The sequence below is a fragment of the Bos taurus genome, chromosome 9, assembly GCF_002263795.3.
Source record: "Bos taurus isolate L1 Dominette 01449 registration number 42190680 breed Hereford chromosome 9, ARS-UCD2.0, whole genome shotgun sequence".
Taxonomy (NCBI): Eukaryota; Metazoa; Chordata; class Mammalia; order Artiodactyla; family Bovidae; genus Bos; species Bos taurus.
In genome coordinates this window covers 103,840,261-104,059,614 of record NC_037336.1, presented here as the reverse complement: position 1 = coordinate 104,059,614, position 219,354 = coordinate 103,840,261, and the positions used below count along the sequence as shown (strand labels likewise).

Sequence of the window (219,354 nt, the reverse complement as noted above, 5' to 3'; positions counted from 1 at the left end):
TAATAGCCAGCCATGAGTCAGTCATCCACAGTCTATGTAAAGCCTTTGTAAACCTATTTGTATTTGTTTGTGCCACTCTGAAGAGCAATTAAATTCAAAGAATTACCTGATTATTCTCTCTTATTTTCCTTAAACTGAAACCATCTTTAAGTTTCGAGAGTGTCCTCTAGTCTCTCTGGAGTTGGGTGGCAGGGGACATGTCACATCCACTTGTGAATGTGCCTCAGGGAGGCTCAGTGACACCAGCTCACTGTCACCCTCACCCTCGGATGGAGCCCTCTGGGGGATTGCATGTTGCCCAAGTGACATCAGTTTCTGGGCAGAAACAAGTGTCTTGCCTTCTGGAGTCATTCCATCACTTCTCAGCCATGTGGCCCAGACGTCCTTACCTGTGAAATGTGTGAAATGTTAGCGCTTCCTCCCAAGGAGGAGCAGGTGACGTAAGTACTTAGCCTGCTAAGTAAGTACTTAGTAAGTACTTAGCCCAGAGGCTGCTGCACAGCAAGTCCTCAGTGAATGCAGTTGTGACTAAGCCTCAGGCTGTCCCGTTCTCCAGAGGGCCCACAGCCCTACCCCATCTATCTGCCTAGAAACTCTTACGTGTCCCCCTTCAAACCCTTCGAATTCCAGCTCAGGGTGCCTCTGGGAAGCCACCCGGCCTTGCTCCAGCCTCCTCGCTCCCCTCATCTCACTGCATCTCCCCCTGCAGAGCAGCAGCTCTGCTCTGTGAAAGGTACCTGCTCACTCACTGTGCAGTGACCTCCGGCTGCGGCCCTGGAGGGCAGAGACCTCACCTCTTCGCACTGGCTCTCCATCCATGTCTATCACTACTGCTGAATACATACTTGTTAAAATAATTAATTAAACTCACTCAGGGCTTTCTTGCATAAAACTTTCACTGGAAGCTATAAATGTCTTTGATTCTTGAAGAATTCTTTGTTACTAAATGCAATTTTGTAAGAAAAAACCTTCCCAACATAGGGTGTTGGGGGAATGGGGGTCAATGGGGGGATGGGGGTGGAAAAGATAAATAGAATTCTTGGTGGTAGGAAGTCTGAGGAGCTGCTGCACTGGCGTCTCCTCCCATCCCACTGGGAGCTTGACTCCAAACTAAGCACTTGTTTCTAAGCTTAGGCGACAGCAGCTGCTGAGCAAGGTTAGTGTGCAGGGCTTTGCAGCCGACCAGGGCCTTCTGTCGAGCCCGTCCTCTCTGCCAGGTGTGTGCCCCTGCTGGCCTCCTGAGGACTAGCCTGCTGTCCCCGGACACTCTCCAAGGTACCTTGGGGTCAATTTGCTGTAAACGGCCCTCAGATTTGGGACCAGCTTCTCTCGCTTCTGCTGCTTGGCAGTTCATACTCTATGCAAAATTTTATAAATGACCTGGCATGATATGGTAACTATATTTTCAGACCCTCAAACGGAGTTTGTCAACCTAAGATTGATTTCAGATTTGTGAACTGTTTTATACAAGAAGTCTTATAAAGTTACAAATATTAAATCATATTTTATGATTTAATGATTTATGTGGGCTATCTGAAGAAGACTCTTAAGAGTCCCTTGGAGAACAAGGAGATCAAACCAGTCAATCTTGAAGGAAATCAATCCTGACAATTCACTAGAAGGACTGGACAAGAGCTGACTCACTGGAAAACAGCCCGATGGTGGGAAAGATGGAAGGCAGGAAGAGAAGGGGGCGACAGAGGATGGGGTGGTTAGATAGCATCACTGACTCAATGGACGTGAGTTTCAGCAAGCTCTGGGAAATGGTGCAGGACAGGGAAGCCTGGCGTGCTACAGTCCATGGGGTCACGAAGAACTGGACACGACCGAGCGACTGAACAATAACAGCAGCAAAAAGGAAGGAAAAAAATCCACTATCAACACCAACTTTCAATATTTTTATTTGCTTCTTTTCAGGTTTATGTATGTATATTGTTTGCCTGTATGTTTTATATTTTTACAAAACTCAAACCAAACTTGCCATCTTCACCTCAAGTTTAAAATTTAATAGTGATTATGAGGCAGCATGTCGGAAGAGTTCCCACTTATAATAGGAGTTTGTGTGGGAATCCCTGGCAATCCAGTGGTTAGGACTCAGGGCTCTCACAGCTGGGGCCCAGGTTCCCAGATTCAATCACTGGTCAGGGAACTGAGATCCCCCCAAAAAAGGATATAGTGTGAATTTGTGACTCGGAGTTCTGAAGCTTGAATACCTACAGGTCTGGTTTTATCTGTGGCCTGTATCGTGCATGTTCTGTAATTGGTTCTACATTTGTATCGTTGTTGTTGCTTAGTCATGTCCAACTCTTTGCGACCCCATGGACTGTAGCACGCCAGGCTTCCCTGTCCTGCGCCATTTCCCAGAGCTTGCTCAAATTCATGTCTATTGAGTCGGTGAGGCCATCCAACCATCCCATTCTCTGTCATCACCTTCTCCTCCTGCTTTCAATCTTTCCCAGCATCTGTGTCTTTTGCAATGAGTCAGCTCTTCCCATCAGGTGGCCAAAGTATTGGAGCTTCAGCTTCACCATCAGTCCTTCCAATGATTATTCAGGACTGATTTCCTTTAGGATTGACTGGTTTAATCTCCTTGCTGCCCAAGGGATTCTCAAGAGTCTTCTCTAGCACCATAGTTTGAAGGCATCAGTTCTTTGGCGCTCAGACTTTTTTATTGCCCAGCACTCACATCTGTAAATGACTACTGGAAAAACCATAGCTTTGACTATATGGACCTTTGTCAGCAAAGAAATGTCTCTGCTTTTCACTACCCTCTCCAGGCTTGTCATTGCTTTCTTTGCAAGGAGCAAGAGTCTTTTAATTTCATGGCTACAGTTACTGTCTGCAGGTATTTGGGAGCCCAAGAAAATAAAGTCTGTCACTGTTTCCATTGTTTCCCCATCTATTTGGCATGAAGTGATGGGACCAGATGCTATGATCTCCGTTTTTTGAATGTTGAGTTTTAAGCCAGCTTTTTCACTCCCCTCTTTCCCTTTCACCAAGGGGCTATTTACCTCCTCTTCAGTTTCTGCCAATAGGCTGTTATCATCTGTATATCTGAGGTTATTGATATTTCTCTTGGCAACTTTGAGTCCAGCTTATGCTTCACCCAGCCTGGCATCTCACATGATGTACTCTGCATAAAATTTAAGTACTCCTTTCCCAAGTTTGAACCAGTCTGTTGTTCCATGTCTGGTTCTAACTGTTGCTTCTTGACCTGAATACAGGTTTATCAGGAGGCAGGTCAAGTGGTCTGGTATTCCCATCTCTTGAAGAATTTTCCACAGTTTGTTGTGGTCTACATAGTCAAAGGCTTTAACATAGTCAATGAAGCAGATGTTTTTCTGGAACTCTCTTGCTTTTTCAATGATCCAACAGATGTTGGCAATTTGACCTCTGGTTCCTCTGCCTTTTCTAAATCCAGCTTGAACATCTGGAAGTTTCAGTTCACATACTGTTGAAGCCTTGCTGGGAGAATTTTGAGCATTACTTTGCTAGTGTGCGAGATGAGTACAACTGTGCGATAGTCTGAACATTCTTTGGCATTGCTTTTCTTTGGGATCGGAATGAAAACTGACCTTTTCCAGTCCTGTGGCCACTGCTGAGTTTTCCAAAGGTGTTGGCATATTGATTGCAGCACTTTAACAGCATCATCTTTTAAGATTTGGAATAACTCAGCTGGAATTCCATCACCTCCACTAGTTTTGTTTGTAGTAATGCTTCCTAAGGCTCATTTGACTTCATATACCAGGATGTCAGGCTCTAGGTGAGTGATCACACCATCATGGTTATCCAGGTCATTAAGATCTTTTCTATATAGTTCTCCTGTGTGTTCTTGCCACCTTTTCTTAATATCTTCTGTTTCTGTTAGGTCCATACCATTTCTGTCCTTTATTGTGCCCATCTTTGCATGAAATGTTCCCTTGATATCTCTAATTTTCTTGATGAGATCTCTAGTCTTTCCTGTTCTATTCTTTTCCCCTCTTTCTTTGCATTGTTCACTTCAAAAGGCTTTCTTATCTCACCTTGCTGTTGTCTGGAACTCTGAATTCAGATGGATGTATCTTTTCTTTTCTCCTTTGCCTTTTGCTTCTCTTCTTTTCTCAGCTATTTGTAAGGACTCCTCAGACAACCATTTTGTCTTTTTGCATTTCTTTTTCTTGGGGAAGGTTTTGATCACCACCTCTTGTACAATGTTACAAGCCTCCATCTATAGTTCTTCAGGCATCTGTCTATCACATCTGATCCCTTGAATCTATTTGTCACTGTCACTGTATAATCATAAGGGAATCAAGTTAGGTCATACCTGAGTGGTCTAGTGGTTTTCCATACATTCTTCAATTTAAGTCTAAATTTTGCAATATTAATTTCATGATCTGAGCCACAGTCAGCTCCCAATCTTGTTTTTGCTGACTATATAGAGCTTCTCCATCTTTGGCTACAAAGAATATAATCAATCTGATCTCAGTATTGACCATCTAGTGACATCCATGTGCAGAGTCATCTCTTGTGTGGTTGGAAGAGGGCGTTTGCTATGACCAACATGTTCTCTTGGCAAAACTCTGTTAGCCTTTGCCCTGCTTCATTTTGTACTCCAAGACCAAACTTGCCCATTACTCCAGTTATCTCTTAACTTCCTACTTTTGCATTCCAGGCCCCTATGGTGAAAAGGACATCTTTTGGGGGTGTTAGTTCTAGAAGGTCTTGTAGGTCTTCATAGAACCATTGAACTTCAGCTTCTTTGGCATTACTGGTCAGGGCATAGACTTGGATTACTGTGATATTGAATGGTTTGCCTTGGAAACTAACAGAGATCATTCAGTTGTCTTTAAGAGTGCACCCAAGAACTGCATTTTGGAGTCTTTGGTTGACTATGAGGGCTACTCCATTTCTTCTAAGGGATTCTTGCCCACAGTAGTAGATATAATGGTCATCTGAATTAAATTTGCCCATTCCTCTCCATTTTAGTTCACTGATTCCTAAAATGTTGATGTTCATTCTTGCCATCTCCTGTTTGACCACTTCCAATTTACCTTGATTCATGGACCTAACATTCCAGGTTCCTATGCAATATTATTCTTTACAGCCTTGGACTTATACTTTCATAACCAAACACATCCACAACTGGGTCTTGTTTCCACTTTAGCTCAGCCTCTTCATTCTTTCTGGAGCTATTTCTCTGCTCTTCTCCAGTAGCATTTTGGACACCTACTGACCTGAGAGGGTTCATCTTTCAGTGTCATATCTTTTTGCCTTTTCATACTGTTCATGGGATTCTCAAGGCAAGAATGATGAAGAGGTTTAACATTCCCTTCTCTAGTGTAGCACATTTTGTCTGCACTCTCCAGCATGACCTGTCTATCTTGGGTGGCCCTACGCAGCATGACTCATAGTTTCACTGAGTTGGGCAAAGCTGTGATCCATATGATCAGTTTAGTTAGTTTTCTGTGACTGTGGTTTTCATTCTGTCTGTCCTCTGATGGATGAGGATAAGGGTCTTGTGCAAACTTCCTGATGGGAGGTACTAGCTGTGGGTAAAACTGGGTCTTATTCTGGTGGGCAAGGCCATGCTCAGTGAGTCTTTGATCCAGTTTTATGTTGACGGGTGGGGCTTTGTTCCCGCCAGTAATTTGGCCTGTGTTCAGTCTTAGTGGTAGCAGCACAGGTTAATTGCTCCCTGGCATGTAAAATCATAGCTCCCTGACCAGGGATCGAACCTGTGTTGCTTGCATTGTAAGGTAGATTCTTACCCACTGGACCACTAGGGAAGTCCCTCCTTTTTGCTAATCTGTACTAAGTTATAAGTAAGCAAAGACATTAAGAAAAATTAATAGATGCTATTAAACAGTGTCTGCGGCATAAGTTCTGGATGATACTAGGACCTGCAGCCACATTGCAAAGCACTGGTGTCTTTTCAGTTGTTTGCCTCTTGACTCTTCTCCATGTCTTTTCTCAGAGCCCTTGTGATGTTCTCTGTGCAAAATGCACAGCGCTAGCTGGTCTTGCCCGAGTGCTCAGATTCCCAAGTCCACTGGGACAGCGAGTGGCCCCGTCCTCCCATGAGTCCTTCATGGGCCCTCCTGAGAGTCAGCCGAGACTTGTTGTGTGTGAAGACTGTGCAGCATTTTCACCCTGAAAAGGAGCTTGCCTCTGTGAAGGGCCCTACCCTCCTCGGAAGGTGCTTGGGCAATGCTGCTGTGTGGCCCTGCTAACTCATCGTGCCTTCCTCCAAGTTGCAGATGGGGGCTCTGGCTTCAGGACAGCTCAGGGGAAGTCCTGGCTCTTAGACCCAATTCCAAAGTGGATAAAACATTTCTAGCAAAGTTTTCGCAAAGATGGAGGGCTGGAAGGCATAGTATAATAATCTTAGTGGTTGAGTCCCTCCCATATTCCACATCTTTCTATTATTTCTTACCCATTTCAAGTTCCCCACCAGTTAACTTGTAATTAAATATTTTAATGAAAAAATTTTCATTGGTGTTTAATATCCTTGAATTTAAATTATAAAATCCTATTCTGCATCTCATAAAATCAATTTTTTCCCAAGCACATGGCTTTTTATATTCCGATTGGCTGGATGGGAGAATTCACACCACACACACACACACACTTCTATGGAAAAAAATCTATTTTCTTGGAAAGACCACGTCTATCTCTCTATTCTCAGTCCTAAAATAATCATAAGACTTATTGAAACTGCTTTTTCTTCCCTAGATCCATTGAAACTTAATTCCTAGTTCCTGCTTGTCTTGAACCTGGATGACTCCTGGGGTCTCCACGCCAATCTCTGGGCCCCCACGTCCTTCCTGGTCCTTTGCACCCTCCACAGACAACAGACGTAATCTTCCTATAATGCAGTTCTGACCATGCCAGTTCCGTCCTTAAAATTATTTATTGCTTTTTGCTTTTTATTCACTTTAAGAATATTTATTTTCAATAAATAAAAGTAACTCTTGTGGGATATAAATTAGAAGATAAATTTGGGATTAACAGATACACACTATTATATATAAAATAGGTGAAGAACTAGGAACTACTGTGTAGCACAGGGAGCTATAATCAATATATTGTAATAACCTAAAAGGGAAAAGAATCTGAAAAAGAGTACATACATACATATATATATTTATGTATAACTCAATCACTTTGCTATATACCTGAAACTAACACAACATTGTAAATCAACTATGCTTCAAGAACAAAACAAGACAAACAAAAAAATCATATCTTTTAGGCGCAAGTCTATGTATTTTGACAAGCGTGCACAGCTGGTAACTGCCACCACCACACTCAAGGCGTAGACTAGCGTTTCAGCTCCCCGCCCCCCAAATCCCCTGTGCATTTGGCAATCAGTGATCTGCTTTCGGTTCAATTTTGCTTTTCCCAGAATACCATATAAATGGAGGCGACTTCCCAGGTGGCTCAGACGGTAAAGCGTCTGCCTACAATGAGGGAGACCTGGGTTCAATCCCTGGGTCAGGAAGATCTCCTGGAGAAGGGAATGGCAACCCACTCCAGTATTCTTGCCCCTCTCCCCACAAAAAAGGGGCTCAAATAAGTATTTTAAGGGCTTCCCTGCTGGCTCAGGGGTTAAAGCATCTGCCTGTAATGTGGGAGACTCAGGTTTGATCCCTGGGTTTAGAAGATCCCCTGGAGAAGGAAATGGCAACCCACTCCAGTATTCTTGCCTGGAGAATCCCATGGAGAACGGGAGCCTCGTAGGCTACAGTCCACGGGGTCGCAAAGAGTTGGACACGACTGAGTGACTTCACTTTCACTTTCACTTTCACAGTATAGTAGCCTCATTTTATAATTAAGCTTTTTACTCTGAGGTAATCATAGACTCAACGCAGTTGAAGGGAATGACACAGAGGTCTCTGGACACTGGCCCTGCTTGTTTCCAGCCCCACCTTCCCTGTGGGCGCTGCCTGCTGGCTTCATGCACACTGGAATGGAAGTGACTGTCCATCTTCCCAGGTCTGTGCTTCCGTCTGGACCTTTCTCTCTTCACTGCATCCAGATAGAGCTGGAGAAGGTCTTCCCTCCTAACAAAGGCCAGTTATTTCACAGGCGTTTCCACCATCGCCTCTCACTGTCCAGGCTTCTCTCCTCCCATCACATCTCTTTCATCCTGAACTACTGATTGCACTTGGTTGTCCTTACGGCTGAACAGCTGTGCTGCAGGGTCCCCACGTAAAGAAACGGGAGAAGCTCCCTGGCCTCCTCCTCCTCCTGTCCAGCTGCTGTTCCATTATCCTGGGTCTCTTTGCAGCCAACTCACCCCAAACACACTCTGTAAATACTGCTTGAGCCTTCCCTCCACGCGCCCTCCTGCACGCTGACACGCCGGAGTGCTCCTGTCACGGCACCACGAATGCTCTTCGGCCAAATCTAAGAGAGATCCCTTGCTTGGAACATTTCCTTTTGCCTGTCTATGCTTTGTGATGCTGAGTTCTCCAGCGTTTTCTCCTATTTCATTACTTGCTTGTTGGCTCTTGGATCCCTGGGTCCTTTCTCATTCTCTATCCAAGTTCTGGCTGTGGGTGTTTCTTAGGGCTCTTGGAAGCCACTTGAAGACAGTTGTATGTGCTTTTCTTATTTAAGATGTTTGTGATTATACTGTGCTACATGAATATATCTTTGAATTTAAAATCCACCATTACATAAAGAGTCAAAATTCCATTGAGTACTCACACCAGCCCCATTCTCCTCTATAACTAACCCACATCCCAGCCCTGGGGCTCCGCCAGCCCCTCCAGCCTTCCCCCTCCCCAGACAGATGTCTTCAAGCTGTTAGGAAGAGCTTCCTTCAGCTCTTTGGGAGTTGGCTGTCATCTCTGTCATCTACCCTGTCTAAGTATTTATTCTTTTTCAGAGCAAACTGATTTGTTCCTAGTAACTAGCGTAGTCTGCGATTATCTATTGACTTCTCTAAGAGGGCAATCTTACTCAGTCTTTGCTGTGAGAACAAACCCTCTGGAAGCAGCAACTGTGAGCCTTCCAGTGTTTCAGTCCCAGTGCTTGGAGTGCACAGGGCACACGGAAGCAGCATAAAACATACTGACAACTTCAGTGAAGCCTGTGTTTGATTCCCATCTCACACATACATCCCCAGACTACAGGTATGTGTACATATGTGTACACTCATTACCCATGGATTTCGTACTTGTGAATTTGTCCACTTGCTAAAAAGTTCCCAGGGAGGAGAAGACCGGAGACGCACAACCTCCCAGAGACAAAGGCAAGTGAGAAAAGCAACACAGCACAGCACAACAAACCCGCACAGCTGCCGTCAACGGCTGAAGTGTCTGAGCACGAGCACCGCTGTGCTCCATTCCCATGGTTGCTGTTGTTGTTCAGTCGTCCAGTCATGTCCAACTCTGCAACCATGTGGACTGCAGCACGCCAGGCCTCCCTGTCTTCACCATCTCCCAGAGCTTGCTCAAACTCATGTCCATTGAGTCAGTGATACCATCCAACCATCTCATCCTCTGTAGTCCCCTTCTCCTCCTGCCTTCAAGCTTTCCCAGCATCAGGGGATTTTCTAATGAGTTGGCTCTTTGCATCAGATGGCCAAAGTATTGGAGCTTCAACTTCAGGATCAGTCCTTCCAATGAATATACAGGATTGATTTCCTTTAGGATTGACTGGTTTGATCTCCTTTCAGTCCAAGGGACTCTCAAGAGTCTTCTCTAACACCACAGTTCAATAGCATCAATTCTTTGATGCTCAGTCCAACTCTCACATTCATACATGACTATGGAAAAACCATAGCTTTGGCTAGATGGTCTTTGTTGGCAAAGTAATGTCTCTAATTTTTACTATGCTGTCTAGGTTGGTCATAGCTTTTCTTCCAAGGAGCAAATATCTTTTAATTTCATGGCTGCAGTCACCATCTGCAGTGATTTTGAAGCCAAATAAAATGAAGACTGTCACTGTTTCCATTGTTTCCCCATCTATTTGCCATGAAGTGATAGGACCAGATCCCATGATCTTCGTTTTATGAATGTTGAGTTTTAAGCCAGCTTTTTCATTCTCATCTTTCGCTTTCATCAAGAGGCGCTTTAGTTTCTTTTTGCTTTCTGCCATAAGGGTGGTGTCATCTGCATGTCTGAGTTTACTGATATTTCTCACAGCAATCTTGATTCAAGCTTACACTTCATCTAGCCCAGCATTTTGTATGATGTACTCTGCATATAATTAAGCAGGGTGACAATATACAGCCTTGACATACTCCTTTCCCAAGTTTAAATCAGTCCGTTGTTCCATGTCCAGTTCTAACTGTTGCTTCTTGACCTGCATACAGGTTTCTCAGGAGGTAGGTAAAGTGATCTGGTATTCCCATCTCCTGAAGAATTTTCCAGTTTGTTGTGGTTTACACAATCAGAGATTTTAACGTAGTCAATGAAGCAGATGTTTTTCTGGAACTCTCTTGCTGTTTCTATGATCCAATGGATGTTGCCAATTTGACCTCTGGCTCCTCTGCCTTTTCTAAATCCAGCTTGAACATCTGGACATTCTCAGTTCACATACGGTTGAAACCTAGGTTGGAGAATTTTGAGCACTACTTTGCTAACATGTTAGATGAGTAATTGTGTGGTAGTTTGAGCATTCTTTGGCATTGCCTTTCTTTGGGATTAGAATGAAAACACCTTTTCCAGTCCTGTGGCCAGTGCTGGGTTTTCCAAATTTGCTATCATGTTGAGTGCAGCACTTTAACAGCATCATCTTTTAGGGTTTGAAATAGCCTAGTTAGAATTCCATCACCTCCACTAGGTTTTTTTGCAGTGATGCTTCCTAAGGCCCACCTGACTTTGCACTCCAAGATGTCGGGCTCTAGGTGAGTGATCACACCATCGTGGGTCATTAAGATTTCCCACGGTGGAGAGCCCCAAAGCCTTTCCACATGAAGAAACCTTCATTTCTTTTAGCTTCAACAGGTCATGTGTCCAGAATTTTTTGTCTTTTATATTCTTTAACAGTCTTATTTTTATTTGTTTAGTTTTGGCTGTGCTGGGTTTTTGTTGCTGTTCAAGGTTTTCTCGAGTTGCGGTGAGGGGGACTACACTTTGCTGGGGTGCACAGGCTCTGGAGCACTCAGAGCTCGGGGGTTGTCACACATGGGCCTAGTTGGCCCATTCCCCGAGGCATGTGGAATATTCCCAGACCAGGTCTCAAACCAGTGTCCTCTGCATTGCAAGGTGGCTTCTTATCCATTGGACCACCAGAGAAGCCCTAGACTTACCTCTTTTAGATGGAAAAAAAAAAAAATTGTGCCTAAGAACCTAGCTAAGAGAGATCTAAGCCAGTGACATGTTTTCTGGAATCTAGATATTCACAAATGTGGCAATGATAGTGACGAAAGGCACAAAAAAACTTGAAGATAAGGGGGATTACTACCCTCTCCCTTCCTGGGGGCCCCTATGTCTCCCCAGGGGCAATGGGAAGCTCTCAGAAGATACTTCTGGAAACTGACACACTTACTCTCTATGGCCTGCAGATTAGAGGATTGTTCCAGATACCATCTTTCCCACTGAACGTTCTGTCCAGAGCACCTGCCAGGCTCCAGGCCCCTGTCCCACTTCCGGGAGGAGCCCGGTCCGTTTCCTGCTCTATTGTAAACAGCAGGCACTCAGAGAGCCTGGGCTAGAAATACAGGGTAGGCTTCACACTCGGCAAGCTGGGGGAGTGCGGCACCCGCTTCCTGCAAACAGGCTGGAAACTGTGATGCCCTATGTGTGCTGCTGGCTTGCAAAAGAGGGTCCCCTGTCTCTTTCCAGAGGACCAGCCCTCTGCCCTTGTTTCCTGCTGCAGCGCCTTTGCAGTGTCTGTGGGTTATGCTCTTGTCCCCTTACTGACTGCAGCCAAAAGGTAAAACCTCACCTGTCTTGCTTGCTTAGGTGGGTGCCTGGCACTCAGGGTGCTCAGCAAGTACTTTTGGTGAACGAGTGGGTCCAGACCCTGGATGGTGTGGAGGCAGGAGGGTGGCATCCAAGGGGACAAGGGCCCCCAGAGGGTTAGGGTCCTCACAGTCCCTCGTCAACTCCTCTTAGCCTGGAGCCTCGGCACTGATTGGAGGGCCTGTCTTCTGTGAAGATTCACTCCATTTATCCTGAAGGCAGCCCGTGCTTTGTCACACAGAGAAGCCTGGGACTCAGAGGACTTAAATCCTTCTCCAGAATCACAGCAGCTGGTAATGGAAAGAGGTCCGAGCTGAGTTCTAAGCCTAAAAGGTTACAGATCTCTTAGTGCCAGACGGTTTCCTGGAAACCACAAAGGACAACGGTGCTTGGGAGCTCTGACTCTGGGGTGAGGACGCAGGGCAGACGCCTGTCTGTGCCTCAGTTTCCACGTCTGTGAAATGATGGGGATGGTGATAGCATCTGTGCATGGGGCCATGGGAATTAAACTGAAAACCACCTCATATGTAACCAGGGACCAAGAAGCATCAGCTAGCACTACTGTTACCACATTCACAGAGCTATTATCAATCAGATCAGATCAGTCGCTCAGTCATGTCTGACTCTTTGCAACCCCATGAATTGCAGCACGCCAGGCCTCCCTGTCCATCACCAACTCCCGGAGTTCACTCAGACTCACCTCCATCGAGTCGGTGATGCCATCCAGCCATCTCATCCTCTGTCGTCCCCTTCTCCTCCTGCCCCCAATCCCTCCCAGCATCAGATTCTTTTCCAACGAGTCAACTCTTCACATGAGGTGGCCAAAGTACTGGAGTTTCAGCTTTAGCATCATCCCTTCCAAAGAAATCCCAGGGCTGATCTCCTTCAGAATGGACCTGTTGGATCTCCTTGCAGTCCAAGGGACTCTCAAGAGTCTTCTCCAACACCACAGTTCAAAAGCATCAATTCTTCAGCACTCAGCCTTCTTCACAGTCCAACTCTCACATCCATACATGACCACAGGAAAAACCATAGCCTTGACTAGACGAACCTTTGTTGGCAAAGTAATGTCTCTGCTTTTGAATATGCCATCTAGGTTGGTCATAACTTTCCTTCCAAGGAATAAGTGTCTTTTAATTTCATGGCTGCAGTCACCATCTGTAGTGATTTTGGAGCCCAGAAAAATAAAGCCTGACACTGTTTCCACTGTTTCCCCATCTATTTCCCATGAAGTGGTGGGACCAGATGCTATTATCAATACCAACAGGATAAAACTTGCTTTTCCCGGGTCTCCTCAGACTCTGTTCCAGATGAAAAATCAGTGTGGGCAAGGTGCTTAGCGGTCAGTGCCTGATGCCTGTGCCAGTCCAGGGTCTCTGCTTATCAGCCTCTGGGCGGAGGAGAGCAAGGCAGCAGCAGGGTCATACCCATCACTACTTCCAGCAGCACCTCGTTTCTCTCAAGTTTGGGGATTAACTCATCAAGCTAATTTGTGCAGCCACTTTGAAGGAGTGAAAAGGACCAGGGGGTCCTTTCCCAGGACTCCCCAGGAAAGCCAAGGACCAGGGCGGGGGGTGCTGCTGAGGGGTGGAGACTCAGCAGGTAGCCTGAAGCTGAGCACCTCAAAGGCCTGGAAGAGGCTCACCTGACGCTCACCTAGGTGCCAGGGCTCCTGCGGATGAGGGTCTGGGTGGCTTTCAGACCCTGGGAGTTTGGAGGAGGGACAGTCCCCAAGGACACGGCTCCTCAGGAGGGCAGGCGGGGACCTGTGGCCCCTCACCTGGTCCCCGCACCCCTCCGAGCCCCCCTCCTCCAGTCCATTTCTCCACTCTGGTCTCAGCTGCTCACCTCTGGCCGCCTGTCCATCTCCAGCTCCTGCAGAGAAGCTGGCCGTGCCCTTGGTTCCCTTCCAGCCCCACGCACCTTCTGCCTCGGGCCAGAGGCAGATTCAAACACGGTCCTTGAGCTAGGGATGACTTAGGAAGGGCGGTGAGCATTGCTGGGGCTCCAGTCTGTGTCTCCTGGATGGCCAGCACCAAGCAGTGAGGCCAGGTAGCCGGAGAGTGACTGTTGTGGGGGAGCAGAGACAGAGATCAAGAGAAAGAGAAGAGGGACAGACAGACAGAAAGACAGACACACAGAGGGAGACAGAGGGACAGAGGGAGGCAGAGAGAGAGACAGACACAGGAGGGGCGCAGAGGCAGAGATGCACAGAGGGGGAGGTGGGAGGAGAGGCGTTGGCACCTGCTGGTGTCCCTCTGATCCCACACAGCCTCCTGGAAGGGATGCCCCCCAGTTTATGATGAGGAAACTGGGGTGCAGGGAGATTCAGGGGCAGCTGGATTTACTCAGCTTGTCTGGCCCCAGCCCTCTGAGTCTCCTTATTCTCTGGGAAGTGATGGAGGAAATTCAAAAGTAGGAAATTGCGAGCACAAGCTTACTACGTTTGTGTTGGGCCTGAGTGCAGTGTGCAGAGGTGAAGGGAAGCGCCCGCTGTCTGAGGGGCTGTGTGTCCCCAGGTCAGTCAGCAGTGGAGGCGCCCATGAGGCCACGATGGGGAGTTGCCCACGGGGGCCCGGGCCGGGGAGGTAGTGGTGTCTGTGTGATTAAATCCCACAGCGTGGGTCTGGTGCAAGGGGCACCATGGGAGATTCCGAGCGCATTTCATGGGGCCTGGCTGGGAACGCAGCTGCAGAGCTGAGCAGACACACAGGGCCCGCCGAGGTGCAGCTGCGGAGAAGGGCGCAGACGGTGGCCCAGGAAGGCTTCCTGGGGCTCTGGGATCCCCTTCAATCCGGGGCCACATCCTGGGGGTACCCCACCCCACCAGAGGGCAGGGAGCAATGCTAGGGAATAGACCAAGGAGCACAACACCGAGACAGGTCTGAGACAGGTGGAGGGCAGAGAGGAACCCACAGGAGGGAGCTCCCAGCAAACAGCCCAGAAGACGGGGGGCGGGGTGGGGAGGAGACGGCCAGGCAACAGCGAAAGTGTCTGATCTCTTGTTCTGTTCTCAAAACCAGCCTTAGATGTAGTAAGCAGCTCCTGCCATGACAACACTGTGCACCATCACTCAGCACCGGCTGGCTTGGACAGTAAGTGCCCTTCTTCACACAGAGTGTGCAGGCTGCAAAGGCAGCCCTGCTCTGGGCTGCGGGAAGAAGGCTGCAGTCTCCCTGGGGAGCTCTCAAGGCCTGGTCCAGGGTGCCAGGTCCACACTGTTGGGGGTGAGGACTTGCTGAGCAATGACTCAGTTGACCAGCTTGTTTCATAGCTAAGACAAAACAAGGCCCAAGCGTGGACTTGTTCACCTTCACCTTCAGCGAGATTGGGCCAATAGCCCAGTCAGTCAGTTCAGTTGCTCAGTCGTGTCTGACTCCTTGTGACACCATGGACTGCAGCACACCAGGCCTCCCTGTCCTTCACCAACTCCCAGAGCTTGCTCAAACTCATGTCCATTGAGTCGGTGAGGCCATCCAACCATCTCATCCTCTGTTGTCCCCTTTTATTCCTGCCTTCAATCTTTTCCAGCATCAGGGTCTTTTCCAATGAGTCAGTTCTTCACATCAGGTGGCCAAAGGATTGGAGTTTCAGCTTCAGCATCAATCCTTCCAATAAATATTCAGGACTGGTTTCCTTTAGGATGGACTGGTTTGATCTCCTTGCAGTCCAAGGGACTCTCAAGAGTCTTCTCCAACACCACAGTTCAAAAGCATCAATTCTTTGGTGCTTAGCTTTCTTTATAGTCCAACTCTCACATCCATACATGACTACTGGAAAGACCATAGCTTTGACCAGACGGACCTTTCTTGGCAAAGCAATGTCTCTGCTTTTTAATATGCTGTCTAGGTTGGTCATAGCTTTTCTTCCAAGGAGTAGGCATCTTTTAATTTCATGTCTGCAATCACCATCTGCAGTGATTTGGGAGCACCAAAAAATAAAGTCTGTCACTGTTTCCATTGTATCCCCATCTATTTGTCATGAAGTGATGGGACCAAATGCCATGATTCTAGTTTTCTGAATGTTGAGTTTTAAGACAACTTTTTCACTCTCCTCTTTCACTTCATCAAGAGGCTCTTTAGTTCTTCACTTTGTGCCATAAAGATGGTGTTTTCTACAAATCTGAGGTTATGGATATTTCTCCAGGCAATCTTGATTCCAGCTTGTGTTTCATCAGCCCAGCATTTTGCATGAAGAACTCTGAATATAAGTTAAATATGCAGGGTGACAATATACAGCCTTGATGTCCTCCTTTTCCTATTTGGAACCAGTCTGTTGTTCCACATTCAGTTCTAACTGTTGCTTCTTGACCTGCACACAGATTTCTCAGGAGTCAGGTCAGGTGGTCTGGTATTCTCATCTCTTGAAGAATTTTCCACAGTTTGTTGTGTTCCACACAGTCAAAGGCTTTTGGTGTACTCAATAAAGCAGAAGTAGATGTTTTTCTGGAACTCTCTTGCTGTTTATATGATCCAATGGATATTGGCAATTTGATCTCTGGTTCTTCTGCCTTTTCTAAACCCAGCTTGAACATCTGGATATTCACAATTTACGTACTATTGAAGCCTGGTTTGGAGAATTTTAAGGAATTTTAAGCATTACTTTGCTAGCATGTGAGATGAGTGCATTTGTGCGATAGTTTGAACACTCTTTGGCATTGCCTTTCTTTGGGATTGGAATGGAAACTGACCTTTTCCAGTCCTGTGGCCACTGCTGAGTTTTCCAAATTCGCTGGCATTTTAAGCACAGCACTTTAACAGCATCATCTTTTAGGACCTGAAATAGCTCAACTGGAATTCCACCACCTCCACTAGCTTTGTTTGTAGTGATGCTTCCTAAGGCCCACTTGACTTCACATTCCAGGATGTCTGGCTGTAGATGAGTGATCACATCGTCGTGGTTATCTGGGTCATACAGATCTTTTTGTATAGTTCTTCTGTGTATTCTTGCCACTTCTTATTAATATCTTCTGTTAGATACATACCATTTCTGTCCTTTAGCCCATCTTTGCATGAAATGTTCCCTTGGTATCTCTAATTTTCTTGATGAGATCTCTGGTCTTTCCCATTATATTGTTTTCCTCTATTTTTTTGCATTGATCACTGAGGAAGGCTTTCACATCTCTCCTTGCTACTCTTTGGAACTCTGCATTTAAATAGGTATATATTTCCTTTTCTCCTTTGCCTTTAGATTCTCTTCTTTTCTCAGACAACCACTTTGCCTTTTTGCATTTCTTTTTCCCAACCGAGGGAGTTTGGGAATTTTTGTGCCGGAGTTCAGCTACAGATACCTGGATCTATTTGAGCCAGCTTAAGAAGAAGACTTAACTCAGGGGATGGTACTTCCAGAATAGTAGACACAAGCAGAGAGCAGGCTCCAAGCTGCGTTTCCAGAACAGCCCCTACCTCCCGCTTCAGGACGGGCCTGGTGAGACAGCTGGTGCTTCTGCTTCCAGCAGTGGCCCAGCCATGCCCGGCTTCAGGGTTAGAATCCAGGAGCATCACATGACAGCGGGCACACAGACCTCAGGAGAGGGCGCTGGTAGTTCTGGGCTTCTGGACAAGGCCTGCCTCCAGGGCTCTCCAGGCCCCACCCTCCCTGTTCTTTAAACAAAGAAGAGTGACTCTGGGACTCAGGGCTCCTCTGCTAAGTGACAGCAGCAGAGTCTGCACGATGGGACCAGAAATCCCAAATCTGACCCTGGACACTCGCTCTGTGGTCACTGTGCCTACGTGAAGGTCTTCGTGCCTGGGCAGCCTTTTGAGCTGCCCTCAGCCATGAGCACATGCATGGTGTGTGCACACTTGAACACAGACCTGGGTTTGGATGATGGCTTGGAACTGTAACCCACCACTTGTTAGCCGTGTCATTTTCGTCAAAGGGCCAGCTTCTCAGATCTCAGTCTACTCACTTGGGAAGCAGTGTCTGCCAGTTCACCATGGCACCAGGCCCCCTGAACAGGAGTCTTGGAATTTCCCAGGGACTGGGAGATGCTGTTGGGGTCTCCAGAAGGCCCCTGATGAGGAGCCCTCTTCTGCATCTGGTTCAACCAGGATGCAACACCCCCCTGGGTCCTGGGCCATCATGGGCTGTGTACAGCTCCAGCCACACCAGTGCCACCCTCTGTGAAAAGACAAACCACATCTTGTGGAGAACCATGCTTGGGCTCACAGATCCAGGGCTCTGCCACAGGGCTCCTGTGAATGCAAAGGACATGGTAAACTCAAAGGCCAAACGGGCGTGACTTGTGTAGGACTCACTGACTTTTCCAGTGGGACTTGGGAGGACCTTTCACTGGGGAGGAACTGACTACAGTACCACACCAAGGGGGTGTAGACGCCCCACGCTTTGCTGAGTCTGTCAAGCAGACTCATGGGGAGGGAGACCTCCCTCCCCATGGTTTCCTGAGTGCCGGGGTCATCTCTTCCAAGCGCATCCCTGGGACACACCCCGCCAGGTGGCCAAGGCAAGCTCTCATTCAGCCTTTCTTCCGATGCAGCACTGACTGTGTTTCAAACTTCAGCTGAAGTTCAGGGCTGAGCAGTGAGGCCTCACCTGCCAGCAGGGTGGGTGGGGGTGAGTCTGCGAGTCCCGACTTCCCTTCCTCACTCTCTGGGGTCGCCTGGAACGCCTCACCTTGTCGGATCACCACGCAGCCTCCTCTGATGTTTCTGAGTGGGATGAGAGGCCAGAGCAAATGGTCCTCTTCCTTTTTTGCTGCCCCAGCAACTGGTCACTGACCAGCAGGACAGCTGCACCCCGGGCGGGCCTGGCTGGCTGGGGAGATGAGAGAGGCATTGACATCCCTGAAACTTGCCCGCAGCTCCCATTACTGAAGATCACAGTGCATATTCAGCCATGGTCACTTGAGAGAAGAAAAGAAAAACAAAACAAGACAAAATGAATAACCTAAAACAATTAAAAGGTAAAAGAAAAACACCAGAGTCAATTATCTACTTTTCTTTCCCTCAGGTTGTCAAATAAAGGTCATTCCCCTACCACGTTTTGAAAAACCAAGACAAAGAGTTCTCTGAGTTATGAGCACTTGTGGCAAATTATTTAATATAGGAAGTGCCACACTGAGCGAGTCGCCATGGTGAGTGTGTCGTTACCATTACTAAAGTCTATGTCCTGTTTAATCCGTTCAAGGACTTTCACATACCTTTCCATTTGATTCCATGGTAATGTTTGTAGCAAAGGTTGCTGAATGTACCATTCAGCTTTTTAAAATGAGGAAACTGAGGGGATTCATAGTTTATCAGGGTCTCTTTAAAGAACTTCAGCACATCTGTGGAGCCCATGAACCCTTACAGAAATACGGTGCAGACAGTGAAGAGAGGTGGGGACGTGGCTGGGGGTGCGGGTGCGAGGTGAACCCCAGGGTGAGAGCTGGGGTGTCAGCCGTGGCACTGGCAGGGGCTCCCTGAGAGAGGAGCCATGTCCCCGTGTTGGAAGAGGGCTCCAAGGGGCAGAAAGGCTAAGGAGTTTGTCCAAGAGCACACAGCCAGCGCCAGCTCACGCCAAGCCTGGTGCACTCCTCTGCCCTCCCCTCGCCCCTGCCCCAGGAAGGGCCGGAGTGCGAGTGGGATCACGAGCCCAAGAAGGTGGTAGAACATCAGGGACAAGGGCCTCTGGGGTCACCCGACCCCTTGTCTCAGTCCTTTCTCCTGCCTGGTGGGCCGTGAAGGGAATCCCTGAGCCCCTGCCCAATCTTGGCCTAAATCACCAAGGAACCCTGGTGTCCAGTTGGGCAGCTCGGACTAACCTCCACTGGCAGGAGGGGGCCTTGGCCCCACGGGCTCCGGCCCACTCACGCAGTCTGCGGTCCTCCTGGATGGGAGGGAAGGACAGAAGACGCACCTTCAGATCCAAGTTTCTACTCATAACCAGGTTCTCACAGAAGAAGGAAGAGGGAATCAGGTAGCACTGGGAACCATAACAGGACAGGGAGCTTTGAACCTGTACAGAACACCTGTTGGAATCTGGCCAGCCAACACCGACAGCTGCTTGCTGAGGGGTGGTCTCACTTGGGGTGGAGGGGCAGCAGTGTCTGGTGCCCACTGTTGGCTGGTACCTCTGCTGAGAAGCAGCCGAGGGCCGGGGTGCAGGCTGCCAGCCCACGTGCGTCAGTTCTGTTCCTGAGTCAGAGGAACAGCTAGTGAGCACCGGCCAGAGCAAAGCTGCCTCCCCGGAGCAGAGGTGAGAGCGTGCGGCCTGTGGCCTGTCTGGAGGGGGACCCGGCCCGGGATGCAGGCGGGGGCCCTGAGGGAACGGCACAGATGCACAGTCGCTCTGTCCACGGCTAAAGGAGGGCTTGTTTGGAAGTCTGTCCACTTGGCCTTCAAATCACTAAGACCGCCTTTGACAAACAAAGATCAATTGTAAACGGTGTAGCTGTGAGTCAGGCTTTAGAAAAAGTGTCAGAAACAAGTAATCTTGTGTAGGTATTTTTCAGGTTGGCAAATTTTGAATAGAAAATTGTCTGTTCTAGGAAGGGTGTTTTTGTTGACAACTATCTCACTAGTTCATGGTGTGTAGCAGCCAATGTTGAGACACTTCTCATAGACAAAAATCAAGTTCTTTCTGAAACAGTATTTTTGCAGGATTTGGGCCACAGGGCTCAGGTGAACTACAGTTGCCTGCTGTTTGCTGGTTCTGGGAAAACTGCTCGAACATCTGTGGGGGCAAAGAACCCAGCTACTCAGGTGACACTGCAAAAGAGTGATGGAAATGAGCAGAAAAAACTAACACACATCATTTGGGGAGTTTCTGGTAAATTACTATTCCATGACAGAGGCTAATCCCCAGGAAGGTCAAGCATCAAATCGTGCATTCAAAGAACATTTATTGAGCACTGAGTGTGTGCAAGTGATCCTAAGAGGGCAGTTGCCCTACAGGAAGAGGCACCCCCAGCCCCACGCTCTGGGCACTGAGAGGCGGTTTTGAGTGACTGTGTTCATGTCTCCAGGGCTGCAGCGACACACTCCTTGGCCAGTTCTTGGTTTCCCAACTGAATGGGAAACATTCAGGAAGCCTGGCCACATAAACAAGTCCAGGTGCATCCACTCCAGCTACTAGATTAAGTTTTCACACATCCATGCAGCCGGGGCATCCACAGCTCTCCCTCCCAATGTGTCCTCCTCTCTCTCTTTATCCTTCAAGTCCTGGCTCCTTCTGGCAGTCTCATCAGTCAGCCCTCTTGCCTGGCTGGGGAGGGTGGCCAGGGGGCACAGTGTGTGAAAAGGATTAGAAGCCTCAAGCCGAGCACCTGTGAGGCAGGCCCGCTGCAGGGCAGACCCCACAAAAACCTTCTGTGCAGGAAGGCCCCTTTCATCTCGTCCTGGAGTGGCTCCTGGAGGCCACTTTTGAACGCTCGAACTCATGCACCTTTTCGGTGCTGCCTCCCTGCCACGGGGCCAGCCCCAGGCAGCTGTGAATTCCCGTCTGGAGGTGGCTCCTCTGATCTGACCCTCTTTAGGGTCATTTGTGCACTGAGATGGGGCCGCCTCACTTCTCAGCCTGCTGTTGATGGCTTAGTTCTCAGAGGTGCGGCGGAGCAGCCCCAGAGGCCGAGAGCAGCCCAGCCCCGGTGTTGGCCCTCACAGCGGGAGGGGGGAGAAGGCTGAAGCTTCCGTTTGACACCTTCATCCCCAGAGCTGCCTCCTGTTTTGAACCTTTCTCTGGCTCCAGGGCACAGACTTTAGGGGCTTGTGAGGGAAGGAACCTCAAAAGCTCATTCGATCCAGCCCTCTGCTTCAGGAGGGACCACACGTGGGAGCATCGGGGACAGGCTGTGGAGGGCCAGCCCCGCTTGGTGGCCAGCCCTGCTGTGCCGGGTTGGGTGGCGGCTTTAGGCTCCTGCTGGCCCCTCTGTGCAGACCTGTGCTGGTGACAAACACGCACAGGCTTTGGGCCCTGGTGACAACTTTGGGCCTATAAGCAAAGCCATCGGAGAACATCTGCTCGCCTCTTGCAGTTTAAAAAGAAAGCATGCACAGTGGCGAGGGCCCCTTCCCTCCTGCCCTGCAGCCTTGTCCCCAGAGGCCTGCTGAGGGTCCTCTGCAGCACGGACACCGCTGTCTACCCTCAGCTCCCTCTGTGAGCACGTTGCCTGCAAAGGCAGCCCCCTGGCTGATCTTGGTTTTGCTTTTAATACAAGTTTCACCTACAGAGCAATATAATTTGACATCTGTACACACTACGGCGTGCTCACCATCTCAAGTACCGTCATGATACAGATGAGAACCTATGAGCTTGTTTTTGTTTTGTTTACTTTTCAGATTCCACAGGAGTGAAATTACACAATAGGTCTTTCCCCTCCGACTTGTCTCACAGCATATTTCACCGTCCATCCAAGTCACAAATGGCAAGTTTCTTTCTGTTTATGGCTGCGTGATATTATTCCACCTTATGTGCATGCCATGCCATCTTTATCCACTCATCTATTGATGGACACTTAGGTTGCTTCCATGTCTTGTCTATAAAGACAGAAATAGAGCTCTACCAAAATAGAGCTGTGATGAACACAGGGGTACATATAAATTTTTTAATTACTGTTTCTGTTTTCTTCAGACAAATGCCCAGGACCAGAATTTCTAGAATATATGGTAGCTCTGTTCTTAGTTTCCTGAGGAACTTTCATACTGTTTTCCACAGTAGTTGTGCCAATTCACATTCTCACCAACAGTGCAGGAGGCTCCCTTCTCTCCATACCCTCTCCAACACTCGCTATCTCTTGCTGTTTTGATAGTAGCTCCCAGGCTGATTCCTGACTCCATTCCTGTAAGAATGTGGGGCACGGGGGAGGTAACTACCCCAGCTCCTTATCCCTGAGTCCTCCTCCCAGTCCGGCTATGACACCAGCGTCTGCCCCTCTTCAGGGCACATTGAGGGGACTCGTGGGCACAGGCACTGCAATATTGTCCCCATGGGGCCAGGGAAGCCACTGTGAACCCAAGTGACATTTCTAGGGGCTGGTCTCTTTCTCCCACACCTTTCCTCTTCAGCCCTTCTCTTAAGAGGCCCTGGCCAACTGGCTTGGGGACCACCTCTGTTTATGGGCAGGATACCCCCACCTCCTATGTCAGGCCCCAAGGTCGACTCCAACAGCTCCCAGCTGCAGGCAGCCAGGGGACAGTATAGCAGTAGAGAGAGAGGAGATTCCATTACTGGTGGTGACATTTTGCATGTCATATTGTGTGTGGTTTTTCTTAGAAAATAATGCAGCATTTCTCAGGGGCTGCTGCAGGTACTGCTCTGTGCCAGGGCCGTGGGAGCATACACACACAGCCAGCCAGCCACCGGGCTGCCTACGACATAAATGAGGAGGAGACATGGACACATCCGTGACCGTTCTCAGTGACCACCCAGCTGGCTCAGCCCCTGTGGATGGGGCCCCCTGAGCCCAGACTGCCCCGGGCCCAGGTCAGGTCTCCAGGACAGTGAGGGGGCCGATGTGAGGTGCAGGGTCTCTGGAGGGAAAGGCCCTCCCGGATGGCCTATGACCAGAGGCTCTGGGCCCATGACGGGGGCTCACAGAACCACTGAGCATTCTGGGGTCACAGCCGCCCCAAGCCAGCCCCTCACACCTGTATCCACGGATCTGAGTCTCAGGTGCAGACTCTGGTGGCCACGACGCTGGACTCCGTGATCCACTCGGCAGGACTGTTTGGTGGGCAGGTGACCGCACCCGTATCTGTGAGTGAGGGTGGCCCCATGGGCAGCACAGCCAAAGCAGCCACTCTGTGTGGCTGAACCTGTGGACACACCCACAGAAGTAGGATTCTGAAGGACACGACCAAATTTTCTTCCATCAGAAGGGATGGATTTTGCATTGGTACCAAAGGTACAGGCGAGCCCCCTGCCCTTAGCATGACCAAGGGGAATATGGTCACTCAGGAAGTTTTATGAGAAAAGCTGGGCATTTTCTCATGTGTTTAAGGGCAACACACATCTCCACCTCAGGTGACCTCTTTGCCTCCTTTTCCTTATTGACCTACTTTTACAGCTTACCATTATCTTCTGCTTGGCTTATGGTGATGATTTTGATTAATGCAGCATCTTTTTTTATCCTTACATAGTATTTTTTCCCCTAACATTATGGCTTTTGGGTTTTGTGTTATATTTAGGCCTTCCACTGTTGTTCAGTTGCTAAGTGGTGTCCAATTCTTTGCGACTACATGGACTGCAGCATGCCAGGCTCCTCTGTCCTCCACTATTTCCCAGAGTTTGCTCAAATTCATGTCTATTGAGTAGGTGATGCTATCCAACCATCTCATCCTCTGTTGCATTTGCCTTCAATCTTTCCCAGCATCAGGGTCTTTTCCAATGAGTCAGCTCTTCACGTCACATGGCCAAAGTATTGGCACTTCAGCTTCAGTCCTTCCAATGAATATTCAGGATTGATTTTCTTTAGGACTGACTGGTTTAATCTTGCAGTCCAAGGGATTCTCAAGAGTCTTGTCCAACACCACAGTTCAAAAGCATCAATTCTTTGGTGCTCAGCCTTCTTTATGGTCCAAATCCCACATCCATATTTGACTACTGGAAAAACCATAGCTTTGACTATATAGATCTTTGTTGGCAAAGTGACGTCTCTGCTTTTTAATATTCTGTCTAGGCTTGTCAAAGCTTTTCTTCCAAGGAGCAAGTGTCTTTTTCATTTCATGGTTGCAGTCATCATCTGCAGTGATTTCGGAGCCCAAGAAAAGAAAATATATTACTGCTTCTACTATCCCCCTTCTCTTTGCCGTGAAGTGAGGGGACCTGATGCCACAATCTTAGCTTTTTGAATATTGAGTTTCAAGTCAGTTTTTTCACTCTCCTCTTTCACCCTCATCAAGAGGGTCTTGATTTCCTCTTCACTCTCTGACATTAGGGTGTTATCATTTGCATACAAGAGGTTGCTGATATTTCTCCTGGCAGTCTTAAGTTTGGGATTCATCCAGCCTGGGATTTCATATGATGTACTCTGCATAGAAGTTAAATAAGCAGGGTGATGAACAGAGTGACAAGTACAGCCTTGTCGTACTCCTTTCCCAAATATGAACCAGTCCATTGTTCCATGGCCAGTTCTAACTGTTGCTTCTTGACCTGCATACAGGTTTCTCAGGAGGCAGGTAAGGTGGTCTGGTATTCCCATCTCTTTAAGAATTTTCCAGTTTGTTGTGCTCACACTGTCAAAGGCTTTAGTGTAGTCAGTGAAGAAATAAACATTTTCCTGAAATTCCCTTGCTTTTCTATGATCCAACTGATGTTGGCAATTCAATCTCTGGTTTCCTCTGCCTCTTCAAAGTCCAGTTTGTACATCTGGAAGTTCTCAGTTCATGTACTGCTGAAACCTAGCTTGAAGGGTTTTGAGCATAACCTTGCTAGCATGTGGAATGAGTACAATTGTATAGTAGCTGGAGCATTCCTTGGCATTGCCCTTCTTTGGGATTGGAATGAAAACTGACTTTTTCCAGTCCTATGGCTACTGCTGAGTTTTCTAAATTTGATGACATACTGAGTGCACCACTTTAACAGCATCATCTTTTAGGATTTGAAATAGCTCAGCTGGAATTCTATTACCTCCACTAGCTTTGTTCACAGTGATGTTTCCTAAGGCCCACTTGACTTCACACTCCAGGATGTCTGACTCTAGGTGAGTGATCACACCATCATGGTCACCATGTCAGTAAGACCTTTTTTGTATAGTTCTGTATATTCTTGCCACCTCTTCTTAATATCTTCTATTTCTGTTAGGTCCATACCATTTCTGTCCTTTATCATGCCCATCTTTGCATGAAATGCTCCCTTGATATCTCCAATTTTCTTGAACAGATCTCTAGTCTTTCCCATTCTATTGTTTTCCTCTATTCCTTTTCATTGTACCCTTAAGAAGGCTTTCTTATCTTTCCTTCCTGTTTTTGGAACTCCGCATTCAGTTGAGCATATCTTTCCCTTTCTCCCTTGCCTTTCACTTCTCTTCTTTTCTCAGCTATTTGTAAAGCTTCCTCAGACAACCACTTTGTCTGCTGGCATTTCTTTTCTTTGGGATGGTTTTGGTCACCACCTCCTATACAGTGTTATCAACCTCCACCCATAGTTCTTCAGGCACTCTTGTCTTCCAGATCTAATCCCTTAAATTGATTAATCACCTCCACTGTATAATCATTAGAAAGGAAAGGAAAGTTGATCAGTCATGTATGACTCTTTGCAACCCCATGGGCTGTAGCCTACCAGGCTCCTCCATCCATGGAATTTCCCAGGCAAGAGTACTAGAGTGGATTGCCATTTCCTTCTCCAGGGGATCTTCCTGACCCAGGGATTGAATCCAGGTCTCCTGCATTGCAGGCAGATGCTTTACTATCTGAGCCACCAGGGAAGCCCTGGTATAATCACTAGGGATTTGATTTAATCATATCTGAATGGTCTAGTGGTTTTCCCTATGTTCTTCAATTTAAGCCTGAATTTTGCAATAAGGAGCTCATGATCTGAACCACAGTCAGCTCCCAGTCTTGTTTTTGCTAATTGTATAGAGCTTCTCCATCTTCAGCTGCAAAGAACATAATAAATCTGATCTCAGTGTTGACCATCTAGTGACATCATGTGTAGAGTTGTCTCTTGAGTTTGGAAAAGGGTGTTTGCTATGACTAGCATGTTCTCTTGACAAAACTCTGTTAGCCTTTGCCTTGCTTTATTTTGCACGCCAAGGTCAAACTTGCCTGTTTTGGGGGGTATCTCCTAACTTCCTATTTTTGTATTTCAATCCCTTATGAAGAAAGGGGCATCTTTGTGTGTGCGTCAATTCTAGGTGTTATAGGTCTTCATAGAACCATTCAACTTCACATTCTTTAGCATCAGCAATTGGGGCATAGACTTGGATTACTGTGATGTTGAATGGTTTGCCCTGGAAATTGTCTGAGAGGACCATTCTGTTGTTTTTGAGATTGCACCTGAGTACTGCATTTCAGACTCTTTTGTTGACTATGAGGTCTACTCCATTTCTTCTAAGGAATTCTTATCCACAGTAGTAGATATAATGGTATCTGAATTAAATCTGCCCATTCCCGTCCATTTAGTTCACTGATTCCTAAAATGTCAATGTTCAGTCTGGCCATCTTCTGCTTGCTGCTGCTAAGTCACTTCAGTCGTGTCCAACTCTGTGCAACCCCATAGACAGCAGCCCACCAGGCTCCTCTGTCCCTGGGATTCTTCAGGCAAGAATACTGGAGTGGGTTGCCATTTCCTTCTCCAATGCATGCATGCATGCTAAGTTGCTTCAGTCGTGTCCGACTCTGTGCGACCCTACGGACAGCAGTCCGCCAGGCTCCTCTGTCCATGGGATTCTCTAGGCAAGAATACTGGAGTGGTTTGCCATTTCCTTCTCTGCCATCTTCTGCTTCATCACATCCAATTTACCTTGATTCATGCACCTAACATTCCAGGTTCCTATTCAATATTGTTCTTTACAGAAACAGACTTTCCTTTCACCACCAGACACATCCAAAACTAAGCATTCTTTCCATTTTGGTCCAGCCACTTCATTCTTTCTGGAGCTGTTAATAAGCGCCCTCTGCTCTTCCCCAGTAGCGTACTGGACCTTTCCCAACCCAGGGGGCTCATCTCCCAGTCTCATGCCTTTTTGCCTTTTCATATTGTGCACAGGGTTCTCAAGGCAAGAACCCTGGAGTGCGCTGCCATTTCCTCCTCCAGTGGATCACGTTTTGTCAGAACTCTTCACTAGGACCTATCTGTCTTGAGTGGCCCTGCAAGGCAGGCTCAGAGTTTCATTGAGTTAGATAAGCCCCTTTGCCACAAGGCTGTGATCCATGAAGGGGAGGCCTTCCATATGTCAACAGAAAAAAATCCTCCTGTGGTTTCTTTCTGTACATGTCTGTTTCTCTTTTGCATTTAGACTGTTGATCTTTCTGGAATTTACTTTGATGAGGTACAGACCTAACTTTTTAGTTTTCCATGATGTTTGCCCACATGACATCAGTACAGGAAAATCATGTTGCCCAATGATTCAAACACTTTTATCATAAATTACATGTATTTGGATCTGTTTTCTGGACTTCCTAATTATCCATTTGCCAGTAACAGAAGTTTAAGATGTAACTTTGTAATGTGTTTTAACATCGGATGGGGCTAATCCCATCATTATTTTATTTTAGGTCTTGCCTACTTCTATTTTTTCATACAAATTTATATTTAACCTGTCTAGTTAAAAAGAGTCAACACTTCAGTTGGGAGTGCACGACGTGTACAGATTAACTTGCAACTGGCCTCTCCACGACATGTGCTCTCGCCCTCGCGCACAGGCGCTGCTCCCTCTGTCCCTGCTTCTCATCTCTTCCTAACCACAGCATCAGATAGTTTATCTTTTTTTTTTTTTTTGATGCTGTGATAAAAGCAACCTTTTTTTTTTTTTTTTTTTCCTATCATAGCTCCTAGTGGTTTCCAAACAGGAAGGCTGCTAACTAATTACTTTGTCAAATTCTCTTTTATTTTGTACATTTTTTCCCCAGCTGCTTCTCTATGGTTTTCCAAATATACAATGAAATAATATATAAGAAATCACTTTATCTCATCCTTTCCCATTGTGGTACTTTGTTTCTGTCTTTTGACTAAACTGCACGAGCTGGCCAGAACAGTGTGATATCAGAAACAATATCTTCTTTCTGATATTGGGGGGGGGGTGCTGTTTCCAGGGTCCCCAGGGTGCGAGCTTTCAGGCTGAGACAGCATTGATGACACTAAAGGCATACTCATCAACCTCTATTTTATTAGGAGCATTTTAAAAGCAGAGTGTATGTGAATTTCATTCGTTTGTCAGCATCTACAGAGACTATTTTTATCTTTTGCTCCACTAAATGGCGATTTATATCTACAGGCCTAGTATTGACCCATTCCTACTTCATTGGGAAAAAATGCTTAGTACTCACTAGTATATGATCCTCTTAACACACTGCTGGATTCTGTTCTCTGATTATTTATTTAGGATTTTCACACTGCTACTTATGCATTAGATTAGTTGACAGCCTTCCTTTTGTCGATCTCTTGGTGTCAATGCTGTCTGCTTTCTTCCTATGTCTGCGACGGCTTAAACACAGTTGGAACCGACGGGCAAGCGGCACGGTGGGAGTTAGCCTTTCCCACCCTGTACCCAAGTGATCTGGAAGTGGGTCTTCTACGTGCAGCTTTTAGACATTAGAAGGTATACAAGCTATGACAAAGAAACTTCTATTTTTAAAAGCAGGTGAGATAATAAAGTCTAAATAGCAGTTTTGCTTTTGGTAAAATACCACGTTTGACTTGCTCATAAGGCCATTTGGTATCTAGTAATACTTGTTAGTTAATTTGGAAGCTGAAGGCCAGGTTTTAATTTTTTTTTAAATAACACTATGCTCTCAAGCTGCAATGGTGAATGGCCAAGAAAACGTAATTTATAAGCAGCCAAGCACCTGCTTTCCTGTGTCCAGAAAGCGGCAGGACTTGCCTGCTGTCACACACTGGGTAGTTGCTGCAGGCTTCGGGGAAGTCGGGTGACCGGAGGCTGAAGGGAGGCAGCTGGGGGCCGGGTCAGAGCGTGGCCAGTGAGCCCTGGGCAGTGTGATGGGGAGGCCAGGCTGATGAAGCGACCGGGTACTGAGACCTCGCAGTGACACCAAGCCCCTGGGTCTCAGAGGATGCCACGTCCTAGAGCCACAAGTGAACCTTTACAGCAGATTCTGTGCAACTCTGGGGCCCTGCCCCCAGCTACCGGTGCACACAAGGCAGCCCAGGGCTCGGTGCTGGGCAGGCGCCTCGGGAGGGGCTCGGGGATGAGGCCGGCCATGAGACCACTCATCCCACAGGCGGCTTCTCCTTAGCCCGTGTGGACTCTCTCGGGGGCCCTGACTTCCCAGTGACTCACGAGACGCCCCAGGTCCTGCCTGGGCATCCACTCCTGCCCACACCAGATCCGGCCACACAAAGCACGGAAGGGCCCCAGAAATCCCAGCGTGGACCTTGTGCGGCCCTTCTGCCTGGTCCTGGCTCTGAGTGGTTCCACCAACACAGAGAATATGAGGGAGGGGCTGCCACGCTCTGCCCTTTTCTGATAAGCCTGGGGGGTGGGCTCCACGTGCAGGTCTGGGCAGGGCTGGTGGCAACACCTTGGCCACACATGCTCGCCCTGAGGACACGAGCAGCTGGAGGCCAGAGCTGGTCCCTGAAGAGAGCCAGGGGGAAAAACAATTGACTCGGTGTTCCTCAGTTCTAAGGGCTCAAAAATTAAAGTAACTGTAGGCAGACGGGGGGGCTTCCCAGGTGGCACTGCTGGTAAAGAACCCTCTTGCTAATGCAGGCAGATGGGAGATGCGGGTTCAATCCATGGGTCGGGAGGATTCCCTGGAGAAGTAAATGGCAATCCACTCCGTATTCTTGCCTGGAGAAGCAGAGGAGCCTGGTGGGCTACAGTCCATGGGGTCACTAAAAGTCAGACATGACTGAAGTGACTTAGCACGCACACATGCACGCACAAGCAGAAAAGGCAGGGATCCCAGGAGAAAGAACCAGGCATGGCTTTCTCAGATAAGAAGCCATTTTTGGCCCAAATCTTTTGTGATCTGAGCCTGGACACAGTGCCTGCCTTCAAACAGGTCTCAGTATTTAATGATCTTCATGACGGTGGGGAACGTAGGAATGAAGGGAAAGCAGCCAAGAAGCAACAGTCCAGCGATAAAACAGTCCATTCCTCCTGCGAGATGTAAGGGACAACCTGATGCAGGCTTTGAACTGCTCTGCAGAGACTGAGGCCCCAGCCTGGAGCACTGAGGGATGATGCTGACCCTCCCGACTCCAGTCGGCTGAAGCCCGGCCTCTGTCCACCTTCGTCCCAGTGCTGTGCTGGACTCTCCTCTGCTCCAGCCGCATCACAAAGGTACATGGGCACTTAGCTTAAAGCTCCCCGATTCTGCTGCTTTGGGAAGGGTCCCTGGTGTTCTCCTGAGTTGCTGCAAGTAAGAAATCCTTCCTTCTCTTCTGGCACAACGCTCACCAGGAAAGGAACCCAGTTTGGGGGACTTAACAGAGGTCTGGTTTTGCCTCAGACCCCTCCTTCCCACTGGGGGCTCTCGTCCCAGCACTGACACCTGGGTAGAGGAGGGCCGAGCCTCCTGTGGGGGCTGGGACCCCCGCACTCCCTTCAGCAGGGTCTCAGTCCCACCTGAAAGCACCAACTCTCTCGGAAGCACCGCAGCTGTGCCCCCAGGGAACCTCCCCTGGCAGGACGTGGCCCCCACGACAGGGTCTATGAAGTGGTCCTGCTAATGGCTGACAAAGCCCACTCATTTGTTCCATTAAACCAGCTCCCCCAACTGCACGGGTGGCAGACATTCCCTGGCCGAGGGGCAGTGTCCCGGCAGCTGGCGCTCTCCCTGCGGGCAGAGACGCACCCTCAGACAACAGCCTGAAATCTGGGGAACGTCCACCCTGGAGTCACCTGCCAGGTGCCAGGGGAACAGAAACTCACCGCCATCCAGCTCTCAGGTTCGTTAACTCCCAACCGTAGCTGCTCCGCAGGGGATAGGGGGTGGGGGGTGGGGCAGGCCAGAGGCGGGGGGAGCACTGAGGGAGGGGGCCGAAGGCCAGGAGGCAGCCTGACCCCTCCCAGCCCCATTCCAGAGCACAGATAAAAGTGAAACCTGAGCCGGGAGTGTTTGTGTTGCCACCGCCAATCAAGGCCTCTGTCGTCATGGTAACAGGGACACTTCGGCAGCTCGAGCAGATGGTCAGTGAGCAACAGGCAACATATGCTCCGCAAGCCCGGCCACGGCACAGATGGAGGCTGGGGGGGCGCCCCTCGGTAACCGGACGTTTCCTCCTCTGCTCCCCGTCACGGGGATTAGCGCCGTGTGTGCAGTTGGGCCTCAGTTAGCAGAGCCGGCCGTAGGACGGCCAGGGCCCAGAGCCTCGTTAATAGTCCTGCCCCTCCCAGGCTGGTTCCTGCGACCTTTACAGGAGCAACGCACTTCCCTTCGGGATGGGGTGGGGGGATGGATTAAACACCTTTTGAAGCATTTCCAGGGCAGTGATGGGGCAGAGACAGGTCCTTGTGGGGACGTTTTAAACTCAAGGTTGGGAAGCACGTGGTCAGCCACTTGGCCACTAGCTAGTGTGTGACCCTGAGATTCTGTGTCTCCTGCTGTTTGGAAACATTCACTGCATTTGGTCATTAAACTTCCTTTCTGGGAGGTTTAAGTATCAGCCTCCACCCTGGCCTATAGAATACCCCTGTGCCGGGGAGAAGGGGCCTCAGAATGGCTGCTGATGACCAACAGTGTTACAGCAATTGCCCTTCCTTCAGGGTGCACTGGCCACACCCAGACTCTGGAGATGCCTTGGGCCACCTGAGGCAGAGGTGAAGCTGGGATGGCCATGTGGGCCCCAGGGCTTAGGGTTATGGGGCACGTCCTCCCGGACAGCCCCCGGGGCCTCCTCCACCAAGCCCAGCAGCGGTCACACTGTCACCAAGCTGGGCAGCGATCACACGTCACCTGGCCCGGCAGCAGTCACACTGTCACCAAGCCGGGCAGCGGTCACACTGTCACCTGGCCTGGGTCGCGTCTAGGGTTATGGGGCACGTCCTCCTGGACAGCCCCCGGGGCCCCCTGCATGAAGCCCAGCAGCGGTCACACTGTCACCTGGCCCGGCAGCGGTCACACTGTCACCTGGCCTGGGTCGCGTCTAGGGTTATGGGGCACGTCCTCCCGGACAGCCCCCGGGGGCCCCTCTCCACCAAGCCGGGTAGCAGTCACACTGTCACCAAGCCCGGCAGCGTCACACGTCACCTGCCCTGGGTCGCGTCTCCAGCAGCCCCTGCACGGGGCACACAGTAGTTGCTCATCTGTTGCTGTTTAAGTCTGACCCTGTGACCCCACGGACTGCAGCCTGTCAGGTCCCTTGTCCATGGGATTCTCCCAGCAAGAACACTGGAGCGGGCTGCCATTTCCTTCTCCAGGGATCAAACCCACATCTCCTACAGTGGCAGGCATTGTGAGTCAATGAACAAGTGACCACTCTCAGGGTTCCTAGAGCTAAGCTTCAGGTAAAATTTGTGCAGATGATACTGAATTGGAAACGACCATCACTGAGAGACATTCTGTGACTGAAGTAAAAGTTTTAGAAAGCAGACATAACTCAGGCATCCTGGCCACCACGGTGAACCCACCGGGACTGGAACCCTGCGTGGGCCAGAGGCAGGGGAAGAGCAGCCATCAGAAGGCCTGAGCACCACCGGCTAGAAAAATAAACGATAACATTTATTCCAGGTAAAGAGGAGGCTTGTGTGGTCCCCGCGGAGAGGGAGACTCAAACAGAGAGACAAGAGACAGGAGGCAGGAGGGAGCTGAACATCCACCAGGCAGTCAGGGAGAGCCCATCAACGCGTGCTTGTAGTACGCCAGTGTCAGTGATCTCAGCAAACTCCACCACACCCACTAAAGCTTGACTTTAGAAGCGTGCTATACGCTACTACATACTGGACGATAAACAGCAAGACCCTACTGTATAGAACAGTGAACTATATTCAATATCCTGTGGTAAAGCATAATGGAGAATGTGAAAACAAATGCATATAAACATGTAAGTCACTCTGCTGTACACCAGAAACTAACAACATTGTAAACATCAACTACACTTAAATTAAAAAAGAAAAAAAAAAAAAGCATGTGTTGCTTTCTTACTGGTTTGTTTTAAATAGTTATTGCTGCTGCTGCTGCTAAGTCGCTTCAGTCGTGTCTGACTCTGTGCAACCCCATAGACGGCAGCCCACCAGGCTCCCTCGTCCCTGGGATTCTCCAGGCAAGAACACTGGAGTGGGTTGCCATTTCCTTCTCCAACGCATGAAAGTGAAAAGTGAAAGTTGCTCAGTCGTGTCCGACTCTTTGCGACCCCATGGACTGCAGCCTACCAGGCTCCTCCCTCCATGGGATTTTCCAGGCAAGAGTACTGGAGTGGGGTGCCATTGCCTTCTCCGAAATAGTTATTAGGCTTTGCAAAAAAAAAAAAAAGAACCCACAAAAGTTTACTAATATTCATCCCTAGTAAAAATGATGCAAATAAAATGCTTTGAACTCAGCAGCATGTGGGAGGAAGCAGTCTTGGTGTGGCCACACTGGGGCGGGAGGGGCCCGTGTGGAGGGGTGCAGGGCCCTCCACAACCAGACAGAATACCTGCCCGAGGGTGAGCTCTCCAAGCAGAAGCGAGGCCCATGCAGGGCAGCAAAACCAGACGGATCTAAGGGCTGGCAGTCATGGTTGATCTGCTTTTTTAGCAACAAACTTACCTGCATAAAAGTCTGAAGTCAGAGGTGGTTCTGAATCAGTTGCCCTGGATCTCTCATGTAACCTGACCCATTTCACAGCCCATCAAAGGTCCCTGAGCTTGGGCTGCATTTGCTCCAACGTGACGTGACCATGAGACAGAGGAAACCGAGGCACAGGACAGTCACCTTCTGAGAACAGACCAGAGTTCACGTCCCACATCCTTCCTTGGCTCCTGTGGTTGAGGTCGCTGCTGGCAAGGTTTCAGGATGCCTTCTGTCTCCTCCGCAGTGAACTGCTTGCTCCTCCCTTGCCCTCAGTTCTGATGCTTTCTGTCCACAGAAGTCAGGCCGTGGGGGTCTGACCACAGGCCACAGAATGGACTCACGCAGTGTGGGCATGTCAGGGCCGAAGGGAAAGAGCCAACCCCACACAGCGGCCCCGTGACAGCACATGGCCTCTGGGGACACGGCCCCTGGCAGAGTCATCGACTCCTACAGGCCCTGACAAGTCTGCCCTGCGGCTGACGAGCCTTGAGTGCAGGGGGGATGCACGGCCCAGGCCAGGCTCAGAGGCAAGTCCCCTGGAAACTCCTGGTGGCCCCAGCACCTGCAGGGCAAGTGGAGATAAAACCTGACCCCAGCAGCCCCACCTCAAGGGGCTCCGACACCTTTGCTTCTCAGACAGTGTTTCTAAGATTCAGCTCTCCTGAGAAACTCTAGACAGCTGGGGAGCCCAGGTCTCAAGTGTCAGGGCTCCAAGGGCAGGTGTCAGCAGCCACCCTTCCCAAAGGTGCCCTGGAAGCAGAACACACCACACGTTCCTCTGTTCCAGTTACTCTGAACATGTCCTGAGCCCCAAGTCGGACACTCCCTTCCCTTGGGCTACCTGGCTAAGAAGCAGCTTTGCACAGACAGGAGGAGAGTCAAGTCTTACCTGGACCCAGGGGACAGAGTCTCCCACACAAGTGTCATGTCAGCGTGTCTGCCCACAGAACAGCTGCACCACGCACGTGGCACCCGCCCCCCACCCCGTGGTCCTGCACCCTGGGGCTCTGACCCCTCCATCCAGCCTCCTCCAGGCTTCCCTGCATGAGCTTTTGGCCCTTTTGTTACAATTTATACCCTACAACTCTTCCCACATTTCATCTCTAGAGGTGCTAAAGTTGTCATTTCAGGAAAGCAATACAAAAACAGTTTTGTTGCCAATGATGAAATTTGAGACTTCAAGCAAAAATCAGAATTCAGAGTCCTTGTGAGAGCCACAGCTGCCGGAGGTTGTCTACACAGAAGAGACCTCTGATGGGGCTGCCGACAACGTGGCCGCTGTCTCTCGTGAGGGAGTGCGCTGGCGCTCAGAGCCGCAGGCCTCAGCGAGCCGTGTTTCCCACATGACCAAGCAGGTCACACACCTGCGCACCCAGAGGGCAGGGCAGACGGGCGGCTATCACACGCACTCACCGAGGTCACTGAGGGGGTTTGGGTTCCACGGCAGCTGCCTTCAGAGAACTCCCGCCTGCAGAGTTTGGGGTCGTTTCCAGGAAGACTGTCCACACATCTCTGAAGAGGCCACGAGGGCCACCTGCCCTTGAACCACAAGCCTGTGGCTGGCCCACCCCTCAGAGAGCAGCGCACTCCTGCAGACAGGTGGCTGTCTTTCCTAAACCCGGACACTGAGTGCGTCTGCAAAAGAGCAACTGCTGCTCTTCTAACTCTGGGGCAATGCAGGGCTTCCACTGGGAATAAGAAATGTCCTCGTGTAGTTGGTGTATTTTTACTTTTAAATGAATTAATAAATACGCATTTAAACTTTTTATCATTTTAAATTTCTAATACAGTAACTGAGAGTCCTCCACAGCTTCCAGATGTAAAGGGGCCTAAGACCAGCAAGAAGAACTGTCCCTAAGGGGATGAGAGGCATGTTTTCCATGATCTCCATGCACTTGCTGGAGTCCAGCAAACCTGGGAGCCCACCACGACAACAGCTGCTACTCCGTGAATGAGGAAGCTCTCAGTATCCGAACATAAGGCCACTCTCCTGACACCTGTCCACACAAGCTCAGAAATACTGACAGCCAGCTCTTTATAATGTGCTATGAGCACGTTCATGAGAGTCAAAGACTGAACCTCACTACACACCAGCCTGGATAAAAACAACTCTAAATCAGCCTTAAGATTTGGAAAGGTCCAATTTTCAGAAGGAAGTATGCTGAAACCTAGAATATCAGAAAAGAGCAAAGAAGAAAAGGATTTCTGAGGGGGAAAAAAGGGTATGACTCTTTGGGGAAGACTTTTCAGAATGAAATAAAATTCTGTAACCTTAAGTTGGCGATTGTCCTCTAGGACGTAAAAAATACTGCCGAGTCACAGCCCCTTCAGCACTTCAGCACTGTCTTCTCAGAGGCAGCTTGTTTCGGGGCTAACGCCAAAGCTTCTAAAGAATTCCCTTCTTGGGAGGCAAATATGCACTCCCCTCGCCTGAGCACACGTGACCTGTCACCACGCTGCTCTGGGGACAGGAAGGTTGGGGTCACACCAGACGCAGGTCAGTGGCTCAGACTGTCTCAATATCTCTTCACAATGGAAAGGCTTTTATCTTCATTTGGATCTGAAGTTAAGGGCTGTGGCTTGACTCAATAGACAGATTGGTGGCCTAAATTAATCAAATTATCTGCTCTTCCTGTATTTTAACAACTACACAGATCAGAATAGGAGAGTATATCTCATGCCATTTTACACACTTCAGTCAGCTGCTAACACAGAGGGCTGACAGGATGAATCAAACCAAGAAACAGGTCTTGGACAGTGTTTCACTCTCAGTGCTGGATGTGCCTCAAAGAACACAGGCTGAGAAGACAAGACTGTAGCCACAGCCAGTGAGAAAGCCTATAGCCCATCAAACCTTGCTGGGCTATGCTGCTGCTGCTGTTGCTTCAGTCGTGTCCAACTCTGTGCGACCCCACAGACAGCAGTCCACTAGGCTTCTCTGTCCCTGGGATTCTCCAGGCAAGAACACTGGAGTGGGAGTTTTACTAAATTCAGTGCATCTAGTGGAGACCAGGGCCTGCGTGTGAGGCTGCAGCCTGGGGCCCACCCCTTCCCCTCACGCCCCCTTGCCTCCAGCTCCCATCTCTAGGCAGAGGTGGGCTCTGAGCTGCTGTCCGCGGAGGTTGGTAGTCAGCACCGGCACGTGGACCCCTCGTGACCACCCTGTGTCTGGTGGGCCTGTGACCTAGATCTCCAGGAGAGCAGCTTTCCAGGAACCATGGACATGGAGCCTAATCTGGTTTGCAGAGGTGGCTGCTTCTCTTTCTTTTTAGAATAGATGACTTGCCCAACAGAGAAGGCTCAAGGTAACTTTTTCATCTAACCTCTAATAAAGCTGGTCTTCGCTATCTGCTTTTTCACTGAGAACTATACATGTCCTGCAGACCAGGACTGTTTCCACAGGAGGCAGGCTTAGGGGGAGGCTGCTTGGCCTGGCCTGGGCCCTGGGGACAGTGAGGGTCCTGCGGACAAGGCACAACTCACCGTCTGGAGTGTCACCAGATTGAGAGTCACTTTTCTAACAGGACCTCCTGTGCAGGTGGCTCATGTGAGGGAACGTGTGCCAACTGCAGGCTACATCACCTTCGTGTGATGGGACCAACCCTGCAGAGCCAGCCTCCAGCCCTTAATGCTTCCCAAAGGGCTCCTGGAACGCTTGGGAGACGAAGCCATGGAAGAAAAAACATGAGTCAGCTTTTGCCAGAGTAACAGGGAGGCAGCCAGCTCAGCTGTGGGTCATGCTGGCATCAAACAGGAGGAGGTTACTGCCGGGCCCCCGAACACACCTGGCAGGCAGGCCGGGTCCCCTCTGCCCACATGGAGCTGCAGCTTTCCCAGGGATGCAGTTCCTCGTCTGACATCACAGTCTGCACGGCCTTGAGCCTGCTCATCCCCAAGCCAGCGGGATGGGTCGGGCGAGGAATCCACTGGGCACCAAGCCACACTGACACTGAAGACCTGGTGAGGATGTCTGGCCACCTGCGTGTTGCCTGCTGAAGCTTCAGCATCACAGACAAAACACAGACTCACCTCACATGTCCTTTGTTTTCCTTTTGCAGTTTTCTTTTTTTTTCTTTTTGTGAACCAGGAAATATTGGTTCCTACTTATTTTTCTTCTTAAGCAGCAACAGAGGCCTGGAAGAGCTTTAAACAAGAAATTCAAAGAATGGGGGAAAAAATGAACATAACCAAGTTTGGGTTCTGAAACCTGAAATCAGATGTATTAAACCCAAATAATGAGTACTTTGGGTTTCTCTGGTGGCTCAGCAGTGAAAGAATCCACCTGCAATGCAGGAGGTAAAGAGATGTGGTTGGATTCTGGGGTCAGGAAGATCCCCTGGAAGAGGAAGTGGCAACCCGCTCCAGTCTTCTTGCCTGGAGAATCCCATGGACACGGAAGCCTAGCGGGCTACACAGGGTCATGAAGAATAGACACGACTGAGGGACGCCACCACGATGAGTGCTTTAGAAATACCCACTTGAACTGAGACAGACACAGCCTCCCCGCCCCTCAGGTTCCACATGCACCTTCCACAGAGGCTTTTGCTGCACGGCTCCGGCAGGAGCCCTTCTGAAACCCAGGCCCCAAGCGCTCCAGTTCAAGGAAGCAGTGGCGAGGCCGCAGCCCGGGTGGTGAGGGGACGAAGTGAGGACAGCCCCGCACCCCAGCCGCAGGGTGCGCAGCCTCTGGGCAGGGTCAGCCCAGCCCCCGTCCAGGCACCATGGCCAAGCCTTGCTCCCTGCAAGGCCCTGATGCCCCAGTGCTGCCCCTGCATGGGGCTGACCATGCCACCCCATCAAAGCCCTCCTCTGAGCACGGCCACAGGGAGCTGCTGAGGTTGTGACACTGTCTGCTTTGTAGTTTCCTTCCACACACAGGACGCCTTACACAGAAAGCTGTATGAAGGAAGAGCTGCTGAGCTTAAGGAGTCTAATGTGTGTCTGCAAGTATTCAAATACCGTTAGAACAATAAATTGGCACAGGAAATCACCTTTTTCCACTTAAGGAAGAACACGTGACTTACAATTCTCTCCAACAGTGACAGAAGAGGCAGGTGTTGACTGGACTGTCTGGATCATAAGCCAAGTGAGCCTCCCTGGCACCTGCATCTTCTGGGGCTGCTGGTCCTTCCTGCCAGTACCTGATGGCTTCCTAAGTGGGAGGGCCTGGGCGTGCAGGGGGTGGGCAGGACAGGAGTGGGGGAGCATCACACCTGAAGGTGCGAGCCGCATGTCTGCTGCACGTGTCTGCATGTGCTGCATGTGTGCTTCACATGTCTGTGCATGTGTTGTGCATGTGTCTGCATGTGCTGCACATGTCACTGTGTGCCGTGTGTGTATCTGTGTGTGTGCTAAATGTATGCATGTGCCGTGCACGTCTCCATGTGTGCTGCATGTGTGGGTACTGCACATGTCTGTGCATGTGCTGGGCACGTGTCTGTGTTCAGGTGGACAGACGCATGCCCACACCCTCCTACTCCACATCTTCCCTGACATCACTCTCCTCCTGTGAATTGTGGAATGTAGTACTTTCATCATTTCTAAAAGTCATTTTATTTCCTCAATAAAAATGTACTTGCCCTTCAAAGAGGGAGTGTGTGTACAGAATGTACAGCAAGCAGAGCTGTCACCTGTGCCTGGGATCAGGAAGCATGGGAAGCTAAGCAGAGAGGCCTGGGAGACCATGCGGCTGGTGGGGCCTGGGGCCAAATTCCTTGAGGCCGGTGAGCACTGAGTGCACAGCAGGGCTGGCGAAGGCTACAGAAAGGGAGCACGAGGGACCAACATCAGGCTGCTGGAGGGACTATTGAGTCAAGGCTGTTCAAATCATCCCAAGAGTCATGCTGGGAAGACTGAGCCAGGAGCCCACATCTGGAGAATCTGAAGGGCAGCAGAAAGCATGGTGGTGGGGTAGATGACACAAGAGCTGAAGTTCATGGTTTTTACGGGGGGCGGGGCGGAATGCTCCGTTCAGGAGAGCATTTCCACAAATGGTCACAGCAATACTGTCTCCTATGCTCTTCCAGAACCCCACTCCTTTCCCACTGAGAGGAAAGTCTATTTCATCTCCACCTGAAGCTAGACGCCTTTCTGGCTACCTTATGACAGAATATGGCAGAAGAGCATGACTTACTAGGTTATAAAAGGTGACATGGCTTCTGCCTGGTTCTTTAGCTTGAGGGGCACTTACCTTGGTATCCAGTTGCCATGATGGGAAGAAGCCCCAAAAAGCCCCTGCTTGTGCATGTGTCTGCGTGTGCTCTATTTATCTGCACGTGTGCTGTGCATGTGTCTGCGTGTCTTCATGTGTGCTGTGCATGCGTCTGCATGTCTTCATGTGTGCTGTGCATGTGTCTGTGTCTGCACGTGTGCTGTGCATGTGTCTGCGTGTCTGCATGTGTGCTGTGCATGCATCTGCGTGTCTTCATGTGTGTTGTGCATGCGTCTGCATGTCTTCATGTGTGCTGTGCATGCGTCTGCGTGTCTTCATGTGCTGTGCATGCGTCTGCGTGTCTGCATGTGTGCCGTGCATGCGTCTGCGTGTCTGCGTGTCTGCCGTGCATGCGTCTGCGTGTCATGTGTGCCGTGCATGCATCTGCGTGTCTTCATGTGTGCCGTGCATGCGTCTGCGTGTCTGCACGTGTGCTGTGCATGCGTCTGCGTGTCTGCACGTGTGCTGTGCATGCGTCTGCGTGTCTTCACGTGTGCTGTGCATGCGTCTGCGTGTCTGCACGTGTGCTGTGCATGCGTCTGCGTGTCTGCACGTGTGCTGTGCATGCGTCTGCGTGTCTGCACGTGTGCTGTGCATGTGTCTGCGTGCCTTCATATGTGCTGTGCATGCATCTGCGTGTCTGCACGTGTGCTGTGCATGTGTCTGCGTGTGCTCTATGTATCTGCATGTGTGCTGTGCATGTGTCTGTGTGCTGCACGTGTCTGTGCCTGTGCTGAACCATCACTTCACACAGTTATCATTTGTGTGTGTGTGTAGGGGGAGTGAGAACATTCTATTAGCAAATTTCAAGTATATATTATATTATTACCAACACGGCTGCCGTGCTACACATCAAATCCCAGGAACTCATTCATCTCATAACTGAAAGGTTGTTCATTTTGACACATATTTTCCCATTTCTCCAACCTTCCAGCCCCTGGCAAACACTATTCTATTCTCTTTACAAGTTCAACTTTTTTAGATTCTACATGTAAGTGGTATCATGTAGTACTTGTCTTTTTGTGTTTGGCTTACTTCACTTAGCATAATGACCTACAAGTTTATCAACACTGCCACAAATAACAAATTTTTTTTTTTTTTTCAAAAAACTGGATATTCCTTTCATATATATACACCGTAATTTCTTTATTCATTCATCAAATGAGTGAATAAAGGATGATTAGGTTATTTATATAGCTTGGCTCTTGTGAACAGTGTGGAAATGACACTGGAATGCAGGTGTCTCTGCGATACTGATTTGCTTTCCTTTGGATATATCCAGCAGAATTGGGATCGCTGGATCATATGGTAGTGCTATTTTTAATTTTTTGAGGAAACGTCTATACTGTTTTCTATAGTAGCTGTACTATTTTACATTCACAAGTGTACAAGGATTCCTTTCTCTCTACATCTTCACTGACATTTGTTGTCTCGTCTTGATGAGAGCCATTCTGACAGTTGTAAGGTGATATCTCCTTGTGGATTTGATCTGCATTTTCCTGATATCAATAATACTGAACATCTTTTCATATACCTGCTGTCCATTTGTATGTCTTCTTTTGATAATAGTCTATTCCTTTGTCCATTTTTCCAATTATCTGCTTTCTTGCTAATGAGTTATATGAGTTCCTTATATATTTTGGATATTACCTCCTTATTAGGTATGGTTTGCAAATACTCTAAACCGTTCTGGAGGCTGGCTGTTCATTTTCTTCATTATTCCTTCTGCTTTTGTTTGATGTACTTCCACTTGTTTATTTTTACTTTTGCTGCCTGTGCTTTTTGATGTCACATCCAAAAGGAAAAAAAATACTACCAAGATGAATGTCAAGGTTATTACCTACATTTTCTTCTAAGAATTTCAAAAATTTAGGTTATTTAAGTCTTGAACACATTTCAAATTGATTTTTATGTATGCTGTAAAGGTTCAACTTCATTGTTATGTGACTATCCAGTTTTCCCAACATCATTTATTGATGAGACTTCTTAGAGACCTTGTGGAAGATTAGTTGATTAATGTATAAGGGTTTATTTGGGGGCTTTTTATTCTGTTCTACTGATGTATATGTCAGCTTTTATACCAAAACTGTAGTTTTGGTTACTTTACTGTGTAATATAGTTTGAAATCAGGAAATGTGACCCTCCAAGCTCTTTTCTCATTTCTCAATATTGCTTTGGCTATGTGGGGTATTTTGTGGTTCCATGCAAATTTTAGGATTGTTTGTTCTACTTCTGTAAAATGCCACTGGAATTTTGGTAGAGACTGTATTGAGTCTGTAAATCACTCAGGGAAGAATGGACATTTTAACAATATTAATTCTTCTAACCCATGAACACGGGGTATCTTTCCATTTGTTTGTGTCCTCTTCAATTTCTTTCATCACTGTTTTGTAAGTTTCAGTAAGCAGATCTGCTACCTCTTAGTTAAACTTACTTCTAAGTACGTCATTCTTTTTGATGCTCTTATAAATAGAATTGTTCTCTTCTTTTTTTGATACTCTGCTGTTGTTGTTCAGTTGATAAGTTGTGTCCAACTCTTTGCAACCCCATGGACTGCAGCACACCAGGCTCCTCTGTCCTCCTCCACTATCTCCCAGGGTTTGGGCAAATTTGCCCATTGAGTCACTGATGTCATCAACCATTTCATTCTCTGCTGCCCCCTTCTCCTTTTGTCTTCAATCTTTCCAATCGTGAGGGTCTTTTCCAATGAGTCAGTTCTTCACATCAGGTGGCCAAAGTATTGGAGCTTCAGCTCCAGCATTAGTCCTTCCAATGAATATTCAGGGCTGATTTCCTTTAGGATTGACTGGTTTGATCTCCATGCAGTCCAAAAGACTCTTTCGAGTCTTCTCCAGCACCACAATTTGAAAGCATCAACTACCTGGCACTCAACGTTCTTTATGGTCCAACTCTGTTGTCAGTGTACAGAAATCCAGCTGCTTTTTTGTATGCTGACTTTATATCCTACAATCATTTACTTATTCTAACACTTCTCTGGTGGAGTCTTTAAGGTTTTCTATATATGAGATCATGACACCTGCAAACAGGTTTTACTTCTTCCTTTCCAATGTAGATGTCTTTTATTTCTTTTTCTTGCCTAACTACTCCGGCTAGAAAGTATTATGTTGCATAGAAATAGTGACAGTGGGCACCCTTGTCACATTGCTGGTCTTAGAGGAAAAGCCTTCAATCATTCGCCATCATGTATGATGTCAGCTGTGGATTTGTCATATACGGCCTTTATTATGTTGAGGTACATTCTTTTTATACTTAATTTGTTGAAAGTTTTTATCATGAAAGGATGTTAAAATGGACATATATAAATAAATGTAAACGTACAAATGTAAATATATAAGGAAAATATTAAAACTAAAATAAATTAAAACTAAAGAGAGAGACAGATAGCAATGTAATAATATCATAATATTAGTACTGACAATAATTGCTTTTAACAATGGGTAGTAGAATCATCCTAAAAGAGAATCAATAAACACTGAACTTGAACTGGTTTATATCAAGTGGGCTTAACAGACTTATGTAGAACATTTCCAACCAATAGCAGAATATACAGTCTTCTTAGGTAAAAACAACATAATATTCTCTAGGACTGATATGTTAGTCCACAAAACAAATCTTAAAAATTTAAGGCTAATGTTACATCAAGTGTATTTTCCAATAACAACTGTTGTTATTGCTCAGTCACTAAGTCATGTCCGACTCTTTGTAATTCCATGGATTGCAGCACACCAGGCTTCCCTATCCCTCACCATCTCCTGGAATTTGCCCAAGGGTAACAATGCTATGAAACTAGAAATCAATAAGAGGAGGAAAACTGGAAAATTCACAAATCTGTGGAAACTAACACATTCTTGACCAAGCAATAAGTCAAGGAAGAAATCAAAAGGAAAATCAAAATGTATCTTCAGGCAAGCAAAAATGGAAACACAACATAAAAAAACTTAACGCAATAAAAGCAGTTCTAAGAGTGAAGTTTATAGCAATAAAGCCGTATATTAAAAAAGAAAGATCTCAAACCATGTAACGTTGCACTTGAAAGAACTAGGAAAAGAACATACTAAGTCCAAACACGGCAGAGAGTGTGTGTGTGCATTGTTTCAGTCTTGTCTGACTCTGTGCAGCCCCATGGACTAGCCCGCCAGGCTCCTCTGTCCATGGGGTTCTCTAGGACAATACCAGAGTGGGTTGCCATGCCCTCCTCCAGGGGATCTTCCGGACCCAGGGATCAAACCCACGTCTCTTATGTCTCCTGCACTGGCAGGCCTGCTCTTTAACATTAGCACCACCTGGGAAGCCTGAACTTACCAAGACTGAATTACAATGAGACAGACATCAGAACAGACCAATGAGCCAGGAACTAAAAGCATTCCAACAAAAGCTCAGGACCAAATGGCCTCACTGGTGAGTTCTATTAAACATTCAAGGAAGAATTAATGCTAACCCTTCTTAGACTCTTTCAAAAAACTGAAGGGAAAGGAATACTGCCAATCTCATTTTACAAGGATAGCGTCACCCTGATACTGAAAACAGCCAAGGACACCAGAAGAAAAGAAAATCACAGGCCAATATCCCTAATGACTACTGATGCAAAAATCCTCAACAAAGCATGTGTGTGGGCTCAGTCGCACGATCGTGTCCAACTCTTTGCAACTCTATGGATTGGACAGTGCAGTGGTGGTGCAAGAAGTTGTGCAAAGGAGACGGGAGCCCTGAAGATGAGGAGCGCAAGGGCCGGCCATTGGGAGTTGACCATGACCAGCTGAAAGCCACCACTGAAGGTGACCTTCTTACGACCTTCTTACAACTACATAAGCAGTTGCTGAAGAACTCAACATCGACCATTCTACAGTCATTTGGCATTAAGCAAATTGGGATGGTGAAAAACACGATAAATGGGTGCCTCGTGAGCTGACCAAAGATTAAAAAATCGTCACTTTGAAGTGTCATCTTCTCTTATTCTGCACAACAACGAACCATTTCTTGGTTGGATTGTGACATGCAACGAAGAGTAGATTTTATACAACTGGTGATGTGCTTCCCAAAGCCAAACTTGCACCAAAACAAGGTCATGGTAACTGTGGTCCCCATTCACCATGGTGGTCTGCTGCTGGGCTGATCCACTACAGTTTTCTGAATCCCGCTAAAACCATTATATCTGAGAAGCACACTCAGCAAATCGATGAGATGCACCAAAAACTGCAACGCCTGCAGCCCACACTGGTCAACACAAGGGCCCAATTCTCCACGACAACACCAGGCTGCACATTGCACAACCACCGCTTCAAAGTTGGAAGGACCGGGTTATGAAGCTTTGCGGGTGCACCATGGTCACAGCAGGCGAGTGCCAGCCAACAACCACTTCCTCACACATCTCAACCACGCCTTGCAGGGGAAACACTTCCACAGCCAGGAGGAGGCAGAAAACGCTTTCCAAGAATTCGTCAAATCCCAAAGCATGGATTTTTATGCTACAGAAATAAGCTTATTTCTCACTGGTAGAAATGTATTGATTGCAATGGCTCCTATTTTGATTAATAAAGAAGTGTTTGAGCCTAGTTATAATGATTTAAAATTCACGGTCCAAAACTTTTCCATCAACTTAATATCAGCAAACTGAATTCAATAGTACACTAAAAAGACTGTACACCTTGAGCACCTGGAACTTATCTCAGGAATGCAAGGATGGTTCAACATTCCCAAATCAATCAATGTGATATACCACAATAACAAAATGAAAATGAAAAATTATATGATTATCTCAATAGATGCAGAAAAGGCATCTGACAAAATTTAACATCCTTTTTCTTCACAAAGATCCCAATATGTTGGATTGTAAAATGTCTTCTAAATAACTTTTAAAAAGTGAAATTACATTTCATTATGAATAATAATACTTTTATTTTCATTTTAAAACTGATATATGGAACCTTCATCAGAAGACTTAACTGCAGAGATAATATACCACCACCAAAATTAGAAAAAAAAATAACTGCACTGGTTTTCCAAATGTAGTAAAGATTTTATCAACTCAATGGCTTTACTTAAGCATGCTAAATGAACATAAAATATTTTACTGACAAGTTAGAATTTACTTATGAAGGGGGGAAATGATATTCATGGAAGTCTACTCTTCTAGTCTAAGGAATGAGAGATTTACTTCAAAGTTATACAAATAAGCAACAAAGAAGTGAAATTTCTAGAAGCAGTAGTGGTATCAAATTAGCAAAAACAAAACGAATAGAATGTTAAACATTTAGACAGGAAACCTACATATAAAAAAATTCTATTTCTAAGACTGGGAAATAAGGCTATAGGTTCCAAATGACTGCATGAGAAGTGACTAGACATGCAGATGTCCTGAGGAAGGACCTGTAGGAAGTGAATGGGAGCCCATACTTCTTTTTGGTACATAATAGCAAATGAAATTCTAAAGCAAAGCAAGGAGCCTGCACACAGATCTGTCAGTCAGGCTAAAGCATCAAGTGCAAAGATACAAACTGCACTGTGATTTGCTTAGGGTTTATTTTGTTTTAATGACATCAGCTGAAAGACATGTCTTGTGAGTGCCGGCAAGCACAGACTGAGAGGCTCTCCTGGGTGCGGGTGCAGCCTGGAAGGTGGATTGGCAGTCACAGCAGCTCCAGGCCAAAGGGAGACAGCTGCTAACCTAATCCCTAATCTAGATTATTTTCAATTATCAAAATACCCAGGGGCCAGGACAATTTGGGGCTTAAAATTTCAATTCTTACATTATGTGAAAATTCTTTCATGAACAGAATGTCTCTGAACTTGGATTCATTTAGAATATTTTTTAACAACAAGAGCCCTCAGGGCTCACAGATAAAGAGCAACAGATGTCCTACTTATTAGCAGTATCATAAATTAGGCTTCCTGACACTCAACTACTGCTTCTCTCTACATGGTTTGCAGGCTTCCTGTCTGATGCCTAATGTGTGCTGAATCCAGGTGTCTTCACAGGCACAGGCTCTGGGCTGCAGCAAATTCTAAATGAAAGGGTACAACAACTGAAACAGACCCATGCGTCACAGGCAGTGTCAAGACCATGCAGTCACCTCTCCCACCAAAAAGGCGAGAAGGAAGCTGGTACATCTTTCTCTGTGAAGGTACAGTTGGAAACTTTACTTCTGGTTACAATTTATGATTAATAATTTCTGGAAAATGATACAGCTTATTAGACATCATGTCTTAAAAGATTAGATCATCTGGGAAATATCCTCACAGTCTAGTATTAAAGTTAAAAAAAGTGGGATATAATAAGATTTCAATTCATTAAAAGAATCAACAGATGCAGACCGGCATGAAGACGTTAACCATAGCTGTTTGGGGACATGGAGTCAGGACGACGTCTACAGGTAAGCCCACAAAGGCGTTTTAAAGTCGAATGAGGAAGAAGGCTGAAATAGATGCTTTTCCTCTTGAAGTGACTCTGGGTCTGGAACCCCCGGCGAGCCTCTCCTCAGATGACTTCACTCTGAAGGAGGGTCCAGAGGGTCCAGAGGCTTCACTCTGGTTTGATAGCCAGACTCTGCGGCTTCTTCTGTGCACACTTTTTCTAGAGAAAGCAAACTTACCTTGAAACCAAGTTGGGAGGTTTTAACATCTGAATTCTTTTAAAAGTTTGGTACTTGCTATGAAAGATTTATGGTATAAAGACAGATGTTTTACTCCAATCTTTGATAGAACTGATTTATTCTGAAGATGTTAAGTGGTGGACTTACCCAGAAGATGATTAATATCTTCTCCACTGGTCAGGCTCATACTGTCTACTTCCTGTACCAAACAGATAACAAAACAAAAAATAAGAATTAAATTTCTCTAAAAATCAAACAGAAAAAAATGACACATTTCTAAATATGTACAAAAACAACATCTGAGTTGTATTTGGGCCAGAACTTTATTCTCTTTTTAGCTGTGGCCACCTGTCATTAAAATTTTGTTCCATAATTATTCATTAAAGTAGGAAGCAATTAATTAAGAGGCAGTCCTGTTGGTGGAAGGAAGCACTGTCAGAATTGCTCCCCTCAACTCCAGGGCCACCGTCTGCACGGCGTCTACATGGCCACTGCTGCCAGGGATGTTTGCAAATGGCCCTTCCCGTGCAGATGGCGCCTGGGATGTTCTGCCAAGAGCAGGAAAGTGCCAGGGTGGCTCCCTCTGCAGCAGAGCCCAAGGCTTCCCCATCCCTGCCCTCGGGGCTGCTGCCCACTTTCTGGCATCCCTAGGGTCAGAAAAGAACCATTCTACAAGTAAAACAGGTGATGGCTTTCCACATTTACAACGTAACACTTTTCCAGCAAAAGTGATGGGCAGCCTCCCCGTCACCTGCACCCCCCAGGAGGGTGACAAGAAGGGGTCACAGCAGTGGCCAGAATGAGGTTTCCAGGCAGCGTCCTTGTTATCACAGATGATCAGAGGCAGCTTTACAACAGCTCAGGCCTCCTAGGAATCACCACTGAGAAGTGAAAATCCGAAGAAATCACAGGCAAATTTGTAGCTACCAGCTGTGGAATTTAACACATCATTTCTCACCAACTGCATGAAGAGGTTAAACGTTCTCACTTTAGCTCCTGGCCAGCATTTTAAAAGTTCCGAAAGCTTTGATGTTCACCCCTTGGTGAATAGAGGTTCACACCTCTGCTGGTCCCAGGTCCCCACCCTTGTCTCATTGGCTCCCAGCCCAGAAAGGCTCCCAGCCCTCAGTTCTCACCTCTCTGCCCGGCCCAAATGGAGCGGCTCACCTCTCATCAGGTCAGGGGGCCTAGGAGCAGCCATGGGAAACCTGCTTGTTAACTCTGTCCTGAAAATAGTGACAACTTTCTGCTTGGACTGCTTGAGTATCTCCAAAAAATACTATAAAAGGGGCTGAAAAGTAGATAGAACACAGCAAAAAAAGTGCTGGCTAAGTAAAGACGACATCATTCAACCACATTAAGAAGGTGAAAAAATGGATTACCTGACCTGAAAAAACATGTTCCTGTTCTAATAAAAGACTTAATGTACACAAGCGTGTGTGTATAAAACATGTTGTGTGTAGAAACATACGTGCACTGCAAACATTTTCTGAGCACCTTCCGTATCGGGCAACACCAAGGACACATGCTCTGCTTGCTTGCATGTGTCTTGTCAGACCTTCCAGTTTCTCCCCCATCCCAACTCCTGAATTCCCACGTCTGATACCAAAGCAGCACTCACCACCTCCCTCTGCCTCCACCCTGAGGCCCCCAGAGGAGTGTTTCAGCCCCAAACCCTCTGGCACTGGCACCCCTGGACTTTGGTGGGACTCCTGCAGCCCCCACAGAGCAGGGGTTTCCTCAGAGGCCACCTGGCAACTGTCTGCCCTGAGCCTAAAGGGAAAGCACCCCAGGGTGGCAGACCAGCGCGGGAACCACTGGCACCTGACCTCCGGCCTCGCTTGCAGAGCTGATGGTCCCTTAGGTCCACAAGTCGACCTGGATCCTGCGATCTACAGGAGGTTCGGCAGTGGGACCCGCCGGGCCCAGAGCTCAGGTCACCAGCGGAGCAGAAGGACTGGGGAGACAGCACATTCCCCCCAGGGCCTCTGCTCTACCAATGTGCTTGATGCCCGCGAGCGGGCTGGACAACTCACCAGACACACAGGCCTTGCTGGCATGCGTCCTCGAACCCTCTCGTCAGCCCGAAGTGGTGGCGGCCCTGGCCTTGTGCTCTGGCAGGTGACACCTCCTTCCCTGGCCTCCCAGACCTACCCTTTCCCAGAACCTCAGACCCTGCCAAACCGATGGGGAGATCGCCAGGCACCAGCTGCCTGCCTGTCCTCTAGTCCAGGCCCAGGGGGACACAAGGCCCTCAGCACGATCTGCTCACTCTCTGACTTGCATCATCAACAGCATTCAGTCTGACCTCAGCCTCCACGGAGCCCCGTCCATACAAGCAGGACATGGTACATGGGCAGCCCCTGGAGCTGCTCCCCAAGGAGCCTGCCGTCCAGTTAACGAGGGCACCGAGAGAAGACCCCTGCGGTCCAGTTACGAGGGCACCGAGAGAAGACCCCTGCCGTTCAGTTACGAGGGCTCCTAGAGAAGACCACTGCCGTCCAGTTACGAGGGCTCCTAGAGAAGACCGCTGCCGTCCAGTTACGAGGGCTCCTGGAGAAGACCCCAGCCGTCCAGTTACGAGGGCTCCTGGAGAAGACCCCTGCCATCCAGTTACGAGGGCTCCTGGAGAAGACCCCTGCCACCTAGTTACGAGGGCTCCAAGAGAAGACCCGGGTGGTCTAGTTGCGAGGGCTCTTAGAGAAGACCCCTGCCGTCTAGTTATGAAGGCTCTCAGGAGAAGACCCCTGCCCAGGGAGCCAGGGCTGACGTGAGTGAGGGTCTGCTCTTCCACCCTAAGGAAGTCTCTGTTTCCTAATTTGCATGAGGAGAGATTCCTAGACACCACTGTCTGCCAACAGAATCTGAAGATCTGTTTACTGTAGATCCAAGGAAAACAGTTCCTCCTTCGATGTTAACATGCCCCTGACAGCTCTGCCATCACAGGGAAGTAAGGAGGAAGCCAATATTCACACCTTTGCTTCCCTGGCCGGTGACCAGAGGAAATACTGACCAGGCCGAGGGCAAGGGCCTGGGAAGGGCTTGGTGTTTAAGCGATGGCTTCTGGGCACACGCTCAATGATGGCTGAAACCACAGAGGCCAAACCTGCAGTCAGCGTGCTTTGTTTCCTTGCTTTACTTCATGATTAAAAAACAGCTTTGCTGCTGCTGCTGCTAAGTCGCTTCAGTCGTGTCTGACTCTGTGCGACCCCACAGACAGCAGCCCACCAGGCTCCCCTGTCCCTGGGACTCTCCAGGCAAGAACACCGGAGTGGGTTGCCATTTCCCTCTCCAATGCATGAAAGTGAAAAGCGAAAAGCTTTAACTGAGGTATGGTAGACTTTGCTTTTTAACAGGAAAAAACTCTAATAGGACAGGTCAATGTAAAAACATTAAGAGAAACTGTAGATTCAATGCAGGAGAAGAGCAAGATCAAGAAGAGACCATTGTGACCCATGGAGGCCCAGGATATCAGTCTCTTCCCTCCAGGTCAGAGGTCAGGGAGAGCCCTGGGGGTGCTGCCTTTGTAGAACTCCAGGCAGCCTCTACTTGTCTGGACCCGAGTGAAGTAAGAAAAGAAAGGCTGTAGTGTGTACTGTTCTACAGACTTCAAATTCAAGGCCCACCAGGTCCAAGTCCCCCGGCGCAGGCAGTGCAAGGCCTGCTCCTGACGGCGTGTCCCCAGGACACGGCCCGTCCCCTGCACTCACCCCGCAGGCTTGCTGTCCCGCCGCAAAACAGCAGCAGCAGAGACCTTGGGGCTTGGAGCAGAAGGGCCCCAGGGCACCAGGCTGACGCCCGTGAGGAGGCCCAGGGAGGCGCAGGAGTGGGCTGAGGGGAGGCCTGTCAGTGGGCTGCTGGGGTCGGCCACATGCGCCCCCAGGCACTGCTGGTCCCAGGGTGTGTGCCCCCTGCGGTCATGGCCTTGCCCACCTGTGCCCGGCTCGGCCTGCCGCCTCCCCACGGGGCTCTCCCGAAGCCCGAGCCAAGGAGCAAGGAAGGCGGCTGTTCTCACCTACTCGATGGGAGCTCGACCGGGAGATGGCCAGGCAGGCGCTCTGGGTGGCTTTCCCTCCGCGTGCGAAGCTGGGGCGCGGGCTCTGGAGGAGGGCCAAGCTGGCCGGGTCGGGTCGGGTCGGGCAGCGGAACGACCGTGGCCCCTCCACGCTCCGCTGGGCCTGGCTCTGGGCATCAGCATCTCACTGGTACAGGGATGGGGCTCGGCACCGCCACTGCTCCCAGCCCACGGCACACCCCGAGGCCCCCGGGCCAGCACAGAGGCCAGGTCCAGTGAGGACCGCATCGCCTCCCCGCACTGTGCCACGGGCTCCAGGCATGACTGACCGGCGCCTCTCCCGCATTTGCCTGGGCACCACAGTGGGAGCAGCTGCTGCGGCTCCTGCTCCAGGCCGTGGCCCTGCCCCAGCCCCTCTCCTCAGAGTCCCTCTCCTCGTCAGACCCCCTCTCCTCATCAGACCCCCTCTCCTCCTCAGAGCCCATCTCCTCAGAGTTCCTCTCCTCACAGCCCCTCTCTTCAGAGCCCCTCTCCTCCTCAGAGCCCATCTCCTCAGAGCCCCTCTCCTCCTCACAGCCCCTCTCCTCCTCAGAGCCCCTCTCCTCCTCAGAGCCACTCTCCTCAGAGTTCCTCTCCTCACAGCCCCTCTCTTCAGAGCCCCTCTCCTCCTCACAGCCCCTCTCCCCCTCAGAGCCCCTCTCTTCAGAGCCACTCTCCTCAGAGTTCCTCTCCTCACAGCCCCTCTCTTCAGAGCCCCTCTCCTCCTCAGAGCCCATCTCCTCAGAGCCCCTCTCCTCCTCACAGCCCCTCTCCCCCTCAGAGCCCCTCTCTTCAGAGCCACTCTCCTCAGAGTTCCTCTCCTCACAGCCCCTCTCCCCCTCAGAGCCCCTCTCTTCAGAGCCACTCTCCTCAGAGTTCCTCTCCTCACAGCCCCTCTCTTCAGAGCCCCTCTCCTCCTCACAGCCTCTCCTCCTCACAGCCCCTCTCCTCCTCACAGGCCCTCTCCTCAGAGTCCCTCTCCTCAGAGTTCCTCTCCTCACAGCCCCTCTCTTCAGAGCCCCTCTCCTCCTCAGAGCCCATCTCCTCCTCACAGACCCTCTCCTCCTCACAGACCCTCTCCTCACAGCCTGTCTCCTCAGAGCTGCGTAAGGTGCCGGAGGCCAGGGTGAGCCCTGCCTTTCTCCTTCTGGGCCTACACGTCTCCAGGTCCCTCTTTCCCTCAGAAACCCCTTCCCCGGACTTCCCTGCTGGTCCAGCAGTTAAGAATCTGCCCACCAATCCAGGGACGTGGGTTCGACCCCTAGTGTGGGAAAACCCTACGAGCTGCAGGGCAGCTGAGCCCGTGAGCCGCAACTAGAGAAAGCCCTCGCTCAGTGATGGTGAAATCTGCCCACCAATCCAGGGACGTGGGTTCGACCCCTAGTGTGGGAAGACCCTACGAGCTGCAGGGCAGCTGAGCCCGTGAGCCGCAACTAGAGAAAGCCCTCGCTCAGTGATGGTGACCTAATGAAGCCAAAAATAGATCAATAAAATTCAAAACCAAAACCACCTTGCCCTGGCTTCTCTGAGGAGGGCCGTCGTTCTTAAAGTTACCAGCAGAGATTCTCCACGCACCACTGCCCAACTGGGGGCCGTGTCCCTACACACCGTCCGTGTGAGGACAGACGGGGACCCCCTTCCGCCCCCACCCCCGTGTCAGAGGGACTTGCCCTCAACTGTGAGTCCACAGCACTGGGGTGCCCCTCTGACTCCAGGGTTGACACAGACCTGCCTACATGTGGGAGCCCTGCCTGGGTCTAGTCGTCAACCTTAGCCCCTTCTCAACTGGAAATCCTCTCAGACACACTTGGAACCGTGGAAAAGCTGGTATTTCCCTACTCTCGGTAACACTGCGCTACGTAACTGTCCAGACCACTTGGCTGGCACTGGGGAAGGGAACCTGTGCTTGCCCCGGACGGCGGCTCCTAAGGGGTGGGCACCACTGACTGCTCAGCCAGCCTGCCTGGAGGCCTCGGGGGGCACTGGGAGGCGTGACTGGGGAGCAGAGGCTGAAGGGGAAGCAGGGTCAAAGGAACAGCTGCAGCACCTGTGACTAACTGTGGGGGCTTCTCTCTCCTCCAGGGGTGGGGCCTCATGGAACCCTACTGTGGACCCCAAATATCCGCTAAGTGTGCAGATCCTTCAAGAACCAGCAGGAGGAACGCAGCCCTCACAGGCCACCCGTGGGACCAGGGTCGTGCTGCCGTGATGACTGGCAGCAGTCACACACAGCAACGAGAGGCCGGTGCACGGCACACATCTCAAAGGTCGCAAAAGTAACAGGAAAATTACAGGTGTTTGCATTTGGAAAGGTAAAACTAGAAATCTTAGGTAATTCAAAAGTCTATTACAGTTTGGCTCTCAAAACTGCAGAGAATCTGAATTTAAATACTGATATGAGTTTTTCAGTGTATTTAAAGTGTAAATTACTATATACGAAATTTATCCTCCTGTTTTAAACCAGGCGTCTGCATCACACATGCAGGAAAAGACTCACCCTGCTTCCCAGGTCACATTCTGAGGCTCCTGGGTTCCTCACAAGATGTAAGGAAATGCTGATACTGGCAGAATGCTACTTTCTGCGTTATTTCATTAGAAGGATGTACGTGCATATAGGGGCTTCCCGGGTAGTGCTAGTGGTAGAGAACCCATCTGCCGATGCAGGAGGCTCAGGTTCCATCCCTGGGTCGGGAAGATCCCCAGGAGGAGGCCACGGCAGCTCCTTCCAGTATTCCTGCTGGAGAGCCCCATGGACAGAGGAGCCTGGGGGACTACAGTCCACGGGGTCACAGAGAGTCAGACACGACTGAGTGACTTAGCACGCACGCACGTGCGTATGTAACCTTCACAGGAGCTTTCGAGTAAATTACAAAACTGGGTCTTGGGCAGCTGAACGAATTAACAGAAGATGAATCAGGCAGCAGGCTGGCGCCCAGCATGGCGACTGCCTCTGCACTTGAGCAGGCGGGGCTCCCAGGCCTGTGTATTTTCCTGCTCACTCGCTTGCAAACATACAACCTACTCCCAAGCAGCCACGAGGCAGGCCTAGAACGCCCTTGGGCCTCTTACCTGGCCCCTGGTCCCTCCAGTGCTGTCCGTGGCCAGACCGGCTGTACCCGGAGCTTGTCCCGTGGGAGCTGGATCCCTGTCGGCCCCACCGCCCTGTGGGGACACGCGACGGCATGTCAGCAGCTACACGCGCCTAACCCCCGTGGCAGTTGTTCTTAGGAGTGAGCAAGGTGGCCCTGGGCTGGTAGCTTTCAAACTCCTGGCGTACCTTCCGTCAGAGGGAAAGCCCATGAAAGATGCAGGCTCTGGGGCCGGCCTGGGTGCCCAGGAGAGTCTGTGCTGGTGATGAGCAGGGTGCTCTGTTAGGTGCCTCCAGGCAGGGCTTCCTCCGTCAGCTGCCCTGGGCAGTGGACCAGACGCTGCTGTGCCCGGAGTTAGAAGCCCAGGCCCGCAATGCTGGCCACCAGCCCGTGGGCTCTGGGACACAGCAGGCCTGAGCAGGCTGCCCTCTCCCAGCTCTTCATGAGCTTCATCAGCACGTAAGCCACCCATCCTCAATTCCTCTCCTAAAGCCCTAAAACCTGCTGCCCTCTGCTTGACTCTACTGGAACGCAGCACTAGCAACTCGAAGTACAAATTTAAATGTGATTTTAAATAGTATCTTGGTACTTCCTGCTGCTCTATAAAGAAAGGAGGCTGAGCCTGCCCAGTACTGGCCTCAAGGTGAACCAGTGCTCGGTGGACACAGGTGGGCGACTCCTCGCTGGCCCAGCACCGTGATCACTGCCCTCCAAACGCACTCTGACCTGGGTGCTGCCTGGAAGGTACCAGGACAAGTGTCCCTGGCACAGCCCTGTCCAGGAGGAGGCAGCGTTTGGTACAGGTAACCGAGGATGCGGGGCTGGGTTCAAGGGGCCAAGTTCTGCCGCCAAGAACCTGCGTGGTGTTGGTGGGTCACTGGGGCACAGAGGACTGAATCGAAGAACCTCAGGCTGTTAACAGTTTCCTCCATAACCTGGGATAACACGACAGGCCCGCCCCAGGCTGCCATCTGTACGGACACTTCACCAGAGAGCAGTCACAGTTTCCTGTCCCTACTAGGAGCCACTGGACGGCAGCTTTAAGCACACACCTGACGTGTGGGCGACCACAGGCCTTAAACAAAACCTGTCCCACACGTGGGCCTCCTGGGCCCGAGCACCCAACTCTGACGTGCAGCAAGAGGTTCAGGAGTTCGCCTCCCAGCAACCACCGTGGCTGAAGCAGGCTGCATCCTGCCGTCTGCATGTCTGTAGCCAGCCCGCCCCTGCTCTGCGGACAACTGCACCACTGACGGGAATCCTGGGCCAGAGCTCGCGGGACACATGGTCTGAGTGACGCGGCCAAGAGATGCAGGGAACAGGTGATGCAGAGAGAACGTTGCCTATTTACTTTGCAAGGAATCAACTTCTGCTTTGCTCCAGGCGGCAGGAGAAAGGTCAGGGACGGCGAGAGGGTGAGGCCAGGGGGGTCTGTCCCACAGGAGCCAGGAGGGACTGAAGCCACTGCACACGGCGCTGATGGGCAGGAGCTGGACACCACCCCGGGGCCTTACTGACCTCAGGGCACAACGTCTCTCGGAGCGAAACGTGCAAGGCTGGTGTGAGAACCAGGACAGTCTTGGGGTAGGGATTTGGGGTAATTCTCTTATTCTGTCACCATAGCACCAGGACTGCTACAGTGACAGTTACAGATCCTACCCAAATGAGGACATGGGAACATGATTAAACTGAACTCATTAACACAACAAGGTACTGAACAAGATGCCCAACTTCACTGATAAAGAAGCACCCAGTGAAGGAGATAGGCTTTTTCACCTATCAAATTACTGAGAAAAGCAAATGTAAGCGATGTCAAGGATGCACTCAACGGAAACTCTTAATCCTGCTGGTGAAGGTGTGCAGGGACCATGTGCTTTTAGAAAACAAGGTGGCAACGTTAATCTAAAATCTGATGATGTCTGGATCTGTAATTCTGTGAACAAGGAACTCTACCCTAAGGAAACACACATACACAAAACCATCATGCGTAAAAAGAAAACCGGAAGCTTGAGGCAGGGAAGCTATCAGGCAAACGCCACACATGCAGAGGTGGGGATTCTGTTGAGAGGAGCCTGAGCACTGTGACTGTGCTGGAAGGCGAGTGCCCAGGCAGAGAGGCCACACACCGAGCACACTCACAGTGAGACAAACACAAAGACACTGTCAACAGCAAACATCTGTTATCTTCAGGGGCAGATATAAAGGTTGTTTCGGTTTCAGTGTAATTAAAACAACCCTTTTTAGTTATGTTCTTTATATTCTGAGTTCTTCTCATATCATGAGAAAAAATAAACCCAAACCTTTGTCAAATAAAGACCCATCAACCCAGTGGCGCGCACTCTAGGGCCTCCTGGAGAGCAGGCGAAGCCCCAGGGCAGGGCCCTCAGCCCTCTGCACACGCGGCCTCTGCAGACTCTCTCCTGCGGGGCCAGAACCTAACCACTCAGCAGCACGTGAGCTTCCTCCCACTGCGCCAGCCTCTGAGCTGCACGCAGGGCCAAGGGGCCAGGACCCACCTGCGTGGTGTGGACGCCAGTGCCGCCTGCTGACGATTGGTCTGCTCTCCTTCCCACAGGCCTTGCACACGACCGACTTCAGGGTGTGGAATCTGGTGACGTGGGACCTCTGCAAACAGATGAGTCGGCAGAGCAGTGTCAGACACAGCAGGCGCTCGGGAGACACAGCAACGGGGAGGGCAGCGCCTGCCCGCCATGCTACAGCCGGCAGGAGTCCCAGAAGCTGGTCCTCACCCGCGCGACCTGCTAGGAGCAGCAGCACACCTATGTCTGCAGTGAGACAAGTGTCTGCAGAAGGGCCTCAGGCCTGCGGGGGTGTCTACACCCTACCACCGACTGCACTGAGGACCCCCCTGCTGGCGACGTCATCACTTCAGTCCCCACTGGATCCAAGACAGCGGGCAGACAGAGCGATTCCGCTGACAGTGCAGGGATGGGCAACCTTCCCAGCCGCCTCTGGGCGGCTGCATGCTCACCCGTCTGTAGGCAGCTTTCATGGAGCAGAAAGTGTAGCCCTTGACCGTCTGCACTGGCTCCAGATGTGAGATGGGTCTGCGGGGGTGATGTGCGGGCAGTGGCATGAGCCTGGCCTACTGTTACTTTCACTGATTCGGTACTAAACCCGCAGTCATGGGACATTTTTGCCAGTACTCTGCTTTTGCTGGATGTACCTGATTTTGGCTGCTTCTAAATTCTGAACACTTACAGTCCTGTGACACCCTGAATTGTCTCTGCGTGAAACAGTGATGCCAACACATTAACATTTTCTGTCTGATGCATAAGGCGTGGAATGCCACCCGGTCACTGACCGGTCAGCTCTCGCCCATCACAGTAGCTCTCGCCCATCACAGTAGCTCTCGCCCACCACAGGGTCCCATGGGTACTGACACTTGTTTCAAACGAGCCGGGCTATAGCTTGACTTGGAAATCTTCCAGGAACCACGCAGCAACTGTACTTACAGAGCTAGGGTGGTGGCGAGCAGCCCCACTAAACTGCTGGCCTTAAAGGAACACATCACCACCACGCCGATTGAATCGCCCTGACACCTGCACAGGGAGGTCTGCAGGGAGTGCACACTCTTCATTCAAATGGGGAAAAGGAGAAAAGGTGCTCGGAAATATAAAATGTGTAAGATGGTGGGATGCCGCTCACCCGCCTCCACACAATCTCGAGGAAGCTCACGATGTGATCCTCAGGCCAGGGGCACAGGCTGTCCAGGGCAGCCGCCAGCAACCTTGCTGATTTCTGGGTGAGTTTCAGAACTCCTCAGTGCGGGTTTCTGGGGTCTCCTTCAGGGTCACCCCTGAAGGAGTGACTGTGAGGACAGTGCTGCTGACCCGTGACCTCCAGCCAAGGACCCTAAATTTTCACGATGCATTTGAACGACTGACTTCAAACCTACTACCTTCTCTAATGTGAAGAGGACTGTGGACTCACGTTCTGCTCCACGAGCACCTCTGCAGTGTACCCTTTCTCAGACTGCAGGTACTTCTGATGAAACAGCTTCCCGTCGAACAGGTGCCAGGGCATGAAGTCAGCCATCTCCCAGGGGGAGCCGCAGGCACCATTGACCAGCACCAGGGTGGTGAGACCACGCACCAGGAGGGTGGCCAGCTGCACAGCTCTGGGGTCGATGTGGTCGAGCTGCAGAGGCAAATGTGGGGAGAAGGTGAGGAGGCAGCCCTCACACGGGGAACCAGAGCTCCCCCAACATGGCTGGCGGCTCACACAGGGAACCAGAGCTCCCCCAACATGGCTGGTGGCTCACACGGGGACCAGAGCTCCCCCAACACGGCTGGCAGCTCACACGGGGACCAGAGCTCCCCAACATGGCTGGTGGCTCACACGGGGAACCAGAGCTCCCCCAACACGACTGGTGGCTCAGGCCCCGCGCCCACAAGGCCAGGACCAGCTCTCCACACAGATGCCCTCGGGGCAGCAAAGCTCCGTTCTGCCAGGAAGGTGAATGGATCGCAGCCTTGGGCCCACCAGGAAAATTTCTTTAAAAGCAAAGGCAGGAACTTCCCTGGTGGTACAGAGTCTGCCTGCCAATGCCAGGAACACGGGTTTGATTCCTGGTCAGGGAGAGTCCACATACTGCAGAAAACTGAGCCCACACTCTATAGCCCAGGTTCCGCAGTAGGAAAAGCCACCACTGTTAAGAGCCCGCACACGCAACAAAGAGCAGCCCCTCACCACGAATGAAGGAGACCTGTGCATAGCAATAAAGACCCAACACTGCCAAAAATAAACACAAAAAGAAAACCAACTTTGCAAGGGAAAAAAGAAAATAAAAAGGAAAGGCGGAGAGGCCAAGACAGGGTCATTCTGGACACTGATGAGTCACTGAGTTCTAACCATGAGCATTACTATAAAATTCCACATAAATGTCTGTCATTTAAGAACAAAATGGCTTATTATTGCACAGGGTTGATGGGCTGGTTCAGTTCACTTGCTCAGTGGTGTCCAACTTTGCAGCCCCATGGACTGCAGCACGCCAGGCCTCCCTGTCCATCACCAACTCCCGGAGTTTACTCAAACTCATGTGCATTGAGTCAGTGAAGACATCCAACCATCTCATCCTGTGTCATCCCCTTCTGCCTTCCATCTTTCCCAGCATCAGGGTCTTTTCTAGTGAGTCAGTTTTTCGCATCAGGTGGCCCAAAGTATTGGAGTTTCAGCTTCAGCATCAGTCCTTCCAATGAATATTCAGGACTGATGTCCTTTAGGATGGACTGGTTGGATCTCCTTGTAGGCCAAGGGACTCTCAAGAGTCTTCTCCAACATCACAGTTCAAAAGCATCAATTCTTCCGCACTCAGCTTTCTTTACAATCCAACTCTCACATCCATACATGACTACTGGAAAAACCAAAGCTTTGACTAGACCGACCTTTGTTGGCAAAGATGGGCTGATAGTTCTTACAAATTAACATCACACCCATACAAAATTTTTATTTTGTTGTCAAACCTCCTTCCTGTTCTTGGACACTGTGGGGGCTCCATATGGTAGGAACAGGCAGAGATATCGTTTGCCTCAGTCGCTCATGTTTTTGGCATTTGTGGTCTGTGCTGGCCATAAACAGTGAACTGACCACAAGCAAGTGTCCACAGGATTTTATTAAGGGAAGTTCCACTCAGTCTGTCAGCATCAGGTGGATCTGTATTGCTCAAAGTTAATAGTAGCGATTTTCAACATCCTTACGCACCTGACATAGTTCACAAAACTGAAATAAACCAGGAAAAGGACCGCAGTTTCATCCCTTTTCTAAGTCGTGTTTCATTTCCCTGCTGAAAGAAACGTGGTCGCAACCCCTCAGTGGATCGGGGTCTCACCAGGCTACTGAGCTCTCGCTGCCATCAGCATTTTGCCCCCACTGCCTATTTCCAGCCATGGAGCCCTGCCCTGTGTGCCCACACACGGTACTGTCCGTATCAAAAGGCACTGCCCAGGCCAGCGGCGGGGCCCCAGGTGGGACTTGAATTTAAGTGCAGTAAGGTTAATTGCTCTCTCAGATGCCCCAGCCACTTCAAGTGTTCAGAAGCCTGCCTGACCCTGTGGGACGGCTATGATCTCGGGCCCTACTCTCCACCTCCTTCACCCCCTGCAGTGCCTGGCCCCGAGGCAGCACTGTGGGCCGTGTGAAGGGGGCAGCTCAGCCCCAGGTCAGCACACCCAAGGCTACTCAAGGTCCGCTGAACCAATGCAGATGTTACGTACTTACTGAGGGCTGGTGTCGGGGGCCGGCGTGAGGCACTCCGCCCATGGCAAAGGTCATGAGGAAGGAGGCTTAACATAGGCAAAGGCGGGATCGAGCCTCAGGAGTCCCCCTGGAAATTCTCGAGCATCTACCTCCATAACCAGAGCCTGCCTACTTTACTACTTTGTGCTCTCCCCTACACCTCTGACTTTACGGGGGGCTGTTTCCCACCACCTCTTTCAGAGAAGGAGTTAACTTAGAGCTCCAGTTAATAATAATTCCTGGGCATGACAAGAGTGTTTCAACCTACAAATTCCTCTGAAGGTTCTCTAGCCTGCCTGACAGGCTTGTCCGGCCACATGTGATTGCTCACAGCCTCCCAACCGTGAGAGGCACGAGATGCTTTAAACCTTCTAAAAACAGGTTCCTTAGAAAAGTTAGAAAACTATTAGTATAAGTATAATGGGCTGATTAGAAATTGTATTGGTGAAGGGTTTTTCATTTGTTGAGCCAATGTTTGTTGCTAAGTCTCCACATCCCCTGCCCTTACACACATTAATGAATATATAGAAGAAATAAGTATTAACTTTTGATATTAATCATGTTAGACCTTAAGCTAAGTAAATTCTTTCCTTAACTAAAACCTACTACACCCTCACCCTATAGGAATGTAACTTTATTTGGGTGGCGTCTGTTTTAAGAATAATCACCCTTGGAGAAAAAAGTGTTCTGGTTGACTGACCACTGTCACAAGGAGAGGGTCATAAATTGTCAGCAGGCCCCCCTGGCCAGAAGATGATGTAACACCCCTAAGACCTCTGTATACATTTGTATGAAGCACCTGACTTTAATAAAAGTCAGGACTGCTGTCCCCACGTGACTTTTGTATAACATCTCAGTGTATAAAAACAGACTCTGGAAAATAAAGAATTGGGATCAGTTCCTCGAAATACTGGTCTCCCCATGTCGCACTCTCTCTCACTCTGGCTGAGTCTCCATCTGGAGCGCGGAACCCGCCATGCTTACTAATTATGCCTGGGCTTCTAAGATCCGACCGGGGAGGCCTCAGTGCCTCCTCTCCTTCGGGAGAACGGAAGGACGCCTGCGGCCTACGTAAGTGGTGCAAGCTTCCTGTCTTGAAGTTTTATTGGTCTCCCGCGTAAACCAAGCTACTCAGCCTCTTTTCTCCACTGAATTTTCCTACTGAGCTATCCTCATTCTATTACTCTTTATATCTTTGATGAATATTTAAATAGTCGCTGAAGCCGTCTCCCCTTCGAATATCCTGGATCAGCCGGGGCTGGACCCCGGCAGGCTGGGGGCAATTCTCTCATGAAGTAGGTTTTCCTGTAAGAGAATCAATTTCTTCATTTCTTATACACTTCTCTGTTGCTTTTAAAGTAAAATTTAATAGAAGTAAACCACCTCCCAAAACAGAGATCCTCTGCAGACCATCTGAATTTTCAAACAAACCAGGCGACAAGCACCTGGGCCACAAAGCAAGTGGCATTAGCGCCACGGAAGCTGCCAGTCACCCCGCGGCCCGAGGGTGGTGCTACCCGACGACTCAGGTGTGGACAGGCCCGCTCGCCAGCGAGTGACAGACGAACTACACAGCAGGCTCGGGCTTCTCGGGGCTGAAGCTGGGGCGTCTCTGGTTGTTCACCCTCCGCGCTGTTACACACCAAGTGTGCAGTGCTGGGGTTTCTACACTGTTCACCCTCCGGGCTGTTATACACCATTGTGTGCAGTGCTGGGGTTTCTACATTGCTCACCCTCCGGGCTGTTATACACCATTGTGTGCAGTGCTGGGGTTTCTACACTGCTCACCCTGGGCGCTGTTCTATGCCGCTGCATGCAGCGCTGGCTGGGGCACTCTTAGCATGTAATCACTCTGGAGACAGTGGCACCTTTCAACAGGCAGCCTGTTCTCACCCAGAAGTGCATTCTGTCAGCACAGCTTTACAGCTCTCAGAGTGGGATTCTATCCAACTGCTGCTTCTCCTAAATGTTTCGCTTTTTTCCTTTGATGTTAAGGTAAACACAGCAAATGTGGTGGTCATCTTTACTTGCTTGTTTTTGTAGAATATACTTGAATTATGCGTGTCAACTCTGTACTAGCCCCTGATAATTTGTGTAGTGAGTCTAATTGTTGCTCTGTAGACTTGGATTCCCGTAAACACAATCATACCACCTGTCAATAATGATAGTTTTATTCTATTCTTTCAGTGTAAGGTAAGTTGGTGAAAGAAGGCACCCCTGACTCGCACACAGCACAGTGGAAAAACTTCCACTATTTAACTATAAAGTCTGATTTCTGTTTTAGACACTCTTTCTTAGATTAAGAAAACTCTCTTCTAGTCCTAGTCTGCTGAGACTGTTCACCACAAACAATAACTGAATTCAACCAATACTTTCTGTACAACATGCATGGTGCTAATGAAGGCAATCACAATGGTTTTCAAATGTTAAACTAAGCGTGTATTCAAAAAATAAATACTTGTTTGTGTCAAAAGAGCAGAATGAAAATATGAGGCTTGACGGCCTTTTCTGGCAACTGGGAGAGTCACACAGCAACTCTTCTTCCCGAAAGAACCAGGATGTGGGGACAAGTCAGTGTGGCGGAAGGCTGGCCCTGAATCCAGAGTCAGAGTCACTGGTGAGCATGGGCTAATTTCATGTGGCTAAGGAAAGGCTTCAGCAATAAAATGATAAGAGGATGTGACCCATGTTTCGGAAATAGGAGTTAAGCATGTCTTCATGCTTTGGAATGAAGACAGGGAGGAGCTGATTCCTGAGCACTTCCTGCTGAGGTGACGGCCACAGAAACCAGAAAAACCAGTTCTACTGACAGAGGATGAGATGGTTGGATGGCATCACTGACTCAATGGACGTGAGTCTGAGTGAACTCCGGGAGTTGGTGATGGAAGGGAGGCCTGGCATGCTGCGATTCATGGGGTCGCAGAGAGTCGGACACGACTGAGCGACTGAACTGAACTGCTGCAAAGCCTCAGGGTAAATACTGAGCAGTAAACACGCCACTGTGTGGTGTTTATCACACCTGGGGCTCACTAGCAGTTACGCGTACACTGAAGCTGAAGCAAGTAAGTCAGCCCCTTTAGGCACTGCTTCAGCAGAGCAACTGTCTTAAAAGCAGGTGGAAACCCAGGCAGGGCGAGGAGAGTACTGCAGACATGTCACCACTCACCAGAAAACAAAATAAGGGCACGCTCTTGCATTCCCTGGTCTGAAAGGCCAGCTAGACTTTAGAGGCTCTACACCGAAGTTCTCTGTGGCTGTGGCTGGGCACGACCATCCCACACAAGCCCAAGGAGGCCTGAACCTCACCGGCAGGCACATGAGGAGCAGCGGCTGCTCCCAGCCCTCTGGACTGGACAGGGTCCCACAGCTTCCGAGGGCAGAGGCCACCCAGCCTCCAAGCTCCTCCCCGGGAGGTTTCTCATGTTGTACCTGTCCCTTCTCCTTATACTTTTCACTCTCCAAAGAAAGCTTTTATTTGCTGAAGGACACTGTCTGGCACATGCCCACCTGTCTGTGTGAGTCACACTCAGACCCTCAGATGCTCTGTCCTCAACAGGGGACACATGGGCTAGAAAATACTGCTGGCTCGAATCAAACACTGGTATTCTCCTGGAGCCCAGCAACTCCCCAGCTTAGACTTCCAAACTTCCCATCCCTGTCTGGTGCCACCCCCTGCCATGAAACAGGATGTGACATGGTAAGAAAGCGGCGTCCACAGCAGGAGGAGGCGGCCTGAAGCGGTGGGGCCAGTGGCAGGCATCTGAACTCCAGTCACACAGCCATGGCCTAGCACGCGTCCTCAGGACAGGGAGAGTTGTGGTCCAACAGGTAGGTGTGTGAACATGCAGGAGACAGGCTCATCTGTGTGACATGTGACGAGCGTGTAGGGGAGGAAGACGGGAGCCAGGGGAGCAGAGCCCGCGTCTGTGCCGAGGGCCTGGACATGACGTGGTGGGCACCGAGCCACGTGACTGTGAGTAGAGAGTAACTCGCCCACGTCTGTCTGACACACGAGCCTGTGAGAACACGGCAGGGCAAACGTGCCAGCCAGCTCACTGCAGGAGTGCCCCACAGTGGGTACTTTAAAAATAGCTGTTGGGTTCACATGTAAATAATTGACATGTGAAGGCTGTGTGGGGAAATCTACCATCTTCTGATCTGTCTCAGAGGAAAAAAGAAATCAGATCGAGGTTTGGTTTAACAAGGAGCCCAGCAGGAGCACATCCAGAAGTCTCTTCCTCCTCACAAGGCGCCAGGGCAGGGCTGGGCCTGGCGAGCACGGCGCCTCCATGAAGGGCCGACGCTGTGGTGAGAACTCCGAGGCCTGGGCGGGCAAGCACTTGTTACGCGGCTCCTGCCCCCAGCGAGCAAAACAAAAAGCAGCTCTCCTCTGCGCGGTCTGTTCCCATCCAAGGTCACTTTTATGCTTCACCTTTAAGCCAGGGAAATGCAAACTGTGTTGAAATACACTCCTAGAATTTAAATGGATACTTACGAGGAACAAGAGGAGAGGGTAAAATGAAGTAAGAGACACACTGGCAAGGTTTGCCTGTCATAGGATTGGGCTGGCTGCTGCACCCTAAAAGATCACTAAAATACCACAGTCCCAGCGGAAACAACTGCAAGTTTTCTGAACTCACCATGCGCAGCAACAAAATCTCCCCCCAGCCAAAGTCAGTGGCTGTCTCAGGCCAGCTGGGTCTACCAGGACTGACAGGCCTCCCAACCGTAACTGTCTTATCTGCAGCCTCGTGGCGCCAGGACACTGAGGAGGCAGCCTCTGAACACACACGACTTCCAACTTAGTCCTGACCCATGTCTGAGGTTCAGAATGAAGGACCCCGGATAATAAACAGAAAAAACAACTTCTACTGGAGTGTCTGCCAGCTTACAGAAAGAACCCAGGAACACAGGAAAGAGAGTGTGCAGCTTGGCCTGAAGCCGAGCATCTTCCTCATGAAAAATTACATGAAAGAGGAAATGACTCTGGGAGCAGCAGAGCCCACGCACGTCCTGGGGCGTGAAGCCCATCGTCCTGACCATCCCCTCAGCAGCAGAGCCCACGCACGTCCTGGGGCGTGAAGCCCGCTGTCCTGACCACCTCCTCAGCCCGGCTCTGACTCAGTCACCTGAACATACACAGCGTCCTAGGGCTTCAGAGCGGAACTCACCTCCTCCATCACCTCATCCCAGGCAGCTCTTCCAGCCACACGTGCCCCAGTCAGAAGGAAGGGTGATCCAGGGGCAAGACCACCATGAGATCTACCATTAAGTTTATAAACACAGAGTTGCAGAAAGGACCCAGGACTCAAAGGATGGCAAAAGGCAAATCTTTACAAGAGACGTAGGAAGATCAAACCTGAAGCACTAACTGTAATCCCACCCTCCTCCCCTCTCTTTAGTCACCTAAGACTTGGCGCCATCAACAAGCACACAGGGCAGGGAAAGGCAAACCTGTTGAGTTCTGGCCTCTGAGTTTCAAAGGCCCCACCCCTGGGAGAGCCTGAGATGCCTCAGATCTGCCCCAAGAGCAGAAGGAAGGGGCAGGAGCACATGGAGCTCTGAGCTCAGAGCAGCAGGACCAGGCAGCCAGCGAGCTCTGCCTCCAGCCCTGGAGCTGGGAAGAGGCTCTGCACGGGCTGTGTGGGCTTTGCTGCCCAGCCGGCCTGGGAGCGAGCATTCCACAGGGCAGGGGCTGGGGAACAGGCTCCCCCAAGGACAGCGAGTGGGGCATGGTGTCTTGGGATGCCCAGCCGCCCAACCCAGGACACACACCACAACCTATCGGATGGGGTTTATAAAAGAAACAAGTGAAGATACCTCAAGCTAAAATACTTCTGCAGATTAAAAGATAAAAAAAAAAAAAAGATACGAACTACTACATACAAAAATAAATAGGCGACAAGGATATATTGTACAACACAGGAAATAAAGCCAATATTTTACAGTAACTGTAAAAACTATAAATGGAGTATAACCTTTAAAACTGTGAATCACTGTGGTGTATACCTGTAACTTATATAATATTGTACATCAACTATACCTCATAAAAATGAAAAGGAGAAAAGGAAAGAAGGGCTTCTGCACAGCAAAGTTAACCAGCAACAAAATGAGAAGAAAACACACTGAATGGGAGAAATTATTTGCAAAACATTTGTCTGATAAGGGGTAAATATTCAAAATACATAAATACCTCATACAACTCAACAACCAAAAAACAGAACAATCTGATTTAAATTCAGCAGAAGATCCGAAAAGACCTTGTTCCAAAGAAAATATGTAGATGGCCAACAAGCAAATGAAAAGATGTTCAACACTGCTAATCATCAGAGAAATGCAGATCAAAACCACAGTGAGCTATCACCTCACATCTGTCAGAATGGCCATTATCAAAATGATAAGAAATAACAAATGCTGGAGAGGATATGAAGAAAAGGGGAGCCTTATGCACTGTTGGTGGGAATATAAATTGGTGAGGTCATTGTGGAAAACAGTATGGAGGCTCTTAAAAATTAAAAGCAGAAATACTATATGATCCAGCAATTCCACTCCTGGGATTTATCTGCAAAAAATGAAAATACTACCTTGAGGAGATATGCACTCCCGTGTTCACTGCAGCACTATTTACAACAGCCAGGACAAGCAGGCCAACCTAAGTGTCCATCAATGAGTGTGTGTGTGCACACACACTGTGCACACACACACACACACACACACACACACGATGGAACATAAAAAAAGAATAAAACCTTGTTACTTGTGACTACATGAATTGAGGGCATGATGCTATGGGAAATAAGTCAGAGAAAGACAAATGACACGCTTTCACTTCTATGTAGAATTTGGAAACAAAACCAAAAAAACACAAACTCACAGACACAAAGAACAGAGTTGCCAGAGGGAGGGAGGAGGAGGGCCGAAAGGGCCAAGGGGACCAGAAGGCAAACTTCCCAGCTACAGAGGGAGCCATGGAGCCTTCCCTGTGAAACACCAACCAAGTTTACAGAATGCTAGCAAGTGTGTCACCCCTGTGGCCAGGTGCGCCGTCCTCAGGGTGGTGACAATCAGTACCTGCAAGTCCGCAAGCTCCATGGTGGGCTTTCCTTGGAGGCACAGGGCCTGCGCAATGAAGGCGTGCAAATCCTCCAGACAGAGAGTGTCCACCTGCATGGAAAGAGAGCCAGCATCAGCCCTGGGAGAACACAGGCACAGGACAGCGCGTGCACATACACACATGTGCACACACACTCAGCAGCAAAGGGCACACACACACAGGGCTGCATGTGCGCATGTACAAATGCACACACACACACGTGCATACACGCTCAGAGCAGCAAAGCACACACACCAATGTGTGCACATATACACTCACACACGCATGCATGCCCAGGGCAGCAAAAGTGCATGCACATACACACAAACACATACACGCATGCACACTCAGGGTAGCAATGTGCAGAGGACAATGTGCACACACACAAACACACACACATGTACACACACACATACACATACATGCATGCATACAAAGTGCACGCACACACGGGACAGCATGTGTGCATGTACTGCGTGCACACACATGCACACATACAAACACGCACACGTGCATGTGCACCCACACCATGTGTGCATACTCAGGGCAACAGAGGGCAGTGCATGCACATGTACTCACACACAATACACACACGTGTGGTGCATGCACATGTACACACACACACAATACACACACATGCATACATGCTCAGGGCAAGTGCACACACAGATGACAGCACATGCACATGTACACACACACGTGTGTACACGGTCATGGCAGCAAAATACACACCTACACAGGACAGCACATGTACACGTATATATACATACACAGATACATGCACATGTGCGCATGCTCAGGGCAGCAAAGTGCGCACATATACACACACAGGATAGCATGTGCCCAAGTACACACACACAAACATGCAAAGCACACACACAGGCTCTGGACAGCACATGTGTGCATACACATACATGCGTGCATGCTCAGAGCAGCAAAGCAAACATACCTCCCTGAGGCAGCAAGGCACCCACACTCTTACATGAACAGCCAAGCACGCATGTGCACACACACACACACACACAATGCGGGAGGCAACACGCTCGGGGCAGCAAAACACACACACAGGCACAGCAGAGTGCATGTGCACATATGTGTGTGCACACACACATGCCTGGGGCAGCAGAACATACACATGACCATACACACACATGCACACACACTCTCATACACACACACACACACCCCCCCAGGACAGCAGAGCACACACATGAGCATATACACACATGCACACACCCAGGACAGCAGAGCATACACACACACGCCTAGGGAAGCAGAACATACACATGACCATACACACACATGCACATACCCAGGATGGTAGAGCATACACACACACACACCTAGTGCAGCAGAGCACACGCATGAGCATATACACACACGCACACACCCAGGACAACAGAGCACACACACACACGTCTGGGGCAGCAGAGCACACACACTCTCATATACACACACTCACACCAAGGGCAGAAGAGACATCCCTGGAGGTGGGCGGGGTCTTTTCTCCCCCTATCCAGTCCCTGGTGTATAAATCTCCATGTCAACCAGAGCCAAGCTGGGCAGCAGAGCCTGGTACTCATGAGCAAGGCAGAACACTCCAGAACGCCTGTGGGAAGCCTGCTGCTGCTAAGTCACTTCAGTCGTGTCTGACTCTGTGCGACCCCATAGACGGCAGCCCACCAGGCTCCCCCCGTCCCTGGGATTCTCCAGGCAAGAACACTGGAGTGGGTTGCCATTTCCCTCTCCAATGCATGAAAGTGAAAAGTGAAAGTGAAGTCGTTCGGTAGTGTCCGACTCTTAGCGACACCATGGACTGCAACCTACCAGGCTCCTCTGTCCACGGGATTTTCTAGGCAAGAGTACTGGAATGGGGTGCCATTGCCTTCTCCGATGGGAAGCCTGAGCTATGGCCAAATCTGAGCCTTGGAGCAATGTAGGTCATCAAGGGTTAACACAAATTTCCAGAGCTGACAACTGTGGGGTTTGCAGACAGAAGGCACCCACAGCTAGCCTGAGCTAGGGTGATCAGAGCTGAGACAAACACCCACACCTGCGAGCCCCAGATGTCAACTGTGTCTTTGGATCCCCATTTATAAGAAACCTGCTGCTGCTGCTGCTGCTGCTAAGTCGCTTCAGTCATGTCTGACTCTGTGCGACCCCATAGACGGCAGCCCACCAGGCTCCCCCATCCCTGGGATTCTCCAGGCAAGAACACTGGAGTGGATTGCCATTTCCTTCTCCAATGCATGAAAGTGAAAAGTGAAAGTGAAGTCGCTCAGTCATGTCTGACTCTTAGCGACCCCATGGACTGCAGCCCACCAGGCTCCTCCGTTCATGGGATTTTCCAGGCAAGAGCACTGGAGTGGGGTGCCATTGCCTTCTCCGTATTAGAAACCAGGATTCCCCAAATGTGCAACTCCTCCCATCCTTTGTGAAATCAAAAAGTCCAACCAAAGTGTGAGTGAGAAGCAAGGAGAGACAGAGACAGAGAGAGACAGAGCCTGGGAATGAGGCGGCGGAGCACACAGATGGGTGGGGCCCGGCCACAGCAGCACCTCCACACCCTCCTCACAGGGTCAGGGGCTCAGCCACCAAATGTCACCATCCATCTCTACCTTTACTCCAACTTTATACAAAGTTGCCTTTGTATAAATGAAGCTATAATTATGTTGCAGAAAAAGCAAGAAATCTACAAATGCACAGCACTCATGACCAAGAAAAAAGATCTCAACCTACAAAAGCAAGACCAAGCAGAGAATATGTTGTTTTAAACTCATAAGCCCTCACCTCTATCTTAGACAGGTTTGTTGGCATCTTTTGCAGAAAGCTGATTTTAAAAAACCAGCCTACAAAAAAAGAATCACTCTTGGACTTCCCTGGTGATCCAGTGGTTAAGACTCTGTGCTACCCCTGCAGGGGACATGGCTTTGATCCCTGGTTGGGGAGCTAAGATCCCGCATGCCAACAATGTAGCAAAAAAAAAAAAAATCATACTTTTTCAGTTTATCGATTTCATACTCTGCCACCATCTTTGTAATTAGCAAATCTACGCTTACTCCTTGGTAGGAAAGTTATGACCAACCTAGACAGCTTATTAAAAAGCAGACATTACTTTGCTAACAAAGGTCCATCTAGTCAAAACTATGGTTTTTCCAGTAGTGATGTATGGATGTGAGAGTTGGACCATAAAGAAGGCTGAGCACTGAAGAATTGATGCTTTTGAACTGTGGTGTTGGAGAAGACTCTTGAGAGTCCCTTGGACTGCAAGGAGATCCAACCAGTCCATCCTAAAGGAGATCAGTCCTGAATATTCATTGGAAGGACTGATGCTGAAGCTGAAACTCCAATACTTTGGCCACCTGATGTGAAGAGCTGGCTCATTTAAAAAGACCCTGATGCTGGGAAAGATTGAGGGCAGGAGGAGAAGGGGGCAACAGAGGAATAAGATGGTTGGATGGCATCAATGACTCAATGGACATGGGTTTGGGTGAACTCCAGAAGTTGGTGATGGACAGGGAGGCCTGGTGTGCTGCAGTCCAGGGGGTCACAAAGAGTCGGACACAACTGAACAACTGAACTGAACTCAACTGATAACATATCAGAGGAGACAAGATTCTTAGTAATACCAATTTTTTAAAAACTTCACATAGTAGAGATTATTATGATAAAGTATTTGCTCTACCATGATTATAAAAAATATACAAACTTTCTATGATGCAAAATTACCCTTCCGGAAAAGTTTCTCAAATTAGCCTCTAATAACATGTTAACTTGGAGGCTGGACTCCAAGTGAAAATGAGCTAACCAAGTTAGGGCCCAACAGTCAGCAAACGAGGGCTTTGTTTCTTTGTATGCTGTGTGCACTAAACAGTATGCATTCATCCTGTGTGGCACCTAATTTAACTAGGAAGAAATGGCACCCCACTCCAGTGTTCTTGCCTGGAGAATCTGAGGGACGGTGGAGCCTGGTGGGCTGCCGTCTATGGGGTCACACAGAGTCGGACATGACTGAAGTGACTTAGCAGCAGCATACAAAAGTATACCATTTTAGCCTTATTAATCTAAAGAGATTATAGTTATTAATCTAAAGAGAGAATAGTTATCCTTATGGATAACAACACAGTATGCTGCTAAGTGCTTCAGTCGTGTCCGACTCTGTGCGACCCCACAGACGGCAGCCCATGAGGCTCCCCTGTCCCTGGGATTCTCCAGGCAAGAACACTGGAGTGGGTTGCCATTTCCTTCTCCAATGCATGAAAGTGAAAAGTCAAAGTGAAGTCGCTAAGTCGTATCTGACTCTTAGAGACCCCATGGACTGCAGCCTACCAGGCTCCTCCATCCACGGGATTTTCCAGGCAAGAGTACTAGAGTGGGTTGCCAATGCCTTCTCCGGCAACACAGTATAGTACCTTTTAATCTAAGGGATAACACTGATGCATTGATTTGTTTTCTATTTTAAAAGTTCTAATTTGAATGTATCCTTTAAAGTCAACCAACAATGAGTCTATCTCATGCTGACTTATACTAAAAAGATTTCATTTAAAGGTAATTACTAGTACTAAGAAGGTAAAAGTGGAAATTTTCCTTCTGATACTTGTCTAGCCTCAGGTGTATATAAATACGTGGGATGTAAAGTGACTATTCTGTGATTTGGGATATTTTCCTTCTGGAAGTGGATTTTCATAGCCAACAGTCACTTGCACAGCTGACAAGAAAGCAGAGCTGTGTCAACTGACTACGAATGGGCTCAAGGACCTCTCTCTCCTGCTGGAAAAAGAAATGCAAAATGTAGTCCTAAGAGTGCAAACACAAGGCTATCCAAGGATATATCCATATCCAAATATCACTATCCATATATTCACACACAGTCCTGAGAAGAAACCGCTTATTCTCCTGGAGGAGAAAACTCAGCCACTGGTCATCGACCAGCTCCCAACCCCCACTGTGTCCGCCTTAGCCACCTGCAGATTCATAAACAAGGGAAAGAAAGCATTAACTGATAATACATGCATGCACATTTAGTAAAAGTAGCAAAAGAAATGTATTTTTCATTTAAACATTAAATAATCCTGTGATCATTTACTGATTTATACTTTGCTGAGTCTGGTGCAAATAAAGGAAAGTTCTACTCAAAATGAAAGTTTGTCCTGGTGTGTGTGAAACCAGTGAAGAGGCAGTAAATTAAACCTCACTGAGGGTGGCTTACCTGCCCCGTGTTTGTGGCAACCACCATCCAAACAGGGACACAGGACAGCCCACGCTCCACAAAGCTGGGCCATCGTGAGCAAAGTGCACCACGGCCTGGACCTGGCAGACACCTCAAGCTTCTATCACAGGGAGGTGCAGAGCCCACTTCTATGCCGGCAGCCAACAGGGCTCCTCAAATGTACGGCCACACAGAGACCTCACTTTTTATGAAACAGACACTGGGCAGAGACGGGGCAGGGGACCAGCCCTCAGCAACACCCCAGACCACCATACCCCACAAAAGTCAAGGGCCAGAAGCGAGGGGTGACTGCAGCAGCCACGGCCAGGAGGGAGGTTACCTGCACGAACAGGTAGACCAGGAGGCAGCACAACGCCTGAAAGGGGCGCTCAACTGCCTGCAGTTCTTCTCGTGAGGATGACAGGTCAAAGCAGGCCAGCAGTGTGTCCAAGCGCTGGGCCTGGATTCCTGGCTCTTGGCTCAGCCACAGCTGTCTCAAACTAGGCGTTCCCCCTAGTTTAAAAAAAAAAAAAAAAGTCCATTTACCATTATTCTTTGTACTAGCAAGTTATAAGACGCTTCTCAGAAACAAAGTAAAGAAGTAAAGGGCACTGACCTCTTTCCTTGCTGACTTCCTTGGGCTTTTACACTTAAAGCAACTGGAAAGTAAACATTAACAGAACTTCCTGGTTTAAACAAGCAGAAATCCTAAAAGGTCAGCATATATGTATTTCATTGAAAACATTCCTCTTTCTTTAAACAGCTATACTGTGCAGGAAAGGGGGGGCTTTCTCTTCCTGTGCTCAGCTGTGCTGTCCGAGGGAGTGAGACAGACGCGACTGTGACGGGGTGCTTGGCAAGAACACCACTGGTCTACTCTGGTAGTCGGCTCTCTTATTTTCCTGGACTAGTGGTTTTCAAAGTACACTGTGCAAAAGAAACAGCTGCCAAAATTGTGCAAGATACATTTTCCTTGGTTTTATATGCAGAAATTATGAATGAATGATTTTCACATTTTTAAATAGTCAAAAACAGCAAAATGAAAACATTTCACAGTATGAGAAAACTGCATGACTCTGCCAGAAAGGATCAAGGGTGGCCCCCACACTTCACCCAGAGTTCCATGGGCAGCTGAGATTTTATCTATAGGTCCTATTTGCATTGCTCCTGAAACGTATCAGCTTCAAAAGTCAAATTATGTCTTCACTTGGCAAAGGCTTCTGTGTGAATTCACGGACAGGAAAGTCTCAAGAGCTTCTCAGAAATGAGCAAGTCCCAAGAGTGCTGCCCAGAGGGACTGGGAAGGAGGAAATTTCTGTGAATGACAACTTGTTTCATTTTATAAAAGAAGATCTGCAAGGTGCTGGGGAGTCACGTCTTTATACAGCCAAGAAATACTAAGCTTACTCTCAGATTCTTGAATGCTTTAAAAATCATTCCAGATGGACAAACTACCAATTAGATGTGTGCAATCAGCTTTCCGAGGTTTATAAAATAAGGATATGCTTAAAATGACCAAAACGAGGCTCTGTGAAGACAGAAAAAATCACCTACATGTTGCCTAAAGAAGAATATCCAGTCTGGGAGATAAAAAGCTATGTCAGATGCTTGCCTGCTGTGTGGTCAAGACTTGCTGCACAAAATGCAGCGTGTCAGTAAGGGCGGCGGCTGAGGATGATGCACAGACGCAGGGACCCTGTGAGGGGCAGGTCGGGGGAAAGAAAGCCAAATTTCCAGGTACACCCTTCTGAGGGCCTGCAGAAGGTGAGGATCAAGCAGCAGGAGTCCACTGCTCTTAACATACACGTTGTCAGGGTGCTGGAAAACCATGAGATAGGCACCTGGATGATCCAGCTTCCAAATGAGTCTAAAATAAAAACCATCTGGCATTTTTCCTCATGGATATACAGAAGACTTGTATATAAAAATCCTATCATTTTGTATTGTTATTAACATAAATGTGAACAGTCATTCATCTGAATCACCTGCAACACGAGTTCCAGGCCCCACTTCCAGGGTCCTAGAGACGGCAGACGCACGCCCGCCCTCCGCGGGTGGGCGGGGCTCCCGCTCCTTCTGGAAGCACAGGCCCCGTGTGCAGTCCCAGTGTGCAGCACGCACACACCTGCCGCTCAGCAATGCCAAGGAGCACGTGCCCACAAGCCTCAGAAACAGTCTCTCCAACAACTAAGCGAACTTTAGAGTTTATTAAAACCTTATATTGAGGGCCTCTAAAATTAACTCGTAATATAATAATGAAAGGCCAAATATTCCCTTTCTACATTATTTCTGGAACGATACTATAAAATGAAAATTACATATATATATTAAAACATTTCTGGGAAATGATTTTGGGTATTCTTTAAAAGTACTTCTTGCTGTAAAATGTGTCATTCTTAAATTGTTTTTGTGATAAGTACCTTTAGGTTTGAAATACTAAAATACTAATATTTAGGTTTGAGTATATCACTTATCAACTGAGAGAATTAGGAAATATTCCCTCAACTTCTCTCCTTGTACAATTCCATTTATAAGAAATATGTTTCACAATGTTTCTTATTTGGTAAATTATAGGCTTGAGTGACAGAACACAATAGTGACTTGAGAGAATTTAAAGCATATAAAAATGGAATATAAAAATTTTGGAAAGTATTTGTTTTGTGAAACAATAAGAAAGGCCACTAAAATAAGCCCAAAACTCTGTCCTCTCTTCAAGGGTCTGTGTGTAGAACCCTGTCTCCTACAGTCGAACACGCTTGGCCTTCTCCAGATACTAAGAACCCACAGGAAGAATTTACTTCGACTAATTTTTAGGAGAACTCTGTTTTCTCCTCCCCTCCTACTGGCCCTTGAAAAAAACTTACTTTTACAGTTGAACACCTTCCTTCACCTCCTCTTCCCAATTCATCAAGCCCACTTTCAATCATGGAAGCAAGACAAGAATCGCCCCAAGCAGAGCAGCAAGAATGCAACTGTGCTAACTCACAGCTGCTTACTAAGGGGGTCCTGGTTTCCTTCTCCCCCTGGCGTGGACCTTGGGCAGCAGGCAGGGGAGTGAGGCAGGGTGGTTCAGAAGACTGGGCCTGGAGAGGTCTGTATAATGCCCTTTCCTCTGTTGTATTAGAACTTCATTAGGGACACCACTCCTGGACCCACGGTAGAAATGAAAATCAGTGTGTGTGCAGTTCTGGAAAAGTATGTTTCCACAGAGATCATTATTGCATCATGTGGTAAACAACTCTGACATTTAATCAAGGCTGTCTGTACCTGGTGGAGAAGGCAATGGCAACCCATTCTAGTTCTAGTTCTCTTGCCTGGAAAATCCCATGGATGGAGGAGCCTGGTGGGCTGCTGTCCATGGGGTCGCTAGGAGTCGGACACGACTGAGCGACTTCACTTTCACTTTTCACTTTCATGTATTGGAGAAGGAAACGGCAGCCCACTCCAGTGCTCTTGCCTGGAGAATCCCAGGGACGGAGGAGCCTGGTCGGCTGCCATCTCTGGGGTCGCACAGAGTCGGACACGACTGAAGCGATTTAGCAGCAGTCTGTACCTGGAATGTTCATCTGCAGCGGCCTGACGAGGTCCGGCTGCCTCAGTGGGTTCCCGGAGTACACAAACCACTCCTTGACAGCGGGGCCGGTGCTGGAACCACCTGAGTAAAGACAGCTGCATCAGTGGACGTGCGTACCAGTCCATCACCACACTGCACGAGAGCCACCTCGGCAGGACCAATTCCACGCCGGTGAGCACAGTGAGTTCTCACATCCAAGGTCACCAAGGGGCCTCGGGCATCCAGCAGTGGATCTCCTACCCTCTGATCGGATGGTCGTCCATCCAGTCCCACCAGAATGATGACCTTGGGTGGTGGGTGGCAGGACAACCTGGATAGGTGATCACTGAGGGCAGAGGTGACCTCTCAGTCACCACTGAGACGGCTCCTGCAGCATCCTGCTTTCCTTCCCCATCACCCTCCTACCGTCCCAGAGAACATACAGGGAGCAGAAATATGACAGTCCTTTCTGCTCTTAAATTCACTACTTTACGCAACTATTAAGTCTAGTGTTATGTCAGACGAATCAGAAAGCTGGTAGGAATAATCTAGAATAAAGGCACTTCTGTCTGTTGCTAGATTACTAACTGCTACGGAAGCTCAGGTGGCCCAGTCAGCTGCCGTGCCCCACTCAGCCGCAGCTCACCTCGCCCTTTCTCACCTCTGCGTTTGGGCCACACTCTGCTCTGCCCCCACTCCCCTCCACCACTCCCCCAGCCCACCGCAGACGCCACCTCCTATGCCCACACTTGGCGAGCCCCCCTTCCCTCCCTCTCAGCTGAGCCTCCCACGCTCCCCAACCACTGCGCCCCACTCAGGCAGCACTCTGGCTGGAGTCCCGGAAAACTGAGCTCCCTAGAGCAAAAACCATTCTCCATAAAACACAAGGCCCAGAGCAAATGCTCATTAACTGCAGGTTTAGGAGCAAGTTCATCTTAGCCTAAATTTCATACACACAGAAAAAATTTTAAAAAAGAAGATCTGAGTATTCTTAATGTTGTTAAAAACAAAACAACCCAATTTCTATGTAATCCTCTTGGCCAAGGTTTTCATTACATTAAAAAATAGCCAACTGAGTGAATGCTGCCCTGCTCATGCCAAGAGACAAACCTTACTAGGTTCTGTACTCCCACTCAACCACTGCTATTAAGGGACCTATCCTGCCAAATGACTCCTTGGGAATCACTAAAACATTCACAAAACCACATTTGACACCACATGGAAATGACCACCTTTTATCTAAGATTGTTCACAGCACAGAGGTTCAGAGCCAATGTCTCAGAGCTTTAAGTGACACACAAAAGACAGAGAGAGAGGTTCACGGTGGGCACTGGTGCCCTTATCTAAACACACCCAACAGTCCTCCTAGCTCCCCTCTGTTAGGACTGAGGGAAGCAGTCTTTGGACCAACATTCCAAGAGACACACAGCATCATCTCAGTTCAGTCGATCAGTCGTGTCCGACGCCTTGAGACCTCATGGACTACAGCACCACAGGCCTCCCTGTCCATCACCAACTCCAGAAGCTTGCTCAAACTCATGTCCATTGAGTCTGTGATGCCATCCAACCATCTCATCCTGTGTCGTCCCCTTCTCCTCCTGCCTTCAATCTTTCCCAGCATCAGGGTCTTTTCTAATGAGTCAGTTCTTCACATCAGGTGGCCAAAGTATTGGAGCTTCAGCTTTAGCATCAGTCCTCCCAATGAATATTCAGGACTGATTTCCTTTAGGGTTAACTGGTTTGATCTCCTTGCAGTCCAAGGAACCCTCAAGAATCTTTTCCAACACCACAGTTCAAAAGCATCAATTCTTCAGCGCTCAGCTGCCTTTATGGTCCAACTCTCACATCAATACATGACTACTAGAAAAACCATAGTTTTGACTAGACAGACCTTTGTCAGCTAAGTAATGTCTCTGCTTTTTATTATGCTGTCTAGGTTGGTCATAGCTTTTCTTCCAAGGAGAAAGCATTTTTAATTTCATGGCTGCAGTCAGCATCTGCAGTGATTTTAGAGCAAAAGAAAATAAAGTCTGTCACTGTTTCCATTGTTCCCCCATCTATTTGCGAGAAAGTGATGGGACTGGATGCCATGATCTTTGTTTTTTGAATGCTGAGTTTTAAGCCAACTTTTTCACTCTCCTCTTTAACTTTCATCAAGAGGCTCTTTAGTTCCTCTTTGCTTTCTGTGACAAGGGTGGTGTCATCTGTATATCTGAGGTTATTGATATTTCTCCCAGCAATTTGATTCCAACTTGTGCTTCATCCAGTCCAGCATTTCTCATGATGTACTCTGCATATAAGTTACATAAGCAAGGTGACAATATACAACCATGACGTACTCCTTTTCCAATTTTGAATCAGTCCTTTGTTCCATGCTCAGTTCTAACAGTTGCTTCTTGACCTGAATACAGATTTCTCAGGAGGCAGGTAAAGCGGTATGATATTCCCATCTCTCTAAGAATTTTGCACCGATTGCTATGACCCAAAACAGCTAAAGGTTTTAACATAGTCAATGAAGGAGAGGTAGATGTTTTTCTGGAATTCTCTTGCTTTTTCTATGGTCCAATGGATGCTGGCAATTTGATCCCTGGTTCCTCTGCCATTTCTAAATCCAGCTTGAACATTTGGAAGTTCTTGGTTAACCTAATATTGAAGCCTCGTTTGGAGAATTTTGACCATTACTTTGCTAACATGTGAAATGAGTGCAATTGTGTGGTAGTTTGAACATTCTTTGGCATTGCCTTTCTTTGGGATAAGAATGAAAACTGACCTTTTCCAGTCCTGTGGCCACTGCTGAGTTTTCCAAATTTGCTGGCATATTGACTGCAGCCCTTTCACAGCATCATCTTGTAGGATTTGAAATAGGTCAGTTGGAATTCCATCATCTCCACTACCTTGGTTTGTAGTGATGTTTCCTAAGGCCCACTTGACTTCACACTCCAGGATGTCTGGCTCGAGGTGAGTGACCACACCATCATGGTTATCTGGGTCAGAAAGATCCGTTTTTGTATAGTTCTTCTATGTATTCTTGCCTCCTATTCTTAATATCTTCTGCTTCTGTTAGGTCCATGCCATTTTTGTCCTTTATTGTGCCCATCTTTGCATGAAGTGTTCCCTTGGTATCTCTAATTTTCTGATGATATCTCTAGTCTTTCCCATTCTATTGTTTTTCTCTATTTCTTTGCATTGACCACTTAGGAAGCCTTTCTTATCTCTCCTTGCTATTCTTTGGAACTCAGCATTCAGATGGATGTATCTTTCCTTTTTCTCCTTTGCCTTTCACTTCTCTTCTTTTCTTAGCTATCCGTAAGACCTCCACAAACAACCATTTTGCCTTTTTTCATTTTTTCTTCTTGGGGATGGTTTTGATCACCACCTCCTGTACAATGTTACAAACCTCTGTCCATTCTATCTATCAGACCTAATACCTTAAATCTATTTGCTACTTCCTCTGTGTAATCATAAGGGATTTAATTTAGGTCATACTTGAATGGTCTAGTGGTTTTCCCTACTTTCTTCAATTAAAGCCTGAATTTTACTATAAGGAGCTCATAATCTGAACCACAGTCAGTTCCCGTTCTTGTTTCTGCTGACTGTATAGAGCTTCTCCATCTTCGGTTGCAAAGAATATAAACAATCAGATTTCTGTATTGACCATCTTGTGATGTCCATGTGCAGAGTTGTATCCTGTGTTGTTGGAAGAGGGTGTTTGCTCTGACCAGTGCGTTCTCTTGGCAAAACTCTGTTAGCCTTTGCCCTGCTTCATTTTGCCCATACTCCAAGGCCAAACTTGCCTATTACTCCAGGTATCTCTTGACTCCCTACTTTTGCATTCCAGTCCCCTATGATGAAAAGGACATCTCTTTTTTGGTGTTAGTTCTAGAAGGTTTTGCCAGAGAAAGCAATGGCAACCCACTCCAGGACTCTTGCCTGGAAAATCCCATGGACGGAGGAGCCTGGAAGGCTGCAGTCCATGGGGTCACTGAGGGTCGGACACGACTGAGCGACTTCACTTTCACTTTTCACTTTCATGCATTGGAGAAGGAAATGGCAACTCACTCCAGTGTTCTTGCCTGGAGAATCCCAGGGGTGGCGGAGCCTGGTGGACTGCCATCTATGGGGTCACACAGAATTGGACATGACTGAAGTGACTTAGCAGCTAGAAGGTTTTGTAGGTCTTCACAGAACCATTCAACTTTGGCTTCTTTGACATTAGTGGTTGGGGCATAGACTTGGATTACTGTGCTATTGAATGCTTTGCCTTGGAAACGAACAGAGATCATTCTGTCATTTTTGAGACTGCCCCTAAGTACTGTTTGGGACTCTTGTTGACTATGAGGGCTATTCCATTTCTTCTAAAGGATTCTTGCCCACAGTAGTAGATATAATGGTCATCTGAATGAAATTCACCCATTCTGGTCCATTTTAGTTCACCAATTCCTAAAATGTTGATGTTCACTCTGGCCATCTCCTGTTTGACCACTTTCAATTTACCTTGATTTATGGACCTAACATTCCAGGTTCCTATGAAGTATTGTTCTCTACAGTTTTGGAGCTGGTACTTCTATCACCAGTCACATCTACAACTGGGCACTGTTTTTGCTTTGGCTCAGCCTCTTCATTCTTTCTGGATCTATTTCTCCACTCTTCCCCAGTTGCATTTTGGGCACCTACTAACCAGGGGAGTTCATCTTTCAGTGTCAAATCTTTTTGCCTTTTCATGGGGTTCTCAAGGCAAGAATACTGAAGTGGTTTGCCATTCCCTTCTCCAGTGGACTACATTTAGTCAGAACTCTCCACTATGACCTGTCCATCTTGGGTGGCCCTACATGGCATGGCTCATAGTTCCACTGAGTTAGGCAAGGCACCTTAGCATTATCTGCCCAGCTACAATCCAGGAGGATGGCACTGCCCATGGAGATGAGTCCAACAGGAGCAGCAGGCCTAAGAGAAAACAGGCTTAAGACCAGCACCAACACCAGGAGCTCTTCTCTCAAAATTTAGACCAGCACATCAACCCAACCCCCTCTTTCCTCATTATGCAGACGAGCACTGATGCCAAATTCCCTCTCTTCTCCATAACTTGGACAACAGAGGGTTTATTTTCTTGGACTCCAAAATCACTGCAGATGGTGACTGTAGCCATTAAAATTAAAAGACACTTGCTCCTTGGAAGGAAAGTTATGACCAACCTAGACAGCATATTAAAAAGCAGAGACATTATTTTGCCAACAAAGGTCTGTCTAGTCAAAGCTATGGTTTTTCCAGTAGTCATGCATGGGTGTGAGAGTTGGACCATAAAGGAAGTTGAGTACGGAAGAACTGATGCTTTGAACCGTGGTGTTGAAAAAGACTCTTGAGAGTCCCTTGGACTGCAAGGAGATCCAACCAGTCCATCCTAAAGGAGATCAGTCCTGAATATTCTTTGGAAGGACTGATGCTGAAGCTGAAGCTCCAACACTCTGGCCACTGATGAGCTGACTTATTAGAAAAGATCTTGATTCTGGGAAAGACTGAAGGCAGGAAGAGAAAGGAATGACAGAGGATGAAATGGTTGGATGGCATCACCAACTTGATGGACATGAGTTTGAGAAAGCTCTGGGAGCTGGTGATGGCCAGGGAGGCCTGGCGTGCTGCAGTCCATGGGGTCGCAAAGAGTCAAATACAACTGAGCGACTGAACTGAACTGGCAGTTAGGTGCATATTAATTCCAAAGTATTTCTTAATTAACAAACTAAGAAAAGCTTTTGCTTTTAAAATGATTAACTGAACACCTGATGAGTTTAACTGACCAGAACAAGAGTGAAATTTGCTGCATACACTATAGCACTTACAGCTATTTACTTACAGAGCCTTGAATAGGAAACTCTTATCTTTCAAATAAAATTAGCTAGCCAGAAGATGAAAGTTCAATTGGAACCGCTAACCTTAATTTTCATTCCCTAAACAAAATTTTATCAGAAATGGTGGGGAAGGATACAGGAAAAGAGACACAAATGAGCGTCTTCTCTGAAGTGGAGGCCAGGTGTCTGCAGGCTCTTCTGCATCCTGCCACTCCCCTGGTGAGCAGGAATGTGACAGGGACACTCAGTATGCCTGTTTCCTCCTTCTGCCAGAAGAGGCAGTGCAGAGTGGCCAGAACAGCCTATCAACGTGCAAAGAATAAGTCTTTAGTCTGAATGAGGTCTCTGTCCAAACCGAGACATTCATTTGGAAGCATTTTCTCTGTTAATTCAGATTATCCCTACCACAGACACAGTTACAGCTCCCTGCTTCTTCCAAAAGCCACAGCTAGATGCAAAGTGTTACCTGAAATCTTCTTAAAATAAATGCATTTTGGCTGGAAAATTAGTCCATTCTCTGGTTGTTGTTGTTCAGTCACTAAGTCAAGTCTGACTCTTGCAACCCCTTGGACTGCAGCACACCAAGCGCCTCTGTCCTTCACTATCTCCAGGAGTTTGCTCAAGTTCATTTCCATTGAGTCGGTGATGCTATCTAACCATCTCACCCTCTGCTGCCGCCTTCTCCTTCTGCCTTCAAATGTTCCCAGCATCAGGGTTCAATGAGTCGGCTCTTCAGATCAAGTGGCCAAAGTACTGGAGCTTCAGCTTTTGTATCAGTCTTTCCAATGAATATTCAAAGTTGATTTCCTTTGGGACTGACTGGTTTGATCTTGCAGTCCAAGGGACTCTCGAGAGTCCTCTCCAGCACCACAATTCAAAGGCATCAATTCTCTGGCACTCGTCTTTCTTTATGGTCCAGCCCTCACATCCGTACATGACTGCTGGAGAAACCACAGCTTTGACTTGGACCTTTGCCAGCAAAGTGATGTCTCTGCTTTTTAATATGGTGTCTTGGTTGGTCATACCTTTCTTTCCAAGGAGCAAGTGTCTTTTAATTTCATGGCTGCAGTCATTTTCGGGGGGAGCCCCAAAAAAGAAAACCTGTCACTGCTTCCACTTATTCCCCTTCTACTTGCCATGAAGGGATGGGACCAGATGCCATGATCTTAGTTTTCTGAATGTAGAGTTTCAAGCTAGCTTTTTCACTCTCCTCTTTCACCCTCATCAAAAGGATCTTTAGTTCCTCTTCATTTTCTGCCATTAGAGTGGTATTATCTACATATCTGAGGTGGTTGCTATTTCTTCCAGCAATCTTGATTCCAGCTTATGATTCATCCAGCCCGGTATTTAGCATGAAGTATTCTGCAGAGAAGTTAAACAAGTAGGGAGACGTATACAGCCTTGTCACTTTGTACTCCTTTCCCCATTTTGACCAGTCAGTTGTTCCATGTCCGGTTCTGACTGTGGCTTCTTGACCTGCATACAGGTTTCTCAGGAGGTAGGTCAGGAGGTCTGGCATTCCCTTCTCTTTGAACGATGGATTTTCCAGTTTGTAGTGACCTACACAGTCAAGGGCTTTAGTGTAGTCAATGAAGCAGTTGCTGTTTTTCAGTCACTCAGTCGTTAAATTTTGTGACCTCATGGACTACAGCATGCCAGGGTTCCCTGTCCTCACTATCTCCCAGAGTCCACCGGAGAAGGGAATGGCAAACCACTTCAGCATTCTTACCTTGAGGATCCTATGAACAGTATGAAAAGACAATGAGGCAGAAGTAGATGTTTTTCCAGTCCTCCCTTGCTTTCTCCATGACCCATCAAATATTCGCAATTTGATCTCTGGTTCCTCTGCCTTTTCTAAACCCAGCTAGTACATCTGGAAGTTCTCAGTTCATGTACTGCTGAAGCCTAACTTGAAGGATTTTGAGCATGATACTTGCTAGCATGTGAAATGACTGCAACTGTACAGTAGCTGGAACATTCCTTGGCAATGCCCTTCTTTGGAAATGAAATGAAAATTGACCTTTTCTAGTCCTGTACCCACTGCTGAGTTTTCTGAGGTACCACATATTTTCAAAGATTTAATCTGGTATGTATTTTGAAATAGCAGAAATGTTTGCAATAATCTAGTTTGTCTGAATTAAAATAAAATAATCTTCTTAAACGCCTACATACGAAGAAAAAGAGAAGAGGAGATTGAGTTTGATAATTCCTAAAAGAAAAGCTTGATTTTCTCATTTGAACTTTCGATTTGCTGGTTTCCGAGTTCAAAGAGCAAAGTAAAACTCAAGTGAAAGTTCTTTGCTAGTTTTACTCTCTATTCACACTATAACATTTTACATGGAAAACAAAAAAATAACAACCAAAGTTGTTCTCCTGCTATTTCCAAAAGACAGACACATCATACCATTTATAAAAGCTTCTGTATATAACTAAAAAATGTTCCCCTGGGAGCAAAAATGTGGGTCTGTCTACATGTCCAACCTTTCTCCCGTTAAAAACTCTTGATTATTCCAACACACAAACTCTCAAAAGTGCCCACTCCTCTCACACAATCTGGCAGGTCTGTGAGCACTGGGAGGGGAAGAGAATGAACAGAAGCAATGTCAACTATAACCTCTCAATCACAGGGATTTTCAAGTTTGATAACAACTCTCCAGGCTTTAAAAAGTTTATATTTGTCTTTATGATCCTACATTTTTTATATTGCTGGATTAATCTATAATTATGTGTGGCTTTAGTCCTTAAAAAACAGAAAATTCCCCCAAACTTTCTTTTTTGTATATATCTTTTGGAAAAAAGGATTACTTTTTAGGTCAACCTCTAGGACTCAGAGGAGCTGATGCCCTGCAGATGCTTTGCAAAGGTGTCCATCACAAGTCTATCAGCCTCCTGCAATTCCCACTGGATTCCTGGAATGTCTGCATGGTGAAAATGAGGGGAAAGTGACAAGGAAAAAGGACAGTTAATATTAACTGTTAAAGAGGGCCACAGGCGTGGGCCATTCTGAGCTGCGAACCAGTGAGATGGGAGGGAGAAAGCAGACAGAGTCTGCCTTCTTGCACCTTTTTGAGTTTCTTTTATTTCTTAAAATGCATCAAGCTTCCCGATGATTTTATCTAATGTTATCACTAGGGAGACTAAAAAACAGACAGTGTTAAAATCAGCGGTAAGAACAGGCGTGAAGCCAAGGACAGGCTGAGGACTGAGTGACTTCAGGGTTTCTCCCCTGTTTTGGCCATGACACCACTGAGCTGTCTAAACACCATATGCTCAACTATATAAATACAGGGAGGAGTGACAATGACCAAGCACTCCCTAAAGAGGCACCCTCCAACATTCCAGATGAACGGGAGCATCCAACAGATCTGTTATCCAAACCTTGCCCATAATGAGGAACTTTGAGGGATGAAGTCATCAATTTGGTGTCATGCTTTGGCTCAGACCTCCAGTGTCCACAGCTGCACACCTGCAGGAGCTGTGGTGTGGAGAGTCAATGACTGTGGAGCTAAAGGCACCTTTGATTCTAAACCTCACTCCAAACAAGTGCTCCCGCCTGCCCATCAGACAGGGCTTAGAGACAGCTGCTCGTGTAGTGGCATTTGAGGGACCATCGCTCTCCCTCTGTGTCTGAAATTCAACCATCAGAGTAATCCTTTTCCAAGGAATGCCTTGCTAAATGCAAGCACTTCTGAAGAGGTAGTATTTTAAACACATATATCGGTCACTAATTCATGCTGAGACATCTGCCAGGTGCAACAGAATGCCCCTGACCAGGCCCTGCTCAGCCTGGTGGGGAGGCAGCCATGGACAATGCACACGGGCAAGTACAAACCATAATCTGCTGAAGAACGAAGAGCACACGGTGCCCTCAGAGAGGAAATTACTTCTTTTCCAGGGAGGGAGAGGAGACACTGGGTCAGTGGCCCTCTGGGGCACCTCCTTCCTCCCCAACCTCCCCACCCAACCATCCCTCTCCCACATGCAAGATGGTCCCAGTGAGTGATGGGAAATCACTTTTGATGAGGGAAGAAGGGAGGAATCTGGGGAAGTTAGTGTTTAAGGGCCTGAGGGATAAAGAGAACTGATCAGAAGGATGGCTTGGGTTGGGAAATGCATTTTGTATCCGTCGACATGGATTTGATTCTTAAAGCAATGCAAGTGAAAGAAAGCGCCTGGGTAAAGAGGGGGCAAACCCACTTCTTCCAGCCCCCACCAGTGAGGCTCAAGGCTTCCAGCAGGAATTCCACTTCTAGGAGAAGTGTCAGTAAGACGAGCGAGGTCTCAACGGAGAGAAGAATGAGACAGGAAGGAGAGAGGGAAACCTCTCAAAGAGCTGAGAACGAAGTGGTGAAATGTTCCCCAAATGCAGGAAAAACAAACCGGAAGGAAGGATGAAGAAACAAAACATCAGTCCAGGAGGTCCAGCATCATCTCTGAGCAGCTCCGGTAATGGACAATAGACATATGGGTGGGAGAAAAATGTACCAGCATGCAGAACTGAACTCTCCAAGGGCAGAGAAAAGCCACAAAAAAGATACAAGCACCATACCAGCACTCACCTCCGTCGGCACCTACAGCAGGAGAGGAGGGTAGGTGTGGCCAAGACAGGGACTGCAGGGCTACAGCCAAGATCCTTCCCGTACTGAGGACCCGAGAAGCCCCGGCACCCTCAAGCAGAGAGTCTACCCAGGGCGCCATGCAGATGGCAGCTGAGGCAGTGAGAGCCCAGAAGAGCAAGAGAGGAGAGCAAAGCAGAGCAAAGCAGGGCTCGGAGAGGACAGGCTGTCCCGACAGCAGGGCTATGAGCAGAATCAGAGCCGGCGCCATGCAGAGGAGCACCCCGAGGTCCCGAGGAACACAGCGTGTTACACCCAGGGCAAGGCTCAACGAGGCCAGGCAGATGGCCACGGGCCATGTGACCCTGGGGCCGCACAGGGCCACCGTGTGCAGCGGCCACGTCAGACATCGGCACTCGGTGACAGCCCAGGAAGCTCCGGCCTCAGAAACAGGGCCCCTCTATCTCCTGAGGTTCCCCAGACCACCTAACAAGGCTTCAGGCAAACCCTGCAAGGATCAGGTAAACGACCCCTTACAGGACAAAAGGCAAGACCCTTCACAGATCCAAAACCTTCTAGAGTACAGTAAAATACTGAACACGAGAATAAGCAGAAACATGTGGACCCACCAGAAGGAGAAAAGTCAATAAACAGACAGGCCCAGCAATGACAGGGGTGATGGAATTAGTAGATAAGGACTTGAAAACAGGTAGTGCAAACAAGTTTAAGGATTTAAAGGAAAACATGAAGACAGGGAAGAAAGAAATGGAAGATTTTTAAAAAATGCTAAAAATACAATATCTGAAACGACAATTTCACTGGATGGGCTAGTAGCAGACTAGATACTACCGAAGAAAGGCTCTGTAAATGTGAAATCAGAGCAACAAGAGGGATCCAAGTTGAAGCACAGAGAGAAGAGGCTTAACAATCGAGCCTTGGTGCCTGAGGGGCACTGTGAGGTGTGAACCAGGCATGTGATAGGGGCCTAGAGTGACAGAGAGACACAGAAGACAGTGTTCAATGAAACGGCGCTCTCAAAGTCAGCAGGGAACAGAAACTCACAGACCCAAGGAGCTCAAGAGCTGCAAGCAGAATACACATGGAGGAAATGACTCCAAAGTTCAGCTTAAACAGGGGCTGAAAACCAGCAATCAGCAGAAAACCCTCAACAGCCAGAGAAACACTCACAACCTGCGGACCCAACAGTCAGAAGGACCACGGTCATCTCAGGAGAAACACAAGCTAGAGACAAGAGAATGACACCCTCAAAGGGCCAGACAAGAAGTATCTAAACTTCTACCTCCAGAAGAATTATATTTCTGCAGTAAAGAGCACCAGAAATGGCACACACGGCAGACATCGACTCACCAATTAACTCATTTCCAAAACAACCAAAAGCACAGCTCACAGGCCAAATCTGGCTGGCTTGCCTTTATTCAGTCTGAAAGCTAATAATGCTTTTCATACTGCTTTAAATGATTAGAAAATTATTGAAAGAAGAATATTCTGTGACACAGACCAATGACATACAATTCAAACTGTGTGACATGGGAAAACTAGACAAAGCTTCAATGGCACAACATGCCCTTCTGGATTTGTGTCTAGGGCACCTGCCTCAACAAAGCTCATTAGCTGTTACTGACTGTGGAGCCCTCAAAGCCTAAAATGTTTATCACCTGGTCCTTCACAAAAATGTCTGCCAACAGCTTAAAGTAAAAATAAGAATCATGTGTTTATGCTTAAAACATGTGCATGATCTCAAAAGGCTACTACCACCATGATTCCACTTATGTGACATTCTCAAATGACCAGAGGGTTGAGCTGGAGGACTGACCGCTGTTCACCAGGGGACAGGGACAGAAGGTGGCTATGAAGAGGCAGCAGATGGAGAGCCCCTGTGGCCATGGAACACGCCTGTATCTTGTATGGATAATACATCCACATCTGTATATGGATATCAGCATATCCACGCCCGTATCCTGTATGGAGAATACTTCTATATCTGTATATGGATATCAGCATATCCACGCCTGTATCTTGTATAGAGAATACATCCGTATCTGTATATGGATATCAGCATATCCACACCTGTATCTTGTATGGAGAATACTGCACAGAATTATACACATACACAAACAAATGGGGGTAAAAAATGCTGAGAAGTGAGTAACATCTATAGTCTGCTTCATAGTATTGTATTAATGTCAAGTTCCTGGCTTTGATATTATACTTTATTATATACAATGTCATTTTATAAAGGGTACATGAAATCCTATATGCTATTTTTTGCAACTCCCTTGAGTATTTAATTATTTCAAAATAAAATCTTTAAAATATACTGAATAGCAAAAATGAAGGGGGAAATGAAGTACACTGTTGTAAGGTTTTTACAGTATGCCTTACATGGTATAATACTGAAGTCAAATTCCGACAAGTTAAAGACATACATTATAAACCCTAGAGCAACTGCTAAAAAAACAAACACATAAAAACAAGTAAATCTAATAATTCAAGTCCAACAGTAAGCCAATATAAAGCAAAATACTAATAATTATTCAACTATTCCAAAAGAAGTCAGAAAAGGGGAAAATAGGGAAAAGAGGACAGAGCAAAGAGCACAATGAAGACATAAACCCAGCCACGCCAGCCAGCGGCACAGCGAGCCCGGCCACACCAGCTGGCACAGCGAGCCCGGCCACGCCAGCTGGCACAGCGAGCCCGGCCACACCAGCCAGCGGCACAGCGAGCCCGGCCACGCCAGCCAGCGGCACAGCGAGCCCGGCCACGCCAGCCAGCGGCACAGCGAACGTAAACAGCCCAGACAATCCAGCTAAAAGACAGAGACTGCAAGACTGACATGCTGCTTAAAAGAGAAATGCTCCAACTATTAAGAATAGTTTAAAAGTAAAAGAATAGAAAGAAGACATACCATAATCATACAAAACTGTCTTCTAATAACAGACACACCCTACACTACACTTCTATAGGAGGAAAGAGTTTCCAAATTTTTTAAATTTCTTAAATCCTTCTAAGGAATAAAAATACAACTGCTTTACAACAGAAACAATGCACTTCTCTTCCAATGAACTCTGGTCAACTGCTTGCTAATCAGATAAACAGACATCCCATGCATTTACCCTTAATCCTGTGCAGATGCGAGTGGCATTTTCCATTCCAGACTTTACAGAGAAGCAAATCTGAGTCCTGAAAGCATGCACTCATTCCATCCGGCCAGTTCTCAGAACCAGCTCCAGGTGCATGGCCCCTGGAGACCACAACTCACCGCCGCCGCCCCCCAGCAGAAGGGAGTAGACGCGCTGCCGCACGGGGCGGTAGACGAAGGCCTGGCTGGGCAGGGCCTGGTCCGTGGCGTCCTCCAAGCTGTTGCTGCACTCCACCTCGCCGCTGCTCATCACGCTGTACACCAGGTAGCTCTCTGCCTGGACATGCTGTGCTCTGGCGACCTGCCCAACAATTAAATGCAACTTGTTTCTCCTTGAAAACAATACCATGACCTTCAGCAGGAAATCCAAGGCCTTCTAGGGCTCAGAGGTAGAGTAAATGTCACTCAAACTCAGGACGTCAAGCTGGCCTCTGTGCTTCCAGCTCAGAACTTTCTATTACCACTTTCCTCCTCCAATTTCCACCCACCAACCAGACTTGGGACTTACCTCTGCCGTCACTCAACATCCTGTCCACCCGACAGGGAGAGGGGCTGCCCAGGGGTCCAGCCGCCCCTCTCCAGGCTCTCCAACCCACTCTTCACCCCAGTGACACTGTCTTCCTAGAAACAGAGGCCCAATCACTGCACTCAGGCCGACTACCAGACTCTTCAGCCTGAGTTGAAGAGGCCCTGAAGACCTCCATCTCCTCCTGTGCACCCCTTGTGGACACTCTAGAGCCCAACTTCCATGATAGAAACTGACCTCTTTCAGCCCTTCCCAAAAGCCACTTCTGGGTCTCTGCCCCGTGAGGTTCCCCCAAACCTCCCTAGAACCTCAGGGTTCTGTCATCTCTCCAGAACCCTGCCATCCTCTGTGAATAAGAACTCACCTCCCCGACCTGAGGGGCTCAACTCGCATTTACCGTCCACTTGTTACCTTGCCTCATCTCTCCTATTAAACCATAAATTCTTTGGGATTAGAAACTGCATCACTCTCATTCACCTGTTCAGTACTGTTTTACTGAGCAGAAACTGCCTGAGGACGTGCTTCCTTCTGCTCTGAATGCAGTGCAGTGTCACCATTGGGAAGTGATGAGATGAATGATGTAAACAGATGCCACGCTCCCACTCAATGAGGAGTTGAGATCAGATGGCCTGTAATAACCAACATACAGGTTTCATGTTTCCACAAAGAACACTCTCACCGCTGCAGGATTACTCTTCACAATTTAAAGCCACCCTACCCCTGATGGCATGTAAAATGCACTGTGAAGAGTAATCCTGCAGGTTGTTACAGCGCATTTTACATGCCATCAGGGGTAGGGTGGCTTTAATGTGAAGAGTAATCCTGCAGTGGTGAGAGTGTTCTTTGTGGAAACATGAAATGGTGACTGCAGCCATGAAATTAAAAGACGCTTACTCCTTGGAAGGAAAGTTATGACCAACCTAGACAGCATATTCAAAAGCAGAGACATTACTTTGCCAACAAAGGTCCATCTAGTCAAGGCTATGGTTTTTCCTGTGGTCATGTACGGATGTGAGAGTTGGACTGTGAAGAAGGCTGAATGCCAAAGAATTGATGCTCTTGAACTGTGGTGTTGGAGAAGACTCTTGAGAGTCCCTTGGACTGCAAGGAGATCCAACCAGTCCATTCTGAAGGAGATCAGCCCTGGGATTTCTTTGGAAGGAATGATGCTAAAGCTGAAACTCCAGTACTTTGGCCACCTCATGCAAAGAGTTGACTCATTGGAAAAGACTCTGATGCTGGGAGGGACTGGGGGCAGGAGGAGAAGGGGACGACAGAGGATGAGATGGCTGGATGGCATCACTGACTCGATGGACGTGAGTCTGGGTGAACCCCGGGAGATGGTGATGGACAGGGAGGCCTGACTCAACTGAACTGAACTGACCCCCGATGGCATGTAAAATGCGCTCTGACTACAGCCTGGAACCTCTGTGCATCAGTGTCCTGCTACTGACGCATGTGACGCGCTCGCTCAGGCCCATTCACTCCGGTGACTTGAGTCTTAATACCTTCAGTGCCTGCTTCCTTCACATGTAAAATAGGTTTAACAAAGGTGCTGTCCTCAGAGAACTATCCATGAGGATTAAATGAGCTAATACAGAGGCTGGCAAATAGTGCATGGCCAACAGGCGGCCACGACTGCTCTCTGGCTAGACATACTCCAGGGTCTATTTCATGGCTAAATGCTTCTTTAAATCAGGATGGCAGACAAGCTAGCAGCTTTAAAGTCAGCAAGGATCCCAAAAGAGTTATTACTTGATGCTCTAACCAATGAAAGATCATTAGAAGTAACATATTTCTCTATAATGCCCCTTTTGATACAGAATCTATCAGAAACAATATGGTTAGATATTTTATGATTCTTTTAAGGTACAATACACTCATTGGAAAAGACTCTGATGCTGGGAAGGATTGGGGACAGAAGGAGAAGGGGACAACAGAGGATGAGATGGCTGGATGACATCACTGACTCAATGGACATGAGTCTGAGTGAACTCCGGGAGTTGGTGATGGACAGGGAGGCCTGTAATTCATGGGGTCGCAAAGAGTCAGACACAACTGAGCAACTGAACTGAACTGAACTGAACCCTCTAATGTATTTTCCTATACCTTCTTACGTTTCTTCCTCTTTTTTTATTTCAAGAGTTAGAATTTTGACAAATTTATCTATAAAGTTATAACAAATTATATATTCATTCTATCAGAAAACCTCCAATTTTGGCAACTGTACAGAGTTGAGATGTAACATTCTTTTCTGGGTGTACACAGGGTTTTCAGAGAAGTTTTCTACAATTATAATATTAATTCATTAACTAGCTCACCACCTCAGCATCTTTTATCTCTGCCCTTACTACAGATATAGTATTCCACACTTGGAAAAACTTTAACATATTCACCTAATCTGAAAATTCTAAAGCAAGAATTCAGTTTATCCAATTGCTGGAGGAAACAGCAATGGTTGTGTGCATGCACCCAGGCAATTGCTACATTCAGCTACTTGGCACCAAAGGACTTCTAGGGTGACTACATGTCACCAAAATGCACGTTTGAATTCTGGTTATCTATTGTCAGTGCTGGAAGATGATACTGAAAAATATTTTTTAAGGAATTTTTAAGGGGAATTAAAGAAACTTCCAAATTATTTTCAAAGCGGCCTCTAAGCTCAAGAAGTCCAAGTGCCACTGACTCAGGACACACTCTGTCCTCCCCCCACCCCCACCGCCCCACAGGCCCAGGAGACTCTGCTGGGCTCCTTCTACCAGACTTCCACAAAAAGCAACCCCATCCCCAGCTTCTGCCTTTTTTGCTTCCAAACTGCCACCAAATTTCTGTCATCTGACCTCCACCAAGCCCATGGGTGACCACAGCTCTGTAGGCCCCCCGATCCTCCCACATGCCAATCCTGACAACCTCCGAGCCCCATCCATGGCCGCTGCGGCATCGGGCAGACCCGCCTTCCTTCTTACCCTTGAACCTGCCTCCCGGGCCCTTGTCAGCTTACTCTTACCTCCCCCTCCTCCCCCTCGGATGCCCTTCACCCCTCAGGGCATCACTGCTTCTACCTCGAGGGTCTCCACTACATGTAGAACACACATTTTAAGCATCAGATGGTCCCCGTGAAGCCTACCTTCTGTTTGGCTCAGGCCAACCCCATCCCACCAGCCTGAGCACAGGAGCTTCACCTGCACAGCAGGATTCTCTTCTGAAACATTACCTGAGTTGCTTCTTGTACTCAAGTTCCATTTCCCTAATTCCAGCTCATAGACACACCGGTCCATTCCCTGCTGTGTTTCAGAAAACAAGTATCTGATCTCACCACACCCCCGCTTGCTATCCCATGCCTCCTAAAAGAGGCTAAGAACTAAGTCCTTAACTCTCTCAGCACACACATGCTTGCCCTCTGTGGCTGGACCTAACTTTCCTGGACTCCCCTTGGAATAAACGGGGTGAGATGCCAGGCCACCACACCCAGTGGGTATGGGTCAGGCACAGCGAACACAGCCAGGGTGCATGAGGAGGAGCCCAGACTGACAGGTGCGAGGCACACAGACGGAAGTGAGAGCTGGGGACCGGCAGGAACCAGAGCGAAACAGAAGCAAGCAGAGAGGGCCTGGAATGGTGCTGGAGGTGTGGCAGGGGACTTCTCTGAGTCCTGGGCTGGACAAAACGCAGATACCGCCCAACTCTCTAATGAGACTCCGAGCAGGGCGGCTCCCTTTCAGACTCTTCTGTTCCCCCGCTTCCCGACTCCTGACCACAGCGCGTCCCTCTCCCAGTGCCAATGGACTTTCAGACTTCCCCCACCCAGGGAAGGTGGGTGCGATCTTGTGAAGCATGGAAGGCTTGGGCTCAAACTCGGGGTCTACAAGAACTAGCTGTGTGACCACTGCAGACATGTCCTTTAGCCTTTGCACACCCACGGCCTCACGTGAGCGGGAGACCAGGGCGGCCAGCAAGAGCTGTTAGTGGAGACAGTGAGGAACGGCCGAGAGCCAGGAACAACTACGCAGAGGCGTGTCACTGAAGAGCCAGCGACGCAACCACACTAAGCATGGAAGCCAAGCGCAGACTGGGCCCCCTGTCCTGCCTCTGCTCACCTTTCTCCTCGGGCTGCACTGAGGCCCGCCTGTCTCCAAGCTGACACGTTCCACCCACCTCCCACTGCTCGTCGGGACCTCCACGTGCAGGTCCGCCTCCAACCCTCCTCCAATGTCCACTCACATTCTTTTCCCTCTAAAAAGCAGTTAAGAATGTTTCCAGGCAGAGTAAAGTTCTTAATACTTTTTCACCTATAACTCTCTTGAAACATGTACCATATTCTACCTCTCACTATAATTTCCTACGATAAGAAGCTACCCCCTCTGCTACAAGGCATGTGACAGAGAGAGGGAAGACTCCTTGCAGCTGTGCAGGACGGAGGGGAGAAGTCACTGACAGAGAGCGTAGAGACAGAAGAGGTAGAGGACACTCCCTGAGACCGCGGCAGGGCAGGACAAGAACCAACACGGCCAGGCCCTCACAGGATCACCTGGTCTGGAAGGAAAGACTGAACCAGAGAGGACATTCCGGAGGCACCTGCGGCAAACATCGGTCTCTCACACAGGGTGGGCGGCCTCTCTGGGTGTGACGGGGAAACCCAGCAGGCACCGACCAGCGGAGGGGCCGGAGGGCCGTCCGGGAGAGGGGCAGGCAGGAGGGGCAGGTACGGCTGGAGCAGCAGGCAGCAGCAGGGACAGCGGCCCTCTCTGTGCAGGTCACCGCTTCCCTCCGAAGAGCTAGCAAATGCAAATCAGGGCTTTCTTTCTGCGTGCAGCATGACAAAGGGGCTGCAAGGGGCCAAAGTCTGTTTAGGAAGAGTTCTCAGACGTCTACAGTCATCCACACAGGGTGGTGAGAGCCACTGAACAGATCAAAGTAACAAGACTTAAGAGAGACTGTTGATGAAATATGGGAGAGACGTTCCCAGGTTTTTAACTTGGAAAGATGGTGACTCTCAACGCAAGAACAATGAAAAGCTGTGAGTAAAGTCCTAATTAGCTCTGTGCTTGCTGAGATGCCTCAGGGCGTTAGTGTCCACACGCAACTGCTCTGTAGCCCGAGGATAACGAGAGGCTTCAATGAGATGACAGCTACACCGCAACTAACCTCCGCGGAGCAGGCAGTCCGTGAACAGCGGCCCCCCGTCAAAACCATCAAGGCTCTGTGTCGTCTTACGGACTACATTCAAATCCCTAGGGTGGCATGCAGGAATATCCACCACCTGGCTGCGTCTGTCCTTCCCAATTATCTTCTCCTTACTTAGCCCTTCACACCCCAGGCCTCAGCTACTTGTCCCAGGGCTCTGCTGAGAGCACAGGTCCCATCTTTGCCTGTTCACAGCAACCTCGGGCCCAGGAAGGCCTGGCTCCAGTTGTAACTACTCCTCTGGGGACTTCTCTCTGTCCTTAACCCACAGTGCTGACTCTCTTTCAAATCCCTAGCACTCTGTAACAGCCATGGAACAACACGAGACAGAGCTCACAACGCAGGTTTTCACATGTATTGTGAAGCCCCTAGCTAAACTCAAGGGTTCGGCTCTGTGGCCCCCACTGTGTCTTAACCACTGCAGGCAGTCAATAGATATTCACTGGGTACATTTTCAATCATGACATATTACATTCGGGTGGGCATGTCCACCTACCTTTAAGATTTCAGGATCCAAAACCACAGTTACTTGATGCTTGGCTTCAGGCCCCACATTTACAGGGTCTTCTTGTTTAACTTCAGTGTTTGTACACATGGGTGCTTCTAGGTTAAATTCAGGGTCTGTACCCACAGGTAATTTCTGCTTGGATTCAGAGTCCATACACACGGGAAACTCTTGCTTAGATTCAGGATCTGAACTCATGGATAGTACCTGCTTGTCCAAAGTTACTACATCTTCAGGTTTTTGGATAAACCATGGAGATTTCTGTCCTGGCAAAAGATACGACGCTACTCCTTTATAAAAAAGAGCTTTGTTTGGTCCCAAAGGTAGCATCTCTTCCAGCTTTTTCTCACCTTGATGCAACCGAAGAACTTTAGATATGTGCTCTGCTACAGCTAAGATAACGTTACCTTTTCTGTCACAGCTCTCTCTCACAGAGGCATAGGAAGTCAAGCATTTGTACCGAAAGCTCTCGAACATGCCTTCTGGGATGACGTCATTGCCAAGCAGGCAGGCCAGCAGAGGCAGGTCGGCCAGGTGGAGCCCGAGGCTCTGACAGAGCTTCTCCCGGCAGAGCATGACGGTGTCCAGACTGTCCAGGGAGAGCTCGCTGATGGAAAAATAGGGACAGGTGTCATAGATTAAGTAGTCAGTGTCTTCTCCAAGAATCCCAAGACAGTTGTTCTGGAAGCCATAGGAGGCCACCTCATAGTCGGCCTCCTGTAACGAGCACAGAGTTTCCTGACCCAGGGCCTTCAAAGCAAACCGCGTAAATATGGCCAGCCCCGAGGGGATGAAGAACATGTTTCTGCCCGGCTGCTCCCTGCGGGACTTGATGTAGTGGAAGATCTTGGCTATCTCCCTGTTATTCTTGAGTCTGCGTTTCACCCACTCGTCTCTCTTGGACTGCTCCACCATGCCATCGAAGAAGAAGATCAGCTTGATGCCAACAGCGGTAAAAGTTCTCACGAATTCTCGCAAAGAAGAATAGTATTCCCGCCACTGTCCGCCGCAGACCCAGGACTCCGGTGTGTACCAGTACCTGAGGCAGCACATGGCGTCGACCACAATGGTGGGCGTCCCTCCGGGGTGCTGGCTCCGGTGGCGCTCTGCCAGCTCCTTGAAGTTTACTACCGTACATACATGTGGGCAGCTACTTGCCACAAACCCATGCAAACCTCTCACACCCATAATGGAACTCCTGGGAAGGATCTAAAAAGGAAAAGAAATGAGTAAATATGGTGTCACCTTCAGACACATGGCGCCTCTCCAAGCAAACAGTCCAAGTTTCACATTCCCTCTGTCCCCATCATAACAAAGGGCATGCCATGCCCTAAGGAGCCCGAGTGCCCTTCTCGCACACACCCACGGGGCTGGGCCCAAGTGAGGTGCTGAGTCGGGCTTTGACCAGGACAGTGCAGGGCAGGGCTCTCTCAAGATTTTCACTATGACTGTTATTCAAGAGATCTCTCAACAAAGTTTGACAACAGGTTAATAGTTTCAAAGAAGTAATGCTTCCCATCTAGGAGTGCAAATAGAAGTTAATTTTGAAAACTTAAAATGTAAAACTGATACATGCAACACTGATGTTTCTCAAAATAATTTTGCTGAGTGAAAGAAGCTGGACCAAGGCATGCACGCCGCTGTCAACGCCTAGCCGCCTGAGCTGCTGCAGGGCCCAGAGCCCTGGGTCGTCTGTGGTGGGGCAGGAGGGGGTGCTGACGCTGCAGAGGCAAAGTGACAGACACGTTCACTACCTTGGCTGTGGGGCAATTTCACAGGTGAACACAGGCTCGAAGATTCCCGCACATCAATATATCTCAATAAAGGTGTTAAAAAGACTATGTGAAAATTCTCTAGGCCAAGTATCCTCAACATTTGAGATGATCACTGATTGACTTTAGATGAAAAACCATCTGTTCTAAAACGTAAAAATACACAAAATAGTTCGAAGAGTTAGAATTCACAATCTGGAAAAAAAAATATTTAAGCACAGTCCTTTATATGAGTATGATGTCCCTGCACATAGTAAAAGACACCCATCTGTGGTCAGACATCTTTTATCTCAACAGCCTATTCTTCTCATCAAGGCTTCATGTCCTCTGATAAAACAAAACAAAAGAATCCTTATCATGCAAACAACAGCAGAGAGGAAATGGCCCTCTCTCAGGCCAGGGGCTGAGGGCAGCCACCCCAGCTGCCCCCACAGAGCAGAACCAGCTCCTGCCCACCGCCTGCCATACAGCACTGGGCACTCAAAACACACGTCTCCACTCTTCAAAACCACCCTGGTAGATAAAAATTATAAGCCCTATTTCACAAATGAAGGAATGATAAGCAAATTACTAGGCTGGGAAAAGGCCCCCTTGTGGATTCCCTTCTAAGAATGTACACCTGTTAACGGACAGTGGCCTCTAACAGAATTTAAAACTATCTACTTAATTGCTACTAATAATAAACATAGGGCTTCCCTGGTGCCTCAGACAGTAAAGAATCCACCTGCAATATAGAAGACATGGGTTCAAGCCTCGGGTTGGGAAGATCCTCTGGAGAGGGGAATGGCTAACCACTCCAGTATTCTTGCCTTGCCTGGAGAAATCCATGGACAGAGCAGCATGGTGGGCTACAGTCCACAGCGTCGCAAAGAGTCGGCCATGACTGAACTTTTCACTGGTGGCTCAGCAGTAAAGAATCTGCCTGCCAATGCAGGAGACATGGGTTCGATCCCTGGATCAGGAAGACACCCTAGAGATGGAAATGGCAACCCACTCCAGTATTCTTGTCTGGAGAATACCATGGACAGAGGAGACTGGCAGACTATAGTCCACGGGGTCACAAAGAGTCGGACACGACTTAGTGACTACACAACCATAATAAAGAATACCTAAAAGCCGAGTGGACACAAACAGCACACTGGAGCTGAGACTGAGTGAGGCCGTCTCAGAAGCTCAGACATGATGGGCCCACACGCCCAAGCACTGCAGCCTCCTGGGGCACTGGACTGGCCTGGGCAGCTATGCATGTTTCTGATGCAGAAGACGGACTTCACAGAGCAACCCCCTCAACCACAAGGTCACTCCCAGGCAGGCCGCTGGGCCTGGCGGGAAGGCGGTATGTTTCAGAACACAAAGAAGGGCTGTCAGACTGGACAAAACCAAAATGGAATTTTTTTTAAAAAAAAGGAAAGGTTTGTAGACGATGAGAGGACCCAAGGCAGAGCTCACCCAGCGGGAGTCTGACTCTTTCTCTGCTGTGAAAGGAGACCGGCTTCTTCCTCGGCCATGTGGGGCCTGAGGACCCAGCCGCCAAGCCCGCAAGGAGGCGCGCAGGTGGGCAGGCTCCAGGCGGCCGCCTCTCCCACCCACAGACTCGGCCATTTGTCCGGCAGCCCTGCCTCGTTTGCCTTGGCTGCCTTCCCTCACTAGTAAAAAGACATTTTTGTTTCAAGCATTTTTCTACTAAAACTGCAAGTGACAACACGGAGTTTCTTGAAACCCTCTCCTCTTTATTTTGCAAGAAGTTGGGTTCTGCCTCTGCTTGGATTTCATTCAAATGATTTTCTTCCTTGCTTACTTCAGTAGTAAAAAGCTCATTATTTTTTTAAACAGGTACTGGTTTTTCCTGTATTTTACACTGCCAATTTCTCACAGTTTGAATCACAAATTACCTCAGGAATTTACAAAGAATGGTAAATTTACAAAGAAATTTACATGGTATTTACAAAGAAAATTTTGGATAGGTAAAGATTTGGGAACTTGGGACATTAGAGGATGCCTTCTGGCATTTCAGGTCCCCAAAGCATGAATGCAGGGTTAACCTGCCATCAATGCAGTGTGTGGTGTGAAAAGAAATGCTTAAAAAGAGAATATGTCAATATTACCTGTTCAATAACTTTCTTCTGTTTTTCTTTTTTTATTTCTAAAAGCATATACTAAGGATTTACATTCTTTAAAGGTAGTTTTTGAGATGACTGCAAATATATATAAATATATAAAATACACATTGTAAAATTACATATATACACACACATACACATATATAAAGTTTTACTTATTCTACCTGCAAATTATACAGGAAACTGCCATTACCTAGATAACTACTGTTTGGAAATAAAACAAAAGTTATTCTCATCAGGGAGGAGTCTTACTTCCCAAAGGAGAATCTGGGGATCCCGCCCATCACTGTGGGCCTCGGGGCAGGTGTCACCCCATCAGATCCCTAACACCCAGCAGAGTCAGGTACGTGAGGCCTGGCAAGCATCTGTGAGGGAGTAGATAGATGAAGGCATCACAGGGCAGGGATATAAAGAGAAACCAGGAACCAACAAGTTTACAGACTCAGCTGTGGGCAAAGCAAGACTACAAGCCGGAGTCTGACTTGGAGAGAAGGCGTCAGGGCAGGAGAGTTTAGGAAGGAGCCTCGCAGGTGCACAGGCGGGGCGGGGCAGGGGCTGCAAAGGGGGACCACGGGGAAGCCTCCTCGGTCACATCCAGCTCAGTCCCGAAGTCTGGGATGACGAGTAACTGAGGCCTGGAGAGAAGATGCGAGAAACCCAGAAACTCCTTTATTTACCATCTTTCTACTGACAACACAGAGAAATGGAGAGGCAGGCCTCAGCAAAAAACACACACACCCCTACCTGCCACTGAGCGATCAAAAGTGATGCATGGAGGTCACTCAGAACACAGGACAGTGGGCCCACGACAGCCCTGGGCACGCCCCCATGGACCATGAACAGCCCCAGGCACACACCCCGCGGCCCCACGACAGCCCCGGGCACACTCCCCACAGACCCACGACAGCCCCGGGCACACTCCCCACGGACCCACGACAGCCCCGGGGCACACACCCCACGGCCCCACGACAGCCCCGGGCACACACCCCACGGACCCACGACAGCCCCGGGCACACATCCCATGGACCACAGACAGCCCCGGGCACACTCCCCACAGATCCACTACAGCCCCGGGCACACACCCCATCGACCCATGACAGCCCTGGCACACTTCCCACGGACCCATGACAGCTCTGGACACATACCCAAGGACCACATACAGCCCCAGGCACACCTCCATGGACCCACGACAGCCCCGGCACACTCCTCATGGACCCATGACAGCCCCGGGCACACACCCATGGACCATGGACAGCCCCGGGCACACCCCCATGGAGCACTGACAGCCCATAGCACACCCCCCACAGACCCACGACAGCCCAGGGCAAACACCCCACAGAACAGTGTTTGCAGGACAACCAGTACCAGCAGTTGTGGCTGCGTGAGGTACACCCAGAGGTTCAAGGCGTAACAGTCAAAGGTGAAGAGACAACACCTGTGCAAAGGCCAATCGGTGAGGGAGACTGTAAGACAGGAAGCTGGTCACGAACATATCTGAAGAGCCGGCTGGCTAAGTTGAGCTTTTTAAAGCTGGAGACAGATTAGATTAATATTCTACAGATATAAAACCATAACCTCTCAATGGGATTCAAACCCAAGGGATTGGAATAGATATACCAAACAATTACAAAGCTAAGGAGCATTGAGTATTAAGTAGAGTTCCCTGTGCTATACAGTAGGTTCTCATTAGTTGCCTATTTTATGTATAGTAGTGTTTTCATTGTCACACGTCCCTTAAAAATAGAATATAACTGGATTTTGTTTTCTCCTCTACATACATATTTCTATATTTTATGTCAGTTTTTACATTAAAATTTATTTTGACCACCAAAAAATAAATAAAATAAAACCATAACCTCTTGATAGACCTGTATCAGACAAAAATAGTGTCTCTACAAGACAAAAATCTACAAATTAACATGTATCATCATATTTGGGCTGCATCAAGAGTAAACAGCAAATTAAAAGAGAGATGGACATTCTCTTAGAAAACTGAATTATCTAAGATGTAACTCTTGGAAATGGCCTAGGATTCGGGGAAGAATGCACAGTCCTCCTTTGCCCTAGCTTCCTGTCTGAGTCTTGGGTAACTGCTCTCAGCGGGAGCCTGCCGCCTGAGCCCGCGCCCCCTCATGAGGCCCCCAGAGCTTGAAGTGGAGGGTCTGAGGTCCACTCTCTCCTCTTCTCCCCGAGAGCCCCAGCTAAAAAGAGGAACTTACAGGGACCCTTACTACACAGCAGGGTTTAAGAAAAAGGACTGAAATTTCAGAGATGAAAATGTGTCCCAGGCCAGACAAGACACGGCAGCTGCTCAGCGTTCACCAGAATTCACGAGCGCAGCCTCAGGGCAGCCCTGGGCGGCGGCTCCCAGGCGGGTCTCCGCGGCACAGGCCCCACACAGGACGCAGAACCATGGGCCAAGCCAGCACCCTTATTGCCACTCCAGCAGACGTGAGCCAACCAAGACAGACAGGGCCCTGCCTTCGGCAGCTTACACGCTGGCAGGAAAAGCCCCAGCAAGCGGTCGTCACGGGGCATCACTTCCAGACAGACAAAAGCAGACAGCGTGAGATGCTCAGCAGGAAGACACAACCCATCCTGGGATCCGCAAGGGCCACCTGAGGAAGGGATGCACCTGGGGAAGGGATGCACCTGGGGAAGGGGATACACCTGAGGAACAGGATGCCACCTGAAGAAAGGGATGCCACTAAGGAAGGGGATGCACCTGAGGAAAGGGGATGCACCTGAGGAAGGGCGTCCACCTGACGAAGGGCGTGCCAAGGGTCCTGACAAAGGCAGACGGGGCGGGCGGCACAGCCAGAGGGAGCGTGAGGGCAGGCGGGCGGGAGGCACGAGGCAGGAGTGACAGGGATGCCTTTTATTTAGGTCCTAGGGTGTCTTTTTATATTAAATCCATGTTTCTAAGGTGCTTAAAATATCTGTTCTATTACGTACTTTAACCTGCAACTTTACGTAGCATATTATAAATGTATTCTTCAACACAGAAAATGGGGGACAAAAAAAACCCAAACCCCTGGGCCTGGCAGAGCCTCTGCTGGAGGGAAGAGTATGGACAGATGTGGTAGGAGGCTGCTGTGACAGCGGCTTCCACACCCACACACGCATGCACACTGGGTTCTGAGGGGAAGCAGGTGTCGTGTAAAGCTCTTCAGCAAGTGTATTTTGGAAGCACTGCCTTGCCTGTGCTGTGGAAGAGGGATGGAGGCAGGCGAGACATCCAAAGCCCTCTCTTGCCGGGAAGAACTCCAGCTCTGGAGGGATGCAAAGCCCTGTGTCGTATTGCAAGACAAAGAGGCTAAAGAGAGCCTCTGTAGCCCCTTCCCCCCAGTACACCGAAGGCATGAGGTCCCGCAGCTGCGGACACAGCAACGAACAAGACAGACTTGTAAGACGTGCACCTTGAAAGGAGCAAAGGCTCAGGGTCTGTCAGGAAAGCAGCAGACCTGGGTGTGTGCAGACATGTCCGAACGCACCAGGCCGTACACTGTGAACCGGTGCCCACAGTGGACGCCCCCTCCAGCCCCACTGGTGCACTGTGTGGTTTTGTTCAGACTCCACAGCGAGGCCTACATGCCAGCAAAGAAGGCAGGAAGAGCTGGCGGCCGGGGGCAGTCAGCAGTGTGCACTGAGTAACCTGCTGAGGTCATAGACAGTAACAGCACAGCCAGCTCCTCTCACGAGGGGCTGCCCACCCCAAACACCACACTTCAGAGATCTGGTGGCGGCTGGGCCCGCAGGGAAGACCACCACTGGCAGAGCCAGCCCTGGGGTGCGCATAGCTACAGCGCTCCTTTCTGGAGGTGCTCCCAGCCCCAGGGGGCCTAACGGACCAGTGGGACTGTAGGGACACCAAGAGGCTACCTGACTGCAGCTTTACAAAGTGCCTTACAGATCAATAAACGCAGAAAAGGGAAATGCCTGCCACCTATAAAAACTTATGCCTCATTGATCCAGAATTCAGAATAAGACTTCAATGTAAGTTTCAAAATTCATAAGTAAAACTGAAGTAATTTATTCATAAGAGACTTCTCGGGCTCTGAATTATCATCTGTGAATCACTCTTCTGCATAATTCTAACAATTAGCTCAAAGTCCACAGTAATGGAAAGGGCACGAGACAGGCGTGCCCATGCTGACAAGGGTCAGAACCTCTGACAGTGGACCCAGGAAACCCAGGGGACAGAAAAACGCCACATAAACAGCAGGGAAAACCGGCGCATGCGCCTTAACAAGCCCTAACACTATTCTCATCATAACACGGTGTGTTTACAATGTTTACTTGAGGTCATATCACAGGGATTAGGGAAAGTTCCTATCACAGTTAGCACCTTCTATTAAGAAAGCAGGGAATGATGGCTCAGTGGTGAAGACTGCAATTCCAATGCAGGGGACCCAGGTTCAGTCACTGTTTCGGCAACTAAAATCTCATAAGCTACATCAGATCAGATCAGATCAGTCGATCAGTCGTGTCCGACTCTTTGCGACTCCATGAATCGCAGCACGCCAGGCCTCCCTGTCCATCACCAACTCCCAGAGTTCACTCAGACTCACGTCCAACGAGTTGGTGATGCCATCCAGCCATCTCATCCTCTGTCGTCCCCTTCTCCTCCTGCCCCCAATCTCTCGAGCATCAGAGTCTTTTCCAATGAGTCAACTCTTTGCATGAGGTGGCCAAAGTACTGGAGTTTCAGCTTTAGCATCATTCCTTCCAAAGAAATCCCAGGACTGATCTCCTTCAGAACATAGTGTGGCAAAAAAAAATTTTTTTAAGAAAGCAGACAAATCCTTTATTTTAGACAGACTTCCATTCTAAATGTGAGATTTTTCTCCTTAATGAGAAAAAATCCAAAATTAAATTATCCAGAAAACTCTGCTGTTCAAGCTAGTATCCCCTTGTCCTGATGGCCAACCACTTTACCACTCATGACTTAAAGTAACTTACATGAATCTGTACTGGGCTAATTATCCGAGCTAAAGTACTGACATGGAGAGCATCCATCACTGCTGTGTACCTTCCAGAGCCCAGCGTGCACGTGGGCGTGCAGCTGGGCAGGTGTGTGTTTAAGAGCAGGTGTTCCACAATAAGAGCTGACATCAATGGACTCCTTGGCTAAAATTTGTTTATAAGGAAAAGGGTGTGGAGGACTGGGCTTTTCAGCTAGTAATGGCCCTGACTTACTGGCTGACTGAAAAGAAATCACTGACTCTTTGTACACCACTGACTTCACTTGCTCAAGTAAGACGACGGTTTACCTCTCAGTTTGGTGGATTTTAAACTAGTACTATAAAATCCTTTAGTAGATGGTGACTGCAGCCATGAAATTAAAAGACGCTTACTCCTTGGAAGGAAAGTTATGACCAACCTAGATAGCATATTCAAAAGCAGAGACATCACTTTGCCAACAAAGGTTCATCTAGTCAAGGTTATGGTTTTTCCTGTGGTCATGTATGGATGTGAGAGTTGGACTGTGAAGAAGGCTGAGCGCCGAAGAATTGATGCTTTTGAACTGTGGTGTTGGAGGAGACTCTTGAGAGTCCCTTGGACTGCAAGGAGATCAGCCCTGGGATTTCTTTGGAAGGAATGATGCTAAAGCTGAAACTCCAGTACTTTGGCCACCTCATGCGAAGAGTTGACTCATTGGAAAAGACTCTGATGCTGGGAGGGATTGGGGGCAAGAGGAGAAGGGGACGACAGAGGATGAGATGGTTGGATGGCATCACCGACTCGATGGACATGAGTCTGAGTGAACTCCGGGAGTTGGTGATGGACAGGGAGGCCTGGCGTGCTGTGATTCATGGGGTCTCAAAGAGTCGGGACACGACTGAGGGACTGATCTGATCTGATCTGATCCACATAATTTAAACCTTAAGTAACATGTTTTAATTCTCTGAAAACTTTTCCAACAGAACACCTTACAAAGAAATAGAAATTTACTTATAAAAGCAAATGAAAATGTAAAAGTTATTCCCACTTGTTCCTCTATAAAAGTAACTGATAGTATAAGGATGCCTCACTTTCAAACTAATTAAGATGAAATTAATTTCTCTGAGTGAATTCCCAGTGTGTGATTCTAATTTCAGTGGAGGTAAGAGCTCCTTTTATGATCTTAATTAAGTGGACTTCACTGCAGATGGTGACTTCAGCCATGAAATTAAAAGAGGTTTACTCCTTGGAAGGAAAGTTATGACCAACCTAGATAGCATATTCAAAAGCAGAGACATTACTTTGCCAACAAAGGTCCATCTAGTCAAGGCTATGGTTTTTCCTGTGGTCATGTACGGATGTGAGAGTTGGACTGTAAAGAAAGCTGAGCACCGAAGAATTGATGCTTTTGAACTATGGTGTTGGAGAAGACTCTTGAGAGTCCCTTGGACTGCAAGGAGATCCAGCCAGTCCATTCTAAAGGAGATCAGCCCTGGATGTTATTTGGAAGGAATGATGCTAAAGCTGAAACTCCAGTACTTTGGCCACCTCATGCGAAGAGTTGACTCATTGGAAAAGACTCTGATGCTTGGAGAGATTGGGGGCAGGAGGAGAAGGGGACGACAGAGGATGAGATGGCTGGATGGCATCACCGACTCGTTGGAAGTGAGTCTGGGTGAACTCCGGGAGTTGGTGATGGACAGGGAGGCCTGGCGTGCTGTGACTCATGGGGTCGCAGAGTCGGACATGACTGAGCAACTGAACTGAACTGAATTGAACTGGACTTCCCTTACTTTCAACCTTTTCTTGAAGGAGGTGGCAAGGCAGCAGCAATGAAGCAAATCAAATACACATATTGTTGCAAATGTTCTGCCTCCTGAGCTCAGCTGTCAATCTCTGACCTCGGTTCTTCCTCAGTTCAGTTCAGTTCAGTTGCTCAGTCGTGTCCGACTCTTCACAACCCCATGTATCGCAGCACGCCAGGCCTCCCTGTCCATCACCAACTCCCGGAGTTCACCCAGAGTCACGTCCATCGAGTCGGTGATGCCGTCCAGCCATCTCATCCTCTGTCGTCCCCTTCTCCTCCTGCCCCCAATCCCCCACCAGCATCAGAGTCTTTTCCAATGAGTCAACTCTTCGCATGAGGTGGCGAAAGTACTGGAGTTTCAGCTTTAGCATCATTCCTTCCAAAGAAATCCTAGGAACCTGATCTCCTTCAGAATGGACTGGCTGGATCACCCTGCAGTCCAAGGGACTCTCAAGAGTCTCCTCCAACACCACAGTTCAAAAGCATCAATTCTACGGTGCTCAGCCTTCTTCACTGTTCAACTCTCACATCCATACATGACCACAGGAAAAAACCACAGCCTTGACTAGATGGACCTTTGTTGGCAAAGTGATGTCTCTGCTTTTGAATGTGCTATCTAGGTTGGTCATAACTTTCCTTCCAAGGAGTAAGCCTCTTTTAATTTCATGGCTGCAGTCACCATCTGCAGTGATTTCGGAGCCCCAAAAAATAAAGTCTGACACTGTTTCCCCATCTATTTCCCATGAAGCGATGGGACCGGATGCCATGATCTTCGTCTTCTGAATGTTGAGCTTTAAGCCAACTTTTTCACTCTCCACTTTCACTTTCATCAAGAGGCTTTTTAGTTCCTCTTCACTTTCTGTCATAAGGGTGGTGTCATCTGCATATCTGAGGTTATTGATATTTCTCCCGGCAATCTTGATTCCAGCTTGTGTTTCTTCCAGTCCAGCGTTTCTCATGATGTACTCTGCATATAAGTTAAATAAGCAAGGTGATAATATACAGCCTTGGCGTACTCCTTTTCCTATTTGGAACCAGTCTGTTGTTCCATGTCCAGTTCTAACTGTTGCTTCCTGACCTGCATACACATTTCTCAAGAGGCAGGTCAGGTGGTCTGGTATTCCCATCTCTTTCAGAATTTTCCACAGTTTATTGTGATCCACACAGTCAAAGGCTTTGGCATAGTCAATAAAGCAGAAATAGATGTTTTTCTGGAACTCTCTTGCTTTTTCCATGATCCAGCGGATGTTGGCAGTTTGATCTCTGGTTCCTCTGCCTTTTCTAAAACCAGCTTGAACATCAGGAAGTTCACAGTTCATGTATTGCTGAAGCCTGGCTTGGAGAATTTTGAGCATTACTTTACTAGCATGTGAGATAGTGCAAGAGCAAACTAAAGCCATGTTACAACAGGAATGTGATCAGCCCCACTCATTCACATTTTCTTTTTGGCATTATTCAGTTGCTAAGTCATGTCTGACTCTTTGCCACCCCATGGACTATAGCATGCTGTTCTTCACTATTTACGGGAGTTTGCTCAAATTCATGTTCATTGAGTCAGTGATGCTATCAATCCATCTCACCCTCTGCCTCTCCCTTTTATTGCTTTAAATCTCTCCCAGCATCAGGATCTTTTCTAAATGAGTTTGCTCTTTACATCAGGTAGCCGAAGTATCGGAGAAGGCAATGGCACCCCACTCCAGTACTCTTGCCTGGAGGGTCCCATAGGAGAGCCTGGTAGGCTGCAGTCCATGGGGTCTCGAAGAGTCAGACACAACTAAGTGACTTCACTTTCACTTTTCACTTTCACACATTGGAGAAGGAAACGGCAACCCACTCTGGTGTTCTTGCCTGGAGAATCCCAGGGACGGGAGGCTGGTGGGCTGCCATCTATGGGATCACGCAGAGTCGGACGCAACTGAAGCAACTTAGCAGCAGCAGCCAAAGTACTGGAGTTTCAGCTTCAGTCCTTCCAATAAATATTCAGAACTGATTTCCTTCAGGGTTGAATGGTTTGATCTCCATGTAATCCAAAGGCCTCTCAAGAGTCTTGCCAAACACCACAGTTTGAAAATATCAATTCTTCAAAGGTGGTGTTCAGCTTTCTTTACAGTCCAACTTTCATATCCATACATGACTTCTGGAAAAACCATAGCTTTGACTATACAGATTTCTTTGGCAATGTCTTCGCTTTTTAATACACCATCTAGGCTTGTAATACCTTTCCTTCAAAGGAGCAAGCATTTTTTAATTTCATGGTTGCAGTCACCATCTGCAGTGATTTGGGAGCCCAAGAAAATAAAATCTACCACTGTTTCCATTGTTTCCCTATCTATTTGCCAGGACGTGAAGGGACCAGATGCCATGATCTTAGTTTTTTGAGTGTTGAGTTTTAAACCAGCTTTTTCACTCTCCTGTTTCACTTGCATCAAGAGGCTCTTTAATTCCTCTAGCTTTCTGCCATAAGGGTGGTGTCACCTACATATCTGAGGTTATTAGTATTTCTCCCAGCAATCTTGATTCCAGCTTGTGCTTCATCCAGCCCGGCATTTTCCATAATGTACTCTGCATATAAGTTAAATAAGCAGGCTGACAATTACAGCCTTGACATACTCCTTGCCCAATTTAGAACCAGTCTGCTGTTCCATGTCCAGTTCTAACTGTTGCTTCTTGACCTGCATACAGGTTTCCTAGGAGGCAGGTAAGGTGGTCTGGTATTCCCATCTAAGAATTTTCAACAGTTTTTTTGTGATCCACACCATCAATGTTTTAGCATAGTCAATGAAGCAGATGTTTTTTCTGGAATTCTCTTGCTTTTTCTATGATCCAACAAATGTTGGCGATTAGATCTCTGGTTCCTCTGCCTTTTCTAAATCCAGCTTGAACATCTGGAAGTTCTTGGTTCATGTACTGATGAAGCCTAGCTTGGAGAATTTTGATCATTACTTTGCTAGCATGAGAGATGAGTGCAATTGTGCAGGAGTCTGAATATTCTTTCACACTGCCTTTCTTTGGGGCTTCCCTTGAAGCTCAGCTGGTAAAGAATCCACCTGCAATGCAGGAGACTTGGTTTCAATTCCTGGGTTGGGAAGATACACTGGAGAAGGGAAAGGTTACCCACTCCAGTATTCTGGCCTGGAGAATTCCATGGACTGTATAGTCTATGGGGTCACAAAGAGTCGGACACGATTGAGTGACTTTCATTCACTTCTTTGGGACTGGAATGAAAACTGACCTTTTTCAGTCCTGTGACCACTGCTGAGTTTTCCAAATTTGCTGGCATATTGAGTGCAGCCCTTTCACAGCATCATCTTTTAGGATGTGAAATAGTTCAGCTGGAATTCCATCACCTCCATTACATTTGTTTGTAGTGATGTTTCCTAAGGCCCACTTGACTTCACACTCCAGGATGTCTGGCTCTAGATGAGTGATCACACCATTGTGGTTATCTGGGTCATTAAGATCTTTTTTGTATAGTTCTTCTGTGGATTCTTGCCACCTTTTCTTAATATCTTTTGCTTTTGTTTGGTCCATACCATTTCTGTCCTTTATTGTGACCATCTTTGCATGAAATGCTCCCTTGATATCTCTAGGTTTCTTGAAGAGATCTCTAGTCTTTTCCATTCTATTGTTTTCATCTATTTCTTTGCATTGATCACTTAGGAACACTTTATCTGTGCTCCCTAGTCTTTGGAACTCTGCATTCAGATTAATATATCTTTCCTTTTCTCCTTTGCCTTTCACTTCTTTTCTTTTCTCAGCTACATGTAAGGCCTCCTCAGACAACCATTTGCCTTTTTGCATTTCTTTTTCTTGAGGATGGTGTGATCACTGCCTTGTGTACAATGTTACAAAACTCCGTACATTGTTCTTCAGGCATTCTTATCCATCAGGTCTAATCCCTTGAATCTACTTGTTACTTCCACTGTATAATCGTAAGGGATTTGATTTAGGTCATACCTGAATGGCCTAGTAGTTTTCCCTACTTTCTTCAATTTAAGCCTAAACTTTGCAATAAGAAACTTATGATCTGAGCCACAGTCAGCTCCCAGCCTTGTTTTTGCTGACTGTATAGAGCTTCTCCATCTTTGGGTGCAAAGAATATAATCCAATTTTGTAATCGTCCATGTGTGGACATCACCACGTCTCTTGTGTTGCTGGAAAAGGGTGTTTGCTATGACTAGTGGCTTCTCTCCAAGCCTCAGTAAGAAGCACACACAAGGAGGAATGGGAGGTGGGGAAGGGAAAGTAAAGGAACATAAAACCAAGACAATAGGAGGTAACTAAAGGGATCCAAGCACTGTGGGGGGCTGAAACTTAATAATTTGAGGCCCTTCTTTAAAACACACACACAATTATAAACTAAAAACCACTGAGGCCCTTCCTAGTGCCTTGGAAGGGGCCCATGGAAGTGAGGACTCTGAAGTCTGAACTTTATTAGCTTTACAGTAAAATGTGCCCCATGAATGCCACTGATTCAGGCTCGGGGAGTAGACAGAACCTCAGAATAGTAACAACTGAAGGTGACCGCAGCCATCACCTACTTCGGTCTTCTCATTTCTCAGGTGAGAAATCCATCAGCCAGAAGTGATTAGATATCTCTGTGTCTGGAAGGCTGAGTGGTTAGGAGTTACACAAAGAAACTGGGAGGTAAGGTAGTCAGAAAGCAGTACGTGTGGCAATGAGCAGTGTGACACAACCAAGGAGGTCTCACTGCTTTACATGAACACAGCATACTAAGGAAGGCACTGCTAGATTTCTGAGAGTGAGGAATGGCCAGGTTGGGAGAAAGCCACTCCAGTGACCTGAGAGATGGCAGATGCTGGGGAAATCAATACACAAAGAATGTGTGAAGCTGTGGTGGGGCAGGGGGTAGCTCCCAACAGCAAGGTCCAAACATGCGCAGGTCAGAGAGCACATGATGCTGGGAGGCCATGGTTCAGAAACAACAGCAACAGAGCACGAAGCACAAGGGTCACACTAGACACCGAGGACTCACAGAGCATAATACATCTGGGAGGTGAGAGGTGAGGAGCCTGACGCTGCAGACCTGCCTCCCATTCTCTGAATTGTCTCAAGTGCTCAAGTCAAAAATGTGGAAGTCACTTGAAATACCACCTCACTTTTCCCCACATCAAACTCACTTCCAAGTTCTCCCCACTACCATTTCCAAATTTTCAGTCCTAAAACTTCTCTTCCCTAAATGACTGCAAATGCCATCTTATCACACACAGTCATCCCGGACCACCACCAGTACACCTGTCAGATGACTCTTTTAACGCTAAGATCTGATCACTTATTTGATCACATCTCTTGTACACCTGTCAGATGACTCTTCTAACACTAAGATCTGATCGCTTATTTGATCACATCTCTTGTTGTTCCTAGTTCTCCCAAAGGGGCTTCCCTGGTGGCTTAGTGGTAAACAATCCTCCTGCAATTCAGGAGACTCAAGAGACATGGGTTTGATCCCTGGGTTGGGAAGATCCCCTGGAGGAGAAAATAGCAACCCACTCCAGTCTTCTTGCGGAAAAAATCCCACGGATAGAGGAGCCTGGCTGCCGGGAATATCCCATGGACAGAGGAACCTGGCAGGCTATAGTCCATAAAATCACAGTCAGACAGGACTGAGTGAGCACAATTCTCTCAAGCTTCCTGCCAACCCCAACTCTAATCAACCTATATTTTCCAGAATATGTCCAACGGTCTCAAACCTACATGTGGTAAGCACCGTTTCTGCTGCAATAATGAATGGCCTCTTGCCCACAGCACCTCTCAATTTGTACTTATTCGAAACTCAGCTAGAATCCCCCCTCCAGTACAGAGGCTTCTGTCCCCTCCTTGGCCGTCTAGGACAAACCATGTTCTCAGCCACCTACGCATCATCCCACCCGCCATTCTTCCCCCAAGGGCATGGTGCTTGCCGGGTACTGGAGCCCCAGCTCAGGACTGATGGGTGACTGGGGGAAGGCGCTCAAGTTCGGAGACGCACGTGCAGAGGTCAGAGGACGCCTCCCCGAGAGACAACAGACAGGGTCACCGGGGACCCGAAACCACACGCCTCTTTCCAGAGAGGGGTCGGGCCAGGGTGGCGCCAGGGGGAACAGGCAGGGCGCACAGCTGTGGGGTCGAGCGGTCAGGGAGACGCGGCTCAGGGACCGCGACGGCGCCGAATCGCGAGTGCATCCTCAGCACCGAGGCAATAGCCCCGCAGGCCCAGCCCTACCTAGAGACGCGCCAGGACACCGGAGACGTGCCCACGCCGCCCTCGGCCCTCAGCAGCGGTGCGCACTTCCGCTTCCCGTCGCGAGACCGCCCCGCCCACGAGAGGGCGGGGCCTGCGCGGCCGGCCGGGATGCGCCGGGAGCGCCACGCGCAGGCGCCTGAGAGCGCGTGGTGGCGCCGGCGCCGGCTCCGCGCCCGTTGCCTCGGAAACCGCGCTGTGCTTCCGAGGTCGGGGTCACGACTCGCTCGGCTTCCGCATGCGTACCCGTTGGTGCTGTGGGCGGCGCAGCGGTTGTACGCTAGGTCGGGGCCGTATGGCGCAGTTTGGCATGAGAGCGCTGAGATGATGGGGTGAGCTGCAGCGAGACGGGAGGCTGGACCTGAGCCCCGGGCCTGGAGGAGCAGGCGGCGGGGGGTCCTGAACGGGTGGACTTTCAGGCTTGGCGCTCTGTCCACCTTACCATCTGTCCGATTGGGAGGAGGCCGGCGCTTCCCAGCTGGGGCTGAGCAAGGACACAGTGGAGCACAGCAAGCCCTAGGTAGAGAGGAGCCACGCTAACATGACTGTGACGGCGACCGCCCCCCGAACTATTCTGGAGCCTACGGATCTTCGTAGACAGACCTGCGGTCTGGAATGGGGCGAGAGCCCAGGGCGGCCGCCAGGGCAGGGGAGGAAGCGAGGATGCGTCTCACGTTAAGGAATTTGGACTCTGGAAGCCATGTTGTTGTTTAGTCCGCCTCTTTGTGACCCCATGAACTGCAGTAGGCCCGGCTTCCGTGTTCTTCACCGTGTCCTGGGAGTTTGCTCAAACTCATGGCCATTGAGTCAGTGATCCCATCCAACCATCTCACCCTCTGTCTCCCCTTTCTCTTGCCCGCAGTCTCTTCCAGCATCAGGGTCGTTTCCAATGAGATGGCTCTTCCGGAGCCAGTGGCCAGAGTATTAGAGCTTCAGCTTCAGCATCAGTCCGTAAAGAAGGCTGAGTGTTGAAGAACTGATGCTTTTGAATTGCGGTGCTGGAAAAGACTCTTGAGAGCCCTTTGGACTGCATGAAAGTCAACCAGTCAGTCCTAAAGGAAATCAACCCTGAATATTCATTGGAAGGAAGCTGCCATCTCGACCTTGTTTTGGCAGCTGCTTTGAGGCCAGTAAGGTTCATGTTAAGGACATGCTCCCCTGGGCTGGGAGATAGGCAGTCTTTTGATTATACACGATTCCCATTTCTCTAGTCACAACGCCAGTCTTTTATTTAAAGCCAGGAGAACATTTTGGTCGCCAAGTGTGATGACAGAATAACTTTGAAACCAATCTAATTTATTTTTAAATACTTGGCAAACTTCAATTAATAATATCAAGTTACTTAAGGTGTATCTCAAACCCTGTCTTTGCACAGGAGGGCTGCTGCAAGCCCCAGAGAGCTTACTTTCCATCTGGGAAGTAAGATGGTCAGATATTGTTCCTGCTGAGTCTCTTGCAGATCAAGCAGTCAAAAAACATTAACAAATTGATGGGACTTCCCTCGTGATCCAGTGGTTCTTCCTCTACTTCTACTGCAGGGGACACAGGTTGGATCCTTGGTCAGGGGGAAACTAAGATCCCAAATGCTGTGGCATGGCCAAAAAAAAAAAAAAAAATTACCAAATTGAAGTAATTCACCATAGGTATGTATTAATTTAGGAAGGGCTCTCTCCATTCCGTCTACAAGACTTTCATTTCTTGTTGATATTTTTTCTAAAATCAAACAGCACCTAATACTGGTTGGGTGCCATAGGGTCAGACAAACAGTATGTGCGATGGTTTCTAGTCATGAGTGCATGTGTAGCTGGGGAGAGGAACACTTCAAATATCAGGGAACAAGCAAAAGCGTGGGCTTAAAGCATGCAGATGAAGAAGGCAGCAAGGAGACAATGTGAGAGTTGAACCTGGAAGGGAGGGTAGGATCTGAGGCTGGATGAGAAGAGGAAGGACTTATAGGCAGAAAGAGCAAAGCTAGGAAAGAGATGGAGGTGGGGATTCAGGTGTTGTGAGGGAGCAGCAGGCACCCCAGACTTTAGGAGCAGGAAACACACACAGTGCAGACACGGGGCCAGATTACGGAGGCCGAGGCACCAAGCTGACCAAAGCTCCCTCTCGTTGCCCTGTGTCAGTCCTTACCACTTAGCAGCACTTGGTTCTACCCCACAGAACTTCAAATAAACACCTCTGCCTCCCTCCTAATACAGATGATCAAGGGTCAACAGACATTTGAGAAAGATGGGAAGGATGAAGAGGAAAAAACAAACTTAGAAGAGGAAAAAATATTAAAAAGTTTATTATCTGCAGCTTTTGGAGATAATATATCAGTGAAAGAAAAAAGGTATATCAAAGAGCATTCAGAAAATAAGAGCTTTTGAGAATTTTTTTAAAAAGCAATTTTAATGTTAAAAATTGATTCAAGAGAAGATAAATTTGATGATGACTCTTGGATAATAGAAGAAAAAGAGATAAAGAGGAAAACATAAGGAAGAGACCCAGCAATGCCCAGCACAACAAACCTATGAAGATTCACAGGATGGCACAGTATCACAAAATGTCAGGACACCAGGGATAAAGGGCCTTAAAGAGTTTCCATAAGGAAAAACAGGATACATTTAGGGATTGGAAACCAGGATGGCATGGAAAGTCTCAACAGAATGCCAGGAAACTGAAATTCAGTGGAGCACTAAGTTTCAAAATTCTGAAGAAAATGAAACATGGAATTCTACTCAAAATCAAAATATTAGTTATAAGTCTGGGAGTAAGATTTTTTTCAGATATACAGTTCAAAAATATTATCTACCAAATACTTTATCTCAGATACCTGCTGGAGGATACTCTCCAAAATTTAAGAGGCCAAGAAAAAGGAATATTTAGGATCCAGACAGTAGGGAATCCAAGTGAAGAGAGGTGGGAAACCTCAGGACAAAATCTAGACACACATCTCCAGGAAAAGTCAGTCCATAGAATGCCTGGGGTGTTTGAGTATTTTAAGAGGAGATCTACAGAGTTTGGTGACAACATGTAATAGATACATAGAAAAGTAAATAAGCAAATTAGGCAGTTGTTGAATCCAGTAAAGACAAATTGTACAAAGAAGAAAATGTAATCATAGCATATGCTTCAGCTGTGAATAATGATTCCATAATTTTAATGAGGTAAGTAATGGTAACCTAATGAAAAGGGTACTGTAACTTTTTCAAAAAATGAGAGGTGATGGTCTATGGATTCATACCTGTGTGTATCTAGGAAATCCTGTGGAAGTGTTAAACCTTGAGTTTCTAGAGTTGGAAGTTTATAGACAATGTGCACAACTGGAAAAGATATAGCATTAGAAAGTTTCTTTTAAAGAAATATGAGTCAGTTTCAAACAAAATAGCTATGAGGTAAACAGAAGGGAAAAAATTGGGAATGCATGGTGTGGGAAATATCTACGTTTTTGTTGTAAACCTAGAAGTACTATTTGAATTTTAAAATCTGTAGGCATATTACATTGATAAAAGGAAAATATATTAAATTTTAAAAAGTAAGTTGCACGTACAGTGATAGTTCAGTTCAGTTCAGTCGCTCAGTCATGTCCGAGTCTTTGCAACCCCATGAATCGCAGCACGCCAGGCCTCCCTGTCCATCACCAACTCCCGGAGTTCACTCAGACTCACGTCCATCGAGTTGGTGATGCCATCCAGCCATCTCATCCTCTGTCGTCCCCTTCTCCTCCTGCCCCCAATCCCTCCCAGCATCAGAGTCTTTTCCAATAAGTCAACTCTTCGCATGAGGTGGCCAAAGTACTGGAGTTTCAGCTTTAGCATCATTCCTTCCAAAGAAATCCCAGGGCTGATCTCCTTCAGAATGGACTGGTTGGATCTCCTTGCAGTCCAAGGGACTCTCAAGAGTCTTCTCCAACACCACAGTTTAAAAGCATCAATTCTTCAGCGCTCAGCCTTCTTCACAGTCCAACTCTCACATCCATACATGACCACAGGAAAAACCATAGCCTTGACTAGATGGACCTTTGTTGGCAAAGTAATGTCTCTGCTTTTGAATGTGCTATCTAGGTTGAACATAACTTTCCTTCCAAGGAGTAAGCCTCTTTTAATTTCATGGCTGCAGTCACCATCTACAGTGATTTTGGAGCCCCAAAAAATAAAGTCTGACACTGTTTCTACTGTTTCCCCATCTATTTCCCATGAAGTGATGGGACCGGATGCCATGATCTTCGTCTTCTGAATGTTGAGCTTTAAGCCAACTTTTTCACTCTCCACTTTCACTTTCATCCAGAGGCTTTTTAGTTCCTCTTCTCTTTCTGTCATAAGGGTGGTGTCATCTGCATATCTGAGGTTATTGATATTTCTCCCAGCAATCTTGATTCCAGCTTGTGTTTCTTCCAGTCCAGCGTTTCTCATGATGTACTCTGCATATAAGTTAAATAAGCAGGGTGATGATATACAGCCTGGACGTACTCCTTTTCCTATTTGGAACCAGTCTGTTGTTGTAACTGTTGCTTCCTGACCTGCATACACATTTCTCAAGAGGCAGGTCAGGTGGTCTGGTATTCCCATCTCTTTCAGAATTTTCCACAGTTTGTTGTGATCCACACAGTCAAAGGCTTTGGCATATTCAATAAAGCAGAAATAGATGTTTTTCTGGAACTCTCTTGCTTTTTCCATGATCCAGCAGATGTTGGCAGTTTGATCTCTAGTTCCTCTGCCTTTTCTAAAACCAGCTTGAACATCAGGAAGTTCACGGTTCACATATTGCTGAAGCCTGGCTTGGAGAATTTTGAGCATTACTTTACTAGCGTGTGAGATGAGTGCAATTGTGCGGTAGTTTGAGCATTCTTTGGCATTGCCTTTCTTTGGGATTGGAATGAAAACTGACCTTTTCCAGTCCTGTGGCCACTGCTGAGTTGCACAATTATTACTCAAACTCAACTCTGTCTAAATTCTAAGTTTCTTAAAAAATTTTATGACTACAATACATTACAGTGAAGGGGAGAGAAGCCAAAGATTATTTCCAGGTCTCTTTCCTGGGACATTAAAAGAAAAATTGTACATAGAAATAAGTGTAAAAGGAGCACAAACATTTGCATGTGACTATTCTCATCCTTTTCCCTGCCTCTGCATCATATCATCTATAAACACTTTCCTGTGCCCTATTGTACACATCAGATTTTTCAGTTTGGGGAGAATCTAAAAACAGAGGATGAAGGATTTACATAAGACAGAAAACGGGAAAAAGGAAGAAAACTGCAGGTAGAAAGTAGGGAGAAGTTAAGGGAGAGTAAAATGTTTCCAAAATTTTTGGCAAGAAAAAAGACCACAACCATGAAAACAACTCTACATGGGTGATTGAGGTGAAATACAGAATTGCTTCAGCCCTGAAAGAGCGCCCCTTCCTCTACACGCTACCCTAATGTCTGTTTATGACTGCTTGGATCCCTAAAGGCTTCATGCAGCCACTAGAGAGAGCTCATCCAGGCTGGACGCCAACAAGACAGGGAAGGTGGGGCAGACAGATGGGGGTACTCTGTGCCTTGAGATGTGGTTGAGCCAAACATTAACTCAGACCACTCTACCTCCTTACCCTGTGAGATGAAGTCTTTTCCTTACAGTTAAGAATATTAGAGTTTTCTGTTACCTGCAGCCCAAAGTACTGTAACTGTTCCAGCTTCTGTCCATGAAGGAATAATTACTACAGAACTGTTCCTTCCACTCTAAACAACTAGAAAACTAGATAAAAATATATGAAATTAATATTTTCGGACATTAGGCAATAGGAAGTGAAGGATGAAGATTCTTGAAGACTGATCTTTGATAAGATCAATTAAACTGACAAACCTTTAGCTAAATTGATCATGATAGAGAAGAGACTTGGGTTACCCATATTAAGGATGGAAGAAATGGTATCACAGATTTACTAACATTGAAGAGGTTAAAAGGAGGCTATTTGAACACCTTTAGATGAGATGACGGAGAAGGCAATGGCACCCCACTCTAGTACTCTTGCCTGGAAAATCCCATGGATGGAGGAGCCTAGTGGGCTGCAGTCCATGGGGTCGCTAAGAGTCGGACATGACTGAGCAACTTCACGTTCACTTTTCACTTTCATGCATTGGAGAAGGAAATGGCAACCCACTCCAGTATTCTTGCCTGGAGAATCCCAGGGATGGGGGAGCCTGGTGGGCTGCCATCTATGGGGTCGCACAGAGTCGGACACGACTAAAGTGACTTAGCAGCAGCAGCAGCAGATAAAGAAATTCCTTGAACCAAATGAATTACCAAATCTGACAAAAGAAGAAATAGAAAATCTGGGTAACTTTATATCTCTTAAATCCTATATTAAGTTGAATTTATAAGTAAAAATATTCCAACAAAAAAATTCCAGACCCTAGTGGTCTCAACCGGTGAATTCTATTCAAACATTGAAGACATTAATCCTACACAAACTTTCTGAAAATTAAAGACCAGGGAACATTTCTCTCCTTGTACCGTTCATCTATTGGCAGAAAGCAGGTCTGATTTCACTCTGGACTTCCAGCCCCTTGAGCGGTGAGTGGGGGAATGAATAAATGACTGAATTGGCCTTCTCATTGCCGTGTGCTTTGGGTCTGAGAGTAGCCCCAGCTGTGAACTCTGATTGAGATAAGCCAGTCGTGGTTCCCCGTGTGCCTTGACCGTCTCTGGCTCAGTGCTGACCTATGACTTTGTCTAAGCCCATGAGAAATGCAGGTGGTGCTGGTGGATCATTCCCTAACGTACTCAAGCTGTTATTTGACCTGAAAACAGCTACATTTCTTGCTTCAATTAACTTACCTATGTTAATAAGAACAGTTCCAACTACCGCAAGAACAATTTATGGTTTATGATTGTTCCTTAAGTATTGAGACTCACCAACCATGCCCCTACGTACCTGGCAACACCTCCATGTATCCCTTTTGAGAGCAGTTTACAATCATTAGTGATGATTATTGAGAAACAGCCCTGGGCCCCATTCTATTTTCCTATGACAAAATAGAATTTTGAAAACAGATCTCGATGGTGAGCCAGTGCTGTCCCCACTCCACGTTTCCTGTGAGGTGGGGGAGGGGAGGGATCAAAAATTAAAATGACAAGAAGGAAGGAAACTGTTGAAAAGCTCGAAAGTATGTCTTACATTTGGAGATTAGGAAATGTGCTGATGTGAAGGTGAAAGAACATTTGCCTAAATTTGTCCCCCTTTTTTCTCCAATACTTAGGCTGTTTATTGGGGTCCCTTTCTCTCCAGACCATTTACTGGAGTAGGGCTTTGCAAAGCCGTTTCCTAGCAGCAGAGTGCAGAAGGCCCATTCACAGCACAATGGACGGGAAAGGAAAGAAAGAGCTCCGTTTGTTTAAACTGCCTCTGTCTTCATTCACAGCCTGATGTCCCTCTGCATTGTGACACCCACAATGGCACTAAGGGAATCATTGTGACCGAAAACAAACCAAAACAGAACACGAGATGCTAAAATAAAAGAGTCATACAACAATATTGCTAAAAGGAATCTAAGTCATACATCTGAGATTTATGTTCGCTTTTGGCGATGTTGCCTACTGGCCGGTGTTTATAATAACCATTAGTTTAATAAAAAGGTAAACGGGAACTTGTACATTTTTAAGTTGCTTCCACAGAGAGCATGAATACGCTGAAGGCCGTTTAACAGTCATTGGTTTTTGTTTGCACAACATTCGTGAGCCACCTTCGCACGTTGTGTTTATTTTCCTTCTAATACTCGTGCCCTGGCAGTGCCCATGTGGCCCAGCAGCGTCTCCCGCACAGTCGCCCCCGCCAGCTCCCACCCCCCACCGCCACCCCCAGCCCAGACCGACCTCAGACGTTGCAGGAACCCACGCCCAGTTCAGCAGGCAACAGGTGGAAGGTTGAATAGCTTCACACGTTTTTCGGGAGGGGGTGGGGAGAAGGAGGAGAAAAAGGAGGGCGGGAGAGCAGGCTTTTGGGAGCCGATTTAAGGATTAGATCAGATGTTATTGCTAGTGAAAAATTAAACAGCCCGGTGCTCTGGGGAGTGCAGATTAATATATTTAGTGACTGTGCGCACAAAGGCCGCTCATTGTGGCCACGTCTGAATGCCTGTGAATAGGATGGAACATATGCGGCCTGTCACCGCAGGTGCCCACATCTGTTCCTCTGCGGGCAGATGCTCGCAGAGAGGAGGTGGGAGGCCGGGCAGGACGGCGCAGCCGCGCGGAGCCGCTCGGGTCAGGCGGCGACAAGCGGGCGGGGCGGAGTCCGGGCGGTTCCGGCCCAGCCTGCGCCCCGCCCCGCGGGCCGGTGATTGACGGGCCCCGGGACCGGCGACAGGTGCCCGCGACCTCCGGGCGGGGTGTGTCCCGGAGCGAGACCTCGGGCGGGCCCGGGTCGTTCTCGCCGCCCTTCCTTTCCCACCCGCATTGTCTGACGCTGCCTCGGGCCGGCGACTCCCAGGTGGAGCCGCGCCTCGGTGCAGGTGACCGCGTGCGCCCCCGTGCCGCGCGCCCGGCGACCAGGGCTGGCCCGTCGACCTCGCCCTCCCAGCCCGCGCGCGTGCCCCTGCGGCGGGTGCCCGCCGCCGCCACCCACTCCAAGCCGCCCTCTGGAGCGCCCACCGGCGCCGCTCCCCCTCCAGGCAGCCCTCCGGAGCTCCTGGCCCGGCGCGTTCAGTCGGGGGCCGCTCGGGCGGGAGCGCGGAGCAGCTGCGCGGTCATCTGATCCGGACAAAGGCGCCCGGAGCCGCGCCAGGTAAACAGCGCTTTGTCATGGAGATGAGCGCGGACCGCCGGGCAGATGATCCCGGGGTCGGAGGAGCGGCCTCCGCGCCGCCAGCTGAGCCACGCGACCGCCTTTCTCATGCAAACCAGCGCATGCCTCCGCAACCCCAGCCCGCGCTGCGCCCCTGGGCATGGGGGTCCCCGCTCCGGACCACGTGGCCAGGCCGTCCTTCCACACTCGCCGCGGGTGGAAGGGAGGGCGGAGGGGAGGCCTCACGTCCACTGGGTTTTCCCAGGGCTCTGTCCTCCGGTCCTCGTGGCCTCTGTCCCGCGCCAACCTGCTAGACCGCAGGTCGTGGTCCTGGGTGTCTGCGGGCCGCCCCTCCTCCGGGGAAATGCTCCTGCGAGGGCAGGGGAGGCCGAGCTGCGGGGCCTCCCGGGTGTGCCGCGTACATTTTTATCCTCAGCGAGAGGGAAGCCTGGAAGCCTAAGTATAAACTAGATCGGACCCTCTTTCCCACCGTGGACCAGTGGACGGCTCGGGTTACCGTGTATCTTCTGTAGAGTGATCCAGACGCAACGGAGTGATCAGGTGCGAACTCCGTGCTACATTCAAGTCAGTGTGTCTTGTAAATGTCCATGCGCCTCTGGGGTTCAGTCCTTAAGAAGTATGGAAATATCCCTAACGGCTACCCGGCACGAGTGAGGTTTTACACACAGATATCTGTAAGAGCTCCCTGGACGCCCAGCAAGCAGGCCAGTCCTCTGTTCCCCAAGGGCTGGACGATTCCAAACCTGTGACTGATGGAGACTGGGCACAGGGCGTGTTGGTGGAGATGTGATACTAATACCAATTAATAAACTTGCTTTAGGTTCCCTTCATCATCTTCTTCTTTTTCAAGTAAGCTGGCATGTTTGGTCAACACCAGATTTGCTGCCTGGAAGTTTTTCATTTTCTTGTTCTGAACAAGGACCCTAATTCTTCTTAGGAATAAGAGAACTTGTCTGTTGGGTATACAGTATTCAGTTGGCCTAAGAAAACACAAACCCCCTCGAGTCTCCAGACTTGTTTACACAGAAAACTGAACCTGGGGCTGGCTTGGAGTCTGGAGCCTATTCTGGGCATTGTTCACCGCAATCTGCCCAGACCCTCCTCCCCCAGCCTCAACCTCCACCACACGTGTTCTGCAGGAACAGAACCTTTCTTTGGGCAAAGGGGATGGAAACAGGATTGGGTGACCACAGTGTCAGCTCACACACTGCTGACAGTGGCATATTTAATTTGATAAAATGATGGTCATAAGCTTTCATTCCCATGAGGCCTAGTAAAGCGGTGGGTAAAATAATCAGGGTCTCCAACAAACAGAGATCTCAGTTGCAGTTGTTGTAGCCGCGGTTCTGATTATACAACTGAGCCTACCCTGGTCACTGGGGTCATTCAGGCTACAAGCTATGCCTGCCTGGCAAAAAGAAAACACCAACACCAGGGGGCAAATCCCTCTCTCCACTCCTGTGTCTGATATATTGGGTGCCTTCTAAGCCCTAATGAGCCTCACTTTGTACAGTAAATTTGCTGAGACATCAAAAAGTATTTAAAAGAAAGTTTTCTGCTTTTTCCTAATGAGCTAGGTGAGGATTTATGGAGTGTGGGGGAGGAGGGAATCTGGCTGCTACAGCCAACACGGGGCAAGTCTATTTAACATAGTCAAGCTTAAGCTCCCTCCTGCATTTAGGGGGTTCAGAGCGCTTAGTTGCGGGAGTATACAGACATGCAGTTAGGGAGTGAAAAAACGCCATTTGGTTCGGAGCAGATGGCTGGCTAGGGGGCTGATGGCGTCTAAAGGCGTGTCATCCCCCTTCAGCCTGAATCCCTAAGGGCTCCCCTTGTCTTCCCAATCAATGAAAATTAAAGAGCAAAGAAAGGGTGAATAGTTGGACCTCGAGTCTCTCTTTTGTTCATCTCAGCTACTGGTGTGCAGGAGTTAAACTACAACAGACTCCTATAGAAACACTGAAGTTAAACAGTCTCCCGTTAGCTCCGCTTTGAAAGGAAGAGGGGGAGAGTGACCAACGTGGGGGGGGGGGGGTGGCGCAGAGAAGGAGAAGAAGATGGAGAGAGAACGGGAGGAAGAAAGTGGAGGAAAGAAGAGCAAGAGGAAGAGAAAGGACAAGAAAAGGGCTTTCTGCTTGATTTCCCCAATACAGAATCGCGTGGCATAAATTAAGCTGGAAAAGAATGAACGCTTTGGGCAGGATTCTGATGGATTTTACGATGCCTTTCAGTTCCGCTTTGCCGCTGTAATCGAGAAATCTGTGCCATGTCAATTTAACAAACACTTGATACTGAGGGGGGTTTGTTAAAGATTTGGGGCAAGTCTTCCCCCCACCCCAAGGTTTAAGCCCTTGCGCGTGGAACTTTTTATTTCCAGTTTTCTAAACAGTCATTCAAATGAGCCTGTTTCTCACTTCCATTTTCTAATTAAAAGGTTCCTGATATTTCATTTCTTACTGAAATCTACTCTCAGTCTGGAAGCACAGAGGACTTAGATCTCATGTTCCTTTCTTTGGCCCCCTCCTGCTCCCAGAACCCTCTCAGCTCTCCCCACCCACCTCTCTCCCTCTCCTCTCTCTCTCTCTCCCCACAGCCCCTCCCCTTCACTGTATACACACCAGCTTCCATGCAGTAGGGACCAGAGTTCTGAGAAATTAGCTTTCAGAGGAAACATGGATGTAGTGAAAAAAGGATGCTGACACTAGGTGGCAAGATTAAATTAGGATTCGCGCTGGCCCAGCACGGTGGTGATGCAGTGAGTCCTCAGAAAGTCCCCAGCGGGCAGCCACACTGGGGTTGCCACCGTTGTGGGGCCACAAGAAGGTTTGAAGTCTCCATTTGTTCTGAGCCAAACTGTAGGTGGTTCTGGCGGGGTACAAGCCTGCCTTTCTCACCTCAGCCTTGAATTACATTACTTTTGATTAATTCTTTGCTTCTCTGGCAACAGTGGAAAACCTAAAATCTGTCCTGAAATTTGACAGGTATTTGGGAGCCTGTTGCCTAATAGCTGGAGGGATGACCATGGAGGACTTCAGCTGATTACTTGGTCTTTAAGGATTTTCCCTCTCCCTGGGCGTTATGTGGTCACTGTGATCTCAACATCTGCCTCAATGAAAGTCACATTTTGCCAGGACAGTGCAGTCCCTACCAATAAGCCGGCTGCAGCTCACCTATAGCGAGGCCGCAGTGACTGCCCTGCGCTGTACTGCTCATCAACGTGACCTTTACTCCACGCTCACACCTTTCACCCTGGATCACGGTGCCCCGAGTGTTGGGGATGGGGGAGATGGAAGGAGGAGCAGATAGGGGTGCGATAGAGACCTCAACGTGAGCCCTGCGCGAGGCTGGATGCCAGAGTGGGAGTCCCTGCCCCACCTTAATTCTGCACTGTGCCCGCAAGCTTGAAAGCAACTTAGATAGCGCATTGTGAGATAACGTGCGTTCTCGGCCCTCCCAATAAACTCATTTCCCTTTTAAAAAAATGAAGACAAAAGTTCTAGTGTCTGATGGACGTGTAAAAACCTAATAAGGTGATGGTTGTGCGAAGGTGGCGGGCTGGGGGGGCCAGGCTGGAGAGGCTTTAGAACATGTGCCGGACATTGTTGCAGAGGCCGCCGCGCGCGCGGAGGGGAGCTCTTTCTCTCTGCATTGTGCGGGGAGCAGGTGCGGTCTGCATTACCATACAGCTGAGCGCACAAAGAGCCACTGATTCAGCCGCGCACAATAACAGACTGCCTTAATGACAGCCACGCGAACGACACACACCAAACTCACTTTTTACCAGGCAGAGGGAGACCGAGGGGGGAATACCCAGGAGAGAGGGGCCGGAGACCCAGGAAAGGTGGCGGAGGCCGCGAATCGCGCCCAGAAGGGTGTGTGTGTGTGTGTGTGTGTGTGTTGGGGGCGGAGGGGGGGCGGCGGTTGGAGACGTCAGGATCCCCGGCGCTACCCGGACCCCGCCCCCAGCGGCGGCCGACCCGTGCGAGGACACCCCGAGCTCGAGGAAACGGGGTCCCCGAGGGCGCCGCGCTCACCTCTGCGTTTCCAGACGCAGAGTCGCTGTCTGGGAGGCGTCTGGGTGTCAGAGCTTCCCAAACTTCCCGAAACTGCCGCTGCCCTTTGGCCACCCTCTGCCCACCGCTCACACCCTCCCCTCCCTGCGCCCGGGTCCCCCGCCCCGGAGACTCCTCCTTAGGAAGAGACTGCCCGGGCGGAGGGGCGGCCCGCCAGGGACTGGGCTTCCGACTTCCACTCCCCCCTCCGCCCCCCCGCAGGACCCGGCCGCGGCCGGAGAGGGGACGGAGGCGGGCGCCGCGGTGACCGGAGGGCTCCCAAGGCCGGACGCGGCCTCACCCGCCGGGCGGCTCTCGGCCCGGCCGGGGCGCAGCGCCGCCCCCGCGCGTCCCGGGCCTCTGCGGGCCTGCGGCCGGAGGGCAGCGCCGAGGAGCCCGGGCGGCGGCACCCGCCTCGGGCGCAGAGGGGATTCTTGCGGTGAACGTTTTGCAGGAATGTAAATGAGTGCGTTTCGGGAGGCTGGGGCTGGGGGCGGGGGCAGGGGAGGACCAGGGGCGGGGAGGGTGGGGGCGGGGAGGAGGGTTGCACATTTTACAGCTCACTGACCATTTGGCGATCCATTGAGAGGAGGGTTTGGAAAAGTGGCTCCTTTGTGACAGCTCTCGCCAGATTGGGGGGCTGCTCATTTGCATCTCATTAGCTATGCGGGCGGCCAGCGGGATATAAGGCGGCGGCGCCGGGAGAGCCCGAGCTCCTTCGCGCCCGCGGAACCCCGGCCGGCGCCGCACTGGACTCACAGCCCGGCGCGCAGCTTCCGCCTCGACCCGGTCCGGGACCCCGGGCGTTGACCTGGATGGCATTGGCTGGGTCCCCGGGAAAGACTCGGGTCCAGGGCGCTCCCGGGACCGCCGCCCCCGAGTGAGCCTGCCGGGCCGCTCCTGCTCCACGGCCCAGGATTACCGCCTCGCGCGTGGGATTTCCAGACCGCAGATCGATAAACGGACTCGCGAGGAGCCCTGCAGCTCGTTGGGAATCGGGCTGAATATCTGGACGCTTTCTCTCCCCTCTTTCTTTCTTTCTTTTTTTTTTTTCCCTGCCAACAAGCTTGAGACAAAACCAGGAAGCAGACGACCCCTACCTACTTGGGCTTTGGAAGAAAGAGGGGAAAACCGAAAGTTGCCGCGCCAGGAGCTGCTTTCCGGAGACCCTCCCCCCCTTTTCTCTCGCGCATCCCCGGGGTCGCTGTCGCCTCCGCAAGGCGGACCTAAGGAACCTCGGCCTCCGAAAGAGCCGGAGCCGGACCCTTCAGGAGAGAAGTCCGGATTATCTCGGCCCGAGGCAGAGCGGCAGTGCTTTCCTGCCCGAGCTCCCGGGGACACCTTCCTCCTCCAGCGTCCCCTGACGACTTCGGAAGACAAGGCGGGGGGACGCGAGGAAAGCCAGCGCCGCGGGCGGTGCACCATGGGCGGGCGGTGCGCCCTGACCCTCGCCGTACTCTCGGCCCTGCTGTGCCAGGTAAGGTGCCACGCGGGGCCCCCGGGGCCGCGCCGTCGAGTAAGCTGTCAGCCGGGCGCCCCGGCGGCCTGTGGCGTCGGGGGGCGGACCCCGGGGAGCTGGCCGCGCGGGGGGCAGTGCCCAGGGCAGGATGCGGCCGGGCGGGCTCCCCGCGCCAGGCGCCCCACACCCTCGGCTCGCCCGCAGGTCTGGAGCTCCGGGGTGTTCGAGCTGAAGCTGCAGGAGTTCGTCAACAAGAAGGGGCTGCTGGGGAACCGCAACTGCTGCCGCGGGGGCGCGGGGCCGCCGCCGTGCGCCTGCAGGACCTTCTTCCGCGTGTGCCTCAAGCACTACCAGGCCAGCGTGTCCCCCGAGCCGCCCTGCACCTACGGCAGCGCCGTCACCCCGGTGCTGGGCACCGACTCCTTCAGCCTCCCGGACGGCGCGGGCGCGGACCCCGCCTTCAGCAACCCCATCCGCTTCCCCTTTGGCTTCACCTGGCCGGTGAGCGCCGCACCTGCGGGCGCGGGGCGGGCGGGAAGGGCCGGGAGGCCCCGGCGTGGCGGGGGCGCAGGGCGGGGGGCGCGGGGGGACCCGGGCCGGTGGGCGCCACGCTCTGCGGGGCCCTGGGGCGCAGCCTCCACGCCCGGGTGACTTACAGCCGGTGGCAGCGGCGAGGGGGTGGTGCGCGGGGTGACAGCCAGGGTAGAGTGAGGCGGAGAGGCCGAGGACCCGGGACATTTCCGTGTCCGGTCTGCGCGCAGAGCCGCGGAGCTGAAAGGACCCCTTCACGTGGGAGAGTCCCAGTTCCGCAGCTCCTGGACCGGTCGGTTGTCAGTCGCCCTCGCAGCCTGGCAGCCCCCAGCGCCTCTCCCTGGCTCCTTCCCCAGAAGACTGCACACAAGGCCCTCCAGCCCCGCCTGCTCCGCGGTCTTCTTTTTTTCTTTCAAACGCGATATCCTGTATTAACAGACTGAAAAAACGTATCAGGAAACCACTCTTGAAAGTTGTTCCATATGCTTAAGGAAAGTGAAATCAGGCAAGAGAGGTACACAGACCCTCCCCAGGACACGCTGCGCACGGATCTGCAGCCACTGGGTTGCCTGAAATCCTTTGATTCTTTTGTAAACAGTTCTGGTTTGTCTTCTGTCTTTCCGTTTTTCCTCCAGGGAACCTTCTCTCTGATCATTGAAGCTCTCCACACAGATTCTCCTGATGACCTTGCAACAGGTAAAAACAATCCCCCCAAACTCCTAAACTACGTGAACTGCTTCCCTAGTCAGTATGTACTTGACTTCAAACCTTCCTGGAAACAAGTGTCTACACCTTTCATTCTGTCGTTCCTCTGGGAGGTCCAGGAGAAGGGTTAAGCTTCCCTGCCTGGCATCCTTTCCTTCTCCCCAGTTCCCCAAGCCTCGGGGTTCTCGGCCAGAACCAACTGGGCGTCCTCTTTCTGCAGAGAACCCAGAAAGACTTATCAGCCGCCTGGCCACACAGAGGCACCTGGCGGTTGGGGAGGAGTGGTCCCAGGACCTGCACAGCAGCGGCCGCACAGACCTCAAGTACTCCTACCGCTTTGTGTGTGATGAGCACTACTTCGGGGAAGGCTGCTCCGTCTTCTGCCGCCCCCGAGATGACGCCTTTGGACACTTCACCTGCGGGGAGAGAGGGGAGAAAGTCTGCAACCCCGGCTGGAAGGGCCAGTACTGCACAGAACGTGAGTCCGGGGCAGGGAGGCCACCGCCCTCAGCTTGCTCCCCCAGGCCTGCACTCCTGAGCAGGGGGGCATATTCTCTGGGCTGCTGGGATCCTGCGATTTTAGCCCCAGGGAGACGTTCTGGGAGGTGGAAACTGGGCCAGGGAGCCAGAGAGATTAGCTGATACTTCACAGTCAGCCAGAGGCGGGTTGGGGTCGACTCAGACGTTGTAACTTCCGCAATGGGAAGCTGCCTTTCTTAATCAGGGAGGATTTTGGACACAGGGCCAGGGGTCAGGAAGTAAGCCAAAGGGAAGGGAGGGAGGAAGGAAGGGAGGAACAGAGAGGAGGCTGTGTGCAGGGCATGCTTTTACCAAAGGAGTTCTCTTTGCGAGACAGCGTCTCATTGAAGAGTGCTTCATTCTCTCCGGAGTTAGTGTGCTCGGCCTCTCTGCAGAGCCAGTGTATTTAAAAACATCCCACTGTTTGTGACAGTTTCACTTGAGGAGGACGTGAGTCTGCCAGCTCTGCCTGGGGAGGGGCCCACTTGCCCTGTTGTGGGGTGCTCACAGAGCACTGCCCGGGAAGGAAATGCCTTCACACGAGTGACTCCGGCCCTGCCTGCCCACAGCTCTGTATCCTCACAGGTGCAGGCTGTGGGAGGGCTGCGGGACTCCTGGGCCTAGTTCAGCTGGACCCCAGGTGCCTCACTGCCCCCCCACTCCAGGTCTCCCCAGAGCCGGGAGGGGAGACCCCCAGAAACCCCAGGGCGTCTTCCTCCTGCCCAGAGTCCTGTAGGGTAGAACCTCTCCCTGGGAGGTGCACTTTCTCAGTTCTGATTTGGTCCGGCCTCCAGCGTCATGGTTGCTCAGCCCGCTCAGCTTTCGGCTCCTTTGAGCTCGCCTTGGCCCGAGCTGGCTCTGTTGTCCTGAAAACTTGTGGGGCGGCTCGTTAATGAGTCTCCACGCCAGGAGAAGGAAACCAGCCCGGAGCCTCAGCCTCCAGGCTCCCCCCTCTCCGGGACCTCAGGCTTGCCTGCTGCCTCCCTCCTGGCTACCCGCCCTCTCCTTCGCCGTGGGGTAGCCATAAACTTAAACTTTTTTCTTCTTATTCAAACACTGGAGTCTCTCCCTGCCCCCAGCTCGCGCGTGCCATCGATTAGATCTCTCCGGGGATAGGCGGCTGGGACGCACGCCTGCTCCCATTGGCGGAAAGGGTGCACGTGCGTGTGTGTGTGTGTGTGTGTGTGTGTGTGTGTGTGTGTGTACATGCTAGGGGTGTGTGTGAGGGGTGGGGGCATGGGGTGTGAGGGGGAGGCTGGTATTGTTGCACTGGGGCAGCTGCTGGGAGAGAACAGACAATAGAGCAGCTGTCTTGCCCTGGTACTCTGCATACCAGCTGTCCACCCTTATCTACACACACACTTTCTGGGTATTAAGAGGTGGAGCTTTGTGCATAGAATTGGGAAGTGGGGGAGGAGGAGGGGGAAGGACTTCTGACCCTCTCTTAGAAGAAAAGGGGCCTGTGGGGGTGGGGGCTTCCGAGCTCTTTTGTCCTTGAGCTGCTGTGTTAAGAAGAATGCTCCTCTCGCTGAGTAAAGTCCAACAAGTCCGATGCCAGGGCCGGCGGGCTCGCTGGCTCGCTGGGCACAGCTCGTAGCCCCCTCATGCTGGAAGCACTCTGGCGGGCTTGACCCTGTGGCTTTTCCTCTTGCAGCCATCTGTTTGCCAGGGTGCGATGAGCAGCACGGATTTTGTGACAAGCCAGGGGAATGCAAGTAAGTTTGCAAAAGTTGCATTTTTCTTTCTTTTTCTTGTTGTCCTTTTACACCTAGTGTATTAGCAAAGTGTCTCTAGATGATCCTTTGAAAAACTCAGGTAAGACTAGCTGTTGGCGGTGTGGGGGAGCTGTTTTTCTGGTGTTTCTACTTAATACATACCTGGACAGTTTTTGGATCAAGGTAGTCATTCACCTATGGAGAAGGCAATGGCACCCCACTCCAGTACTCTTGCCTGGAAAATCCCATGGACGGAGGAGCCTGGTAGGCTGCAGTCCATGGGGTCGCTAAGAGTCGGACACGACTGAGCGACTTCACTTTCACTTTTCACTCGCATGCATTGGAGAAGGAAATGGCAACCCACTCCAGTGTTCTTGTCTGGAGAATCCCAGGGACGGGGGAGCCTGGTGGGCTGCTGTCTATGGGGTTGCACAGAGTCGGACACGACTGAAGCAACTTGGCAGCAGCAGCAGCAGTCATTCACCTAAGCTACTCAGTGGCTGTGGAACTTACAGATGAGATTTTAAAAGAATTGGCAGAGAAAAGGAGAGTGTTTAGTAGGTTAGAATCACCTAGACATGCTGCCCTGGTTGACCCTCATGCCCAGAGCCAGACCCTTTGAGGCAGGATTTAGCTGTCCTTGGGGTTTAGAGATCCCGAGGGCCGCCAAGCCTCGAGAGGGCCAGCAGCGCTGATGCTGTTGGAGGTGACGTCTTGTGCTTGGGAAAGGGGTTGTGTGAACCCAGCAGCAGCGTCCACTGACCTTCCTCTCTCCTAAGGTGCAGAGTGGGCTGGCAGGGCCGGTACTGTGACCAGTGCATTCGGTACCCAGGCTGTCTCCACGGCACCTGCCGGCAGCCCTGGCAATGCAACTGCCAGGAGGGCTGGGGGGGCCTTTTCTGCAACCAGGGTAAGCTTCCGCCCCCGCGGCCTCCCTGGGCTCGGTCACAGGCGAGGATGTCTCCCGCATCTCTCCTCCTCTCCTGTCTCCACCCTCGCAGACCTCAACTACTGCACGCACCATAAGCCCTGCAGGAACGGGGCCACCTGCACCAACACGGGCCAAGGGAGCTACACATGCTCGTGCCGGCCTGGGTACACGGGGGCCAACTGTGAGACGGAGGTGGACGAGTGCAGCGCGGGGCCTTGCAGGAACGGAGGGAGCTGCACGGTGAGTCCAGCTGCCGCAGGCTCTCCCGCCGGGGCCGGGAGCCCTGGTCTGAGGCAGACTGTGTGAGCTGGGAGCCTGGTCTGAGGCAGACTGTGTGGGTCACGGGAGCGACTAGGAAAGCTTTCTTCGTCTTCTCCGTTACTCAGGACCTTGAGAACAGCTACTCCTGCACCTGCCCACCCGGCTTCTACGGCAGGATCTGCGAGCTGAGTGCCATGGTGTGTGCCGACGGTCCCTGCTTCAACGGGGGCCGGTGCTCCGACAACCCCGAGGGCGGGTACACCTGCCGCTGCCCTGGGGGCTTCTCCGGCTTTAACTGTGAGAAGAAGACGGATTCCTGCAGCTCCTCGCCTTGTTCCAATGGTAAGAGGGCCACCGGAGCCACCTGAGACTCTGTCCGGGTCCACATTAATGAGAAGTGTGTGGCTTGAGTTTCAAGCTGAGTTCATCACTGTGAGCTGCCTTGAGTCTCAGAAGCCCTTTTGTCTGAACAATGAGAAACTGCACAGAAGTCTTATCCTTGAGTCTGGAAACACCCAGGGAGCTAGAAAGGCAGGCAGGAGTGTTCCTTCCCTGCAGGACCAGCTCAGGCGGAGATGCAGGGACTCGCTTGCGGTCCTGCGGCTCCTCAGGTGCTCGAGACCCCAGTGTCTGTGGGTCCGCCCTCACAACAGCCCAGCCACTGCATGTTTGGGGGCCAGCCCAACTCCGCTCAGTCTCCAAGCAGAGCTGGCTGGTGAGGCTGCGTGGTCTCCACGAGTGGGCGGGATGCCCCACGGAAACTCACGGGCGGGGAAGCTGGGCCCAGACAGTCCAGACCATCTTGGGCACTTCTGCACTGGATGTGACTGTGGACAAGAGAGGAATCACCTTGCTTTGCTCTCCGTGTGCTCCACAGGCAGTCCTGGGGTCAAGCTCTCTCTCCGGTTTGTTTCCAGCCATTGAACCAATAGGGCATTGAATGCTTCATCTTTAGAGAGGAAGAACAGGGAGGGTTAGCAGACTTGGCTCTGGAAGGACAAAGACCCATCCCTAGCCCTCTCCCTGCCTTTCTTCTTTTCTCTTTCTTTCTGTTTCGATTCTTGCTCTTCACTAACTGAAACCACGCCAAGGGCACCATCCCCTTTAAGCCTTAGTTTCCTCGTCCGTGAACTGGGTCTTCTGCTGGCTTGCTGTGAGGATGAATTCAGTAGTGCAGGCGAAGCTCTTTGCTCGGTGCATGTCAGGAGGTGTCAGCCTGTATTTTTTATGTAATTTGCGGGTTTTGACCAGAACCCCGCCCCCTGCCCACCCCTGCCGTGGGCTGGCATGAGCCGCGTGCTGCCTTAGTGCTGGCCTCTGTCTGGTCCGCCCTGTGTCTCTGCTCTGGTGTGCGGCCTGGTGGCAGGGGCAGCAGGTGCTCCAGGATGTCCCCGGGTGACGAGCTGCCGCCCTGTCTGTGCCCCAGGTGCTCAATGCGTGGACCTCGGCGACGCTTACGCCTGCCGCTGCCAGGCCGGCTTCTCTGGGAGGCACTGTGACAACAACGTGGACGACTGTGCCTCCTCCCCATGTGCCCACGGGGGCACCTGCCGGGACGGCGTGAACGAGTACTCCTGCACCTGCCCCCCCGGGTACACGGGCAGGAACTGCAGTGCCCCCGTCAGCAGGTGCGAGCACGCGCCCTGCCACAACGGGGCCACCTGCCATGAGCGGGCCTTCCGCTACCTGTGTGAGTGCGCCCGGGGCTACGGGGGCCCCAACTGCCAGTTCCTGCTCCCCGAGCCGCCCCCGGGCCCCGTGGTGGTGGACCTCACAGAGAAGTACGTGGAGGGCCAGGCCGGCCCGTTCCCCTGGGTGGCCGTCGGGGCGGGCGTGCTGCTGGTCCTCACGCTGCTGCTGGGCTGCGCCGCCACGGTGGTCTGCGTGCGGCTGAGGCTGCAGAAGCGCCGGCCCCCTGCAGACCCCTGCCGGGGAGAGACAGAGACCATGAACAACCTGGCCAACCGCCAGCGGGAGAAGGACATCTCTGTCAGCGTCATCGGGGCCACGCAGATCAAGAACACCAACAAGAAGGCAGACTTCCACGTGGAGCCCGGCGCGGAGAAAAACGGCCTCACGGCCCGAGACTCTGCCGTGGGCTGCAACCTGCTGCAGGGCCTTAAGGGCGCCGCAGCCACGGCGGGGCCCCACAGCGTGCGCGATGCCAAGGGCCAGCCCCAAGGCTCTGCAGGGGAGGAGAAGGGCACCCCGACACTCAGAGGGTGAGTGCTTCGGCCTGGAGGGGGCACGTGGGGAGGCCAGCTTGTCAGGGGCCCTGCTGGAGAGGGCGCCCTATCACCCGAGGGGTGTGCAGGACAGGCTGGGCAGGGGGGCCAGCTCAAGAGGGCTCCCCAACACCCGAGGGGTGTGCAGGACAGACTGGGCAGGGGGGCCATCCCGGGGAGGACGCCCGACACCCAAGGGATGGGCAGGACAGGCTGGGCAGGGGGGCCATCCCGGGGAGGACGCCCGACACCCGAGGGATGGGCAGGACAGGCTGGGCAGGGGGGCCATCCCGGGGAGGACGCCCGACACCCGAGGGATGGGCAGGACAGGCTGGGCAGGGGGGCCAGCTGGGTGTTCCTCCAAGCTCTGGTCATTCTCCTGTTCAAAAATGTTTTCATGTGTTGACTGTGGCTCTTTTATTTCCCTCTAGTGGAGAAGCGTCTGAAAGAAAAAGGCCAGACTCTGTGTACTCTGCTTCAAAAGACACAAAGTACCAGTCTGTGTACGTCATATCCGAGGAGCAGGACGAGTGTGTCATCGCCACTGAGGTCAGAGCGGGCTTTCGGGGCCCACCTGCGGCCAGGGAGCCAGAACTGGGCCTCCGGCCGCGATAACCTCCCCTGTCTCCTGGGCCCTCTAGGTGTGACATGGAGGTGACGGGGCAAGTTCCGTTTCTGCAGAACAAGGAACTTCCGAGGTGTCGCCCCGACGATGCTGCTGGGAGGAGCGGACGTGCTCCTGACTGCTGCTGGAAGCCAGGTCCTCTTCCTGCCGGGGGCGGCGGGCGCTCCCGCGGCCGCTGCTCTGCCTCTAGGACGTTTCCATTGCACTATGGACAGTTGCTTTTAAAAAATATATATTTAAACGAATGGACTCGATCACTAGGTAAGAAGCACGCGCTGCCTGAAGTGTGTATTCTGGATTCTTATGAGCCAGTCCTCTCTTGAATTAGAATCACAAACACTGCCTTTATTGTCCTTTTTGATACAAAAATGTGTTTTTCTAGGTGGAAAAAATGTGCGTTATTTTTTGGACTTGTAAAAATATTTTTCATGATATCTGTAAAGCTTGAGTATTTTGTGATGTTCATTTTTTATAATTTAAATTTTTGGTAAATATGTACAAAGGCACTTCGGGTCAATGTGACTATATTTTTTTGTATATAAATGTATTTATGGAATATTGTGCAAATGTTATTTGAGTTTTTTACTGTTTTGTTAATGAAGAAATTCCTTTTTAAAATATTTTTCCAAAATAAATATTATGAACAACATCCAGAGGTGTGTTTACTCACCCCTCCTCCAAGCAGACTTGCGACGCCCACACTCATGTAAGACCCTGAGGACAGACGCGGCCTCTGCTCCGTGCGCAGTTTCATTGGATTGATGAAGAGCAACTTCCCTCGCTCCTCTGCCCCTCAAAGAGCCCTCCAGGATTTGCCATTAGGATGAAGAAGGGGCAGGTGCCTTGCTGTGGACTGTCTTGCTCCTGGCAGCCCCTGGACTCCAGGGCAACATGGGGCCCGAGCCTCTGCGCCTCCTGTCTGGTCAGAGCCGAGAACCTTGGAGCTGGTCACCTTCCTCTGAGCCTTACTTTCATCAGGACTGGAACAAGCCTCATTTTGGATTAAATACCCGTGAAGCACTTCAGTGTTGCCATGGCAAAAGCTCTTGGTCCTAGAATACTACTTACCCATCCATTTGATTGTGGGTTTATTTGTAGCAAATTCAGCCACAGGACAAACAACAGCAAGGACAGAAACCCTGTCTTCCTGACTGGTCGGTCGCTACCTGCCAGGTGCCTGCTCCTCCTGAATTGTCTCATGGATCCCCCAGGAGCTCTGTTGGCTTGCTTGTATGGCCGAGGAGACGGAGGCCTGGGTGTGGACTTACTCTGGGCTGGTCAGGGGCAAAGTCAGTTCAGATCTGGGCATCTGGCTCCACACCTGAGTGCCATCATTGTTTGTCACAAACGCAGCTTCTTGTTGAGAATGAGATGGGAGTTAACAGACCCCCACCGCTGGAGCAGTTCGGTGGTTCTGAAGGATCTGTGTAGATGGTCAGCTCTCTAAGACAAGTTAGTGTTGGGGAGGAGTGGTTTATTTCTGGGGTCGGAGGGAACAGTCAGAGGGAAGAGGTTGCCTTTGCCCAGTGACCATGATGGATTTATTTCTGGACTCTTCCTGCGGAGGATGGTCAGTCTTCAAGCCCACCCTTGTATGCATAGAGGATGGAGACCAGGAAGCTACATCAGGCCAGACAGTACTGGGAAGCCACCTGGCTGGGGCTCCTGCACCCAAGACACAAACCCATCCACGCCATCGCTCTGGCTGGTTATTGTGGAATAACTGCTCCAGGAGGGACTCCAACAGAGTGACCTCATCCACGGAGAGATGTCAGCATCAAGCCCAAGTGTGGCCAAGGAAGACTTAGGCTTCTAAACCTCCTCTGCCTTCAAACTGCCCCCTGCTTCCTCTAAGGGGTAGCAGCATATTCTGGAATAAGTGAGGTCGCCAAGGTTTCTTTCAACAGTCTATAGGATCTGGTGAAAAAGTGGGGTAAACTCAGACCCGTTGACTCTTGTTAACCTGGAGTTATTCATAGCTTCCTCTCACCTTCAGAAGTGACCTGACTTGGATAATAAATGCATGTCTATTTTCAAGAATATGGAATTTTCTGGGATTCTTGTGAAGTCCATTCCGTGAAAGAACCTCCATGTACTTAAAAATAATCTCACTTTCATCTTCCCCACCTTCTAGTAAAATCAGGGAATAAATTCATCTTTTATCTGGGCAAACAAGTAGCCTGCCTGAGAGCAAACGGAGACTCAGAGACGCAGCTCTGGGATTGCCGGCTGTCTGGGCACGTGTGTCCCCGGGTCCCTTCTGAGTCTGACGTTTTAATTTGACATCTAACCAGATGGTCCCTCAGCTTTCAGGGTTTATGTCATTTGCAATGGGAAATTTAGATACATTGATGAAAAACATCCATACAAACACATGGGTATTTATAGACCAGCTGTGATCCACCACACAAGCGCTGCCCAGCATGATCAGCCTTGGGGCACGTCCTCCAGGGAGACCGCTGGGAACCAGGCAGGGAGGAGCAGTGATGACTGAGACAAGGAGATGAAAAGGCGGGTCCCTGCGGCAGGGGTGAAGCTGGCGCTGGACCTGGCTCTCGAGTTTGGAGGAGCACCCGAGCGGCGTGACCCCCACCCAGGGGCCCGCCTGTAGACCTCAACCCCATGCTCCACGTGCCACCTTCTGGGGCTGTGGTGAGACCAGTAAGTAAGGTGAGGCTCACATACTTTTCCTCAGGCCTTCTCCTTTAACTTTTCATATGGACATACTTTTGGGCTTACAGGAAGGTTGCGAGCGTAGTGCGGAGAGCTCTCATTACGACGATGGCTTTCGGATCCATCCTCCTTCCACTGATCGTCCTCTGCAGTGACGAGAGTTCCCTTCCCATCTGCTCTGTAGACGCAGCTGTTATTCTTATTCAGAGGCTCACAGGCCACTGCTGCTCAGGGTGGGGTGGTTCCCATTCCTGCTGGCTCCCCAGCTCACCCCACGTTCCTGGGTGTGTCTTACTTTCAGGCTCGGCCCTGGAACCAGCTCCTCTTAGTAACCCCGGTTTCTCACGTGTGTGTTTGTGAGCCTGAAAGCAGTCAGTGGCTGAGATGCAAATAGTACGACCTGTGTTCAAGCCCCAAACAGGCCAAGGAGAGAGGAAACCCACACACCTGCTCTGTGTCACCGAGCAGTCAGCCAACAACACCCTCGTTGTTCAGCCGCTCAGTCGTGTCCGATTCTTGGTGACCCCGTGAACAGCAGCACGCCAGGCTTCCCTGTCTTTCACCGTCTCCCGGAGTTTGCTCAAGTTCATGTCCCCTGAGTCGGTGATGCCATCCAACCGTCCCATCCTCTGCCACCCTCTTCTTCTTCTCCTGTTGCCCTCAATCTTCCCCAGCATCAGGATCTTCTCCAATGAGTTGGTTCTTTGTATCAGGTGACCAAAGTACTGGAGCACAGCTTCCCCATCAGTCCTTTCTTCAGTGAATATTCAGGGTTGATTTCCTTTAGGATTGACTGGTTTGATCTCCTTACTGTCAAGGGACTCTCAAAACTCTTCTCCAGCTCCATAGTTCAAAAGCATCAATTCTTCAATGCTCAGCATTCTTTATGGTTCAGCTTTCACATCTGCACATGACTACTGGAAAAACCATAGCTTTGACTATAAGGACCTTTGTTGGCAAAGTGATGTCTCTGCTTTTTAATACATTGTCTGAGTTTGTCATAGCTTTTCTTCCAAGGAGCAAGTGTCTTCTAATTTTGTGCCTGCAGTCACCATCTGCAGTGATCTGGGAGCCCAAGTAGGTGAAATCTGCCATGTTTCTACTTTTTCCCCTTCTATTTGCCATGAAGTGATGGGACCGGATGCCATGATCTTAAGTTATTTGAATGTTGAGTTTTAAGCCAGGTTTTCCACTCTCCTCTTTCACCTTCATCAAGAGGCTCTTTAGTTCTTCTTTATTTTCTGCCATAAGGGTGGCGTCATCTGCATATTTGAGGTTACTGATATTTCTCCCAACAATCTTAATTCCAGCTTGTGCTTCGTCTAGCCCAGCATCTTGCATGATGTACTCTGCATAAAAGTTAAATAAGCAGGACGATAATATACAGCCTTGATGTACTCCTTTCCCAATTTTTAATCAGTCCATCATTCCATGTCTCGTTACTAACTGTTGCTTCTTGACCTGCATACAGGTTTCTCAGGAGACAGGTAAGATAGTCTGGTATTCCCATTACTTTAAGAATTTCCATATTTTGTTGTGATTCACACAGTCAAAGGCTTTAGTGTAGCCAATGAAGCAGAAGTAGATTTTTTTTTTAATTCCCTTGCTTTCTTTATGACCAAATGGATGTTGGCAATTTGATCTCTGTTTCCTCTGCCTTTTCTAAACCCAGCTTGTATATCTGGAAGTTCTTAGTTCATGTACTGTTGAAACCTAGCTTGAAGGATTTTGAGCATTACTTTGCCAGCATGTGAAATGAGCCCAACTATGTGCTAGTTTGAACATTCTTTGCATTGCCTCCCTTTGAGATTGGGATGAAAACTGACCTTTTCCAGTCCTGTGGCCACTGCTGAGTTTTCCAAATTTGCTGGCATATTGAGTGCAGCCCTTTCACAGCATCATCTTTTAGGATTTGAAATAGCTCAGCTGGAATTCCATCACCTCCACTAGCTTTGTTCATAGTGATGCTTCCTGAGGCCCATTTGACTTCGAACTCCAGGATGTCAGGCTCTAGGTAAGTGACCATACCATCATGGTTATCCAGGTCATTAAGACCTTTTTTGTATAGGTATTTTTCAATACCATTGAGGAAGTATTTTGCCAAGAAAACTGAACTTGAATCTGGTCAGACATCTTGATCTAGTTACCAGTTTACGGGAGTTCAGGGGGCTGAGGACACAGTCAGGACATCACTAGGATCTACTCAGCAAAAGGTGAAAGATCAGGGAGCCCACAGATTAGAAGCAACTTGGTTAAAAAACAGTTTAAAAAATTCACAAGCCCCCTGGATGAATGTAAATGCTGATTGGGCATTTAATGATATTAAACAGCACTTGTAAACGTTTTAGATGTGAGAGCTCATTACTTCTATGTTGAACAGAGAAAGGTACTTAACTTTTAGAGAAAACTCTAAATATTACGGATGAAACAATACTATGTCTGGGATTTGCTTAAAGACAACGAGAAAGGTTGCTGGCAATGGGCGGGGAGCCCGTGAAATGAGAAGCCGGGCAGTGGGCAGCAGCGGAGCGGAGCGGGGCAGGGGGTGTGGAAGGGGCTGCACCACCCTCTCCTGTGCACGGGCAGGGAGTCTCCAGGGGGACGCATGATGATGACGTGCTCACTGGTGTGTGTAAGGCTGTCTCTCGTAGAAGTGTGTGCACTGCACAGTGGTCTTGAGGGAGCCTTTCTGTCTCTGACGAGAAGCCTTGTGAGACCAAATGATCAAATCCAACAGGTTGAGATGCAGCGGGTTTGCTCAGGGCTTTTGGGCCAGATCCAGGCTCTGCCCTCGCCGGCTGGGCTTGGAGATGGTCTGCGTTGCTGAACAGTGATGCTCTTCCTTGGGCAGTTCTGCAAGGACCCTGTTCTGCACGCGGTTCTGGAGGCTCCCAAAGCGCAAACCAAGAGCATTGCTCCTGCTAAAACCAGCTAATGTCTTCCGGCTGCTTTTAGCATGATCTGCACAGACCTACCTTGGCCTGTCGTTTCAGTGTGACCCGGCTCTCTGCCTCCCTTTATACTGTCCTCCCCGCAGTCCATTTAGCTCGCAGCTCTGGCCACTCCGGTGGCTGGACGTGGCTGTGCACCGCCTGCCCCCCCACCCCCCCACCAGTCCCAAGCCTCCACCTCCACCTCCCGCCTGCGGTCCCTCGACCTGGCAGCACCCTGGGTGGCGAGCACCCCACCGGGCCGTCCGCCAAGGCCCCCGGGCTGGCCCAGCGCCGCCCTCCAGCCGGCCCACAGCTGAGGTGTGCGAGCAGTGACTGTGGGCGGCGTGTGTCCCAGGGCCAGCCAGGCCTCTCACTGCCTCCAGGCCCACTTTGGAGCTTGAGCGAGCGCGGTCCTGTGTGTGCACACTCGCCCGCATGGGAAGGAAATGTATGAGTCTGTGAGGACTGGTTGTGACAGAGGTTTTATTCCTCCTGCTGTCACTGGTACTTTGGGACCGCAGCATGAGGCCAAACAGATGTTATGTGAGGGGGAGCCTGTATCCCTTTGTTTTGTGTAAACGAGTGGTCACCTGACGTGAATGTGCAGATATGTGCTTGGTATCCAGCAAACAAAGCCATATGCCCTGAGTAATTTCTCAGGGTGTGAATTTTGTAGAAAAACTGTAGGGAAGTTAAGTATTTTTCCTAAAGGGCAGCTGGGTGTCTGTAGAAACATCAGCAAGAGGAGTAGGGTTGGAACTTGGGCTGAGCTGGGGCCTCCGATGCGGGACGGGCAGGCTGTGCTTCTGATGGCATCAAGCCTCTCGTGACAGGTGTAGACGCCCGAGACATCGACAATGTCAGGCATCTGCCATTTGGAAGTGATTCAGAGGTAAACTTCTTCAAGATGGTGTGTGTCCAGGCAGAATATTAGCATTTCCCCCAGAACAACCTTGAATGACATCCATTTGCTCAAATAAACAGTTCCATTTTGGAGACACCTATCTGGCTGGCATCACCCTGGGAGGTGCAGCTGACGTCATCCTTGCCTTTTCTTGCTAATAAAACTTGAAAAGCAACACTTTCCCTTTCTCATCTTTCTCGTTTCTTAAGGAAACATCCACTGCCCCACATCTGGCTTCTCTGATTCCATATTCTGGAGCTGCTGCTAAGTCACTTCAGTCATGTCCAACTCTGTGCGACCCCATAGATGGCAGCCCAACAGGCTCCCAGGCTTGCCCTGGGATTCTCCAGGCAAGAACACTGGAGTGGGTTGCCATTTCCTTCTCCAATGCATGAAAGTGAAAAGTGAAAGTGAAGTCACACAGTTGTGTCCAACTCTTCGCAACCCCATGGACTGCAGCCTTCTAGGCTCCTCCGTCCATGGGATTTTCCAGGCAAGAGTACTGGAGTGGGTGCCATTGCCTTCCGCACATTCTAGAGATTTCAGTCTTAAAAGAAACGAGAATGGGGTCTCTGAAGTCACCAGCACGACGCAGTGTTTAAAAAGTACGGCAACACAGACTCAGGGTCTTCCTTTTCTAACGCACACAAAGAAACAGTGAGGTGTGGGTAACAGCACTCCCGACAAGGGAGCTGGGTCAGGGTTAGAGGAGACAGTCCAAAACTGTCGCGAGATGTGTGGGATCGGAAGACTGGCTGGTCTGGCAGCAGGTTGTCGGGGTGACTGCATTTCCTTGTGATGTGACCTGTGAAAACCCCGGAAATGTCGAGTGGGAAGAAGCATGAAGACCTAGAACGCCATGAGGTCAAGTTTGAACTCTCTGCCATCAACTTCTGCTGGCGACGTCTGTGCTATGTACATACTGGGTTTTACCTCTCACGTGCTCACATTAGTATTAGCAAAAAGTTAGTAAAGTTTTAAGTTAACTTGAATTTTAACATGACTGGATCAGAAGGGAGAATGTGCTCATCTTGGGCACTTGACAGGAGGCTTCATGAATGTGAATTCACCTGTGGAGACGGACCTGGCTGAGGGTTTCTGCCACTTTCATGGCGCAGGAGTGCCGCACACGGCTCTGGCCAGTCTCGGGTCACCTCCCCTTGTACAGAAGTGACCTGTGATGCACTCTCGCAGTGTCAGTGATGCTTCCATGGTCCCCGCAGGCTGTGCTCCTGCATCTCAAGTGGGAGGAAGTACCTTCCGTGTTTGCCACTCACAGACGCACTGCCTGAGCACATGACTCCAAGAATTAGAGTGGATGCCCTTCGTTAGAAGCTTAGAAACAACTTGAGAATAAAGATCAAGTGCAATATTTACAAGGGCATGCTTATGAGTGGAAAACATCCGAAATTCAGGAGGAGTTTCAGTTAAGGTGGAAAAGGCAGATGAGGTCCCTTCCTGTTTCTCTTGACAGAAAGGGAAGCGGGAAGGAGGCTGGTGAGCCTTTGTGCTGCTGTCTGGGTCAGCAGAGGGAAGGGTCCCAGCTGCACAATCCTGGCCCGGCAGAGTTACTGGCACTGGGCTGTGGGGGACGATCTGACTAGCAGATGCGGGGTGAGGGATGGGGTCCCTAATGCTCTGAATGCAGCAACAGCCCCTCTCGGTCACTTCTGCGTTCTCAGAGGAGGCGCTGCCCTTGGTCCGGGTTTTCAGGCCTCTCTGCTGACTCTCACGCTATTCTGACAGCATAAACTTGCTTCCCAGCCCCAAGCGGACTCTGTGGAAGGTGGGGCTCTTCCATGTGACTGAGGAATGGAGGTGGGCTCTGTCCTCCACGGCTCGTGGTGAAGCCACCTTGTGAGTCAGTCCTGGCTGCGTTTCCCTGAATGGATTTGCTGTGTCCCCAGGCGAACAACACTGATTCTAACAAACTGACCCAAACAGAACTTGGAGGCTATGTGCTCACCTTTCTCCCTTCCTGCTCATCCCAAAGCCAAGGGTGCTGTTTTTATTTCCTTGCTGTCCCAGGTGACCTACAGGTGTCTCCCTTCTGACGGCCCGGGAGGTGTCCCCTTGGGTATGAGGCGTGGGACCCTCCTGGGCTCCGAGGCTTTCTTCTGTCCTCAGTGGGATGAGCCTGGCTGTTGGAGGAAGACTGTTCTCCTCCTCAGCTGTGCCCACATACACTTGCTCTTCCCCGTTGGTAGACATCGGATGGCTGTAGGTCTAAATAATGTTTCATTGAACATCTTTGTACATAAATGCTTGTAATTGTGTTATTTATTCGTTATGATAAATTTCTAGACTTGAAATTCATTTGCCAGAGGAAATAAACACTTAAAGACTCTAACCATCTATAAATTTCCACTAGAAAATTTGTACCAATTTATAATCCTGCCAGTTCTTCACCAACAAAATGAGTCATAATTAAGAAATTAATTCCCCAGTTTGACTAGTGAAAATAGTGATCAGAATTAATCTGCTTTATCTGTTCAGTGGTGGCACCTGGCACCTGTTGTCTACATGGAGGACCCACTGCGTGTTGGGTGTTTCATAGACATTTTAAAGGGTGGAATAGTTCCTTCCCTTTCCCATGACCCAGAAAAGTCACAGGCTCAGTGAAGGGCCCAGCAGGCCAGCCGCTGAGCAGTGAGGGCTGGCGTCCTCGGAGAACGTCCCTTCTGCAGACCCTCCCGGTGTGTTTACAGTCTGCAGTCCGTGTGGCTTGCATTTTCTTCATAGGTGGGTGTACTTTTGTCTTAATTTTTCTAAACAACTATATTTGCAATACAATCAATATGTGATATGGTAGACACACAGTGAACCCACTGTGGCATGAGTGTTGAGGACTGCGCACATTCACGAGCACAGCTGCACAGGCAAGGTGGGGGACCCGTGCCCCTGTCGCCCAAAGGCTCTGTGCATAGCCTCTGCTTCGGTCAGCTGACTCCAGTGACAGCCGTGAGGCAAGTTCACGCATGTGGACCCTTCCTACTGTGCTGGACTGTCTCTGCTCACATGTATCATGTCCCTTTTCCTTGTTTAGAAATTTTGTAAGAATTTTTCCACCCAAGCCTCCCACTTGGGGGAGGCAAAGGGACTCCTGCCTTACCTCTGCCCATGTGGAAACTGGCCACTGCACAGCTTGTCCTTGGCTGGCCTGGTCACCAATGCAGTCTTGGCTCAGAGAAGACGCACGCAGCATGGATGCCGACCCCTGGTACGGACGCTGTTCCTTGGTATGGGTGCTGGTGCTCGGAATGGGTGCTTGTCCTTAGTAAGGACACTGGTCCTTGGTACGGACGCTGGTCCTCGGTACAGACGCTGTTCCTTGGTACGGATGCTGTTCCTTGGTATGGACGCTGGTCCTCCATATGGACGCTGGTCCTCGGTATGGGTGCTGGTGCTGGAATGGACGCTGTTCCCTGGTGTGGACGCTGATCCTTGGTATGGGTGCTTGTCCTTAGTAAGGACGCTGGTCCTCGGTATGGACGCTGTTCCTTGGTAAGGACGCTGGTCCTCGGTATGGACGCTGTTCCTCGGTATGGACGCTGGTCCTTGTCTTGGATGCTGGTCCCTGGCATGGACACTGACCCCCAGTATGGGTGCTGATCGCTTTTTTCAGCCTTCTTTTCCTACCCATGCTCCCGGGGGCCCCTCTGGGGCTACCATCAGTACCTTACCTCCTGGGCCCCTTCTGCTTCTGGAGCCAGCTCCCTCTCTCTGCTGAGGGCCAGCCCTTGGTGGAAGCAGGGCTTCTGGTGCAGTTGGGAGAATAGGACGGGGGTGGCCGAGGAGGTGGCCTCTCCTACGCACTGCACAGGGGGATTAGGGAGCTGGCGTGGCATCTCTGCTGGTCCTCATGGTGTCTGGGTAAATCTCATCAGTTGGCACCTGGAACAGGGTCGTGGGGAGACTTGTTGGGAAATGGTTGGAGTTAGGATGAGGTCTGCAGCTGAGGGCGTCAGAGCCATGGGAAGCCCAGAGAGCAGCTTTCTTGGGTGAAATAAACGACATTCCACAAGTCAACCAGCAATGATACAAAGGACCATGTTGCTGCCTACCTGCTCCCACCCCCAGCCCTCCTGGTTGTTGGCAGAGAAGACATACAGCCACCCTTGCAGCATAAAGCAGCCACAGTTCTGGGTAACTAGAGAGTTTCTCCCAACAGTCCTGCCTCACCCTTCCTGGCCTTGCTCCATGCCCCTCATATCCTTGGGAACTTAAAGTTTTTGAGATATAAAGTCACCCGTTTAGACAGACCATCTGGTGAAAGAAGAGTTCTAGCCCGGTTCATTTCATCTGAATTCAGTTTGCATCAGAGTTCTTAGGCTCCGCTGCCCCTCCCGCTGGGGCCCAGAGCTCCGGACACCTCACTGTGGGCAGCGAGGGTCAGCGTGCAGCCACCTCTGGGCCTCACACCTTGCAGTGCTTCACCGTGATTTCTAGGGTTCCGTTGTGAGCAGGCTCAGAGTCACAGCCTGGTCCTCCCGTGGATCTCGAGCCCGGCTGCTCTGGAGTTTGCTGACCCTGGGAAAGCCCAGAAGACAAGCCCCTGGCCCCTGGCTGCATGAGAGCGCCTGGCCTGTGGCTCCTGTCAGCTGACACTGCGACGTGGGGCTAGGTCTCCTTCGCTGGAGTGTCAGCAACAGGAGAGCTTGGAAACATTCGATGGACAGAGAAACGAGTGAGATTTGCCAGCCCGTCGTCCTCTCTGGGCCTGGATGGCAGTTAGACTGCAGTTCTGTCTTTTGGTCGGTAAAGGAGCAAACCTGGGGGCCAGGAGTCCTGCTCTAGCAGCGCCAGCCTCGCAGTCACTCTTTCTGAGAAGTCCTCGCGTGCAGGGGGCGGGAAGCATCTCACCGCCCCTGCAGCTGGGGCAGCTGGGGCAATGGGCAGACGTCGAGCCCACACCAGGAGCCCAGAGGAGCGGCCAGGTGGGCTCGTGAGCCCAGGATGGCTGTGGCAGCGGCCGCACGTGAGGTGGGGACACTGGTCACTCTCACGGGATGCCGGCTTGAGTTCCAGTATACCGAACTCCTGCCCCCAGGTTACTTGCACCTGATGCAGTGAGATGCAGTCTGAGCAATTCTTCATGCAATATTATGGTTCACATGGTCTGACCACACTAATTATTAATAAATTTGGCTGTTATCACAAACCACCTTTTGATGTTGTGCTGTGAAGTCCCACATAAGTAAAATATTATTATGCAAAAATAGAAGATTCAGGAGCGGGCCCTGAAAACTGCACTGAAGTCTAGCTGTGTGTTGACAGGTGTCTGTGGCCAGAGGGAAGCGGTTTCAGAATGACAGTGACTGTCAGCGCTGGGACCAGAAGAGAAAGTGGCAGGAGCTGCTGCAGCGTCAGCGAGAGGAGGGTCAGCTGCTCGGCAGCAGCTTCCTGCCCACTGTCCCACGCTCAGCGAGCGCACAGGGGCGATGCTGAGGGCCCCGCCTGGGGCCAGGGCCTCCCTGCCGCCCTTTCAGGATAGAGCCTCCAACCTGCTCTTCACACAGCCACCCGGAGCCAGGGTCCCTGCTCTGCACCAAGTGCGTGTCATTTAATCCTTATTCTCACCTGTGGAGGATGAAGCCCCAGGTTCCAGTGCCGACGAGACCAAGTCCCAGAGGTTTCTGAGCCTTCCTCACCACACAGCTTCCTGGCGGCCAGTGACAGCATTTAAATAAACACCTTTCCAGAAGGATTTGGGTGCAAGGCCATAATTCTCAGATTCTACGTGGGGGATACAGTTTCCACCCCATCAACACGGAAACAAGGCTGGGCCTTCCGCCCCTGTGACTGCCTGGCCCCTGACGGCCCCCACTCATCTGCAGAGCCCTGTTCTGGATGGAGCGCCCCAGGGGAGCTGCCTCTGTGTACCTTGTGCGGCGGGTCTCCTTTCCCCAGGTCTGGCCTCTCTGTGGAGAAGCACTCTCTGGTGCCAGTCTGATCCTGAAGAGAGGAAGAAGGGGCCTGGAGCGAGGCCAGGATATGGGCTGATGGGAACTGCTTCCCTCCCACTGCGGCCCCGGCCCCTGTGCTGCTTCACGGGTGGCCCCGTTCCCTCCGTCTGTTAGGTGTGCTGAGCGTACCCCACTTTCAGGCTAGCCTTCTCAGCAAGTCTTCCTTCCAGCATCAAAGCCCCCTGGGTCCTGGGATTAGCATCCTGGGAAGGTCTAGACTTTACCTGGAGTAACAATAGCTCTGCCCTGGGCTGGGCTGGGCTGGTGCTTGGCCCTGGGTTAAAGGCTTTACAGATGAAAAATTGAGGCACATGGGGGTTCAATCACCAGGTTCTGCAGCTCATGAGGGTTAGGGGGTCACGAGACCCAGGAGCTCCAGACTTGACTGGGAACCACACACGTGGGCGCTGAGACGCCATGATGACCCTGGTCGTTGGCCGTATACTCCATGCTGACAGCCTGCGTCTCCACAGGAAATGCAACAACCTCTAAAAATTTGGGAAATTCTAGGAAGTAGGTTTTGACCTCTTGTTATACTTTCACTTTCTCGCTTTGGTTTACTGAGGAAGTGAAAATTCCAAATTAGCATGTGACACTCATTCAGATCATTGGGGTTTGTGTTTGTGCGTTTTCCCACAAACTGGCAAGAAAACACAACCCACAGGAAACTTTATTGCTCCCGGCTCACTTCTGGGGGAAGGACATGCGCCCCAGGAGGCTCCGTCCATGTGGCTGGACAGACACAGTGAGAGGGCCTCCCGGTGGCCATTCGCTGTCCTGCCCACTTGTGACCTTGTGGCCTTCCATAGTCCTGGTCACCCTGAGCTTGGCGTCTTCCATGCTGGGTGCTCAGCAACGACTGGCAGAAGGATGCAGGTGGAAAAAACTCCTTCCGCTGTCCTTTCCACCTCCCAGCATCTTGGAATTAGAACCCAGTTAATGGTCAGGTGAAAGTGAAGCATCAGCTTCAAGGATGATAGAAACTGATGCACTTCAAAGAGATCATTAAAAAGTTACCCAGATCAAGGATGTGGTGGACAGAAGAGGCCCAGAGTTGTTGGCCTCCAGAGCCCCTGAACCTGTGAATATGCTGCTCCCTGTGGCAGCCAGACCTGCCCTTGTGATCAGCTGAGGACATCGGGATGGGAGGTAATGCTGGGTCACTGGGTGGCCCGATGTAATCAGTTCAGTTCCGTTCAGTCACTCAGTCATGTCTGACTCTTTGTGATCCCATGGACTGTAGCATGCCAGGCCTCCCTGTCCATCACCGACTCCCGGTGTTTACTCAAACTCACGTCCATTGAATTGGTGATGACATCCAACCAACTCATCCTCTGTCATCCCCTTCTCCTGCCTTCAATCTTTCCCAGCATCAGGGTCTTTTCAAATGTGTCAGTTCTTTGCATCACGTGGCCAAAGGCTTGCAGTTTCAGCTTCAGCATCAGTTCTTTTAATGAATATTCAGGACTGATTTCCTTTAGGATGAACTGGTTGGATCTCCTTGCAGTTCAAGGAACTTTCAAGAGTCTTCTCTAACACCACAGTTCAAAAGCATCAATTCTTCAGCGCTCAGCTTTCTTTATAGTCCAACTCTCACATCCATACATGGCTACTGGAAAAGCCATAGCTTTGACTAGACAAAACTTTGTCAGCAAAGTAATGTCTCTGCTTTTCAATATGCTATCTAGGTTGGTCATAACTTTCCTTCCAAGGAGCAAGAGTCTTTTAATTTCATGGCTGCAGTCACCATCTGCAGTGATTTTGGAGCCCAAGAAAATAAAGTCTGTCACTGTTTCCACTGTTTCCCCATCTATTTGTCATGAAGTGATGGGACCGGACGCCAAAATCTTAGTTTTCTGAATGTTGAGTTTTAAGCCAACTTTTTCACTCTCCTCTTTCACTTTCATCAAGAGGCTTTTTAGTTCCTCTTCACTTTCTGCCATATGGGTGGTGTCATCTGCATATCTGAGGTTATTGATATTTCTCCTGGCAATCTTGATTCCAGCTTGTGCTTCTTCCAGCCCAGCGTTTCTCATGATGTACTCTGCATATAAGTTAAATAAGCAGGGTGACAATATACAGCCTTGACGTCCTCCTTTTCCTATTTGGAACCAGTCTGTTGTTCCATGTCCAGTTTTAACTGTTCCCTCTTGACCTGCATTCAGATTTCTCAGGAGGCAGGTGAGGTGGTTTGGTATTCCCATCTCTTGAAGAATTTTCCACAGTTTGTTGCGATCCACACAGTCAAAGGCTTTAGCAGAGTCAATAAAGCAGAAATAGATGTTTTTCTGGAACTCTCTTGCTTTTTCCATGATCCAGTGAATGTTGGCAATCTGATCTCTGGTTCCTCTGCCTTTTCTAAAACCAGCTTGAACATCAGGAAGTTCACGGTTCACGTATTGCTGAAGCCTGGCTTGGAGAATTTTGAGCATTACTTTACTAGCGTGTGAGATGAGTGCAATTGTGCGGTAGTTTGAGCATTCTTTGGCATTGCCTTTCTTTGGGATTGGAATGAAAACTGACCTTTTCCAGTCCTGTGGGCCACTGCTGAGTTTTCCAAATTTGCTGACATATTGAGTGCAGCACTTTCACAGCATCATCTTTTAGGATTTGAAATAGCTCAACTGGAATTCCATCACCTCCACTCGCACTGTTCTTCGTAGGGATGCTTCCTAAGGCTCACTTGACTTTGCATTCCAGGATGTCTGGCTCTAGGTCAGTGATCACACCATCGTGATTGTCTGGGTCGTGAAGATCTTTTTGTACAGTTCTCTGTGTATTCTTGCCACCTCTTCTCAATATCTTCTGCTTCTGTTAGGTCCACACCATTTCTGTCCTTCATTGTACCCATCTTTGCATAAAATGTTCCCTTGGTATCTCTAATTATCTTGAAGAGATCTCTTCTTTCCCATTCTATTGTTTTCCTCTATTTCTTTGCATTGATCACTGAGGAAGGCTTTCTTATCTCTCCTTGCTATTCTTTGGAACTCTGTATTCAGATTGTCATATCTTTCCTCTTCTCCTTTGCCTTTTGCTTCTTGTCTTTCACAGCTATACGTAAGGTCTTTTCAGACAACCATTTTGCCTTTTTGCATTTCTTTTTCTTGGGGATGGTCTTGATCACTTCCTCCTGTACAATGTCATGAACCTCTGTCCATAGTTCTTCAGGTACTCTATCAGATCTAATCCCTTGAATTTATTTGTCACTTCCACTGTATAATTGTAAGGGATTTGATTTAGGTCATATCTTAATGGTCTAGTGGTTTTCTCTGCTTTCTTCAATTTAAGTGTGAATTTGGCAATAAGGAGTTCATGATGTGAGCCACAGTCAGCTCCCAGTCTTGTTTTTTCTGACTGTATAGAGCTTCTCCATCTTTGGCTGCAAAGAATATAATCAATCTGATTCGGTGTTGACCACCTGGTGATGTCCATGTGTAGAGTCTTCTCTTGTGTTGTTGGAAGAGGGTGTTTGCTCTGACCAGTGCGTTCTCTTGGCAAAACTCTAGAGGGTCCTAATAAGGGAGGAGGGGGGCAGGGGGGTCAGTCAGGAAGTGGATGTGACTATGGGAGCAGAGGTCAGGACCAGAGAGATGGGATGGTGGAAGAGGGTGGTGGAGGAGGGGCCAGGAGCCAAGCAAAAAGTGGCCTCTAGGAGCTGGAGGAGCAGGAAGGATTGTACCCTTGAGGGCCCTGAAGAGCAGCCGTGCAGACAGGGGGACTTAGCCCAGGGGCCTGTCTCTGCCCTTCCCAACTGCGGGATGAGGTTTTGTTTGTTTGGAGCCATTTGTTACAGCATCAAGAGGAAGTGAGTACAGGGTTCAGCATATCTGGGGGCTGCAGAGACGGGGACGTGGACCTGGCCCCCCGCTCTGGCCTCACCAGCAGCCAGCATCTGAGGTCGGACCCTCAGAGTGTGTGTCCCATGCTCTGAAGACCCTCACTCCAGATGCACCCTGGCAAGGAGAGTTGCAGGTGGGCCTACCTTAGTCCTTGCAGGAGCAGGCCCGGAGCAAGGCGGGGAAGCCAGAGGGCTGCAGGAGGGGGTCTGGCTCAGGGCTTGGCCCTGCGGGCTGGCGGGGAGGCCGGCTCTGCTCAGACGCCCTGGGAGCCTTTGTCTAGCAGCAGTCGGATGCAGCCAGGTGCGTGCTCCAGAACCCAGAGCATTTCTGCAGGAAAATGCTCAGCTCTTTCCAAAACGCCATGAGAACGTTAGTGATGGGAATAAATAACAGGTGGGGGAGCAGCTGCTACTGACTCATGACACTTCTTCTTTAAATATGTTTTCTGTGGAGGAACCGAGGGCTTTCAGAAGCATTTTGCTCTGAAATATTCAAGGAATGTTTCTTGCTTTTCCTTATGACAGCGACAGTTTTAGTATTTGTAAGCTGACTCATGAGACCCACAGCAGAGCCAGAGAGGTGGCAAGCTGCGGGCACCGGGCCGTGGCTCCCGCAGTTGCTGTGAAGTGGCATCTGGCCCTTCATGGCGTCTTTCTGAGATGGCGGTTGCCTCCTCTACAAGCCTAGGCTGAAACCATTGCCCGGAGCCACATACACAGTGTGGGAGACACGTGCGGGTGTGGCTGGGTGACTTGGAGGCGGGTCTTGGCCTGGAGGTTTGGGCACGGCGTGCCTGGTCCCTGAGCTGCTCCCCTCCACTGCATTTCTGGAGGGGTCTGTCCTGATGGAGTGTGGGCTGCAGGAAGCACCCTCCCCCTGCCCACCAGCAGGGTGCCTTTGTGTGGGCACTGGATGCACAGAGCCAACAGGACTCCGGAGCTCCTGGCAGAGTGTTTTTGGCCGTGAGGTGGCTGTGAAGGGCCCCGCGTCCCTGTGCGGAGACGACAGGCCGCAGTGTTTGCTGAACTGGTCCCTGGGATCAGCTGGGTCCTGTACTCTTAGACGCTGAGCTACCAAGTGTCAAGAATTTCTACAAGATTTTCTCGTTCACTTTTTCTGTACCTCCTGGAAGTGTGATTAAGTTACCCATTAAGTTCTTTGGTGTGAAGACTGTGACCAGGGCACTGGCCCTGCCGGTGTTGAGAGTGAGGGCCCCACACACCCTCCTGGCGAGTCCTCGGCCCGCTCTCCAGGTTTGCAACAGCACAGCTGGCTGCCTGCTCACTGCGGGTTCTAACCTGCTCAGAGCCGCGGGGTCGAATGCTTGAGACGGAGCCAGGAGCGTGCTCACCCCGTGGAGTTCACGCGCCAGGCGCCCCGGGTCTCCATGCTGTGTTGTGCAGATAATAACCAGCAGCCAAGTCTCTGACTTTGAGTCAACACCTCCGCGCTTCCTTGGTGAGGAGAGCAGAGTCTAGTCTTGCCCTTGTCTGCTGTTTATCAGTGCAGAGTGAAATGGGAAGCTCTCTCATTGGTTCAAGCCACAGAGCCCCCTACTCCTGCCGAGGCCGTGTCCCTCTGGGGCCCGGGGTAGCTCCCCTCACCAAGCCCACTCAGCTTGTGCCTGAGGCACCTCACAGGCACCCCACGGGGGAGGCCGTCCTGGGGTCCTGGGCAGAGAGGTGTGGCTGCAGGATTTCCGGGGGAGGGCGTGGCCCGAGGGCGGGTCTGGAAGCAACTCTAAGACACTGGTGCTTTGCAGGCTCTTGCCTTGGGGCAGCTGCCCTCCTTAGAACTGGCTGGACGCTTTTCTCCTCCTGGGTCCTGGACCGAGTCCTGGAGCCACCACAGCACATCCCTTGAGCCGGGCAGGTTTAAATGACAGCAGCGTGGTCTCCCACTGTTCTGCGGCCAGTCTAACGTCAGGGCTGCCAGTGAGCGGGTCCCTCTGGAGGCTCTGAGGGTCTCTATGCCAGCCCCCAACCCTGGCTCCCGGGGTTCTGGGCTTGGGCGGCGTCACCTTGGCCTCTGCTCTCGCTCCATCTTCTCAGGGCCCCTCCTGTGTGCCTCTCCTGCTACTGTGAGGACACTCGCCTCTGGGTCAAGGGCCATCCAGGGAGTATGAGCCCCTCTCCATTCCGAATTGTCTATAAAGACCCGCTTTACGCACAAGGTCAGGCTCTGAAGTGCTGGGCTTGGAGGGAGATCATTTAATTTACTGTAGGTGTTGTCATTATGATTGATGAAATGGCTTTGAAAAAAAGAGTATCTGCTTTAAGGGCTTCCCAGGTGGCTCAGTGGTAAAGAACCCGCCTGCCAATGCAGGAGATGCAGGAAACTTGGGTTCGATCCCTGCATTGGGAAGATCCCCTGGAGTAGGAAATGGCAACCCACTCCTGTATTCTTGCCTGGGAAATCCCATGGACAGAGGAGCCCAGCAGGGTACAGTCCATGGGGCGGCACAGAGTTAGACACAACTGAGCTTGCACGCCACGCGATCTGCTTCAGATTTTCCTCAGTATTTTCTGAGAACCTATTTGTCCAAAGCCCCCAGGGAGAGGAGATGTAGTAGAAACCAGCGCCTGAAAAGACTAAAACCAGGAACGCATCCCAGGACAGTCTAGCGATCAGACGCGTGATAGAATGTGCTTCTGGACCCCAACAGAGCAGGAGTGACTGGGAGCTTCTAAATTGTAAGGAGATGGGTTTTATGTGGATAAAAACCCCATGCCGGATCAGGCAGTTTCAGTGGTCCTCAGCTCTGCTCTGCTGAAGGACCCACTGGTTGCTGTGGGATTCATCCAGGGAAAACCCCCGGTCACGGGTGGGAGGCGGGAGCAGCCCTCCAGTCTTGGGACCACGTGCAGGGATCAGGGACAAAGTCACCTCCTCTTGGTCTAGAAGAATCCATCCCACAGTTTTCACCAGCCCTTACCAACAAATAGGATTTTAAATCCCTTTATCTGGAGACAAACAGAAAGTGTGTGCTCGTGGTGAATAACTTGAGCTCATACTCTTGCCAGCTGTTAAGAGACACATGCAAAAAAAAAAAAAATTCGGTGGCATCTGGTCAGCACTGATACTTTGTGACAGAAGTATTTTCTTCCTGGGGGTGTTTTCTAAGAAACCACATTTCAGAATCCCAGTCTCTTCAGCCCCCAGCCCCTGACCTTTGACCTTTTTGAAAAACAAAGAGGAAAGTGATCGTGTTGACCCCAGCCCCTGGCTCAACCCGATTGCCTTGCTGGGCGGGGCGGTGGGGCAACCAGGAGAGGGCCCAGGACTTGCCTGCGGTCTTGCTGAGTCTGCCCCTGGGGGTGCAGAGAAGCCCCGGTCACATGCCGAGGTGTCTCCCCCACTCCAGGTGGCCTCTCCCTCCTCTGCCCTTCTAACGTTTATGTTCTGGGGCTTCAGGCTTTCATTTTTTTAAAGTAAATAATGTCCGGTAGATGCATTCGTTAACCCTGAGTTTTTTTCTGTGAAATTGTCATGTCTTCTTGGCCAGATTTTTCCAAGAATGCCGAGGACCCAGGCCAGTTTTGAAAGGGAAGTTTAGGAGAAGGTACCGCTTCCAGGCTGGAGAGCTCCCCTCCCCAGAGCCGGGCCCTCGCAGACCTGTTGTGTGTGGCAGTGTGGGTGTGAGCTTTGCTGGGAGGGAAGCTGTGGGGGGCCAGGCGCCCCCTCAGGGACTGGGGTCCCCTCTCGGAGGGCCCCCGACCCACTGCTCTCAGTTCCTTCCGCTGCTCTGAGGTCCTCATGGCGGCCGTGGCCTGCAGAGCCCCCTGCCCCAAGCCCCAGCTGGGTCTTTGCACGGAAGGGTGCAGGCCGTTTGGTAGACAGCAGAAACCATGGAAAGAGCTCCTTCCTGGGGTCAGCACAGGACAGGAGAAGAGCTGGCGATGACTTCAGCAATAGAGAAGAGAGAAACACGGACCTCTGCAACCGCCAGTTTCCCAGTCCTGGTTTCAGTCACCGGGGAAGTGGGGAAAACGTTTCTACCTTGTTACCTGGGGCAGCCTGGCAGCTGGGCGATAGCTAACATCAGGTGGCTTGGAAAGTGGCGATGGCCCTGTGTCTCTGCTGGCGCTGCTTCTGGCCGGGCAGGGACTGGCTGGGCCCCGCGCCCTCCCTCCGTGCCCACCGCCAGCTCTGTCCCCAGCAAGGGCACCTCGTCCCCGCTTCTGAACTGCAGACCCCCTAAGACGCCCCAGTGGAGCTCAGAGAAGTGACACGAGCTCTGTGTGTGGGGGACCTGAGAGAGGACGTCACGTGAAGAGGCTCAGATCCTGAAAGAGGCCCCACTCCCTCAGGATTTCACTCCGAGGATGGAGCCGTAGGCTCTTGCTTGGAACAGATGGTACGGACGATGCACAGTGGGAATAAAGCTCCCACCTCATGTACTGGCAGGCCAGAGCATAAACCGGGGTGCGGCTGTCCCAGGGCCGCGACGCTGGGACCCCGTGTGCCAGGCGGGCACCTGCTGGCAGCTCGTTGGGAAGATCTGCTGCTCTTGCAGCTGCAGCTCTTGAAGCTGTGACCTCTGATGGCTTGAAGCTTCTCTGAAGGTGTGACTGTGCTGTCAGGGCTGGAGTGGCAGGCCGACGTGAGGGAAGATGCACAGGCCTCTGCCGGGACGAGAGGGCCCTTGCTATTAGGAAGGTGCTCAGGTAGGGCTCCACCCAACACACGAAAGCTCTGCCCCCGGCCGCATCCTGGAAGTGTGACGGCGCAAGTCAGTCTTCAGGTGTCGTTTCGGGCTCACAGGAGCAACACTCAGTCTGGAGTTTCGCGTTGAACCTGTGCTGTAGCTGATACCGCACCTCGAGCCGTGACGGCGCCCCGAGGTCTCGACCGGCACCTCTTGCTCCTGCGGGGCCCCCTCGCCCCTCCCGCTCTCCTGGGCCTGGGGGGGCCTCGGGCACTTGCTCTCCCTGCACACCCTGGTCCCGAGAATCCCGGAGGCAGCCAGGCTCCGTCCCGCCCCTGGGGCAAGTCAACCACGTCGTCCGGGAACTTGTGTTTCCACACTCCTGTCTGGTCATCCTTTAACTGAATTTTCTCCGGGCTCTGCCCAGGTTTTAGCTGAGAGAAGGGCCTGACTCCTGCCTGTGGAGCCTCCTCTGTCCCAGCGCCGGGGCACAGACAGCTGGGTAAACCTGTGACACGGGTGTCTTTCTGTCGGACCCGGGAGATGCCTCTGTCCCTGGGACCTGGGTGTCCAGAAGCAGTGACCTGTGTGTGTCTTAGTGTGCAGAGTCACAGTTTCATCTTGCTTTGCTTTTTATGAATCGCTTCTGCGTAATTTTATCTCATCAATCTCAGGAAAACCAGGGTCTTCAAAGTCAGAAAGAGCCTACGGGGGTGGGGTGGGGCGGGGGTTGGGTAGAGGGAGATGTAAGCCCAGGAAACATGTTTCTTTTCTTTTTTTTTTTTAGGAAACATGTTTCTACAGACATTTGAGTCAGTGAATTTGGGGGAGAAGGTACAGAAAAAGGTTTTGCATTATTTTTTGCTTATAACTGTCACTGTGAAAAGAGCTGTTGTTTTATGGAGTGATATAAATTTGAAAAAATAGTTATGTTGAAGAAGATAAATGCAGCTCTGAATTGTAGGTCAAATGTTATTCAACCTGGTGGACTGTGTGGGCAGTTTTCCAACAAGGCTTTAAGTTGTAGGCCAAATGAATTAATTTTATAATGGCTTTTTCTAGGTGCTGTATTTGTATTATGTAATATTTATTTTCTCTTATCATGATGTTTTTGAAGGTGCTGCTTATTTCTGGTCCTAAGTGGAGGGAGTGTCCTCTGGAGGGGGTGTCTGAAGCTCCGTCTGGAGGGGCTGCTAGGGATCACCTGGAGTCCCACTGGGAGCCACTGTGGCCAGCCGTGAGCCTGTGTGCGGCCCTGGCTTGGAACCATCTCTTAGCACTGCCAAGAGGGAAAACCGAGACGCCCTTCTGTTCAAAGAAGTAATTTTATTTGGAAAGTCTGAACTGATAAAGCCATGCTACAGAAACTCTGGTAAAATAAGAATTAGTCCTCGCATCCATGTCATTTGCTGTGTTTTCTCATATCTCTTTCCTAGTGTACTTTATGTAAACTTGTAATCATACTCTGAGAACAATTTTATATCTTGCTATCTTTAACCAAGTTTATAATCAGTCTCTTTGTTACTACATAGTCGTTAAACCATAATTTTAACAGGCTGCTTAACACTCCATAAAATGTTTACTTGGAAAATTCTCGCTACTGTAATGGCACCGGCCGACAGCTCCTGCTGCCTGCCACACCGACCAGCGCGTAACGGAGCCGAAGCCGGTCCTGCCCTCGGAACTCTCGCCAACCTCGAATCTCTTCCTCCACATGGAACCAGTTTCCGTGCCCTTGACGGGTGAGATGCCTGTTGTGCCACAACTTATCATGGATGTTTTATAACCAAATGGGTCAGCAATCATTTCATTACACGATTTGACCATGAGAGAATTATAATCTCTCATTGAGTTATAATTTTCTTTCACCTCCATCTACTAGAATAGTAATGGTTTTCCCATCAGTTTGTGATCTTGCCACACGATGGGATTCCTCCACCTCTCTGGGGCACCAGAACTTATCAAGAACAGTGACAATCTCAATCTTTCTATTATCAAAGACCTTTTTATTGTTTTCTCCATAAAGCCTATGTTCATTTGTACGTTGATGCATCTCACCACTTTGTTGATCAAAGGCATATTTAATTGCCAAAGAGCCGCTGGTGAGTGTTGAATGATTCGATATAACCCCACCAAAAGCAAAGACTGTTTCAGCCAACTTGTGCGGTTTAGGTGACCGCTTGGTGGTGCCCGTGACAATTCACACTTCTCAGACGGTCTGAACCTGTGCACCTTCTTCCTGAAATCACCGCAGGCCCAGACCCTGCTGGCGTGCCTGGCAGTGGGGGTTATGGAGAGCAGGTGTCTGTTCATCTACCCTGCCTTCCAGGGCCTCAGGCACCTCGAGCTCACCCACTTTTACAAAGTCACATTACGATTCAGAGCTCTGAGGAGCTCACAGAGATTCTCCACATGATGAGATGGGTGGGATCATGGTTGGTTTCCTGCGAGTGGTGGCCAGATCTCCACAGTGTGATATCTTTGGTTTGAGATATTCACGAGGGCCCAGCCTTCAGCAGCTGAAGTGCTTTATTTCGCTTAGGTGTTGGGCTTGGACCCACAAGAACCAGAATTTAATGACAGTGGTAACAGTGGGCCAGACTGGCAGGTGTGCTGATGGCCTGCCCGGAGCGGGGGCCCTGGACCAGGCAGACCTGTTCTGGGCATGGCTGCACCTCAGCCAGGGTGTTTAGATTCTCTGACCGCACTGTTCCCTTCTGCAGAAGGAGACGACAGCTCTGCCTTTAGAGTTGCTGTGAGGTTAAATGAAATAGGGCTTCCCTGGTGGCTCAGAAGGTAAAGAATCCACCTGCAGTGCAGGAAACCTGGGTTCAGTCCCTGGGTCAGGAAGATCCCCTGGAGAGGGAGACAATCCATTCTAGTATTCTTGCCTGGAGAATTCCATGGACAGATGAGCCTAGAGGCCTAAATGAAACAAACACTTATAAAAGTGCTCAGTAGAAGCACGTATAGCATTAATTCTTGGCAATTTCGTTTCTACCATCCAGAGAAAAAGAGTTATCTGTTGAATCCAATTTTACAGATTTCTGAAGGCTCAGACCAAGGCAAATCCCAGGTGGTAACAAGCTTACAGGAAAGCTTGCTGACATGCAAGGTAGAAAATTTTCTGACTAAATCCTTCAGCAGTTACATCCGGCCTCACCCTGCCGGGTGCGGGTCTGTGTCTGCAGCTCACCAGCAATTCTAAGGCAGTGACTGTCGGTGCTTCCGAGAGACACAAGGCCTTCAGTGCAGGAGCTGGTGCTCTGTGTCCGCGCTTTGTGAGGTGGATGGCACGCACCCTGTCTCTCGTCCCGCCTGGAGTCTTGGGGGCTGGAAGAGGGCGGGACCGGTGTTGGAGCACTTGTGTCGGCTGATTCTTTGTGCGGCAGCAATGAAACAAAAGAAGTTCCACTTTGATTTGGTCCCGTTTTGTCATGAGGTTTTATTTTTGCTGCATTGTGGTGAACCAGACCACTGCTTTGAGCTTGCTAGGTGCACCAAAGCCCCACCGTGCCCGGGACCCAGGACAGGCGGGGGCAGCTGACTGTGTGTAGCCCAGACCCAGTTTCCAGTCGGATGAAGTCACCACAAGCGCCCCTGTTTGCAGCTAACACCACTGGACCTTAGGGTGGCGATAAGGAAAGCGAGGCGCCCGTGAGGACCAGAGGGGTGTGGCGACACTTTGCACACATCTTTGTGTGAAGAGAAACAGAGGAGAAGAAGGAAATAAAGGAGCAGGAAGAGAAATCGAGACTTAATAAAGGACTGGTGACTCCAGCTTCCAATCTTTCTCTTCTTTGAAATCAGTGTCCCCAGGGCCGCTGGCCCCTGGATGCCAGGCTTTTAGTGAACAGGATGGCAGTTCCAGAATATGATAGATTCCACATAGAACAGATAACCTGCCTTCATCATTCTTCCAGCACATGTAAAGTATGCTGAAGATTAAACCCCACCGACCTTCATGCTCTTCGGTGACAGGCAACAGGTGCTGTTCTTCTCAGCGTCTTTGCAAGGGGATGAGTGGGAGCCAGTGGGGCCACTTCACACTGACCAGTCCTCCTGGGGCGCCTGGGCCTGATCTCAGCGGTTCCCGAGGCTCTGGCACCTTCCCGTGGTTGGGAACCCCTCCACTCCTGGCGCTGAGTTAGGGCAGGTACCAGGTCCGCTGTCCTCACCTGACACGCTGGAAATAGGAGGCCTGGGAACCTTGTCAGCCTGTAGACTTTGGGTGGACTAACTTCAGGACCACAGCAGGGAGCTTGCCTGACATAGTGTTGTCCACTCTGGTGAGCTGTCCTTCCCTGGCGGCTGAGCTGCAGAGAGGTCCTTCTGCCCCTGGGGCAGCAACAAATCATCACAACCTTGGCCACTGGCCTCACACTGGCCCCAGACACGTGGCCAGCAAGAGCATCTGATGCAGACAAGCAGGCCCAATGGAAACGAGCAAGCCCGACGTGGACGAGCAGGCCCGACGGGGTCGAGCAAGCCCACGGGGATGAGCAGGTCTGATGGGGATGAGCAGGCCTGACGGGGTCGAGCCGGCCTGACGGGGATGAGCAGGCCCGACGGGGTCGAGCAGGCCTGACGCTGACAGGAGTGCTGTCTCTGCCGAGAGCAGGCTGCTGAGGAGGCCCCCAGAGCCTGCCACGCATCCTCCATGTGGAGGCGGCAGGGCGTTCTCAGTCCAGCAGCAGGAATCAGGAAGTGGTGACCTTGCTGTTGAGCTCACCTTCTTCCTCTAATTATTGCAGAGCAGCCTCCCTAGAATAGAGCAGTGAAAGTGAAAAGCATGGAGGGGTACTCTGAGCAGCTCCCTGAGTGACTGCCCGGCGGAGAGTCCTTGTGGACCCTGGGGTCGAAGGCCCAGCCTGCGTCTGATTCATGGTCTCTCTGTGGTAGCTGCCTCCCCCTCCCCACCGGGACACCGAGTTGACCCCTGCCTGGCAGGGTCTGGTGGACGAGCCAAGTGTCGTGCTGGAAGCAACAGGGCCCTGTGTCACGACACTAGGGTGAGCCAGCAGACGCGGGTCAGAGCGGCACACACACTAGCCCGGGACCTGGGGCGATTCTGCCTGCAAACACGGTATCTCCTGCTTGTTGTCGTGTTGGGAGGGAAGCTGACAGGAAGCAAGGGAGGCCCTCTGCAGCCCCAAGGCTCTCGGCATGGAGGCAGGGCCCTGAGTGCCCTGTGGTCTCGGGGGGTGGAGGGCAGGGGCTGGCCTGGCCACTCCTGGAGCTGGCCTCCTCGAGTCTAGCGACAAAGAGCAGGGTGTGTGGCCATTGCTCAGTTTGACGTCTGATGCTCAGCGGGCCGACCCTCACTTCCTGGCCTGGGTCCTGCTGATGTGAGCGGCAGACCTTCCTGGCGTGAGCGGTCTCCTGCACTGTGCGCTTGCTGTTTACTAAAGAAGGAACGTGGTGTCTTCGGGACCTGGGGCCCTGTGAGATCACTGCGTCCACCCTCAGGTGGGAGCCCAGGATGATGAGAATCTGTAAAGGCCTCGCGGGGCAGCGCTCCCAGGTAGAAAGGGGGAGGCTCAGCTAAACTTGGATTTCAGATGGACTAGAAATTTTGTTGCTATAAAGTGTGACCCAAATATTGCATGGGATGAAGCTATGCTAAAAAATTCATTGTTTATCTTAAACTCACATTTAATTGTACGTCCTTCACTTTTATTTGCTAAATCTGGCCACAATCCCAAGGGCCTTCTCTGAAGCTTCATTTCGGGAGAAAATGGCCCAGAACAGAAAGCTGGCCCCAGGGCTGGGGGTGGGGCGGTGACAGGTGACAGAGGCGCGCAGGCCTGGGCCGTGATTTATCGTAACACAAGGGGAGGTATTTTCGGCGCCGGCCTCTGCCCGGGCTTAACTCGGGCTTCAGAAGTTTCTTCTCCGAAGCAGCTGGTCTATTTCTAGGGAGCGACTTGCTCGCGTCGTGAGGCTGCCTTTTACTTTTAAGGGTGTTGGGCGGACGGCAAGGAGCAGCGAGGGTCAGGACTCAGGGCCAGCAGAGCGCTGGAGGCTCGGGTAGCGGCGTCAGCTCAGTCCCGCTCAGGAGGCTGGCCTCCCGGGGCGGCTGCGCGGCCGGGGCCTTCCGCCGACTCGGCAGGACCCGAGCGGGCACTGGCTCTCCTCGGGTGTGGAGCCTGCCGAGCTCCGCGGAGCTTCCGCTCTGACCCTGTCCTACGACGAGCAGCTCCAGGAGAGGGTGCTGAGCGGGGCCGGGGGTCACAAACGCGCGTTCACTGAGCAAAGCCTTTAGACGCCCGTGTGTCCATCCCCAGAGCAAACTCAAAGAGACGGTGGGAAGTCACAGACGAGAGACCCTGGTCAAGGTCGGTGCCAGGACACACGGCTGAGCCACGACAACAGCCTGCATCCAGCGAAGTCTGGAGAGACAGGGAGAGACAGGGAGATAGAGACAGAGAGACAGGGAGAGACACAGAGACAGAGAGATAGCGACAAGGAGACAGGGAGAGAGAGAGACAGAGAGAGATAGGGAGATAGAGAGAGAGACAGACAGAGAGAGATAGAGACAGGGAGACAGGGAGAGAGAGACAGAGAGAGATAGGGAGAGACAGAAAGACAGAGATAGGGAGAGACAGAGAGACAAAGAGAGATAGGGGGAGAGAGAGAGACAAAGAGAGATAGGGGGATAGAGAGAGACAGAGATAGAGAGAGATAGGGAGATAGAGAGAGAGACAGAGATAGAGAGAGACAGAGAGAGACAGAGAGACAGAAAGAGATAGGGAGAGACAGAAGACAGAGAGAGATAGGGGGATAGAGACAGAGATAGAGAGAGATAGGGAGATAGAGAGACAGAGACAGGGAGACAGAGAGAGACGGGGAGAGGCAGAGACAGTCAGAGACGGAGAGACTGGGTGAGGGGACGGAGGGCCTCTCAGAATGCTGGGCGCCCCCAACCTTTGCTCCTCAGACAGGCCAGGCTCGGGTTGGCCCCCACTTCCCGGAAGGACCTGGCTTTCTGAGGGCCCTGCCAGCCAGATTCTGAGCGAGGAGCATCTTGGGGGCTGAGCCCCCAAGCTGCTCCCCTGGACGGGCTCCTTCCTTCCTCTGGGGCCCTTCCCGCCAACCTTGCCGGGAGCCCCCGGGCTCCTGACCCTGAAGCTTCCTGCTCTTCTGTACAGCATGCTTCCTGGGGCCTCTGAGGCTCAAGGCCCAGGGAGACCCCAGTTCACACCCAGGGCCTCTTGGTCCGTCTGTCCTGGGGGACGGCCCGGTTCGTACATGTGGCCACCCCCTCATCCTGACAAGGTTCTTCTGGCCCTGAGCCCCTCCCCGTGAGAAAATGATTCCTCCTTGGGGGCTTATTTATTTTTTGTGTTTAATCTCCAGCGTGCCCTGAAATGCTGGCATAATAGGTGCTTAATAAATACCGGTGGACTGAGTGCCCTCTGTGGAGAGAAGCACACTGGTGGTGCCCTCCTGCTAGGCTGTGTAGAGAGGTGACTTAAGTATCGTGGCGTGTCCAGACACTGTGTGTGCTGACAGGGCTGCAGGGAGGCCCTCAGCTCTGTGGGAGGAGGCCAGGCTCCAGGGTGCCTCCCAGGGCCAGGGACAGGCTGGCCTCGGTCCGGAGCCGCCAGAGCCGAGGACCGTTGTGGGGGGCAGGGGGCACAGAGTCAAAATCAGGGGGAACTGAGGGCAGTCGTGGGGGGCAGGGGGCACAGAGGGTTGGGGGGAGCTGAGGGCAGTCGTGGGGGGGGGGCGGGGGGCACAGGCCTCTAAGGAGCAGCGCTCAGCCTGCCGGCCCCTCCTGAGGCCTCCTGGGAGCTGCTGGGGGACCCCCTGCTTCTGTGCCGCACACACTCTCCTCCCTGGTGTTTGTGCCCCAGGGCAGGAGCGGGGCAGTCCTGTAGGTCTCCATCTGCCCATTAGCCAAATCTCATTAGATCTGTTAGTTGGAGGAAGACTGTGGCAAATTAGTGAAAACCAAATAGTTTCACAAAAAAATATTTATTTAAGAAAAAGCAGTTTACTATTTCAGGTATCGTAGAAGCAGGTAAAAGAATGTTTTAAGAAAATTAATGTGATTTCAAAAGGAACAGTAGGTGATACTCGGAGTGTCTCTTATTGGCACGTTGGTGTCAATACTTCTACAGTTGACTCTCCCAGAATGATGACACATGTGCTTTGCTTTTCCTGGGAAAATCCAAGTAAAAGTCCACCTGCCATGCTGGGTGGGTCCTCTCTTATTAGGCGCTTCACGGCCTCAGTGGCTGCAGGATGAAACCATGTCCCCCTGGTCTGTGCTCTCCTCTCACTCCATCCACAGTGACACTGAATACAACTCGTGCCTCATGGAAAACTTCTACTCATCCTTCAGGGCCCAGATCACAGCACCTCCTCCAGGAAGATGTTGCTCCTCTGGGGTCCGTCTCCTCTCCAGTCTGCAATCTTCACCGGGGTCGACGCGTCCTTCATCTCTTTCCTCTGCTTCTCGCACATTCCTGGCACATGTTAGGTACTTATTGAATTTACACATGGTCAATAAGTTTAGAAATGTAAAGAACTGAATTTGTGTTTGCATCAAATTTTCTCTGTGTCAGATTTACAGGATTCAAGGCCTCTGTCAGGTACAGCAGAACAATAGCGGGCTTTGTAAGACATGCGCCATCCTTGTTTAACTCCCTGTCTCCCGGGGCCCGTGTGGCGGGCGGTGCTGTTTCCACTGAGCCTCTTTCCTAGAAGCATCAGCCCAGCATTGTTCGCTGGGCGAGGGCGGGTCCTGGCCGGCCGTCTGCCCTCCGCCTCAGATGACGGTGGTCCCCGCACGTCCCCTCGATAGTCACAGTTCTGCCTCCTGACTCCGGCTGAGAGCCAGGGCGGGGGAGGCTGGAAGCTGGTCCCGCTCTGCAGTTTTCTTGCGTCAGAATCTCATCGGCCAACAGGAGACTACACTTTGGTTCTCTTGGAAATTTCAGCTAAGAATCTGGCAGTGTCTTACAAAGAGCATATGGCTAAAGGAGGCAGATCTTCACCTTGTGCAGAGCGACGCTTCTCAGGGTCACACCGAGAGCCTGAGCTCCTGCTTCCCACTTACTCAAGGGCCACTAGTCACGTGGACTTGATCTCTGCATTCCTGGTGCCTTCGTCCCGTGAGAACACTCAGTCGGAAGGTGGACTGCCATGCCGGCCTTGAGAGGTTATATCCTGGTGGCTCTCAGCGTTAGGCCAATTTGTTTTGTCCTTGGGTTGGGTCCTGTGGATCTGATGGCAGAGAGCCAGGCCAAGGGTGCTCTGTGCAAGGGGAGGTCTCACTCAGCTCCTGGGGCCTGACCCAACATGGGTGTGAGTCCACACGACCACCCGTATTTCCTTCCTCGGGATTGTCTTCTGTTGCAGTTTAAACTTGCCCCTCGAAGGGCTGGTGGTCTGGGCTGTACATGCAGACTTTCAAGAAGTCTGTTTAGGGTCAAGTGGTCAGTTTAAAATAGAGACTCTGATACACATGCTAAACTGATCAATGAGCTGACTAATGATGAAGCTGGCAGTGTTGCCGGGGTGGGCAAAGGCTGGAGAAAGGCTGTCTTAGACGTGCGTGTTTGTTACACGTGTCTGTCGCGTGTCGCGGTTTGTGGTCACCGGGGGCCTGGGCGGCGGCTCCCCACCGGCCCACTCCAGCAACAACTCGGCCTCTGCTGGTGTGTCCGCTCCCTGGTCGGTGGGCACAGGAAAGCGTCCTCGGGCGCTCAAGAGGCCCGTGGTAGGTGGTCCCGGCTTTCCCTACAGTGAACACCCGCCCCACTGGTGGGGTCCTGCTTCTCAGTAACGGGGCTGGATCTGAAAGCCTGGTGGCTGTGCAGCACAAGCTCCCGGGTGCAGCGGCTTCTGCGGGAGCCCCCCAACTGATGGCCCCCTGGCCTGCTGCGGGGCTGGCCTCCTGCTCCATCCAGCGTTTCCCAGGAGTCCAGTCCCGGTCAGGGCCTCCCTCACACGGCAGACCAGCCTGTTCCTGGGACACAGGGGCCCTCCTCCCCGGGCCCTGGAGCCCTGCTGGCTGCCAAGGTTGCTGAGCTCGGCTTGAGCTGCAGCCCCAGGATGGCCTCCAGGGCAGCAAGCGGCTCACTGAGGCCTTCCTGGTGCAGATGCCATGGCTCCTGTGCTCAAGGAACGAACGGACAGGACCTCAGGGTCCCGCATCGAGGACATGCTGTGCCTCGCCCAGTGTTGGGGGGAGGGGCGGGGGGCGATGTCTCCCGGCTCTTCTGGCCGCAGCCGGCCTGATGCTGAGCTGAGAGTCCCTGCTGCTCACTCGCTCACCCTGTGCCTGGAGAACTGCTGGGCAGGACCAGAGCCTCTGGGATCCTTGTCCTCTTGGGGGGGGCCTAAACCGGCGGCGTGCAGGTCCTGTGGCGGGGGTGCAGGGAGCGTGTCCCCACCTGCGTGGACGACGTGGGCCCTGGACTCACCGTGAAGCGACTTCTCCTGCTGGACACGTCTTGCCCCTGAGGGCCCCAGTTACACCAACCCAGAGAGGGTGGAGGGTCACACAGGAAGTGTTCCGCTTGCTCTTCCCCAAACAAATCCTCTGCTTCTTAGTGCCATCATGTCATTTTCCAGATGAGAGGCGTCCTTGGTGAGTCAGGAACGAAGCGGCCCCGGGCGCAGGAAGCCCGGGAGAGAAATAGAAACGGCGTCTGGACGGCAGACCCGGCTCAGCTGTAGGAGCAAGCTGTCATCTGGTCCCAATCCAGGCAGGGCCTGTTGGCTTCACTTTCATTTTAATTTTATTTGAAGCAAAGAGCGATCATCGGTGACTGTTGGTCCAAGAAGCTCCCCGCGTTTCCTCCTGGGGCTGAGCACTGCCAGCCCTGCCTCCAGGCCTCTTCCTTTCCTCCCCTTTCACCTGAGCGTCTGTGCAGCCATGTCTGGAAAGAGGGTCAGAGCACAGGCCTCGCTGCCATGGGAGGAGCTGTGAGGCTTTTAATTAAAAAGAATTGCGCTCTGAGAGGAAAGCCCCAGGGCGTCATGGCAACCAAGGATTTCCTTCCAGACTCAGTTAAGTGGCTCTGCGCATGGTCTTAGGAAATCCACCCATTCTCCAGGCACGGTTTCTCCCATTTGACGTTGCTCTTAGGAAGCAGTCTGCCTCCACATCTCGAGGGCCCTGGAATGGGTGGCGTCATCTTGACACACGGCAGAGTCTAGCCAAGAGTCGGACGTGGTTTGTGCACCCTCGTTGGGAGCTGCCCCAGCCCTTCGGGCATCCTGAACCTTCCGCAGTTCCGGACATGTGGTGGGCTTGCTCACTGCCCGAGAAGTACCAGCCCTAGGGCTAGTCTCTGAGCCTTTGGATTTATGACTCTCTGAGCTGTTTTCCATTCTAAAGGAGATCAGCCCTGGATGTTCTTTGGAAGGAATGATGCTAAAGCTGAAACTCCAGTACTTTGGCCACCTCATGCGAAGAGTTGACTCTTTGGAAAAGACTGATGCTGGGAGAGATTGGGGGCAGGAGGAGAAGGGAACGACAGAGGATGAGATGGCTGGATGGCATCACCGACTTGATGGATGTGAGTTTGAGTGAACTTGGGAGTTAGTGATGGACAGGGAGGCCTGGCATGCTTCGATTCATGGGGTCGCAAAGAGTCGGACACCACTGAGTGACTGAACTAAACTGAACTGAACTGAGCTGTTTTCTTAAAAGTAAAGTGTGCCCAATGAGAGTGTTTAAAAAGATGAGTAAATAAGAATCATTTTTCTTCAGATAAGCCCTTAAGGAAAATGAAAAAGGCCCACAGGCTGCAGACCAGGCCTTGGGGTGAGTGGTTGTGCAGGGTCCTTCTGGAGCCCTGTCTGGGGGTCCCGCCTGCGGTGGGCAGCTGTGGTCCCCCCAGGGGAGGGTGTGAGACGCTGTGGGTTCTGTGCCTCAGGGGTGACTCTGGCTACTGCTCTGTCACGAGAGGCTCTTAGAGAAGCAGAGAGAATCTGCCTGCATAGCGCCCAGGACAGGCAACTCCCAGAGTAGAAAAGTGAAGCTCCAAGACTCTGCGACAGCCGTGGCCGCTTCCCCGGCCCCCGACAAACAGACATCTCAAAGTCACAGCCGGGCATCTCAGTGTGGCCGCCCCTCCCGAGCGTGGGCATCTGTGAATGTTTGCACTGGAGGCCGTAGTGTGGTGTGGTGGTCCTGCCTCAGGTCCCCCCAGCTGCCCCGTCAAGAGCCATCTGAGCTCCCGTGACTGAGTCACTCCCAACTTCAAGGCAGGAGTCTATCTTTTGGGTGAGAAGCAAAGCTTGAGTCAGAGGCTGGATTCTGGTCTGGGTTTGGGCTTGGCCTGTATCTCCCGAGCCCTGACTGTAACAGGGAATCTGTGTCCAGTCAAGGGCATTTAGTGGCCCTTTAGTGGCCTAGACGAGACCGGGGCCTGTCCAGAGCCTGGGGGAGGACAGGCCCCTCTGACTCCTGGTAGCATGACAGAGGCTGCCTTCCTGCGTCAGCTTCAAGCATCTCTCCCCTCCAGCCTTAGAGGCTGACGGCCACATCCCCAGCCCGTGATCCCAGCCGCTGTCCCGTCCGCTCGATGGACGGCAGGGGGACGGGGCCCCTGAGAGGCTGTGCAGCAGTCCCCCTGCACCAGGACCACCAGTGCAGGCCTGACTTGAGGACTGGCGGCCAGGCGGGCAGGGGTGGGCTCGGAACCTCCCGGCCCCCCGTCTCATCCTCCACACCCCACCTCTTCCCTCCCCATCTGGGGGCTGAAGGGAGAAGACACCCGGGGAAATAAAGGTGAGAAGGAGTGACAGGCGGGAGGAGGTGCCTGGGGGTGCACTCTGCAGTGGGAAGGCCCGAGCCCAGGTCTGCAGGGTCGGCTGACCCCCAACATCAACACTAGAAGAGAGAGTGCGTGTGAGTGAGTGAGTGTGTGAATAAAGGGAGTAGGGGACAGGGGGTGGGGGTGGCAGGGAGTAGGGGGAGGTTGGGGGTGTCAGGAGTAGAAAGCTGACAGAGACTGCGAGTGTTCAGCGGGCTGAGGCCCCCGGGCTCCGGTGAGGCCCCGGGCGCTCAGGGCCTGGGCCCAGGGCAGCGTCAGGCCTGCTCCCCAAGAGGAGGAAGCCGGCCCTCCCCTCCCAGCTCCCCCCTCGCTTGTCCTACTTACCATCGGCCATGGTGACCTCAGTTGGGCTTGACTTGGGGTAGAACGTGTGCCTCCTGCCCCCAGGGCTGCAGGGAGCCTGTGGGCGCAGTCAGCATTCCCAGAAGTAGGACGTGGCCCCTCCAGCCTGGGTCGGGTGAACGTGGCCTCAAGGATGGACGGGCAGCTGTGCGTGTCCCTGCACGGGTGCTGCAGCCCCGGCCCCGCCTGCAGGCCCCAGCCCCGAAGCCTGCTGCATGCCAGGCAGCCGGACGCCCGCTGCCTAGCCCCGACCCCGGCCCCCACACAGGCTGCCCAAGGTCCCCACCCAGCGTGGGGCGGCCCGGCCGTCTCGGGCAGCTTGGAGACGGGAGAGTCAGGCCAGGACATGGGCACACATGGCAGTCAGGCCATGTGGCCCCAAACGCCGTATTTCCTGGGAATTCGTATCTGACTTTAATGTTCCTTTCTGTCCAGAAGACACGCGGCGTCACCAAGACAGGAGCAAGGTGGGCAGGGAGCACAGGATCTGTGAGTCCGCAGGCCCAGGGAGCGTCCTTCCCAGAGGCCGAGACACCCCCGGGCTCAGCCTGTCTTTCACGGGGGTCGGGCACTTCGTAGCTAGTAACAGAAGGGGTGGTGACGCAGCTGGGTTTGGGAGGGAAACCAATGAACTCGTAAAGGTGGCTTCTCACCTGGGAGGCACGCACCCACTGCTTCTCACCTGGGAGGCACACACCCACTGCACAGCTTCCTTGCACGCCTGTGGGGCACACCTGTGGGGCACGCTGGCCCAAGGCTGGGGCTCCCGGGGAGCCTGGACTGGGGCACAGACAGAAGCCACTCTTGGAAATGGAGCCACACAGGGCAATACAGCCCAGACCCTCGAGGGGTGCTCCTGCTGTCTCACGCATCTGTGAGACAGTCTGAGAACACCCCAAGTACTTTGTCAGAGGACAGCTCCATTCCTGCTTGCTGTTCTGCAATCTCCCTGAATTCTGTGGATTTGTTTTTTTCTCATCCATGTTTGCAGTCAAAGACTTTGAGGAGTAAGCTGGGGTCAGATGTGGTCCTCGACCCCGCTCTGTCCCTTACAGTCACCCATGCTGGGCACGCCCCTCTCTTTACAAAGTGCCAGTTATTCACAAACATAGAGAATCCAGAATCACTGAGCTGACACTGAGTGTGATAGTACTTAGGAACATTAAAAATGCTTTAACTTAAGGAAATCTATTCCTTCTCAGTTCTTTACAAATCTGATTCCTACGGGACCCTGCAGCCTAAAACAAAGGCCCACACCAGAGGAGGAGAGGGGGCCCTGGGTGGCAGCAGCGTCTCAGGCTGGATGAGCTCACGCCACAGTGGGGACGCGCGTCGCAGCAGAGGGGAGTGCGTGGGGGCCCCGCGGACGCCTGCTCTCCTCGTCACCCAGACAGGCGGAGGGAAGGAAGGACGGGTCCCTGAGGAAGCCGCCGACGTGCGGGGTTGGGCAGAAGGACACGAGAGCTGACAGCTTGGGGCGCCGCATGTGCCAGGCTGCACCCCATTAGCAGGAGGTGCTTACGGGGCAGACACGTAAGGGGCAGCGTCCGCACACACATCGTATCACAGGGCTCAGGGGTGCATCAGGACCAGGAGGAACACAAGGCCTCCTTTCACAGCATCTTAAATTAAAATGTGAGAGAGGAGAAAGCTGCCTGTCAGAAAGCATCTCTGTTTCTTTGAGAGCGAGTGCTGTTTTGACAGCGCCCACTGGCTAGTGTCATCGGTGTCCTTGTAAACTTCCCTAGAAATGGGCCGTCCCTCCCGCCCGACGGCCCTCCCTCTCAATCTGCTCCTCCTGCAGGGCTTAATTGAATGTCTTGATGCGGACGAAAAGGGTTAATGGCAGAGCCCAATCGCACAATATCTTGGATTACAGACAGCCAGCGAGCACAGGCCGGCAGCATGGCAACGGGCCGCACCGAGGGAACGCGGCCGACAATGATGGGATTGACAGTGAGCGTGGAGAGGCCACCTTTGGGAGAGATCGCAGCCCACAGCGAGCGGGGAAAGTGAGAAATAGTAGCAGATGCTGCGGGCGATGAGCAACAGATGCCTTCTGGCCGGGGCTGGCCAGCCAACCCGCTCCCACCACCCGCAGGGAAGGGCCTCCCCGCCCCGCTGTCGGAGGGAGGCAGCAAACACAAATATCGCAGAGGAATTAAAAACAGCAGATGGTGGCGGCAGGATTTGATGAGATCAGGGTCAGGTACGGCACACACTTGGTGGCAGCATTGATCGCCGCCCTGGGGGAGTGGGGAACTCAGGCCCTGCCTGCGTTCAGCCTCGGGTGTGCTCGCCCGCCCCTCCCCGCCCCCCCTGGCTGACCCCTGGACCGGCTCAGGGTGTCCCGTCACGTTTAGCAGAGTGCAGAGAGAACATATGTTGAATATTTTGTTAATTCAATTTGTGTTTAAATAATTGATGTCAGCCGATTCCAAATGGGAAAACGTAAAAGCTGCCTGTGTTTGGTTTGATACATTGTCTCCCACCCTGTCGTGCGCAGGCGGCTGTTTTCATCACAAGACAAACCTTTGCCCCGTTACCTCTGGCCGCCGGGCCTGCAGCCCGGTCTGCCCTGCCTGCACGTTCAGGACCCCCAGGAAGTCCGGGGAGAGGGGTGGCACCCACCTCGGAGGCCTCCTGTGGGGGCGGTGTGGCTCTGCAGAGCTCCGTGTGTGCCCGCTGCCACGTGTGTGCAGGGCCGCACAGGCCGTGTTGTGTGAGGACATGCGGGCACGTCACAACGTGCCTCACAAAACCCAGTTTGAAAACTTTCAGAACCGAGTTGAGACCCTCTGAGCTCACATCCAGGGTCCACGGTCGTGGACCGCACTCAAGGTTTGTCCAGTGTTCCCTCCCCACGCGGGGACCCCGGGGGCGGACGCCTGCGGCTGTGCGAGCTGGCGGGTGCGCAGGCCTCCGCCCTGCACAGCGCAGAGAGTGCACAGAGGCTGAACCCTCGCCCAGGCAGGGAAAGTGCCTCTCCTCGAGGAAGGAAGGCTAGAGATGGTTTTTACACTTAAAAATACAAAGTATGGCTTGTTTCAATTCAAAAGTAATAGCCGCTCACTTAGAAACAGAGGCAAGAAGAAAACAGCTGTGTTCGGCGTCCCCGGGCTGTCCTGGTCACGCTGTGGCCTACGTTCTTTCCGCCTTTCTTTCCCACGCGCCTTTATTGCTTACAGATTATGTACCACTTTAAGGTATTTACAGGATTATGATTTTGTATCTTGATGTTTTGCGTTATGTTATGATGTAACCGCTTCTCTGCCCTTCAAGTATTATCTTGTTTGTATAATATTCTATTGAGTTGATAGACTTTTAAACATTTTCTCTTAAAAATATGTATTTGAATATTTGAATTGGTAAAATCATTTAGTTTTATAGATAATGCTGCCATGAATTTGTTTTGAAAATAATCTTCGAGCTCCATTTGCTTGCTTAGGCTGATTTCCCAGGAGTGGAAGAGGGTGGATGAACGACACGAGAGAGCCAATTTCCTGCTCATAAAGGCAGCGCGTGTTCACTGGGAAGGAGAGACACTGAGACCAGCGGAAAAGGAGAGAGAGGCAAGCAGCTCCATTCGTGTTACAGAAATTTTCATCAAAATCGGGGTTGTCCACTCTTGCAGCCAATTTTTCAAAAGAATTGCAAGAAACTCGCATAATGTAAATTCACCCTCTCAATAATTTCCAAGTTGTCACCATACACACTGCCGTACAATGAGCTTTCAAGCTAGTGTAAGCACACCTTCTGTCATTAACTCTTTTCTAAAGTAGAATTTTATAAAGTCTACAGAGTATTCTTTTATACAGATGTGTTGTAATTTTTAGCTAATCCCCTTTTGTTGGTTATTAATGTCCTGTCTATTAATATTACTAAATAAAATCATAAAGAACGTCCTGGTGTAAACATTGTTGTAAAAAAACTTATTATTTCTTTGAGATACATTTTAGGAAGTGGAATTAGTGGTTTAAAGCAGCATTGCATTGTTTTATTGTCCTCCAAAACGCGAGCTTGTGCATTTTTCCTAGCAGCATTTGACAATGTGTATGTCCTATATTCTTGCTAATAATAAGTATAGATACTTTAAATTTTTCCAAATTTGATACGTATTCATTTCTATTTATATTTTATTACTTACTTTCAAGTAGGACTATGAAATGTGTGTTCATCATTCACTCCTGTTTCCTACTGTGAACTGCTGTTTTGGAACACACCTGAGACTCTGAATCCCTGTGACAATGTGGCTTCTCAGAAGCGTGGCCCGTCGTGCTCAGATGTGGGTGTGGAAGTCGTGGGGCGTGGGCTCTGCCTGGTTCTGCCTCAGAGAAGGCTGTATTCTTCCCACGGGGTCTGGTACTTTGTCCCAGGACTCCGAGGGTGACCCCCATGCGTCCTGAGCGGCCAATCCTGTTCTCTTCTCTTGCTGGGAGAACCTGAGAATCTGGTGGGGAATTTTTGGGGAGGAGGGCTGGGGTCACCAACTCCTTCTTCCTCCCTAGTCCTGGGCCCAGAATCACTGGGATGGACAATTCTTCACACTGAGGCTCGGGGTCTGGTGGCACCAGGCTTCTGGGTCCACTTGTGTTGAGATCAACAGCGTCGGGGGGAGGATGTCTGTGGTCTGAAAGGACCAGATGCCGCTGACTGACACTGGCAACGTCCCCAAGGAACCCAGAGGCCGCAGGTCTCCAGGCTCAGGTTTCCCTGCTGCTGTGAACTCTCAAAACTGGGGTCAAAATAGCAGGAGCTTGCAAGCTTCTCTGGGGAGATGATCAGATTCTTTCTTCACTTGTCAAAGTGATCATGTCTCTCAGAAAATTAAAGTCTTTGGCCTAAGTCCAGTTCAGTTCAGCCACTCAGTCCTGTCCAACTCTTTGTGACCCCATGAATCGCAGCACGCCAGGCCTCCCTGTCCATCACCAACTCCCGGAGTTCACTCAGACTCACGTCCATCGAGTCAGTGATGCCATCCAGCCATCTCATCCTCTGTCATCCCCTTCTCCTCCTGCCCACAATCCCTCCCAGCATCAGAGTCTTTTCCAATGAGTCAACTCTTCGCATGAAGTGGCCAAAGTACTGGAGTTTCAGCTTTAGCATCATTCCTTCCAAAGAAATCCCAGGGCTGATCTCCTTCAGAATGGACTGGTTGGATCTCCTTGCAGTCCAAGGGACTCTCAAGAGTCTTCTCCAACACCACAGTTCAAAAGCATCAATTCTTCATTGCTCAGCCTTCTTCACAGTCCAACTCTCACATCCATACATGACTACTGGAAAAATCACAGCCTTGACTAGACGAACCTTTGTTGGCAAAGTAATGTTTCTGCTTTTCAATATGCTATCTGGGTTGGTCATAACTTTCCTTCCAAGGAGTAAGCGTCTTTTAATTTCATGGCTGCAATCACCATCTGCAGTGATTTTGGAGCCCCCCAAAAATAAAGTCTGACACTGTTTCCACTGTTTCCCCATCTATTTCCCGTGAAGGGATGGGACCAGATGCAATGATCTTAGTTTTCTGAATTGAAGAAAGTAGGGAAAACCACTAGACCATTCAGGTATGACCTAAATCAAATCCCTTATGATTATACAGTGGAAGTGAGAAATAGATTTAAGGGACTAGATCTGATAGATTGGAGAAGGCAATGGCACCCCACTCCAGTACTCTTGCCTGGAGAGTCCCATGGACAGAGGAGCCTGGTGGGCTGCAGTCCATGGGGTCGCTAAGAGTCAGACACGACTGAGCGACTTCACTTTCACTTTTCACTTTCATGCATTGGAGAAGGAAAAGGCAACCTATTCTAGTGTTCTTGCCTGAAGAATCCCAGGGACAGGGGAGCCTGGTGGGCTGCCGTCTATGGGGTCGCACAGAGTCAGACACAACGGAAGCGACTTAGCAGCAGCAGTAGCAGCATCTGATAGATAGAGTGCCTGATGAACTATGGGCTGAAGTTCGTGATATTGTATAGGAGACAGGGATCAAGACCATCCCCATGGAAGAGAAATGAAAAAAAAAAGCTTTGGCCTAAAGGGGAGAACAATCCAAGAAGGCAGAGATGGTCCAGGCCCTTGGCCAGGCCAGGCACCAGGCTGGATGGCTGCTGCTGCTGGCTTGGAATTCCCTTCAGGCAGAGTCGGCTATCACGCAGAGGTTCTGTGTTTCTTTATCCCGCCCACTTTTGTTGGGCATTTCTGTTCTAGGTCTCTTTTGTTGTTATAAGTATATTTGTTATGATTGAGTTACCTTTATAAGACCTGGAATTTTGTGCTTTTCCTGTAGGGAGTTCCTTCTGACCGTGTGTATCAGTGTTTCCCCCAGGGGCTCCTGGATGCCTCCTGCACCACCCACTCCTGCTGTTTCAGAGGCTGAGGCTGCTGCAGGCGCTGGACCCAGGCGGGGGGAGGGCTCAGTCAGTTCTGACCTCCACCTTTCACCTCTGCTGCCCCATTGCTTCCTGGAGGACTCTGTCCGGCTCTTCTTCTGAGGGACGTGCATCACTGAGAGTTTACAAAGACTTTTCTTCTCTGTTCTCTTTGATGGTTCAAAAATCCTGATGAAGTGCAGACACCTTAGAGCAGAAGGACCGGCAGAAAGAGGCACGTGGAGAGCTCGTCCTGCAGCCACAGGGGAGAAGCTGCAGCCGTGCCCCGTCTCCCAGAGCAGGGCTCTCATGCTGGGAAGGCCAGGCCGTGGCCAGGAGTCTGGTCTGAGGATGGCAGTGGTGGCGGGAAGGACCCTGAGAGGGAGACCCAGCCCAGGCTGAGTGTGTGGAGCCGACTGGCCAGAAGTCTAGAGTGGCCTCCCACGGTCTCCCTCTAGGCCGAGGTCTGTCTGAGCAGCTCCAATCCCGTCTGCAGTCAGGGCCATGCCTGCCCCTCAGCTGTTGATGCAGGATGAGATCCTTTCCTGGCAGCTCCAGCCCCTCCTTGGGAGGGAGGCCCCAGGCTACCTGTCTGGTGGCTCTGAGCAGTCCCTGACCGAGGAACCCGAGACCCAGCATACGTGGTGCAGCGTGAACTCACCTGGGCAGGCCCCTGTGCTGATCCTCTGCCCCGGGCGAGGTCCTGAGCCTGAGAATGTGCAGCAGGGCCCCGGCAAGCACCCCCAGAGGTCCAGCCCATTGGAAGCGACGAGATCCCTCCCGCGGGTCTCACTGAGCTGAGGTGGCTCTCTGTCCTCCAGGCTCCGACCACTCTGCTCAGGCTTGCAGACCCCACTCTCAGCAGGACCAGAGTCCCTGCGGCCCTTTCCGCCTTAGATGGGCTCTGCTGTCAGCTGCCTCGCCCACACCTGGCGGAGCCATGTGCGGGGTCCTCCCCACTTTTCTCACTGGGCTGAACTAGGTTCACTCACTGTGTCTCCTTCAGCCACTGCACGTCCCCTTCGGTCACTGGGTCTCCCCTTCGGTCACTGCGTGTCCCCTTCGGTCACTACACGTCCCCTTCAGTCACTAGGTCTCCCCTTTGGTCACTGCGTGTCCCCTTCGGTCACTGTGCGTCCCCTTCCGTCACTGCGCGTCCCCTTCAGTCACTACGTGTCCCCTTCGGTCACTGGGTCTCCCCTTCGGTCACTACGAGACCCCTTCGGTCACTGGGTCTCCCCTTCGGTCACTGCGTGTCCCCTTCCGTCACTGTGCATCCCCTTCGATCACTGGGTCTCCCCTTCAGTCACTGCGTGTCCCCTTTGGTCACTGGGTCTCCCCTTCGGTCACTGTGCATCCCCTTCGGTCACTGTGCATCCCCTTTGATCACTGGGTCTCCCCTTCGGTCACTGGGTCTCCCCTTCGGTCACTACGCGTCCCCTTCAGTCACTGGGTCTCCCCTTCGGTCACTACGAGACCCCTTCGGTCACTGGGTCTCCCCTTCGGTCACTGCGTGTCCCCTTCAATCACTGCGCGTCCCCTTCCGTCACTGACGACGCTGGAAGTTGGGGGAGGGGCACAACACACACTGGTTTCAGCCTTCATCTCCTTTCCGGGTTGGCGAGAAGGGAAAGATTCAGATTATTTAATTCAGTTAATTAATTGCTTAAACTCCCAAACGTGTACTATACACTTCATTTAGTTTTGGCAGGACCGGCACTCCATGTTAAGAGCCCTTCTCCACTTGGTGAGGGGCGGGGGTAGATTTCCGGGCGAGCCTTTGAGGCTCTGGACTCAGTCGCGCACCTCACGATACACGTAAGTGCACTCTGGACGACATTTGACAGCCAGATGCTGTCTGCTCCAGCCTTGGTCGTCCGGCTGCTTCCTGTGTAGGGTGCTGAGCGGTTCTGGCGCACACTGGGGGCCCAGGGCTCCCAACAGCAGGTGGGAGCTGTCCCAGTCGCCCTCCCGCAGCCCCATCATCTTCGGGGAACCCAGCCTGCTCCTGCTTCTGTGTCTCCCTGGGGTGCTGGGAGCTGGGAAGTCTCCGCCACCAGCACCAAGGCCCTGCCTGGGGCGCGTTGGTGCTCTGTTGGATGGCTTTGTGGTGAGGCGGTTCTTCCAGCAAGCCTGGCTAGTAGTGTGGACAGGGTGAGGGTCAGAGGAGGGGCGGGGGTGGGCACTGAGCCCTGGCCTGCTTGGACGGCACGAGCGGAGCCTGGATTCCAGGTAGGAGCCTCCGTCTAGCTGGTCCCGGGCTCCTCGTTGCTCTTGGTCTCCTGTCCACACAGACGCGCCCCTCCTCAGGGGCAGGGGTCGTGTGCAGATGCCTGGTGGGCTTGGGGTTGCTTTTCCACATGAGGATCCCCGAGAAGCTGTGACAGTGGCAACGTGTCTGTCTAAGGTCCTTAACCGACAGAAGAGGAGATGGCGTGCATTATTTATGTAAATAGTCAGATTCAGTCCTTGGCATCCAGTAGGAAGTTTCTTTGTTTTACTTTCCCTGTTGAGGGACCAATTAATCCGGACCCGGCCCACAGGTCCAGCTGTCACAGGCCTTGCTGAAAGGGCCCTGTGAATGGGAGATTAAGCAGCAGCATCAGAGAGCACGCCCGCCCGGAGCACGGCCCTTTCTTCCTGCCCCCGATTGTGGCTTCACACCTTTCTGTAAAGCAGCTTCAGAGCCTTCACCTATTTGAGGAATTTTTCAATTAACATTTCTTTTCCTCCAGAGAGACCAGAGCCTTTGGTTCTCCACAAAAGGGCGGCTTTGGGTCTCCTGCAACTAATGTGCTCCGTGAGGCTACAGCCTATTATCTGGCAATGGTTTAGGTCAGCAACCCTCCCCTAATCAATAGCTGATCGGGCACAGCAGGGAGGAATTTCTGCCTTCAATTCGCTCCTCTTCAAACTAAAACGGTCTCTTTTGAATAAAAAAAAAAAAATGCCTTGTTGAATTTTAAACCCATCTAATTGGCAGTGTTTAAAAAAAAAAGGAAAGAAAATATATATACGGAAAAGACAACAACAAAAATGTGTGCTGAAGCTTCTACTTTTGGCAGAATCTTACTTTTTCTTCAAAATATACTTATTTCTGGTCACATTTTTTTCCTGAAAGTTTTATCAATTGTTTAAATATTTTAATGGAGTTTTCATCTCTTCAGATAAAATCTCATTATCTGACATCTTTTATAGACTTCAAATCTTCTATCAGAGTCCAGTAAAAACAAAGATTTAATAACACAAATATCTATCTGAATAAATGAAGTTCAGTGGTAAAGTCAACTAATTTCACTGAAATTTTTATGTTTGGTTCTAAGGATCTTTTTGGCCAGTCATGTAATCTTTAAAACCACAGTTGGAAGTGGCAGAACAATGAAGTGAGAAGACGACCTGGAGATAAACAAGCCCGCCAACAGGGGTCGGGCGGTTGGAGTGTGTAGATGCCATACCAGACGTGGCCCGGGAGGTTTGTGGGGCAGGATCTGAGCCCCCCACGTGGGGAAAGTGAGTTTGTATTTTAATACAGGTATGTATTTCTTTTTTCATTCATGGCTTGGTCTTTTTTTTTCAAAGGCAGACTTTATTTATGAATAATCTAATGAACAATAAGCTTCCTGCACTCAGAAATTTGATCCGTTCTAGTGGCTCTTCTGTGTAAGGTTACCTCCTGTGTTTGAAGTGAATACATTATGCTTCTGCTGTTTGTTGGAAGGGGCCTGTTTTAAGTCACCTTGGCGTTCACCTGCTGTGCAGCGTGAACTACTCTGCACAGACCTTCTGCCTTCCTCACGCTGTTTCTGCATGCATGTTGCTGTGACACTTACTTGCTTTTGTAAAGCTGCTATTTCATTAGGACACGATAAAAATGAGGGCAAAGGATATCCCTTTTGACAAAAGAAAATGCGCAGAAAACCCAAAGTGGCTGAAATAAAGGACTTTAATTCATAGACTTGTTGGTGCTTCTGGAGCCTGCATCGCGCGTACCCCACGTGGTCTCAGCGCTCATGGTAGGTCCCCTTTCCTGTGGGGAAACAGGCTTGGAGAAGAAATGGGGGCCGGGTGCCCAGCCGGCCTGCCACTCCAGACATCTGACTGGTGAACACGTTTCCCTGGGGCCCAGGATCCAACACCGAACCCACAGACGGTGTTCTGAGAGAAACCAGGGGCTTTCACGCTGGCCTAAAAGCTGCACCCCCTGCGTGGCTGCTCCCCACGCTGCCTGGCAAGTCCCGGAAAGGAAGCCCACACAGGAGCCGCAGGCCAGCTGGGAAGAGGGGGTCAGGGCCTCTGGACTGAGAAGACGCCAGAGGTGTCTGGAAACAAGAGCTGGCTCATACACAGGGGGTGTCAGAAGTGCACATTTGAGTCAGAACTCTAGAGAAGCAGTGAGTCAGCGTGATGGCACAGTCGCTTTGTAGGATGCAGACTGCGCCTGCGTGGTGATGACACAGTACCAGCCGTTGGGCCTCCAGCCGCCTGCGACGTCGCAGAAGCCAGGGCCTGCCCTGGGCAAGGGTGTTCCTTGGGCTGAAGGACCAGCAACTGACCAAGTGTTTTTTTCTCAGAACTTTTTTTGGGACAGTGGCTTCATCATGAGGACCTGAAGAATGCCTCTCCCTTGAACTAACCAGTTCACGATGCCTGGGGGTTCCTCCTGGCCGTGGAGGCGCCTCGACTGATGGACTGGGCCAGCATGGCCTCCAGCCTCGACACGCCCTTGTTGGGCATCTGGGAGGCCCCTGTGGCTGTGGCTCCACCTCCCTTTCTGTTGAGGTGGGACCCCACGTTCCAGGGCTGCCAAGGACCTGCTGTGGGGTCAGGCGACCTCAGCGTCTGAGCCTCGTGACAAGGTGGTGGCCGGCCCCCCTCCCGGGGGAAGTGTTTCTGAGCTGTGCTTAGAGTCCTTAGGACCAGTCTGTGTCCAGGGTGCAGGGAGACTGGGTGGATGGCAGCCCCGGGGCTTCCCGACCTTCGGGCTGGGGAGAGCCCACGCCTCTGGCTGAGCACAGGGACCTGGCTCTGGGGCTGGTGGTCAGCAGGAGCGGCCAGCCCAGCATGAGGCCACTGCAGAGGAGCCGGCGTGCTCCATCTCAAGTCCTGAGGGGCATCTCTGCACCAGGGGAGCCAGCCGAGTGGGCCTGAGTGCCCCGGGGGACAAGCTGGACAGAAGGAGCAAAGGTCGTGGGGGTCCCCCCTGCAGGCAGAGGGGCCCACGCAGATGAGCTCAGGCAGGGCCCCAAGGCTGCTTTATGTCCAACCTGTCCTCCAGGAGGGCGCTCAGGGCCGGACCCTGAGTGTGAGTCTCTGGAGTCCCTGAATGCCTGCTCCTGACCGTTGCACCTCAGGTGGGCAGGAAGCGGGGCTCACGGCTGGCGCCCCAGGTTCAAACGACAGGGGTGGGGCTGGCCTGCAGATCCCGGGGCCCAGAGGTTTGCTCGGCAGGTCCGTCGAGTCAGGCGGTTAGCTCGGTCTGTGTCCCCCGCGGCCTCTGCTTTCTGACCCCCAGCACGTGTGGGACTGAGGAGCCCTTGACCAGGCGCAGGAACGCTTTTCCTTGTTGACTCGTCTCAGGCTCTGGCTGTGGGAAAGCTTGACTGCAGCAGGCACGTGGAGCTGAGGAGCACCCACAGGCCTCAGGACCCAACTACAGACAAATGCGCGGTGTTATGACCCCCAGGGAAGCGGCGTGTGACTCGGATGTGACACACCCACTGTCTGTCGCTCTGACCTCCCCCATCTCACATTAGCTCCTTGAACATTAGGACTTTATTTTAGAGACCATCAAAAGTAAAGTCCAGGTACCTGGGCTGATCGTCTATCTCCGCTCATGTGGCCCCTTGGCTGTGGCCTAAGGGAGGGCCCTGTCTCCACACCCCGCCTGCAGGACTTTGTTATGGGGAGCCGGCTGACTTGCTGGGGATGAGTGTCTGTGGGGCTGCGCTGCCAGGTCTGAACCCTGGAGCCAGCAGAACATCTCTGTGGTTAAACGGCCCCCCAGACATGGTGACACAGGCTGAGGTCCAGAGAGAGACTGGACTGAGCTCAACAGGCCAGCCCTGCCTCCTCTGAAAGGGGAGAGACCAGCCTCAGAGTTACTCAGGGCATCTCGTAGAATTAGGAACAAAATAAAAAGGATTGAAAGCAACAGGCGTAAGTATCCATTCCCCCAGCACCGTAAGCTCCTGTGTTCATAGGGAGCTTCTATTCTCAGATGCATGCGGCTAGACTTGCCTCTGGGAAGGCTCTGTGCCATCGGTGGCCAGTGCTGTGGTGGGTCCCTTTGCAGGGGCCTCTGCCCCCATGCAATGCTCAGACACGTGCGTCCGTCATGCTCCACTCTTCTGTGAGGTCAAGGCTCTGCCAGCCGCAGGCTGAGGAGGAGCATGAGTTTCTGCAAAGAGAACAGACTCACTTCTCCCCCCAACATCCAGGTGCCCCAGAGGTTCCCACTTCCCCAGCTCGGCTGTGTGCTGGCGTCTCTGCTCCTCAGGGATGCTCATGATGTCACTCAGAACTCAAGGCTCCGCTGGAAAAAGGAGTCTGCAAACTGTGTGTCAACAGTTCATCCCAGAGGCACCATCTGACTGCTGGTGAAAGAGTTTCGACTCCTCAGTCCATTTGCAGGCTGATCAGCAGTGGGGTGCCCAGGCTGGCCTGCCACTGCCCTGAACTAGGATTTCGACTTCAAGGAGGGCTTGCCTGAGGCCAGTCTGTGGGAGCCTGTGCAGGACCACAAGGAGCCATGAAGAAGCCGATTTAGAGAGGAGGCTTTTCAGAAGTGCTTCATCCACGTGCAGAGCTGCCAGCCCGCCCCTGCAGCCCTGAGGCCCGCATGGCAGGTGCAGGGGCCCGTCCTCAGCTGAGATAGGATCTGGACCCGGGAGGGCCTTGCCTCCCAGGATCCGCAGACGCACACGTGTGCTCATGCTCGCACGGCGCCCCACACAAAGCAGGGGCTCTACACCCCCGGCCATTGTTCTCGCCGCCGCCGGGGACCACCAGCCGCAGGGCTCGAGTTACTGCCTCGTGCGGGGCTGCCTGTGCCTCGGATGCCACCCGACCCCTGAGATCACGTGCCTCACTGCTGGGCCCCACGGCCCCTGTGCGGGGCTGCCTGTGCCTCGGATGCCACCCAACCCCTGAGATCACGTGCCTCACTGCTGGGCCCCACGGCCCCTGCGCCTTGGTCAGCCGAGCCCACAGGCGGGGCCTCCCTCCCTGACCCTCTATTGCCCAGGGAGGGAGGTGGGCCTCAGCACAGCTCAGCTGCCATCGCAGCGGCGCCCTGAGCCTCAATGGGTTTGCCGTGCTGTCTCGAGCTCTGAGAGCTTCTAGGACACACTTGGCCCAAGAGTGGGACCCACTTACCAAGGAGCTGCTGCTGCTAAGTCGCTTCAGTCGTGTCCGACTCTGTGCGACCCCATAGACGGCAGCCCACCAGGATCCCCCGTTCCTGGGGTTCTCCAGGCAAGAACACTGGAGTGGGTTGCCATTTCCTTCTCCAGTGCATGAAAGTGGAAAGTGAAAGTGAAGTTGCTCAGTCGTGTCTGACTCTGTGCGACCCCATGTACTCTTTTCCAGGCAAGAGTACTGGAGTGGGATGCCATTGCCTTCTCCTACTAAGGAGCTACAGCTAGGTAATTGGCTCCTGAACAGAAATCGTCAGAAGGTGAGCAACAGAACTGGAACCCTTGTATCCCGTTTCAAACCTCCTCCCATTGTGAGAGGACTAGTTGGTGCCGCATACAGTGGGAGAGAGTGGTGTGGCGACTGTGAGACATGGTGGCCTGGCACCCACGTGTCTGCAGGGTGGACAAGAGACTCAGGAGACCACGAACACGGGCTTGTTCCACTTTGCTCTTCCAGTTCCCTCTGGATCAGAAGTCCTGAAAAGCCCTCTCTTGAAGGATTTCCAGTTTCTTCCTGGCTGTGGGAAATCTTCCTAATTTGAGATTATTCGTGAGATTTTGAAACCACGTCAGAACTGTCTTGCCAAGTCTGGTTCCTATGGCTCCAGTCACTTCTCCATCCGCAGCCAGGAGGAGGCGAGGAGTCCCAGGTGAGCAAGCAGCCCAAAGAGAATGACGTGCTACACACACACACACACAGGTACACACACACATACATCGACACATACACACAGATAATATCCATACACACAGACACACATACAGATATGCACACACGCATACACAGATACACACAGGTACACACACACAAACATGCACACACACAGATAATACACACAACACACACAGATACACACATACAGATATGTACACACATGCATGCACAGCTACGCACACACAGACACACACATGCATGTGCATATAAGTGCACTCACACATAGACACACACACACACAACATACACACAGATACACACATGCATACACAGAGATGCACACACACATACACACAGGTAATACACAGATACTCACACACCACACACACACATACAAATATATACACATATGCATACAATTATACATACATAGACATGCACACACAGATACACACATGCTCACACACATACACACATGCAATACACATACACAGATACATATACACATACATAGACATGCACAATGCACACACGCATACACAGAGATACATACACATGCACATATAGACACGCACTCATACACACACGTACAGATACGTGTACACATGCATACACATGCATGCACACACATGCACACACATGCACACACATGCACACACAGACAGGCATGCATGTACACACATGCACACACAGATACACATGCACACATAAACACATACACATGTATACACAGACATGCACACATACATCCACACACGCACCCATGCACACACATGCATACATAGACATGCACCCATGCATACACACACATACACACCAACGCTTATAAAAAGGAACAATTTCCAAAGCGTTTACCTAACAACCAAACTCGCTCACCCTGACCAGCCTTCCTTCCAAGTGAGTCATCAGACGCCCAGGGAAGCACATGGCCTCCTCACGTCTCAGTGGTGGGCACTAAGGGCCTTCTGGGCAGAGCTCACTGCCCTCCTCTGCACTTTGTGTTGTGACATCACAGCTGTGGGGGCGGCACCAGGTGAGAACCCAGCACCAGGAGGAGGGGGTTGCTGCAGTTTCTCCTCTGCTTCAGCAGCGCTCCTTGACTAGGCATTTTACTTACTTTTCCCCCAGAAAAGCCCGGCAGTCAGTGCGTGTGTGTTAAGAACTCCGTTGTGCCTCTTGGGTGAGGGCATTTTCCCCACAGGGAGGGGTGGTCTCATGACGTTTCTGTCTGTGCTGCACAGCTGGCGCGCCGTCAGATTCTGCAGCAAGGTGGTGGCACCAAGGTGTGCAGGGAGGCAGTGCTCAAGGCCAACGTGCTCCTGGCGGGGGCCCTTGGGGACCGGGGGACAGGTCAGGTCCAAGTGCGAGGTCTCCTGGACAGAGAAGAGGGTGGTCAGGTAAGGCCAGGTGTGTTCCTGTGGGAGCCTGACCAGCTCAGGCCCTGTGGCTCCCTCAGAGCTTAGCTCTTTCCACTCACATGTGTGGCGACTTTGGCCCAGAGCTCTTGGCCAGTGCATGACTTCAGTATGTCGGAAACAAATAAGAGAGCAAGCCGGGAGAAGAGGGAGCCTCATCGTGGCCCCCGGCCGAGCGCCAGGGCAGTGCTGCTGCGGGCCCGCCGCTCCCGTCTGTGGTCTGTCTGGCCGCCTCCTCAGATGTCTGTCCTTCTTCTTCTCTCCTCTTGGCACAGGTTTCCTGGCTCTGGGCCTCCTTGGGCAATGCTGCTCGGTGGCCCTGAACTCACCTGCCTGTTTGCATGCCTCTTGGGATGATCGACACTGCGTGTGAGGGCGGCACACGTGTGTACGCGTGTGCTCAAAGACATGTTTCTACAGGCCTTTCCATGCCCCCTCTGTTCAAGGCCAGGGCAGACATAGGAATGAATTTGTGACCCACTCTCCCTGGGAGCTCTGCCCCAGGCCCAGCTCCTGACCTGAGCAGAAGCAGCTCACCCACCAGTGCCGTGTCCAGGCTCCCTCGTGTGGCCTCAGGCGTGGCTGAGGTTCCAGGAGCCCCCTCCGGGGACCAGGCTGGCACGGAAGCCACATGGCACCCTTGGCATCTCCCACCCCATGTGCTGCTGCCGGACCATGAGCCCTGCCAGGGGCCTGGGGTGCAGGCCAGCCCCAGGAAGGGCTGAGAAGAGGCAGACCCTGTGCCGCCTTGCAGGGCTCTCCCCCGCAGGAGAGTGGGCCAGACCCAGCGGCCGCAGCCCTGGAGGAGAGCCTAGGGTAACAAAGAGGCAATTAGCGGTGATGTTTATGCATGAGCAGGCGGCCTGGCCCGTGACCTGCTGCTCAGCTGTGAAAGCCCATGTGATTCCCCTACTGGTCACATCAGAGGAATCTGAGAAGGAAAATCTGTTGGATCCTGGGCTTTCTCTCCCTAGTGAATATAAGCCATGCTGAATGGCAGCAAAAACTACCGCCCTTCTTGAGGAAGAGGGAGGAGCTGCAGAGCTTCTGCAGAAAAGCTTCTCGATCCTGGTCCTCCTGCCACCTTCTCACCAAAAATCCAGAGCACATCCCCAGCTCCTTCCACCACCCCCTCACTAAAAGTTCCACTTGAATTTTCAAAAAAGGTTTTGGTGCAAAATCTGCCTGACTTAAGACAAAGGGGCCTTGATCTTAGATAGTCAGAGGGAAACCAGATCCTGGTTTTGGGGGTCCGTGGCTCTTCCCGGGACACTGGACTTTAGTACTAAACCCAGGACCATCCTGGAGATGAGAACCGTTGGTGACTGCAGATCGGGACCCATTCCTGTCGCACCTAAGCCGTGCGTGGGACCACCAAGCAGGAGGCAGTGAAGGGTCTGCGGCTGTGAGGCTGACCTGGGCTGAGGCCCTGTGGAGAGGGGTCCTTTACAAGCTGAGAGAGACTGAGGCCCCCTTTGGGCATATTCTTGAAAAGCAAACTGTATGTTGACCGACGAAAGCAGTGTGAGGCCCAGCGCTTGGCCCCATGGTCAGCGCTAAGACACAGGGATCAGGCCCCGGAAACCCCAGGGCCCAGGTGCTGAACATGGTAACTTTGTCTTTCGTGACTGTACCAAACACGTCTTAGACTTATCTGTATTTTTATCTGTACTGATTAAAGATTGCAGACACGTTTCATGTTGTGACAAGAGTTGTGGGAAGTACGGATGCCCCTTGGAGAAGCTCTTTCAAGCCCTGGGCTGGTGCCCTACACGAGGGCTGCCCTGCAACGCCCGACGCCTGCCGGGTCAGGGCTGTGCGGGGCCCCGCGCAGGGCAGGTGTGAGCTTGCTCAGGGTTTGGAAGGAAGGCTTATGAGACCGAGCGGAATTTGATCTCCCCCATCGTGACTCACCCCGCCGGCATTAGGCGTCAGTGGGCGCTGGCCGCTGCTCTGACAACACCCCGGGGGCTCCGGGTCGGGGTGGGGTGAGATTGGGGGAAGCAAAGAGACGAGAGGCTGGTCAAGGGGCTCGAGGTGGCCCGGCTGCAACGGGACAGGCTGGCAACGCTTGTTTCGTCACATGCTGACCCTGACGGTCCTAAAAATCCTGCATTTCTAACAGGGGTTTGATGAGAGCCACCCTGGGGTGTTGATGATGTGGTGGGACCTGGGCCTGACTTTCTGGGAAATGGTGACTAGTTGGGTGGAATCCGACCTGGGACAGCTCTAGAGACCCACCTTCTATCTGTAAAAAAATTGGTAAGAGACTGTAAACAAAAACTGTTTATGAAGTCCTTTCATTAAGGAGACGAAACGGTGGGTGCAAGACCCACTTAACCTCAGTGGCGCCTTCCGTGGGCGAGCGCAGCACGCAGGGAGGGGAGGGCACGGCGGGCCATGCCCTGGCGCATCCTAGCTCCAGGGCCCTTGGCCTCCCACCAAGAGCGAGTGCGGCGTGAACCGGGCGAGCATGTCCGTGCGCCTGGAGGGCAGGTGCGGCCCGTGTCTGAGGGCCTGCTCACCATACCTTCCCTTTCCAGCTGCTGCTTCTTTCCGGACGTGTTGATTTTGGAGGCTCTGTCTTTGCTTGGCTTGGTTGCTTCATGGAATCTTGAGCCCCTCCCAGCAGATAACATTCCTGTGGCCGCTGGCATTCCTCAGGCTCTGGGCTCAAACACCTGGAGGAGAAGAGTTCCAGACACCCAAAAAATCCCCCACCGCCAGAACAATGTCTGCGTCTCTCCCAGCACCAGGGGCCACCTGCCCTCGGGAGCCTGATGTGCAGGAACCTTGTTGCCCCTTGTCTGACGTCCAAAGAGGGCTGCCCTTGACCTCCCGCATGTGGGGTGTGCTGTCCAGGAACCCCCCTGCCCTGAATCGCCGCCTCCTCTGGGAGCAGACGCGACTTGTGTGAGCCCTGAGGGCTGAGGGCTCAGGCCGCGACAGGCCAGGTGAGAGGGTGAATTCCTGAGCTGTGTACCTTTGAGGGAACATCCTGCCTCCAGCGCGGCAGGAATTTGGGGCTGCAGGTGAGGCCAGGAATGCAGGGCAGAGGGCAGCAGGCGGGCTCTGAGGCAGGCTGGACCTGGCCCAGAGGCAGGGGCAGCTGGTGCCAACCCCCGCCCAGCGCCCAGAGGGTGGGGCAGCCAGCACAGTGACCCATCCTCGAGCCGGGTGGCTGTCGGGGCCCCGGGGCTTGGACACCCTTCCTGAGTGGGGGCATCTGGCAGGCGGCCCGGACCTGGGGCCAGGAGGCTCTGCGGTCCCCAAGGCTCACACCCCACAGGGCAACTGCGATTGTCCTGGGAGGAAGGGTGGACCAGGCTGCCGCCCCCTGCGCTGCCTGCAGACGCGGCCCTCCCTGGGCATGGAGGGGCTGCCAGGCGCCACGGCGTCAGCAAAGGCTCGTGGCTGAGACCACGGCGCAGTGCTTTCCTCTCTTGAAGCCCACCTGACCCTCTTGCCCAGGTCCCTCCATGGGCTGTGGGTTCTAGGCTCTGCCCTGTCCTCGAGGAGTGCGTGGCAGGTGGGGAGCCTGACCCCGCCGAGTCTGCAGCCCTCCCCCCCAGGGCCTCGCCCGGAGATGCGGGCAGCAGCACCCGAGTGCCGGCCCAAGCCTGGGGCAGGCCGTGAGCCCACCTGGGACAGGGGCCTGCACCGCCTTTGTCCACTTGGTCCAGGTGGGCCACCCTCTTTGGGCACAGGGCGGGCTGAGATGGTGACAGTGTGACAAGTGTCCCCTGGCATTTCCTGGTAAGGGCCACCTCTGTGAAGGGTGGGCAAGGATGCAGGCAGACTGCCGGGCCCTGGAGGACCCAGCACGGCACCGTCAGGCACCGTCTCTGCCCCAGGACATCACTCCGTTTTAATCGGGGGCCCACAGTCAGGAGGGATTCCGCAGGGAGGTCTGGCCAGGTGGGGTGCAGGCTGGTGGCTGGGCTGAGCGGGGGGACAGCGTGGCCCCAGGACGAAGACCCCAGGTTCCAGCCCCCCTGTACCGGTGGCACCGGCCCCTGGGGGTCCTGAACCCCGGGACCCGAAGCCCACGGCAGCCCCTCCCACATGAGTCTGTGCTGAGGTGCAGACAGGGGAGGCTCCCAGAGCCTCTGCCCCTCTCCTGGGCCGTCAGGGCCCCTGCCTGCCAAGCTCAGAGCTAGAGGGGTGCAGAGCGTTTGGGGGACCAGTTTCAGAGGCACCCCAGGCATTGCGTCCATGCCCCCACCGTCCCTGCTGCTGGTCAGGGGCCTCTGTCCACAGGGCCCGGGCTGGGCGGCCTGGTGAGCCCGCAGCACCGAACCTGCCTGGCTGCTCCGCAGGCTGAGATGGGGAGCGCCGGGAGCAGCACCTCCCGACAGGAGCCCTGCCTGCCACCACCGGACTCCCTTCTGCTCCTGACCTGCCAGAGCTGCAAATGCTACGATTCTCAAAATTACCGTTTTCTGAAAACCTGTGGAGAATGCCTACAAGTGAGGAGCAGATTATTACCCAGAGTATTACACTGAGGGATCTATTTCTGAAACAAATAACCACAGCCTGGAGCCCCGCCCAGGCTCCTCCCCTCCCGGGGTCCTGGGGTTTCCGGATGCTAAACGGCCTGGCTGTCTCCTGCTTCCATGATGCTCCTTTGGTCTCCCTGGGTTCCAGCCGTTCAGCCCGCTGGGCTGGGCTGCTGTGTCATCCTAAATGGAGGCATAGCCTGTCCATACCTGCCCGCCCCTCCCTCTCATGCTGTGTCACCAGCCTCCCCCTTGGGAGGTCACGGAGGCCTCCACGGTGGCGCCCCAGGGGTGTCACAGTTGTGCCTCTTTCTTGAGCTCGTGCTGCGTCGAGGGCATCTCACCCGCCCTGCTGCAGACCCAACCACCTAGAGCCAAGAGCAGCTTCCTCCCGCCACAGAGCCACCGCTCCCTGCACCCCCAGGGCTGCAGGCCTTCACCTGCAAGTGTTTGTTAAGCACCTGCACCCCGACGCTGCCGGGTGCCGTGGGCAGCACACCCAGATGCGGCCTCCCCTGAAGGGCGGTCGCATTCACTGGGAGAGGTTGTCAAATAACCACTTGAGAACACGCAATGTAAACGTGGGAAACACTCCAGAAGAGAAGCTCATGGCACGGCGACCTGCCAGGGGGCCAGCGAATGCTTTCCCACGCAAGTGAGGCTGGCACTAGGGAAGGGGAGGCCTGACCAGGCAGGAGGGGCTGAGCACAGCTGGGCAGGGAGGACGCCCGCAGGGACTGTGGAGGCGGCGTGTGGATGGGCTGGGGTAGGAGCAGGGACGTGCATCCTAAGTGTCACGTGTGTGATTTGGTCCTCACTTGGAGGGTGAAGGACAGGAAGGAGCGCTTTGCGGCGCCGGTGGGGGCGGGGAGGAGCTGGGACCGAACCAATGCTTGACCGTTGGGTGCAGAGAGGATCCCGTGCAGGCGTGGCGGGGCCGGGCTGCCGGGCCAGGGCGCCGGGCAGGGGCTCACCTCGGCCTTCAGCATGAGCGCTGATGCACCAAGCTCACCGCTCCTTCAGTCACGAGCTCTTGGTCGGGCCCTTCCCAGCAGGGAGCCGAGCCGTCAGAGGTGCCAAGCGCAGGCCCCAGTAGCAGCGGCGCTGAGGACGCTGACCTGTTTGAGATCGGATGTCCTGGCTAACGCGGGCTGGGGACAGAGGTGAACTGTGACCTAGAGAGCTGGGGTCTGTGTGCTCAGCCTTGTAAAGTAGCTTTCACACTGATTTTAAAATGGTAGCCCCGTCAGAAGCCCCACAGCCTGCGACCGTCGTCTGGAAGGGGAGGCACCCCCGTCTGTGAACCCTGTCCCCAGCACCTCACTGAGCGCCCTCCGCCTGGGCTGAGCTGCCTGTCTCTAGAACGCGCCGTCCAGTGTCCAGGACTGACCGTCCCAGCAACCCGGGGGCCGCTGTCACTCTGCTGCAGGAACCTCTAGTTACCTCTAGTTGTGTGCCTGCAAATTGTGGTGTTTCCAGCTTGCTCCGTCTGAGAGGGAAGCAGAAAACCCACGCATGCCACGGCTGGAGCAGCAGCTGGCATGATGCTGCCCAACACTCATACCCGAGCTGCATGCCCGTTGGGGTTGCCAGGCCCCAGCGGTCCCACCACAAAGCTCTGGAGCTGAAACAACAGGCCTGGGCTTGCAGTGCCCCACGTCGCCCCAGGCAGCTCTCCAGGTGGGTTAGGTGACGCTGCTCCAGGGTGGAGGGTGCCGTGAGGAGGCCCCCCGTGGGCCGCCTTCCCTGAGCCTCCCTCAGCCCAGGCGCCCCCCACGCGCACACGCCTCCCATGGTGGCTCTGAGAGGTGGGGCCGCGCAGCGTCTCGCTTTGGGGGACGGAAATTCTGTGGGTGCCCGGCGGAACCGCACATGCTGCCCCAGGCCATGCTGAGAGCGCTCGTGGCATCTTCACAGCGACCCCAGGCATAAGGAGCTGCCAGCCCACCCGGCCCAAGGGGCAGCCAAGGCGTGAATGTCTGAGTAGATCTCTCAGGCACCCAGCTGGCCTGCAGCAGGCCGGGGACTGGAACTCAGACGGTCGACTCTAGAACCTGAGTGTGGTCCTCAGGGACCCGGAGGCCAAGCCAACATCACACCGTGAACTCCCTCCCTAAATCACAGGCTTCGGGATTTCGCCAGAGCGAAGACGTCCCAGTTAAAATCTCTTTCCCTAGCACTGAGCCTCCTGGTGGAGTGAGATAATTATAAACCTGAAGCAAAGGGAAGGCAGGGCGGGGACCGGAGCAGCGACTGGGAGGACGCAGCCCTGCTCTGTGTCTGCAGACTGGACGTCTCTGCTCCTCACACACTGGGTGCCCTGGACCCCTCCGTGGCCTCGGCAAGCAGATGGCACATTTTCCTGCTCAGGTGCCCATCTGCCCTTAGGCGCTAACGCAGACCTGCTGGGTGGTCAAACCCAAGGTCAGGAGGCTGCGGGCTTTGTCATGGGGGCCAGCTCTCAGGCAGGATTCCCCAGCTGACTGACCTGGCATCTCCGTGGGCACTCAGTCAAGACTCTCTCCCAGAGTCCAGGCTGTCCACACTCGCAACCCCACTGGTGTGCAAGGGCCCAGCCTCTTCCCCACTGTCCCAGGGACCGGCCTTGCCTGCCCCGGGGGTCTGATGCTGTGAGGGGTCAGGTCAAGGGCCCAGCCTCTTCCCCACTGTCCCAGGGACCGGCCTTGCCTGCCCCGGGGGTCTGATGCTGTGAGGGGTCAGGTCAAGGGCCCAGCCTCTTCCCCACTGTCCCAGGGACCGGCCTTGCCCGCCCCCGGTGGTCTGACGCTGTGAGGGGTCAGGTTGCTACTCCTGGCCCCATTCTCAGCCTCAACATTTCCCAAACATTAATAAAAGCTCCTGTCTCTAGGGGAGAGACCGATTTTCAACGTTTCCACATTCCTACCGTGAACAAAAGCCAAAGGAGACCAGATGGGGGACGATATGTCTCTTGGGTGGAGCTCAGCTATGGGTTTATTTTGCTTTGTCTTCACTGTGGTCCGAGATTTTCTGGAAGAAGTGATCTGCTTGGTTCTGATGTGGTAACAGCCGAGCTCTTATTAAAGAAACGAGGACCAGACCTGCCACCAGGGACCGACGTGTGGAGCAGACATCTCCTGGGGAAGGGCACGCACGGGGAGAGCTGAGCCTGCCCGCCCCAGCATGAGAAAGGCAGACCAGTAGGGGGAACTGGAGAAGGGGTCTGGGGAGGCTGTTGGGAGCCACCTCTGTCATGTCGACCTGAAAATATGTGGTCGAGAACGCTGGCCTCCTGACCCCGGAGGAAACCAAGGGAACACTCGGGAATAGGATGCCTGAGTCCAACCCCGATTCCTAAGTTCTCCCAGAACAGCTACTAGTCCCAAGAGGGGACTTGCCAGCCTGTCCCACTAGCAGAGGAGCTGGCCACACACAATACCAGTACGCAGGCAGGGACTTCTTCTGGTTGATATTTAAAGCTCCCAGGTGTGTGTGTGCCTTGGAGGTCCCCACAGCGACGAGCATCTTCTCGGCTCCCAGTCCCTGCAGCCTCCCGAGCTGTGCTGTGCGCTGCGTGACATGTGGTCCCCGCCACAGAGCAGATCCCACGGGCCTTCTCCACCAGGGCCTGCGGCCCTTCTGGGCTGTGCTGTGTGCCACGTGGTACGCGGTCCCCTCCATGGAGCAGGTCCCACAGACCTCCGCCGGGGCCTGCGGCCTCCTGAGCTGGGCAGCACCTTCCTGGGGCCTCGGTGCCCTGCAGGCAGCCTGCCCTCTGCTCCTGGCCCTGTGCCCAGTGAAGCTGCTCGGCTCGGGGCTCCCTCAGTCCCAGGGTGGGGAGAGGTGGTTCTCCTTCCGACCTGGGAGCAGGAAGGCAGGACGAGAAGCCCTGCCCTCCCATCAGCTTATCTCCAAAATCAACAACCCCACAGCAGGGGCCGTTAGCCAGTCACGGAGGCCCAGGCGGGCAGCGTCACAGCAGCCCTTCAACCACTCCTGGCTCTGGCCCCGGCCACTCTCGCAGGGACCATGGCAGGAACACTGTTCACAGGGACAGACCCATGCCTCCAGGTGAGAGAGGAAGTCTGCAGTCAGCAGAGGGGGAGGAAGAGGACCCACCCGGCACACTTGGGTCTCCAGGTAGACAGAGCGCATGCACCGCCCCCCCCCAGTGCTCACACACATGTTCACACACACATGCTCACACACAGATGCTCACGCACAGGTGCTTATACACATGCTCACACACAGGGCTCACACACAGATGCTCACACACAGGTACTTATAGACACATACACACATACTCACACCCATGTGCTCACACACAGGGCTCACATACAGAGGCTCACACACATGTACTCACACACCTGCTCAAACACACGTGCTCACACACGTGCTCACACACAGGCACTTACACACCTGCTCACACACCTGTGCTCACACACCTGCTCACACACAGGGCTCACATAAAGATGCTTACACACACGTGCTCACATACCTGCTCACACACAGGTGCTCATAGACATGTACTTACACACCTACTCACACACATGCTCACACACACATGCTCACACACAGGTGCTCACACACAGGCACTCACACATCTGGTCATACACATCTGCTCACACACCTGCTCAGATACCTGCTCACACATGGAGACTTACGTGTAGTTAGGGCTAATTCCTCTGCATCTTCACTTCTGCTTTGTGGGACACCAGGAAGCATTTAGCAGTTGGGTTTTGTGAGTGGTGAAATCTAACCACTGTGCCAGAAGTAAATCTTTAAAAATGAGAGTTAAATAGTTCATTTTCTTGCCACTTGGTTGGTGCTAAGGGACAGCTTTAAATGCAAAGACTGTAGCCAAGAGTGTGGCCCATCATCATAGAGTGTCCTTTGTGTTGGTTATCCCTGAATCTGTAGTAAACGCAGACAGGGCTGCCTCCTGCCATTACTGAAGGCGAGTCTGCCTGTGGTCCTCTCACGTCCCTGGTCTCATGGTCTCCTCCATGCTCTCGCCACCCCACCTCGAGAATACCCCTTCCTGGTGGGGAGGGAGGGAGGAGCTGGCCTAGGGCCACCAGGTTAGAGCGACTGCACACTGGCTCACGGGATTCACGTTTCGTGGAACAATATGAATGCATACACGTTTCCAAAGAGGTGGTGTGAGAGGTTAGAGCTCTGTACGCGTGTGTGGGTATGTGTGCCTGCGTGTGTGAGGGGATAAGGAGACATTGGCTCTCAAGGCTATGTTCTCCATACTCATGGCTGTGGCCGACTGTCCAGGGGGCGTTTCTAGACTGTCCAGTGGGTGTTTCTAGACTGTCCAGTGGGCATTTCTAGACTGTCCAGTGGGAGTTTCTAGACTGCCCAGTGCAGTAGCCACTGGCTGCTTGTGGCACAGAGCCCTTGAAATGTGGCTGGTGAGGGTGAGAACTGATTTCTAAGATCTAATTTAATTTTAATGAGTTCAAATGTAAACACTCATATAGGTTAGTGGTGACCATCTTGGACGATGCCAGTCTGCACAGCTGAGCCAAGTAGAAGTTAAAGTTGATTTTGTCTTGCCTCTAATTAATGCCCTAAGCTGGTGGAAAGAGTCATAGTTTAAACCATCTCCCTGATTTCTCTTTTTAGTTTAAATCTTGTTTGAAGGATGGTTTTGCCCTTATTCTGTTTGAGGATGTCTGCTCGCAGGTGGGGGCTCTTCTGAGTGGGGGTCTCCTGGCTTCAGGGGCCATGCTTCCAGGGTCTACAGGGGGAGACCCAGGAAGGCTGTATTGTATTCTCGAGTGACGCTGGTGAAAGAAGCCACACACAGGTCCAGGGAGCTTTGACGGGGCTGGGGAGAGAGACTGTCGAGACCAGCTGTGAGGAGAGGAAGGGCGCTCCGGGAGGTGACTCGGCCTCCCCACACCAGGCGTCTCAGCCGTCCGCACGTTGGAAGAGGGCAGACTGAGTTGAGCGGGAGACCTGGCTGAAGATCAGGGTGGCAGAGTGGTCTGGGTGGATCCCAGAAAGGAGGAGGAGGAGGAGACTGCTGCCCTGGGCTTTACGAGGGCTCAGCACAAACCCCAGGCTGTGGGCCACTCCCTGGGGGCTTCCAGAGGGCGACAGCCAGGCTTGCACTCCCTGCAGAGCAGCACCCTTGGGTGTTGCATGGCTCCTTGTGAACCGGGTCTCGGGGTGTTCCATCTTTTGTTGGCAGCATCACCATCTTTCTTGGAGGCCATGTTTGCTGGGCATGATGTTGGCATCCAGTGCACCAGGAAGCCAGTTCAAAAGCCCTTGAAAGGACATTCCCAGCTGTTGGATGTGTGTTCAGCGACATGCTGGTTCTGTGTGGCCATGTGCCTGCGGCTCCACAGCAGACTGAGCAAGTCCTGGGTTCTAGCCTGCTGCCGCAGGACTTTCTCTGAGCCCCAGACCATCCCCTGGGAGCTGGCCTCTGCATGCCAGGAAGACGGAGCCACTACCAACGAGGCAGCAAACCCAACTGAGGCTCTCTCCAAGTCTGCAGAAACACAGCCAGGTGCTGAGCACTGCGCGCAGCCCGTGTGACTTGGGCCCTGGGAAGTGTGAAGGTTGAGAGCACAAGGATCCTGTCAAGTGTTCAGACCAACCACGTCAGATGGAACCTTTGGAATCAGTCTTCATGGGGCGTCAGGCAGGGCCCCCGAGGCTCGTGGCTCATGTGCTGTGGGTCGTGGAACTTACAGGAAGACAATGGTGCCTACTTTTAGTTCAGTTCAGTCGCTCAGTCGTGTCCGACTCTTTGCGACCCCATGAATCCCAGCACGCCAGGCCTCCCTGTCCATCACCAACTCCCAGAGTTGACCCAGACTCACGTCCATCGAGTCAGTGATGCCATCCAGCCATCTCATCCTCTGTCGTCCCCTTCTCCTCCTGCCCCCAATCCCTCCCAGCATCAGAGTCTTTTCCGATGAGTCAACTCTTCTCGTGAGGTGGCCAAAGTACTGGAGTTTCAGCTTTAGCATCATTCCTTCCAAAGAACACCCAGGGCTGATCTCCTTCAGAATGGACTGGTTGGTTCTCCTTGCAGTCCAAGGGACTCTAGCTTCCTTTTATTTATCACATTTTCCAGTTGTAAACACAGGAATGATAAGCGGCTTGGAAACTTCTGACAAAGATAGATTTTTGAATGCATTTTTATTTATAATGACTATAGGTTCATTTAGTTTTTGAGTTCATCTTGGTTTAATTTTGACAATCTACATTGCTAAAATTACTGTGAATTCTATAGAGGTTTTAAAATTTATTAATACTCAGTTGTTCATAGAGTTCCTTTGCAATTTGGAAAGTGTCCTCTATATTGTAATCATCCTCCATTTTTCATTCTAAATATGTAATCTGTGTCTTTATCTTCACCTAGTCTTGCTAGGGTCTCATCTGTGCTTCTACAAAGAATAACTTAACGTCTTTTCTTACCAATCACTTATTTTTAATCAGTTTCTTTATGTTCTTTAACATTTCCTTCTTTCTACTTTCTTTGGGTTTTCTCTATTCTCTGTCTTCCTGAATCAAAAACATTAACTAGTCCCTTTCAGTCTCTGTCTTTCTGATGAATGTATTTATAGAAAACTATTCAGTATTTCTCTCCTTTTCTTCCAAATAACAAGTTGTAATGATCACCAGGGGTTTCCCTGGTGGTGCAGTGGTAAAGAACCTGCCTGCCAACGCAGGAGACACAGGGATTCGGGTTTGATCCCTGGGTTGGGAACATCCCCTGGAGAAGGAAATGGCAACACAATCCAGTACTCTCGCCTGGGAAATCCCATGGACAGAGGAGCCTGGGGGTGAAGAGTCAGACATGACTTAGTCACCAAAGCAACAACAACAGCAAATTATCACTGGCCTCTCCTTCTAAATTGTTATTATTGCCTATGTATTTATGTCTTTTTTTTGGAAGAAAAAAAACCTATTTTATAAGATACTTTTAAAAAACTTAAATAAGTGACTTAGAAATGAATCTCCTGCATTTCGCTGTTTCTTCGGTCCTGTGCGTTCTGAGTGTAGTTGCCATTTGGCTGAAGAACGCCTTTAGCTTCTGTTTAGTGAGGATCATGGTTGCTCAGTTCCTTGTCTTTGAAGGTGTAAGCTGTCTTTATTTGGCCCTGATTCTTAAGGGAGCGGTATAAATCTCTCAGCTGACAGATATTTCCCTAATCATGTTCAGATGTTACTCCATTACCTGTTCACATTTATTATGGCTGATGGGAAGTCTGATCTAAAGAGCCTCTTGATGAGAGTAAAGGAGGAGAGTGAGTAAGCCAGCTTAAAATTCAATATTAAAAACTAAGATCACAGCTACTGGTTCCATCACTTCATGACAAATAGAAGGTTAAAAGAGGAAGCAGTGACAGATTTCCTCTTCTTGGACTCTAAAATCACTGTGGATGGTGCCTGCAGCCATGAAATTAGAAAATGATAGCTTCCTGGCAAGAGAGCTACGACAAACCTAGTCAGTGTGTTAGAAAGCAACGACGTCACTTTGCTGACAAAGGTCCACATAGTCAGGGCTGTGGTTCTTCCAGTGGTCATGTGTGGATGTGAGAGTTGGACTGTGAAGAAAGCTGAGGCCAAAGAATTGATGCTTCTGAACTGTGGTGTTGGAGGAGACTCTTGAGAGTCCCTTGGACTGCAAGGATATTAAACCAGTCAATCTTAAAGAAAATCATAAATGTTTTATCTCCTTGCAGACTCAAGAGTCTTCTCCAACACCACAGTTCAAAAGCATCAATTCTTTGGCCTCAGCTTTCTTTACAGTCTAACTCTCACATCCATACATGACCACTGAAAAAACCATAGCCTTGACTAGACAGACCTTTGTTGGCAAAGTAATGTATCTGCTTTTTACTATGCTGTCTAGATTTGTCATAGCTTTTCTTCCAAGGAGCAAGCATCTGTTAATTTCTGCTGCAGTCACCATCTGCAGTGATTTTGGAGCCCAAGAAAATAAAGTCTCTCACTGTTTCCATTGTTTCCCCATTTATTTGCCATGAAGTGATGGGACTGGCTGACATGATCTTAATTTTTTGAATGCCGAGTTTCAAACCAGCGTTTTCATTCTCCTTTTTGACTTTCATCAAGAGGCTCTTTAGTTCCTCTTTGCTTTCTGCCATAAGGGTGGTGTCATCTGCATATCTGAGGTTATTGCTGTTTCTCCTGGCAATCTTGATTCCAGCTTGTGCTTCATCCAGCCCAACATTTCTCATGATGTACTCTGCATAGAAGTTAAATAAGCAGTGTAACAATATACAGCCTTGAGGTACTCCTTTCCCAATTTGGAACCAGTCCATTGTTTCAAGTCTGGTTCTAAATATTGCTTCTTGACCTGCATACAGGTCAGGAAGGCAGGTAAGGTGGTCTGATATTCCCATCTCTTGAAGAATTTTCCACAGTTTGTTGTGATCCATGCAGTCAAAGGCTTTAGTGTAGTCAATGAAGCAGAGGTAGGTCTTTTTCTGGAATTCTCTTGCTTTTCCTATGACCCAGTGAATGTTGGATACATCTGTTGGATCATAGAAAACCTTGTTGGTGTGCACAAGGTTTTGTTTGCACGCTCTGAGCATCTCTGGTGCTGCTGAGGTTTGGTTCTAGACTCAGTTATCCCCTCAGTTATCCCCTCCTACCATTTTGTTGGGACTCCACCTTTGCCCTTGGACAAGGGCATCTTTTATGGTGGGATCCAACATTCTCCTGCTGATGGTTGTTCAGCAGCTAGTTGAGATTTTAGTGTTCTCACGGGAGAAGATAAGAGCATGTCCTTTTCCTCTGACATCCTCATTGTGAGCCCCCCTTTAGAAACTAGGACATTAAAAAAAAACTGACTGCATATACATGGAAAAATAGGAAGTGCCCATGCATGCCCAGGGGAAAGTTCAGAAAACACAAAAGAAAACACATTAAGTTTATGCCTCAGGCTGATTCTTATCAAGGACAGCATATGACAGTCAGAGAAGCAAAAACCACAAGAATAGTAACAAAATCCAGCAAATTTTGGGGAAAGGGGAAAATCTGATTTCCAAAGCTTCCACACTATTAAATTCAAGTCTCCAGTTTTCAATAAGAAACCAAAAGGCATACAAAGAATAAGTATGGCTCATTCAAAGAAAAGAGAAATTCAATAGAAAGTGTCCCTGATAAAGATCTAATGGCAGATGTATTAGACAAACAACTGCTGTCAAGAAACAACTGTTAAATATGCTCAAAGAACTAAAAAAAATGTGGATATAGTCAAGAAAACAAAGTGTTAAAAAACAGAGTGATCAATAAAGAGAAAATCTAAAGAGAACTGCTAAAGAAATTCTGGACTAGAAAGTTCAATAACTGAAATGAAAAATTCACCAGATCTGAGCAGGTGGAAGGAAGAATAAGCAAATTTGAAGATAGACAATGGGAATGACTGAGTCTGAGGAACTGAAAGAAAAAAGATCGAAAAAAAGCTGACAGCTCTAAGGGACTTGGGGGAGAAAGAAAGGGGTAAAGAGATTTGAAGAAATAATGACTGATCTCCCAAATTAGATGGAAGACAAGAACAAAAGCATCAAGAAGCTCAATGAACTTCAAGTAAGATGAACTCAAAGAGACCCACAGTGAGACATGTTATAGTCAGTTTCAAAAGCCAGAGACAGAGTCTAGAAAACAGCCGAGAGAAGTGAATCACCACACTTACAAAGGATCCCCAGTCAGATATTCTCATCACATTTCTCGTCAAAGCTTTCAAGACCAGAGACGATGGGCAGATGCATTCAAAATGCTGAAAGGAAAAAACCATGCTGACCAAGATTCTGTGTTCTAGCAAAACTGTTCTTCAAGAGTGAGTGAGAGATTAAGACATTCCCAGATAAACAAAAGCCGACGGAGCTTGTTGCCACAGACCCACTGTGTGGGAAATGCTCCAGAGTCCTACAGAGTGACACAAAGGACATAGACCAGACCTCAAAAGCATACAGAGAAGTAACGACCTTAATAGAGGTTGTGCTGTGTCGTGTTCAGTCACTCAGTCAGGTCTGACTCTGTGTGATCCCGTGGACAACAACCCACCAGGCTCCTCTGTCCATGGGATTGTCCAGGCAAGAATACTGAAGTGGTTGCCACGGCCTCCTCCAGAGGATATTCCCAACCCAGGGATTGAATCCAGGTTTCCCACACTGCAGGCAGATTCTTTACCATCTGAGCCAGCAGGGAAGCCCAATAATACTGCAGTCGGTAGCCTATCCCTTCTCCAGGGGATCTTCCCAACTCAGGAAATGAATTGGGGTCTCCTGCATTGAAGGCAGTTTCTTTACCAACTGACGTACCACGGAAGCCCTAATAAAGGTATGTGTGTGTGTATATATATATATGCAATTATAAAAAGTAATATTATTGAAACAATGGCCTATAATCGCACTTGTTTTGTTTTCTACCTGATACAAAAGACTAACACCAAAGACTAAAGAAAACCAACTATTAGTGTAAAAGCTTTCATTACTACAGCTTTCATCTGTAACTCCAAATCTTATTTTTTACATAATTTAAGAGTCTGGTGCCTTTAAAAGAACAATTGCTTTATGTTTTGGGGCACACAATGTATAAAGATCTAATTTTGCGACATCAACAACAAAAATGGGTGAGATGGGGCTGTAAAGGAGTAGTTTTTGTATGTTAGTGAAGTTAAGCTGATACAAAGTCAAATTAGAGCGTTAGGTTATTAAATGAAATCCTTGTGGTGGCCGTGAAGAAAATAACCCTAGCATATACACAAAAAGAAATCAGAAAGGATTTTAAATGTTTATTACAAAAGATAAACTAAACACAAAAGAAGACAGGAATACAGGAAATAGGGACAAAAAGCCATAAGGCATATAGAAAAAAATAATACAGCGACAGAACTAAGTCCCTCCTTATCAGTAATTACTGTAAAATAAATGGGCTAAAGAAATGAAAATGAAAAGACAGAGACTGGCAGGATAGATAAACCCATGTGATCTACGGTTTGCTGTCTACAATAGACTCACTTGAAAGCCAAAGACACAGACAAGTTGAATGTAAAGGATTGGCAAAGATATTCCATACAAATGGCAACAAAAATAGAGCAGGAGTGACCTTACTAATCTCAGACAAAATAGACTTAAGAAAAGAGACAAAGATGGACATTATATATTAATTAAATGTTTACTATAGCAAAAGATATAACAACTACAAACATTTGTGTACCTAATGACAAGCAATAAAAATATATGAAGCAAAAAATGACAGAATTGAAGGAGAAATAGTTCCACAACAGTACTTGGAAGTTTACTATCCCACTACCAATAATGGATAGAACAACCAGATAGAAGGAAAGTAAGGAAATAGGGAATTTAAGCAACACAATAAACCAATTAGATCTACCAGACATACACAGAAGCTACCCAACAAACAGAAGAAGCACGTTCTGAAGCGCACACGGACGGTTTCCAGGGTAGGCTGTATGTTAGGCTGCAGTTTAAGTCCTAACAGATTTAGAAAGATAGATATCATACAAAGTATATTCTCTGACCACAATAGAATAAAATTAAAAATCAATAACAAAGAAAAACTGAAAAATTCACAGAAGTAAACAACACATTTTTAAACATCCAGTGCGTCCAAAGATAGAATAAAAAGAGAAGTAGAAAGTTAGACACAAATGAGAGCAAGAACCCAACATAACAACTTACGGGACACAAGGGACGTAGTGCTCATGAAAGCTTGTATCGAAAGGCAAAACGGATCTCAAATAAATAGCCTAAATTTACAAATCAAGCAACTAGAAAAAGAAGAACAAATAAAACCCAAAGCTAGCAGAAGGTGAGAAGTAATAAAGATTAGAGCAGAGGTAAATACAATACAAATTAAGAAAACAACAAAGAAAAGCAATAAAACTAAATTTGGTTTTTCAAAAAGATAAAATTGACAAACTTTAAGGTGCATGGATTAAGAAAAAAAAGAGAGAAGACTCAAATTATTAAAATAAAAAAGAGAGTGGGGGCATTACTAATGATTCTATAGGAATAAGAACTGTAAGAAAGTAGGGACATTACTAATGATTCTATAGAGATAAGAACTGTAAGAAAGTAGGGACATTACTAATGATTCTATAGGAATAAGAACTGTAAGAAAGTAGGGACATTACTAATGATTCTATAGGAATAAGAACTGTAAGAAAGTAGGGACATTACTAATGATTCTATAGGAATAAGAACTGTAAGAAAGTAGGGACATTACTAATGATTCTATAGGAATAAGAACTGTAAGAAAGTAGGGACATTACTAATGATTCTATAGGAATAAGAATTGTAAGAAAGTACTAGGAATAGTCATATACCAACAAGTCAATAATCTAGATGAAATGGACAAATTCCAAGAAGCACAAAAACATGCCAAAACTAAATCACAAAGAAATAGAAAATCTGAATATACCTGTAACCAGTAAAGAAATTGTCAGTAATAAAATATCTTCCAACAAAGGAAAACTCTGAATTAGACCACTTCACTGGTGAATTCTGAATATTGAAAGAACTACTTTCAATCCTTCTTAAACTTTTCAAAAATATTGAAGAGGTGGGGACACTTCCTAACTCATTCAGTGAGGCCTGCTGGCACCAAAGCCAGACAAAGACACCGCAAGAAGAGAAAAGTACAGACCAATATCCCTGTAACTGTCGATGGGAGCATTCTCAGCAAAGCACTGACAGAAGGTTGTAGCATGTTACGAGGGACGTGGGGGCTCCCCTGGTGGCTCAGCTGGTAAAGAATCTGCCTGCAATGCAGGAGACCTGGGTTCCATCCCTGAGTTGGGAAGATCTCCTGGAGAAGGGAATGGCTACCCACTCCAGTATTCTGGTCTGGAGAATTCCATGGACAGTCAGACACGACTGAGCGACTTTCACTTTCACTCTAAGGAACATGCATCACAATCAAGTGGGTTATATTCTTAGAATGCAATAATGGCTCAACTTTATTTTTAGGGGCTCCAAAATCATTGCAGATGGTGACTGCAGCCATGAAATTAAAAGACACTTACTCCTTGGAAGGGAAGTTATGACCAACCTAGACAGTATATTAAAAAGCAGGGACATTACTTTGTCAACAAAGGTCCGTCTATGAAGGCTATGGTTTTTGCAGTCGTCGTGTATGGATGTGAGAGTTGGACTATAAAGAAAGCTGAGCACAGAAGAATTGATGCTTTTGAACTGTGGTGTTGGAGAAGATTCTTGAGAGTCCCTTGGACTGCAAGGAGATCCAAACCAGTCCATCCTGAAGGAAATCAGTCCTGAGTGTTCATTGGAAGGACTGATGTTGAAGCTGAAACTCCAATATTTTGGCCACCTGATGTGAAGAGCTGACTCATTTGAAAAGAACCTGATGTTGGGAAAGATTGAGGGCAGGAGGAGAAGGGGACGACAGAGGATGAGATGGTTGGATGGCATCATCAGCTCAATGGACATGACTTTGGGTAAACTCCGGGAGTTGGTGTTGGACAGGGAGGCCTGGCGTGCTGCGGTTCATGAGGTCGCAAAGAGTCAGACACGACTGAGCGACTGAACTGAATGGTTCAACATACAAAAATGGGTCAATGTTTACTGTTCCATATGAATGAAGGTAAAAGCTTCATTATCCAACACATTTGAGGCAGAAAAAGCATTTGACAAAACTCAGCGCCCACTACGAACAGATTAAAGTACCTCAATATAATAAAAGCCATGTATGAAAACCCCACAGTGAAAACTGTCCATGGTGAAAACCTGAAAACATTTCTTCTAACACCAGGAACAAATCAAGGATGCCTGCTTTTGTACTGGAAGTTCTAGCCAGAGCAATTAGGCAAGAAAAAGAGATGAAAGGAATCCATACTGGAAAGGAAGAAGTACAATGATCTGTTTGTGGATGATATGATTTTATATGTAGAAAACCCTAAAGATTACACAAAAAGACTATTACAACTAGTAGAAAAACTCAGCAAAGTCGTGAGATACAAAGTCAGCACATAAATCATTCACATTTCTATACACAAGCAATAAACAATCTGTAAAGGAAATGACAACAATTCTATTTACAGTAGCATCCAAAGAATAAACTACTTAGGAATTAAGCAAGGAGGTGAGAGACTTGTACAATGAAAACTATAAAACACTGGTAAAAGAGAAACAAAAGCATTGGTAAAGAAGACATAAATAAAGTATTTCATGTTCATGGATTGAAAGGCTTAATACTGTTCAAATGTCAATACTAACTAAAGTGATCTACGGATTCAATGCAACACCTATCAGCATTTCAATAACATTTTTAAAAACATTAGAAAAGCCCATTGTAAAATTCATGTAGCATCTCAGCGGTCCCCAAATAACCAAAACACATTAAAAAAGAATGCAAGTGGAGGCTCATACTTCTTGATTTCAACTTACTACTGCTGTTAAGTCACTTCAGTCGTGTCCGACTCTGTGCGACCCCATAGACGGCAGCCCACCAGGCTCCCCTGTCCCTGGGATTCTCCAGGCAAGAACACTGGAGTGGGTTGCCATTTCCTTCTCCAATGCATGAAAGTGGAAAGTTAAAATGAAGTCGCTCAGTCCTGTCTGACTCTTTGCGACCCCATGGACTGCAGCCCACCAGGCTCCTCCATCCATGGGATTTTCCAGGCAAGAGTACTGGAGTGGGGTGCCATTGCCTTCTCCGTCAACTTACTACAGTGCTATAGTAATTAAAATAGCGTGATATCCCCATAAGGACAGACCTATAGCCCAATGGAATAGAATAAAAAGCTCAGAAGCAGATCTCTGCACATATGGTCAAGTGAATTTTGACAAGTGTGTCAATACCATTCAGTAGAGAAAGGACAGTCTTTTCAACAAAAAAGTGTATTAACTTTACTCTGTTTTTTCTTTCTGTGTCCTTCCTTTCGTGCTGATGTTCACAAATTCTTTCTCATCATTTCCATTCTGTTTAGGGAACGTCCTTCTGTCGTTATTTTAGGATAGGTCTACTTCTCTTGGTTTTCCTTAATCTGAGGATGTCTTGGTTTCCCCTTTATTTTTAATGGACATTTCTGAATTATATAGGATTCTGAACTGACAGTTATTTCCTTTTAACATGTAAAATACCGGGCCCCTTCCTTCCAGCCTCCATGGTGTTGGATGAGAAATACACTATTATTCCAACTATTTTCCCCCTAAAGGAGAATGTCAGCTTTTCTCTGGCAGTTATCAGGATTTTTTTTTTTTTCTGTGTCTTTAGCTCTCAGAAGTTTAATCATGAGGTGTTTTGCTGTGGGTTTTAAGCTTGTCCTGTTTGGGTTTGCTCATCTTCAGAATCTGTAGGTTTATTAGGTGTTGTTTCGTCACTCAGTCGTGTCTGACTCTTTGTAACCCCATGGACTGTAGACCACCAGGCTCCTCTGTCTGTGGGATTTCCCAGGTAAGAATACTGGAGTGGGTTGCTACTTTCTTCTCCAGGGGATCTTCTGACTCAGGAATTGAACCTGCGTCTCCTGCACTGAAGGCAGATTTCTTTTTTTTTTTTACCACTGAGCCGCCTGGGCCTCCCCTGTAGGGTTATGTCTCTTGCCAAATCTTAGAGGTTTTCAACTCTTGTTCCTCTGATCAGTGTTTCTTTTCCTTCCTTCTCTTCTCATTCCTGGTTTTTCTCTCCTCAGAACACAGGCTTTCCGGTGGAGAGACACCTTCTCGCTCTGTGCTGTCTGTGAGGACACCCCAGAGAGATTCCTGACCATGTGGGGCTGAAGCCCTGAAGAGGGCCTTTCTCTCCTGAAGAAGATTTATGAATGCAGTTGAGAATGACCAAATCATCGACTAACAAGTTGTGTACAGATCACACAAGAACTTAAGCACAGGTGTACACACATCACACATGTACACGGACGAGTCCACATGTGGCTCTGTTAAGACTGTCTCTCCTCACCAGGCCACAGACTCACCCAGGTCAACTGGCTCTGTGATGTCCACCTCCTCTGTCCCCATAGGCTGATTCATGGTCCACGATGGCCACTGACATCATCATATTAAAATTTCGGACACTGCGGTCCCCACAGTTGCTGAGCTCAGGCCAAGCACACATGCCAGTCTGCAGCCCCCTGACTGCTCCACAGCCAGCCTGTGTACCCCCACGGGCCAGTACATGGAGAGCCACCCCAGAACAGCCACGCTGGGTCTCCACATGCCAGGGTCAGAAGGGCTCCGGTGAGAAAGTGTCTGAAGTCGGTGTCATCAAACAGAGCTCCTCTTTCTTCACGGCTCATGGTTCGTGGGTGACCCCCAAACCCCCAAGGTCAGAGCACCCAGCGGCTCGTTCCTTAATTTCCTCATGACCTTGGGTGTGGCCTGCAGACCTTTTGAAAGCAGTGGGTCTAGTGTCTGGGCCAAGTGGAATACCAGCGTGGAGGCCGTTCCCCAGGGTAGGCATGGGAGGCACAGGTCAGCTGAAGCAGGATGGTCTCACGCAGATCTGCACCCTTGTTGAGAAGACACTTCCCACATGAGAGGGACTTTTTAAAGAATTTATTCTTAATTGGAGGATATTTGTGTTACAATACTGTGTTGGCTTCTTCCATATAATAAGCTGAATCAGCCGTAAGTATATACGTGTTCTCTCCCTCTGAACTACCCCCCGTAGCCCCCTCCCTCCATTCCAGACTGTCACGGGGTGCTGTGTGGAGCTTTCTGTGCGATACAGCACCTTACCACTAGCTCCCTATTTCGCATATGGCACTGTATGCTTCCAGGCTACTCTCTCCGTTCATCTCACCTTCTCTTTCCCTGCTGTGTCCAAAGTCTATTCTCTATGTCTCTGTCCCTATTCCTGTCCTGCAAATAGGTTTATCAGTACCATTTTCCTAGATTCCATGTATATGTGTTAACATATGAAAAATTTTTTTTCTCCTTCTGACTTAATTCACTCTGTAAAACAGACTCTAGGTTCATTCACCTCACTAGAATTGACTCAGCTGTGTTCCTTTTCATGCCTGAGTAATATTCCATTGTATGTATGTACCACAACTGCTTTATCCATTCATTCATCAGTGGACATCTAGGTTGCTTCCATGTCCTAGCTATTATAAATAGTGTTGCAATGAGCATTGGGGGTATATGTGTCTTTTTAAATTATGATTTTCTCAGGGTATATGCCCAGCAGTGGGATTGCTGGGTCATATGGTAGTTTTATTCCTAGTTTTTAAAGGAATCTCCATACTGGTCTCCACGGGGCTTGGTGGCTAAGCTGTAAAGAATCTGCTTACAGTGCATGAGGCACAGAAGAAGTGGGTTCGATCCCTGGATTGGGAAGATCCCCTGGAGGAGGGCATGGCAACCCACTCAAGTATTCTTGCCAGGAAAATCTCATGGACAGAAGAGTCTGGTGGGCTACAGTTCATAGCGCTGCGAAGAGTCGAACGTGACTGAAGTGACTGAGCGTGCGTGTACACTCTCGTACTGTTCTCCATAGTGGCTGTATCAGTGTACATTCCCACAAGTAGTGCAAGAGGGTTCCCCTTTCTCCATACTGTTTCCAGCATTTATTGTTTGTAGATGACCATTCTGACCTGTGTGAGGTGACACCTCATTAGTCTTGATTTTGCATTTCTCTAGTGATGAGTGATGTTGAGCACCTTTTCATGTGTCTGTTGGCCGTCTGTGTGTCTTCTTGGAGAAATGCCTAGGTGTTTCCCCCACTTTGTGATTGGGTTGCTTTCTGGTATTGAGCTCCGTGAGCTGCTTACATTACTTGAAGGCTAACCCTATGACAGTTGTTTCATTTTCAATTATTGTCTCCAATTCTGAGGGTTGTCTTTTGATGTTGTTTATAGTTTCCTTTACTGTGCAAAGGTCCCATTTATTTATTTTTGTTTTTATTTCCATTACTCTAGAGTCAAAGAGGATGCTGCTGTAATTTATGTCAGAGTGTTTTACCTATGTTTTCCTCTAAGAGTTTCATAGTTTCTGGCCTTACATTTAGGTCTTTAATCCACTTTGAGTTTATTTTCATGTATGTTGTTAAATGAAAGAAAGAAAGAAAGCGAAGTCACTCAGTCGTGTCCAACTCTTTGCAACCCCATGGACTGTAGCCCACCAGGCTCCTCTGTCCATGGGATTCTCCAGGCAAGAATACTGGAGTGGGTTGCCATTTCCTTCTTCAGGGGATCTTCCCAACCCAGGGATCGAACCTGGGTCTCCTGCATTGCAGGCAGATGCTTTATCCTCTGAGCCACCAGGGTTAGGAAGAGTTCTAATTTCATCCTTTTACATGTATTTTTCCAGTTTTCCCAGCACCACTTAAAGAGTGGTGCCTTGAAGAGGCTGTCTTTCCTCTACCCAAAGCTATCTACAGATTCAATGCAATCTCTATCAAACTACCAATGGCATTTTTCACATAATGGAAGCACAAAAAACCCCAAATAGCAAAAACAATCTTGAGAAAGAAAAATGGAGGTAGAGAAATCAACCTTCCTGAATTCAAACTATACTACAAAGCTATAGTCATCAAGACAGTATGGTACCAGTTTAAAAAAAAAAAAAAACAGAAATATAGACCAATGGAACAAGATAGAAAGCCCAATGATAAACCCATACACCTATGGGCACCTTATCTTTGGCAAAGAAGGTAAGAATATACAAAGAAGGGACTTTTAAAAAGCTCATGAAGTAGTATTTGTCTTCTCTTTTGCCTGTAAGAAAGCAGGAAGTTTGTAACTTTAAGGGGGAGGTGGGAGGTGGAGTATGAAGAAATAGAAAGTGAAATGACAAAGAATTCACAAATAAGGGATGATTTTCCTTCACGCCAAGCAGAATTTAGCAAAAGGCCCCAAATTGGAGACTTTTGCACGAGATTCCACTGTAATTGCACAAAGCCTATAAAACATTTTAGTTTATTGATTTTTTTCTTTCTCTCTTGTTTTCTGAGAAAAAACAGGGGGCTGTTATTCTTGTGCTTCAATACACGAGGATAGTTGTGTACTAGAGGGGTCTTTAGAGCATGTGGGCAGTTTTCTGGAACAGGAAGGACCCCCAGGTTGTGTGTACACATGAGTGGGGAGAGGGGGTACCGAGGATGGAGAGTCAAGACTTAGTCCTGTCCTCACATTCCAGCGAGCATGAATCTGCAGAGTTAAACCTGTGGTTCTCATATTAAAATGGGAAAAGATAAAGTGATGGCTTTTTAAATCTTAGTAGATTTCAGATACAGTTTCTCTTTTTAATCTGTATTTCCAACCCCAGTCAACTTTGGAACTTTGCCTTCAGGGACAAAGACATTTTTGTGGGCTGTCTGCTTCTTCAGGGCTTGTTTCACAGCAGCCACACACATCTCTCTGGGCCTGGTGTTGGTGGTGGGGGTGACATGTATCTATCTGCTCCAAGGTCACCTTGGTCGGCCCCCGCCCTGGATCCCTGGATCTTCCCACCCCCAGTCACTGTCCTGGTCACAGAGCCTGAATCCAGGTGCCCCCACCCCACTCCCATCCAGAAGAAAGTATGCTCCCTGCTCACCTGTGGGCTCCTTGCCTCCTCAAAGAGATCAAGTCCTGGAGGCCAGCGGGCTCCACCACTGCTTCTGGAACCTGTGTACACACAATGTCTGTGCAAATACCTGGGAATTCATTGGAAAGTCAATCCAAGCCTTTGCTGAGAGGCCGGGTCCTGATTCGCTTTCAGGGCTGGGCTGGGTGTGGGGCAGCCAGGCTGGGTGGAGTCAGGTTTCCTGCTCTTCTCACCTGGGGTGCAGGTCTCACTGTTACCTGGTGGGTCCAGGGGTCTTGGCTGGCTGGGCGGAGCTCAGATCGCCTGCATCTTTGTGAGCACAGCTGTCTGCCGGAGTGGGTCAGGCAGTATGCTTGACTCTGGCCCGGCTCCCGGAGCAAGTTGGTTTTGTCTTTCCTCAGCATTAACGCAGAAGAGATTTTCCAGTAGGCCAGGTGGCTTAACGATAAGGCTGGGCCTTTCACACTTGGGCATGTGGTTGGGTTCAGTCCAAGGTCCTGGTGAATTACACTGTGGCTGCAGTCTGGGTGGTGGCCTCTCTGGGCCTCCCTCTGGCTCGTGAGTCCTCCTCCTCACAAAGTCCTCAAGACCCTCCATGGTCTACGCAGCTCCACGCTCCCTTTCCCACCTGGGGATTTCAATGCTCCCTGTCCCCAAGGGGTGGTGTAGCCATGGTGGAGGAGGGAACCCTCAACAGGCCAGCATGCCCCACTCCTGGCCATGGAGGAGCAAGCAGCTCACACAGAGGAGGGCGGAAGGGGTTCTCTGCCCTGTTGGGCTCCACTTGGCCTGTGGGGCCTGTGGCCACAGGTGCAGCTCAGAAACAATCTGCCCCCGGTTGTGGCTGGGCAGGGGTGAGGCCCTGCAGTCCGTGCAGGGCTCACAGGGCAGGCCTGAGTCCAGCTGTGGCGGTGCTGTCTGTTTTCAGAGCAGCTGGGTCGGCACATCTGAGCAGCCACCACCAAGCCTCCAACGAGGATTCCCAGGAGGGGGTAATTGCCCTGCTTCACTGGAGGAGAGGGGAAACAGAGCCCAGAGACTGTGCTCAGGCTCTTCCAGGCATGACTTGGGAGGCAGCTGAGGGCGCTGGGGCTTCCAGAGGCCCTGGGACCACGACTGGAAACTCAGCCTCATCATCAACCCCAAAGTCTCCTCCTGACGAGAGTCTAGGGCCAAGCCCAGTCAGGCTGGACTGTGAAGGAAGGAGGGTTAGGGCCTCAGTAAGGAGGTGGGAGGGGTTCCTGGGAACGTGAAAGCCAGCACGGAAGACAGGAGGGAGGCAGGGAGATGGAGGGCAGGTCCTGTCCTGTGGTAGGCCTTGGAAACTGGAGGGGTTGAGGTCGGTGAGGGTCCCTGTGGGGCTGGGAGCTGCAGGCACCGGGTGACGACAGCTGGTCAGGGACCTTGGGGGCTGCAAAGCCAAGGGCATGAGCTGCTGCCCACGTGCCCTCAGCCTCTCTCTGTTCCTCTAACCTCCAGCCGCTCTGAGAACAAGTAGCCAGGTGTCCAGAGAATGGCTGTCCACCAGTGTCTGCCCAGCACAGCTCCCAGGGAGGCCCACCCACTCTGTGCCTTACTAAACGGGCGGTGCTTCCCAAGGGAACCAAAGTGGCACGTCATTCCTGTGTCATTCCTGGGGGTGTGAGAGCTGCTGAGGCTCTTCCTGGCTGAGCAGCCCTTGAGGACATGGGAGGAGATTGTGGCTTCGGGGTGGTGATGAGACTGTCCCCCGGAGGGGACTCGGAGTTACGGCTGCTGTGTCCTAACGTCTCACCCTGGGTCCCCTGCAGCCTCTCGGCTCCGTCCTCACTGACCCGACGCTGCCATGTGCAATGGAGATAAATCACACAGACCCTGAGTTCAGGTGCCGCCAGGAAAGGAGACGAAAGGAAGGCGCGTGGGACGCGGGGTCTGGAGGGCTGAGGGACAGGGAGTGTGTCCTGGCTGGGGAGGTGCCCAGAACAAGGACTCACCTCCTGGGGAGACTCTTCTGCTGGGGAGACCCAGAGAGTGGAGGCCCACCATCAGAAGACTGTCCTCAGATGTTCCCGCAGGAAGGGAGGGGTGGGTGGGTCCCACCGGTGGGTCCCACCCCCCATGTCCACAGCACCCCCCAGGATGCCCTCTGCTAGCTTTTAGAGCAGGCTGCCCCTCGCCAGAGTTTGTTATAACCAGGGTGTGGCACCCCCTTAGATGTGGTGACAACGTCCCGCCCCTCGTGGGGGTTCTCATCCTGCTCATATGCCCCACTGGGGTCCACCTTGGCCCCCTCTTGGAGTTCAGGCCAGATCATGGTCTGAGTGTTCTGCAGGGCCCGCCTGGCACTCAGGTGGGCATGGCACACTACTGACCTTGCTGTGATGGTGGCTTCAGTGCCTGGTGTGGCCCATGTCCTCAGCCAGTGTGGCTGCTCATGGGTCCTGGGTTCCGACCCACAGAGTCAGGGCTGGTCCTCAGACTCCAGACTTGATGCTTCCCCGAGTTCTTCTGTCTCTCTGCAGTCTCAGGTTGCTGCTCCCGTTTTCCCAGAAAATGATGTCTGTTTTGGCCTGTGTGGCTTTGGGCTGGGGGAGGTCAGTTGGTGGCCCAGGCTCCTGGGGTCACTGCTGAGGGGGGCCGTGGGAACCCCGAGCTGTGACCCGATGGAACCCCTGCAGGCTGTGAGCATGTGGACCGAGTGCTTGTGGGACTGACTGTGGTCTCTGTGTGGAGTCCCCGAGAGAGGTGGCAGCATGGACTCAGCCTGGAGGGAGGAGGAAGAGGAATCAGCAGAGGCTTCCTGGAGGAGGGGCTTTGATGGCTGGCTGGAGTCTGTTCTGTTTGTTTTAAATTTCTTTTTAATTTTAAAGTCTTTATTGAATTTGTTTCTTATTGCTTCTGTTTATGTTTTGGTTTTTTGGCTGGGAGGCATGTGGGATCTTAGTTCCCTGACCAGGAATCGAACTCACACCCCCTGAATTGGAAGGCAAAGTCTTAACTGTGGGGAAGTCCCATGGCTCTGTTTTAAAGGAGGTGACACACTCATTTCCCCTTACTTGCTGCAAGTGAGTAATAGTATTTACCTTCCCTCAACTTCTGAAATCACCAGATACATTGCCGAGATCCTCCATGATAATTGGAGAAAAAGCCATCAATTACTTAACTTTTTTTGGTTCATAGAGGAAGACAAAGACCTGGAGAGCAGGGGCGAGTGGGCCGCTGTCCTCACGGCAGTAGGTCCAGCTGCAGAGCATCCAGGGAGTGAGAACAACTGCCCTCCTGTCTGCCACGTGCTCTGGCTACAGGTGCAGCCCGGCCCGCAGACAAAGATCAGAACAGTGGAGAAATCCACCAGAGTCAGGACAGTGCCCCATCTCAGGAAGGCGGCAGAGCCCTGTCTGTAGTCCGGAGCCAGTGGCCCCTCAGTGGTTCCAGCAGGTGGTCGCTGCCGCTGTGGCCTGTTGTCTGGCTCGGATCATTCCCCTCTGTGTTTACTGCAGACAAAACCTGCCTCGCTTCCTCATGTAAATGAGCCTGGTCCCACAATGGGGCCTGTTGCTCTGCTGGGAAGTGCTGGCAGCGGTGGGGCTTCGGGGGCTGTCATTCTGGACTTGTCCTCGCCTTTCTTCCCCCGCGTCTGGATGATCAAGTGGGGGATGGAAATGAGGGGGGCGTTCCTTGGCTGTCGAAGTGGGCGTGTGCTCGTCTGTTTGATGGAGCCACCCCCAGGGGTGAGTTCTCATGTACTTACACCAAGAGGGTGGCGGGAGGTGCTGCCCATCTAAAGCTCTGTCCAGTCCTCGGTCAGTGCCGACGAGCGGGGCTGAGAGCAGGAAGGGGGCATGCTACAGCACCCAGGAGGGTGCCCCGGGCTGCTGCAGAAACCCATCTGGGACTGGGACTGCGGTGTAAATTACTAATATTTTGGATTTAATTACATCTTTTACCTGATCATCCATGCATTAATATAATTCACTTGTTTTTGTCACATTTTCTGAGATGAATGTCATCGTCGCCATCACCACCGTCACCACCTTCATCACCATCACCTTCACCACCACCAACATCACCAAAAGGCTCTGCAAGAACCTGAGAGCACAGTGTCCCTTGGCCTGAAAGGTATGAAGGGAATTGCACAGATGCGCTTGCCTAGTTGCCCACCATGACTGAACACTCCTAGAAGGGTGGTAAGACACATGTAGCTCATATATTTTTAGGACACAAAGAGAAATGCAATGAAATAAGATGAAATATGGATAGAGTAACTTTGAGGGGAAAAAAACTTGTTTTGAGGAGAAAAGAATACAAAATCCTAAGTGCAAAACTCAGTGAAGCGCTGCAGTGAGCACAGTGGGTCATCAGCGCCCGGTTTCAGGGAGCCTGCCCTCTCCACACTGTCCCTGTGTCCTTCCCCCTCAACCCTGAATGGCCATTGACTAGCTTCTCCTGACCCTGAACTTTATATGACTGGAGTCAGACAGTGTGTATATCTGGCTTCCTCCCCGTTGTATCTGAGAGCTGTGCCCGTCGGCACCTGCTGCTGTAGGTCCTTACTGCTGAAGATACACCACAAACCATCCCTTTGCTGATGATGAGCATCTGTGTGGTCCCCAGTTTGGGGCTATTAAATTAGCACTCCCACGTCATGGTACCTGATGGGCATACACTTCAGAGCAGAGTTGCTCCTTATCAGATGGACACCTACTATAGATTTTATTTTTCTGGATAATACCAGGTGGTTCCACAGGATTGTACTAATTTATATTCTCCCATTGGTGAATGAGTGTCAGTCTCTCTACATCCTCACCCACACTTGATATCTGAGGAACTTTTTAAAGATAGGGCAACAATAATATGTCCACAGTTACAACAGTATCAAAAGGAGTGCTTAGGAGAAATAGTAACGGCGGACTCTTTGGAAATGAACACAGTCGACGACAACACTTGGACAGCGCGTCATCCGGCCGTGCTGTGGGTGTGAGCGCAGCTCCGTGTCATCCAGTCCATGCTTACACGTCCCTTTCGATAACTATCCGATTGACCCCTCAGTGAAGGGTCTGGCAGAGGAGCAGTGTCCTTGGATGAGGCAGGTGCTGTGGCAATTGTGGCAGAGCTGAGGGAACCGGTCTGGAAACGAAATGGGGTCTGAGGACACTGAGAAGCTGAACGTGGATGCTGCTGTGGATCAGGGGGACGCCCGAGGAGACCCGAGGAGGCTGAGCTTCTGTGCGGTCAGCAGCCAAGCACCTGGCACTGGCCTTGGGCTCAGCGGCTGGGAAGAGTTGCAGGACGTCAAGAGGAAGCGTGAGGACAACTGGAGCCTCCAGTGCCTTTGCTCTGCCCGCCTCCGCCTCTGGCCCGACGACCTCGGGGCCCCGCAGCTGCTCCATTTCTGCCTTCACAGCCCCAGCAAGCTCCTCTCTGTCAGCCCTCTGCTGACCCTGGGTAAACTGCCGAAGTCTGCTCAGTGTGGATCCGGCATCCACACAGGCCTCTTGGAATGTGTTTCTCTTCTGAACCAGGAGTGTTCAACCATAAACATGTTGACCCTCTGTCCCAGGGATGGCACAGTGCTGGGGGAGGGGGCCTGGCGCCTGGGCGGTCCACCCAGGTGGCTGTCCTCTCTCCTGCTCTGCAGCCACAGTCCCCTTTGACAGCCTGGGACTTGAGTATTGAGATGTCTCCTTAATCACCATGAAAACTGCTTACGACGGATAGTGAGAAACGGGGGAAAGAAAGGAAGAAATGGCAAACACGTATGGAGATAAACTTACATGCCAATGAGGAGGAAATAACCATGCTCACCACCCCCTGGCTTCTGCAGCTGGACACAGGGTCCCATCTGCAGGATGCCATTCATTCCGGCTCCTAGCCAGCACCTGGCAGCCTGTGGTCCCCTGGGCTGAGACCATGTTTGGGGTGCCGGCTGCTTATTTGGGGTAACACCTGTGGAAGGAGGAGGGAAGCAGACCAGGGCAGAGGGACATGCCATCTGCAGTGTGGGCCCAAGGCCACCTGGGTCGGTGCCCTGAGAAGGCTGCTCTTTGCGGGGCTGAACTGGCCTAGCTCACTAAGTGTGACTGCCCAGGATGGGCATGGCCTCAGGGGGCATGAGGACCACCCAGAGGCTCTCCTTGCGTCCAGGCAAGAGTACTTCTCTGGGGGGAGCTTCTCCCCAGGCCGAGCAGCCTGGACACCCCAGCTGCATCTCTCACTGCCTCAGGCATGCAGTGACGAGGGGTCCCTGAGGGGCTGCAGGCTTGAGAGGGGCCCGCACCCCTGCTCCTGCACCTTCCTGGGCTTGTGGGGTCTGGTGGGCCTAGGGAGATGCCGCCCAGACCCCCCCTCCCCGCCACCTGGTGTGCTACGAGCACGCGGGAGCCCCTGAGCCACCTGTGGATGCCTGGGAGGGTGTGTGGGCTCCTGAGCAGGTGGCCACCCAGCTCTGCCCCCATTTCATTCTCCACCGGACAGACCCAGGTAGGTGCCCCACGCCCCACACCCATCTCAGCACTAGGAACTGCGCGAGGATGGGACCTGGCCTCCTGTGGCCTGACATTTCTAGATGGTGTCTTTTTGCTGTTGATTTCCAAAGTCAGTGGTGGAGGTCAGATGACTCAGAGTTTATAATGTGGTCTGCATGGGGTGTGTCCAGACAGCCTCTGTGACCACGTGAGCTTCAGGTCCTATGCAGAGGTTCTCGCCATCTGTGTTCTGGGGTGTAGTGTTCTTTATGTGCGGCTGTCACTTTTTAGATCAAGCTGATCAACCAAGCGGTTCACACTTCAGACATCTTCTGGTACTTCCCTGACTCATCTCTCAGTTCCCAAGAGGTCTGTGGACCACCCCCACCCCTGTGATGGTGGCTGTGAGGATCTCCGGCCTTAGCTTAGGTTTTACTGTGTGTTTTTCAATGTGGCCTCCAATACGCTCGCAATCATATATTTTGGGTGTCTCTTCCTTCATTCTTTCAGAAGTATTTCTTTTTTACACTTTTTAATACTTTTTACTTTATTTTATTTTTTTTTAGTTTTATTTTATTTTTAAACTTTACAATATTGTATTAGTTTTGCCAAATATCGAAATGAATCTGCTGCAGGTATACATGTGTTCCCCATCCTGAACCCTCCTCCCTCCTCCCTCCCCATACCCTCCCTCTGGGTCGTCCCAGTGCACCAGCCCCAAGCATCCAGTATCGTGCATCGAACCTAGACTGGCGACTCGTTTCATACATGATATTATACATGTTTCAGTGCCATTCTCCCAAATCTCCCCACCCTCTCCCTCTCCCACAGAGTCCATAAGACTGATCAGTGTCTCTTTTGCTGTCTCGTACACAGGGTTATTGTTACCATCTTTCTAAATTCCATATATATGCGTTAGTATACTGTATTGGTGTTTTTCTTTCTGGCTTACTTCACTCTGTATAATAGGTTCCAGTTTCATCCATCTCATTAGAACTCAATTGTATAAAAAGAATTCAAATGTATTCTTTTTAATGGCTGAGTAATACTCCATTGTGTATATGTACCCCAGCTTTCTTATCCATTCATCTGCTGATGGACATCTAGGTTGCTTCCATGTCCTGGCTATTATAAACAGTGCTGCGATGAACATTGGGGTACACGTGTCTCTTTCCCTTCTGGTTTCCTCAGGGTGTATGCCCAGCAGTGGGATTGCTGGATCATAAGGCAGTTCTATTTCCAGTTTTTTAAGGAATCTCCACACTGTTCTCCATAGTGGCTGTACTAGTTTGCATTCCCACCAACAGTGTAAGAGGGTTCCCTTTTCTCCACACCCTCTCCAGCATTTATTGCTTGTAGACTTTTGGATCGCAGCCATTCTGACTGGCATGAAATGGTACCTCATAGTGGTCTTGATTTGCATTTCTCTGATAATGAGTGATGTTGAGCATCTTTTCATGTGTTTGTTAGCCATCTGTATGTCTTCTTTGGAGAAATGTCTATTTAGTTCTTTGGCCCATTTTTTTATTGGGCCATTTATTTTTCTGGAGTTGAGCTGTAGGAGTTGCTTGTATATTTTTGAGATTAGTTGTTTGTCAGTTGCTTCATTTGCTATTATTTTCTCCCATTCTGAAGGCTGCCTTTTCACCTTGCTAATAGTTTCCTTTGATGTGCAGAAGCTTTTAAGGTTAATTAGGTCCCATTTGTTTATTTTTGCTTTTATTTCCAATATTCTGGGAGGTGGGTCATAGAGGATCCTGCTGTGATGTATGTCGGAGAGTGTTTTGCCTATGTTCTCCTCTAGGAGTTTTATAGTTTCTGGTCTTATGTTTAGATCTTTAATCCATTTTGAGTTTATTTTTGTGTAAGGTGTTAGAAAGTGTTCTAGTTTCATTCTTTTACAAGTGGTTGACCAGATTTCCTAGCACCACTTGTTAAAGAGATTGTCTTCAATCCATTGTATATTCTTGCCTCCTTTGTCAAAGATAAGGTGTCCATATGTGCGTGGATTTATCTCTGGGCTTTCTATTTTGTTCCATTGATCTCTATTTCTGTCTTTGTGCCAGTACCATACTGTCTTGATAACTGTGGCTTTGTAGTAGAGCCTGAAGTCAGGTAGGTTGATTCCTCCAGTTCCATTCTTCTTTCTCAAGGTAGCTTTGGCTATTCGAGGTTTTTTGTATTTCCATACAAAT

At 50.6% G+C, this 219,354-nt stretch overlaps 2 protein-coding genes across 11 annotated transcripts; one reads left to right on the top strand and one right to left on the bottom strand.

Moving 5' to 3' along the window:
- Positions 1-1,883: 1,883 nt before the first annotated feature.
- On the bottom strand, positions 1,884-114,042 carry FAM120B (family with sequence similarity 120B). 9 transcript variants are annotated; one of them, NM_001102507.1, is made up of 10 exons: positions 113,955-113,999; positions 97,080-98,297; positions 90,994-91,174; positions 77,312-77,413; positions 74,099-74,271; positions 68,528-68,620; positions 59,153-59,359; positions 57,715-57,823; positions 48,203-48,254; positions 46,342-48,036 (listed from the first exon to the last, which is right to left on the bottom strand). In NM_001102507.1, exons 2-9 carry the CDS (start codon positions 98,274-98,276, stop codon positions 48,214-48,216), a joined length of 2,103 nt encoding a protein of 700 aa, NP_001095977.1. In that variant the 5' UTR covers positions 98,277-98,297; positions 113,955-113,999; the 3' UTR covers positions 46,342-48,036; positions 48,203-48,213. The 9 variants fall into 9 exon arrangements, 7 of the variants coding, with proteins under 7 accessions (XP_015328460.1, XP_015328459.1, XP_010807102.1 ...); XM_010808798.4 differs by lacking the exon at positions 46,342-48,036 and adding an exon at positions 55,179-55,271 and having other exon boundaries at positions 113,955-114,042; XR_009495790.1 differs by lacking the exons at positions 46,342-48,036; positions 57,715-57,823; positions 59,153-59,359 and adding exons at positions 1,884-18,762; positions 31,396-38,377 and having other exon boundaries at positions 113,955-114,042.
- A 13,097-nt stretch (positions 114,043-127,139) lies between these two features.
- Positions 127,140-136,419, top strand: DLL1 (delta like canonical Notch ligand 1). 2 transcript variants are annotated; one of them, XM_010808803.4, is made up of 12 exons: positions 127,140-127,265; positions 127,866-128,276; positions 128,463-128,759; positions 129,425-129,485; positions 129,715-129,972; positions 131,668-131,728; positions 132,508-132,638; positions 132,730-132,899; positions 133,046-133,262; positions 134,347-135,142; positions 135,577-135,694; positions 135,787-136,419. In XM_010808803.4, exons 2-12 carry the CDS (start codon positions 128,223-128,225, stop codon positions 135,790-135,792), a joined length of 2,169 nt encoding a protein of 722 aa, XP_010807105.1. In that variant the 5' UTR covers positions 127,140-127,265; positions 127,866-128,222; the 3' UTR covers positions 135,793-136,419. The 2 variants fall into 2 exon arrangements, with proteins under 2 accessions (XP_010807105.1, XP_024852940.1); XM_024997172.2 differs by lacking the exon at positions 127,140-127,265 and having other exon boundaries at positions 127,510-128,276.
- Positions 136,420-219,354: the final 82,935 nt, after the last annotated feature.

Coding starts and splice junctions, on each gene's coding strand:
- FAM120B (XM_010808798.4), bottom strand. CDS start 98,276: ATGGGTGTGAGAGGTTTGCATGGGTTTGTGGCAAGTAGCTGCCCACAT. Junction 77,414..90,993: donor TCTGCTGGGGGGCGGCGGCG/GTGAGTTGTGGT, acceptor GTCTTTACTCAG/GTGGTTCCAGCACCGGCCCC. Junction 48,255..55,178: donor CTGGAGGGACCAGGGGCCAG/GTAAGAGGCCCA, acceptor TGTTTGGTACAG/GAAGTAGACAGTATGAGCCT.
- DLL1 (XM_010808803.4), top strand. CDS start 128,223: ATGGGCGGGCGGTGCGCCCTGACCCTCGCCGTACTCTCGGCCCTGCTG. Junction 128,277..128,462: donor TCTCGGCCCTGCTGTGCCAG/GTAAGGTGCCAC, acceptor GCTCGCCCGCAG/GTCTGGAGCTCCGGGGTGTT. Junction 129,973..131,667: donor GGGCCAGTACTGCACAGAAC/GTGAGTCCGGGG, acceptor TTCCTCTTGCAG/CCATCTGTTTGCCAGGGTGC.